Here is a 288,358-nt window from a genome sequence, read left to right as displayed (position 1 = left end):
GATTTTTGATTTGATTGTTTTAATTTTCTTTTTGCTTTTTAAACAAGATCCGTCTCTCTCTCACACACACACACACACACACACACACACACACACACACACACACACACACACACACACGGACATGGCCTGGAAGAGTGTTATGTCAAGTACCTCCCATCATGCTTTGTTCCTGTGTAGTGAAGTGAGTGAAGCTAATGGCAATTCTTCATTCTCACCCTTCCCTTCACCCTAACTTTCATCCTCTCCTTCCCACCATCCTCACTCTCCCTACTGTGAAGCTGGACTAATCCATATGGAAGAAGCCCCTCCCCCCCAAAAATGCCCCTCTGTTACTTCTTCTCCATCTTAAGGCTTCAATTTTTTTCCATCTTGCTAGTTTACACCCCCACCATTCAACTCCTTCGCAACTTCTTCTATCAAAAGCTCAGAAATTCGCACTCAAGTCTGCCGATGCCTTTCTTATGCCACATGAGAATCGGGGAGTGACTGGAGGCTTAAGCTCCCTCCCTTCCTTCCTTCATTGCTCTCCACTGTACCGATCAATCAATCTCCATTTCTTACATTCCATCTCTCCTTTACAGCATCCTATCGTGGACCAGAAACAAAGCAGCCTCCCATTATCCCCCTTTCCAGCACACCCACCAACCTACCCTTCAGCTTCCGACCGGGCCAGGCCGGTTAATCTTCCCGAGACGTTCAGTGTCTAACCGGCCCCCCTGATGCCAGCAAACAAAAAGAAGGCTCCCTAATTCTCCCTTTCTCTTCTTTACTCTCACTCTCACCCCTTCCCCACGCCCCCACCTACATTCTCCATCCATAGGGTCTCAGAACCAGCGGAAAGGCTTTGAACAGGGGGAACACCCCCTCCCAGTTTTAGGCCTTCCATCCCTGTAGTGTCCGTCCACCTTAGAAAATAAAAAAAAAACTGCACCGCCAAGGCTGTCAGGGTGGCCCTTCCTTTTCTGCTCCATTGAGGGGTCCTGTGTACCCTGTTTTACACACCCCACAACCTCAGTCTCTATCCACACCCCCTTTACTACATCGAGCCCATGAAAGACCGACCTGCTCAAGAATGTTGTTTTTAGTTCCTTCCTTTTCTTATTTGAGTGGGTGATTGGTGATGTGCCCGGTTTTGTTGGCTGTATCAATGGTGCCACTTGATGACAATTTGGCGGGCGAGACAGCCATTTTTAATCGGACGTTAATTTATTGCGCTGCACTCTTGCTGGCGTGACTTTGGTTAAAGGAGTGAGTTGGGTGTTGTGTAGCTTTTTGTTGCTTGTTTTGTTGAGGAGCGTGGCTAACATTAATAGCGTGTAGCTCTCCTGTTTAAAAGGCTTGCTGTGGCAGTGAGCCGTGTCTAGAGGACAAGCCCTGCATTTAGTAGAAGACTTAAACACACACAAGGACAACAATGAGAAACTCAAAACCACTGGTTAATGATAATCTAGACTTTTGATATGTTTTGCCAATTTCTATTCACTCAACAAAACACCTTTTTGATTTTAACTTGATCTCTGGGACCTTTTCCAGGATTCCAAAAAGACCAAGTCCGTACTGAGAGATCAACTGCCACTCAATGTACTTGGGATAAAATCCACATCACTGCTATCTGACATGGAAAATTACTTTGCAGAAAAAGTGTTTTTAACTGATCCAGACAATATATCACCTTATGTTTATAGTATGGAATTCATTTGTTTTAAGCAGCGAATTGTTTAAAGGGGCAGTATTATAAAAAGAAATGACTTCATAATGGTTTTGCTACATTGATATAGATTCCTTTAGCCTCATTCAGAGGGTCTATGTTGAAAAAGTTCTGTTTCCTTGATCCCTTGTTATTCCACATTTTGTAAAAAGTCAGCTCCAAACGGGCAAGTTGGATTTTTCTCGCTAGGTGATGTCACTTAGCGGAAACTCCTCCTCCTGACAATCCTGGCTCCTCCTACGCTGTAAGAATATGAGCTTCTCCCTCTCAAACTACCTCACAGGTAAAACTAACACTGTGGTTTAATACAGAATATACATTATACTTTATTCAATAAAGTTTGTCAAATATGTAAAGGTACATACACGAAATATGTTCTTCGCTCTGGCGCCCAGGGAGAAATTACAATCAGTTCCATTTTTAATATCCGTTATACCGCTTTGTTTTGCCTTTGAGATGATCTGATGTGTTTGTGACCCAATGCGACGCAGCGGTTTGACAAAACAGTGGACTATCACTTTCAGTGAACTATGCCTGTAGTAAGTAGTGGAGAGGATGACAAGAAAGCGACGTAGCAGTTCCGGTGAGTGTTTGAAGCAGCTGAAACAGCTGATTGACTCCGCTGCTGCTGCCGCGCACACACCCTGAAACAGTGTTTGCCTGACTCACAATCACAATAACTGCTTAAACAGCCATGTGTTTTACTGTAATGTGCAGTTTTTTGGCTGAAAACAATAACAAGTGTGTGTGGATAGCAAAAGAAAATGACTAGTGATCAGCTGTTGTGTGGAGTCAGCGTCTACAGACACGCCTACTCATGATTATGCATAAGCAGGCCCCAAAACAGCCATTTTTAGAACTGCTCAGAATGTAACTTTTCAGAGGACTAAAACTCTGGAATACAGGCAAGTTTGGGAAAATAAACCTTAAATACTATGTTGTTGGAGTTCTTAGGACAGATGGAGATGGGTGAAAAATAGCATAATACTGGACCTTTAAGTTCATTTTTCTGCCACATTCCAGGACACATTACCAGTCAAAGTAGAAGGCAGCAATGTTACAGAGAATTGTGGGTGGATACCTGGGTGAATGGCATCTGCACAGCTGGAAAAATGATCCTACTTCAAACGGTGGGATGAATCAGAGAGGTATCACTAACACCACCCACTCAAAAGCAATAAAACAAGAGCGAGGAGGAGCTCTGTGTGTGTGACTTACAAGAAGTGAAAGAAAAGGTTTAGAAAGACATTAACCATTAACAGACCTACCCTTACCACACCTTTCCAGGAGTTATGAATGAATGTGTGCTTTGTATGGAATTAAAAATTAAACTGCTGGATGTCTTTTCGGTTTCATTCTGCATTGCCTGCTGAACCTTACAGCAATTGTGTACCCATTATGTAATCGTATACTTCGAGGTACAACTGAGCTATGTAAAGGGGATTTACATAAATTTGGGTGCAGACTCTACAATTGCTGGAGCCCCCAGTCAAATAGGACAAATAAAAAGAGTTCAGGATATGAAGTCAGGACGTGAAAATACCACTATTGTGAGTAATACATGCTTCAGGGTTTTACTGGATGCACATGAAGGACCTCTTTCAGATGTAACACTTTGTCCAGGAATTCACCTCTTGCAGAAGGTATTAGAAACTTCATCAATAGGATGTTCTGATGTTTCAACACAATTTTATTGCATGGGATCTTTTCCAACTTATCATAGAGTGGCGTAAAACGTTAGAGCTTCAGTATATTATTTACAGCTTCTCTTTTGGATGTTGTAAAGAAAGTGAAAGACAGTCTGGAACGTTTAGAGCTGTAAATGATACAGCGTGTGATAAAGTAATGAAACATTAGTGGGAAAAAGACAATAAACAATAAACAAACCGTATGAAAATATTACCTCCGCGGTTCAGGTAATTATATACAGTATTTGACAGATAACACACAGGCACAGATTGTAGATTATTTTGAATTTGCACAAAATTACTTAGAAAGTTCTCAAAGGCCCATGAAGAGGGGAAAGACCTCCGAGGTCTTGTCATTGGTTGTGGATAAATGCAACAGATGAGCACAGTTTTCCCATTTTATCCCTGATATAGTCCATGTTCCATTTAAGAACCTCGATGCCATTACAATGTCAATGGAGGTAATCAGCTGCCAATCAGACTATTGAGTAATGACCACACTTTGCGCCTGTTTCCTGGAAACGAATTACATAACACAACTCTTTATGTATTGTTTTGAGCAATTCGTACTATATTTAGTTGGAGTAAAAGCGGTACGGGGCAGTAGGTTAATGAGTTAAAAGAAACAGGATCTTTCTCTGCTTTTTACGCTTGGGTGATTTTTATTGGTTGGTTTCGTGGCTTTTATAAACTCTCCATACTTAAATTTTCTCATTCTTCTGGGTCTTTCATTTTTCTTTTCCATTAGTTACAGCAAAGAACCAGTGATGCACCATAGGTAGTCATACCATAAATGCATAAACCTGTTATGTACATGAAATAAGCATTTAATGGCTGCCTTCGTCTAATCCGAAAGCTACGCTTTGAAAGGGCGTGTAATTCCTGAACTTTGAGGATGATAATAAGTGATGGCGAGTGCTGTATAGTGAACCAAGCATGCGCTTCCCATATCAATCAAGTCCTATGGATGGTGAGGCTAGTTAGCAGGTCATGATGGTTTTGAGGCCCTTGGCTGGGGTTCCAGTGTATACCCGAGGCCTGTTTCTTTTGGTTAGCCCAGTGGGGGGTGAGGCGGTGCCTCTGCGGTCTCCAATCCAGCCCACGTTCATGCGTCCGTTCGGATCTATCACTGTAGGGCGGAGTGGTGGGGCAAGGGCAAGCCTTTGTCCAGCGCTGCATTCTTTGGCCTATTGTGCACAGACCTCAACCATTTAGGGATTTTAAAGGCTTGTTTGCACAATTCTTTTTGTCAGCAACCCTCAGCACAGAAATGCAGGAGAGAAGCCGAGGGGGACAGACCAGTGGTGTTAGATTGTAAAAATGGAAAAGATGAAATGCAAAAAATGGTCAACTTGAAAAGCTAAGCAGATCTAATGTAGTGGTCTGTACATCCCTCTCTTTTTTTAAACAATGTGTATGATCGCCATTCAATTTGGCCTTGATTTATTTATTTTTTTTAACCGCAATGGGCCGGAATGCTTTTCTCATGGCACCAAGGCACATGTCGTAATGGGAATCCAGATATCAGCTGTGACACATCACATGTTTTCATAGAGTAAAGCAAATGCTAAACATAACAAGATATCTCTGACTCGCCTGCTCGTAAGAAAACAGCTTCTTATCAAACACGAATATTTTCCCCTTTCGCTGCATTCCTGTGAACTGGGCAGAGCCGCTGCGAAGGTCCTTGGTTGGTTTGTTTTGACTGATAATTCCGTGTGTGCGTCTGTATGTGTGTGTGTGTGTGTTATTTTAAGTGAAAGATTGAGTCTTATTAATTTAAACCAATAAAGCCATCAACTCATCACATATCTGAGTGTATTATATACACTTTAAATTGTGTTCCTGAAATCATTGCTCATAATTACCGCATATAAAGGAACACGTTGCTGTACCTAAGATTGGATAATGTTCTTTTGAAATAACAAAGCAATAATATTTTCCAAATATTTTTGCTAGCAGAAAATACGTTTCCACAATATCACAGCATTTTCTACTTTTTTTTCACAAAATGACTAAAAACAGCATTTTTTGACGATCGCCGTGATTGCACTGAATGGATGAGAAAAGTTTATTGGTGAAACTTTTGTTGAAATTAAATCTGTGAAAAGTTGCAACTCCGTGAAGTCATTTAAAAGTTTCAAAGTTATTGGATCATAATAAAAAAGTGTGCATCTCTATAAGCGTAGCGTCATTATGTTTAACATCTAAGATAAAAGAATGACCACAAACATCAGCTTTTCAATGACCAGACCTTTAACATAAATATTAATCCCACATATTGGGCAAATCTTTCATGAATCCATTAATGGATGCATCATGTGACCAAAAGCTTATTTGGAAATTAGAAAATCACAAGACATTTTCACAAATGAAAGTTAAAATAATGAACTTTTTTTTTTTTTTAAATTCTGAGTTAACCAAATTGTCATTGATGAATAATTTTTGATGACCAAAAGCCTTTCCCTATATATGTTTTCACAAACTGTAAATAAATACTTCCCTGTTTGCACATATTTGTTTGATTGTTTGCGTAGTGATTTTCCTTAAATTACACTTAAATAAGTAGTCACAGCGGGGGCATATACACTAACAAGCTAATCCGATCCTGTGAAGGATACTTAAAGACTATCTTTGCCTTTGAAAGCACATTGTTATCTTCCTGATTAGGTTTAGCACTCAACCAGAAGCCAAAGCATTCCTTCCTATTGTGTTTCATTCACAAGAAAAGCAAAAGAGAAACAAAAGGTCCTGGACAACACAACCTGGCCCTATTGTTGCTTATACAGTGACTAGCAGAGTGTGTTAGAACGTTTTATTGACTGACTCTAGCCTTGATTGTTGGAAAATTTCAATCAAATAATGCTTATAGCGATTCGAGAGGCTTTTTTACTCATTCTATTTATGGATGATCATCCTTCCAAGGAAGATTTGGTGGACAATGACCACAGGTCATGACTTCTGGCTGGAAAGGTCGAAGTGGAGGAGATGCTGGTGGTGAAGCAAAAGAAAGGGACGCTATAGAAAGACGGAGCGAGTAAAATCAACTTATCTCTCGGTTTCTTGGAATCCAGAGATTCTCAAATGGGGGTACGTATTACCCTAGTAGTACGCGTTAGAACTACAGGGGCCACTTGAGAGAGAGAGAGAGTGTAAAAGTAACAAAGTGCCAGTCTTGGTCCTACCCCAGGCGTGTGATGATTGGAAATGATACAAACTATCGAATAAAATCTATTCCATTAAAATGAAAAGTTGCTGTGTATTATGATCCCTATGTTCCTTGTCCTGTATGTAATCCATCTGTATATTGTTTTGTGTCTCGCCTTGTGTTATTGTTAAGTGTGACATTTTCTTACATCAGCCTGTCTAGGGAAATTAGCCTATGGCTATAATCTGACATATTTACAATTTTTTTTTTTTTTTTTTTGCATGTTCATTGATATGTACTGTCCCTACTTAAATAAAAAAGAATAAATAGAAAAATAAATAAAATATTCAGGAGCCACTAAATCAGTGTTTTTCAAAAATTCAAATAGATTTTTTAATGATTTTATTAATAATAATAACAATAACAATAACAATAATAATAATAATAATAATTAATTATTATTTTTGTATTTCTATATGTTCACTTTGTGAAATATAAATGTAGTTAAAAAGAATAAATATCTGAGCTGAAACATGATCAAAAACTGATTCTAGGAAAAAAAAAATGTCTTTGGGGTTGCATGAAATTCTTGATATGAAAATGGGGTAACAATCCAAAAACTTGGGAACCGCTGCACTAAATACTGTTTCTTTCCACTTATTTACAACTTGAGATTCTTGAAGATATATGTTATAAATCATTCATTCCATCATTATGCTCTCGAGTTGTTTTTAAATAGTTTTCTAAGCAAAATATTGTAGTCGGCAAAGGGGGTACATGGATTCGGAAATAAGAGAATTTACTTGAGACAGAAAAGTTTGTGAATCACTGTTTTAAAAGATAAGCCTGGAAAAATGGGTTTGTATTGAATAATAAAAGAAATGCACACTTTAAGTTTAATGCATTGTGTTTATTATACAAATACAATGGTTTATTTAACGTCTACAAATATTGTGACTATCATTTGATTATGCAACATTAATGTGTCCTGAGGGTGATTTATTTGAATCCGTAGAAAAAAAAAGACGGATTCTTGCAATGTGTTGACTGATTTAGTTTCAGACTGAAAGCAGAGCTGTATGACACACGGGGTCAGCGTGTGTCAGGCGGAGCATCCTTCACTTGAACATAGGAGAGGTATACGAGTGGAATGGGTGCACAATGGCACCGCCTGTAAAGATCAAACAACCTCCAGCTTCTGTTGATATGCCACCTGACCCTGCTACTACAATATACATCCTTCTTCTCAGCTGTTCCTCTCCTTGTCCTCCCTTTCGCTCTGTTTTTTATTATTGCATTGAGCTGGCGCTTTTAGCAGCAACCCACAGGAAGTCATTCACTTCCTAATTATCTGCACATCAAACAGGGGTCGCCACGGAGACGCAGACCATTAATTCATCCCTCCCTCCCTACGATGTGGTGCGATAGCAGTAACAGCTGTCTCTAATTGGGGCTGTAGGCTCAAACTGCTAACATATGACTCCTATCCTTTGCTGTAACACAGTCTGCCACTGCCAAGGCTGCAACACAGCAACAAAGTCATTTACACAGGGTGGGATGAGAGCGTCTTCCAAGGAGACAAAAAGAGCAAGGAGAGAACGAGTGCTTTCACACTGGTGTATTTCTGGACTCGGGCCGAATGGGCGGAGAAAAGCTGCTAATTCTACAACTTTAATTTGGCTCGGTTTGTGTTTACAGTGCAGTTTTTGATCCACTCTAAACTAGAGCTAGTCGCCTGGGGGCGCCGTTACTGGTGTAGAGACTTTGCTTGACAGCCAAACAGAAATGAGAAGAAGACGGTTTCATCTACTGGTTAAAGCAAGCAAACGCGTGAGTGTGCAGAAAATTCTGCCATCTCTGCCTGTTTTTTTCACAAGATTCAACAATAGAAGCAGCAACAATTTGCCGTGCTTTTGATATTTAATTTCACTCCGTAGCTGGTTCTTCTTGCCACCCACAACGCCGTGTGCTCTAAGTAATCTTTGACACTTCCTGTGTTCACATCGAACCTGAGTTGCCCTAAACTTTGATTAAAAACTCTCGAGTCCAACCAAAACAAATGCTCTAGAATTTGCCTGCCTGATCCACTTAAGACTTGTTTGTGTGTTCACAGCATCCAAACTAGGCAAACTATTCCGGCAAATGAATCCTAGAGTGTTATAACCGCTTTCGGATTCTTTGGCGTTAACACAAAGATAAAAGGCTTGGGTTGCCTGGCGTGGTTTTGATTGGGACTCTAGTGTTGCCTACTCCTGTTGCTGAGGCCTTAGAGTCACCAGAAGCTCACACAGATTGACAAAGAGGGAGAGAGATAAAGAGGGAAAGTAAGTAATCTGGTGGCATGGTGGCTTCCTGTCTAAAAAACAATGATTTCTCTGATTTGGATGAGCTAGAGCCAAACCCTAGCTTTCGGAGAACCTTTTCTCTCAAATGGTCTTCCTCAAGATAACATGATCACATTGGAGTCTGTTTCCAGACAAGGTAGGCCTTAAAATAGTCAAGGTCATTTATGGTAACTGAATCTGGGTAGGATCCAGAGCTCTCTGGTCATTTGGCAGAAACATCATTGTCCTAATTCACACTTTAGTGACCTTTTTCCCATTTTAAGAATAATCAGCACTCACAAATGAGCAGATTTATTGTGGAGGGACACTTGCAGGGTAGTTGCACTCACAGTAGCCAAATATTTGGACTTTAGTTGCCAAACGTGCCCAGGCCTGGCCTGGATTGCAATCGAGTGTGCCCTTAATGTTAGCTCAACAGATTTAGATTTTTGTGTTTAGATAAGGTCAAAGTTGAAGTAGAAGTTTGAAAACGGCTTTAAAGAGGTGTCAGAAAAGAAGTCTGAACTATACAGGCTCAAGAGGCTTTAGTACCTAGCACTGCCGTGTAAATTGGACCTTCTGAAAGTGAACGAGCATGCCTATTGTCCTAATAACCTCTTGTTAGCAAAGCTGCCAACAGTGTGAATTTGAGTTTGTAAGCCTGCTCCAGGGTACGTGCATATGCACTTCCTAGTTTCTTTTCAGTTTACTGCATTCGGCAGGAAACACAATTAGCCCAATCAAAGAGAAAAGAGAGGTTGGGAAGGGAGGGAGGAGTGGTCGCAGTTTTATGAACATGGGTGGTGAAACAGCAGCATTGTGATGGCAGAGGATATGAGGTGCTTGCCGGCAGCTTTTTGATGTAGAGAAGCCTTTAGCAGCCGTCTGACTCTTGTTAAAGTGGCCTGACGTACAACTAAAGATATATTGGCTGGGACAGCCGTGTGATTTGGATACATTAGTGGATTATATTTTAAAGGGTCGTGTTTAAAGGATGGTCAGTATATAGTATTCAGCACTAATGTGCGCTCACCTGTATGCAGTAAATTGGGTATAGCTAGAAAACAGCCTTTTTACAAGCTTATTAATGCATTAAGTCTTAAAAAAAAAAAAAAAATATGTTGCAATGGTTTTTTGGTTTTGGTCCACAACCTGCTGCATGAGCAGAACCCCCTTCAAGCAAAAAATGTGACGGTAAAAGATGCTCCAAGTCTCATTTATATGTCCAGTACTTTCTACAACTCCATTGTCTAATATTTGAACTACAGTTTGGTTCAATATTTGAGATGCTAGGCTATGTTTTGGGTAAGGACACCTCTTATCTTAAATGTCTGATAGTTTTGATGCTGGTACTGTTGTATTACAATAGGTGTTTGTTCCAAAGGTCACATTATCAGAATCAACTCAGTATTTAGATAAATGACTTACCTGAAGATTAATACAAGGGAAAGTAATACGTTTAGTGGTTTTTGTCGTTTTGTGTATTTGTCTCTCATTTTGTGTCTTTTTGTGTTTGTGTGTTATTGGAGTCGTGCATTTCTGTTGTTGTATTGTGTGTTTTTGGAGTCATTTTTCTTCTCGTTTTTTCAGTCGTTTTATGTACTTTTGTTAGTTTGTTTTGAGTAGTTTTTGCTGTTTTAGAGTCATTTTGTGCATTCCCTGGCAGGCTGCACAAAATTAAAGCAAAGGCCCCTCCTTGTCGATGCCTATAATACAGCATTAGGACTAACGCAGTTGAATCACTATTTAGTTCAGAACACTTCAGAGTGTTTTATGTGAACATTTACCATCAAAGTGAGCACATTGCTCTGAGAGACTTGGATTGATTACCATCTGCACTCTCTAGTTTGGTCTTTGTAGGGAGAGTGTGAAAAGGTAAAGAAACTGTAATAAGTGAGACAACACAAGGACAATTTTGTTGATGTCTGTATTTTGAGGGTCAAAGATGTTTCTGCAGCAAACATTATCTACTTAGTATACTCACCTCGTGGTACTTGTCACCTCGTGATACTTTTATCCATATTGAACAATGGATAAAACAATGAAATTACATGGTTGGAGTGGAGGTTTAAAATGAGCTGCTGTGACCCAGTTTACTGCTACCGTTGGGCAGAGTTCTGAACACACATGTTTTGATGGTGAGGAAACCGGAGTACTCCAAGGAATCCAGTGCAAGCATGGGAAGAACATGCCACACAGCGAGGTGCCACCATGTAAATAGAACCCAGGGCCTTCTCGCTATGAAGCAAGGGTGTTAACCACAACAGTACTATGTGATGCACTCTTTGCATAACTTTTGGCATTGGCTGCTCTTCGGATATTTGTGACATGGTTGACTCAACCTAACAATCATAACAATTTTGACTTTTGTAGAACGTATTGCAGAATGAGTATTTGTAGACCACTGCCGCTCCATTGTGAGTTATGGATGACGAGCTAAAACAGCTGAAAAGGAAGGACAGATGACCAAATATAACTGATATCATGTCTTAAGGGACAACTGGACTATTTACTCTGTGTTCTGTATGTTTTCCTGCTTTAAATATCAGAAATACTAAATGGCTTCATAAGAGCTTCAATTCCCATTTAATTCAGAATAAAAATTTAATCCTCTTTAATCTGACCATGTAAACACCTAATTCTGAATGAAAATGGCCATTTCAAATCAAACTTCAATCCGGACTAAGAGGCTGGTTAATGGAATGGAATAATTCTTTGATCTTGTAAACGTTTAAATACGCTTTAAATTGTTTAAAATTTAAATTTAAAATTTAATTTGATTGGCCAAAGTATGCTTGTCTGCCTCCCTCCTCCAGCACTCTATCTCCCTTCTACTCATCAGCTGACCAAAGTAAAGCTGCTTCCAAACTTTATTTCCTAAATGTATGTGGCCTTCTATGTTGTAGTCAAAAAGAAAAGGTTTGTTGTATGTTTTTTTCCCGATAGACAATCAGAACCCTTCACAACACCCCAGACCTAAAGCGGAATTGAATAAAGCCGAATAAACCTGTTTTGCATGTAAACCTCAATTCGGAATGGCTATTTTTATGTAAACACGAAGCAGATCACTTTAATTCCGCATAATTTCATTCGGAATAGTTATTTCCGAATGAAAAGACATCATGTAACCGTGACCATTGTTCTTTCTTTCATAAAATCCCTTCATCATCTTTAAATCCGGGCGTTGCTTGCTTTGTTGAGTTAATGAAAGAGGAATTCCTATTGATTTCAGAATTAAGCTTTTAGATAACCCAAGTAAGAACATTATTTACATGTAAATCGCACTTTATTTTAAGTACATCCTGTGGGCGCAGAGTCACTGAAAAATCAATAGTCCTAAACATGAATTGACAGCTAACTATCTACCACTGTGTTTTGTAGTTAGGCAATTCTGATTAAACCAAGTTCTACCTCGAGTCAATGTTTTAACTAGTAAAAACAATGGTGACATAAAGCAGTACTGCTGATGTAATGATGCAGCACGTTTTTTTTTTTTTTTTGGTCTTACTGTTAAAAGGTACGAGGATTAGGATGTGACAGTTCGTGAAGTACGTGACAGCCAAAAGACGGCTATTTAAAAAGTTATCGAATCAGGAAATTCCTCAAACACTCTTGGGGGAGGGTATGGAGGGGTGTCATTGCAAGGCTTAAGCTGACCCTCTGTTTCCACCTCTCGCATACCCCCCATGTGGACTCAAAAGTTGGCTCACTGGAAGTCCCTTAGTCAGCACATGCAGGGGGTGCGAGACAAAAGGTCCATTCTGCTTACAAAGGGGGGCATTTAGACCGTTACATACCCTGGTGGCTCCAAGGTTGGGGATGTCGAGGGGGTTGGAAAAGCACAGAGAGGAGATAAGGGAGTAGACGCTTCAATGAAATAAAATAGTCTATTTGATAAAAAAAAAAAAAAGTATAGGATAATTACTGGCTAACAGCTAGGCTTACATTTGTTTCAATTCAAAGGTCTGGAAATAAACACGAAAGGGAATCACTTAACAACAAAAGCACGAGACTGTGGTGAAGATGCCGCTTCCTCATTTGTTCCAATAAGACAATTGCGCTGGCAAGTAAAACAGCCCAGTTGTACCATTGGTCTGCACAGACAGCACTACCCCCGGGGTGTATTCTGCAGCATACAATGTCGGCTATGCTCTTGACAGACGTGATTTAAAAACCATTGCAACGTTGATGCTGTGCCAAAAGTGGGTTGAAAAAAGTGGCCTACATTCTATTTACTTTGGACACGCCTTATCATGCCGTCATGTGTATTAAACGATCAAAAGCTATCAAATTGAACAAGGGCTTTTGTACCATGTCACCCACCCTTTTCTACTCGCGTGCCAAAAACACTGTCTATATAGCGTGATTCATGGAGCTTGCCAGATCCATGTCTTTGATCCTATCCATTCCTGGACCTCCTATTTGTCACCTGCACACCTGTCATAATAAGCTGGAAACAAAACTTCATGTTCGACGTCAATGGAGGCGACAGTGCTGCAGTTGTTGTAGCCTAGTATGTACTGTAATAATGCAGCGTATAGTGTGCAACGGCACTGAGGTCAGTTTTCAATGAATTCAAACATCCACACAAAGCACACCTTAGCTGAAGGAAAAGCCAATTTCATTTCCAACCAATAGAAGACCTTTTATTTTTTTTCTTTCTCATGCTGAAGCTCCCAGGTGCCTCGAGTGCTCGCCCCCATCCCTTTCTCTTGTCCAAATCAAAGGCTGATACTCTAAAAGAGATGAATGACATTGATCTTAATCTGTGGTGAGTAAGGGTAATTTTGATGGGTGTGTGTAAGTGGAACAGAGAGAAGGTCAGAGGGTCTGTGGAAGGGGGAAAATGATCTCTGCGCTCCAGCAGGGCACAAAGCGAGAGCGCGATCTACAGGACTGCCCTGCCTCACAATGCGCCCCGAGGATCGTTAAGTGATTATGTTACAGGGAACAGGTGAGCTGCGTCTCTCCACCTCAGCTTTTATATTTTCACTTCTATTATGATTTACAGGCCCATTCTTCTCTCCTCCCATCTCACCATAACTTGTGCTGTTCTTTTGAACGTGCCCCACTCGTTGCCATTGTACCTGGCCGGCTTTGAAGTGCTTAAGTCCTAAATGATGATGAGACAAGGAGAGTGCTTTTCTTTAACGGCCAGGGTAAAGGAGGCTCTTGTTTCTGACAGGTGTCTTTTATAGAAGGGAGTGTGCTGGACTGGTGTTTTGTTGAGGATCGGGTTCCGCCGTTAGCCCATCACCTGCTAATTGAATAACATTAGCTTGCCATCTGGGGAGATTTACTGGAACTAACCTGTCTGTATTGTTTAGATGACAGATTAGTCAGGAATGAGTGAAGATGAGTCAGATGGATAAAACGTGACTCTTTTTGAGCTTGGCACAGACAGATTATGATGCTCTTCAGTTTGCCAACTGGCCTTTTTTTTGCAAGTTTAATTTTAAACTGTACGTCTACTAAAACTAATAAACTTTATGTTAAAGCTGCTGTTGACGATATATATATACATTTATTAATCAGATAAAGACATGATGTAGGCCTAATAGATCAATAAATTGAAGATGATTCGATCAAAAATAAGACGTTGAGATTGCCACTCAAAAGTTTGTTTTAATCTCCACTGTAAAGACAGTTAATTGACATTGTAGGAAAAGTTTTGTGCATTGCATTGTGGGATGTAGGGTTCCATAGACAGATGGTGATTTCCCAACACATTTTCAGTGTTTTCACGGACTGAAAGTTGTGGCCAAACATTGACGGATGTTTATTTCGGGGTTTACATGGAAAGATCCGAATAAGGTCATAACTTAATGTGTCGGGGAGTGAGGTGAAAACTGGGAACAAACTAGAACAAAAATGGTGTCAAGTGAATCATTGTCCTCCTTGTTTGGCTAAGAAACAGAAGAAATCACCGTAAGAATGAAGGAAAAACTCTTCCGTTTACAGGACTCCACATCCGACAATGCGTTTACAGTGGAGATGAAAACACACTTTCATGTAGTCAGGAAAGTTACTGGTATGAGCACTTTGGAAAATTCCAACCTTGTTACACATTTTGTTTCAATCTTTTCTACCATTTCTACATTTGACGGTTCAAGGTTGGTGTTTCAATGAAAGTCTGTGCGCTTGTTAAGCCTGAATGCAGGGGGACAAATGCAACAGTATCAATACCAATGGAGTTGTGACAGACTCTATTCATGTGGAAAGTAATCACATCAGCTGTTATCTCTTCATTAACTCCAGTCTAAACACTGAATCCTTGGTCGGTCTCCGCTTAGTGATGTCTGTGTGTTTGTGCAGGAGAGAGAGAGAGAGACAGAGTTCATAATAAGACTTGTATGTGAAGAGATGCATACATAACAGAGCGTGAACGTACACTTTTTGTGTGCAACATAATTCGCATCATTGATTGCCATTCCATCCCTGGTAGAGATCTGGTGCCCTGGAGGAGGAGGCGGGGCCTGTTTGCCGTGGTATGAGGTATAAGGAGTGTCACAGAATGCGTAGTGCGTGTGATTATGTTATAGTGCGAAAAAAGTGTTCCCCTCCTCCCGTCCATCCTTCCCCCTCAAGCTTGTGGAATGGTGGAGCATGAGAGGACTGAACACACAGCTGTCCTCAGCCATTATGAATGATGGATGAAGCTGCAGCAGAGCATCAATCGCAAACCCAGCGCTTTTCCCCTCTTTTAAAATAAGTGATTTGCCATGTGTGTCTTATTTAACTTTGTGTGTGCACGAGGCAGGGAACGAGCAAATGAAACGAGCAATAAGGATGGTGAACAATGCAAAATAATCATTCAGGGCCAAGCAAAAGCCGGCATGTTGCCTTGAGCAGAACCATTGAAAGGCTCAGTATGTTTTTGGTTTCTTGGTGAAAAACACATCGGAAAGTTGCCAAGCATCCGGAATGGTGACCTAGAGCTGCGAGCAATGCTATCAGACGTCGTCTGGAAACACGTCTGCTGTTGCATCTTTATCATGTTGCTGTTGCCGCTGAACGCAGTCAAACTCTTGCCTCTCCTTGTTTGCTTCCCAACATTCTCTCTTTGTCTAGCCCAGAGATTGGCAACTTCTATCACAGCGGGGGCCACAAAAATGTGCGTGTTTAATCAAAGGGCCACATTATCAACATTCATGTCAGCATTTAGTATAATGACCAATCTGAGCATTAACACAGAAAAAGAACAACATTATGATAAAAACTCTTCTTTCCTGTCATTTTGTGTATGTTTGTTGTTGTCTTACTTGTTACGATAGCATTTTGTGCATTTTGATTGTTCTTTTGTGTATTGCTCCTGTAAAAATGTATGTTTTTTTAGAGCCATACTGTGTATTTGTTGTCATTTTGTAGTAGTTTTTTGGAGTAATTTTTGTTGTTTTGCTTGTTTTTGTTAGTACTGTGGGTTTGCATAGTAATTTTTTGTGGTTTTCTTGTCTTTCTGTGTACTTTTGTTCTCATTTTGTGTATGTTTTTTGTTATTTTTATAGTACTTTTGTGTGTTTTTTTGAGTATTTTCAGTGTATTTTCCTTCTATGTTGTAATTATTTTGTATATTAATCTTAATTGTAGTCTTACTTTTGTTTTGTGTATTTTTCTGTCATTTTATATGTCCACTTTGACTGCAAAAAATTACACCCAGGGTCTCATATGGCCCCTGGGCCACCAGTGGCCCATGTCTGGTCTAGCACATCTTTTTCCTTTATCTAATCACTCATTGTCACTTCAACACTTCCAAATCTTTGTATTTTTTGCTCATTGTCTTTTAATTCAAACAAATTTTATTGGAAGGCAACTCCTGCCTCCTCCTCCTCCTCCTTCTCCAGGTCTTCCTCACTTCCCCTTAGTGATTCATAGTTTCTACTAATTTGGTAAAAATAAAAATATGGTCACAAAATGTAAAGGTTCCTTTATTTGTACCTGTTTGGACATTTGGTATGCAGATCAAATTCAGCACCCACCTTAACGAAATACAATTTTTTTTTATGTGTACAAGATAGGGTTGGGTTCATTATAATTGAAGCGATTCACTGAAGGCCCCAGCAGCAGCTCTAGCTCACAACTGACAATTTTCCCCGTCTTTTTCCTTTTTTTTTACCTTGTTTGCCTAGATTTTTTTATTCTTCGTGTGTTCCTTTATTTCTTTCAAACATGGACGCCCAAATTGCGCTATTTTTTCCCTGATGCTTGTGTCTGCAATTTTTGCGATCGTGTCGGGAAATACTGCTCGGATTGTTTACAGCTTATGCTATGCAGACCCGACATCAAACGTGAACTGAGGAGGAAACGATGGGGTCAATTGAGAACGCAATTGTGTTTGACTTTCAGGGCAAAAATAATAATTGGAAAAATGATGGCCTCCATAATCATAATTGAGTTGTAATTGAACATGAATATGTCGTTGTAATTGAACAATGTAATTGACCCCAAACCCTGGTACAAGACATATTATGCAGACACATGAACATCCAGTAATACCGACGTGTAGATATAACTATTAAAGGACACTGAGAAGTGCAGGGAAAGGTGCTCAATGAAGCATTTATTTGATATAAAATTCCAGATGGACGTTAAACGCTCCAGTAAGGGCATTTGGCTGACAATTATATGGATTATATTTGTGAACCATCTGTGAGTTGGGGGTGTGTCTAAAATCCAATAATGTCCTTTGCTCCCAGTTCTTTAATTAATGTAATCAATGTACAGCATGACTCAGGTCTCTTCTCACATCTGCTGCTGGTTATAAGGTACAATAACGGTAACATTACTTTTGATAAATCTATTATGCAAGTGGATTTTTTTTTAAATTTTTTTTTTTGTTTTTTTTTTTACTCCTTATTGCTAAATCTTTTTCCTGATCCTTAAAGCCTGCTCACAGAAATCCAAAATGCCAACCCACGAATGTGATTTCCCTGATTAGATTAGTGTGCGTTGACTCATATAGGACAATGCTGCTGTCTGACTCAATGGCGGTTAAACACAAAAGATGTGAATAAAGCACTAATTACATATGCTAATGTATTTTATCCTCTTACATGGGCAAAATGTGTTCGTAAAGGATGAGGATTTGAATCGGTTATCCCGATTCAACAAGATTCATTTGATCAGTGTCGGGCTGCCAATAGAAATGTATTATAGACAGTAGCAACTGCTTGACGACTGGATGTAGATGAGGTAGATGTATTCAATCCAATCCGATGACAAGCATATAATTCCATCTGTGTGGATTCTGCTTGTTATTACAGCCCAGAGTGGCTAGTTCTGTTTGAAGCTCACTGATCCATCAGGAAAGAGTGACATTCAAGGCAGACAAGCCTGTAATAGACTGGTCACGGCCCAAAGACCCAGCAGAGACTACACCCTTCCACTGGCGAGCAGAACAGAGACTTAAACTGCACGTGGAGGCGTGTATAAGATGGATAACTATTAAATATTTGACTGGTACATAATGGTTATGTTCACAGTAAATCATACACATGAACAAAAAAAGACAAATGTGTCTGTTATTGCACTCAAAAAGTGGACAGTGACACTTCAAAAGCAGTTGCTTTGTTTCACTCACATCCATTATCTATTGTCCCAAAGCCTTTTCACGGGTCCAGATATGCCACCTACTGGGCCCTGCATCTCGGCTTCTCCTCGTGCTGTGCAGATGAGCGTTGGTTGGATTGATGGATTGATGAGAAGGTGGCGTTGAAAAGACTGGTAACCCCGCCGTTTCCTTGCCTCTACGATTCATTAACCCAATTTATACTGAGTGCTGTCCCACATCTGTCACTGAGGCGCCTGCTGAGGATTCGGGCCGCCCCACCCGACCCGTCCTCTGACCCGTCGCGCTCCAGCTCAGCATTGAACCGACAGATAACTGTCGTTCGGCCAAGGTCGCCCTTTAGGTGTCGATAATGTTTAAATGCGTGGTTTCAAACTCCCCTTTATCTCTGGATTTAGCCATTTGTCATGCATTCATTTAGATGGAAAGGCTTTCAGGTAGTAAAGAACACCTGTTATGACGCTCAGGTTAAAAGGTGACACACAGTAAGGCATAAAACCAGCCTGTCAGCGGCAAAAAGAGAAGCTTTATGTTGCATCACAGGAGCTCCATTCAGTAAATTATACTCCTTTAATGGCTCAAGATATCAAATGACAAATAGCAAGTTAATACAGATCAGAATGTGAAACTAAAAATAATTTTCCAAGAACTAATCAAAATGTATTCAATTATAAATGCGTTGAGAATCTAACATTGGCCACATCACATGGGATCTTTAATTCATCTTTCATTCAAAATAAAAGTTGAAGTTCTAATGCAAATGTAATTCCGAATTAAACTTAAATCCGAATTAGCTGGTTTATTACAATTTTATTCCGAATTAAATAAATACTAAATTCCCCTTTAAGTTAATTCCAGCCGTTCTGCGCATGCGCGACTTGCCCCGATGACGCACTGGTGATGACATAATCCAGGATGGCGGGCAGGACTAGAGCCACTAGAGCGGACATTCATACTGGCACATGGACATTGGCAAACATGAACAGGCTTCATCGGACGGGTGATACTAAACCCCAGAGATGGAGTAAATGCATCCCCATACTGCTGCACAGGCTGTAATATCACCAAGTTTATCATTGTACCTGTTGTTAGAGCTACTCTCTTTACCAGGGAGCAAATATTTATTCCTGGTTGTTGTTTTCCGGAGTTTTTCTGCGATATATTTTACAGTGATTAGCTCCTATCTCCCCCTGTTCTACGGACCAAAGTGAACGTATGTTATTGTTGAGCTGCTCCTGCAAAACTACAATCAAAATTAGGGTGAAAACATTTCTAATGTGTGGTCTGCTGTGTTGTAGCCGAAAAGAAAAGGTTTGTTGTGGGTTTTTCCCGACAGGCGTGATACGTAACGTTCACCCCCTGTCCAATCAGAAGCCTTCCCAACCCCCAGACCTAAAGCACAATTTCCATGTAAACACGAAGCAGAACACTTTAATTCCGAATGATTTAAAGGTCCAGTATATGCTATTTTTCACCAATCACCATTTGTTCTAAGAAGCCCAACAACATACTGTAGCATTTGAGGCTTATTTTCTCAAACTCGCCTGTTTTCCAGAGTTTTAGCCCTCTGAAAAGTGACTTTCTGAACAGTTCTAAAAATGGCAGTTTTGGGGTCTACTTATGCATATTCATGAGTAGGCATGTCTGTAGACGCTAACGCCACAGAACAGCTGATCACTAGCGATATTCTGTTGCTTTTCACACTCTCTTGTTATTGTTTTCAGCCAAAAAACTGCACATTACAGTAAAACACATGGCTATTTAAGCGGCTATTGTGATTGTGAGTCAGACAAACACTGTTTCAGGGTGCATGCGCGGCAGCAGCAGCGGAGTCAACCAGCTGTTACAGGTGACATCACCTAGCGAGAAAAATCCAACTCGCCCGTTTGGAGCTGACTTTTTACAAAATGTCGAATAACAAGGGAGGGAGGAAACAGAACTTTTTCAACTTTGCCACTTTGAATAAGGCAAAAGGGATGTATATCACTTAAGCAAAACCATTATAAAGTGAATTTTTCATAATACTGTCCCTTCAATTCAGATTAAAAACATCATGTAGCTGTGACCAATGCGAATTTTATCTTCAGTCAATGTTTTGTCATGACTACCCTCCAAATGACATTTGCAGGGATTTGATATCAGCATAACTTTAATTGACAATTGTCAAGGTTTTTTCATGTATGGGATTTCAGCCATCCCACCTGCCATATATACTTTACATTTCATACGCTTTTTTTTATTTATACAGCAAACCTTTGCTTTCACTATAAGTTATGGTGGGTTTTAAGGGTTTTTAACCCCTGGTGGTAACATTTCTGATGACGAGGATGATGTTGACATTCTGTAGGCTAACACAGCTTTAAAATAGTAACTGCTCTTAGAGCTGTCACTTGATTTGGTTTTGAGATATTTGTACTTTTAGTTTTCAGTTTAAATTAAAGTACATCCCTCTATAGACCGGTTGATTGTTCGTAAACATTGTGACGTATTTTGTTGGGCGGGGCTTACCCTGGAAGCAAAGCCATAATTGTCGTAGTTTTTCTGAGCATGAGTGTCCCTTGGAATCTTATAAAACTTTAATTTACATCCACGAACGTTTCTCCAACTATTCTGGAACCTAAACACACAACAAGACGACATTCTAAAGCTGTAACATTACTAGCCTCCACAGTCTCTAGCCAGTGGCGTTTCCTGTTGGCCTCCAGCCACATCACTCGTGACGTGGGCCATTAAGGGGTCTATTCTAGTATTTTTCAACCTTGGGGTCGGGAACCCACGTGGGGTCGCCTTGAGTTTAAATAGGGTCGCCTGAAATGTCTAGTAATTGATTAAAAAAAAAAAAAAAAAGATTTTTTTTTTTAATTATTATTATTATTCCTTTTCAAATTAAAACAACACACAATCTAAAAACAATTGCAATGTAGTATACTTTTACTTCGTCAAATATAAATACAAATATTTGAGCTGATACTCAGAGATTTGTCACGGATCCTGGCTACTCTGTATTTGTAGAGCAGTATAACAAACAAATTCTAGAAAAATAAATGTTCCGGGTCGGCAAAAATCCATGATATCAAAATAGGGTCACGATCCAAAAAAGGTTTGGATCCACTGCTGTGTTCTGTTTCTCCTGTGTGGAGGTTATGGTGAACGTGAGCACCAAGCAACAACCCTGATGTGTCCCACTATTTAAACCATTGTCGTCAGTAATTAGTTCACGACATGTTTCAAACACAAACTGATTGATTAGTAATGTAAACCACCAGAGGGTCCGCCCAAGCCAGTAGTGACATCACAATTTAACATTTAGCTTTCAATCAATAAGTCTCGGAGCAAGTGTTAGCCTTAGATTGGACAACCTATTCAGCCATGTGTTGACGTTGTGTAGAGGATGGTTTGGTGTAATTTGGTCGTGAGTAGGCCTTGTTTACTGGACCAGAAACCTATTTGTTATCTGTTTCCTCTGGAGGAACAGTCATGAATCAATCTGACTACAAACGTACTAACAAAGAAGTGCCTCAGTGATTACCCCACATAAACACGCGCCCAATGGTATAGTGTACAACTAATGTAGGCATAACCCCCCCGCACACTGAAATTGTAGTACATGCAGACACTGGGAGTAATCACACAGCTGTAGTTTTCTTACAGTTTGTCATCAGACTTTTCACTGAACACAATAAATATTTCATTTTCTGGCCCACCCAAATGTAAAGGGACTGTAAAGGAGTGATGACATGCTGATGGGGGTACCCCAATAATTGTGCAGTATCACAATGGTGAGGCACAGCAGGTCATGAGTAACATGCAGTTTAGAGGTCACAAGTTCACCCCACTGTGACAAACCATTTTACAGAATCCTTCAAAGGAAAAGTGACGGCTTGAGTTTGACACTCTCCAAACACAGTGTTGTGAGTAAAGTCCCATATTTACTTTCAGACACCATAAATAAATTACCATACATACCATAAACCACATGTGTCAAACCCAAGGTCCAGGGGCCAAATCTGGCCCTTTAGACCATCCATCCACAGGAGACAGTTAAAAAGACAGAAAAAACATAAATTATGGTCCAAATGACCAAATAATTCATTTGTATATTCCATAGTATTTGGAGGATTGTAATTTTCCCAATTGTACTATCACCTGATTGCAATCATTTTAAATCTTCAGTTGTTAAAACAACTCAATTATCCCAATATTATTTCACATAATTTCCCCAAATTAAATGAAAATTGGTCACAAAATCAATACAATTTAAAAGAGAAGATCCTGCAGGGACTGATATCTGTCAATTATTGTCTGGAAATTATCTAAGCCTTATATAATTTATATAAACTTGGGGACATTAATGTTGAAATTACTAGTTTTCCCACCGAAAATCTGCGGCCCACTTAAAGGGCCCATGTTACGCTAAATTAACTTTTCTGTGCTTTTATGATGTTTAAAAATAGCACTTTTATTAACATCATAAAGTTCTATTTAGGCTTCATACACAAGTGTTTTTTTCATTGATTCCCTCAATCGTTAGTTAGAGGGTGATTTGCTCCTTTCTTACTGCAGGGTGAGCCCAAACACCTCGCTCTATTTTGATGACACGTTCCCACTGTGATGACGACTTTGACGCGGCACTGAGCTGGAGAAGCCACGCCTCCAGGAAGCTCTCTGCTGTGATTGACATGTAAAGAGACACGCCCACGAAGGTGAGCATTTCAGCGTCCTTCACGCAGTGCTATGTATGTACCGGTGAACGCCCCGCCCCCACGCTCTAAAGCAGCATGAGCTCGGCTACGGAGTGGGTGGGAGGAGGGCGGGCCATCATCTGGTCCTACGTCACTGTGCAGGGAGGAGGAAGTCAGTATCTTATCTATAAACACGCCCACTCATGAATATGCATAATCAGCCTGTTTGTGCAAAGGTGCTCTGAGGCGAAAACTCTGGAAAACAGACAAGTTTGGGAAAATAAACCTCAAATACTATGTTTTTGGGGTTCTTAGTGGGTTCTTCATGGAGATAAGTGAAAATAGCGTGACATTGGGACTTTTCAGATTAAACTATAGATTTGGCCCCTGAACTAAATGGCCCCTACCATTAACTTGTTCATGAGCTTGAAATGTTCACTGACTTTTGACAGTTGACGTGTAAAAAACAATTAAGTACTTGCCGTAGTTTCCAAACTATAAGTCGCACTGATTTATAGGTCGTCATCGAAATGAATGTACTATTTTTCTTGTAAAATACACAACAATTTATTTGTAGGGTACCTTTTGTTTTTTACCAAGTAGCTGGCATCTCGTCCTACGACGTACGCTAATGGTGGAAGACGCCAATCATCATTCCACTTAGCGAGGATGCCTGAGGATGGGCTCGAGTTCCAGTCATATCCCCTCATGATAAATATAATTTGCTGCTCAATGTCTGGATATAAGTCAAATGAAAGGTTTTCATGGACATTTGTTTCAATGTAATCAGGTGGCTGCTAGCATGCTAAGCTAACAGTTTATCAGCTCTACTTTACTAGGTACGCCCTGAAGTGGCAGTTTGGTTAGAACAGGCCGTAAACCTTTGTTTTAGGGGTAACAAGGAACTGCTCAATTTTGCCGTTGAAGCAGTTAATATTTTATAATCTTTATTAATTTACTAGGCAAAGCCCTTCGTCAGAAAGTTCTTTAGAAATCATACCTCATCCATAAGACTAATCACCTAATAAATTCTACCTTTCATATTCCAGCAGGTGACAGCATGTCCAGGCTGGTTTGTGTGTGTGTGTGTGTGTGCGCTAGTTGCCTTTTAAAGTTCAAATAAATGGTAATTGTCAGGTGTTTGCCTCAGAACAATAGCTTCAAAGAGACACTATAGTTTCATAAGAGAAGCTTATTCTAAGATCAGTCGGTGCATGACGTGTCAAGTATGAAGCTTTGTACACAATATCTGAGCCAAGTGTATGTAAATGTACCGACTGATCCAGGTGAAATTAAACCAGAAGAATTTATGAAGTTATTAGTGCCACAACATTTTTTTTTTTTTTTTACTATTGTTTCCAAACTGTTATTCTCCCCTGACCTAGTCATTACCATCTTTTTTTATTCCTTGTACCTTTTCTCAAATTCAGTCTCCGTCATTTTTCCTTTTTTTTCCCCTCTCTCTCTCTCTCTAGGTGCTGTGTTGTGCAGCCAAGCTGTTTCTTCTACACTGTGTTCTGTTGAAAGGCTATTCATGAATTCTTGAATGAAACCCCATTACATTTGGGCATGTTTGTGAAAGAATGGTGGAGAGAGAGTTAGGGAGTGAAAAGGACAGGGAGAGAAAGAAAGAATGAAAAATCAAGAGAGGGAAAGGTAGTACTGGGCTTGGGGGGGGGGGGGTCTGCTACAGTACCATCTGTATGCAAATGTGGTCAGACTTTTGGTCAACTTTGATCAAACACTCAGGCCTCCTTTTCTCTGCCTTCACTCCCTCCCTCTGCCTGTGTCCCAACTGTCCACTGTGTGTTCTGTAATCAGTGCAGCACCTCCTGCTCCTCCACAGTCACACATACATCCAGAGGGGAAAGTAATAGACTACAAGTACTCATGTTACTGTAACTATGTTGCTTTTATGGGTACTTGTACATTTCTAAATCAGTAATTTTACTTGTACTTAAGTACCCCACTTATTCTTTATTTATATATTTTCTGTACTCTTATGTTGACCAATATCAATTATTTATTTCATTTAATTTTTTTCCCATAATTTTTCCTTCCTGTTTTTTTTTTTTATATCTAGCTTTCCTGCTCGCTTGCTCTTTGTTCGTTTGGCTCCTGCAACAAGTGAATTTTCCCTCTGCTGTATAAAATAAAGCATAATGTAATCTAATCAACGCCAACACCACAAATATTAATACTAATATTTTCATTGATTAGGAAGCTTAACAAGGCAACCAAGGGATGAGAAACCAATCAGAAGATGGATAATATATTTTAGTGTATTTTACAGCTGATTTAAGACATGGGTCAAAACTGACCCGTTATCATAAGAGATGCTAACAAAAAGCTAACACAAGAGGAAGGTTACGTTTTATGGGCTTGTTTATTAAAGGCCTAGTAATTGTGATGAATTGTAATCAAAAGCCCCACCCCCTTTATTTACTTTTTGGATATCCGTCATGTTCCTGAGTTGGTTTTGTCTGTAATGGCTGGGAGAAGTCTACCCGTGCGTGTTGTTGACTGTTTTTTGAGTAATACCTGCGCGATATCCTCTAGATCCAGGCAAAAGGGGTACATTATGCTGTGAAGGGGTATATAGTATTCAACATGTCACGTAAAATACACAACAAAGTGGACATTACAACTATCGAAACGAAAGCATACCTGACCAGTCATGCTTCTGCACTGCTGGGTAGGTTTTCTTATGTTTTATTGTTCATATCCTCCTTAAGCTATTAGAGCGTTATCTCAGCTAAGGGGGATCTTAATAAAACATTACATTACATTAGCTATAGCTAGCTGAACCTATAGGTGACACAAGGCTAATAAGATAGCAGCTATTAACGCTGCTAAGTGGCAACAGTGGCGCCGCCAGGATTCAATTTAATCACAGATGGCCTCAGAATCGATAGGAATATCATGATAATTGTTCATCAGGGCCAGTCCACTCAGTCTCTTGTCTGTCATGGCGTTCCGGAGGTATGTTTTCAAGTGACGTAAAGGCAGGCAGACACTGTACGATTTTTTTTCACTCGTACTCCGCTCAAACTGTGCGACTCAATTGCAGTGTCCGAATCATGTTCTCTCACCGACACTCTGACACGACTGCTCACACTGTACGTCCGTACACGACACGTCGGGTCTTGTTTCCGGAAATGCAACGTACAAACTAGAAGAAGAAGAAGAAAAAGAAGAACACTGAAGCGTCGCCATTAAAACAGAAGAAGAATCCGGAAGTGGAGAGACACTCGCAGGGTGTACGGTCCGTCAATTCTACAGCGGTCCTACGGTGTTCGCGCATGCGCAGTGTGAGAGTTTGAGGTAAGATGGCACTGCTTCAACTGTACGACCAGGATTTCTAACACTTCTCGTCACCCCATGTACACTACACGATGCACAACAATATATATATATATATATATATATATATATATATTATTGCTAATAACTGTATACCCCAGTCGTGTGTATAGTTATGTCACCTTGTTTAATCAAAATCAAATCAAGGTTTATTGTTGTTTATTTTGCTGAACATACACATTAATGCAGACAAGATGAGATAACACATCTCCCATACTACACATACACGCATACTGACGCACACACATCCCTGAGACGTTTTCATAGTTTTATAGTTCATTGTAGACATCGCTGCAGTTGTGTTTTCGGGTTTGGGAACGACTCCCCCAGCCAAACTCTTGGGGTACCTGGTATCTATCTGACTTGCACAAACCATGAGCACACCACTTGTCGGACCCTGTTTGCATAGTAATGGTTCCTCGGACATATGATTGGATAATGACTGTTTGTGGGCGGGTTTTTGCGAAAGGTCAATTGAGAATGCAATTGTAATTGACTTTCAGGGGAAAAACAATCATTGTAATTTTGATTTTAATTGTAAAAAATGTCGGTCACTGTCATCATAATTGAGTTGTAATTGAACGTGGATAATTGAAGACGTAATTGTAATTGAAAAAAGGAATTGACCTTAACCCATTGTCACTGTGCAGAGGTTGGGCACCGCTTTTGTGTGTGTGTTGTGCACACAGAAGCCATTATTATCCGTCATGTGGAAAGGTTAACAGCTGAATAGACGCCTGACGTCCTACAGGACAAAACCACGTGTCAGGCTGGTGTTTGTCAATTACAGTCAGCTGTGATTAGAATAACAAAAACAACACCAGGGTAAACCTATTAGAGTATAGTGTCACGTCCAGGCAGGCAGTCGGCGGGCAGAGGGGATCATGGATATTAATCAGGGGAAAAGCCACGGCCATATGTCTGTTTAATGTAGGAGATGACCACACACCCAGTGCCAGCTCCTTTCCTAAACAATTAGCTTCATTTCTGAGAGCGGCCAGATTAACTGTAGCTGGACAAGAGGGCGGGTGTGCGCGTGTGTGTGAATGTGTGTGTGCATGTGTGTGTGTGTGTGCCTAAGGAGGAAGGAAGTGAGCCAGTGTGTGCCCAGAGTTGGTTTCCCCCACATGTTTTCATGTTACTGGTAGCCCAGGGCAATATATCGAGATTCAAGATATATCAGGTTTTCTATTTTGGCAGTCTAGAAAATGACAATATTGCCTATATTGATATGTTTCTGCTTATTTTGTGTATTTAAATAGTTGTTTTACGAGTCGCTACTTTTGCGATACTTCTCAGAACAGCATGAAAAGCACAGTTGGATGAATTGCTGAGTGCGTTCTAACCCAGACCTTCCTCTAAACAAGACATGGAACAGAACTCACTCACATGTGCTGTCCGTTAGAGGAGAAGAAGCCCAAAGTGGCACATTTTATGGAGCCGTTTGTTAATAAATGTGCCTCTGTGGTTTTTTTTTTTGTCATTTAACCCAGAATTGTCTCTCTGGTCAGACTTTACCGAGTTAAAAAAAATACAGATATGTATATCGTATATCGCCATTTTGAGAAAAAATATCTCGTTACAGGCAGAGTTGAGGTCAATGACATTATTCAGTTACAATTACGTTTTCAGTTACCCATGTTTAATTAGAATTAAATTACAATTGCAGTGACAAGCATTTTTTTTCCTATTCCAATTATTATTTTATTCTCAGAAAGGCAATTACAATTACGTTCTCAATTGCTAAAGTTCAATTACAATTAATCACAATTACTGAGCCTGAAATGCGTTATGATGACGGGTCGTAAATCAGCTGTAAAATACACTAAAAACTAATATCTATTATTTAATTTCATTCCTATCTATTGGTTTTATTTATTAGGCTTCTTAATAAATGAAAATATAGGTTTTAATGTTTTTTTGTGTGGGCGTCTGACCCTTTTTTTGTGTCAGTATACCCCTAGATTTCATTTTTTTTAAATGGTAAAATGTGGGAACGCTTGATATGAAGCACATTTTAATAATTGCAATAAATAAATAACTACATATGTGTAGAGCTGTACGTAGAACTGTAACATGGTTCCCCAGTTTTGCGTTAAATTATAATTGACCGTTTTTAAAGAACGTTCATGACAATGACAATTACCTGCACTCAGTTGCAATCTAATTACGATTACGGAAACAACAGGTTTTTAAAATTACAATTACAATTGTAATTGACCCCCAACCCTGGGTTGCTTGTTTCTTTGTCCTTCTATAAGAGCATTGTTAATGTTTGGGAACTTGTTTTTATCCTATAACCAAGCAGGCTAAGTCATTAGGCAGATGGTAAGGGGAAGTCCCATGAGAGGACACACACACACACACATGCAAAGTAAAGACACTAGACATACACATACACTGTAAGTGCATACAAAGACACCAGACCCCTGTTATGTAATCCGCCAGTTCCACTCCCCCACTGCGAGGCTCAGTCTTGGCCTGTCTAAGCTCCAAAACAAAGTCATCAGTCTTCATATAGCTCCGTCCCTTTATGGAGCCACATAACTCTGGATCATATCAGCTAATCAAATTGCTCCCAATCAGCTGTGTCGCAGGTGTGAACAACACCAGTTGAGCCGTGTTGTATCAATTCCACTAATAACCAGCTTACAATCAGCACCAGCTTGCTTTTTTATTGTTGCATCTACAAGTCTCATTCTTGTACCTTCTGTCAACACATTGATGTGCCCGATGGCTCCGCAGACCATAGCAACAGATTTTTCTTTCAGCCATCTCCAAGAGAGGGTCTGGCTAGATTCCTGAAAAAGCCACATTTTTGGGGGGCTAAAGCTTTTTGGCTGTGCGAGGTTGACTGTGTAAGGAGAGAGAGAGGGAGGGCAGAGCCATGTGGCTGATGTTGGTAAACAGTATCCAGCCTTGTCCTGGCATCGTGGCCAGCAGCACACAAAGGGCCGGGGCCGATATCAGGCGCCGGGGCCACACACAGACCATAACAAAAGGTAGATACACATACACACATTTGCATTCACACACGCGCGCGGACAGGAATACACAGAGACCACTAACAGACAAATAAAAGACTGGGTCTCGTGTCTGCCACTCAGCAGCTGCTCCAGTTTCCATGGTTACGCTTTGAACAATGTAGTATGAAGAGCTGTGCTGGTGAGTGTGTGTGTGTGTGTGTGTGTGTGGAAGCTACAGACGGGGCGGTAGCCGCAGGGTGCTGAGACAGAGAGGATTCAGAAGACATTCTGTTTCTTTGTCAGGATTCATCCTGACAAAGAAACAGCAGCAAAACAAATACCATCAGTTATGAAGAAATTATAGTGGTTATCTTGTTTCACCTTTGCTACAATTCAGTCACTTGTTATAATAATTTTCAATTATTTTGCAATAATTTTGTTGTTATATAATTAGATCAATCCTAATGTAGGCCTTATTAATCAATAAATCAAAGATAATTTGTTTGAAAAAAAAAAAAATATGAAAGATTTTGAAATTGTCGCTTTGGAGTTTGTTTCTCTGTCTCCACCACAAACCTACATTTTGTTGACATTTTCACGCATTGCATTGTGGGATGTGGAGTCCCAGAGATGTGAGCATACAAGTGTTTTTGCTGAATTTTGATATCACGGGGAATAAAGGACAACAAAAATGGTATCAAGAGAATAAGTGTTGGCAAAGAAACACAAGGAATCATTCTACAGTGTGCACGTCTCTCACTGACTCCACATCCCTTTTTCCTTTTCTTTTAGAGTAAATGCTGATTGTATCTAATACATAATGATCAGAGGTAACAGCTTAAAGTCATTCTGATTCTACTGTGACTGCAAAGAGAAAGAAAATAACCAAAGAGATAAGACAGAAAAGGCTTCAATGTGCATTTTAGCAACAAAAACATCACCAAAGACAACGATGACAATTTTATGATGTCTATTTATTTTCCAAAATGAGGTATTTCAAAGTGCTATGAGTTGCAGCACTAAATGTACATTATAAAAAATGTAAAAAAAAAACAAAAACACCAACCATCTGTTATATCTGTTCACCCAATTCTATGCACCCGACGATATAAGAAAATTATTAACAAAAGAGTAGGAAAGAAATAGAGCCAGGTACATGAGGGTAGGAGGCATTTTCTGTACAAAAGATTTATTTGAGATAAAAGAAGATGAGATAAAGTGATATCTACCAAGAACTCATTTTCATACGAAAATATAAGTATCAAATTTAGTATGTATCAGGTTCACACTAAAAGGTGTGTAAAATTAGTAATATGATATAATACAAAGAAAAACAGGGAGAAAAAAAAACAATATATTGTTATTTTTACAAAGTTCACGACTCTCAAAAATTGAGGCCTTACAGTACTTTAAAAGGTATATAAACTTCCAGTCCAGTTATTGGCAGCTTCCTGACGTGTGTATAAAAAAAACTAAAAAAAAAAAACCAAAACAAAACCAAGGACAAAATGTAATATAAAACAAGGCAGATCTGAGTGTATTCTGTCTGTACACTGTTATATACAAAAGTGTCGGCTTGCAAGGTGCACAGTTATACATCCACTGACTTGGTTTGAGCACCAGTGTGAGAGGAGTGAGAGCTAGAGAACCTGTAGTGGTATCGTCTACGTGAACCGTAACGCGTCATCAGTCATCGTAGTCTTTTCTGTTTTTTTTTTTTTTTTTTGCAGGGGTGAAGGCAAACGTAAGTGTGCACTGCTTCCTCTATGTGAACTCTCCAAGCAAAGTGCCCTCTAACACCCGTCCCTGTGGGAATCATCTGATTCCAGGCTGGTGTCACAGTTAGTACAAAAAAAACAAAACAAGAACAACAATAAGAAAAGATTCAAATAGAAATGATATTAAGAAAAACCCTGAGGAAGGGAAGACCTTAACGTGTGTCCCCTTTGCTTCCTCGTTCCTTTTCTCTCTTTGTCTTTTCCTTGATGTGACTGGATTGAAAAAGTAAACCCTAAACATTCTTAATGTCAACAAATGTGCAAAAAAAGTGGCGGCAGTGAAAGTCTGAGCGTCCCCTCGTCGACTCCCCATGCCTCGTGTGTTTGAAGATAAACTTCCTCTGAGATTTCGGAGAGAGTTCATGTCATTTGTCCAGGCCAGTGAGCCTTTGCATAAGTCTACAGGCCTACATGTGCGTGTAATGGTGTTTCAGACTGAGCAGAGGCATAGAAGTAGGTGTTGGTGGTGGGAGTGAGTGGGGGGGGGGTCGTTCAGGGTTTACGTGAGTGTTTGTGTCTTGTAGCGGTCGTTGGTTAGCGATGCCTGGCGTGCTCCAGCCTGCGCATCAGCTGTTGCCTCCGGGCCTGGAGTCTGTCCTTTTCCCTCTGGAGCTTGGTCTCTTCAGTCTCTAGTGAGCTCAGGTATTCTGTGGCCTTCTTCAGGATCAGAACCTTGGCCGCTTTCTCGTTGTGCGCCAGCTCCGGTACTTGATCCCGCAGCGTCAGGAAGCTGGAGCGCAGGTCGTTGCGGCGCTGACGCTCCAAGATGTTGTGGTTTCGTCGGCGCTCGCTGTCCTCTGAGTCGGAGCTGCCACGCGGGCTGCTGTCGCCGCTGGTGCAGCGTTTGCTGCGGGGCGCAGACGTGCTGGTGACGGAGCCGCAGGACGACGAGGACGACGAGGAAGACATGGAGTTGGTTCTGGTTGGGGGGCGCGGGGCGTCTGAGACCTTCTGTTTCTTTGGCGGTGGCGAAGGATCGTCGTCCGAGGCGTACGGCGACGGGGCTGCGTAGTTGTGCTGCTGCTGGTGGACCGAGCTCCTCTTCAGGATCAGCTCTTGTGGAACTCGACTCATGAAACGAGTTCCAACGTTGGAACCAGAGACACTTCCTCTGGCCTCGTGGTTCTTATGATACACAGAGACAGTCCTGAGGTAGGCCTTGCTGGTTGTGGAGCGCCTCTTCTCTACTGTTACGACATCAATTTCCTCATCTTCCTCCTCCTCCTCTTCATCCTCTTCTTCTTCTTCTTCTTCATCTTCTTCATCACCCTCCTCCTCTTCATCATATTCATCTTCCTCTTCTGGAAAAAAGAAAAGAAGAAGAAGCACATGTTAGATTTAATCACTTCTTTGACACACCAAAAATTCTCACTATGTCGTGTATGTTTGCCGGTAGCTGACAGGCGCGCATGTGAGCATTCACGTGTGTGACTCCGACCGTTTAGAAGAAAGCGAGGCTTGCTCAATACTGTTTGCACAAGCAGAAAGCTTTTAAAGTTTAGTGTCATTCACTTCTCCACTAATCTGCTCCACAGGCATCGACACGTTGAGTCTTAGTGCTGAGCAAACAGGTTTGGATCTCTGCCCTTCTTTCCTTTCGCCGTCAAACTTTGTCGTAACTCTCCCCCAGCGAGACGGAACAGTTTGTCTATCAGCATTAATAAAAATGAAACTTCACTTTGAAGCTGAATATGGTCTTTCCAGCTGAGCTCTGAGCAGCTGAGACTTGAAAGGTGAGCGAGGTGACTGATGGTGAGTAGTGACTGAGGGCCCAGTTAAAATTCCTTCAGGATAATGGCTCATATTATCAGCTCAGCAGCATCGGAAGAGTGTGGCATTTTACAGCTTATGCTAACCCACTTCAGATAGCTACGAGTGCCGTCTCTCACACACAGACACACACACACAGTCTGCCATCACAACAAAGCTAAGGCACAGCTGCCTGGCTCAGGGGGCGTGGCTGCTTGGCCACATGTGAGGCCGGGATTGAGGCTTATTTTGTGTTTCCGCTCCGGCTACAACAGACAATAATACAGAAGGGGAAGAAGTAAAAGGTGGATGTTATGATTATTATTTTGGTGATGCATCCAAGGGCTTTACTCTTTTCCTCCGACATCAACAACAATTTGCAGAAACCACGCCCTCTTAATGTGTTGTTTATAGAAATTCACACAAATTTAAACTTCTACCATAATGAAAAGAGTGGGGAAATTACGCAATAACAAGGCTGAAGTCTCTGAAGTATCCGGGCGGCAGGCAATCGGATCGCCACCTTTTAAGCCTCTGAGCTGGAGCGGTGCCAGGGAGACAGCTGTCGAGCTGTGGCCCTCCCTTCTCTTGGTGCCCCTTCAGTTTGCCCCCCCACAAAGGCAACCAGGGCATCCTCTTCACTAAGGAGAAGTTGTTTGGCAAAAAGCTGGCAGAGTCTGCCCTCTGTTCCAGGGTGGGGGTGGGGGGTGTGAGGGGCTTTGTAGGACTGTTTCACAGTAAAAGCCTGCTGATAAGGGCTGTGAGTGTTTGTTTTGGGCACTAGAGAAGAAGTCTGGGTAACTGGGCAATTTCCTCAAATTGGGCCTTTTATTTAGAACAAAAGAAAAGAAGACTTATGGCTTCATATTGTGTTGACTTTATGGGCCTCTGAACTATTTAAGTTCTTGATAGTCTTTGGGGACTTTCCCCATTACAGGGCACACCATTACATCAGCAGTGCGTCACAATATTGCCTGTTTGTCCACTGTATGTGTGTGCATGTGTGTGCGTTCTATGAAAAATGAGTTCACTAACACAATTTCCTATTTTACTGCCATCTGCCGGAGGAAGAGGCGTCTGATTACATAAACCCCTCAGTTCAGTGTGTCGCTCCAAATACTGTGCGTGTGTCTGCGTGCGCACAAAATGCAACAGTAATCTGATTCTGGGCCAGCCATATAACCTTTCACAATAATAATAGTAATAATAATAATAATAATAATAACAATAACAACAACACATTCCTCCCACAAATGTAAACAAAGGACTGTTAACTGCTTCTCACCGGAGTCGCTGGACGCGCTCCCGTCCATGGATGTGTTCCCAGCTCCAGATGTGTCCCTGCAGCTGCTGTTGTTCTTCTTGTTGACCGGGAAGGGGAACACTATCGTGGGGTCCACGCACTCTGACGCGGCGCTGCGGCTCGTCACCACCTCCGGCACCTTTGCGCACATCGCGCTCCTGCTGCCCGTAGCAGCAGCGGCGGTGGTCGTACATGAAATAGCCTTCCCCAGTTTCTCCGTAACGACCCTTTCCAGCTTTTCCCTGGCCGAGAAGCCACTCCACATACAGTCCTGGATAATAATGCTGTTGGGGTTCGTAGTATCCAAAGCAGAGCCGAACAGGTCTCCATCAGTGGACGCCCCCCATATATCGTCCTCAGGCAACAGCAGCATTTCCGAAGCCCAGTCCAGAGGGTACCCTAAAGTGAAGCCCAGGGGGTCTTCATCCAGGGGGGCCGCCGCCGGCTCTCCCGGTAGCGCAGCGCGGCTCGGGGAGAGGGGCGGAGTGGGTAACAACTCGAATTTCTTCCAGATGTCCTCCCCCGGTGGCGCTGAGTCGGGACCACAGAAGTAGAAGTCGTCCTCATCCGGGTAGAAACATGGTTGCAAGGAGTCAAACTCCAAATCGGAGTTTTTGTTCATGCTCGCCGGCATCCTGTCCCACAATCCAAAAACCTGCGAGGAGACAAAAGATACTTTAGTTCCCATCGTCCCTCTCATCACACCTGAAGTCTGATGCGCTGTGGGACTAACATGAGTCAAAGCCCACACACACACACACGCACGCGCGCACACACACGCGCACACACACACTGCAACTTCAAATACCTCCAACACTCATCTGCGCGCTTTAAAGCCCGCAGGATTTCACATACAAGTGTGCGTAAATGAGACCGTGGCGCACGAACTGTGCGTAAATGTCAGGGTTAACTTCCAGAAATGACAGTAAGGGCACAAATATCACATTTATATGAAAAAAATATATATGTAAATGACAACTAAACTTAACATAATATATGTTTTGTCTGAAATGTAAAGACATATTTTCATGCTGAGCTGCTTAAATGAGGAGATGCTCACCTCGTCCAGACTTGGGGATGGTAGTGCGCGCACCAGTTTCTCTCCTGTCTTTCAGTCAGTGATACAGATACGAGATTTAGAGCAGTCATCTACTCTGTGAGCCGCACCAACAGTCTTCTGACACACATTGTGGCTGGCTTGCAGTGTTATACACTCACAGTTGTGCGGGAAGAGGGCAGACTCCGCCCCTCAGGCTGGTGGGGGTGGTACAGCCCCACCAGTGGGTTTGATGCGACGCGGGAGACAGCCTGGCTGGGAGCTTTTCTTTCAAGGTGAATCGAGAAAATAGCCTAAACATTGTCAAGCAGGGAAGAAAGAATGAAGAAAATAATAATAATAATAATAATAGTAATAATAATAATAATAAATGCGACTCAACGTAAGAATAGAAAGAAGAAAGCATTGCAACAATCACAGGAGGGGGAAAAACAAAACAATAAAACGATCTATAAATGATATATTATTCTTTCTTGGCTACTGTCTTCAGTCTCAAATGGGATGTCAGAGATAGAATCATCTCTGAAGCAGCTGACGTAGCCTAAAGGCTGTTAGTGATTAGATGTCAAAGTGCTCAAGGGCACTGCAGCAGCCACAAATGGTTTCTGTGCTGCTGGCTCCCAGTATCAAAGCAAAAGGTTGCATTTTTTTTTTTTTTTTTTTTTATAAACACACGTGAGGACATCTATTTTCAAACATAAATCAGGTGATTTATGTTTTATTTATTTTGCACATAAATTGAAATGGTGTTAAAACGTGTAATTATTTCAAATGTGCGCAGTAATTACAATCATTACGGTCATATTTGTCTCGGTGATATATTTTGGAGGTGTTTGTCTCGACACATCAGCCGCTTGTTGCCTTTCCTCCCACTCCCAACAACAACAAGAGCCCCGAGTCTCTTTCTCTCTTTTGTCTGCAGACCACAAGCCTCCCCAGAGACTCAGAAAGTCAGACTCAGTGCGCCCTCTCACGGTCACCTACGGTACAGCAGCCCAGACGCGCACCCTCACCAGACAAAGGCGCACAAACATCCGGCCCCGGTTTTCTTCCAAAAAGAAAGAAGAAGAAAAAAAAAACTACTATGTGAAGGGGTAAAAAAAAATTAAATAAATAAAAGAATCGTCATGGATCGTAAAAAGTTACATTTCGTCACAGTTGAAAAGGCTGTGCAGGATGGAGTTTGGAATTCAGCGCGTCTCACTCCAACTGAGTGGAGTGTATTATGTAATGTCAAACGGTGGTTATAGCCCAGAGTCATTCCCATTCCCTTTTTGTAATGACAGCTTAGAGCGAATCGCACATCTGTAATTATGCTCACAGACAAAAACGAACACCGACTCTTAATATTGACTTATTTGAGGGGAGAAAAAACAGGTTTTTAAAAACTGTAAGCACATGTTTGTCTAAATATTCAGCCTTTAAAAAATAAACATCATTGGGGAGAAAGAAAAAAAAAAAAAGGAGTAATTAAATCTTAATGGCAGCATAGAGGTTTTCTTTCCTTTGGGATTGACTTAGGTTCAAATGACCAAAGCCAGTGAAAAGTGAGAATGTGCAGCTGTTTGGTCCACAGAGACGGAATAGATGGGAGTTTCCTGGGACTCTGCGCTCAGCTTTTGGAGATTTGGGTTTTGGAGTCAAAAACTCCCCAAAGACTTTTGCCAGTCTGCTTTTTTTTTTTTTTTTCAACTGTTGCTTCCTCTGCTTGTGTAAATGAGTGCAGAGAGGGGGTAAGACACATAAGGAAAAGTATATGTCTGTTCATTAAAGCATTGGTTCTCAACCTTGGGGTCAAGACTCCATTTGGGGGCCTCAGATGCCTTCAAGGAACTAGGAATATTTTTTGGACAATTTAAGCCCATTTTTGTTCATTTTTACGCTTTTTCTGCCACTACACCAAACTTGCCATATTTGAACCTATTTCCATCACTTTTTCTTGCCATATTTTTTTTCATCCTTTTAATGCATTTATTTTTTGTTACATTACTGTCAATTCTGCCATTTCTCCATCAATTTTCAATGCCTTTCCTACACATTTTTTCCCCCACTTTCCGGACATTTTTGGCACTTTTAAACCATTTTCACCATATTTCACGCTTATTTTTTTGCCAATTTAACCACATTTATGATTTTTCATACCCATTATTTGCCCAATCCCCCATCTGCTATTTTTAAGCCAATATTGACACTTTGAACCCTTTTTTGTTTCTTTTTTTTTTTTTTTACCACTTTTTCTATCTGTTTTAGGCCAATCCAATTTGCAACTCTTAACCAATTTGTGATTTTTAAAACCCCCTTTCAATTCATTTATTTAATTGCAATAACAAAACAGGCATTGCTGTCTTAAAAAGATTGCACTTCTTGTAGTGTTGACCTTCGACAGCATGTGCAGACAAAGTTAAAAATAAATAAATCAAAATAAAATATAAAAATAAAAACCCATTTCACTACCTTTTCCACCATTTTTTGTTACTTTTAACCCATTTTATTTCCAATTAAAACAAGGATTTACATCTTTAAGATGACTATTTAATATGGTGCAAATAATAATAAACTTCCTGGATAATAGTGGATATTATTCAGATCAATAAATAAATGTGGTTATTACAGATTCATAGAACAATGGACCATAATGTTGCTGACTTTATGGATGGGCCTCAAAAAGCTTTACCCTTATTCCCTCTTATAAATGGCCCTGTCTCCGCATGAATGTTCTTCAATGTTCATGTCAGTGTTCAACCACCTGAATTCAGGTAAAGTGGGGGTCCACAGTCTCTGGCACCTTTATTTTGGGGGCATTTTATTCGGTCGTTTCAATCTTTCCCGTAGAACGTTTTCCTCATTTCTGCAGCTTGACACTCTTTCATAAAGATGACACGAGGACGAGATATTGGAGGTGGAACATTGCTGACGTCTTTGTCATTGTTTTTCCTGACGAGTATGGCATGGCCGCTACATGTCCCTCCCCTCATTCACCACTGGACTGGGACATGGATGGTTAGGCAATTAGGCCAGTTTGATCAAAGATTCATAAGTCAGCCCAGTGGATAGTGCAAAGACAAGCATGTTGTGAGTTAAATCTTGTGCTGTGACATGAGGTTGAGCTGTATTGGGTCAGAGAGCAACACATAAATATTTGATGTGTGCATGAATAATTTGACAGTGTGTGTGTTTTCAATTGCCACTTAAACGCCCACTAGGATGGAGATTATATATATATACACACACTGCGTTCATCACGTCTCCTTAACTCACCCGTGATGGTAATATTCATAAACTGCACACTGTGTGCTTTCTCTCTCTGTAGAGTGCAGCTCTCCCAGCCTCACGCTCTAAACACTCAGGAGCCTATTGGGAGGAATTTTTTACTTTAGAGGTAATTTGAGGATATTTTTGGTGTTTAATATATTTATTGCATTTTCAGGAAAAACATTGAGACCCAACCCACACTGGAATATCTTAAAACCCATCATCACATACTGGAAAGTGAAAAACAAAGCACAAATGCAAAGGTTTAAAGCCAAATGTACATTTACCATGTCTTATACAAAGAACAAAATAATGTTTGTTTTTAAACCCCTGCCAAGGAGGTCATATTTTCAATATTGTTGTTTTTTTGTTGATCTGTTATCAGCATTACGTCAAACTCAATTTAAAAACACATTTGAACCAAAGTTAAACCTTAGGCCACTGGTTCCCAACCTTTTTTTTTCTTTGGGTCGTGACCCCGATTTTATATTACACATTTTTTTGTGACCCTTATGACATTTTTTTTCTCCAAAATTAGTTTTTGATCATGTTTATGTTTATACTGTGTTACAAACACAGAGTAGCCAGGATTAGTGCACAAAGTGTCAAATATGCGTCGGCTCATATATCTATAATATCTTCATGCTGTATTTTATTTGAACTAGTTTTATATTTGAGAAAGCAAAAGTAGAGAAAAAATAACAATGATAATTAAAAAAATATAATGTTCATATCAGTAATTTTTAATTTTATATTAGGCATTGTAGGCGACCCTATTTTACCGTAATTCCAGACGACCCCAAGGGTGAAAAAGACTGCCTTAGGCCATCGAAGATTCCATGAAATTATGGAGAGTATCTAGATCATTATACTGATTCTGAATAAGTTGCAAAAATTGTAAAAATCCCTGGATCTCATCGTTAGCAACATTTCAAAAAGTCTTTTGTTTGTAATTGACCAATCTCTTAGAAATTTGTCTCCGTTATGAGGGGTTGATTCCTCAATTACCCCACAGAGTTTCATCTAAATCGGACCTGGATTGTGAATTTTATCATGATTTTATGGGGGAAACATTGGGGTTCCCATGCACATGGACCTACTGTGTGATTATTAATGGCGATGGCCTTTAAAGTGTAAATGATTATGAATAGGATCACTGATCCTGAAGAGGATATTTGGAGCTTGGTGGAGGTTTGCACACTTATTTAAAAATGCAAATCCACTGATTGGTCTTAATTTTTGTGAAAAAAAAAAAAAAAAAAAAAATTCAGGCTTTTTGATTTGAACCAAAGCATATTGTTAGAAAATACATCAGTTCTCAAAACTTACATAAAAATGGATACATACGTAAAATGTGTGATGAAATTGCAGCTTTTGTTAGATGGCGAGCACATTTTGTTTACTTTTTCCTTCCATTTCCATTTTATTTTGTTCCCAGCAGCAGCTTCCATCTGTTCTGGAAGCAGTCATGTGTCTCAAAAGCATCAGACGATAATAGGAAAGAACTGAAACTGTGAATGTCCACAGGCTTTTTTTTTTTTTTTTTTTTTACTCCTATAGAAAAACTATGAAGACATTCATCAATTTTCCTGTCAGCCATGGAAATGGCATCTAAAAGCAGCACAAGTACTCCATCATAATCCTACATAATCCATATATTCCAGGAAAAAAACTTCAAAAGTCCCCCTACTTTAGCGGAGCGACAGCTGGTGAAACCTCCTTCAAAAGTTTCAGTGTAGCAAGTTTCATGCTTTGCTTGAGGCTGTGTCTGGCATCATGGGGAAGGGTCTTCACTTGGTTCCAAATAAAGCAACTTCTGAGGCTGGTTCCAAAGATATCCAGTAAAAAAATTAACAAGAAGACAAAGAAACCACGTCACGCAACATGTCTTTTCCCACTTGAGCCAATTTTAAACCTTGTATTACAATATAAAAATCACCAGATCACACGTCGCCTCACATGATCACTTGGCCAATTTACCAGTATGACAACCTGTGGACACATAAGCCTGACTATTAGATTATAACTGCGTACGACTAATTTACACTCAGCTCTGTCAAATATAAAGCTCATAGACATATTAGAACATTACATTTTTTTATAAGTAACTGCAATTTTTAAAAATGCACCATCTCAGTATAATCCAATAGAAAGAAAAAGGAAACAAAACAAATATTAATAATATTTAATCTAAAATTTCAAGTGGAAATTATGAACACTCAATAGGAGTTTGCTTTTAAAAATGGTTTCATCCACCCACCCACTCTCATTGGATAATAGATGGTCTTTATTTTATGAAAATAGAAAAAATAAAGCACTCCCTCAGTGGCTCGGACACTTTGATTTTCTATTTTTGACTTTTTTTAATCAATGTAGGCCATTTTTTTCAATCTCCACTATACAACGTATCGACATACCTTAATGTAGTTGTTACAGTAGCGCATAAAAATGTATTATTATTATTATTTTTTTGTTTTGTTTTTTGTTTTTTTTTAATTATTTGCTGTTGCTTATTTTTTTTTGTCAATATATTATTTGTGATTTCTGTTTTTGTGTGTCTTCCTATTTGAAAAATGTAAACAAATCATACATTAGAAAAAAAATTAAAAAAATAAAAATGGTGTGGTTTGGCCAAAAATTAAACAAAAGTGGCAAATTTGGCCCGCTAAGTTCAGAATTGCAGACTTCCTGTTGGATTTAGGTTGTTTAGGTCCAAATTAAATTTTTTGCTAGGCACAAAAACTACATGGTACATGTCGCACCAACCCATACCCTCCTGTTAAATTTCATGAAATTGCACCCCCGGGAAGTGCCTAAAAAATCCCAGTAAATTGGTGGTAAAATAAAAATAATAATAATGAATATTAAATATTATTAATCCAGAAACAATAGGGCCTTTGGTCCTTGGGCCCTAATAAAATCAGAGAAGAGGACTATAGTGATCTGACTCAATAAAAGAACCTGGATGGTGTCCAGAAACAGAAAATGTGCGTGCCCTTATCCATCCCCTTAATCTTCTGGGTGAGGAGAGAATAATCCATTGGTTTTACTCCTCCTACACGTTAGCATTCCTGCTCAACTGGCATCCTTTGTTTGTAACATTGAACCATTGTTTACGGTCCTGTTGATTACTATATATATGGCGATGGGTGGCAAAAAACCGTAAATATTAATTCTCACATACAATGATAATAAATGCACTAAGTTATGACACTTGGTTGCTGATCTCCTGTTAATCAGAAACTTAACGTCTGCTTTGTGTTCAGTGACGTGTGATTCTGAGCATGTTTCAGGTATAAAAAAAAAAAAAAGAAGCCGTTATGAACGCTGCTGCCAGAAACGGCTCTGTTCATGTGCGGTAAGAGACTAGGCATTGTTGGGGAAAAGAAAGAGCGAGTTGCAACAAAGCCCATTGGAATTTCCTCAAGTTCTCCTAAAAAAGAAGAAGAAGAAGAAAAAACTCAAGAATAAATACTTTTTTTTTTCTGACGATATTTTATACATAAATCAGAAAATGGAAACCACTTGAAAAGAGGGTTTTTGTTCATTTTTGGGGCGATATTTTCTAGGAACATTTGGCCTTTAGGTCTTTGAACCTAGACGCTGCCAAAAGTGTGCCTGTGTGAAGCAAGTCGCTACCGTCTTGTTAGATCTTGCCTTCTCAGCGTGTCGTGGTATGCCGTAAGGTCTACCTGTACAATTAAACCAGCACATCAGATGATTTATAGACTATGTAAACAGCACTTTTTTTCCACTTGAGCAATGCTGCTGTAATTTACTGCCAAGATCTGTGGAGTAGTTTATCCCACCCAGGCTAATCTCTCCTTTTGTCATAACAGCAAACCCATGCCAAAGCGATGGGAGCGTAGGCATACGTGGATATATTTCATAAAACTAATCAGGGAAAAATGTTTCCCAATGAGGAAGTTCAGGTCACATCGACAGTAAAACGCACAGGTGAGGAATGTGTGAAGAGGTGTCATGCAAATGAACACCAGGCATCTTCACTGCGTGGGAGTTTCTTCTCAGATGAGAGGAGATAAACGCCTTGTTTTAAGGGAAAGTGAAGAAAGGAAATGGTCAGTAGACATGGTATATACATAGTGATTTTATCACCACTGGAGTAGTTCCAAAATGCTTCACAACAGGGGTGTCAAAGTCCTTTCAGTTCAGGGGACAAATACATTTTGATCTCAAGTGGGCCACACATTTTATGCGAGAACATGAGTCATTTCAACATACTTGTACCCTAGTTTGCACTTCTACGCCTACATAAAATACAAAATATGTAAGAAACTGATCATATCCAAGCAATAAGTGGTAGATATCAGTCTCAACAGGATCTTCACTTTACATTTCTTAGATTTGATGTCATCATTTGAGGAAAATCTAAGGATTTTGTATGAATTTTTCATTTTTTCCACTGTTTGACATAAAAAAGAAAATGCGATATAAGCACTGGGAAAACTGTGAGCCCCCTGATTTATGTTTCTCCTGGATGCCGAATTAGATTTTCCAAAGGGTCATATTTGGTGCCCGGGGCCATAATTTTGACACGTGCTTTACAATATCAGCCGCATTCACACAAAACACTGATAAATTATTAAAAGTGAAATAATAGCGCTCTGGTGCGCAAGGACTGTGAGCAAAATAGCCCCAAAAAAAGTCATAAATGGTAAAACATTAGAAATCATGTAGATGTTGTCTTTTTTTTCTTTGAGAGGCCCACATTAGTGATTTTATTTGTTGTATTGATCCTCACTAGTTCCCACTAAATTTAGAATGGTTTTGCATGGATCACATTACGAGTTCTGGATCAAGTCTTGACCATGAATCAACGGCTTGCCCTGAAGGTGAACATCATTAGAAGTGGGTGGCGATCAAATGGAAATCAATATCAGTGATGGATTAACAGCGTAGAGCAACCAGAAACGTGATCTAGTTGTTCCAGTGTGATCGGCCTGAAACATAGAGCTCCTCCATGACTGATCCAGAGTGAGTCGAGACAATATCGTGGTGAAAGGTTTGCTCACTTCTCCACTTCACAGATTGTCAAAATAAAAAAAAAAAAAAACGAGCCAGGCTCGCCTGGGAGAAACATTTGGCTGTTAAAAGTCTTGCACGTAAATTCAGTTTTGCCCTGACAGCTTTATTGCCCCATTGTTGGTCTTTGAGGGTAAAAAGAGAGGTCTGGGTGAGTTTGTGGAGCTGTGAATCAGGGGAAGGAAGCCTTATTTAACTGATGTTGGAGGTCTGTCAAACACACAAACCACAAACTGATAAATAAACACTTAACAAGGAGAGACGTTATTTAACCCATGAGCTCACCCTCATTCAAGGTTTACCAATTTTAACTCAATTGTTACAAGATAATTAATGAATTTCTGATATGGTTTTGACCAATTCCAACTCAGTTTAATGGTAGTTATTTTATTTGTTACTGTCTGGCGTTGTTACTCCTCTCCTTGATCTTATATTTGATCCGATCACATAATCCTTTTTACCTGAGTGGACTCTCACTGCCACTTAAAAGGATTGACTAAAAGTGAACTATAATTTAGATGAGATCAGAGAAAATTCTCATAATTACCCTTGCTAATGAGGTTTAATTTTGCTGGCGTTTATTTAGTTGTCTATGAACAGGAACAAGTGGTTAGATTTTGGGGATGATCTGCATTAATTTATTGATTCTGGATGAGTTTAAAAAAATAAAAACATCCCTATTGCTCATTTTTGATGAAATGTGAAATATTCAGTATCTGCGCTGGTTCATAATGACCAATGGTAATGAAATGTGACTCCGACATGTTGGGTTGGTTCCTTTTTTAACTGCAAGATTGAAAATGGGGAACTGCTATGGCTTGGCAGAGCGTTTTCTATTTGATCATATCTTCTTACTTTTGAGAGGACAGAGCGTAAGTTTTCTGCTATTAAATGTAGGTTTAGTGCTGGTCGGTGTTACATTGATTAGCATTGTTTGCTAGCTGTGTGCAGATTGAACATTTAAACCCCGAATGGCTCCTATCTTGTTTGTAACATGGTATTGCCCAGGGCTCTGTTGGCCCCTTGTTCCTTGTCAGATTTGAAAGTATAAAAATGGAGGGAAAATGCAAACTAGCAAAAGCATATTTATTCCAACCCAAGAATATTGATTCGTTTTTCTATTTACCTTAAACGTACTCACTTTCAAACAATAGGAACCTTGTTTCTGGAGTATTTCATCACCTCAGGTTGCGTTCACACCTCCGGACCCAAGAGCGGTAAAAACGCTCTTGGGTTCTTTGCTCGGATAGTTCGCTTTTGTTGGGCAGTGTGAACATGCAAACAAAGTCGAGAGCGGATCAAACGGAGCAATTTTTTCTGTCGGTCTCAGAGTGTGAACACAAACCGAACTCGGCACGGACAAAAAACTTTAAGTGTAGATTGTGGGTGGTCAGGAGACAGTTCTAGACAGGGCATTAAATCCACCAAAATCACGGCAACTTGTTGATGCTTGATTGTTGAATGTTGTGAAAGAAGAGAAGGCAGAACTTTTAAGCACTTGCTTTTACCCATAGATGAGACCCTATTCTTCTTCCCTGTTTTTCTACCTACAGAAGTCTCTATTCCAGTAATGGCCCCCTCAAGCTCATGCAACTGCATCAGAGGCTGTTTGGAGTGGATCAGAAGTTGTGCACTGAATGCAAACCAAGCCAAACGAACGTGATAAAATTATTAGCTGCCCATTCGGACCACCCTAATGCTGCATTCAAACCGGATGTGTCACGAAATGTTCGTGCGTCCAGATTACATACAAAGTCGATGGATAGACGCACCCCAGAAGCGAAATCTTTCCTGTACTGCGGTGCAGTTCGATCCACGCGTCAAGAGCGTTGGCCATGCTAGCGCACTCCCGTACATTCGCAAGAGTTGAAAATATTGAACTCCTGCGACTGTTTCACATGATGAAAGCCAATCAAAGTTTTTGTCAACACGGACACCGGTCTGTTCACCCGTTCAACCATGGAGTAGAAGCTGTGTGTGACCACCTGGACCTGTATGACGTGGCCGTTATAACCGGGACCAGAGTAGGAAGGATTAGGCATGGAGGAGAATCATCGAGGAGGTGGTAGTAGCAGATAAAAGTTCATTCTGTAGTTTTCAACTTTGAAAGTCGGCACTGAGCTAGGATAGCATTAGCCGCTAATCACACCGGCTTTTTTTACTCGTGGTTTATGTTTATGAGAGGAGAAAAAGGAGCACAGCTCCTCGCTTCAGCTTGCAGTGAAACTCACCGAGATGGATGTGTCGCTGGTGGGCGGTGTGTCGCTTCAAACGTGCATATGAAGCGAATGGGGACATTTTTTGATCCTGCCGAACATTTCGTGCGGCAGACACATCCAGTGCCGCAGAAGACGCATTCAGTGTGAACGCAGCATGATACTCGATTAACATATACTAAAAGCTAACACTAGTAGGCTGCCGTAGTTTATTGCCGCAACAGTGCAGCTGTTGGGTCAGTTTTCGTCAGAAAGTCGACAACAATCGAGCGGCCGTACATTCTGTCATGATGACATTAGGAGGAAACAAAAGGAAAATCACACTTTGCTCAGTGGTTTGTTTATTTGGTGGACGCAGATGTTAACAGAGATACTTGATTGAATCAAACCGACTCTTGAGTGCATCTGTAAGTTTTTACAGTAAGCCCACTGCCCTCATGTCTGGAAAAAGATGTTCAAAGAATGAAACAAGCCCTTGGCCTGAGTGAACCCGGCTAAGCCCTCATGGAGGTCAACGAGCCCTTTTTTAGCCTCCCCCTTCACCTCTTTCTACACGTCTTTATCTCACTGCATTTGTTTTGATCCTCAGGGGTCATTAGCCAGACTAAATGTTTGTCTGCTAACAATGGAAGATGGTTAATATGTTTCAACACATCCATTTGTCAGCCCTCTTGTCTTTGGTTGCACAGTGTGTGAAAGGCAAGCTCAGCGTAGCAACTGGCATTTCAAGACTTACAAGCATTTCAACACCTCTGGCAGGAAAGGCGTTGTGTGTGTCTGTGTGTGTGTGTGTGTCTTTGTGTGTGTGTGTGTGTGTGTGTGTGTGTACGAATGCATTCCTCCTTGAGGGTTGGGTTTCCAGTCTTCTGGTCAATATATCTTTTCTGCGATCATCAGTTTGCTGTTTGGAGGAAAAACCAGACTGAACATTTTACTTCCTACAAACATGCTCCATCCTGCCAATCTGCTGCAGACTGATTAGCATGAGTTACAAGAAGCAGTCAGAACATTTAGAAGAAGGGAGGAGACAAAAAAACAAAAGGAGAATTTGGGGAAGAATAGCGAAGGTTATTCAGTTAAAAGGCAAGTCGGAAACCAATGGCATAAATCTGAGGTGAATGTTTGTGTTGACAGGAAGCAATGTTGTTAGCATGGTTTCAACGGTATCCCTGCTGATTTGTGGAAACTTTGGCCTAAACAGGAAGTCGGCAGAGCAGAGGAAGAGCTGCACTAATAACATGGCTACGAGTGAGCGAAGAAACCATTTGTCTCTGCGTTGAGTGATTCTTTCCTCCTGGGCCGGACACGCCTCCGTATTCAGAGCTCATAATTTTAGCTTTCAGTGTGTCACGTCTGATGACTAAACATATATGACCCACATCATGTTTGTCACATGTTGGTGCTGATGGACACGACACATTATAGCAGTTTGAGCGGGTTGTGTGTTCATGACAATAACTTCAGAGCAATTTACAAACAGATACAATGTTGTTCCGTTGACAATATAGACCTCACTAACCAGGGTTGGGGTCAATTATAATTGTAATCGCGTAATTGATAATTAATTACAATTATGGCATAATTGTAATTGTAATTTTAAAAATCTGTTGCTGTTGTAATTGAATTGTAATTGAGTTCAGGTGATCAAATTAGTAATTTTATTTGGCATGGAAATTCTATTAAAACTGTCAATTACTATTTAATTAAATCCAAACCTGTAGAACCATGTTACAGTTCTATGGTTTACACATACAGTACGTAGTGAACAATTATGAAAATATGTTTCATTTTAACTTTTCTCACAACCTGAAAACATTTTGAATCTAGAGGTATGCCGGCAGAAAAAAGGCTCAGACGCCCACACCAAAAATATTATTACCAATATTTTCATTGATTAGGAAGCCCAACAAAGAAACCAATAGATAATAAACAATTTAGATGATAGATCATATTTTTTTTATGTATTTTACAGCTGATTTATGACATGGGTCAAAATATCTCAAGAGATGCTAACAGAAAGCTAACACAAGAGGAAGGTTAAATTCTACGGGGTTATTTATTAAAGGTTCAGTGATTGTAATTAATTGTAATTGAACTTTAGTTATTGAGAACGCAATTGTAATTTCATTTCAGGGTGAAAATGATAATTACAATTTTTATTGTCAACATAATCGGAATTGAGTTGTAAGTGAACATGAATAATTTCATACGTAATTGTTATTGAAAAATGTAATTGACCCCCAACCCTGGCACTGACCATATATAACAGCTGAGCAGCTGTTCGCCGACTTGTTTTTCTCTTGCTTCAATATTTTCAACTGAGAGAAAACAATTAATTTTGAATGAATGTATAATCTGACTGTCTACTGACTGATTTTGTCTCTGGGGACAACAATGTTTGTCGGACTAGTGATGAGTCCTGTGACCTCCTGTGGCCTTTTCCCATGGCTTACCTGGTCAGCAGGATAACTAGGTATTAATGACAGTACATTTCCCCACTGCGGGATCAATAAAGCTACTCTAAAGCTTAGAGTTTTTAGAGCTCACATTTTTTCCCACACCTTTAATCATCCCCCCTGCTTGCAAACTCATGTAATGTATATCCTTATTTGGACATTGCATAATCTTAATGCATGGCACAGTAATTAATTTCTTACGAAATTAATAATATAGATTCTTCCTTATACAGTATATATCAGTCTATACAAACCTGTATATTAAACTGCAGTGTTGGTCATTGTTTTAAACCCCAAATAAATGCAGTTTAGTGCTTAATGAGCTGTTCTTCTGAAAGCATTTGAATACATGTAATCAACTACATCGTCATTTCTCAAAATAACCTACAATCACACGGCTTGTTTGCATGATTGCTCTCAAGTATTTGTATTTGTTGTGGGAGAAAAAGAAAAAGAGCTGCAACTTGTAATGATGCAGGGAGGCTGTCTGTATGTTGTTAAAAGGCAGTTATGGTTTAATGAGATGTAAATGATTCCAGGAGGTGGTCTCCCAGTGGCTCAGTGGGACGCCCCCTCCACCTTTGAAGCCCTGATTTTGGGGGTCTCGTGGTTGTCATAGCGATGCTCCCTCGGTCCCTCGGACCGTCTCTGCAGTGTTGTCTTTGATGGGACTATTGACAGGCCTTTGCCTTCCTCCTCCTATCCTCCCTCCCTTCATTCTCTTTAACCTTTTCTAGAAAAGAAATCTCAGGAAACTCAACAACCTGTCAAATCAATGTATTGTTTCCATGTAAAAATGTCACATACCAAACAGCTGAGTTGAAACTACTTCATGCAACTTATGCAAAACACTTTATATTTAGAAGCTTGGTTTGAATGATGTGTTTTGATGTGTTTGGAGGTCCGTCTCAAAGCTGGAGCTATAAATACAATAGTTGGGATGATCATCCTTGTTTTTTCCGTAACTGAGGTTAGTTTTTCGCCAAGAAGAACTGCTAAAGACAGAGGGAAAGAAGCTGTGGGCTTCAGGTTTATTGTGATTTATTGCACATTATCTGTTGATGGTGTTTTATTTGAGTTTAAATTAAACACGTGCCACCCACAGGACTCTGATGTTTAATTCGTCTGCTGTAAGAAAAGAAAAAGACAGCTTGCTTCGTCTTGAAAAACGTATTTAAAAATAAATGCCGAGCTAAAATCGTAGTTCCTATGTTCCCAAAGTGGGGTACGCAAATTGTCATAGGGGGTACATAAATAAAAATCAAGTGAGAAAGTGACAACATTGGAAATTAGAACATAAATAGACCAGCGGTCAGGAGCCTCCATGCATTGCCACAACTTGCACGTTAGCCTCTGTCAGACTGCCTTCTAGTGGTGACAAAAAAAATAATCTACCGTCATTTCCGGGCTATAAAGCGCGCTGTAAAACAATTTTCTAAGAAAAATCCACACAAATGCCGCAGCCTAATATAGGCTGCACTCTATTGGCTGATGAGGGTGCCCTTCAGACGACTCGGCCAATCAGAACGGGGAGGTAGTCGGGCTGCTGTACTCTTTTAGGTTTCATGGAAATTTCTGTGTTTCAACTGTTTCAAGTTTCCTCGCTGCCCAACGTCTACATATCAGTCCATTTACAGCTTTTTATGATCACTTTTTACTAGAACCAGACTGACACACCGCTTCAGCCATTCTTCTTACCGTGAACTACCGCAGAGCGATCACAGCGAGTCAGACTTTGGTAACTTCATGCTGTTACGCTACTATTACAAACTGGCTGACTATTACTGTAGACGGAGCGCAGATCAGAACAGCCTGGATACAGCCTGTATCTGATCTCCCCTACGTCTGTCCGTCCTCTTTACGGAAGCGTCTCCATCAGCCACAGAGTCCAGAGCACCGATCAATCCTGAAGAAACCTAACGCGGTGATTTAACAACTTTTTGCTGTTTATTCTTCTATTACAAACTGGCTGACTTTAACTGCATCCACGTAGCTGCTGCTGTGGGCGCTCTCTCTCTCTCTCTCTCTCTCTCTCTCACAACATTTCTCTGCGTCGTTGCTATGACGAGGGAGTGTGCCTCATGACAAAATGAGTGATCAGAATGATTCAGTGCCAGCAAGAATGATTTAATGTTAACAATTTTTTTGTTACACCGGGTCTAATGTGACAGAGCTCAATTTTGTGGCAGCATTAAGCTTATAAAACCGGGAAAAATCCACAATTTAGCCCCGTCATCGTTTAAGCCGCAGGCTTCAAAGCGTGAGAAAGCGTCTCATAGTCGGGAAATTACGGTAATCAAAAAAGCGCAAATATGATGAGAGCTCCATTACTTTGCGCTAGCCAAACATGCTTAATGCCCTTTGCTATTTCAGCTTTTAGGTTGTAGAGAGTTGTATTTCACAGTTTTAGGGGGAAGAAAAAAAAAAACTTTTACCACCCTCAAAAAGAGATTGGTTTCTCACAAAAAATGCCGGTAGGCTAATTAAATGAATGAATAGACTGATAATTCTGAATAAAGCCCTATACGCACGGGATTACTTGTACCCAGGGACCACATGTAATAAATAAATGACCCCCCAACGTCTGCTTTTTATGTGGCGCTTTGGCACGGGATAACTGAAGCCTGAGATTTTGCTGAAATTTACGGATATCTGAAAACGTGAAACAGTGTGAGTTGATGTTAAAACAACTTTGCTGGCTTTTGACCACAACTCGGTGCTGTGTTACTGCTAGCGCTAGCTAGCTGTATTAAATAAAAAGCTACAAACAGAAAAAAAAAAGATTCTTACCGTGTCACGGTCTGAGTTTACCTCGTACTGAGATCGATGAGCTACTACCGGAAAATTATTTTTTGCTAAAAAAAAAATAAACAATTTAGTTTTGTTTATTTTTGTTTTCAAAGTGAATGGACACGTGTTTTATTAGTTTATTTGATTAGGTGATTTCTGTCCAAATCACACAGAGGCCTATTCGCATTGTATTAGTATTATCACAGGACCTCGGCGTTCAGCAAAATATAGTAGGTAATTTGCGGGAGAATTTTTTCTTTACAAATTACTGACATAGCCGATTCGCACGGGTGTAACATCACAGACATTCTCCGCAATTATTACAAATTGCATGTGGTCACTAGGTAAAACTAATAGGGCTTAAGATGTTTTATTGATTATTTTCTTTTTTTTTAAATTATATATTATTCCTCAATAGGATAGATAAAATCCAGAGACAAATTTCATTGTATATGACATATTATGCTTTTTAAGTGTGCAGGAGTAGGGGGTACATGTCTTTAGGTTAAATGTCTGCAGTACGGGTACGGGACTGTGAATAGTTTGGGAACCACTGTCAAAGTGGAATTATGAGAATTTAGTTCACGGACATAATGTCCCAAAAGCATCACTGGCCCAAAAGAGCCCATTCATCAGTCGTCACCATGCATCGTGCTTGAATATCATCTGATTTGACTACATTGGAATGGCAGGTCTATTTAGATACATTCCTGAAAGGGATGCTGTAGCCTACAGGGATCTGACCTTTATTTGCATGTGCCTGAGACAAGGTCAACCAACCCCCCCAACACACACACACACACACACACACACACACACACACACACACACACACACACACACACACACACACATCTTTATAAAAGTTAACTGACCCCTCTGTCCTTCCATATTGTCTCAAGACTTGCATCATGTGATTCTCTAATCAATTAAGCTGCATCTTACATTCCTCTGCTGTGAGGTCATGTGGCATTTCCTCTGGGGATTTCTTTCTTTGATCGACTGCTGCCATTTGAAATGATATAGCTTTTCATCACATTTGTTTTTATTTTCCGATATTTCTCCTCAGCTAGCTGTCATTGATTAATTAATGCTGGAGAATGAATGAATAAATGATTTTTTTTTTTTTTTGTCTGCACATGCTGTCAAAGGTCAACACTACAAGAATCTTTTTAAGACAGCAATGCATGTTTTGTTATTGCAATTAAATGAATGACTGTATTTTATTGCATAATTGTGACCAATGCTGGAGAATGATTAATATACATTTTTTCTTCAAATAATAATCTTTTTTTAATCACGTGTAGTTTTTAATATATAAATGATGTAAGAAAAAAAAAAAAGCCATTATTTTTAATCTAGTTGCACAAGTCAGGCAGTGCCTACCCAAGGGTGAATTGAAATGAATTTAAAAATAATTTTGATTATTTGTTTCAATTATATTCTAATTATAATAATTTATATTTCAATTAACGATAGCCTACAGCTCCTATAATTTTGAAAGTGTCAGCTTTTTGTAGCCCAAATGACTCAACGCCGCTATTTCCTGGTACGGCACAAGCCACTCACTCCTGCGCTGTATTACGGTGAAGGCCACACCCTATCCCGAAAGCACACTGCTTCTCTGCCTTTGCCCCTCATATCAGTGTAATGGATCAGTCAAATCCCCAATATGAAAACCATTTACGTAAAAAGTCAGATTGCTACGCTGCCTTTGGACGTAACCGTGCTATTCTAAATGCTATACGTACGTTCACAGTGCATTAGTAAATTGATACAGCGCTGCCGCTGCTACGTGCTGTAGTTAGTGGGCGGGATGACAGCGCTAGAGACAATAAAGACATTTTCACAACTTTCTTTTGAGGAAAAATGACAACTTTTAGAAGATGGGAGACCAACACCTGAGCTACCAGAGCTTCAGCAAAGGTAAGGTCAGAAAATTGTTCATACTTTCCATAGTACAAAAGGAAGGATCGGCTTCGTGGATGCACCGTCCGAGTTGTTGTTGCTGTTATTTTCTCCGTGTTTATGTGTTTCCAACACAAACAACGGATGCGCTGCCGTGTCATGAAATATATCTTGTTGGGAGAGTATGGAGGCTATATTAAATAATTGTATATGTTTCTTTAATGGTGTTTTACGATCTTGATTTTGTTAGATTAACACTTGCCAGCAGAAACATATGAAATTGTCATTGGTGTCGACATTGGTGGTCTCGATTTGCAACGCCCTGCCTACCCAACCCTAGTGTTCACGGCACGGCACGGCACTGATAATGATGATGATGATATTGATAATGGCAGTGATACCAAACTAATCAGGCGTTTTGAAGCGGATCCAAAAATGACCGACAGAGGGAAATACTTGTTCCTTAAAATGAACCCTCAGAGTAACACTATTTTACAAAGACCACAAAAACATTTACTGGTCCACACCTCATGTCGGGTGCTAATGTGTATACCAGCGCAGGAGACAGTGAGTCATTGATACACTGAAGCCAAGACTTCTGGTATCTCCAGTGAAAAGGTAGAGATGGCTTCAGTGCGAGTCTTCCATCTAGGAAAATACAGATTTTATGGTCATGTGGTTTGTCAACCAGATGGTCCTTAACTTGAGTGACTTTTATGGGGTATGAAAAAGATGACAGCAGTAATATACAGTCAGTGAAAGAAAAACTGTAAGAACTGCGAGATATGATTGCATTAAGATGCCAATGTCAATGTGCCGATGTGAGAAATGGGAAACTTTTATCTAAAGCTTCAATTGAAGATTCAATGTTGTAATAGGGTTGGGACGATGCTCTCAGTTCTGATTTGATAAATTATAATGTGCAACATTATAATTTATCATTACAACACAAAATATTGCAGTTAAAAAAAAATAACCATGCTTTTGTTTGACTTTAACTTTGGACATACAGACGGTACTCACTCTGGTTATGACCTCGACGATACATCTTTGTAAGTTTTAATATTGCAATACCTCGTGACACAATATATATCATCCCACCTTTATTTATTACAACCCGTAGGTAGATTTGTTCTGCAGTTGCAGGAGGTGTTTAACAATTCACCACGATAGTTACAGAGAACAGAGCAGCACAGAAAACAGTACTCACAGGCTCCTGTTAAAAGGATCAATAAACACGGAACGTGACGTTAAATCGTCCTTTGTGCCAAATGATGGTAGTCACATGAGGTTTACCATTTGAGAGTGGCATGGAAGCTGTGTCTCAGATATGGTAGTGTTCCTTTGAATCAGGGGGTGTTTCAGTCTTTTAAAGATTAGACACCCTCATCAAAGGTGGCCAGCTATAGGGCGATTAAGCCTGAGCTTGCATCCCATAACATCAGGTCAGATAAACCTAAAAGGTAATGGCTACTAAAATTCAACTCAATTCAACTTTATTTGTATAGTGCCTAATAGTCATCACCTGGAACTTCATCACAAAATATAGAGTTTTGTTATAAGGAAAAAAAAAAAAAAACATCCACGTGCAAGAACCAGCGACGATGGAGATTAAAAACTTTCTTTTAACAGAAAGAAACCTCTAGCAGATTCAGCAGAATAGAGAAGAACATCCTAGTAGCACAAAGTGGTTGAAAGACAAACCGTAGCAGGAACAAAGGTGTTTCTATAGCGTATGGTCCTAAAACGTTGGACTTTAAATCTTTATCCTTGGATAGGAGCTGGAACCCTGGCTATGGGAGTAGAATTATCATTCAACCATTGCAATTGCTTTTATACAGCGACTGTAGGCTCAACCGTGACTACCCGATCAACCAGTTTGCCCATTTACTTATCTGGTTTAGAGAGTTCCTTTATTTTAAAGGGAAGGTTTCCAAACCATGACACCAGGTAGGAAAAAGATTAGACAGATTCAATAAAAGTCTGATGGTGGAAAAAAAAGGTCAACATGGTTATTACAATTTGGAAATAGGACAAGTTCCATAAAGAAAGCAAGCACTAGTATTGCTTCCTGCTCACTGCTTCACAGTTATCTATAAAATGTAATGAGTGAGGAAACTTTATTTGTATAGCGCTTTTCACAGACAGAGCCACAAAGTGCTTCACAGTAATAAAAAACCAGTAACAATGGTCAATGGCAGCGTGAGGCGGTTGGACTAGAATGCTTTTACAAACAAATGTGTATTTAGGTGCTTTTTGAGTATATACATGGAGTCCAGGGAGCGCAGGTTGAGTGGGAGTTCATTCTAAAGTCGAGGAGTCAATGACAGTCCCGAGATATGCCTTAAGATTGCACTTGTTCAATGGGTTTGTCCCTTGATAACAATGGACTCACGTGTATGGCAAGGCTTGTTCTCTTGTATTTTAATCATATCTCTGTTCTATACAAACAAAGTCACTTTGAAATTTGAAACCACCCAAATGTGCTAAAAAAAAAGGTACAAAATGACATACTGTATATTTACATGTGTTTGTGGTGAAGAAATGCCTCCAATCCAACGATATGAACGTCTAAAGGTCTTTTCACTGGCAAGCCTTGAATTCCTGGTTGTGACTTTACATGAATTAGCCATAATTGCTACGAGCAATTAAATTATAATAAGCATTGTTGGTTATCGACGTACAATATGTCTCGTCTGCTTTGCCCGAACAGTTGAGGTGACAAAGGTACCAGTGGTGATGAATGTGTCTGATTAGTTTGAACACCGTAATAGTTCAGTAGGGAGGGTGTGGAGGCAGACAAAAAACGAACATGTTCAGCAAAAATATCTTAGGGTAAATACAGTTTAAAGATGTGTTCTATGTTTGCTGTTTTGTCTGTGCAGTGGCACCATGAAATTAGCCTGATTTGAGTGTTTGGATGGAGTTTTTTTTAACAATGACGTATGATAGGGCTGTGTGATGTCTCCATTGTACTGCTAGGATGAGCGTGAAAAAGTGTAGTTAGGAAGGAAAAAAGTTAAACTAATGAGAAGTTTCCCAGCTAGAATAGAGCTGTGCAACATTTGTTAAAGCTGCTAGAGACAAAAAAAAAGTTTTATCAGGTGAAAATAGGTGATTTATTGAATAATGATGAATAAATCAAAGATGATTTGCTCAAGAAAAAAGTTGAAAATTGCTGCTCGAAAGTTTGTTTTGCTCTCAGTAAATTTCCTGAGAAAAGAGTTGTCTGAAAAAATGAAATCTTAACATATTATTAAAAAAGAAGACAAAAATACACATCAAAGCGATCAGCAGATGCCTCTGAAGAAGACTGGCAGTTGACAGTCTAAACACATCAGGAGATCAAACCAAAATTTCTGAAAAAAAGTGGCCTGAATAAATGAAACCTTAACATATTAAAAAAGATTACAAAACTAACTTGCTGGAATTACTGCGCGGAAGTCAAAGCCATCAGCAGACGCCTCTGAAGAAGACTGGCAGTTGAGAAAAAAAAGTTGTCTGAATAAATGAAACCTTAACACATTACACAACAAACACTTCTATGCATCCATCTACGTGACTCCACATCCCACAATGCAATGTGCAAAATTTTTCCAACAATGTCCATAAACAGTGTTTACAGTGGAGACCAAATCAAACTTTCGATCAGCATTTTTAACCTAATACATCTTTTTTCAAGCAAATAATCTTCTATTTATTAATCGACAAGGCCTACACCATGTCTCCATAGGCTTTAAAGTATACTAACATTATACATTCTTACTTCTTCACATTAGATTTCTCGTTTACATTCCATTTATCATGAGTGTGTTTGTGTGTTTGTGTGTATGTGTGTATTGGCAGGAGTCCCATATGATTTACATAAGGCTTAGAGGCCCACGATCTTGCTTGGTAATCACCGTGCTAAATTTAACATAGTGGATAAGGGGGAAATCAGGCCCAAATCAAAGGGTTTGTTATATGCTCAGTGCTTTTATTGCAGATTATGAATCTGCACGGTGATCAGATAAACATATGGACGAGAAGTGAGGCACAAACATCTGTGTGCCTGTTGGCCACACAGTAGCAGCAGTGAAGGCCGCTTGCTATTAATGATTCCGAAAGAGCTGGTCAAGGAGAAATATTGCAATTTGAGTGAGTCTGACTGTGTGAAAGAGTTTCTGGTAAACGTTTTGGACACAATTTGCCCAGTTTAAGGAAAATGTCGGAATCTTACCTTGGGGACGTTTAAATGAGGGATTGAATAGAGAGAGAGAAGTTGGGCTGAACGGGTGGGCGACGTGGACGTGGACGGAGGAGAACAGGAAGACAGATTGCCTATGGCAAGCAGGACTTCCTGTCGGATTCAGGTCAGTAAGTTGCCGCGTGACACTAGGGGGGGGAAATGGCTTGTAATCTCAATAATCAACATGATTAGCATGAGCAAGCTGCAGCGCCAGACATTAGTCTGCCACCCAGGCTGCTGCTGGCCGACAAGTACCCTCTGCACCACTGCATGGGAAGGAAAGCAGTAGCAATGCAAAAGACAAGCACTAACACTGCCTCAAAGGATGGAGACAACTGTGGCTGGAGAGATCGACAAGGTCAGCTGTAATCCACAAGGTCAACCATGTTGCCCCATTTTTAGAGTCTGGGAGTCAGAATTGTGGGAAAAATACATTAACTTCCTCTAATCATAGGTCAGAAAATGACCCAGCTCCCCCTGGGAAGCACCAAACAGAGCAACTGTTGAGGTTGTTTGTATCATGTGGAGATCACTCATACGAAAAATATAACGCCATGTTTTCTACTAGACTTTAAACCTTTCCACCAGAAGAAAATATTTCACATTTAATTTGGATTTGCAATATAATCCGTTAACCAGCAGTCGATGTACAGTCCAGTAGTGGACAAGATACTTTCACCCCTGCCTGCTGAGAATTTTCCACTGTCTCAAGTAGGCTTTAGAAATACAGTGTTGACCCTTTCTTAACCCTTCCTACGCCATTATGACATCACTGCGTTGGAGGTGAAAAGAAGGAGCGCTGCGGGAAAACCTAGCTGAAAATATAGAAAACAATCCCAGGGGGACAAAATGAAAAGGAAATGAATAAACCCTGAAATGTGACTGTACACCCACTGCCATCGCTAGGCAGAACAAATGAATCCACATTGAACAGCATGCAAAGTTTCATAGGTGTGGCTAGAATGATCATGGTCACAGTTTTTGTTGGTTTTCTTTTGAATGCAAGTAATCTCAGGTGACATGGTAGCATATCTGTAATGGTGCTGTCAAACGCTAACTTCTTGTTGGGTCAGCTTTTGGGCAATGAGACTCACCTTCCCTTCAACACCAGCTCCTGGTGTGTAAACTGGGACGTCATTGTGTAGGTGAATTAATGACAGAAGTGCATAGACCAAGTGATCTGAACAAACAAAAGAAAGACAACTTTCTTAGCAGGGTTTGGCGGAGCCTGCTACTGGTGCAGGGTCAGGCGTGTCACACCTAAACATGCACTTGTAGTAGCAGGGTTAGAATAGGGTGGGTGGTAGGGTTCATGTGACGGGGCTATTATCAACCCCCCTCGTCTACCCTCTGGCCCATGAGTTTCTAGACATGCACACATCCTTCTTTTGTATGTGCAAGGTAACGTTTGAGCCAACTTGAAACAACTCCTGCTCTCTTTAGTAGGCAATGTGTTCTCATATTCACTAAAAAAAGATTATTTTTTTTTAAGCCATTGAATGAAAATGTGTTTATCTTAACAGGTGAGAGATTTGCCATATCACTTTTTCATAAAAATGACTTTTGTAGCAAGTCAGTCTGTTTTCCAAATATGATCCAGTTGCACATTCCCAGTTTGACACCAGTTAACGCTGGACAATATATATTTTTTTTTATTATTGTCCCGCATCAATAAATCAAAGATCATTTAATTGGAAAAAATATGTAAAAGGTGGAAATTGCTGCTCAAAAGTTCAGTTTTTTGACGGTGTCAGAAAAGTTTCTTGCATTGAATTGTGGGATGTGGAGTCCTTTAGACAAATGCAGAAAAGTGTTTTTACTTCATTCTTACAGTGATATCTTGTGTTTGTCCCCAAAAACTGAACCAAAGTGACTTCCCAACACATTTCTGGTGTGTTTTTACGACTGTAAGTTGCACCAAAACAATGGCAAATGTTTATTCCGGGGTTTACACGGAAAGATCCGAATCCGGCAAAAAATTGAATGTCTTGCGGAGGCACTAGAACAGAAATGGTGTTGAAAATCACTGTCCACCTTGTCTGGTGAAGAAACATAAGAAATAATGGTGAGAAGGGAGTAAAAAGACGTTGATGAATCCGTCTACAGTGGACTCCACATCCCACAATGCAAGACGTGTTCATCCGACCCACATACTGCATGGAATGATGGCACTTGGCCGTTCCGCTCCTGTTTGCTAAAACCTGGCCACAACCAAGCCATCCCAACTCCAGATGTCAGCCAAGGACAAACCAAATAGATACAGTATGGTACCTTATATATGGGCCACTTTTGGCTCACATTTAAATTAGTCAATGCTAACTTGCCATAATTCAGCCAAAACTGGCTTTAAATCCAATATGTTTCAAGATAACTAGCCCACATTTGCAGCATCATATGTGGGCCAATTTTGGTTCACATCTATTAGGTACGGGCCAGAAGAATGCCAAAAGTGCCAGATCATTGCAAGATGTGGCCCAGATCTATATGCTATCTGGATAGTAGCTTTAACATTTTCATTAAGTGAACGAAGCATTTTCTCCAGATATGCTCGTCCTATGATATTAGAATGTTATTCACATTTATAATAAATCTGTTGTTGTAATGATCCGTTACTATAGTCGATAAGGTGCTGGGATCTATCTTGGTCCCTGAACTTGTTTAAAATAGAATCCCTGCCATTGCAGAAAAATTCACACACAAAACAGCTTTCGGTAATTTGTTCAGTAACAACCTCTAAAACTAAAGTAAACATTGGAAATAAATAGTGTTGTAAAATCAGGAAGTATGGGGGGGGGGTCTTTCAGGGGTAATTTTAGAAACAAAAGGGGCTTGTCCGTGCTACATCCAGCGAGTGGTCATTTGTCAGTGAGTCAGCAGTCTCAGGTTATCCATCTCTTTGTGTCCAAACAGACTGTCAATCACTGCGCTGGCACTTCCTGTTTACCTGTCCCATTGACCTCCTCTTTGGAGAGCCACCAGCGCTGAGTGCTCCAGGCAGCCACGAGGACAAGCACTCACAGGGCCAGCTTCAAAATTAAGGCAAAGTTTACCTAGAGTTGAGCTTCCACAGGCGGCCCTGCCGTACACCAGGGTGGCGTGTTCAGATAACTAAACGGCTTCCTGGTCCAAACATACACAGTACACACAACGCCAAAATAAAGAGACAAGCAGAATGAAAAAGAGGGTGAGAGGTTACTGGTACCATTGGTATGATTTGTTTAAAAAGTGACTCAGTGATTTAGGTGTCTGGTAGTATTTGGGTTGCACTTCATTCCTACCGTGGTTTCTTGTTTTTTTGTGTTTGTTTTTTTTGCCAGATTAGGAGGACAGTGATTCGTTTCATGCATTTTTTGTTCTAGTTTGTTCCCGGTATTCCCCCGTGATATCAGAATGAAGTAATCCACTTCATTGTGTCCATCTACATGACTCACCATCCCACAATGCAATGCGTGAAAATTTCAACATACAGAGTGTTTCGGGTGGAGATGAAAACAAACTTTGAAGTGGCCATTTTGACCTTTTTCTTTCTTTTTGTAATGAATGATGTTCAATTCTTTGATCTATGAGGTAAGATTTTATCTAAAATGAATTATCGGGGGTAGCAGCTTTAAATTAAAAAAAAAAAAAGACAGCACAAAAAACTGTGTGGTTCATTCAACATTTGTGTGTGTGTGTGTTTTAGATAAAACAGCCCTCATTTATCAATCCTGCGTGCAAATTTGAGCACACATTTTGGTCGTTCGACAGGACTCAGGTGTGATTTATGAAACATTCGTATCTCACCAATCCCAGCGTCCAAATGATCAAGTGTTGATGAATGCGGTGGCTGAGTCGTCATGAACTTGTTATGCCCTTAAATATTCCTGGTTTGGAGGCCGCGCCCACTGAGGTCAAACAAACAAAATTAACGTTTCTGAGATAAAAATTGCCATCTTCACATCTGAGGTGGAGCAAAACAAAGATGTGCTTTTCGGCAGTGTGAAAACGGGACCTCAAGGAGCTCATAAAAACACTCTGTGGAAAAGGATAACGGAGGCGGGGAACATGCGTTGCCGTATAGGAACAGACATGATCAAATACGCTTATTCAGTATTTTTCATTGCAAATGTTTTTAACGTGTTTTTATGTATGTCGATACATTTTCTACATATTGCAAGTGCTGTTACTCCTTATGGTGTTTCATATGTCAGTAGTCCCCAATCACTTGAGCTGCGGAACCTTTTAGTTTTGAGCCACAAAGAAGCTGTTTTGGGAAAAAATGAAATGTATTTCTTGGTAATTTTATTTTGAAATATTGCCTACTTTTGCTTTTGCACTCCAGCTGCTTCGCTTGATCAGATATTCTCTAAAAATGGTTGGTAAACACCAATATGCAACAGATGTCGAGCCAAAACACTAAATCTACACTCACACACTTGTCATTGCCTGATATTTTCTTGAAACTTTAACATCTATGGACACTTATAGTTTTGGCCGTCCAGTCACTTCTTTACCAACATGGTAACTTTCATTAGATACTGTAGTTAGAAGGAGTTCTGTGTTGACCGGACTATGAACTGTGGACATAATGGCTGTTCTGTTCCACCATCTCTCAATGTAATGGTACTGTAAACCAACAGGCCCAAAGCCCCTTGAGCAACATTGCCTCGCTGAATTGGTATTTGTACAACAAATTAGAGAGGCAAACTTAAATATTCAGTCATCTGTCAACATGATTGGTGGAGGAAAAAAGAGACCATTTAAGTCTAATGTATTTCAATTAGTGGGTAACTTTTAAAGGAAAAGTGGACTTCCGCATGGCCAAAGTACAAATTTGGGTCATCATGAGGGGAGATTGCATTTGGGTATGGGGGTAATGTTAGGACAAATAGGTCCTAGCAGTAATTAGCAAATGAGTTGTAATGTTCCTTGAATGATGGTGATAACGATGTAGCGGACACATCATTGGATTTTGATCGGTCTGTCTTAGTGAATGGAGCCCAGCGCACACAGGAAGTGCTTGTTTGTTCCGAGCAGCGCTGTTTCCTGTCAGGCCGGCTGTGGGTGTGTGTTTTCCACCACCATAATCAGTGCAGGCATGTGTGTGTGCGTGCGCCTTACGCCTCCGTTTGCCTCCCCGATCATCGGTTCAAAGCGCCGCTGCTCGCCAGGACGGATGCCTCTCACAACCGCGGATGAGATCACCGCGCACCCAACAAGGGACTTCCTCCCCACATGGGAAGTGGAGGCGCAGCTGAGAGGGAAAGGGCTCTTCCTTTGCCACCCCCGCTCCCCCTGCTCCGGGTTCTTCCCATGTCCTCCTCCATGATCCGTGTTTTGTCTCAGAGTTGAGATAAAGCATCGCCCATGCGCTCGCCTTCTCTTTCTGTGATCGAGCAGGAAGTGTGAGCCGCTTTGTTTACGTAACAGAGATCCTCTCTACAGCCCAAGCCACCCAATGGCCTCTGGGAAACGGGAATTCCCGTGCTTCACGTGCTCACAGTGGTGAAGTGGACATCCATCACAGATCGCCTCAGCAAAGCGGCTGTATGTGTCTATAGGAGACGAGCTTTAGCGGAAGCAAAGAGAGAGAGAACAGAAGAGCATCTGTCTGGATGTTGCTGACCCTTTCCTGACAAGGTTCTTCTTCTGCTTACGCTGACCCCCTCTGCAGTGGAAGAGGGACTGGACATGCTCTAATTCAGAATCCCTCTCATCATTCCCTATTACACCATTTTGACTTGGACACTTATCTGTCTGCACATGATTCCATTATTGAACAATTGCACTGGAAGTGGGAGTGAGAAATGCGATTGACAGTGAATATCTCACTGTGTGCTCTTTGTCTTTAGGGAGACGTGTTGTCCACTGATGGGACACATGTGACTGACTGAAGCTTTGCAGAAAGACGGTTGAACCATTTAAGAGCCTGGAAACTCTGTGGAAGGAAAGTGGGTATTTAAAGAATAACTAAACCTCAAAACATATAAATGTATTTGGTATGAAGTAGTGTTGTTGACTGATCTTTGTCCAACTTTTGACTTTTTAGCCAAAGTATTTAAATTTGGTCTATTTTGTTGTAAAACTGTAAGAGTGACTGCCGTCTATGGGTTGAAACCCCACGATTAACAACTGAATTTTTGGTCATTTGTGATGTTTCAGTGGATTCTTACATTACGAACCAACACTCTTGGCCCCGCCCCTCTTATAAAAACTAGCACCTTTGAACTCTACAATCTGTGGTGATTAGGTTGGTTTGAGAGACTTGTGAATAGAGAGGTACTGTGAGCATTGAGTAGGTAGTTAGCATAGCATAGATTGTTCTTTGGAGATTGTATAGTATAGACTGAGCCTGTCTTAACTGCTCCAGAAGCCCCGCCCACAATCAAGGCATTTTTTTTGAATTTCCAGCCTAAACGCACTTCGGACACACCCAATGCAATTGTCTTATTGATGCAGTATATACAATTACATATTACACATCATACAACAAAGCAACACAAACAACAACTAAAACAATTTACAAAACAAAAACAACATTCATACAGTCGGACCTATAGTTCCAGTCAACAATTCCTTCAACATCTGGCTTTTAACATCAGATGATCAGTTATATTGCAATATAGATTTACAATATATTAATATACATTACCTGTCAAAAGTTTTAGAACACCAGACTTCTTCCAGTTTTTTACTGAAAATTATTTAGTTCATTTTGTCATTGCGCTCTGAAATGAAAGCATAGAACAAATAAGCTATTTGAGTCGAAAAAGTGTATTGCATATTTACAGTTATTTATCAATATACATATACTGTAGATCACATAAAGCTTATCAAACTTAATTGTATTCAGTAGCTTTGATTATACATCATTAGACATTTTTTAAATGTAAATTTTGGTACATTACAGTACTTTTAATTTTATTTGTCTTTACTTGAGGTAGAGTAAATCTACCTTCCGTAGCAACTCGATAACTCATTGGAGGCGGAATGCAACATTTGTTTAAGGTTGTATCTCTGAAACAATGTATTGTCACAATTTCTAACCAACTAAACCATTAGTTACATTCAGTGAAACATTGAAAGGGAAATCTAAGACAAAATATGCACCTATTACCTATAAAACAATGCTTTTTATGTGAAGTATTAGTAGTAGAATAGTCTTAAAGCTGCAGGGATTCAGTGCACCCTGTGTCTCTAAATGCTTGCCAATAAAAAAAGACATGATAGTTCAGATTATTTTTATATTTTAGTGCCTTTTTAGCATCGCTCTTGTAGACGTATCAGTTTTTTTTAAATTTTTTTCCTGGAAGTGTGAGATGTTTGGTTCTAAAGCTCTGCCTAGAGAGTAGCTGGTTTGGGTGTCTGCCACGAGGACTTTTGGCCCCAGGACCTGTTGATGGAGGTCAGAGAGTACAAGAGACGACAGCTGTAGTAACGCAGAGAGCCCAGTATAGCATGAATACTGTCGAGTATATCTGGCAGCACACACACACACACACACAGAGCGCACGCAGCAATCAGATCCTTATCTAAGGGATACATTGTTCAGAGGTTGCTGGAGCACCACCTCACAGGATGTGGACCACTGTCAGTAAGTGTGTCTGTGTGTGTGCACCGTATGTGACTCTGTAACACATGATCAAATAGGTGAGGCATTGTGTCACACTTCGATGTGCATAGATCTATAGGACAGCTGCAACTGCTCAAGTTTTACTACTCCTTAAACAGTGTCTCCCCATTATAAAACACATGAATAACCCATGATAATGATGGAAAACACTTATCATAAAGAAAAAATGACCAGAATATCAAACAACTACAGTTTAGATTACCTTTGACTCTTACTTTAATAGCTTTAAAACCAAAAAATCTGAGTTTTATCTTTGAACAATGGTAACACCATTATTAACCATTATTATGGTTAATAATGGTGTTATAATGATGTGAGAAAATAGCAACTCACTATGCAAGTTGATGAGTGTTTCACCAAGATCACATCATATGTTGTAAACATGTGATTGACAAACTAAAGAAAATGTTAAAAATGCACTAATCTCATCAAAACTTGACATCGTCAACAGTTTCTTTGGCAGCAAAGAAGCAAAAGTTAAAAATAGTTGCAGCTTTTGAAGAGATAAGATACAAACATAGATTTCCACCCATTTTATTAGTACATAGGTCTATTAAGACCAGACAATAAAAAAGGAGTGTGTCCGTGCGTGCAAAATGAAACGATGAAGTTGATGTAGCTGCTACATTTTTGTGACATAAATGACAAGTATGTATTATTGTTCAGGATGCATGCATAAGTCAATAGGAATCAGAGTGAGTCTAGTGTAGACATGGGCAACTTGTGGCCCTCGGTTTGATTTTGTGGAGGGGGGGCGCGTCGTACTGCATTAGCTTATCATTATTTAGCATTAGCCTAGCAATAGCAATAACAAAGCATCAGCATTAACCTCGCATCAACATTAACATTAGCACAGCATTAGCATTATTTAGCATTAGCCGTGCATTAGCATTATTTAGCATTAGCCTAGCAATAGCAATAACCCAGCATCAGCATTAACCTCGCATCAACATTAACATTAGCATAGCAATAGCATTAGCCTAGCATTAATATTGACCTAGTATTAGCTTTAACATGGCATTATCATTAGCCTAGCAATAGCATTAGCATAGCAATAATATTAGCCTAGCATTGACATTGACCTAGCATTAACATTAACATAGCAAAAAAAATATCCTAGCATTAACATTAGCCTAATGTTAACATTGACTTAGCTTTAGCTTTAACCTAGCATCAGCCTAGCAATAGCATTAGCCTAGCAATAGCATTAGCAAATCATTAGCATTAACCTAGCATTAGCCTAATAACAATAATTTAGCATTAGCATTAACCTAGCATTAGCCTAGCAATAGTAGCATTAACCTAGCATTAGCATTTACCTTGCGTTAGTATTTGCCTAGCAATAGCATTAACATTAACTGCTTATGCCTATTTATATTCTAGTTTCCAATGTCGTCAGTGTTTTTCATTTTCGTTCACGTACCCCCTATGACAATTTGCGTACCCCTGGGAGTACCCGTACCCCACTTTGGGAACCTAGGGTCTAAAGGATCGACTGATTTCACAGGTCTGCAAATAAGCAGGTAGTTTTATTTTGGTTGTAGTTTTTTCCATTTCAAGACGTTTATGTTCATTTTTCGGTCGTCAGTATCATGAAGTTGATCCTAGATACGTTCTGTTATTGTGGCAAATTAACCAAAGTAAACTGGTTTGCTAGTGATCATCCAAATGTATCTTAGTCGTATACCAACACTGATTCATCTCACCCTAATTGGATAAACAGTTGTTCGCTGTGGCATGAAAGAGGCCAGACTTTAGGGTAGGGAGTGGGGTTGCTGACCTGGATGCCATGTCAATAGAGAGGTGTTGCAGCTGGGATTGTTCTCTGGAAAAAAAGATCCCAGAGGTGCAGCAGCTGTTATCTGTCAGGCTGTCAACGCAATCAAAATATTGGGGGCGTGAATAAGACATTCAAATTTGTGTTTCAAAGTTTTTACTTGGTTCTGTTAACATCTAAACATTGACACACATCTGAAGCATTCCTGACGCAGCTGAATAAACAAAGAATATGACTGTGATTCTTTATAATCGTTCCTTAAATCGTCCATTACCGCCAAACGCTAATTGCTTTTCCATCGTAATTACTGCACTAAAGTATTTGCCGTTGATGACTTTTCCTTCCCATAACGCTGCACAGCCACAAGCCTCTAAGCCGGGCCACAATAATGGAAGTCCACTTCAAACGCTTTGTCATCATCTTGGTCCAGGCCTTGGATCTCTGAACCTCCTATGTCGGCGTTCTCATGGGAACTTCACCTCCTCTCAGTGAGCTGCGTGGTTCACCTCTCAGCGCTGGCGGCTGGGGTTAACTCCAGAGGTCAAAGGTCACAGGATCACAGGCTCCACAATGCCTCAGATTGTTGATTGTTGACGCTGAGTCCAGAGCAGTGGGACCGTCTCTGACTTGAAATTCATTTGTTTGCCTGTGTACTTTTTCTCCGTTTGTCCGTGTGAGCTGATGTGAGCGCCTCAGTGCACGTGTGAGTGTCACTTTTTGTGCATTAATCCTGACATGTTTGCGTGTGAGCTCATGCATGCGGGTGCAGTGTGTGCAAAAGGAGGAACCTGATTGGCCGGACCACCGTGGCAGATGAAATTTGATGGACTGCAGGCTCTCTAAGCTCCTGTTGATGGGGATTTGGAGGCCTGTCTTTGAGGAGGGAAATTCAATTTCCTCCCCCTGCTCGCCTTCACTGTTTGGATAGCTTGGCTTTGGATCGGAGAGACTGTGTGACACCCCGTATTACCCACTCAGTCGGAGTCGGCCGAGAAGGTGATGTGTGATCTACTGCGTGTCGTGACTCAACGCAGGAAGAATGTGGCACAGCAGAGAGTTGTCAGTCTGTAGCCATGTTTTACGTTAAAGCAGGGCACATTATTCAGACATTGATCTTGAATACATTATAAAGATGTATTGACCGCCTTGATTGACCGAGAATAATCAATATTCATGTTGGACAGTTGAAAATCTTTATTCTCAATCATTCATTCACCTTTTACAAATGGACTGTTCAAACATTACACCAATTCAAGGTCTATGAAATAAAGAAAACTAAATGAAATGCCTCCAAAATTCGAACAAAAATACAAAGCTTAGTGTAAGCTTCTATCCAGTGTATATTGTTGTTTAATTTTCTTTTGAGATTAAGAAGTGTGATATATTATTTGCTGTTTTTTCTATTAATGGCTGATAACATGTAACTGCTAACAATCCTAGTATTTTCCCCTCTCACACCATCCTTATGCTTTTAGCAGCCATTGGTGTGTCTCTTCCCATCTGTGGTAAATACACATTGTTTGGCACTATTGGCCCCGGATGTTTGCATGATTTTCTCCATAGAATAAGATGTAATAAAACAAATGGTGTCAAAAATGGTGCTATAGGAACTTTAAGATAAGAAACCTCACTTTAAAAAAACTGAGTAATAAAAGTAAAAAATGAGACATTACCACAGCTTCATCTATAACAATGTTCGTGGAGATTTAGCACCACCGAATACTTTAGCTTAACGACTTTTTGTGGTGAGTTTTTGGATTGTGCTGTTGTAGAAACCCTGCCCGTGGAAGCGGATCCATCAAAAAGTAGTGACTTGTTAGATTAGTTCATTGTGGGAATGGCCACCATTGGCCACCCCTGGATAACTTCATCATACTGCCACAGCTGCCTTATACTCTTTGTGCAATTATGGGTGATCTTAAAGCTGCTTAAACCCATAACTCACACTTTTATGTACCTTAATGTACCTGTATATCATTCAAATGTCAGAATGGTAGGCGCTGAAAAGTTTAGTTTTTGAAATGGTCATGTGAGTGGAAATTCAGAAAAGTTTCCACATTGCATTGTGGGACTTGGAGTCCTGTAGTGTTTTTACTTTATTACCTCCGCCAAGAGGCAAGCGAAGAGCGGTAAGATTATGTTTTACCCTCTGTTTATTTGTCAGTCCGTCATTCTGTCTGCCCATCAGTCATTCTGTTAGCAAGATAACGAGAACAGTTATGAACGGATTTGGATGAAATTTTCAGGAAAATTGATAAATGGGACAAGGTGGTAAAATTTTGGTGATGTTCTGGCTACCTAAAGAAATATATATATATAAATCCCATTCAACTTGATGATGTCATAGGTTTTCTCAGTCATAGCTCAATGTTGTAGTCATGGTAACAGCTTAATGTTGACAGGTAATAGTAATCCAGAGTTTACCATGTTACCGTGACTTTAGCTTGAGCTGCTTGGCGGAGGTCTATGCTCTCCGAATGCTTTTCTAGTTCTTACTATGATATATTGTGTTTCGTCATCAGATAAGACAGTAATTTTCTTGATTTGAATTCCATCACTCCGATTTTGGACAGTTTTTGGTTTTTCTGTGGAAGCCACAATTGTCAGCATCGCCATTGAAATTATCAACAACTTTCAGTCTGTGAAAACACCAGAAATGTCACTTTGGCAGAGTTTTTAGGTCATAATGTCATCAGTAGTGGACGAGAACAACATTTAGATGAACTTTAGGTACAGTTTAGATGTTGTGATTTATGTGCTTAAGCAGCTTTAGAAAGTGACGAAAATCCTATCAACAGCTAAGAACTTTATAGGCCACGCAATCACAAAATCTACACATTGAGCACCTACTGATCCTTGCATACAAACGCACAATCTAACATATGAAGAATCCTACAGAGGATTGTGTTCCACCTCATCAGGAATGTCAATTACCTTAGCATTGTTTGTCCTGTCGCTGTTTGTTTGTTTGGCCTGCTAGGAATGCTCTGATAGGGATCAAGGAGGTGCTGTCGTGCCGTTGACACTCGAGCCGTTTGACTCCTCATTACCTTCGGCCGTCTCTCTCTCACCTAGCCGTAAAATGGAGGAATGTCTTTAAAGCCTCATTCATTTTTACAGGAGGGCTGACCACTTCATCACACGCAGATGTTGCTCCCTTTCACTGTGTGTGTGTGTGTGTGTGTGTGTGTCTACAAAAGAAGGTTTAAAGCTTTATCTTTCAATTTAAACATGCTCAGTAAAACGTTACTGTACGTTTCGTTGCAAAGAACAGGTAATGAAAATAAAAGGGAAGCATTTTCAAGCCCTTGATAAGATCTCAACAGACAAATTCCCTGTTTATCATTTAACGCTTAGATAAGTCTCAAGGACTGCTTCTTCCACCTTTGTAATATCTCTAAAATCAGGAACATCTTGCCTCTGAGTTATGATATTAAAAAAAAAAAAAGTGATTCATGCATTTATTACATCAAGACCAGATATGTCTGGTTCTACTGAAGGTTTGTCCTGTTACAAGGGAGTTTTTCCTTTCCATAGTCGCCATTGCTTGCTCATCTGGAATGTTTTTTCATTAAATATGTATTTAATTATCATATAAATGCCATGAGATGACTGAAAATGAATGACAGCCATGTTATCCTATTAGATAGAACATGCACCAAACTAAGCAAAGATTAAAATCCCGTCTCTCTTGGATGGACACGTCAGCAGTGGCCCTTTGCAAGAATATTATCTTCACTGGTTGCTGTTTGCATCCCTCACGGCTCCCACCTTTCCATATTCCTCATCCAACCGTCCCACAGCTTAGTAAAGCTCAGAGATCCCGACACCCTTTGCATGTCTGGACATGTCTCGACCAATCGGATCGGCTCGGGTTTAGATTCATCCAATTATTACAGATAATAGAAAAACATTTTACTCATATGTTAAATCACATGTTTTGTTCACTTCACAGTTGATGCAAAGGTTAATAAACAAGAGTCCCACTGAATATATACTGTAAGTAGGACAATCACATGCAGTCAGGGGACAGAGAGACTCCCCTCTCATCATTAAAAGGAAAGAAATTAGTAATGAAATAAATTCAATCTTAACATTTGTTTACCAAAATACACATTTTCAATTATTTATTTTTTTTGTCACGGGATACTTTTGCATTTCCCGGTCAAATTTGGAACTGTGCAGGCATGCTCCGAAATTAGAGTGCTGTGAGCTTGTACGTCACCATAATGTTACTAAGCACTTTTATTATAGCCCAGACATTCCATTTAGATGGTGTATATTATGCATGTGTGTAACGTGTTTAGTCTCGCTGAGTTTTCGTCATACAGGGTGAAACGTTCCTTTTATCCTAAGAGTAGTCAATACATCATGTATTCAGAAAAAGCAGCTGTAGCTAGAATCCTATAAAAAACTTTGACCAATCCCTGCCATTCGGTACGAATGGAAAGAACCAATCAGATGCCTTCATGTCCTTCCCACGCCCCCTCTGTCCCTCCCTTCTCCTGCGTGCACACTCACGTGACACTGAGCACAAATGAGAATCTGAAGGGCCGTAAAAGTGTTGCAGATGGTGTTGTCTTTCTATTGGACAACTCAATATTTATTTTGTTTCGGGGGGTTGTTATTTTATATCAGATAAGCGTTCAAGCTTTTGGGGGCGTGGCTTTGAACTGTGCCCTGCTGGGAGCATACGGTAGTGTGAGGGGGTGGAGCTTGGAGGAGTTCTTGCGAGCTGAAATCATGCTAGCATTACAACATTGCAGATCACATCTTTAAAAGACATTTTTGTCCAGAAAGATCAACACATGGGCTGTGGTGGAAATGACACACTCCTTACTATACACTACAAACTCAATGAGCACCGTATATACTGTCTACTATATACTATAAGTATGACTAGGATGATGACCGTTCTCACTGAAGTATACTTCCAAGTTTCCCAAGATGCATTTCAAACCGAGAATGACAAAACCAGAAGCACACTGAGGCTAAATTTATCTCTGTTGAAAACGTTTTAAGTGAGAAAGTGACCAAGTAGAATATGAACATGTGCTCATTTGATCCATAAAACTCACGGAAACACATTTCATGCTGACAAGAAGCTCTATATAAACTAATGGAAGACAAGAAGAGATGCTTTTATTTTGAAAAAGAGATTTTTAGCTTGAAGCTGGTCCCAGGACAATTTTACATTCCACTCACAATGCATCATGGGGCAGTTGAGTATGACTAGTGTGCCATCCAGGTATTTCTCGTGTACTCAATCTTTTCATACTATTTCTAATGTGAACACACTACTTACTCATTTTGACGTCAGACTTAGTATGAATAGTACGTTAGTATGCAATTTTGAACACAGCTATGGCGTTTAATTATAGGTAAAAGTAAAATGTATTTTATTTTATGCAAATCAAATCTAAAATATCTACTTAGATGCGTTTATATTTTTGTAAATTTGAAAAAGTGGTGGCAGGAACCTCACCACACGTCACACGAGTGTTACCGGATTCACGACCCACATTAACAAGAAATAAAAAATACTAAAAAAAAAAAAAAAAAATGGAAGAATTTATAGCTTTCAGTCCTAAGGATAAATATCCTCTCAGATGTTTGATCATTTTGATTAAGATCCTTTTAGATATACACTTACACTGGGGAGTGTCTTATTTTGTGGTCCATGTGTGCAGGAGGATGAGGGCTGTTTTGATTGGATGGAATAACCCTGGAGTATCTCAGTGAGTTAAATCTAAGACTGAACTTCCTGAATGAGAGGCCTCCTCCTCCTCTCTCACATTCATTTGTTTCCCTCCTGCAACTAATCAGGTGTAAAGCACAATCCCAGCAACCGGATGCCACTGGTGTTCCAAATATCCCTCACACCTCATGACTTCTGCTTCTGGGACTATAAAGCCACAACTACAGCGATCGACTCTTCTTCAGGACTTATCTCCGCCTTTGATCTGTTTCTCTTTATTTGGGTGTATATCAATCAGCCGACACAAGCTCCTGTCTTTACTTCCAGGCAATGACTTCCTGTTTTAGATTAGTCCTCCATCCTGCCCACCTCCGCGGCTCGCCATGTAACTGCGTTCCAGGTTCACAGGTCAGAGGGCAAGGGTCGAGCAAAGAGCGCCGTAACGATGTCCAGACTTAGTAGCAACTGACCGATGTTGTGTGTTTGTGTGTTTAGAGGTAGTTAAATGGTTGAAAGGAAACTGTCCATCAATAGGAAATCTGAAAACAATTTGACTGCATTAAAGCATTTAAAGCATCTCCACTGATTTCCCCATTGACCTCTCATCAGTGCCACACACACAACCAGTGGTGTGTATTCAACTGGGACTGGGAGGGAGGGGAGCTGGAGTCTTTACACAATTAGGCCTCCACTTGTCTGCCTGCTTCCTCATTTACACATTTGTTTATTCATTTGTTCATTTGCGGCTTTGATCCAGCTGTCATCTGCTCCACCAGACGAGCCGGGACCTTGTGTGTGTGTGTGTGTGTGTGTTAACAGTCTGTTTTATGTATAGACGCATAGCTGCGATGCATAGGGATGTCGGAGTGTTAACAAGCCTCTTCGTGCCTGTAATTCCCTCAGCTGTTGATTGTTCAGTAGCACAAGACACAAATCTAAGTTTGGATAACGTTGTCGAGTCGTTTTACAGGAAGAAAACCTTTTTTTAAAAGGCTTGGCAAAAGGCTCCGCAACATTTTTTTGGTGTGACTGGATCGTTCTTGTTTGAATGGTCCAAATTATAAGGGAATGACTTTAACTCTGTTGTATATGGAACTGCTGCTCTGTGTATATTCTGTGCTTTTGCGTCTCCTCCCATATTTAGCATGATGATGACTAAAGCATTCCACTAGCACAAGGACAGTTTGCCTCTGAACTCTATAAACAAGGCTTTTTCTACGCAAATCTCCAAACCCTAACCCTTGGCTTGATGTAGCAGTTCCCATAAAGAAGCCTGTCGATGCCTCCTTTAATTGCAGCATGTAATCTGACTTAAACACATGGCTGATAATAGTTCTGTCTGTGAGTAGGTTAGGATTTGAAAGGCCCTTGATTCCACCCAGCTCTCTTATTATCCCCTCAGCTTTAGCCGCAAGGAACCAATGGAGCCGACATGCTTGTTTCAAGCCACGCCAGTTACTCTGTGACTCATCTGGATTGAGAAACATTGGAGGAGAATGAAGCCCCTGTTTTGGTGTGTCAGCATGCTGCTTGTGGCTCCCTGACAGATTGCCGTGAGATGCAAAGGCGAGTCTCCTTCCATGCTGTGCGGGAATGGAAAATACACATGCCTTCACCTCAAGTTATGCAGCTCGACCATATTTTCAAGGCGCTGAGGTGGTTGTTCAATTCAGGCTTCATATTTGAGGTTTACAGACGTTCAAAGAATACAGTGAGCTATTATAAGGTAGGGGTTTTTTTTTGCCCTTGAACATAGAAAAATATTACAGTGTACGTGAGTAACTACATCTTGTGCCTCCTGTTATTTGATTGTTGAGAGGAATAGATCTTGACAGTTTTTCTTCCTTTGGCAATACACTTGCCAACAGGAGAGTGTTCAAGGGCTTTCTATAAAACAGTTTTCCTCTACCCTGTATTTGACCTCTACATTTTGCATATATTTACAATTCCTGAATCAGTACAAAACGATACGTAAATGAGAAATGGCAGAATAAAGAGAGTTGGAACCTCCAGAATAATGTCAAAAAAGTGATTGGACAAACACTAAACCATAATATTGTAGAGAAAAAAATATCTGAATCACTATCAGATTCCACTCAGTCAGCTGTATATCTTAGAAAGAACAAGATTCCAGATTCAAGCAACTGAAAGGAGTTTCCTTTCCAGGATAGGAAGCTTGATCCCAGGTCAGAAGTTCAGTCAAAGTTTCCTGTTTGAGGTTGTTCTGGTTGGAATGCCTTAGTCGGATTCCTTTGGATTGGTACCAGCTTGGCAAACTGGTAGAAGGATCCGGTATCAGCAAAGACTTGTTATTAAATAAAATTTCTTGACAAGCCAATTATGACTTAAAATATCTCGGAATGAGCATGAAGAAGGATTGAGAAGAGAAAGCATTCAAGTAGTTTTTCATTTGCGTGATACGTATATTGTGCTTGCGCTTCCATATTCCTGTAGTTATCGTCTGCTTTTGCTGCTTAGGACCTAGAGTGCGGATCTGGCCGCATTTTTTAATCCCTCGGGTACCATCGGGCTTTGGTCGGGTATCCATCCTTTATTAGGAACACTAGCTGAAGTGGTAGCACTAGCCAAGCGCACTGAATAGAGAAACTCGCACTGAAACATTTTCTAAGAATGTTTGATATTGGATTTTTTTTTTGCTGATAATGTCCAACACTAAATTTCCAATTTAGGTCACGTGATATATATCTTTACTGTAAAAACTGTTTAAGGCAAACATCATCTGTGCGAAATAAGAAAACTTATTCAACTTTAGTAATGGAAAAAGTTTGTATTATGTTATCTCAAACAACAGCACATCAGTTTTTCAATATCTGTGTGAAATCCGATACAGAAGTAGACAGATATTACATTTTATGGCTAATATCCGTGGGCCAATTAAATCACCCAATCTCTACAATTTTCATAACCAATGAAGTTGATTCAATCTGTTTTCTCTCAGCCTACCTGAACTGAGAGAATTAATTATAATGAAAATCATGACTTTATGAACTTTATGTAACTGTGTAAAGACAGCAGTTAAGTGTCTTCTTGTAAATGTTTACACTCAGTTAAGTGGGGTTTATAGGGCTATAGATTAGTGTAGCTCATGCTTAAACATACAGCAGCATGCTCCAGGGAATCATCAGTGAAGCCTCCTATGATCAATAGACATGTTTAATGCTAATCATCTGCTGCGACCTCTTCGTATTGATCCTCAGCTCTTACAATCAAGCTTGGATGGATTCAGGGGAGTAGAGTACACACACACACACACACACACACACACACGCACATGCATGTAATCACACACGTGGATTCATCCTGTTTGATGAAGGCAGGAGGAGCCTTGGCAACTATCGATCCTCGTGCCTCTGAAGGACAAGGTCATCGGGGCAACTGTCACGCGCACACACACACACTTCAAACAGAGTCGACGGAGCGTGCGGGTAACAGATGACAATGGTTAATAGGGGTCATGAGGGTGTGTAGATTGTGGATGGGGCAGTGCTAACATTGTAGGTTGCATCTGATCATGTGAGATGGGAGATCTGAAGGGTACAGCAGATAACTCACAGCTACAAAGGCAACCCGTCCTGTCAACAGGTTGCAAGTGAAAGCGATACACGTCATCAGTTAATCTAGCTGTGTAAACCTTGCCAATGATTGCACTATGCACATCACAAAGATCTGCTACTAATGGATCAATATAGCGCTCCGGAATGAAAGGTTGCCCAACTTCAAACAAAACTGGAAGTTAGTTATTAGAACAAGTAGAGAGCACTGTAGTGTTGCCCGCAGGGTCAATTACATTCTTCAATTACAATTACGTCTTCAGTTACATTCATTCATCATTCATAAAAAAAAAAACAAACATTTAAGGTGCAAGGAGGGAGTGAGGCCCAATGGGCTTGTACAAGAGCTCCTCCCCTTTCAAAAAACTTAAACAATAAAGGCAAAGAGACACTTAGAAGATCATGAGGGAAAAAAAATTGCACAATAAATCCTTGATATAAGTGGAAACTAATATATAAACAGACTTCACAAATATTAATATCAAAAGACAAATGTAAATATTGAACACATTATTAATTATCCATGTTCATTTCCAAAGCAATTATGATTATGACAGCTACGTTCTCAATTACTAAAGTTCAGTTACAATTTTACTATCTCTTATTCATATAGCGTTGTGAGGATTGTATGCGCTTTTTTATGTGTGTGTGATGTCGGTTTAGCATCTTTACATTTATATTTTTAGTGCATTTATTATAATATCTTATGTAAAAGCCCAACCAAGTCCACGAGTTGGAATTTAGCAATAGCGATAAACTCTTTATACAAAACACCAGTTACATTCACACTATTGTTACTCTTTGTATTGTTACTAATTGTAATTAATTATCAATTACACGATTACAATTGTAATTGACACCAATCCTGGTGGTACCTCAAAGCAGGGTTAGGGTAAATTACATTTTAAAATCACATTTACGTCTTCAATTACCCACGTTCGACCGGAATTTTTTCCCATTTACAATTAAAATTAAAATTATTATTTTTTTCCCAGAAAGTACATTTTAATTATGTTCTCAGTTCAATTTCAAGTAATCACAATTACTGGTACCTTTAATAATTCAATTCAACATTTTTTTATATTGCGCAAATTACAACAATAGTCATATCGCAGTAAATGAACCCATAAAACATAACTTTTCTCTTGTGTTAGCTTTCTGTTAGCATCTCTTATGATAGCAGGTCAGTTTTGACTCATGTCTTAAATCAGCTGTAAAATACATTAGAAAAATATTACCTATCATCTAATTTGTTTCTCGTCTCTTAATAACCTTGTTAGGCTTCATTATCCATGAATACGATATATCCCGATATTAAAATATAAGGCGATTATTGTGTTTTTATATATATATATATATATATATATATATATATATATATATATATATATATATATATATATATGACTTAAGAAACAACTAATCTGTAAATGTGTACACCTTCATGAGAACATTTTGGATGAAAAATATTTTATTGGCATATTTTGCACTCAAAACATTGGCTTTAACATGCCATGTACCAACAACTTCAAATAAAAAAATAACAATCAATCTGCCTGTGGCTTTTAAACCAACTTTGACATTAGTGCAACATGACTTTAGTGCAGCTTAACTGAGGTATACGCCTAGAACAACAAATAAATGCAGAAAGTTAGTACTTTCTACAGTTCAACATGCCCTGGTTTCAGCACTTCTTTGTGTAGTTACAATGTCTCCTGCAGTGGAAAAGACTTTCCTGTTTAAATAAAGGTTAAAAACAAAAAAAATAATAATAATATTAAAAAATTGCTATGGATGCATTTAGTATCGATCCAAGAATCACGCGACGTAATATCGCGATACATTGCCGAATCAATTTTTTTTTACACCACTAATATTTAATTTGTAATTGACAGTTTTTGTAAAATTTTATAGGATTGTAGAACAAATTACAATTACAAAGCCAATTATCTGAACTCAATTACAATTCAATTACGAATACAACATCAGTATATTTTCCAATTACGCTTACAATTACAAATGTATCATAATTATAATTAATTACCAATTATAAGTGACCCCAACCCTGCCTCAAAGTGATATTCTGATGGTGTATCATGTCAGCTGGAGGTCTGAGGACTCAAATGAGAGCGATCCTTATTTATGTCTGCCACTGAATTTGAAGCATGCCGCTGACACAGCCTGAGAAGTATTCCTGCTATGCTTTATTCTGTTTCCGCGCCACTACATCCTCACTTTGACATTTGGCTGTGATAAGAGGAAAGCCTTGAATCCCACACGTATCCACAGTGAATTCCAACCGCTGGATCCGAACTTTACTCCCACACTCCAGAATACAGTCAGACCGCTGCGCGGTCCTCCGACAATGCTCGAATTCAAGCAGTATGCATGAGCCCTTTTCACACACTTCCTATCACTACCATCTGCAATGCTAATGACTGAGTGTGTTTCTCTCTCTTTGGCGAGGAGATTGTTTCCTTTTCTCGACACAGCTCTGTCCTTGTGGGGTTTTTTTTTTTTTTCTTTCTAGTTTTAACTAATCTGTTGCTTTTGACCTTTTTCCTTTGCGTTGCCGTTGCGTAGGCAGAACATCTGAGGCTGAATCTAAGCTCTGGAGGTCAAAAGAAGCTGTAAGTCTCAGCTGAGTGCAGAATGTGACATCATATTGGTGATGAATGTCATCTGACGATCATTTATGGCGTCTTAATGGTTCTTCCATTATGCAGAGGGAGGCAGCAGTTTGACTGAATGGGTGCTACGGGAATATTTCCTTCGTTTTCTCAGATGTGACGCTAGATTTCCTTTTCACTTCAACATTAGACACTTCCTCGTAAAGTCTTAAGTGCACTTCCTCCAAACATAAAAGCAACTCCACGGGATTCATTCCACTTGAGAAATGTTTTTATTCACTCCTGAACATATCCGCCCCTTTGTGCATTCAACGGGTTCTTACTCTCCATTCATGCGAGTGCCTCTCCGTTTGGTTCTCTCTCTGTATTACACACACAATCATCACACACTAGGACCTTTCTTAAGCGTATAGACTTTGTTGTATCAGTGTCAGTTTTGACTTTCCTCCCTTAACCCACCGCCGTCCAGGCAGCGATGAGGAGTGCTGGCGGCGCAGGGCCGTGCCGGAGGTGACTTCCTGTTCAACAGCTGGGCCCTTGTTCGGCCCAGGTCTCGGCTACTCTGTGATAATCTCCCATGAGTCTTTCCACATGGGCAGAGAAGCCGCCATGTCGCACCACTGTTTTCTCTGCTTTACGACAAAAAAGAAAAGGTGATTGTGTCGAGACGGCTCAGCCTGTGCTTGGGGTCCAAATATGTTTGTGTAGCATGTGTGTTTTTGTCTGTGTGTGTGTGTGTGTGTGTGTGTGTGTGTGTGTGTGTGTGTGTGCGCATGCTGTGAATCTTTTTCTACCATGAACGACTGCATGAATCAGCCTTTTCAGGCAGTGTGTGAAGCTCTGGCTGGCTGAGGTGGACAGATTGGGAGCGTTCAGCTGTCACCAGCTGACCTCACCACAGACACACTTTGTGTTCACAACTCGATGGAAACAGGGGTCCTCTCTATCCCCCCCGCCATTCGTCCCAGGAGAACACACACACACTTCACTTGGTTATCCTTAAATAATCTGAGCTGAGTTGTGCGTGAATGTCGGAGGGTGCGACTACTACCATATTTTGAAAAAATCTCTTTTCCCATCACCCCTAACCTGACTCGCAATGACCTTTGAATAGTCGCAAGCCATGAGAGCCCTCTGGGCACAGGAACTCACCCTCACAGAGGTCACCTAAGGTCACCTCGGTCGGCCTGGGTCCTTGTGTGCAGTGATCGGACTTTGATGGCCTATTAGGGCTGTTTTGGAGGTAAAATGGTGTCCAGGTTTCCATCACCTCCTGATATAGAATGCCTTAAAATTACTAAGCAAGCCCGAGGTGGGGGCAAACCTATATTTCTTTGCAGAAAAAAAACCCTTTTAAAAAAGTGCTCTTTTTACCATTTTAAGTTGAGGTTCAGACGAGGCTTTTCAGGAAATGTTTAATCTCCTGACATGTTTCGACTGTCAGCTGCCAGTCTTCGGCAGAGAACTTCTGCTGATCGCCTTTGATGGTTCCTTTGATGTTTCACTTGACTTCCATGTAATAGTTCCAGCAAGATTCATTTTAGCACGTTAAATTGAGGCTTCGTTGATTCAGACAAGGTGTTTCAGGAAATTTTTAATCTCCTGACATGTTTCGACTGTCAACTGCTGGTCTTTGTCCGAGGAGTCCTCTATTCACAAAGAAGACAAAATGAATCTCGCTGAAACTATTACATGGAAGTCAAAACTTAATTGGGAACCATCACAGGCGATCCTGACGAAGACGAGCAGTTGATAGTCGAATAATGTCGGGAGATAAAAATTTCCTAAAAACCTTAACTTAAAAAAAAGACAAAATGAATCTCGCTGAAGCTCTTTTTACCAGATGCACAAACCTCCCTATTCCAGTTTTATTAATGGTTGTATTGGCTGCATGTGCTTGTGCCTTAAAATCTGCTCAATTCAGAAGAGACTTAAACTCAATAAACACTATCTTTCCTGTTCGGCAACACGAAGACAGATACACAAACCCAAAAGCCTCTTTCTGCTGGGGTTCACACAGCGCTATTCTAAACTTCATTTCCAACTGAAAGGCAGATGACACACATGATGCTGTGATTGGATGGGACAGCTGCTCCCAGGATGTACAGAGGGCTTTGATTGGCCTTGGCAGCTGCCCATGCTGAGCTTAGTTTTAGTGCTTGCTAAGTGTGTGTGTGCGTGTGCTGGCGTGCGTGTGTGTGTTGTGTGCATGTATTATCAGTGAGGTCACCATTTTGCCATGCTGGACTAATGCTTTTGAGCTGATGTTTATCCCACTAATCAAGTAAAGGCTTTGACCGCTCTGGTCGTCATTGAAAGGAAGCCTGTTCAATAAAAGTGGCATTGAGTGTTTGTGTTTGGCGTCTAACTTAAACAATTTTGAGTCGAGTTGTGCTTTGTGAGTTTTAACCTGCTTAAGTGCTTTGAGATCACATTCCTTGATGCAATACTTGGTTTTAGTCCTGCAGAGAGAAGATCTAATATTTTTTCTTTCGCCCTACCATATCAGAGATTCCCGCTTTATGTCGTCAGCAGAGGTGTAGAGAGTACTGATATATTCTACTCAAGTAGAAGTTCTGTTACTTGATTGAAATTGCACTCAAGTACAAACACAAGGTGGCCAGATTGTTGTGTAGCCCTCCCTCTAACTCGAGTTCTCTCACATCAATCTGGGTCTGTGTCTGGCAAATCCTTTCGGAACCAGGGAGGGACATGAACAGAATGCTTGAAGCTGATTGGGCAAAGCACTTGTCCACCATGATTTGTTTTAGCCAATCACACTGTAACAATTGACGATGTCGTCAACAGCATGCGCCGCAGAGACGCTGCTAAGACAACAACAAAGCTCCGCTAGTGAAAACTTTCTTTTGAGATGCTGCAGTCATTATGTCGTTGAGTGACTTTTGTTGTTTTTGCGAGTATGCGAGTTAAAGAAGCAGTCCGCGACTCTCAGATCCCTCTCTCCCCCTTCCCTCCCCGCTGCTCTCTTGCCCTGCCTCCAAATATTCCAAAGGCCCTCCCTCAGGTAAGCTAACAAGCTAATGTTAGCTAGACAGCAACATCACAGTAATATACAATGCACTGTTAAAAGCATATTACTGCAGCGCTTCTCTCTCTCTATGTGCCACACCACAGCAACAGCAGCAGCAACACAGTGTCACTTACAGCAGACACGTGGAGGCTGCTGCGCGCACATGAACCACAGAGTTCTAGTGTAACAATTACAAATCAAAGTTAATGTAAACCAAGCAGCAGTGATTTCCTTTCAAGCAGAAAAGTCGCTAATTCCATCTCCTACTCCCCCAGAGCATACACTGTAAAAAAAGACGGCGCTACAGCTCCGGGAAATGGGCGGGGCCTGTGAGCAACAGCTGTCAGGTAGCCCATCAAACACAAACCTGGCTCTGATTGGTTCTTCGCAGTGCATTCTGGCAATCTGCCAAAGGCTTCAGGAGCAGCAGGGGGGCTCAATGAGTCTGTTTATTTCACACAAACTACTAGTTTTACATGTATGTATGGCTGTCCTTATATAGTGACAGCTTTAGCAAATATGACAAAAAGTCACTTTTATAAGAGTTGCAGACTGCACCTTTAAAGGCACGTTATCCTCCTGCGTCGACGTCTTTCTATTTTGATTCGGAGCTATGCTAATAGCGGTAGCCCAGCTAGTTCTTCTCCGCGCAACTGCGCATGCATCAGTTTTGCTTCTGCCTACGTCACAACCGGATATCCCGCCCTAAACCACAACACTGCCTCATGATTGGTTTGAATTGGTTCGGTTTCGAAAGGTAAAGGTGGGAACAGTACAAGATGGATTCTGGTATTTGTTAACATCAGAAGAATCCATCAAGTATTAGCTACATTTAAAAACTCTAAAACTGAGAAAATAACCTCCATTCAATGCTGTTATGGCACCGTGACTTACGTTTAATCTGATTGGTCGGCTATGATGTGATGCATTTGATTGTTGTCTGGTCATTTCATTTTTTGTAGTTTCACAATGTCCGTTGATTATTTTAAAACTGATGGTAATTATTGTGTAAATGTAACTAATTGCTTTACTTCTTTTAAAATGTACTTAAGTACAAGTTAAATTATTGGTATATAAATGTACTAAAAAAAGTACAAGTACCCATAAGAGCAACTCAATTATAGTAACGTGAGTACTTCCAGGTCCTTCTATATCAGAGATTCCCACTTTATGTCGTCAGCTCATAAAAATGGAGGGTAGTAGTGACTGTGAGTCAGTGAGCAGTTGTCCTGTACTCACCGCAGAGCCTGACACACACAGGAAATATGAGAAATCTGAACATAAGAGACCTGGAGAATGCTGTACACACACACACACACACACACACACAGAGCGAGAGAGAAACACACAATTACAAGTCTGATTCAGTGTTGCCATTCCAAAAATGTCAACAGCACCAATTGTTCCCTCACCACTGCTTTGGTTTGAGTTGTGACGACAGCTGAAGCCATAACATATTCACGCTCTCGCTGCACACCGTGCCACCGCCGCGGCACTAAACGGTGCCACCGACGGCGCTGCCACAAATGGCAGTTCTGCCTCCTGGCACCTGTGAACCATTTGGACTCAAATTGTTTATTTGGCTTTTCGTAAGTGCTACCAGTGTTTCCTCTGTGCATTTGTGCACCATCCTCCTCCCCCCCCCCCCCCCGGCTTCAAAAGAAAGCACCTCACAGCATGTCCCTCTGGGCAATGCACAGTTTTACCATAACCACCAACCAAGTAGAGCCAAATTAACCTCAAGGACACGCTCCACCTTTGCTCCGCCTCCTTTTTACTCCAGGCTGTCCACTTCTAAAAGAAACACAAGCAACCAACCCAAATAAACTATGAATCTAATCCAAACAAGTTCCTTATAAGCAGAGGTGAAAGTAACAGATTACAAGTACTCACTTTACTGTAATTGAGTTGGTTTTAGAGGTACTTGTACTTTTTGGAATATATTTCTAAATCTGTAACCTTTTATTCTATACAGATGCCTTTGTGGAAAATTCCAAATGTTTCATCTTTTCATTTTTAAGTTTATACATGAGATGTTTACTGTATGCAAGTGAACCGTAGTAAGATTTCTTACCAAAATTAAAGGGCCCATGTTACGCTAAGTTGACTTTTCTGTGCTTTAAACATCATAAAGTGCTATTTAGGCTTCATACACATGCCCAAAGTGCTTTTTTCATTGATTCCCTCAATCGTTAGTTAGAGGGTGATTTGCTCCTTTCTTATTGCAGGGTGAGCCCAAACACCTCGCTCTATTTTGATGACACGTTCCCACTTTGATGACGAATTTGATGCAGCACTGAGCTGGAGAAGCCACGCCTCCAGGAAGCTCTCTGCCGTGATTGACATGTAAACAGACACGCCCACGAAGGTGAGCATGTCAGCGTCCTTCACGCAGTGCTATGTATGTATTTTCTACAGTCTATGTATTTACCTGCGAAAGCCCCGCCCCCACGCTCTGTCTCGTGTTTATAAAGCAGCATGAGCTCGGCTACGGAGTGGGTGGGAGGAGGGCGGGCCGTCCTCTGGCCCTACGTCACCGTGCAGGGAGGAGGAAGCCATTGTTCCGTCTATAGACACGCCCACTCATGAATATGCATAAGTAGGCCACAAATCAGCCTGTTTGTGTAGAGTTGCTCAGAAAGTGATTTTTCAGAAGCTAAAACTCTGGAAAACAGGCGAGTTTGGAAAAATAAACCTCAAATACTATGTTTTTGGGGTTCTTAGAACAAATGGAGATGAGTGAAAAATAGCATGATATGGGACCTTTAACATAGGGGGTGAAAGTAACTACTAACTTACTTTGAGTACAATTTAATTGAGCTACTTTTTACTTGGACTTGAGTATTTTATGTATGACTGACTTGTACTTATACTTGAGCAGAATATATCAGTACTCTTTACCTTTGCTGAAAAGGACATAAAATAGTTAGTTTCCTCTTCATTTTTATTATTTTGTGGAACACACACCTTGAATTTTAGGATTTTTTTTAGGACATTTGTTTTTAATCGACTGTATCCATTAACTTAACAATTCATGTCAGCCATTGTGGGCAAGTCAAACCTGTGGTAAAACATCTTAAGTACACTATGCCCTTCTATGCACATGTCTGATGTCAGCTGTGGGGATGAATGTGGTGATAAATTGACTTTCCAGCCCGGCCCTTGCTAAATAGATTTCTTTGAGGACAGAAACTGAAACTCAGCCGTTTATACATCAAGCAGAGGAAAAAAAAGCCGAAATCGAACGAACAAATTACAAACTGCTAACCAGCGCCTTCCTGGCGGAGCTGGCAGGAGTTGAGGGGATTCTCTTAAGTTTCTAATGAGATAACTAATGGGCTAATGAGGCCTTGAAAGAAGGTCATGATGTAATGAAATATCCAGCCCACTCCTACACAGCAATAAGGGAGAGCAATTCTTCAGGGGAATTAAAAAGCTTAAAATGAACATGCAATAAAGTAGTCCATTATAACTGAACCCTGTTGGGGACGGTTCTTATTAGGAGCTTAGAAGGGATTTGACTAAATTAAAACAAAAAAAAAAAAATGGGATAAAAGAAGTGTTGGGCGAGAGGAGGGGTTGTGTTTTTGTGGGGGGGGGGGGGTGTTTGTGTTTACAAGTTTCTGAAAATAGGAACAAATTATCAAAGCACCATCTACTGTACACGGGAATGGAACTTTTAGAAAACGCACCATTTAGTTTAACCCTTTGTTTACACGTTTCACAGGAGGAAACGCTACAGTCAAAGTCATCTTTAATTGTCAATTTTTCATCATATGCTGGACATACAGAAAAGCCATGCGGTAAATACAGAATATATAGGATAAAATAAGATCAATAATAAGATAAGTAAGCTTGTGACGCCGCTTCATATGAACAATTCACAGTAAGTGGGAGAAGAAGGACTTAAAGACATTCATACGCTTTCTCTTTGACCAGTTTGCCAGCTACAACTAATTATTTATGTCCCCCAAATAGTTTAATTTCTCTTAATATCATCTCACATAGAAATGGCCAACATTCAGATTGGTTTTTCCAATGGCTGCAATACCTGCTTTAACTCAACTTTAATATTTTTTGCTAATAATAAAGGCCAGGAGCTCCTGATTCTTCACATATCTTTGATTTCACAATAAAAACTTATTAGAATAATAATAATAATAATAATAATAATAATAATAATAATAATAATAATAATAATAATAATAATAATAATAGATCAAATTTGTATAGAGCTTTTTTGGACACTCAAAGGCGCTTTACATGGGGAATAAGACACAACAAAACTTAAAGCTGACGGCCCATTTTCTGTGGGTGCGCACTGGCTGAAGAAAGCTGCGACACTGTTTTGGTTGTTTGATGCCTTTCAGTGTACTTTTTACATGTGAAACAAGGATACTTTGAAATGAAAATCTGTGACGTAGCTCAAAGTTACAGATGGTTTTTATTGTAATGAATGTAAAAAAAAAAAAGGAAAACAGGCGAGTAAATTTCAATCAAGGCAAGGCAAATTTATTTGTATATCGCATTTTATACACAAGGCAACTCAATGTGCTTCACATGATCAAAAAGTGCAACGGAAAACACATTACATCAACAACAACATGACCAATAATCTGTCTCTTAATCATACGCAGTAGAGAAAACGAGTGCCTTTAACTTTGATTTTAAGAATGTTCACATTGAGATGACTTGGACAAGCTTATTGCTGGTTCCTTTCAGCTCTGTGTAACACAAGCCTGTCTGTGTATCCTCTGGTGTAAAAGCCCTCATCACTTCCATCTATATTAATCTCTGATTACATGGAGGACATTTCCTGTATTCAAATATTGGTGACTTCTACTTAAGACGATCTTTTTCATACATCTATCAGCTTTTATAGTCGATACATCAACCTCACGGACGTTTGTCAGGATTTGGGATCATTTGTGTATCAATGTGTCATGTAGTAGAACGTGTTCTTGGTTTGCATGGCCAAGGTTGTTAGTCGAATTCCTGGTATTCTGAATTACTATTGGGTTTTTATCTTTTGCTCTATTACTGTTTTTCTGTTTAGTTTTGAATTGACAGAGAGAGAGGCACAGATTTTCCTATAAGATTATCCTGTGGTCTGAGGTGTGTTAAGAGTGAATTTGTCACAATAATCGGCTCTAATACAGGTCGGGGTCGACAGTCGTGAAGATTGAATTAGTTCAATATCTATGACCAGAACTCCTTGTGTGTGGAAAGCCAACGACGGGGAACCAAATGTAGCCAAACTGACTGAATGCTGCATTCAAGGTAACTCAGAATTTAACATTTCCAGGTTGAAAATTCTGATCAACAGAGTTGAGTGGCAGCATGTTGAAATATCTCAAACATGGCTGAAGGCTATATTATACATTTTTTTTTCTTCCTGACTTTAAGGAGTTGGAGCTCCGACTTCAGGTAGCGTTCTAAGTCACTTTTTCAAGGAGGAGGTTGGAAAATTGTGAGTCCGAGTTTTCATGGAAGGCAGCATTAGATCCCATTGGTTGATCTTGTTTAATCACACAAGAATTTTGGCTTGGGGGAAGATTGGTGGTTGGACAGAATGGTTCAATATGGGGAGGGATTTGTCTCAAATATTCACGTGTTTTTCAGATTTTCACGTGTTTTTTTCAGATTTTCATGTGTTTTTCAGATTTTCACGTTTTTTAGATTTTCACGTGTTTTTTTCAGATTTTCGTGTTTTTCAGATGTTCACGTGCTTTTTAAAATTTTCACTTGTTTTTTCAGATTTTCACGTGTTTTTTCAGATTTTCATGTATTTTTTAGATTTTTACGTGTGTCATAGATTTTCATGTGTTTTTTTAGATTTTCACGTGTTTTTTTCAGATTTTCATGTGTTTTTCAGATTTTCACGTGTTTTTTTCAGATTTTCATGTGTTTTTCAGATTTTCACGTGTTTTTCAGATGTTCACATGCTTTTTTTAAGTTTTCACGTGTTTTTTCAGATTTTCATGTGTTTTTTTTTTAGATTTTCAATTCAATTCTCTTCCCATAGGAACTACCTGATTTTCTATTTTCATGTGTGGTGTCTGTAACAGATATTTAAAAAAATTCTTCCGATTTGGAAAATCCTTATGCGTGTACTGTACCCTACTTTAACCCGTAGGTTATTGTGGCTATAAAATGTTGTGCTCCTGCCTTGAATGACACCAATAGGTTTGTTATTATGTATGTATATTTATATGTATGTATATATATATATATATGTGTGTGTAAACATTTGCATTACAAAAAACTACTAAAATATTGTACTTAAGTTATCAAAGGGCTTTTTTTCTCACTTCCACTCATTCCATAATTATCCATGATTTGGTAAAAATGCATACAACATGTGTAAGTCAGTACATATACCCATTTTCTTTGTATAATATCCCACCACTCACCAACTCCTTCCTCTGCCAATGGATTACTTGTGTGAGACATGTTACCCACTTGCCTTTTTGCTACGATTTAGTGGAAAATTCCCAGATTGCCGATATGCGGCTAAGAAAACGTAGACGCTGCAACCGAAGCTCCGGCTGTTTGGCTCCTAATCCCCCTGTGCTTCTCCCTGCACTGCTTCCTCATCAAAGGACGGCTGATTACTTGGAGCTCCTCTGGGAACGGGGACACAGAGATGGGAAGTGGGCATGGAAGGGGCGGAGCAGACATCATTAAAAACTGTAAGTACAGATGTGCGGATAAAAAGCAACACTTGATGCAAATACATAACATATTTACTCTATATTAAAGTAATAATTCTTTTGTAGATGATACAAAAGTTTGGAAATTAACCAAACTTTTATGGGGGGGTTTGTGTATGGGATATAACCATTTAAAAACTTTTATTCAGAACATCAAAGCCTGTAAGAACACACGGTGAAGATAATTTGAAAAGTTTAAACCAGTTTAAATAAATATGTCACAAAAAATGAGTGATGTTCCCCAATAGAGTAAACCTCTCATTTCTGGAGATGCTTTCCTTAAGTATCACTGTGTTCCAGTTGTATATTAGGTTATTGGGTGCAGGTGTCTGTGTTTCCCATTGGTATTTTAACATGTTACATTAATGATATATTAAATAAAAATTGGGATTTTTTTTTTTTCATTAAAAAATAACAATTTAATAATACTAAAAATACTGAGTATTTTCATAACTACAAAAATATCAGTGATTTTGCATTTAAAAGATCAGTACAAAAAAAACAAACAAAAAAACTTATTGTAATTATAACTTTAAAAAAACTGCATAGTTAAATATCTACATAATAATAAAAAACTTGTATAAATGTAAAAGTTTTATAAAATGCACATTTGTCTCTACAAATGTACTTATTGCTTCAAAGATTTAACATTGACTTGCACATGACCTGAATCACAATTATTTCATTTTGCGCCGTGCAACTTAATTATAAATTTCTGTGACCAATCATTAACTTTGTTAACAACTCTTTTACACATGACAAAAACGAGACAACACAAATTGTTGAAATTCTCTGATATTACACATTTAAAATGGACACATTTTGAACAAGAATGCTCTCATTTTCAAAACAAATGCACAGCGTATACGACCATTTCCACACAAGCTTCGGCATTTAGCAATTTTGACACAAATCTGAGAGTCTGGATTTGTGGTGCACAGCAAAAGCTGTCATTTAAGCATATATAAGTAGTCACATTGAGAACAGATTGGCATGCAACCACTTTTTATCGAGCTAAATGAGTAGGCATATGCTTTCAGGCTGTGGATGACTACAATGTATTTAAATCATCATTAGTTAAGTTAGTTATTAAGAATTTTATTCAAAACCTCCGTTCCTGTACACCAATGCGCTTCACTGCCTCCGTTATTCTCTTTCAGAGAGCATTTTTATGAGATTTTTTATATACAGTTTTCACACGTTCAAAAAGCTCCACTTCAGTTGTGACGATGCAGATTTTCATCTTATTAATTTTTTATTTATTTTTTGCCAGAGTTTGCTTGACCTCAGTGGGCGGGACCTCCGAACCTGGAATACTTAAGGATGTAACATAGGGCTGGCCGGTATACCGGTTCATAGCGAATACCGGTATATATTTTCATTATATGAATATTTACTATACCACCGTATCAGTGTATTTGATTACACAATTTTTGGAACGCTACGCTGCACCGCGTTTCATACCAGGCCCTTTTCAACGTTGTGCTTCTAAATAGGAAGGTAAACAGTAGCGCTCTGGTGTTAGTTACGGTGTAAATCATACGTGTAAATGGATAAGAAAGACAAAATTGAAAGCTCTGAAGCTGCGTGTGCCTGCGTACGCATGCCTCTACTGCAAGAGAACAACACTCACGGACACGGAGGAACTGTTAGCTTAGCATGTTGGCAGTTTGGCTGTAATACACAAAAAAAAGAGAGAGCACAGGATCGCAATTTGTAATTCCTATAACTCGTGAATAAGTTCTGGTGGAGCTGCAAACAAAACACTATCTTATTCACCATAAGAAACCACCACACATTTAAAGCTAGAAATCAAGCTAATGCTAAAGCTAAGCTAGCGCGTTAAAGATCCATTGGGCTGCTGTTGCAAACTTGTATTTCTACTAGTTGTACAATATTCTCTCATCATGTAAGTAACAGTAAAATAGACCATCCTAAGTCAATCTACTGCAGTAATTAGAGGCGAGTGTCGGATTTTGCAAAAGCAACCTCAGAGGACATTTATTGTGAAAGAGCAGAAATAATCCCCGTAGGTCAGACATAGGCAACTGGTGGCCAAAATGACAAAAAAATACACAAAATTACACCAAAAAACAAACAAAATTTAGAAAAATGTAAACCAAAAACACATTCAATGACAAATTACTTTTATTTATATATTAATTTATTCATTCATTATTTTTTTCTTATTTTTTAAATTTTCTTTATACACAAAAAAACTTTGGTTTTATTCATTTTTTTTTTTTTTTTTTAAACTTTTTTTATACAAAAAAAATACTTTTCTTTATTTTTTTTCCTTATTTTTGTCGGGGTGTTTATAAACAAAATGACTTATACAACAGAAAACCAACACAAAACACAAAAAAGGAGAGAAAAATATGCAAAATAAAAACCAAAAGCGCACATCTTTTATTCTTTTCTCTATTACTGCTCATCGATGATTCTAAATGCTGACATAAATGTTGATCATGTGAAAAAAAAATCACATTTTTGCGGCCCCGCTGTGATAAAAGTTGCCGATCCCTGTCTTAGGTTGTTTTTAGTAACTGCTCATCTAATATCTACATATGTCTATATATCTACATTTTAACATCTAGATCTAAATTTAAGTTAGTCAACAAAAAACTAATAAAACATTTTTTATTCATTTTAATACATCAGCGCTGCAGCTGACCTGGGTGCATATCTTCTCACGATACCATGTAGCTTCCATATCTAATGAGACCAGCTCAGTAACTGGGCCGACCTGTGGTTTGACACCTCATAGAAAGGGAAAACTATTCCAAACAAACACGACGCAAAAGTAAAAATCCCTGGCTCAGTGATGGCAGAGGTCAGGAAGCAAAGCATCCTTGTTCTGTGTGTGTGTGTGTGTAGTATTTGTCCTGAAATAGACCTGGGAGAGTATCCGCACATTCTCCTCTGATGTTTTTAATCTTCCTGTCCATTTGTCCATCATGTAATGGTGCAACACTTCCTGTCTTCGCTGTGGTGATGAATGTTCAGCTAATAAAAAGTCAAACAGGAAAGGAAACTGAGCCGAGGCCCTCTGATTGTTAGCGAGGTGTCTGGGCACCAAGTCGACAGCGTGCGCGCGCCGTAGTTCTCCATTCTACTCACGCGCACACAAATACACAAGCAGGATTAAAATAACTGAAAGAGGAAAAAGAGTTATGCAGAAATGTGAAGGCTATTGAACACAAATTCAAAGTCACCTCTTAAAAACATATACACGCATGAATAGAGGTAGTGAGTGGGAGTGATAAGACAGAGACAGGAAGACGAAGCTGCTGGATGTTAAATGAACACACCCAATTTCCAAGAGAAGATTGGGGATCTGTGTTTCACCTGGGATAGTACGGTATATATATATATATATATATGAATCCTGAAGCTAAAGGTGCAAATGACCCTAACAGACAGATTCAGTGGTGTCATGGATCCCCAAAGCATGTGTTGGTAACCACAGACCACAGACAGGAAGGTTAGGTTGTCTTCCATCGCAGACTGATCAGGGTGTGAAAGGCTGATGACCAGACAGGAGCCACCTGGTGAAAGGCCAAGGCCTGGGCTCTAACCCTGGAAGGAAGCAGAGAGTCTGTAAAGCATAGAGGGATCTATAGAGGGCAGGATGTGTAAGAGGGAGTCAGACACATTTCCTCACAATCACTTTTCCATAGGTCTATGCAACGGATCCATCATGTTTTCTATCTTGGTCTCGGCAAATAAATACCAAGTCTTTGTTTCCCGCATCTAGAAATACCAAACATCCAATGCTTTATTAAAGGTGCTGTGTTACATAAACACCCCATAATACAGCATTAGAGCAGAGACGGACAATTGGAATTGCCACAGGAAATCATTCCTGCCTGTTGGCAATAAACTTTAACTTCACAGTTTGATCGTTGTACATATCTAAATCACATTTGTATATTTGTATTATTTTTGTAAATATCTGAATTATATTGGTCTATATTTGATTATTATTATTATTATTATTATTATTATTATTATTATTATTATTATTATTATTATTATTATTATTATTATTATTATTATTATTTCATGTTTTCTTGGACGGGATGAAACTGAAATGTGATTTCGTTGCTCTGTAACATGTGCAATGACAAATAAACTCATCTCATCTCATCTCATTATTATTATTATCTATCCTACTTTTTTTCTACTACTGTAATGTGTGTGTTTCTGATCCCTATTTTTAACAGTCTTTTACTTAATTATACACTTATTTATTGTTTATTCTTTCTTTTGTCTTTGTTAACATTTTTATTCTTTTATTTGTGATGTGTTCTGTGGCTGTAACAAAAGCAATTTCCCCCTGGGATTAATAAAGGAATTCTGATTCTGATTCTGTTTGTAATCACAGCGTAGGCCACAGTTGTCTGAAGCAAAGGGCCACATTATCTACATGTCAGCATTTAGAAAAAAAAGAAAACACCAATCTAAGCAATAATACAGGGAAAAAACTAAGGGTTTGGCCTATTTTTGTGTGTTTTTGGAGTTATTTTGTGCGTGTTTTTCATTTTGTATATTTTTCTAGTATTTATTTAATCGTCCTGTGTGCTTTAGAAGTCATTTTCTGTTTTCATTTTGTGCATTTTGATGTTCAGTTTGTTGTCATTTTGTGTGGTTTTGTCATTTTGTGTGCAGTACTTCAGTATTTCATCCTGTGAGGTTTTGGAGTAACTTTGTTTCTTTTTGTCATATTGTATATTTCCGAGTTTCTGCAATCGCCCCCGGGTGTGTTTTAGGAGTTATTTTGTGTGTTTTTGTTTTCATTTTTTGTGTTTTTTGATCATTTTGTGTGTTCCTTTTGGAGGCAACACGTGGGCCACCAGTTGCTGAAGCCACAAACAGCCCACTAAATATTATACTATCCTTTATTTGAAATCTGATTTTCTCCTGTGTTTTTAAACGTTTCTTTAACTACTTTAAACATACTTGCATGTGTGGATTTAAAGTAATAGTCTTAAAAAATAGAATATATAACAGGAAAACTGGGATAGGCTTTAGTAACCCTGCACAATAAGGCATTAGATGGAACCAGACAGGTACTGATATTTGGCCTTATTTAGTCAAAGCCACCACAACAAGTGCTGAATTATTTATAAATGTAACACGAAAACCTATACTTGTCATGATGCAGATTAAAGATCAATACATTTAACACCTAGACCATAGTTTTCATATCTCGTACATATGATGATAGATTTAAAACCTTGCGTGAGGTAAAAATATTTTCTCATGTTCTTCACTAAACTGCAGTTGAAATATCCTGCCAATACTTGCATGGCCGACTGTGTGAATGCATCCTTTGTGTGTTTCTCACTCTCCCACTCTGTGGTGCACGTTTTCCCTCCTTCAGCCTGTTGTGGTTGTAATGTCGGGTTTTTTTATTGTCAGTTTTTTTTTTTTTTTTTAATTCAACAAGCATCGTCACAACATGACCTTGTGCCAGTTTCATTCACGATTTACCAGCTATTATGCTATATTGCTCAACCCACTCACATCCTGTTGCATATGCCACAGGCATGTGCGCGTGCACATTTCACCCACATGGAGATACACAGAAGCAATTATTTATTTCCACACTTTTGAAATAATACACTCCCATACACACCTTTGTTTGCGCACACACCCGAGAATGTCTTAACAAGGCCTCAGCTTTTTTTTTTTTTCTTCTTTTTTTAAATATATAGGAGTTTATAGATTTGATAGCACCATAAAAGTAAGTATGGAAGCTGAATGCCAGACCTTAGGCTAAGTATAAACCGTCTCAGTGTGTCTTAACTTAAAGCCTCACAACCACACAACTTGTTTTCTCTGGGAATATGCAGACAAGGGGGTGTAGCTAGGTGTCTGCAGTGCTACTAGCTTACCTGAGGCTGTAGCTTTGACGAAAAGTCACTGGTTTAAGCAGATGTTTAGGATTTCACCTGGTTTCTGGTCAGATTCGTCTCTCTTGTTGTGACGTATCTGCCTAGCTACACCAGTCGCCGTATTTGTTTAACGGTAAAACAACGTTAATGTATTGACTCCTGTTGTAACAGAAAAAGGTTTCACCATGCCAAAGAGCTGTTGTGTGTTTGGCTGTTTGTTCAATGTAAAAAATAATACAGATATCATTTTTTATATCATCCAAAAAGGAAAAATAAACTGGTTCCTACGTGTGCTCTCTACATTTCATAACTGGTAAGTGAACAGTTAAAGGTGTAGAGGAGGATTTTCCCAAAGTTTAGAAAAGAAACGTCCACTCCACTCTACCTGATCCCGAGGAAACGCCTATTAAACGAGTGCGAGAGAACGTGCACAAGCCCAGTTTTCCATGTGCACAGCTCTGTTTACAAGTTGGTGTCGGCATCGCTCATACAAGCTTACTTCCCCGGTGAGAACGGCCAGCTTCAATAAATGGCTGAAGCCATACCTTACGACAGGGGTTCTCAACTAGTCTTACCCTGGGACTCACATTTTTTATTAAATCACGACCCACGTTTTTCAAAAATAGCTGTTGAAAACACACACTCTATTTTAAAACATAAACCTATATATTTTCCTGTGCAACATGCAAGTATTTATTTATTTTTGACCAGCTGTTCGCGACCCACTGAGTACAGGTCCGCGACCCACTTTTGGGTCCTGACCCATTGGCTTACGAGTTTACACACCTGATTCAAATGATTAACTCATCAACAAGCGCTGCAGAAGCCTGATAATGATCCTGGTCATTTCAATCAGGTGTGTTGGAAGAGGGAAACATCTAAAACATGCTGGATAGTGGCCCTTGAGGACCAGGATTGGGGACCCCTGGTCTAGATGATCCACCCGGAAGCCATAATAACATCCTCCACAATACCTTTAAGATCTGAAATAAGGATTAAGGATTTTAGTGGCATCTCGATGGCTTTAGTTTTCATTCGAGATGGTAATATGTTGTATTTAAAAAATCAGTCCTGTATTGAAATCAAGATGTTTATGTCATCGTACAAATAGGAGGAGGACGAGTTGTTTTCCCCCACATCAAGATGGCGCCCGTTTATTTACTACAGCTAACGTCATCTGTGACGTAAGCCTGACTTTCCGAATAAGAGTAAAACCTGTGCTAGCTCAGCTTGAGAATTGAAGTCAGCCTGATGTGCTGACTCATTCAATCTCCAAGCATTCCAGCTCATACCGTGGTGTCCCCCTCTTTCATAAACCATCTCAACAGTGACGTGCCGTGAGCACTAGGGTAGGGTAGGCAGGGTGTTCCAAATCGAGATCACCAATGTCAACACCAATGACAATTTCATGTTTCTGCTGGCGTGTTAATTCAATTCAATTCAACTTTATTTGTATGAAGCAATTTACAACAAACACATAAAAACACGCTATGGGAACAGAGGCACAGCAGCAACGCGCCTTTGAGAAGGGGTGTGGCCTCCTCCTGCCTTACAGCGGTTAGGAAATAGCGATGTTTAGCAATTTCGGCTATGAAAAGCACAAAATGCTGACACTCTTCCAAACTTATAGGTATTGTAGGCTATCGGAAATTGAAAAATAAATAATTTATCTTTATATTATAATTAAAACAAATAATCAAAATATCAATTCACCCTTGGGTAGGCACTGCCTACCCTGACTGCACGTCACTGCATCTCAGTGTTTCTTAACTTAAAGTCTCACAACCACACAACTTGTTTTCTCTGGGAATAAGCAGACAAGGGGGTGTAGCTAGGTGTCTGGGGTGCTACGGTACTAGCTTAGCTAAGGCTGTAGCTTTGGCAAAAAGTCACTGGTTTAAGCAAATGTTTAGGATTTCACTTGGCTTTTGGTCAGATTCTTCTCTCTCCTTTGAAGGATAAACAGTAAAACCTTTGCTAATTTTTCAGAACAGACTTGATTTGCTGACTCATTCAATCACAAAAAGTTCCAGCTAATGCCGTGGTGTCCCCCCTCGTTCATTTGACTAAACCGCTATGCTAACAGAGGACACAAAGTGTAAATAAATGAAGAATGATAATCAGTGACGTAAACATGCAGGTCCCGACCTCCGCCATTGATTTTGGAGCACATTTCCATGTTATCCACACAGCGTCACAACCTGCAATAATAAATGAGTGGAGTTTTCTAATTTGACTTGGGCTCTGTTGGAGGTCAGAGAGTGTCGCCTCTGTGCCTTTGAGCCTTTTCCTGGGGGTCAGTAGAGGTGAGGGGAATAGCCACAGGCCAGAACACACAAATGCAAACACTCACACACATACATGAACTCACACACACTATCTGCCGATTCGTAGCAAGGGTCACGGCAAAAATGGTTGGTTCGAATTCATGTGGTTCTGGCTTCCAGGGATCACGTTGAGGGGTCACCTATATTTCTCTAAGTCTACACAGCAGGGGCACTGTACCGCAGCTTGACAAAAGACTGTCCTACTCAGACATCACATCTCTGATCAAAGCCATTCAGACCCCAAATTCTCTGGGTTTTTCACAACTGCTCATACACAGAGTGAGCTCTAGTCTCGGCCCTCTGACCCTGTGAACTGTGCGTGTACAGAACCGAGGCGGAACTAAACGAGTGGCTCCAGCGGTGTCTTGAGAAGAGCTCGCCGTCATCGATGCAGAATGCACGTCTGGAGATTGGGTAACTCTGTCGAGGGAAGAAAGAGGCAGGCAGCACACACACACTACGCACATTGTTGAAACAGAAGACGTCTCACTCACATGACACAAGTGTGTGGTGGTGTGGGCGGGGCCTCGCTCTGCACACACAAGAACATCTGGACGTTTGTGTGACAGTGTGTCTTTCACCATTTATGTTTATGTATCAAATATGAACATGGGAGTATGTAAGCAGGCCATTGTGTGCAAAAAAAGCAATGTGTGTGTGTGTGGTTCTGCCTCTGGTCATAAGCCTTCTAGAACCTAAATATAAAGCAAATGACCTCCCATTACTCAATGTGCCACAGTCAGAGGTGAAAGGTCACCCTAGCTCCTGTGTGTATAAATGTGTGTGTGTGATATACCCAGTGAGAGAGCAGGTTTTTTTCCCCTTGATTGTGAGTGTGTGTGTGTACATCATTCATCATCAGATCTTTGTTTGTCCCTCCTCTCCGTGTGTGTTTGTGTTTACCCCTGTCTCTTATCTGATGAGGCCACACAAGAGGTCAAGGTTCATTCTTCCATCAGCTGCATCCCGTGATGCATACGAAGCTTGGAAACTAAAACTCATCACAATGAGGTCCACGTGCACAGCTGAGACTCGTCCAGCTTTGAGTGAATATGCAGAAAAAAAGGGCGTTCTGGTTTGGTAACTACGCCTGGTCATGATGGATGTGGGTCCATTTATCTATGGCCCGTCTTCTACCTGCTTGTCCAAACTCTAGGGCCACAGTGGGATTGCTATTGACTGTCCATGTAAAGCCAAAGTAGATATTCTTCCATCATTGTCACCTAAAAACACAGACTCAGCTTTTTCATTTATCTACATTTGGAACATGTGTTTCCACATCTTTAAAACAGAACATATTTGAGACAATACCGTTGCCGTTTTAAACTTAAATTCTGTACCTTTTGTTTGTTAATCATTGTGATTAAGAAAGAAAATGTACATGGTGGGGTTGGACTGGTTCAAGACCTAAAAGCGTCAGACATATAATAACTAGGGCTGTAAAAAAATTAGTTACGATATTTCTTGATATCACAAAGTCTGCCACACTTCGATTTTGATTCAATCTGATTTAGAAACCGTTGATCCATTTAAAGCAATATTATATACTTATCCAACACAATCAGTAACATTTCACCTACAACTAGAAAAAAATACCAAGCAATTTGAATGTTTTGACAATTTTAATGCTGAAATGTTTAAGACATTAATTGTTTTTTTTTGATTAACCAATCAATATATTTGATCATGCAGATTGTTGGATCGTTACAGGTAATTTGTAGAAAGAAATCTGACTCGCGTCGGATACAGAGGTAAGCAGGTACAGATGACGAGATAAGATTAACCCACTCAGTGCCATTGACAAGATAACTCGTCATTTCAAATCCAAACGCTCACTGCCATTGACGAGATAACTCGTCATTTGCGTTTTTTCACGGGGATTACTAGAAAACACCCTAGCGGAGGTCCCTCATCAACATCTAAGCTGTGGGGTGTTGTAGAGACCAACTGTGCCCTGAAGATTGCAGCAGTACACCTTCAGATGAGAGATTAGCACCACTGATGCTACCCAGCAAAGGAGGAAGAAACAGGAACGAGGGAGATTATGGTGGCGCTATTGTGACATATCCAGCCGCTCACTTTTCATTTTTCTCATCAAAAGCCTGGTCTGTGTTTTTTTGTTTTTGTTTTATATACGGAAACAATGTTCAGATGTTAGAGTTGTCACTAAAGCAAAAAATAGCTTTAAAGTCACTGACAGGGTTTTTTTTTAGAAAAAGGCTGTTTTCTCAGCTTTTTGCTTTGAAACTGAAGATTTGTGTAAAACTTGCTCTATTCAACGGTTGATTACAAAAGAACGAAACGAGCCAGAAACAAATTCTTATTTTTTTGATGAAAGTAGAGGCTTCAATCTTTCAGAATCCAGATTTCCGATAGTCATAGTGGATCTTTAAAATCAGTCAAAATTCTCAAAAATGGCTGGCACTGAGGGGGGTAGAAAATCTGATAATGGCTGGCACTGAATGAGTTAATGAAGGGTTGGGTTCAATCATCTAGTATGGATAAATACTGCACTCTATTGCATGTATTCTTATTAGTGCAGGACCACAGTACACATTTAATATTTATATGTTCTCGAGTGCGAAATGTCAATAAAAACCTTGAATCCTTGAAACCATTAGTGTTGGAAAGTTTGGTTAAAGTTTAATTTGACAGGCTTTAAATTTTACTTCAAAAAGCTAACATTTTGAAAACTAACGTCAGCTAGTTTAATCTTCTAGCCCACGCTAACGATAAGGAAAAGTACAAACCTGGAAAGCCGGCACTCAATCAAAAGGTCGACATGCAACTAATTTAAAGTTAAACAAACATACAGTATGTAACCTGGAAAACACTGGTATCACTGAAGGACACACAAGTGGGCACAGGGAGAACATGCAAAGTCCACATGAAACTCAATTTGTTTTCAATTTCTAACAAGACTACAGAACTGGGAAAAGGATCTTACAAATCCAATCCATCCATCTAATAGAATATTGCATTCTAAAAATGCAACGACCACAATATACACTATATAAGGAAAAGTTGTGTTGAATTGTTGTATTTTGTTAGTTTTGTGGCAATGATAATTACATTGTTTCATGCTGTATTGGTTTAAATGATATTTATTGCTGCTCCTCATCATCATCATCATCATCATTCCATCCTCCCTGCCTCCACTAGCTTTGGTAAACTCCACTTCCTCTGTGCCTCACAGTGCTAAAAGACAACAGTCATCAGACGGCACATCCACTCACTCCCATTATGTTTATTTCCTGAGTCACATTCCAACCAAACGATCCAGCCGACTGATGCCCATCTGAGGGCACGCATTCCCATCCTCACGCTGATCCCCACACATGTTCCCAACTATACCCGTGCTCACAATATTCAGTAATATCTTTTCAGATGCCCCCGTGCAACATCTCTTACATATTTCCACCACCTGGCTCATATAATCAGGATCTTTAAGGAGACACCCTGGAACCACATGCATTCCCTTGGATATGATTCCCATTCTTGCCAGTGTTAGTGTCAGCGTGAGTAAAAAGGGGGTTCAGTTTCGGCTGCAGCTACAGTAATGGGATAGACAGATGTTTAGATGTGAGTGACCGGGGGGCCCCCCGCCGCGGAACCGCCTGGCAGAAAGCAATCAGCTTGATGTGGAAGAAGAGAATATTGTGCTGTACATTTACAGTAAAAGCTGTAATATGAGCCAGCAGAGAGGGATTTAGATATAGGGATGGATAAGGAGAGAAAGTGGCAGCATGGGGGATATATAGAGCTGAGGTAGAGAAACCTGAGCCAAGGACTATAGAAGAGAAACAATTCATTTAAAGTAAAAAGAGAGTGAGTATCAAGAGTATCGGCTGATAAATTTGGTAGAAAGCTCGCAGATTGTTTCTGGAGTAAGACTCATGTACAAAAAAAAGAAAAAAGAAAGGGGGTAGGGGAGAGGGTTTAGGGAGGGAGGGAACTTGGAATAAAAATGACTCATGTTGGCAGAGGTGAAGGGGGAAACAGCTGAGAGGTTGTTGAGGTGCGTCTTTGGCTCTCAGTGCACTTTTATTTTGGCTGAGGTAAGGTGATACATTACAGCCAACAAGTCTTTCTCTCTCTACTTCACGTTTACTTTCTTCCCAACAGACACTGGCTTTCTCAAGTTCCCACTCTCATCCCTCCTCCTCCTCCACCTTCTCCTCCTCCTCCTCTATGTTGCTACCATTTTTTTTTTTTTACTTGACTCTGGGAGCTGATGTGAATGTTTCCACATGTGGTAGGTAGGCCGGTGCTACTAGTTTGGCAAGTAGCGCAGACTCAACACACAAAGCCTCCTTAGAGAAACATAAGAGTTCAGATTATTTTCTAATTGATTCAGTGTGAGTCTTGATCCGTATCTATTGTCGCCTTTGAATTGTTGTGATAAATGTTAGCATTGTGTATATATCAAATAATGGGTTATCTATTCTATTTTTATCCTCACATATAGTGCTCGTTTAGAGCTGGAGACAGAACCCCAGGGACCTGAACAGGAATAAGCAGGTTAGAAGATGAATGAATAAAATATACACCGTGACCCTATGTTCAAACTATGACAAAAATAATGAGAATTTTGACTCTTTAATTGAAAATGGTTTGTGAAATATTCCCCCTCAGCTTGGTTTTTCTCATGGTTGAAAACATGCATATTATTTGTCTGTAATTTAGAGTCTCTGATTCAATGAACATGTGTTTTATTAGTTTTAGAAGGGGAATTATTGTAATTCAACCAGTGCATTATGACAATAATGTTGCCATTATGGCTCTACAGCTTACTGGAATTTCCCGCCAGACCAGAGAAGGGCATTTTCTATCACACTGAAGGAAACAAAAATCAGATTTTCTGATCCGAGGGCCACATTATCAATATTAATGTCAGCATTCAGAATAATGGGTCTGTCTCTCTTTTGGTTGTTGTTTTGTGTTTTCCCAATTTTTTTTATTTTTTATTTTTTTGATGTAGTTTTGCATATTTTTACATATTTTTTTGTGTTTTTCTGTCGTGTGTAATAGTGTGTCATTTTGTGCATTTTTGTTCTTTGAATTTTTGTTGCCTTTTTTGCTTTTTTCTCTTGTTTTCTATATTTTTTCTCCTGTACAGTTTTGGAAACTAACTAATTCATATGTAATTTTTTGTATGTTTTTGTGAATTTTGTAGACTGTTCTTGCATTGTTGTTTTCCATATTATTCTTTTTATTATATTATTAGAACTTTTCACAGGCGAGACACGTCTTACGCAACAATTGAGGTAAGCCAATCATTTATTTTCATTTCACCAATATTTACACAGGTTTTTTTTTTTTTTATTAAAACCCTGTAATTATGGAACTCTGAACCTCATGTTCTCATCTTTTCGAGTCCTTTTGTGTTTTTCCTTTCTGTTTTTTTTTTGTGTATGTTTGATGTCATTTTTTGTCATTGTTTGTAATTATCTGACATTTTGTGCATTTTTGTGATTTAGTGAATTTTTGTTGCCTTTTGTTGCTTTTTTCTGTCGTTTTCTATATTTTTTTCACGTATACTGTATTTTTCGAAACTGTACGTTTTTATTATGAATTTACACTTTTTTTTGCATTTTTATAGTGTTTTGTGTGTTTTTTTTGTTATGTGAATTTTTTTATTATTTTTGTACACATTTTTGCATTGTTCTGTTGTTTTCTAAATGATTCTTTTTTATTATATCGTCATAACTTTTCACAAGCAAGACACGTCTTATGTAACAATTGAGGTAAGCTAATCATTTATTTCCCTTTTTTTTTTTTTTTTTTTAAGGCCCTGTAATTTTTGCCCTCCAGACGTGCTTAGGCCTACCATGGTGCTTACACTGTCAGGTCGTCACAGGTGAGGACTGGAGGTTGGTGAATGCGATGGCAGCTAAGCACAACGGAAATAGCTCAGCAGGCAGAGGAGGAAAAAGATGGCGATGAATGAAAGTAAGAGTATAATACACACACACACACACACGCATACATACACTTTCCGTCCGTTAGAGCCTACCACCGTCACAGTGGGGGGGCCGTGGCCTCTACATAGCCTGAGAATGCTAAAGGCTAATCCTACAGGAATGCTTCAGGAATGTGAAAGTTGAGTCAGGGATTGAACAAGAGCGGAGTGGAGATGAATCAGTGAGCAGAGAGAAAAAAAAAAAGGGACCTAAAGAAAAGGGGGTGCTTTGAGAAATAAAAGAAATGAAAGAGAGAAAGAGAAAAGGGGGAGCGTTTGGGGGAGTCCAGACTAAATGAGAGGTGGAGAGGAGGAGGAGAGACCAAAAGAAAAGGAGAAAAGAGGAGTTGGCTTTGACAAAGAGGAGAAAGGGAACAAAGACAGAAGTATAGTAAAGAGGCAGATTGGCAGGAGGGCTAATTGCACGGCGTCTTGTTGTAAGATAAATGCTGGGATTCTTCGTTTCCTCGCCTGCATTTAAACAGTTGTTACGGAAACTGCACCAAAAAAAAAAAACCTGGATTGTTTTCACACCTCGATGCCCTGCAGGTACACAGAGATTGTTCCAGATAGTCTCCCTGGCAGAGAGCACCAGTTTGTCTTGTCTTGAGGGGAAATAGAAAGAAAAGCTTTGGTAATGCTTTCAAAACAATAGCAGTTAGGCGTCCACCGTTTGCAGCTGAGCTGTCAGGATGCGTTCGTACTTGCCTCTGTTTCCTAGTTTCTGTTATGGGGGTGATTTTTACCACTTTGCAAATGATCCGTGACATACCTGAAAGTCAAAGAATGCCATTTATCTCTCTTGTTGGAGTCGATTTAAATTTGGTTCACGTCCTCCTCAAATATTACCAATCACAATAAACAGTCAAACTCACATGTCGAACACCAAGAAAGAAGTAGGTCCTTTTTATTTTTATAACACTTTCAGTTACCTGAGGCACAGGTGTACCTGGATGTGCACCAATAATTACAGTTACAGTTACGCGTGACGTTGCTGACTAAACACAGCAGGCAGCATCTGCTACACGCAGCTGCTCATCTGTCTTTTATGCAGGCTGGGTTTGTAGATATGTATGCAAATAGTGCATGTTTGTGGGTGAAACTAAGACTGTGTTCCATAATACTGTGTTTGATGTTCTAATCATAATGGTACAAAAAACATAGACAAATCACAAATGACTTTTACAGGCCTGTAAAATTTCACTTATTTGTAATATTTCCGAATTATCTAAAACAGTGGTTCTCAAACTTTCTATTGTTTCTATATTCAAGTAGAACATGATGATGGAATGAATGAGAGATAACACACGTTTTAAATAATCTCATTTTGTAAATAGGTGGAATGAAACAGTATTTAGTGCCTCCTGAATACATTTATTTCGATAGTTTTGTATCATCTCCCGCCTAGTGTGGGATTAAGACTGACCCTTTTGTTTTCAGTTCAGGTTCGAATCAAGATCATTTCCATCATCATTATTATGATTATCATTTTTAACTAAAAATAAACATTAGAAAACCCCATATTTATAATGATTACATTTGTTAATTTTCCAATTTCTCTCTCAAGTACCCCCTGTAGTGCCATTGCGTACCCTCATTGGAGAAACACTGATCTAAACCATCCAGTCAGCCATTCTGCATTGCTTTTCACTGCCTGTGAAATAGAAGTGGGACGATACACTTTGTTCACAATACAATAAATCAGATTCAATAGTGTGTAGTAGACGATGTGGATTATTTTTTAAATCTAACTCTCCCCGCGATACACAGTAAGTCTTGTAGCAATCAAGTGTGTCAGTTGCAGCTGATTGTAAATAAATAAAACATGACTAAGAATATTACTTGCAATAAAAGGCGATGGCGACCTATTACCTAGTCACATTCTTGAAACATGGGAGACGTTTCTTGCCCTATGCAGCCTATGAGGATACACAAGCATGGCAGCCACCGGGGGTCCTTCAAGCTGAAAATTAAGGCTCTAAACCTTTCAAAAGCATTAGAAGTGCTGCTCTTTATTGATACCCAGATCATTGAACATGTATTACTGCCTAGAACATGACAAGGGATTGCATATATCCCCTAAACACCAAGACAGGGCAGTGTTTTACTCTGCAGTGGGGGTCTTCTAGTGTTGATGTAGGATTTGTCAATATTACAGATACATATTATGAATGTACATCTCTGTTAAGATTGGGAAACGTATACTATAGCTTCATCTGACCATCATGCCTATGGAATCACATGAGTGTCAAAATTAAAAGGAAATAAATGTCACCCTGGTCTTTCTGTCCAGGATGACTAGTCGATACCTGATCACACGATTCCTGCTTGCAGTGGCTATGTATTAGCTATGTTTATATGTTAGCCCTTAGCACAGCAGCTTCGATATATACGACTCCATTGTGCGCTTTCAGACGTTCGTGCGAAGTATGTGCATGTTGGCGTGATGGTGACGTTACTTCCTGTCCGTGACGTTACTTTCGGTCACACGCGCTGAAGGTGCATTCATACCGAACGTGACTCAAGCGATTACATTACATTCAAATCAATGTAAATGACGCAGCCTCAAGTTATCCCCCCTCAAGCGACGTGACTGATTTGAGCGACTAGGTCAAGCGCGACTTCATCGATCAAAGTTGAAAAATTTGAACTTTTTAAGCGACTTCAAGCGAGAACTCCCCCGTCCTTCACTGTCTGTAGAGCCGAGGCAGCAGCCCCTCCCTACTCCCTCCCGCTACAGTGCAGATGGCTGCAGTGGAGGGCTGTACTACACTTCCTCAATTTATCGGGACAAAATTAAAGCAGTTAACTTCTTGAATAAGCCTACATTCTGAGTGAACTCATCCTTTAGTAACTCTGTAAGTTGATATTTTAAACTGTAAAAGCGGTGTTGTCTGTGAGTGCTGTAAATATACGGCCGGAGAAGAATGAAAATAAGTGATCAGACATCTCTCTCTCCTCTATCACCGCTTCTAAACACACACACACACACACACACACACACACACACACACACACACACACAGACACTGTTCCCTGCGTCAGTGGGGCGATGGAGTGACCAAAAAGCACCACTATGTTCAAGCGACTCATCAGGGGCGATTGAAGCGACTGCAGTCGCAACAGTCACGCTCGGTGTGAAGGCACCTTGAGAGCTAATATATTAACATAGCTAATACATAGCCACTGCAAGAAGGAATCGTGTGATCAGGTATCGACTAGTCACCCTGGACAGAAAGACCAGGGTGACTGGGTATCATTGCTTTGACTGCTCAAGCTGTCAAGTAAAAGCAATGTCAAAATGCAAATGGAAAAGACAAAGACGATACAGAAAAAGCAATGACAAAATGGAATAAGGAAAAGCAAAATGAAAAAAAAAATGACTACATTTGTATATTTTTTTTTATTATTGATTCTCTTTATATTTCCACATTTATTTCATTTTAATTTTGGCACTCCTGCGATTCCATACATGCCCTGTGTGTGTGTGTGTGTGTGTGTGTGTGTGTGTGTGTGTGTGTGTGTGTGTGTGCGTGTGCGTGTGCGTGTGCGTGTGCGTGTGCGTGTGCGTGTGCGTGTGCGTGTGCGCGTGCGCGTGTGTGTGTGTGTGCGCGTGTGTGTGTGTGTGCGCGTGTGTGTGTGCGTGCGCGCGCGTGTGTTTTCAGGAAACTCTCTCATCATTACACCGGCTGGTCTAGTCCACCTTCACAGTTGCCAGATTCCTCCTGAGATCACTCCCTCAGTTACTCAAGGACAGACATTAGACATAAGAACAAATACCACATAGAGTGAGACGGAGAACAAGTGTGGAGGGTGGAAGTGATAAATAGTGAATGTTTGAAGCCAATGGAGAGTAAGTGGGAGAGGAAGAGAGCAGATGGAAGCAGAGTGGCGATGAAAGATTTTAAGAGGCAGGGATATGAGGAGAGACAATAGGACAGACAGGGACACAGAGGCATGTAGTTGAAGGAAGTCCCCTAATAAAAGGTTTCCTGTCAAGCTGAATGTCCCGGGTCTCGGGATAGGTTTTCACCCAGGCTTGTTTGACACTTAAACAATTAAACCGGCCTTGTCCCCCCACCCTTTTATACCCCCAAGATACAACACATTGACAGACATGCAAGGGAAGTTCAAGTTTTGCATTAAAACACAATATGCATTTTTTTTCGGTTGTCATGATAGATAGTAGATAATTGATCAGTAAACATACACAATAGACAACCATAATGCATAATCAGTCTTTGAGAAGAAGATTCCTAAATTGTTCATTGACATTTAGACTTAAATATTCTACTTTATAACAAAATTTTGGGAAAATATGACATATGTTGTGTTTTTTTCCATTTTATAATAACAAAAACAAAAAAAAAAACAAACATAATTTAACACTTAGAAAAGGAGGTTTATTTTGGGTCCCTTAAGTGTGAGTTATTGTCATTGGTCCAAAAAGTTACAATGCATCAAAATGTGTGCTGTTGTGAATTATTGACTTTATTCATTACTACAATAACCTTTACAAATCTTTTTTTTATGGAAAATATTGCAAATAGTGTTCTTATGATTAAAAAAAGGGCCTAAAACATACTAAAATAACAAAATGCTTTATATCTATGGTTAGATCTGAAGTTGTTAAAAGAATGTGAATTGTAAGTAAAAATATAAACCATCAAACATTACGGTACAGTTTTTAACAATTATATGTGCAGGTCCATTTGGGTCCATAGGAGCTTGAACGTTCAACTAATTTGAAGGTTCCTCAATAGTTAAACCACTTGAGAACCAGCTTTTCCCAGTTGATTTATCCTAGATTATAGCTTAGAATATTTACAATTTCTGGTGACTCAATGGTGAAATAATTGAGCATCGCTGACAGTTTGGACATAGAGCATCTTCTACAGTCTTTGCATGTTCTCCCAATAGATTTTAGGGTTCTGTTCACGCTGGTGTCCACTTTAATTAAAAAATCACGACAGGAGAGACCAGGGTGTCAATGGGGGTCAGGGTTACTGGCTGGAGATCTGGCTCATCACGTTACCATCTGGATCAAAAATCCCTATCTCTCATCATTGGTGAAATTTAAAAAAGTCATATCTTGGTTGGTAAATGACTGATATTTATGAAATTTGACTCAGGTATGTCGTGTTGGTTCCTCAATTACCCCACCGAGTTTCATACGGATCGGATTTGGATAATGCAATTCATCATGATTTTTTGGGAAAGAAATGTGTGCCCATAAATCTGGACATACTGTATAGTTATGAATGGAGATATACATTTTTTACAAGCCTTTAAAGTGTGAATGATCATGGTACCAGTACTCTATGAAAAATAGAGGGTGTGTTACTTTTATATTTATCTATTGTCACACAAATGGAAAAAGCTACCAAAGGTTGCCAGCTTTTATAAGCCTCTGTATCAGACATTACACAACATCACCATCTTTAATTGCTCTGTTTTTTCCATTTTTGTAGGAGGGAAAGGTATTTGGAGACAATGTCGTAAGAACCCGTGAAAAGCACTGCTACACGGTCTTTAAAAAGAAGTTCCCCATTGGTGTGGCGCTCAAAATCTGGTGGAATCCAAGATGATGCAGCTCAGGATTAAGGACTGGGACAGGAGATTAGTGGGAGGGTGTAGGCTATGGTAAAACAGATTGGAGAGTCGCTCTAAATCCTGGGCACAGCATGCCACGCTCCAGGCTTCATGCAGCATCTCTTCAAAGACTCCTAAAATCTCTCTAGAGCCACTCAGACAAATTACAGTTATAAACAACAAGCCGTACGACACACACACCCACACAAACATACACACACCTCCCAGGGGGAAAACTAACAGGGTCCCAATGTCCTGGTGATTGAACTTTGACCGCTATGCCGTGCTGCTAACTGTCTCTTTTTACCTTTGTTTGTTTGTGTGTTTACTCGAAGACACCAAAGGCAGCTGGAGTGGAGAAGGTTATCATCAGAGAGCTGAGGGTGAAAGGAACTGGGAAAAACAAAGAACCCCTAATTACATGGGATTTTGTGGAGTTGTTGGGTTTGATAAGGAGAGATAAGATGACTGTGAGTGGGCCCTCGTGACTGAATTCTTACGGGAAAGCTGCCTGTGCTGTATTCAACTGTTCTACTACATCAACCCAGTTTCACTCCCAACTTGTCACATATCGACCCTTTGGCGTCACATAGCCAAAGGTACCCCTATGGCGTTCATTTTTGACGCTACGGGTTCGTAAGACACTTTTCACCGCAACTTTTCAAAATAAGACTTCTAACCCTTAAACCTAACCTAAACCTAACTCTAGTACCTTAACCTAACCATAAATTATGGGTACATTTCTCACTAGAAATGTCATAAAAACAGTTGTTGCCATGGGCCGACCTTTAGCATCACATAGTGACGCGGAGGGGGTACCTTCAAAGGTACCCTCCCGAACGTCAATTAGTGATGAGTTGGGAGTGAGAATGTGTTGACTATATAGAATTTTGGTAGAATCCGATAATGTCCAACACTAATTTATTGATTTCAGACATTTACTGATATATACAGTACACAAATCCCTTCTCCACCAACATAATTTTAGTTTGCATATTCTATATCTTAATGGAAAATAACAGGTGGTGGCTATTTTGACCACTTTTTAGGCTCAGGCACAGCTCACATCCACCCATATTGTGATTTCCATAAATGTTATTTTCTCATTTTTGGTAATCCAGAACATCACCAACATTTAATCACCTGTTCCTTGTCCCATTATCAACATTTCCTGAAAATTTCATTCAAATCCGTTCCTAACTCTTTGTTATCTTGCTGACAGACAGACAGACAGACAAACGCAGGGTAAAACATAACCTTCTGCCAAGCACGAAGCGCTTGGCAGAAGGTTATGTTGCAAGGTCATGGTGCAAAATAAGAAAACTTATTCAACTTTATTTATAGAAGAAGTGCAGTATTAATTTTTTGTTGTTTCAATCAACAACTCGTCGATTTTTCAATATCGGTGGAAAAACCAGTATCAACCGACATTACATTTTATGGCTAGTGCCGATAATATCTCTGGGCCGATAATATCACCCATCTCTAGAAATAATCAAATTCTTCAATTAATTTTAATATAATAATGAATAGAGTAAAAAATCAGCCTGTGATTATATTTTCCATAATTGTTGCTACAGACATACTGTATGTATAGCAGTTAAGAATTAAAAAACAAAAACTTATTTTAAAGTCTTAACTCTTCTTTAAGGAAAACTGCACTCATACAGTAAGGAATTTGACGAGGCAATAAGTCACAGTTCTCTACTGTAGCTCACATGGAACCGTTAACAGAAAACCTATGAGAGTTTGGGCAAAGAGAAGGGGGGGGGTGATCAATCACGACTCTCTTCTTTTATCTGGTTTTTACTAAGAGGGAAGCCAGATAAACACTCTCTGGTACTGCGTCTCCAAGGTCAATCCCTGTGTGACACCAAAGCCTCACTGGAGATCCACCAGACATGGAGGTGACGGAGGGAGGGTGTAGGAGAAAGGTGTGTAACCTGAAAGAGCCAGGACTAAACATAAATGTTTAGGTGCAGGAGCTGAGTGGGTGTGCATCACCTAGAGCCTTTTTTTTTTTTTTTTCAGGGCTGATCAATCACTCTGATATCAGACAGTCATGGGAGGAATGTCAACAGCACTCACCTCTAACCTCAAGTGTGAAGGCATTACAGTGGAGCGGTGACCTCCAGATTCTCCTCACGACGACCTCCGGGCAGCCCTGCTCTAATGGAGATTTTATGGATGGCGTTTCACTTTATAGTGACTGTGAGCCTGACTGGGCGTCTCTGGGAACCAGATGTGCAACATGGACAAAGTGGGTCAATTACTGGAGAATGAAGAAACACAGAGAGGTTTTTTGCAGGTATGTGCTCCAAAATATATAATGGAGAAATACTGTTTATGGTTGGGGAGCATAAAGCAGCTAAATATGCTAACATGACAGCCTCGTGTCCAGTCTGTGTGCCCTGGAGTTGTAGCCAAGGCACAGCAGTGTTTTCTTTGAAGCATTATTTGCACATTTTCGTAAGAAAATGACACTTCGAAAACCACTTCACACTCGTTTGTACCGAAAGTGTTTCACTCGATTTGTTGAAACTTACTAAAACATGGGAAACCCTAACGTGCAAACACAACATAGGTTTAGAAAGACTATTAGCTACATGCTAACTAAAGTGGCGCGCTATTGATTTAGCACTTCCAATCAATGGTGAAAAGTTTGACAGGAATGGTCCGTGAAAAAACAATGAAAGTTATTCAATTTCTCACTTTCTTGTTGGAATTATTAAAACAACTAAATGAACGCTTAGCGATTGATTGATTTGAGGTTTTTTTTCTGTGCTAATTGCTAATTTTGCTAATGCTAACGTAAGCAATTCAAGTTTATTATTAAAAAAAAAAAAAACTAATGAGAGTGTTGAGAAAACAAATTTGAGAACATTTTGTTCTCTGTATAGCTTGATGTTAAAGTTTCGTATATTGTTGAATGCATGTTAAAAAAAGTGCGCTGATGGTGTGAATTGATGCATTTTTGATTGACTTGTAGACCAAGAAAGACAGTGATTGACTTAGAGTGGGACAATGAAAGAAATGATGGAGCATTAAAGCACAATGTGCATAAATGTGGAGAGAGATTAAAGGACGAGAAAGAGGCAGAGAGAAAGAGGGATGAGAGATCAAATGTCAGGTCCACTGTGGTCCATTTCGAACAGAGACAGCTGCAGCCACAACTGACAAATCCGGAGGGGCCCCTTCCTCTATAGGCACCGGGAAAGTACCAGGAATTAGCCAATGTCTCGGCTCCGTACCCCTTAGGGAAGCTCACGCTCTCTCTCTCTCTGTTAGCTGGGAAGCTCAGGAGAGGAAGCGGCTCAGGACCAGTTGCACTTCCCTCCTCCACTGTTGTCCTACACGGTGAATCCGGAAGATTCAAAGGGGGCACAATCCACCCACTCCTCTGTGCCCCCTCTTTTTTTTCCACTGTGCTCTCATAATATATATGCGTGTGTGTTAAAGGGATGTAGAAGTGGATGTGGGGGGGGGGGGGGGGGGTGAACAGCTGTGATGTACCGGCGTAAAGGGCATGATGAAATACCCATGTCATTAGGGCATGACATCGCCAACATCTGTACGTGTGCTAATGTTGGTTTTAAACAAGCTAATCACAGTAAACCAGAGGCCGTAGCTTGGTGGTTCTATAAAATGATGGCAACCCAAAGTGACCAAAGTAGACATAGGCAACTGGTGGAAAGGGGGCAACATGCGGCCCGCGGTCTATTCTGGTGCGGCCCTTGAAGCAGATACACAAAATGACTCCAAAAACACACCAAGTGACAGAGAAGGACAACAAAAGGAACGTTAAAATCAGAAATAACTAAAAAAATTAAAAAATAAAATACACAAAAATGACTTCAAAACTCAAAAACAAAAATGAATAAAATGTCTCCAAAAACACGCAAAGTAACAGAAAAAACACAAAAGGACAACATAAAGAACTCCAAACAACCAAAAAGTACACAGAAATGACTCAAAAAACCAAAAAAAAACAATGACACAACAAAAATACACAAAATGACAGAAAAATGTGCAAAAGGACATGAAAAATACTAATACCCTTTATTCTTTTCTCTTATAATGTTCAGTTATGTCATTATTCTAAATTCTGACATGATTGTTGATAATGTGGCCCTTGGATCAGACAATCTCAGTTTTGTGGCCCCCGCTGTGACAGAAGTTACCCATCTCAGGACTAAAGGATGGGGCTAGCTCTCCATGTCGGCGCTGAAGCGTGAGAGATAAAAGGAGGTTCTAATATTTGGTGAGAGAGCGGCAGGAGAGCATGTGCAAAGTATCCATTGAAGTTCAAGACTCTTTATTTGCTACAGTACATCTGTACCCCATTTCCCTCTTTTCCCCCAGCTGTGCACTCTCATGTGTACGGGAACAATAAGAAGCAGCTCCATAAATTCTCCCACTCCCTCTCTGCTTCCTCATCCATCTCCCTCAGCATCCATGCTTTTCGCTTTCATCTCTTTTCTGCTATCTTTTATCGTCAGCCCTCAACATCCCGCTTCCTCTTTTCGCGATCCAACGTGATGTGAGATAACGCTACCACCTCTGGCATCCACCTCAGACTGCTCCCTTTGCAGCAGCCATCTGGTTCAGACAACTGTGTTGTTGAAAAAAAAAAAAAAAAAAAAGAATGAATTAATTGATTTCCTCTCAGTAAGAGGGGTCAAGTCGTCATCCCTCCTATCACCTCATGCCTTACTCTCAGTGCCTCATTTTCCTAAATCCCTCTGCCACCACTGTGCAGCGTAGGAGAATGGAAGTATCAGTTGGCCCCCTTCAGGTCCGCTGGGGTCTGGGTGCGCTGTAAATGAAATATGGTAGCTGTCGCATTAGGAAATCCATTGAAGTTAATGAGGGCCGGTGTTCTCTGCGGAGCCACATCTGCTGCTGGTTAGGCGCCAACAGCCCTGCATCCAGACACGACTATGAAGACCGCGGTGGAGAGGAGGGTGAGTGTTGATACCGATAGGGTAACTGGACCTGCCGTATTGAGTACTACTGACCAGCATTCGGCTGGCGAGAGTGGTGAGAAAGTAGAATGGCTCAGAGGTCGCGACCTCCTGGTAATTTGTGACCGTGGCTGGACGGGCCATCGGGTAATGGATACTACATTGTTATCAAGGCGATCAGCTGGCTAGGATGCAGTAAAAGCAGCTATAACAAACACACACTTGCTATAAAAACACATCATATCTACTCTTTTAAGATGTTTGTTTTATGACCTTTCTCATTTTAATGAAAAGAAAAGCAGGAAACTAGCCAACATTATTGTTTGGTAATGAGCCGTGAGGTTATTTCTTGCTGTCGGCTTTCTGTAGAGCAATGATGCATATTATTGAGATGATAAATCATAGAAAATACAAAATACAAAATCCAGAAGTAGAAAGTTTACAAATTCTACTACTAAACGGACTGTACTGTTAGTTGTGTAGCCAGGAAAATGTTGATAGTTTGCGCCAAACATTGGAAACATAGTTCAACAAAGTATTGCCAGAACTTGGAATACTTTTGTCAGAGTGACAGACGCCACATGGTCAAAAGTTGAATGATGGCGTATGTGTGAAACATGGCCAATGATCGTTGTATTGACATGTCGGACATAAAGCCCAGAGATGCCTTTAATGGCCGGTCACAGCTCTTTAGGATCAAACTTTGAGGTTGCTGCACTGATGAACTGATGTTGTTCTCAGCGGCTCAAACACGGTTCAGTTGAATCGTCTGCTCCTGAAGAAGATTTGTATTTACATCAGGCTCAGGTCAAATATTTGCTAATTAGTTAAACTTTATTTTGTTTTCGGTTCAGATGGTAAAGGGCTTACTGCACCAGACAGTGTTTGTTGAGCCTGCACTCACAGTTGTAGGGCGATGTTAGGCTCGTGTATGTTCTGTGCTTGTGCTACCATGGAATTTTTTTCTGCATTAGTTAAGTTTTTACGCTTTCTTTTAGTCGTGCTTTTATTTATTGATTCCAAAAAACACGGTTGAAATTAACCACAGTAGAGCTTTGTTGTTATTATCCCCTGCCACAAAGTGTGGAAGGGGGATATGGGTTTGAGCACCATCCATCTGTCCGAGTTAAAGGGGACAGCTTTTCACAGAAACCGTTTAAGATAAGATAACAAAATTTGGTGTGTGGCTTTAGGGTATCAATACCTTGATGAAGTTTGAAAATGAGAAGCGCGCAATCATTTTTTCCCTGAGTTATTGAGCTTGTTTAGTTTTTTGGACACTGTTCAAGGTATCTTCAAAGGGGACAGTTTTTCTTAGAAACGGTTTAAGATAAAATAACCAAATTTGCTGTGTGGTTTCAGGGTATCAATACCTTGGTGGAGTTCGAAAATGAGAAGTGCGCAAATATTTTTTCTGGAAATATTGCCTTTTTTTTGTTTGAGGTATCTTTAAAGGGGACAGCTTTTCTTAGAAACCGTTTAAGATAGTATATTTATATTCTGATGTGATAATATTTTCTTATGTTTACATCAAAGTTCTTAGACTTAGGACATTTAGGAAAAGGTTATGAGTTATAATGATGGCCAATCTGGTGGGGGATGTTGCTGACTGTCTTTTTGTTTGGTTCTGCAGGTATCTCTTTATTCTCCTATAGTCCAAGAACATAAGTAAGTTAAGTTAATGGTACTGTTGTACTTAAGAACACACTATCTGGGAACAAGACTTGCCCGAGACCAGAATGCACCAAAACCAAGACTTTTAGGAGTCAAAAACCGAGTCAAGACCAAGACAATAAAAATTTAAATAATAAATTATGACAAGGGTGAACAATAAAAGAGAATTTCTTTAAAATACATTTGATAGACAAAAACAAGATGTCTGCAACTCTTTCAAAAAATCAAATTCTGGCAAATTTGTTTAACTAAATTCTTGCAAAAAATAAATCCTTGTACAGTATGTATTTAGAAGAAACAGCCCAGAATTATTCTGAGTATCTTAAAATAAGATGTTTATTTATCAGGTGAATGAGGCTTAAAGTGAGTGTTCTGAGGTATTTCTGACAAGAAATAAGAAATAAGTACATGGAAAAGATTTTTAGGGAGGCAAAACAATCAGTGAGCCAACGCTAAATGTTTGAAGTCAAATTACAACATGAATTCATCAGTAACAGGTTCAAGTGCTTCTGCTTTATAATTTCACATTAATAAAGTTGAAGAACAGCAGATCAGTTCGTTATCATTTTTGTTGTGATATGGCTTTTTAATATACCGCTGTACCAGTGTATTTGATTACACAACTTTCGGAACGCTACGCTGCGCCGCGTTTCAGACCGGACCCTTTTCAATGTTGCATTTCTAGCGCTCTGGTGTTAGCTATGGTGTAAATCATATGTGTAAATAGATAAGAAAGACAGAATTGAAAGCTCTGAAGCTGCATGAGAGCATGTGTCTGCGTGCGCATGCGTCTGCTACAGGAGAAGAACACTCACGGACACGGAGGCACCGTTAGCTTAGCATGTCGGCAGTTTGGCAGTAATAGACAAAAAGAAAAGAGCAAAAGATTGCAATTTGTAATTCCTATAATGCGGAAATGAGTCTTGGTGGAAATGCAAACAAAACGCTACATTATTCACCATAAGAAACCACCACACCACTCAGTATGCAGCATTTAAAGCTAGATATCAAGCTAATGCTAAAGCTAAGCTAGCGTGGAAAAGCACCATTGGGCTGCTGTTGCAAACTTGTATTTCTACTAGTGTGGAATTATTCTACAATATTCAATCATCATGACAGTAAAACCAGTAGAAAATGCTGTGAACACCTGATTATGCATGAAAAAAAAATACCGTCATATACCGTGAAACCGTAAATTTTGAAAAAATACCGTCATATACATTTTTGGTCATACCGCCCAGCCCTAGGCTCTAACTAGGCTAAGGGATGGATGATATCAGCTGGGATAGGCAACACTGTACACAACAAAACGTGAGTTATTGAATGAAGTTGAATGCTTTTTATATACATTGATGCTTGTTTACCAATAGGATACAAATAATTCAGCCCAAGTATTAGTACTTATCACGGTAGTTTATTGCTTAAGTGCAAACTCATCCTTTAGACAATAACACAAAATTAAATTCCCAAATGATGTATCGAGAAATGTTGTTACTTAATAAAAAATGATAATAATAATATCCTCCGATGGCTTGATGTTTAACTGTAAAAATACATACATTAGAAAGCCTTTGCTGGCTCTGTTGTCAGTTCACATTATTTTGTTTTTTATAGATACTGACATCGTCCAACCACAAACGTGCTTCTGATGTGGAAAAGTTCTGACCAAATTGTTAAGCCGTTATAATGTTGCCCTTGTCCAACTTTCTCAAGTCCTTACGTTTGCCAATTTCAGCTACATTTTTCATTTATTTATTTATTTTTTTTAAATTTGCCACAGTTTCAAATACAACAAAACATAATAATATAATAACAGTGGACAGACATTAACATAAATTAATACACCTCAAGAGGCTTGAAGAAGAGGGCTCCCGATATAACATTTGAACTTTCAATAAAGACAAATAAAGGAATGACAAGTCAGTGAAAAGTAAAGTAAAAATGTTTTCGTGGGGTGTTTTTTGAATATACTTCAAACTTCATCAAATGGCAGGGAGGAATAATTGCCTTGTAACCCTTGTCAAATCACAAAACAACCCCCAGACTGTGTCCACAGCAGGGGGCAGTTCACGCACTGCGGTGCCCACTCATTTTTCACCTACAGTTCAGTTGAGGGAGCATCTTTTCTGCAGTGTCATCCATCTTCACTGTGAATTCCAAGTGTGTCCCCCCCCCCCCCCGTGTGTGTGTTTGTGTGTGTTTGACGCCATTTGTCAATAGTTCAGAGTGCATCTTCACCCATTTGTCTTGCGTAAGCGTCTTCAGTGTGCATTCCTTGTGTCCGTCCCAGGTCATTAGTGGTCAGTGTGTGGAATGGATGAAAGGGGTGGGTCATTATTGGAAAACTTTTCTTTTTCTCTCTAAATGATTGTACAACGTGGGATTGTTGTGTTCCAAATCACATTATTTTCTCCGTAAATTGTCGACGCGGACTATTAGCCCATAATTAATTGGTGTTTGCACCTGCAGGAGATTCATTTAGTGGGTTCTTTACGTTGCTGATTTATTCCCATTGTGCCTACATGCATGACAATATTTGTATTTATTGCTCATTTCGGCATAGCCTTGTTTTAAAAGAGATCATCACCACAAGCATATTAAATATGATGTTTGACTATCTACTGGTTTGGTTCACAAGCCAAACACAGACCAGTTTGAGTCTAAGTGGGCCACAGAATCTAGGTGCGGAAAACAAGTAATTTCATCATTAATGTGCCCCGGTTTACACTTTCACCTATAAATAATATGTAAAGGATGTAAAGATCTTAACTTGAAATGTCCTTTTGATTTAATTTGGAGAAATTGTGTGGAATAGTTTAGGAAAAATGTTAAATATTGTGGAGTTTCATTAAATTAGTGTATAAGGAGGGGCTGAGATATGTAAAACTGAATTAGTTGGTAATTTACACAATAATTCATGTTTTCTTTGTCATTTTTGTCATTGCTGAACAAATTATCCTTGCAGAGGTTCGTCTTATATCAGTGTTTCTCAAATGAGGGTATGTGTACCCCTAGGGGTACGCGATGGCATTACAGAGGGTACTTGAAAGAGGGAGAGAGGAAACTTAACAAATGAAAGCATTAGAAATGTGGGGTTTTATGTTTAAAAATGATAATCACACTGAATATTATAGTAAATCACAAAACGACACAAAAACACACAAAATAAGAGGAAAATATATAATAAAAAGAACAGACAAACAACAAAATACACAAAATGACATTAAAGACATACACACTAAGAGATATTAAAAAAAAAGCGCTTACCATTACCAGCAACACACAAAACGCCAACAAAGACACACTAAATGAGAGAAAAATACACAAAATCACTACAAAATACAGAGAAATATACACAACGACATAAGACACAACCAAATGACACCAAAAAAACATGCACTGAAATAGAATGATTTAAATAATACCAATAACACATAAAATACTGTTTCATGCCTCTTATTTACATAATAAGATTATTTCAAATGTGTGTTGTCACTCATTCATTCCATAATTATGCTCTATAGTTGTTTTTCCACAGAATTCTGAGCAAAATGTATAGTAGTTGGACAGAAGGAGGTGCTTGGATTCAGAAATAAGAGAAACTTGAGCAAAAAAGTCACTCAGAGTCTGCTTGAGTGAATGTGTTACGCACAGTGTGGAATAAGGCAGAATTACATGTATCAGTGTTAATTTTGATTTAGTTTTAGTCATTGTCATGATTAAAATTTAGTTTTAGTTGGGGGTTGTCCTGATTCAATATCGATATCGGTCAGATATCAGCCTTGAAAATGAATATCGGATATCGTTTCTTTTCTTTTTTTTATTTTTTTATTTAATTTTCTTTTCTTTTTTTAATTTATTTATTTTTTCAAATTCATTTTTTATTTAGTTTATTCAATTGTAGAATTTCTCAACATGATATGGGATGATGATAATGTTTGTTCTCACACGTAGTTTGCACTTCCATGTATAAATGATGTGTACGGTATATAAGGAACCGACAATATCCAAGCAATGAGTGACCGTAAACTTAAATTCATTTAATTTTCATTTTGTGACCAATTTTTCATTTCATTTGGTAACATTTTGTGGGATAAATTGAGGAATATAACTGCCATCGTGTAATATAGGCATGGAAAAACTGTGCAAATACTATGGATTTTAATTGATAATGTGTATTTGCAGGGGCTGAGATATCTATAACTAAATTATTTGGTAATCTACACAATGATTCATTTTTACTTTTTCCTGCAGGCCACATTGGAAGCTTTAAAGGGCCAGATTTGGCCCCCGGGCCCTAAGTTTGCTTTCCATGCAACAAAAATGTCATTGTATTATCATGTAGTTTTCTTTCATTTTTGTTTTATAATTATTTTGTCAGTCATGTTATTATGACTTTGAAAAAATGTAGTTGATGAAAACTGAGGAAGATTTTTAGTCAACATCTGAATATTTAACACTGTTATGTGGGTGCATGTGTGTCCTTAGGCCTGTGTTTTTCAACTTTGGGGTCATGACCCCATGTGGAGTCACCTGTAATTTCAATTAGTGATTAAAAATATATATATTGCTCATTTTATCACCTCTATCTCAGGCATAGGCAACAGGAGGCCCGGGGTCCACATATGGCCCACGTTGTAATTTTGTGTGGTCCCCAAAGTAAACGAACAAAATGATTAAAAGAAACACACAAAAAAAAAGAAATTTACAAAATGACAACTAAAATGACTCAAAAAATACATGATAGGACAACAACCATACACAAAAATAACACAAAATAAATCTAAACTGTGAACAGAAACACACAAAATTAACCAAAAGTTGCACAAGGCGACTAGAAGTACACAAAAATAACAGCGAAATTAATGAATTGACAACAGAAATACACAAAATGCCTCGAAGAAACATAGAAAATTAATTACTTACGTTTTTTTTTTAATTATTAAATTCTTACTGTGATTAAATTATTTTTTAAATTAGAATACAACACAATCTTAAAGAACTTCATTCTATACTTTTACTTTCTCAAATATAATTCTAGTTCAAATCTAACACAGTATAATACTTATAATCAAAAATTTGAATTTTACAAAATGACAATGAAACTGCACTAAATGGCTAAAAAAAAACCCATAAAATTACCAACAAAAAAAATACATAAAATGACAACAAACATACACAAAAAAAGCCCACAAAAAAAAAATCTAAAATGTGAACAGAAACACACAAAATGAACCGAAAGTTGCACAAGACAACTGGAAATACACAAACATAACAGCGAAATGTACAAAAATACACAATGATTAAATATATGTATATATATATAGTTTTTTTATTTTTTATTATTAAATTCTTATTGTCATTAAATTATTTTTTAAATTAGAATACAACACAATCTTAAACAACTCTATTCTATACTTTTACTTTCTCAAATATGAATCTATAGTTCAAATAAAACACGGTATAAAAATATCTGAATTACCCATAATCAAAAAATAATTGCAGAAAATTTGTGATATCGAAATGGGGTCACGATCCAAAAAGGGCTGGGAACCACTGCTTTAGTGTTTCAGTCGAACAAAAATCTTCAAACATAAATCACAAATTGACATATTGACACTGACAGAGCATTGGGGGGGGGGTTATGAAGCACTGTGGTTTTACTGGTAATCATATAGCAGTGTTCCTTGACTCTTTTGTCTGTACATAACAAATGTAACTGAGGAGAAATTGCCCTTCAGCTGCTGTTTGACATGAATGATTAAAAAAAAAAAAAAAAAACCCTGAGCACAGGCAGTGAATGTAGTTGTCGCTCCCAGACTCATGACTCTGTGTTCTGTCTGCATACTTGGCATCAGATCAAGGTGGATCTGGTATGAACAAGGGAATGAATTAAGGAAAAGGTGCATGGGCATGTGCATGCATGTGTTTTTTTTTCTTTTTTCTTTTTGCAGTGCTCATTAGCAAACTCCAGTCCTCCATTCACAGTATGAACATGCACCGCTCGCCTCCTTCACCCCTTTATTTCTGCCTCTCAACTAAATGAGGTTAATAAACTCAAGAGTTTACAACCATCACCAACACCAGCCCTCCTCCCCCTGCTTGATCCTTCATCTCTGCCTGTCTTCCTCCACCTCTGCACTCCTGAGCCAACACTCCTAAGACTCCCTTTCACCCCCCCCCCCCCCCAATACCACCACCACCACCACCTCATTTATTCTTTCATCTCAGCTGAAATGCTTTCTTCCTCTTTTCCTCACCTCTTTTTATTGTCATTGTTGCAAGGCGAAAGCTCAGAGATTTCCTCCCTCTTTTTCCCATGGACAGAGTTGCAATTACAGCTCAGGAGAGAAGAAGACCAGCTGTGATGGGAGCAGAGGCAGCACTGAGTGGAACATAAAGAGGAGGGCGCCTCTCAGAGGTAGGAACAGCAAACTGCCAACATCCACCACCGCTCACATCAAAGATCAGGAAAACATTGAAAAACATCAGGTCATTGTGACCAAACTATGCAGGAATAACATTGACATCATAAATCCCTTTTTTTTTTTTTTTTTTTTTTTTTTTTGTATGTGGTGCCGAATGTTAAAACTCAGTCACTGTTTCATAGCCGACATATATTCAACGTTTAACTCATTTTCCTCCTCATTTTTCTTTCACTTGAGACAAATTCATGTAAAACAGCATGTTGTATATCAGGGGTTCTCAACTGGTCTCACCCTGGGATCCACATTTTGCCACGGTTATTAAATTGCAACCCAGAATTCAACCAACCAAATTTAGTTTTTCAAAAATAGCTGTTGAAAACCGTAGTTTTTTATGTACAGTTTTAAACCAGAAGTTTGCATACGCTGTGCAAAAAGACACATAACGCTTTTTTTTTTCTCACTGTCTGAAGTTAAATCAGACTAAACCTTTCCTGTTTCAGGTCAGGTAGGATTACTAAAATTATTTCATTTTGCTAAATGACACAATATATATATATATATAGAGAGAGAATTTCTTAGATAATTTTTTATTGCTTTCTTCGAGGTCAAAAGTTTACATACACAACAAGGGGAAGCCCAGATGATGATGTCATGGCTTTGGAAGCTCCTGTAAAGGTTAACTGTGCGTGTGAGTTAATTGAAGGCACACCTGGGGATGTATTTTAAGGCCACACCTCAAACACTCTGCTTCCTTCTTCGAAATCATGGGAAAATCAAAAGAAATCAGGGAGAGAATCGTGGCGCTTCACAAGTCTGGTTCATCCTTGGGTGCAATTTCCAGATGCTTGAAGGTGCCACGTTCATCTGTTCGAACAATTATACTCAAGTATAAACATCATGGGCATGTCCAGCCATCATACCGCTCAGGGAGGAGATGGGCTCTGTGTAACGGAGATGAACGCGTTTTGGTCCGAAACGTGCAAATCGACCCCAGAACAAAAGCTAAAGACCTTGTGAAGATACTGGCTGAAGCTGGTGAGAAAGTGTCTCTATCCACAGTGAAACGAGTCCTGCACCGACATGGGTTGAAAGGCTACTCAGCGAGAAAAAAGCCATTACTCTTAAAGAAACATAAAAAAAAAAATCCAGATTACAGTTTGCAAAAAGACATTAAGACAAATACTTTAACTTCTGGAGACATGTCCTGTGGTCTGGTTTGGCCATAACGACCACCGTTGCATTTGGAGGAAAAGGGGGAAGCTTGTAGACCTGAGAACACCATACAAACTGTGAAGCACGGAGGTGGCAGCATCATGTTGTGGGGCTGTTTTGCTGCAGCAGAAACTGGAGCTCTTCATAAAATAGATGGCATCATGAAGAAAGAACATTACGTGGAAATATTAAGACAACATCTTTCGAGTTCGTCACTTTGGAGCAATCCTGCTATGTCTCCCTTTTCCCCTCTCTTCACTCACTGAGTGGTGTGGGCGGGGCCCGCTTGCCTGCCCACTTTGTGTAATTTGTAAACATTTAGCTTTACACTTGGTGACTGATTTAACATTTAGTTTTAACATTTAGATATAGATATAAATTTAACATTTGGATTTACATTTAACATTTAGATTTACATTTAACATTTAGGTTTACGTTTAACATTTACATTTAGATGTATTATTTATGTGTAGAAATATTTTACAATGATGTAGAACATGCTGTTATACATGAATTTCTGTCACAAATGAAAGAAAAATTAGCTAAATGTTCAAAATATGTGAAAAAGTGACAGAGTTTTTACATATGGCCTGATATTTATGTGTGTTTAGCTTGCTAAAACCTCAAACTGAACACATGGATTTGCAGAGGTGTAAAGAGTACTGATATATCCTATTCAAGTAGAAGTACAGTTACTTGATTGAAAATGTACTCACGTACAAGTGCAAATAAGTCATACATAAAATACTCAAGTACAAGTAAAAAGTAGCTCAATTAAATAGTACTCAAAGTAAAAGTTACTGGTTACTTTCACGACCCACATTTACTTTTGGTAATAAATATTGCCACCATTCCCTTGCATACAGTAAACATCTCATGTACAAACTTGAAAAAGAAAAGACAAAATATTGCACAATTGGAACTTGATTTATTTTCCACAAAGACATTTGTATAAAATAAAAGGTTTGTCCAAAAATACAAATCTTTATTTAGATAAAACAACACAATCAATTCAATTTAATTCAAAATATTTTTTTTTTCTTATCAGGCTCTAAATATAAAAATAACCAGCATTCAATGCTGTTTTAAGACGGCGCATTACGTTTAATCTGATTGGTCGGCTATGATGTGATGCATTTGATTGTTGTCTGGTCCTTTCGTTTTTTGTAGTTTCACAATGTCTAATAATCATTTCAAAACAAAAAATTATAAATTAATCAGCATCGGTTGGGTGTAGAATTTGTAATGAATTACTTTACTTCTTTTAAAACGTACTTAAATACACGCAAAATTGTTGATTTAGAAATATACTCAAAAAAAGTACAAGTACCCATAAAAGCAACTCATCTATAGTCACATTAGGACTTGTAATCCATTACTTTCACCTCTGTGGATTGGACAGGAACAAGCAGTGATACCGGGGAAATATAAAGAATTCCTAGAACGACCTTTGGAACCATTACTTACGTCTTAATACTGGCAAAGTTTCTGATTTCTACCAAAACGAAACACAAAGTGGTGACTTTACAGGAATTCTGTGTGGCTGAGGACTTTAAATGTTCCCTTTATTGTTACACACTCAGGATTTTCTTCTGATGCTTGCAGAATTCAGCTGTACAGCATGTGCCGTGGATAACTGACAAATATAAATAATCATCTGACGTCTGACGGGATTACCTTCAAACGAAAAGGGTTGGAGGTATTAATTTCTGCGTGCAGCGCGCTGGTCACAGTGTTTCTCTGTCATATGACTGAGGGCGGGCCCAGTCTGCATTGTCCTGCAACAAGCTGTTTTTAACAGACCTTGTAGGTTTGCCTACACTGCCTGGGCTTAAGCAACCGCATGCCTTTAGTTTATAAGTATAATATTGCACAGGCATTCTTCTATTTCATGCAAAAAGGATAAGCTGCTGATTTTACTCAACTTTTAGTTTTTAGAATAAAAAAAAAAATCTCTGAAAATACAAAGGTATATTGTACAACTCTTGAAATTCATCAGCATAAATAAATGTTCATATTATCTATTGGCTGTGATTCACACACATCCTTGACAAAAGCTGTATATGAGGGGTATTGGAGCAAAATTCCATAATGTTTCACTTAATTATGTAGCTATTTGTCACAAAATCAAAGAAAAACCAATATCTGTCACTTATTGCTTGGATATTGTTGTATTTTATGTAAACATAGAAGTGCAAACTAGGGCACAATAATATTTAAATGACTCATTTTCCAGCATTAAATCTGTGGCCCACTTGAGATCAAACTGCTCCGTATTTGGCCCCTGAACTAAAATGGATTTGACACCCCTGACCTAGAGCATCAGCTGTGATTAGATGCAAAAATGATATGAAAAGATGCTTTAACGCTATTCATGTTACTGTGATTATAGATCATTTTGTGTGATGGAGAGGTTAGCAAGCAGTGAATAAATTAAAGAGTGCAGTAATTATGATCTATTGATCATAAGCTTTTATGCAGGGTTTTTGTTGTTGTTAAAGCCTTAAAGTGACTCAGACTGGGCAGCATCCATTGTTCTACAGACATAAAGAGTTGGAGAAGGATTTTAACAGGAAGTTGCATCCATAATCCAGAAGTAGCTAGGCAGTCATGCAGGCTTCATTTGTGCTGGGCTTCACTTCTAAGTCCTTCTTTCTGAGGGAAGTGCATCCTAAATGTGTGTGTAAGGTTCTCCCTGGAGCTCATGTTCCCTTCCTGAAAAACAAAGATTTCAAATGCCAGTAGTATTGATTCACAACAATTATGATTATGGGGCGTTGGCATTGTAATCTGATAGTAGCTTATGAATATTTTACTGAGCCAATGTTGACTGATTATGGTTGTTCATTTCACTATAGAGGATGTATTGACTAAACATTGCAGCTGTATAATTCCTATGATGAGACAGAACATTGACTCTTTTGCCAGATATTGTGAGTTCAAGCCTCAGTTAATGTAAAATTCATATTAAGAATGTCTTCATTTTTTAAAAAATTTTTTCCTACACTCTGCTTGTTGCTCAGAATTGCCTAAAATTGCCTGGCCCCCGACCATTGCTGTGCATCACTTATAATTTGCTTGGAATTTCATAAGATCTAGTCAAAAATGTTGCCCAATATTTCATTTAACTAATTTCAATATTTAGAAATTATCTTGGATTTTATTTACAGCTGGGTTTCAAGGAGTGAAGCTAAGTCCTGTTGCTAACACTTATCTTTAAGGCTGATATCTGGAGTTTCTGAGAAATCTACGTTTATGTATAAATTCTTTTAAAATGCGAAAAAAAATACCTAGCTAATCTTTTACTATGATCTACTGCCAGTGGTCATTCATATACATTAATGTATATAAGTCCCTCCTTTGTCCTATAGACCCCTATACAAATGGAAACAATCGCCGACTGCACCCAGCCAATAGGCTTTGACTTCCTGTTTTTGAGACTGTCAGTCAAAGTGAATGTAGAACTGTGCACGGAAACAAGAGCACAACAGCAAACAGCCAAAATCATATTTACCTCTTTCCTGACCCATAGACCTGTATCAATGCAACCTTGTTATGTTACGCGATGTGCATGCAGAATAGTAGAGGCGTGGCTTCCGGTAGATTGGGAGAGGCAGTGGGAAGAAATGAGTACGGTGGCTGGGAAGTGTCAGGTGAATGCATTTACAAACGAACACAAATGCAAACAGGTCACAACACGAATGCAAACCGGCCACAACGGAAGTGTTTCCGACGGACCGGTATTACAGTCGGACAGGTATTATGATATGATAGCCTGATATGAAAAAGATAAGAGTATCCTAATCAACTTTCACTTACTTTCATACGCGTTTCGATGTCTTCTTCTTGTTCTTCTCTGTTCTGGTGGGTTAAAAACATCCGCCAGAAACGTGTCCGTCTGTAATACCGGTCCGTCGGAAACACTTCCGTTGTGGCCATTTTGCATTCGTGTTCATTTCTTTAAATGCATTCACCTGACACTTCCCGGCCGCCGGGTTTCCGCATTCGTGGCCGGTTTGCATTCGTGTTGTGACCTGTTTGCATTTGTGTTAGTTTGTAAATGCATTCACCTGACACTTCCCAGCCACCGTAAATGAGGCTGTTGAGGGCGGAACATCGAGACTTTTTTCTCAGAAACTCCGGATTGCAGCTTTAAGCTATTAGGTCATCTCCATGATTATTGACAATAAATAAATCACATAGATCTTGTAGAGTCATTGTTGCCATGTTGGCTCGAACAAAATCACCACCAATGTGTTGCTGGACAAGTCACGCTTGAGGAACATTTTTGTCCCAACATTTCTACATGGCAGTATTGATTTGGTAAGTGGGTCGTCTTCTGATCGAGAGGTTGGGGGTTCGATCCCAGTACCAGACTATGTGTCGAAGTGTCCTTGGGCAAGACACTGAACCCTAAGTTGCTCCCAGTGGTCGACTAGCGCCTTGCATGGCAGTCCTGTCCCATTGGTGTGTGAATGTGAGAGTGATTGGGTGAATGAGCTGATATGTAAAGCGCTTTGAGACTGCTTCAGTGTGGTGATAAAGCGCTATATAAAATCAAGTCCATTTACCATTTTGACCACAAAATTTGACTAAAATGCAACTTAGTTATAGTCAAAATTTAGTCATCAGGACTATTTTAGTTCTTCAAAAGTTCTTAACACACACATATTTGACGTGATCAATGTGTAAGACCACATGATTACATAACAAAATGATATACTTAAGTTTTTATTTTAAAAAATCATCATAGTCTAGTTACCCTACCCTGACTCCCTCTTCCCTGTTCCTTTCCCCCTCAGTAAGGAGAAACATTTCCCTGTCTTTTTATATTTTTCACCCAGCTTTAGGGAGGGCTGGTGATGGTCACAATTATGCAATTATAAAAATGTATTTATTTAATTGCAATAATAAAACATGCTGTCGCGTTAAGATTGCACTACACGCAATGTTGACCTTCGACAGCATGTGCAGAAAACAATCCTAATCTAGTTCTAAATTGTAGTAGATGAACCTTTTTAGTCAACGAAACTAACACTGCTACACAGGACAACATTATTTAAATTAGTGTGAGATGTGCCTGTCAGCTGCTCATAATACAACATTTCCAAACAGCTGTCACACTGTCAGGTTCTCTCTCTCTGTGTGTGTGTGTGTGTGTGTGTGTGTGTGATGGCAGCAGGAGCCTCGCTCCGACCCATGGGACAGTCGGAGAGGAGCAGACGGTTGTGTTGCTCGGCTGGAAACATATGGTGACACTCAAGTGTGTAATTTACCTATAACTACGGGTGGCCCAGACCAACACACACACAGTGACAGGGTGTAATTTACCTGGGGGCAATGGGTGGCCAAGTATCCCATTGCACTTGTTATACACACATAGACAACCCAAACACAGTTCACGCTCCTAAACAGAGTGAAACTCATTTCCAGTAGACAAAAGAGTTAAAGGAATCGATGTTGGGAGATGACAGTGACGTTGTTTTATCTTCTCTGGCCTGGTGGAAAACGTTAGTTCCCAAAATCTTTACCACTGGGGAGTTTCTGCACACACTGTATCATATCCTCTCCAATTCATCAACCTGGCCCCGTTTCAAAGAGCAATTCCCCTCTCAGCGAGAGGCGGAGATGAAGGTCATGGGAGCAAAAGGGAAAGGGAGAAAGACAGATTAGAAGAGCATGTCCCTCCCTACATTCCTTCATCGACCTTCATCGTGCTGAAGCTGTAGCCATCATCAGCCCTCCATGCACTCTACAGTAGGATACTACACCGGGGGTGGGGGGGTAGGGGTGGGAACAGACTCTCCTGCATGTACGACCTCGACTCCACGGCAACCGTGAAAGGAGTGTATCTGGTTTCTGATGTACTGACACATAGTCGGGCCGAGACGTTTGCAGTTAGTGCAGTTTGAGTAGTCTGTGGGGAAGGCTGACGTGACACCTTGTCTGTGTCTGCGAGCTGCAGGAAGTGTGTGAGTGAAACTGAGAGAAATCTGCTCTTTGATCTTCTTTCCCAGCCGAGGGCTTTAACTGCACTCCAGGTGCAGTAAAGTCAACCTGAGGGCATGGGAGGCACACACGGCTGAGAGCGTTGAAATATTTCAAACACACACAGAGAGAGAGAGAGAGAGAGAGAGTTACTTTGTGTTTTAAACGGGTTTACCAGCCCGGCTGATGTTGCTGTGGAATTCCTTTAATGACTGGAATAAACACTTTAGCTACTGCCTCCATCAGTCAGCAGTAAAGAGAAAGACTGGGGGGGAAAATGAAAAGGTGAAAGGCCTCGCTGGTTATGTGGGCAGGTCAGCCACTCATTTCCAACGTACACATAAGCAGTCGAGTTGGTTTTCTATGCCGGCGGTCAAGCTTAAATTAGTTCAACTTATCACAGAGGCCAGCAGGAGCATGTTTGTTCAACAGGTGCAACATATACATGATTCATGTTTTGTCTGAAGACAAAAAAGAACTTGCTGGAATTATTACACGGAAGTCAAGCAAACAAAGTGATCAGCAGATGCCTTTGAAGGAAACATGTCAGAAGATCAAAGTACATTTCCTGAAAAAGTTTCCTGAATAAAAGAAATCTTAACATATTTAGAAGAAGCCAAGGGAACATCAAAGCAATCAGCAGACACTTCTGAAGAAGACTGGCAGTTGACAGTTGAAACATGTCAAGAGATCAAAGTACATTTCCTAAAAAAAAATTGTCTGAATAAAAGAAACCATAACATATTATTCAAAAAGAACTTGCTGGAATTATTACGTAGAAGTCAAGGAAACATCAAAGCGATCAGCAGACGCCTCTGAAGAAGACTGGCAGTTGAAAGTTGAAACATGTCAAGAGATCAAAGTACATTTCCTAAAAAAAGTTGTCTGAATAAAAAAAACCATAACGTATTATTGAAAAAAACTTGCTGGAATTATTACACGGAAGGAAGCATCAAAGCGATCAGCAGATGCCTCTGAAGAAGAATGGCAGTTGACATGTTAGGAGATCAAAGTAAATTTCCTAGTTGTCTGAAGAATAGAAACCTTTACATTATTCAAATGTAAAGGTTTGCGGGAATTATTGATACAAGATTCAGACTAATATATTCACAGTATCTAGTATTGTGAATATTGTTAGTAACCCTCTGTTCTACAGTGAGCTTTAAATATAACAATTCCTCTGTATCTCTACACAGGAATCTGTGTGGTCCATAATGAGCTCAGCAAACATCTGCTCCTCCCGTATTAGAGGCTGCTTTCTCTGTGTCTCATCCTGTAATATGGAGAAATTAGAGTGCAGCAACTCATTTAGTGTGTTTATACACACACACACACACACTCACAGAGCGCAGACATAACATAAGGACTCCCAAGTGTTTTTATACTACCCCTCTGATGCTGTAACATACCATCTTAACACCACAATTTTCCATCCACAGCAGTAAAACACTGCCGGGTGTATTTGGTGAACGTTTGCTAAACATCAGGGTTATTTTGGTGCGGGGGATTTTCCATCCAGTTCAAGTCAGGACCCAAAGACCAAATAAATGTGTTCTTATGAGAAACGTTCAAAGACTTTTCAGCTGACTGCTGTGTTTAGTCTTTTACAGCTGGGTAGTAGGAGCTGCAACCAAAACACTGTAAAGACTGTTATGTAAGAGCTCAGGAAAGCAACAGAACTAGAGGAACAGCGCCCCCTTGTGGGACACATGACATAAACCAAAGTGTAGAATACGTTTTAAATCTTTAAGCATTTTATTACAGAAATGACACACAAAGTACTCACCTCTAGCACAGCCAGATCAGAGACACAAATGTTATTATTCAACATGTTCAGATGGATTCTGCCACATTTAACTGAATCACAAAGCAGAAAATTCTTTCACGTCCTGACTCATCTCTGATAAAAAGTCCACAGAGAGTTCAAAATGTGTAGCCCACTCCTCACTTGTTCATCTCCTCCTGAACTTCGGTGAAGATCTTCTTCTCCAGTTCAGACGTGTCGTACTCCTTCAGCATGTCGTACTCACGCCATGGCTCCGCCCACTTCTGAGCATGCTCCATTGCTTCTGGGGTCAGGCAGAGGTCAAAACGAATTCCCTGGATGTTAAACTTGGGTCGTTCCCAACGTTTGGACCAGGGCTTGGGCCTCATCTTCACTTTCAACTGATAGACAAAAGGAATCATGTCTGCATTAGGCTCCAATTTATTCTCAATAAAGATCTTAACTAAGAGATAGGCAACTTCTATCATGGCAGTGGCCACAAATGTGATTGTCTGATATATATATATTCATGCCAGCATTTAAAACAATGACCGATCTGAGCATGTACACAGGAAATGACAGGGTTTTGTGGACATTGTGTGATAATGTTGTCATTTTGCATGATTTTAGTGTCATTTTGTGATTGTCTTGTTGTAATTTAGCATGTTTTTGTCATTTTGCATGTTTTTAGTGTCAATTTGTGATTGTCTTGTTGTAATTTAGCATGTTTTTGTCATTTTGCATGTTTTTAGTGTCAATTTGCAGTTGTTTTGTGTTAATGTCATTTTGCATGATTTTAGTATCATATTGCATGTTTTTAGTATAATGTTTTGTGGTTGTTTTGTGTGATAATGTTGTCATTTTGCATGCTTTTAGTATAATTTTGTGGTTGTTTTGTTTTTTCTTTCATTTTGTGCATTTTTATTGTTGTGTAGTGTCATTTTGTGTGCTTTTGAAATCATTTTGTGTATTTTCCTCTCATTTTGTTGTTTTTTTTTTCTCAGCAGCTCTCACCTGGTTCACTGGTACCTCTCCAGTAGGGCAGCAGGGCTCAGGTTTCATCTCTGGATCCACGGTGCTGTACTCAGGCAGAGCGTCTCTCAGGTACATCAGGTTGTCATCCAGCCTTTTTTGCAGCCTCAGAACTTCAATCTTCTGCAAACGAGGGCTGTACAGCTCGTAGCAGATCTCCACACCTTCAAGTCCAACAGAGAAACGTAAGGGAATCAGTTGATCCTGATCTTATATTTCTGATAATCAACTCAACGTTCCAACTATAAGTCCACTTATTGCAGAACAATTCTCACCTTGATTATTAATGATGTTCCTGAGGACAAATGTGGCACCGAGTCCTTTCCCTCCTCTCTGAATACAGATGCCAACGAAGCGGTTTGTCTTCACGTTTGCATTGGGATCAGCCATGGTCACCGCCAGAATGCTCCCTGAACGGATCAAAAATAACATCTGACAATAAGATTGTTGGATTTCTATTGCAGTCAGGTGAAAGTAGTTCATATTGTATTTAATGCAGGAAAGTCCCATCACAACACATTTGAACCCTTTAGGAGGGCAGGGGCACTACATAACATTATAGTAACTCCTTTTCTGGGTTTGTCACAAGCATGTGAATTAGAGGGTTGGGGCAAAGAACCCTGGTAGAGAAACACTAAAGATGGCGAAAAACAGATTAGATTCAGGTAGCTATGGGCGATATTGACAAAAAAAACAATGTATCACGATAACGATAAAAATCACGATAAAAAAACTATAAAAAATCACAACTTAGTGTAAACAGGTTCTTTACAAACACAAATAAATGTGAATACATCAACATTAGACACATTTAAAAAGGCTATAATATATGCTGACTCAGAGTTCATGAGCTGATATTTTATGGAATATATTAGTGCATGTGGGTCACTATTGGTGTTTTTGTATGTAATTCATTTATTTCGGATTAATAGTGACATTATTATTGATGCTAACATTTATTTCACACAACGTGTGACATGTTTAGCTTTTATCCTTCCATAGTAAAATGTTAAATCTGACCATAAACAAGTCGGTGGCTCTCTGTGGTTTTATGACAGTAAGACGTGTTCTTTTTACTTGGTCTATTATTCCTTATATGGAGTGGTTAGCATTAGCTCTTAGCCCAGTCTGTGTGTCGGTGTGTTAGCTTTGCATAGTTAGCTTTAGTTGAGTTTCCAGTTCATAATCGTTGCTACAGGTTCATCTCTGTCCCTGTGTTTGTGGAACTTTGGGTGGATCTGACGGAGGAACTTGAATCGGTTCCCTTTGTTGGATGGTTGTCTGGTTTTAACCAAGTAGCGATCCATGATGTATCGCAGCACGGCAGCTTCAGGTAGCCGAGACGAGCACCTCACACACTCGGCGGAGTGTGCGGGGGGCAGTGGCGGTGCACGTCAGAGCTCCCGTAAACAGCGTTCCGCTCCAGAGAATAAAAGTTGACGACAAACAGGGGCAGTTTTGGCCCATGGAAAATGTTTTTTTGGGGCATTCTTAGCTAAATTGAGGGACAAATGGCCCGTGGCCCTCGCTAATCTCCGACATGGGAATTTACCGTTTTTATCGTGGGATGACATATTCTTACCGGTGAGAATATTTGACGATAAATCATAAACTATAAAATATCGCACATTCCTAGATTCAGCATTTATTTCATCCAACTTTGTAAATGAAATGTCAATAAGAAGGCCATCCCATTCTATCAAACCTCCATTCAAATTTAGGGTGCTTTTTAAAGACAAAGAAGGCACTGAAGGAGCAACTTCTGGTGTAGAAAGGAGACGTTTTTACCACGTGTTAATAGATACAGTAGTTGTATCGTGTGGGGACATCTTTAGAATAGTGTCAACACTGAATATCACCCAATGTTTACCTCCATCCACTGCAATATCAACACATTGGATATTCAAGTTTGTAAGTATACATTATATTTTGCACTATTTTCTATGTTTTTCTCTCTTTTATACTGAGCTGAGCTGCTGTAAAGGTCATTTATTTTATCTCATCAGGTCACTTCTTATGCATATGACAAGCTTGGTTTGTTCGATTACTTTTTTAGCAGTGTAACATAACCACAGGTAGTTCAAAGGGACAAATCAATGTACAATATTTCATAGAAAATGTGTGAGTGAGAGAGACTCCCTAATTTTGGATTTAGTAACCAATTCATGGCCTGTTTTTGAAAATTAAGATAAATGGAATATTTCCATTTTAAATAGATTTACACCCTTCTAATTTTATTTCCGTATTTTAAAAGCTGTATTTTCTTCATTTTAAATGGTTTATAAGACTGTTAGGAGATGCAGTAAATATTAAATAACTGCAAGGTTTTGAAAGTTGAAAATTTTGTAGAAAAATAAGTAAAGGCACACACTCACAGGACTTTTTTTACGACAATTTAAAAGACAAAACTAGCAAATCCACTTGTTTCTACTTTCTCCCAAACCATCTGCGAAGGTATTGTGCCAGTTGGAAAACATTAGAGTTTCTTACCAGCGTAAAATTCAGGGATATCGAAGGCTTTCCTCCTGCGGACCATGTCTTTCCTCTCCAGGAAAAACTTAAAGGGATCTGTTCGTTGTCGAGGAGGGATGAACTCTGGACTCAGGAACCTGAACAGGTGAACGAGACGAAACCATGAAGTGCTCACATATGAAACTGTTGTGTTTTTAAAAGGGACTTTTAGAATAAAAATCATACTTTCGCAGAGAAGCAACCGTCTGGGTTTTATCTATGATGACAGGTTTAGACGGCGGAACAAATTTAGGCGGCCCGGCTGCCAGACGGCATAAAGAGGTCGATAGAAACCCTGAAAGAAAGAAAAAATAAAGTACATTTAGCAAGCATGAAACACATTTCAATTCTTAAAATCAGTTTCCTTACAATATGACTTAAAACCTGATCTGATATGACTAGTCTAATTACCTGCACTTTTTTATTTTTAGACTGGACTACCGGACGCAAAATGCCACTCACTTTGTTCTTCTTGTTGTTGTTGTTGTGTACACGAGTTAAGATCGCTACTCCTCTGTTATTCGTGAACGGATTGGGCTGAAACTTGGTAGGTATAATCTATGGATGTGTACACATCGACGCTCTGAGCCCGATTTTTGATTTGAGGCCTAGAATTACCAAAAGAAGAAAAAAAAAAAGTTGATTTCTCATTTATTTACGAGTCAAGTATTACGATGGTTGGTGGTACCGAATCATTGGCACATACCGATATATACATGGGGCTCATTACCACGTATGTGTGAAGGGGGCGCCATTTTTCAAACGACTACTCCTCTGTTAGTAGGGGTGAGTATTGGCAAGGATGTTGCAATACGATACGAATCACAATACGATATCACGAAATATTGCGACACCCCTATCTGTTAGTTCTCGTTAGATCGGAATACAGTTTGTTATGAATACTCTATGAATGAATATGATTAGACGCTCTGAGCCCTTTTTTTCTGGTAATTTCCAAATGTATTTGAACATAGTCGTGTGACATATTGTTTTAAAGGTAATTCAACATAGATTGCGATTATGCCTCACACAATTCGATTAGGGGCCCAAGGCCCATCCCCCTTTTTCCAGCAATTTCTATTAAAGTTGATTTCTCATTTACTTGCAAGTTGGTGGTACCGAATCACTGACTCATACCAAATGGGGCCCATTACCCTGTACATGTCACGGGGTCACCAGGGGGCTTCATTTTTCAAATAACTAAATAACTACTCCTTTGTTAGTTTGGAATGCAGTTAGGTATGAATACTCTATGAATGAATATGATGAGAAGCTTTTTTTTTTTTTTTTTTTTTTTTTTTTTTTTTTTTTTTTTTTTTTTTTTTTAAATGGGGCCCACCCCCCATTTCTGGTAATTTCCAAATTTTTGGGAACACAGTCGTGTGATATATCGTTTCTAAGGTAATTCAACGTAGATTACAATTATACCTTGCACAATTCGATTAGAGGCCCGGGGACCCACCCCCCCTTTTCTTCAGCAATTTCCATTTAAGTCGTTTTCTCATTTATTTGTGAGTCAAATATTACAACAGTTGGTGGTAATAAATCATTGGCAAATACCAATATGTGAATGGGGCCCATTACTCCGTATGTGCCACGGGGGCGCTAGGGGCCCCATTTTTCACGACTAGTCCTCCGTTAATGCTCTATGAATCGGGCTGTAATCTGACATGGCTATTCTATGAGTGGATGTCAAGAGCCTCTTGGAGACCCTTTTTTTGCTCGGTGGAATCGGGTCATATCACTGAATTTTCGGGAACGCTGTACATGCTAATCGGCACAGAGACGTTCCGCGGACCCGGCCGTAGTTCATCCGAACTTGTTTTTATTAGAAACAGAAAAAACAAAGACATTTCACAGAATCCGATACCACAACAAAAAAATAAATAAAAAAATAAGCAGTGATATTTATATCGCTGAAAACTTTTGGGAGCAAATTGCACTTCACCGGTATCTGAGAGTATTTAAAGTTACATGTTAACTATAGTGCAAGATTGTAAAACATTCTTAAAAAAAAATTTTTTTTAAAAATATAGAAATACAAATAAATGGGTAAAAATAAAATAAAGGATACCCATTAAATACAATCCATAGCCATGAATGCTGGTCAACTTTGACCAAACACGGGAAATAATTTAATAATCTTCGACTTTATATGTAAAAATGTTGCTTATTTGAGTTCATTTGGCAAAGGCAAACAACCTATTGTAGCCGAAAACGTGTGCATTATTGACACAAACTGACTTATAGATGTCAAACTATAAAGTGTACTGGTTAAATTAGTGACCATGTCTAACAGGTAGACGTAGATAATTGAAGTAAATGTTGCCAACAGAATAAAACAACTACGTCACCACTTAAGACAGACACCACTAGAAGTGTTACAGTCGCTGCTTTGGCAGCGTCGTTAGCCACATTGACATAAAGTGGTTATTTTAACTAATTTATCATCCACACAGCCATTAACCAAACACCATAGCAGGAAAATAATGTCTTTAGTTGACTTACGTTCATTTTGAAGCTTCAGGGTTCGTGATAATCTCATGGAAAAGACACATTTTTCCACACTCTTGGCGCACACCGCCATGTCTGACCTTCTCTGAACGTCTACAGGAGCCGTGAAGGACAAAATAGTCAAACGCTTCATCCGCGTAATGGATGTAATGCGTGCAGTTGTACACACGATGGCGCACGTGTACCTCTTTAAACAATGGAAGGTTTAAAATATATATATTTTATTCATAATGTGAGACCCATTCATTATACACTAAATGCAGAAAAATGTCCTCAAACCCCCCAAAATGACAACAAAAACACAAAGTGACTCCAAAAAACATAGAAAATTACAAAAACATACACAACAAAAATAAACACAATTACTCTAAAAACACACAAAACTATACAAAACACAAAACATAACAACAATGAAAACGCACACACACAACCCTTTGGTGTTTCTTGTTTATTATTGTTCAGATTGATCATTTTTCTAAACACTGACATGAATGTTGATCAGGTGACCCTCAAATCAATTACATTTCTGAGATAGAGCAAATACAAATTCATTTTTACATGATACTTAACTATCACGTTGCAAATGGTAAATATTTATTTGAAAAAATATCACATCACAAACATCAAGTCAAGTGAGAAGGAAGGAAAGCTGTAACGGGTTAAAATGACCTCAGTAATACATCTATTACAGGGGTATCAAACTCATTTTAGTTCAGGGGCCACAATTTGACCAGTTTGATTTGAAGCGGAAAAACTAGTAATTTCCACATTAAAGTACCCTTGTTTGCACGTCCTCGTACTTAAGATATATAAAGTGTGTAAGGCGCCGACAATATTCAAGCGATATGTGTCCTTAAACTTATAGTCACTTACATTTTCTTGATTTTGTGACTATTTTGTCATTATTTTTGGGACATTTTGTAGAATAATTTGTGGAAAATTGCAGGATTTCAGGAAAATTGTGAGTTTTTTCAACAATTTTTTAAAAATAAATGCCAACATCAATTTATTTAGTTGCTCGGGCTAAAAAGAAGAGTTGCTTGGTGGAGTGAAAAAAGCCCTCAGTCAGCAACATAAACCCATAGCAGCATACCTACAGAAAGTTACTCAGAAGTGAGAAACTGTGAAAAGATTTAACTCATAATAAACAAATATTAACTCAAACAAAACATTATTATTATTTTGCATTTCATTGTAAGAAATCAAAGAGAGTCATGTTGCTATAATGTATCTTTGTTAGTTTAACTTTACAGTAGGCCTGGGTAATACATTGAGATTGTTTTATTTTGGCGATATAAGAAATGACAATATCACAGATAATGATATATTTTTTTAATGTTATAGCTTGTTTTGTATTAAAATACTTGTTATAGGAGTTGTTGCTTTTGCTACTTCTCAGAACAGCATGAAATGCACAGTTAGATAGACTTCTGAGTGCGTCCTAACGCAGACCTTCCCCTAAACAAGCCACACTACAGAACTCACTCACACGTGCTGTCCCTTATACTAGAAAACGACAAAAGTGGCACATATTGTGCAGCTTTTTGTTAATAAATTTTGCATCGGCAAACTCAGCCCCAAATTGTCTTACTGGCAAGACTTTACTGACAAAGACAAATCGAACGCTCTTAATGTTTAACAATACAGTAGGAAGGTCCCGATAAAACTTTTTCACTTCCGATACGATGCCGATATTGCAGCCTTGGGTATTAGCCGATGCCGATATCGATCCGATACAATATCAGCACGACTCATACATACTTTTTATACGTGATCAGGCTTGATCAAGTGATGTTACTCAAACAGAGAACAATAGTCAACAATTCAAGTTCACTTCAGTTATTTTTTACTGTCAGTATATGATGGGAACAACTGAGGGCGGGGACAAAAACAACAAAAACTTATCGGAGCGCTTATATCGGAGATTTTAGATGCAGTCTGATAAAATCCTATATTTGTTTTCTGGCTGATATCGGACCGATATTTGATATCAATATCAAATCAGGATTCCTCTAATACAGAATAAAATCACATTATATAAATGAATTATATATTTATGTATTCTTGTAATTATTATTATTATTATTATTATCATCATCATGAATAATCAATTATATATGTTTTATTTAAATATAAGATTGTTATTTGCACTTTTTATTTGACAAAAGAAATATGAAAAATCGTAATACATTTTTGTTGCTGTTGTTCATTTGATTCCTATTAAAAACACTTGACAGATTAACTGCAGATTGTTAATTGCACTTTTTATTAAAAAAAAAAAAAAAAAGAAAGAAAGAAAGAAAGAAAAGAAATACGAAAGCTCACAAAAACTTTTTATTTATTGTTTTGATTCCTATTCAAGACAATTGACGCCACGGAATGACTGTATATTGTATTTTTTTTTTTTATTTTACATTTTGGGTTGGTGGTACGGAGCCTCTAACGTACCTTGGCATTTTAATTTTTTTTTTTTTTTTTTTAAATGAAAAAGGTTGAAAAACATTGCTTTAACTGACGTTGACTCCATGCATTATTATGGTTCGTGTACGGTGTCTGCTTCCGGTTGGCAGGCTGTGCTCGTGCTCGTGCTCCTGCAGGTGGGCTCGGGGCTGCGTGCACGCGCCGCGCAGACAGCAGCTGGACACGCGCTCAGAGCTCAGACTAGTGAGTCTCTCCTACAGCATACAGTGCTGGAGGATGAGGGGCTGAAAGCAGCGGGATGGGACGGCACTACTCCCTCTCACTCTGAACACTTCTCTGCTTTTCTTCGGACTTTTATTTTGTAATGCTTCGGATAAAACCCACAACTCGGAGGCTTCAAGGATGTTCTTCTCGGATGGAAATCTCACAGCCGTCAGTTTTGCTCTCCTGTTGGGAATAACGTGTCTCAGCGTCCTGTGCGAACTCACCCAGGGCTCCTCAGACCTCTCAGGTGGGGGGGGAATTTTATTTATTTATTTACTTATTTTTTCTTATATATTATCAATGTCCTGTTTTCCAAAAGTTATGTAACTTTGTTTTTTACAGACTTTTAAATGCATTCAGACTAATGCAAACTCTGGCTGACGGTCGTATACAAATCTACGTCACAGTGTAGTAGCCAGCATGCGTGTGTAGAAGTGAACAACAGTGATTTCTTCTTCTTTTTCTTCCCCCTGTGGACGACCCGTGCCTCTAGCGTGCTGCAGCATGCACACACTCCCAATGTTTGCCTCCCAACACACACACATTATCTTCTTTGCCCTATTTCGACACACTTGTCAAGAATGCCCCAATTACTGCACTTCGAACGACATGCATGTGTATAAAGATTAGAGGTTGTGCAAAAGACCTGCAGCACATCCCATTGGTAATGCAAATAAGATCAATCCAGTTGATGTTGCGGTTGCTATGGTAACAATACCATTCATAATTTGAAAACATATACAATTTAAAAGGTAAAACCAAAATTCTCTAAAGGAAAGTGTTAATTTTGATTTAGTTTTTTGTCATAGTGTATTTTGACTTAAATGCTACTTTTTTACTCAAAGGTTAGTCATCAGGACTAGGGTGTCCCGATATCGGTCCGATATCAGCCTGAAAACGAATATCGGATTAAAATTTCCGATTTATTGATTGATTTTTTTTTTTTTTTTGCAATTCATTTTTTCTTTATTTTATTCAATTGTAGAATACTGTAAACATTATGTTGAAGGTTAAAATCTATCTATATATAACCAATTGGCTGATAATAAATGGGTCAGTTTTTCTCTTACGTACTTGATCAAGCCTTTTCTAACATTCCACACTACAAAATAAGTAATTATTAATTTTTTATTGAAAAAAAAAAAAAAAAAAAAAATTATCGATGATTCACGCCGATATTTGATCAATATCGGCCGATACGCAAGGCTGCAATATCAGTATCATGATATCAGAAGTGAAAAAAATTGTATGGGGACATCCCTAATTAGGACTATTTCAATTATATTCAACAAAATGACATTAAGATCGACTAAAGTATAGAATTTATGCATATTTTAAAAATTAACTTAGCATTTTTCACCCTGATAAGGGATGGTGTTAATTTTTGTAAATGCACAGACAGATTTGATGTGATCAATGTGTAATAAGCTAAGACCACATGAGACGCCTTATGTCCACACACACAAACACAATAAACATACTTCCTATTGGATCACTGACAACAAAAGTCATTCTGATTTGGATATCTTCCAAAAAAAATAAAATAAAAAGGTTCTTATTGTCTTTCGTCCTATTGTGAACATTAAAATTAAGATATTTGATATAGTTTTCATTAGGCCGAGGTGATATATCAAAATTCAAGTCATATATTGTGCAGCCGTTGGTTAATAAATGTGCCTGTGTGACATTTCACATCAGCAAATTTAACCCAGAATTGTTTTTCTGGTCAGACTGTTTTGAGTTAAAAAAAAAAAAACAAATATAGAGATTTATATCTTATATTGCCATTTTTGAGAAAAACTATCAAGATATGAGCTTTGGTCATACACAAAAAACAGTGTCATATTCTCATTATTGTCACTTGAAACTATGTAGTAGAGCAAAACTATGATGAACGTTTTTAATATTGGTTCAAGCTTGTTGACCAGAGGATGCTTGACATAAAATGCGTGTCAAAGGTTTAAAACAAGGTTAAGAAAACTACAGATTGTTGTTAAATTAACCTTAACTACATGCCACTGCACGCTGGTTTATTCCTTTATCGTCTTACTGTTGAATGCGTTATTGGGTGTTGTTGGACAGGGGTACAGTTCAGGGTACACCACTGGCTACAGCGCAACATGATTTAATGTATAAACAGTTGAAAAAATCAAAGACATGTAGAGGATTTCAAGCAATTTTTTGTGTTGTAGTTTTAGTGCCATATTCATATTTGGTCCTGAGCTTTCCTCAGTCTGAATGGTCATCCATTTAATTGGACTTTTAAGTCAATGAAGTAGAACAGTTGTCACAGTGTAGTCCAAACCATGCATCCAAACAAGAGACAAGCACAAGCATAACTTCAGATTTGATGCACGCAAGCTGACATGTAGCATTCATCTTTATTTCCGATAGTCTGTGAAGCTATGTTGAACCGAAGCCAAGCCTTCAGGCTTTGTTTACAGTGCCATAAACCAGGAAAGGGGCTTTGTGTCAGTGTTAATTGGCCTCTAATGGGTCTAATGGCTGGAAACACTGAAGTTAGAGGTGCTAAAGAGCACATGTATGTTTCACGGCCCTTGTGGATTTGGTTCGTAATGAGTCGCTCAACGTCACGGTCTACCAAAGGTTAGGAGTCATTCATTTTGGGCAGCAGGCGTTGATTTACCCACATGTTGTGTGTAATAATGTATGAGTGATTTGGTGGAATGGGGCATAATTAAGCAAAAGCCACAAGACCATTTAATTGTAGATTTCTACTACTTTAATTGGGCTTACAAATGACTTTATTTGGCCAGACATTCTTTTTTTTTTGTTTAAAAATGTGCAACTTCACTTTATGTTACAGTACTCTGGGAAGAATACTAAGTCGGCGTCTCCATGCACTAAGACAGTGAAATGCGAAACAAGCAACAATATAATGAAGTCAGGAAAAAGAAGGTTCTTGATCAGGCATGGGCAACTGGCAGCCCTCGGTCAAATTTTATGCGGCCCCCAAAGTAGACGTACAAAATGACAGGAAAATAAACAAAACAAAAGCAAGATTTCATTACAAAACAACAAAGAATTACAACAGAGAAACACAGTGAAAGACAAGAAAAACACAGAAAATACTCAAAAAAAAAACCCCACCAAACTACTACAAAAATGAAGAAAACCACAACGGTAATACACAGAATTTCTCCAAATAACACAAAATGACTACAAAAGAACACAAAAAGAAGAGAAAAACGCAAAAAATGACTCCGCAAACCCACAAACATCAGAAATACATAAGAATTACTCAGAAAAAAAATACCGTTTACAGATAAAGTACACAAAAGAACAACAGAAATGCACAAAATGCTTTATAACAAGTAAGACAACAACAAACATAAAAACGTTTTGTTTTTTCCTGTTTACGCTCAGATAGGTCATTATTCTAAATGCTGACATGAATGTTGATAATGTGGCCCTTCGATCAAACAAACCTATTTTTGTGGCCCCTGTTGTGTTAGAAGTTGCACATCTTTGCTCTAGCTAGTATTAAACTTAAGCTTCTGGAGACGCTCTTTTTTTAATCAGCTCCATACGGTCCGTCTACTGGACTCCACACCCCACAATGCAATGCGCGAAACAGTACCATAAATGTATCACCAGCAGCTTTAAGTGAAATCTACTGCTAGCCTTTTTGATGATCGCAGTGATTCGTTTATCCAACGTTGGTCTTTAGCCTTCTCAAAATCATGCAGGGATGATAATTTAACATGATAATGTTACTGAGGCTAGTTACATCTGACTCTGTGCACTTTGTTTATATATAAAAGAGAGCTTTACTTTTGGACATATTAATAAGTTTTCAAGTTTTTTGTAGTTTTATGTATTGTACTTAGGGCAGATTTTGGTTAATGTTCAAGAACAGTCTTTCAGCACGTCGTATTTTGCGTCTGCTAGAATATTACAAATGACTAAAGTACAACGTTGAAATATTTCCAAATATTTTCATGCATTCATTTCCATTTCAGCTGACCTTTTTCTCAACAACTGGTTGTAATGAATATTTTATATTACACCCGTTAAAATGATCTCATAGCTTGCAAATTAATACAATATATTAGTGCTGCAGGAACAGATAGGTGTAGTCAGAGTGTAACGTGCAGCACTTTTACAGCCCTCAGGCTATCAACATCATCAGATTAGCTAACTATTACCTTCTCTGTGAGGTCTTTTTTTTTAATTTAAAGCTATAAAAGTAAATACAATAACTTTCTGGGCATCTGGCTTGTATTTGGCTTGATTACCTTTTTTGGCCAGCACCTGAAACATGAGCTAATGCTACATTACCTTCCACAGTAACTTGCTTATTAACTGCATTTCTCCTTTTTTCGAACAAATCTACCGCACCATATTAGGTGGTAGTAATTTCTTACGTTTTCTGTTGGTTCCTCAGATAGAAAACACTTGATGTGTTTGTTTTAAGCTGTAGAAACCTGTAAAGTTCTAGCTGAAAAACGTTCATTATGTCTTCTTATTACTATAGACGTGATTTGGTTCTTTTTTAGACATTAAATTTAGGAGTAGATGTTGTGAACTAAGGTAAGAGCAACAAAAAGAACCAAAAAAACCTCTAAACCTTGGTAATCTGCTGGTATCAGACTTACAGAAGCTCACTATGTTAGCAAAAACGTTACAGTGAAACCACTTTTCCATCCTTTCTCTGTCATAAAACCCCACAGGCGAAATGCTATTTAACCTCAGTCAATGGGATGTAAGGCTGTTGAAGGGCCAATGGGTCAACTGAGGTCAACCCACAGTAACCATGAGAGTGTGGTTAGGGGGAGTCATCATCCATCTTCCTCTTTGTTTCTCCTTGTCGAACCTGATCACATGAGGCTTTGCACAGATGGGGAAGCTAGCAGGGATAGAGCATTGTGTGTATTTTTCTTTTCCAAAAGTATTTTGATTTAAAAGAAGAATAAAATATGGCTAACTTTGGTAATATTTAGTAATATGATTTTCTTAATGTGCTTGTGCTGGTAAATCTTCCACTCATCAAGCATTACCCAGTTTGAATAGTTTGTTTTTTTTACCTCATCCAAGGAAGTAATACTTTCACTGGCATTTATTTATTTCTCTGTTAGCAGGGTTAGGTCAAAAGTAATTCACATACTTTGAAAAAACTTGAACTAAAGATAGACCTTATGCCATGGAAGACTCCATTACATTTTGGAAGGGGTCTGGATCAATACACTGAAATTTGAAAAATGTGTATCTTGGTTCGTAATTGACTGATCTTTATGAATTTTGATGTTATGTTGGGTTGGTTCCTCAATAACTGCACTGTCTGAGACTAAGTTTGATCTGGATCGGATCTGGATTGTGCATTTTATCACGTTTTTCGAAAAAAATGGAGGTGCCCATTCATTTGGATCTACTGTTATTAATGGGGGATATACCGGTACATTTCTTCCAAGCCTTTGAAGTGTGAAGGATCATTGTATCACTGATCCAGATAACTGCCAGTATCTGGGAAAGAGGAGATTTGCTGCTTGGCAGAGGTTTACGCTCTCTGAGTGCTTGTGTTTCCTTTGTAATGTTAAGATGCAATAATCCAATAGTAATCAGTAATGAAAATACACATTTGCGAATCCCTTGTCTTGATTCATAAAAAGTCTTTCAGCTTAACTATTGTTTATAGTTTACCATGAAACAGTGCCATGCTACGTTTTGGTGCTTACCCTAATCTAACCCTGCTAGTAGACTAGTGCAGGGTCGAGTGTGTAAGGTCTAACTCTGCACCAGTAGCTGGGTCGGCTGTCTTTACTACCTTTTAGATTTGATTATGCTTTACAATGATCTGATTGGCAATTTCGGATCAACCGATATTTGGCTTTTTATGCAATTAATGTGATCGTCTGTAATGTCTTAATTTGCCGATCCGATCAATGACGTCATTGTCGTGATGAAACTTTCGGTAGTTGCTCCCATTGCATTGTTTTGTCCGTCTCATTTACACCAAAGAGTTGTTTGCTTTACATGACACAGGCTTTATTTCACTCGTATTTGTGCACAAAGGTGAAAACCTATGAGTCAGCGGCAAAAATGTCGAGCGGAGCGGCTGAGCACCGGACTTCTTCCCCAGTCGCGGGTGTGTGTGACATGGGACTCCCGTTTAATTCAACAGCTGCAACGTTTATTTTGCCAATCACTAAAAAACAGCATGCAGCTTATAATCAATCTGCTCCGGTCTCACACGCACCCTCACGCGGCACATGGTCGAGCGACTAGGGCATTCATTCGCAGTTAAAGGGCCACGCAACAAATGTTATGGAAATTCTTCAACTCTTCCATTCCCTCACAGTCACAAGGCTGCGTTTTGGTCCCAAAAAATAGTACCATTTAATTTTCCGTGAATCTATATCAGGTGGTACTGAAGGAATTCAATTGTTACCTCAAAAAACCAATTGAATTCATATGATCGGATCGGTTATTGTTTTTTTTTTTTTTATCTGACTGATCGGTGATCGACCTAAAAATCCTGATTGTGTAAAGCCTAGATTTGATAGCCGTTACTGCGCAGTTAAATGACTGTCACATTAATTTGATTACATAACTGAGTTCTGGCATTCCAGGGATGAATTCTTTCACGCAGCTTCTCAGATTTGGCGTAGGCTGTCTTCCACCCAGCATTGTGTGAATGCAGTCTGAATGTCAACCTTGCTTAGACCCCCCATTGAGGAATCCAAGTACAGCCAACAAGGGGTGCAGGGTTAGTGTAGTGAGGCGGCACAATTAGCACTCAGTCTCACGCCACCACCTCGCTACAAGCATATCTCATGGCCTCTGATTCTTAATCCGCTTTGGTTTTTGAGTAGCCCTGAGAACAAGTTGCACGATAAATCCCCATGCTTTTCTCACACAGCCCCTTCCCCCTCTCATACACTCATCATCTGTTCTCCACCACGTCTCCTCCCCGCCTCCTTGCTGCCACTACTCCTCCCTAGGGCTTGCCTGATCACTGTTTCTATGTCTGCGTGTGCACCAGGTGAGCTCTGTCTAAACAAATCCTGCCTCCCATTTGTTTTGTCTACTGTTGTAGGGGCAGGAGGCAAGGCGGACGGCAAGGGCCTGGCACAAGGCTTCTTTTCTCCCAAATTCAATAGGGACTTGCTGAATGCTTCTTTTCAAGGAATGGCTTCTTTCAATGACTCCCCCAAATGGGGCTATAGGAGGAAGCTGCCAATAACAAGGCTGAGTTCATGTAAGATATTTGTCTTTCATGGACAATATCTGAGATTAGTGGTTTCAAGAATTTTGGCTTTTCAATGTAGTACTTTTCCTTCAAAACAAAGCTAACAAAAACATATAAATTACAGATAATATCATCCCATTAGGAGGGAAGTCATTCAGACTTGCATTCCATGAAAGTTTTTGGAGCTTCCCCCTGGGGAATGCCAAAGCCATTCTTAGGCCCGCTGAGACAAAAACCTCTTCAGCAACAAGCAGGCAAAATGATTGGTCTTTTATCCAAAGGAAGATGACCTAACTGGATGCCCAAAGCACATAAATTGATACCTTTTATTACAGAAAGAAAACTGCCTTTTATTGAGCTGCACTCGGATTGTTCTCCTCCTACACCTGTGTTGTGACATGTGATATAGTTTGATTTCCAGTTTTAAAGCTTGGTTTTATCCAGGAAGGTAGTTCACAGGGCCTAAGATTTTCCGTTTTAAAAGTTCCCCAAATCTGTTTCTGGGTATACCAATTTTATACTTTTCTGTTTCGTTTCCATTTAATCATATTTTCCCATTTAGATGACTTTACTGGCCATTTGTACTAATACACCAACAGCTAAATCTGTCTTTGTACCAGAGCCTTTTCAGATTTGAATTCAGTCATAATAATCTGAACTGTTCATCACAACACATTAAAAACACACTTCAAATGAAGCTCTGCATACATTTTCAATCACAGGATAACATGGTCACCAGTGTGAGATTTTGAACGGGATTAATGGCAGAATTCACATTTTGTAGACTTTCAATCACCCGTTTCTAAGATTTCAAATAAATTGAAAACCAAGCACTATCATGGTACAGACCGGAAAAAAAGATGGGTGCCTCTGTTTTCATTCATGGCACAATGTGAGAGGTGTGTGTGTAATTTAGGGTGGATGTCTGGCCCAGCATAGTATTATAGTGATGAAAGACATGACTCACTGTGTAAAGTCCTCCCCTGGGATACAAAAAGGCCATAAACAAACACACACATAAGGCAGAACCTGATATCATGCAAGGAAGCAACAAAGTAGTGCTGGTGGTGAAAGATGGGTATTTAGAACAGGAAACAAATCTGCTCCTCTCATTTGAGACCGAATGATCCCATCTTAAACCGCAAATTGGGGCTTGGTAATCAGCTATAACGCATATTAAACACACAACATGTTAGAAATGATCATAAGTCTTAATTTTACGTGAATAGGTTTTCTGTTTGAAGCATCATATTTTCACTAAAATAAAAAGAAAATGTGTCCAATTGAGGAGACAATAACCGAAAAAAAAAGATTGTCATAATTGATGTAAAAATCTCTTAAACGTACACATAGCTTTAAAAGGCGAGTTTTCTGATAATCAAATCATGGCACATTGAACATCCTAACTCACACCAATTAAAATCATGATTTGTCTCCCTGCCAAAATCTCGGTGGTAGATCCTCCCTTCCTGACTGAAATATTATTATTATTAATAAATAATAAGCATCTCCAAATGTATAAATCTAATTATATGTCAAATTACGCTGATAATCCCTTTCAAACTCTCTTTCTACATGTAACAGATTTAGTAGTAATGCTATCAAGTGATTGGAAATGAATACAGAGCTTCATCTGAAGTGTTTTTTTAAGGTGTTCTAATAAATCTAATAAATCTAATAAATCTAAAAAGACACTGGTACAAAGACAGGTTTAGCTGTTGGTGTATTAGTTAAGCTGGTGGTCATTTTACCTGGTGACACGTAACAAAAGAAGCATCAACAAACACATGGCTGCACAGGGTTTCATGCAAAACGTTAAGGAGTCACTGGTTGGTGGTAATTAAGTGTTTCACAAATAATGTTTTTGAAACGCAACATGCATTTGCATGGTTATTTTTCTGCTGAGGGTCTAGCATTGACGCGAACATATAAAGACTGGTTCTTGACAGACTTAGGGCTCAACGGGCAGAACAGCAACACCAGCAAGCATCGATGAATGCCACGGGCTGAGTGACAAAGAAAAACATCCAAGACATCCACTGCTGGCTTCATTTCCAGCCGTCACGACTACATCTTGCCACTGTATACAGGTGGACTCAGGCAAGAAAGTGATTTGGCACTGCGCAACCCACCTTTGCTTAAATTCAAATCACAACTCATGTCAAGAAGACCACACTGACCAACCCCCCACCCACCCCTTAGCCCTATGATGATGGGGAGTGGTGAAGCAGCAGGTGTGGACACACTAGAACCTGGAGTCATAGACTCAGGCCATAGGGTTGTATTCTTGTGACCAAGGCAGCACTAGATTTCGGCAGCCCCCCCGAGTGACTAGGCAGCCCTCTTCCAGAATGCACTGCTTACCTCTCTAGCATGAGGGTTGGGCATGAAAAGGTGCCCCAAAAATTGACTGCCTCATCCCTACCCTAGACAGCTAACTATGGTTGGCAAGAGTCCCATCACCAGCGTTAAGAAATTATAAATGTAAATAATGCTAATGTGCCGATACCGATACTTGTATCGGGAGGGGCCCCGATACGGCACTAAAAGGCTGGCATTGGTATTGGCAAGTACTATTTATTAAGACACTGATGCCATTTACAGCATCAAACTCTTCTTCAAACGCAGCACCTTGTGTTTTTCTCTCTCCCGACTTTCACTGCTGCTCTGACTCCTGATGACAGAAACGCGTATGGTTGCGTGTTCAGCGCATGCCAAGGCAAGCTATCACTATTGGCCCAGAGATGCCACTCTGAACATGAGAGAAAATGTTAGCGGTTTCCAGGACCTGACACACTAATGCGCCCTGTGGATGGTTAATACTAATTGTGTCATTTTAGTACCTGACTCATTTTGAGTTTTGTTGACCTAGGACTGCCAGTAGGTAGAGCTTAAAAAATAAAGATAGTGTTAACTAAAGAATAGGTGTCACTTTTCAAAAGTTGATATCAGGGTTTGACCTGAATTTAGGCTGTGTTTTAAATTACTGACCTTGGCTCAAAGACCTACCTGAACAGTTTCATTCTCTGCTTATCATCAGCTGAAACTGCTCAGCCAGTCAATCCTTAATCTGATAATCATTACTTTGCATAGGTTTAGTTCAGTGTAAAAACACCCAAAATAGTCAAATCATAAGTTGAGCTGGATGGGTTTGATGGTAATAACTGTTATTGGGCAGTGCAGACGCTGGGGTCTAAATCCTAAACTATTTACCTGCATGCATGTATACATACAAGCTGTGTTTGCACTTGTCCTCCATTGCATAAGAAAGAGCGAAAAGTGCCAAAGAAAACACTTGATTGTTGAGTGGCACACTGCATACAACTGCTTTTGAAAACACACTCGACTGAGACTTCAGCATTCTTCTTTCAGCCAACAACACGTTATATTTGAAAAGTGATTTCAAGTTGAGTAAAAATCACATCTTTGTTTCTTAATTGTAAGACATTTTGGCTGCACAAATCCCCTTATGTTCGCACACAATAACCAGCACCCACTCATTTTTACAACTCTACAACTTCATGGAGGATGTCTCCCATGTTTTAATGCCCCTCCTGCTTCCAGTTTCTCTCTGATTTCCAGGGAGATGATTTGTAGTTCTCACATGGTTTTCTCTCTTTTTTTCGAACCTCATTTCCTCAAACATTTCCTCCTTTTTCACTGCTTGCTTTCTTTGGTGTGAGAAAGAATGAGCAACTTTCAGAATAGCTTGATAAACTCAAAAAGGAAAGGAAAATTTGAGGAGTCAAAGCAAAACCAAAATGTGAAGAAGACAGTGTAAAAAGGGACAGTTTGAAACAAGGCTGTTGCTTTGCCCCCAACAGTGTAGACTGACACTCTGTATTATAGCATGCTATAGCAGCCCATTCCTCAAAGCACGGCTAATCTGTCTCTAACTGCTAAGTTTAGAGGAGAAAGACTTGCACTTGTACTTCTCTGTTCAAGTCATTTTGTGTTGAATATATCAAACAACTTTTTTGAACTTTGATTTATAGTAAGAGGTCACCAGATGTTGTGTATCTTTAAGGTGGATCAAGAGATTGATGTTGAGACAATAGAAATAGGTAGAGGTACTAAGTTAACTGGACACCAACAAAGGCGCTAGATTTGTTGCTAGTTGCTTTTCAAAAAAAGAAATGCTAAGGGCTCTGAAAAGTTGATAAGCTGTTCCATTACATTCATTTTAAGGAGTTTTATACTTATACCTTTTAACTTGTATACTATTGGCCCCAAGGCATACATTTTGTTTTACATGTGGAAGATGGAAAATGACAGAAAACCTTGAAGCTATACTTGCCCTTGCCAATAATCCTTCTTTTTGAAGTGGTTGTCGAACTTCAAAGTTTGATATCTCATTGGTAGCCTTATTTCCAACACAGGTCGTCTTTGAGTTAGCATTTGGTGCATTGTCAGTGTGTAAAGACAGTTGAAAAAACATTTGGATATTTCATCACGAATGAGCTTGGTAAACGGATATATTGTAGTGTTAGGGGAACCTTCTAAAAAATCAAAATCAAAAGTTAATAGAAGCTTTCCTCAATATACCGGTATGTAGCAAATACTTCTACCTAAGGAGACCCAATCACTTGTTGGCAACAAAAATAAGATGGCCCAGCAACACTTCCTGATGGGTAAGGTGAGCTCTCCTTGTAATCCGGGTGTACCTGCAGGTTTGTTGTTAATGGAATGAGATCTGCTTGGTGCGTCCCATTGGACATCCCCGCAGAGAGCTGTTCAGTCCCTCGGCTCTTCACGAGTTATTCTGTTGTTTGTTTTCAAAGAGCAGCCTCCGGATTAGCTGGTTAATTCTTCCAAAGGCTTTCTCTTACCCCATATTTCTCTTTAAAGTGTCCTTTAAAAAATCCTTTTTCTTACAGCACATCTCCAAGTACTTAAGTATGCTGTATTAAAAAAGGCATTGTGAAGAATTCAAAGAATGTATTGGACGTGTTTGGAAATTGATAGATTGATAGATATAATTAATTGATCCACAAGGAGGAAATTTGGGTTTCATCTTTGTTGAAGCAGGAATGCTTGTAGTTGTAGGACTGTTAGCCTTAAGCTTAGTGCACTCATAAAGATAATCAGGCTGTTTTTGTCTTGATTTACCCCCTTCCCGTTCAAGGATGGCAAATACTAGATTATCTTCTGTTTTAAATAATTATCCTATAAGATTATTCTGTGGTCTGAGGTGTGTTAAGGGTGAATTTGTCTTGATAATCAGCTCTTAAGTGGGCTAGGGACAGAATTTGTTAATATTTATGGCCACTTTCGACAACTTCCGACTCATCACCCTGTGATTTGTGAAGCGGAACATAATGTAGCCAATCAAGACGCAAGCTGACATAATGCTGCATTCAAGGCAACTCAGAACTCAGCATTTTAAGTTGAAAATTCTTATTTCTATGAATTCAACTGAGTTGAGTGGCAGTACATCGAATAATCTCAACTATGGCTGACTGCCACAATCTTTAATTTTTTTCCCCCGACTTTAACGAGTTGGAGCTCTGACTGCAGGTGGTGTTCCAAGTCACTTTTTGAAAGAGGAGTTTTGAAAGTCCAGAGTTTAGAGTTGCTTGGGATGCATCATTAGCTCACGTTGTTAGATCTTGTTTAGGTGGTGGGTCAGAATGGTTAAGTGTGTGTGGTGTGATGTGTTGAGATCATCGGAACACACCTATACGCACATAGTACGATCAAAACTGTTCTATATCAATTTTTTAGCTTTTTTTAAAAATTTTTTTTATCTCTGCCGTTAGAGAACTAACTACTTTTATAATCCTCATAATTAAATCAATCTTACTTCATCAACTTTACATTTGTATTATCATTCATCACATTGTGGCTTATGTGCCAACTCAGACTGCAAACCAATTGCTACAAAATACTCGGAAGTGTTTCCGTCTAAGCTGCGTATCAGAAGAGTCAATGAGTGACAGAAAGTTCTCTGCATGATGACCTCTCATTGAAAAGCTGAATTCTCTGAGCCCGGGGCTGCAACCACCCAATCAGGTTATTATTTGAATCCACTCTAGTTTTCTGCAGAAGGATACATCTGTCGCTCACTTTGTGACAATAAAGCTCAGACACTGATGCATCTGTGTGGTGTCTGCAGGGTTCTGGTTTGTGATGGGCAGTCTGGCTGCCACCCAACTCTCCCAGGCCATAAAAGTGACCATTAAAAAGATAGATCTTCTTTCCTCTGGGTCTCCATTTCTGTGTTTCTTTTTCTTTGTCACACGCTTCCCCTCTTAGTGGGTGGTGGGGCGTAAGTACATAGACTCTAACGCCCACTGAGGGGGTTCACAAAAACCCTTTACCTCCTTCGTGTTTCACCTTTTAACCTATTACCCCATCCCATGTTTGATATGAAACCAGCAGCGCACATGCCTAACAACTCAGTAAAAGTATCCTCCGACGTGTCCTCTGACCCTTAGGGGTTAAAGGGAAAGCACGTGCTAACAGAGGTCATGGGACGGCCTGCGTGGGATGAGTGTTTAGGTTTTTGTGGTCTCATGGGGGTAGGGGGAGGCAGCCACTGTCACAAACTGTGAGGATATCTCCAAACTGACAGATGTTTTATTGCCAGTCATGCCTGAGGATATTTAGGACAACAGAACCACAGATGAAGTCTGCATTGTCTTTTGGAGTCAACTATGACCTGAACCATCAAATCTGTCGAATTTAATGTTGACCCAGTTGATCCTCCATTATAATCTGTTCGAATTCTCGAGTTCTCTGCTCTTTTCTTCATGTAGTTTATATTTGTTTTTGGCTGCAACAGAATACGATATTCAGAATTCCAGTTCTCCACCTCAAAAAACCTCAACCTGCTCTTGTCCCCAGTTATTTGAACAGTCTGCTGTTATTGTTCCAAATCTATTGATGGTTTAAATAGATTATTTTTTTGCAAGTTTTTTTGTTTCTTTCATTGCATGGACACTTTGGTGCACATGGAGGAGTTGATTTCAAATCAAGATGGCTAGACAACAACAACTTTGTTGGAGTCGAGTCTGTATCGTCTGTTGGGGTCTAGTGTTTTAATGATTTCAGCTGCTCAAGCCCTGGTCTGTTTGTTTTGGGGGGAGAATTTCTCTGTGTGTGTTTTTTCTGTCTTCTAAGAATTATGTGTTCTGTGCTATACAAATAAAGCTGTATTGATTGATTTGAATTATGGTGAGCCTTGTTAACAACTGTGTATTTAAAAAATTGACACCATCTTTCTTTTTTTTTTCCATATAAAGAAAGTCATTAAATGAATGTAGTCTGAATATATAAATATATATTCTATGTTTTGTTCACTTTGTTCTGACTGCTCATGAACCAAAAGTTTGAGTATAATGTATAGATTGCTACTCTTAATGACAGATTAGTTTCACAGCTGAAATATGAGTTTAATAGTTAAACAATACTTTAATGTCAAGCACTGTTCTTCGACGTTTGTTCCATCCAACATGCTATGCATCTTTAGAAAACCATATTTACAGCACTTGAGTGGTTTCAAAGCTAATCCTTGTGTTAAAGGTTTAGGATCTTTTTGCACATTTCCCCCCATCCCATTGGATAATTAGTCGGAAAAAAGGATAATCCTAAATGTGACTGTAAAGGCAGGACTAATGTATGGTGAGAACAGGAATGTCATGTATTTTAGGAATGCATTTTTTCAGACACAAACCTGACTGGCTTACAGGTTAGAATTGTGCTTGGCATGTTTACAGTAGAGACTTTATTTTTTTTTGCTTTGACCTCACATCTATTGTTTAGCAGCGTTTCCTTTGTTGACGATGAAATTAACTACGGCTCCATTATCTTGGGCTGTTCCCGGGATTCAATTCCATGTGTTCACACTGCTGTATCTGTGTTATTCACATTTCATAATATTCATCTTAGGTTAGAAGAGGTGAATGTAGGCTTGTGACCGCATGTCATTTACAATTAAACAGTTGCTTTATCTAAGAGTATTACTCCAAGCTTGTGTACTGTCATTGGGGTTTGTGGTGAAAATGAACTACAGCTGGGCCTAAAGCCACTCACTTTGGCCCTTAGACCTCTGATGCCATATTCTGTGAGAAATGGCTCTGCTTAAAAACCCTTACCATTGCTGAACAAACTAGCTCTATCATTTGAATTTTTGAACTTGACATTTTATATTAATAGGTAGGGATGGGAATCGAAAACCAGTTCTGTCTGAGAACCGGTTGCCAGTAATCCAATTTCTAGGAATCGTTTGTTTGCTTGTATTTCAATTCCGCTTATTGGTTCCTCTTCGCAAATACATAACGATAAATTCCTCCAGGTCCTGTATATTGTGTTAATGCTAGCACCAAATGAAGCTCCTTCCACCATATAGTTGTTTGCTGTCCACCCGCAGCTGTGCTGTCCTTCGTGCTGTGTTTGTCGCGTATCTGTTGCTACGCTAGTCACTTCCGGGTTCTGTACACTCGCGCAAAAGTTGCTTCTTGCATGGACTTTTCTTCCAAAAACAACAAACTTCAGCAAGAACACACACCTTGTCACCAGTGTATGTCCTCATAACAAGTAATCAGACACGGGAGACGGACTGGTACTGATTGTTGTCTTTAGTTTGCTCTTTCACACGTTCACACACGGCTGAGGATGTCACATGTAACAACAGGGACGGCGTCTCTGAAAGTCCATTTATAGAAATGTAAACAAAGGCTATACTAAAGCTTTACCTTTTAAATACATAACAATAAGTGCAGCTGTACTTTTGGTTAATATTTTCTGTTTTACTATACCTGGTGGATTAAAAGAGAGCTGATATCCCTGCTGGATATTAAAGAAACAAAGATAATGTAATAAAGGGTTAAAGCAAACAAATCCATTTGTATTATTTAATTCAATAAGAGAATCGGTAAGGAATGGAATCAATAAGCAGTATCGATAATGGAATCAAAATTGCTAAATTCTTATCAATTCCCATCCCTATAGGGCCTCAAATTTTCCTCGATTCAGTTACAGGGTTTACCCCTTCATATTTGATTTTAGAATCGGCACTTTTCACCCTCAGCCACTTGTTTAATGTGAGAAATACTTTTTCAGTTTTGAATTCAATCATAATAATCTGATCCGCTTGTTCAAAACACATTAAAAGCACACTTCAGGATTATGGGCAGAAATAAACATATTGGTCTGTTTGTCGTCACACCTTCTAGTTATTGAGTCATCCGTTTTCTGGCGAAAAATACCGTAATGTCCAAAAAATGCATGTGAGGCATTTCCGTGTCACAGAAAATTGGAGACTCTACATTAATTATTTTCTTTATCTGCGTATCCGAGTATCTTGTTTGGCAAAGGTGGTTTTATTTTGTGATATGCGTAGACCACCTGTGGTCTCTTGGTGAATAAAACATGGGACATTGGAAATGGTGGCACACAAAGCCAGTACTGAAATTGCATTTGCATGTTGCAAGATACACCTCTTACGTAAACTACCTGCCATTTTGTATCATTCATCTTATTCCTTGTTTTTCCTCAGTCTCCACTTTCTTCCTTCATCTCAATCTGACTTTTCCACAAGCTGTGCTGGAGTGTTGCCCGTGCCTTTGAGGGGGGAAACCTCAACGCTCCCCTGAAATTAAAACTTAAAGGGGATTCCTTCACTTGCAGTAGGATAGCAGCTCTGTATCTTTGAACTTTTTTTTATGGCTATAATTTGCCTGAAATAAGGGCAATAAAGTTATGAAGTTGTAAATACCAGAATACCTCATAGACCAAGATGAAGAAAAGTACAGTGTTTGATTTTCTGAGCAGTCAAATATCTTGTCATTACAGAGTTTAGACAGAACGCATTTTCTTTGTATTACGTCACAAATGCCTGCAGTCAATGTAAGCAATGCCTAGATTTAAACACATTTAAACAGTCGCTTTGCTGCTATGTAATCACTGTTGTCTTCTTAGTATTTGTGTTTCAGTCATTACAGCACAGCAGTCCACATCTAACTAGTGAGTTTTCTGTGAAAAAGTAAGGTGCATATTTCTATTAAACTTAAGTGTTGAGTATGTTGGATATCAGTCAGAGATGAGTTAAAAAAAAGTATGGGATATCTGAATTCTTTGATTCTGTGATGTCATACATATTTTTTATTGGTCTTTTAATTTATTTTATTTAATCGTGGAAATATTTTTATGTTTAAGGTTAAAATGTATATAATCCATTGGTTAATAATAATAAATAGGGATGTCCCAATACAACCTTTTAATTTCCGATATGATACAGATATTGCAGCTTTGCGTATTGGGCGATACCGATATTGATCCGATATCAGCATGAATCATACATACTTTTTTTTTTTTTTTATAATAATAATGACTTATTTTGTAGTGTGGAATGTTAGAAAAGACTTGATCAAGTGATGTTACTCAAACAGAGAACAATATTCAGCAACAGTAGGGATGAGAAAAAACTGACCCATTTATTATTAACCCAATTGCTTACATACATTTTAACCTTCAAATAATATCTACAGTATTCTACAATGAATAAAATAAATAAAAAAGAATTGGGGAGAAAAATAAATAAATATCGGAGAATCCGGAAATTTGAGTCCGATATTCATAATCAGTCGAATATCGGACCGATATCGGATCGGGACACCCCTAATAAGAATTTTTTTTTCTAATACAAACTGTTGCTGACTCTTCTCTTCTTGATCAAGCTATTTTCAACTTTCCATATTACAAAATAAATCTTAGGGGTATGTTTGATTTGTGCCAATATCATATCGGATCGATATCCAAATTGGCCAATATTGAAGGCTGTAATATCGGTATTGTATCGGAAGTGAAAAAGTTAGATCAGGACACGCCTATAGTTCCTTTAAGAGGGAGTGGTCGGAACTTCCTCTTTAGCTAGATGAAAAAGTCCAGATCAAAATGTAAATTAGCATTATTGTTTCGTGCTTGTTTTCAATCCCAGTAAAGAAAACCTTTCCCCAACTGACCTCTTTATGTTGTATTGACACAACACAGTGGCCCATCACTAATCTTCATCATACCATTCCTATTTATCACCGGCTCAGACGTCGGGGTCATCATATGACACACGAGATCAACTACAGGTTTTCAGTTTCTAGAGTTGTGATTACAGGTGTAGATTCCTTGGAACAAATGACATCCTGCTTGAGGTTTAATAATAGCTTTTTTCCAGTTTTGAGACGACTGGTTTGTACATGAACAGCATCAGCGACTCTCGTCTTTTAATGAGCGGATAAACAAACCAGCAGACATAACAGTGAGGTGCTTTTGTCAAGTAAAAAGGGCAGGGATCTAGTTAAAGTCCGAGTCCGCCCCCAACATGAAAAGAGCCACGGATAAAGTATGGAGGAGGAGGAGAGACACCTGGGTGTTCCTCCAACATTGTTCAGCCTTGTCCCTTTGAGGGACGCCTGTCATTGGCTGGACGTTATACACACGAGCTTTAGCACCACCTGATTTGTTGGCCTTGAAAGGAGGCTTCAGTCAACAGGTAGCATGGTGGCAACAATAGTGATGATCCTGAAGACAGAAAGAGAGAGGGGCGGGAGGTGGTGGATAAAAAGAAAAAGAAACAGATTCTTTGTAAAGCACCTGAGGGTTTGTGTGAGATAATCTGTTTGCCTTTTACTCCCAATCCAGGGCACGGGAAGACGCATCGCTACGCTACTGAAAATTCATCCTGTAAGAAACTTGTTTTCTAGCAGACCAAACCACTTGACGAGTTCACGTCTTCTCCGTTGACGTGCAACCTGTCATGACACTGGTGCTTTGTATGATATACTGTAATTACATAACTACTTACACTGTTTTAGAAGCCAACTATCAAGGCTTGTTTTTACTTTGTTTTTTTTTCTGTCGACATTTTTCCATTCGTTCATGGCTACCGCTGTATGTTTATGCAAATGTGTGGTGTGACTGCGAGTGGTAATGCAAAATTCCCTTTGACACTAGCTGTGTTTCCATTACCCTTGGAAATTCACAATATCTAAATAGCGCAATAAAAACTGGTAATGGAAACACTTGAATTTTGAAAAAACTCTCAAATCTCACTAAAAAGTTTTTACGCTTTCACGAGGAGGAATTTCAGAAGTTTCAACATTGAAATGTGTTGCGAATGCGCCGTGGAAACACTTTTAACACAATTGCACAGTTAGACGTGAAACAACAAAGGAATACAGAGTTTTATCAGGAGCTTCTGTATAAATGGGAGGCTGCTCAACCAATCAATCAATCAATCAATCAATGCTGTAACACATTGCAGTAGAAGATGGAGATTCTATACTGATACACCATGGGAAATTATAAACTTATACACCTTTTAACTATTAAAAGAGGTACAGTATGTCTGTTCCTTTTTTAAAATTAAATATGGTTTTTAATATACAAAGTTCTTCATTTAAACCTCTTCCTTCAACATCTTGGTTGCTTTGTTAGATCTGAGTAAGACCTCTAATTTTCTGTTTTAAATTTTCCTGAACAGTACACCCAAATCACGCCAAATCTCACGAGACCGATCAATTCGAAGCATTTTTGCAAGACTCCGTCGTGCAAGATTCGACATCTCATCTAAACACTTGCTAGACATTTAACCACTGGCTTTAAGATGGAGCACTTTGCACCTGGTGGTAAAAATGTGTGATATTTTCCCAAAACATGGATGTAAGGGTATATTCTATGTTATCGCCATTTCCGTTTCAGGAAGTAAATTCCTGATTTTTCTGTGATCGGGGGGAAAGGCTATTACAGTGTCTCTCACAACACTGTAACATACCCGTTAAAGATAACAACTGTTGAAAAATATTATTTGGTCATTGATAAACATTTTGGAAAGAACACATTCCTGCACTTTCAAATCCCAAAAAAGACCATAAAGGTCTTCTGCATCTTATTACCTTATTGTTGATATTGTATGTTATGTTACAGAATTTCCTAAATTTTCTAGTTTGGTTTTGGCAGCTTTAAAGTAATACAGATTTAAATCTGACAAACTTTCCAAAAAGAAATTGTTTACAATTAAATAAATGTGTCAATGTCACATATTGATTTATTACAGGAAGCTGCTTATAAGTTCACTCATCATTCTTGGCAAATCTGCCCTATCAATAATACAAATGATGGAATAATATTAATAATTGGATAACTGTAGTATTTACAAATGATTCATTTATTTTGTTTTCAAAAATAAAGTGAATAACTTCATCCATTTGAATTGATTCAATAATTGTAGATAGTTGTTCATAACAGGCTCACAAGTGTGACTTGGTAAGGTAACATGAAAAAAACCTAATTCACACACCTGTACAACATGAGGTATTAAAGCCATAATAAAGGCGGATTGATGAAAGCCTGGTTGAAATGGTGGTTTAATAAGGGAGCGCTGACCTTTTCCAAGTCATTCTCTCGTTTCCGTCCCTCCCATTAAATGTGACCATGGTGATAAGAGGACATTGTGTGCATGTGCGCTTGAAGTTTCCCCCTTCTACAGCAAGACAATCAAACAAGTAATGACATTATTGTGTCCACTTTGTGGTTGTGTGTGAGCACTCATGAGAGTATGACCTCCGTGTAATTATGTATCCATTTTATAATTTTTTTAAATATATTTACTATAGGCATAAAAATGCCCGGAAGTTTTTATTTATATATTAGAAAAAGCAATGTCTGCAAAAAAAAAAAAATATATATATATATATAAATCGAAAATGCACAAAGCTTTCAGTCTTTCTCTTGTGGAAGTGAGAGCTCATAAATGAGACTGATAAGAGTAGAAAGACATTATATGACAGTGTCCAGGGGACCCGCTCTCTCTTTTATCTGCATTTCCTCCTCACAGAGTGGAATGTTAATGGTAGCTTTGTGATGGGTTCAGTTCTCCTGAGTGACTGACGGCTCCACGAGCAGCTCTCACTATGGACTTAATGAAGGTACGGTATTCTCGTGCCTCCTGCCTCTTAAAAAGAAAGAAAGATTCTGTTGGGTTTTTACACATTTACAGCTGCGCATTGCATTGTGGGATGTGGAGTCCCGTAGATGGATGCATGGAAGTGTTTTTACGAACTTCGTACCATGATTTCTTGTGTTTCCTCACCAAAAAAAGAGGACAGTGATTCTTTAGTCACCATTTTTTGTTCTAGTTTGTTCCCGGTATTCCCCGTGACACCACCTCACTTTCCATTAGAGCCCCAAAACAAAGTTTCACCATAGTTTAGCTGCAACCATAAGTCCGTGAGAACACCAGAAATGCGTTAGGAAGTCACTTTGGCAGAGTTTTTGGAGCTAACACAAGAAATCACTGTTAGAATGAAGTAAAAACACTTCTATGCATCCGTCTGCGAGACTACACAATACATCCCACAATGCAATGCGCTACACTTTTTGGAGAATGACAATAAACTGAGTGTTTACACTGGAGATTAAAAAAACTTTAGAGCTTTTTTTTTTTGTTGCAAAAAATCTTTGATTTTATTGTCTTTGTCTGATAAAGAACTATCATCTCCAGCAGCTTTATTTTGAAGCAAGAAGAAGTTACAAGATGAAGTCTTCGTAGCTACTCAGCTAAAGCAAAATTGGGGCGTTTTCGTTAATGTCTACTTGGGTTCATTTCTCGGTTGCAGCAGGAAGAGCATCAGTTGAAGAAATTAGCCAAGTATTTTGGGAAATTTGTAACAACTTGCTGTTCCATCCCCTGAAAACAGGGATAGGCCGTCACTAAATATACCTCATGTGCTTCTGCATGAAATCAAAGAACTACATAATAGTTCAGAGATCAATGTCTGTACTTCAGGATGGAATGTAATAGAACCACAGCTGCAAATGCTTGATTAACACTTAATAGCTTTGTAATGTTTTGTAACTTTTCATGAGCTACGAGTACGACACACCTTGTGCTATGATGTCTTGCGGCACACCAAAGAATTAAGCCCAACAGTGCAGCCTTTTTGCTATATTTTCCGCCTATTGACATTAGGGTCTATTGCACAACTTTGTCTATGTATGCTGAAGGCAATTACGCTAATTTATAAACAAATAATTGCAATAACTCAACTTCGGAATTGGAAATCAATTAATCTCTTCTTATGCCAAACACCTGACGATCAGTGAGGGGTCACTAGTGTCTTTGTTCAAGCAAGGTTGCATGTTTTAGTCCTGTGAGTGTATCTCGCCTTGCAGTGAGTGTCTTGAATCCTTTCGAACAAACAACAAAACAATTAGGTGTAGGAAAGAATCTTGATATCTCAATTCACTTTCAATTCTTCTCCCGATAATAAATCTCACTACACTATTTAATAACTGCCCAAAGATCAGTGAATAATTTTCTCTGGCAGGTTAGTTTTGAATTTCAAGCACATAAACTCAATTGCCATGACCGGAGGCCTGACGCTTCCGATTAAAGCTGATGATTAAGCCTTCGATGAAATTCAGTATCATTGGCCTGGAGGAATCTTTTGATCATCTGATAGCGATAGCGCACGCCAAGACGTCACAGAACCCAAACTACTAATGATACCATACCTGTTCATTTAGCTACGCTATCTGTGTCTGATGATGCCAATAGATCATGTGCTAAGGTTAGCTTATTTGAGCTATCTTTGTCGTAACTTAGAATTCTACAGCCTGGATATTGTATTGCTGTATTGGTTACATTAAGCTCTACATTCATATTATTGCTGGCTGTCTTTGTTTTACAGGTTATCTGTCCAAAGTTTTGAGGAACTACAGTGAGCAAGCTTGTGACGGAGATTTCTTGTCTGTCCGCTGTCCACCGCGCACCACCATCACCATCCAGTCAGCGTTCTACGGAAGAAAAGGGGCTTCTGATCCTCAGCAGTGCCCCCCGAGCTACCAGGCCCTCTTTCATTCTCATAAGACCTGGGAGGATGATCGACATTGTTCGGTTTCAACAGCACTACAGGTGAAACAATTCCCAACAAACCCTTTTTTTGTAACTAATAGGGATGTAACCATTCACTCAACTCCCAATACGATTCGATTCAGGAGCCTGGGTTCACGATACGATTCTCTCACGATTTATTTTACAAAATGGTACTGTTAACAAATGATGACTGAAAAATATTCCTTTTTTTATTTGGAAAAAAAACTAGAAATCACTGTACTATTTTCCTTTTATTTTTCATTGTCAAAATAATCATTTGATTAACTATTCAAAACAATGCAATTTAACTAAAAATAAATGTTGAATAAAATAAATAAGGAAATACAAACAAGGAAGAAATACAAACGAAGAAGAAGCCTATTAATTTAAATTCTGGTTCTATATTAAACAAGGCTAAACTGCATAATAGTTATTTTTCTTTTTAAGAGTGCAACTAAAAATGTTTTTTGTGCCTTAACAATTGGACAGTCATTGCATTGTGTTTACGTCAGATATTTGTTTGGACCAGCAGAGGGCGCTGATAACCCAGTGGTCAGTTGGCACGCAAATATTCATGCAGAGAAGAAGAGATGATATGCGCTAGCAGACAGAGCTAATAGAAAAACGTGACTTTTACAGTTATTCACGTAATATTACAGATATTCTTTCGGTGCTAAAGGGGTAAGGAATCATTTATGAACATGTTTAAGAGTAGAAGGCAGCCAGAAAGAAAGTAGTAGCAGATTCCGCCCACCGCCAACACTTTTAAACAAGAGAATTTTCAGAATATCGATGTGAACCTATGAATCGATTTTTAACTGCCTTCCGATTAATTGTTACATCCCTAGTAACTAATATTTTACCATCACAACTTTTTACTTCCATCTCCAGTATCTTCATTTCTCAAATGCCAATGAACAAGTCAAGAACTCAATCAGAGGCTTACAGAAAAATCGAAATGTCCTCTTAAACTGACCAAGGGTTGTGTTTGAGGAAACCCCTGATTATGTAATTCCGTGTGCAGACACTTTCCAGCAAACTGCACTTCCTAAAAAGGGAGCAGCCTTGTATGTCCATGCAACACAAAGCAATTTCATGGGGTCTTTAGGATGTGGCGGAACCTAAGAGCCCATTATACAGCCCCAACACAAGCACACGCTGGTTAGCATTCACTCGCTTGTTTTGGTGTATTTCAAGGCACACTGTCTTTGAGCAACAGACACACACCACAACTCAGGGCATCCATGAATGCACCAACAAAAAACAAGCAGGCATTGTGTTCAAGCGCGAGGCTTGTTGTCCCACACAGACACAACCACAGCCCCCATACTGTGCCACCTGCACATCACCCTCAGTTTAGTGGCATTGCAAAGTCATACAAGGTCAGAGAAATATTCATTTCTTTAGTTGTCTGACATACCTCATGCACCCTTCAATGTTATTTTACGTTGAGTTTCATTGAGAATTTAGAGTGTAAAACCAGTGCAGGGAGATGGGAAGATTGGAGCGCCAAACTTGATTTTCCTTTCCTCCCTCTTCACTTACTTCCCAGCACCGTACTCCCATGACTATCAGCAGACCGTTTGAAGTGGTTTTATGTTTTCTTGCGGCTGGTCTCCCCACCGTTGGCCTTTTGTTCGCCCCTCTGAACTTATCTCTGCTCTTCTCCCTCTCTCTTGTCACTCTTTCCCCCCTTTTAGAAAATGCTGGACGAGTGCCAAGACAGAAGGAGCTGTCAAGTCCTTGTCAACAGCCGCGTGTTTGGGACCGACCCATGTCCCGGCAGCAGTAAATACCTTATTGTCTGGTACAAATGCAGACCTAGTAAGTCCCTCATTGCGATGTATCCTGACAGTGGAACTCATTACTCTTTCCTTTTTGTGCATGAACTGTTTTGTGTCTTTTTTTTTCTTTCCCTCGCACACACTCCTACAAATAAAAGCTCAGTTTGTTCTTAGCAACAATGAAAGGATATCCATGTTTATTCTGTGAGATGCACGTTTGGCACTGAAATTCAGCAGATGTTTTATGAAGTGATGACTAAAAGTAGCAGATGTAAGAATTTAGTTTCAGGTAGGTTTTTATCAATAGGTAGCTCGCAAACTGTATACAATAATATAGATAATGTATACACTAAAGCATATAATCTGTCAAATATTACATATATATATCTATACACCCTATGACCAATTATTTTATAATCTTGTATATTCCGATTGCTGTCCGGGAAGCTTATTTTCTGGAAAAATCGACAGATAAGTCGTCTATAAGTCACATGCTTCAAATTGGCTGATTGACACCTTATTTGATCACTAAAATGTATTTTTTGCAATTATAATTGATTAAAGATACCCTTTAAGTAGCTCTACTGTATGGGATAGAAACCAGAATGTTTTTTTTTTTTTTGTCTTTGCACCCTGGAGTGCAATCAGACTGGATTCTTGATACCAAATAATTTTCTGAAGTGTTTTGTAAAAAAAAATGCTTATAGGGTTAAAGTTAGAGAAGTTATAATGCTTTCGCTTTAATGTAAAAGTAAGGAAATATTATTCACCTTTTTACTCAGTGGATGGTGTTGCCGAATGGTTGAAAAATACACTAAACTAGGTCGATCCACTCCTCAATCAAATGAATATAAGTGACTTATATCCCAGAAAATCTGGTACTCTAGAACAAATACAGATATATAGCTGATAGTTTGACATTCTTTTCAAAATTATATCATTAGTATCGTTAGAACTACTAGAAATACTGTTTGTTCATTTCAGGTGCAAAAGTTATCTTCCTGCTTATTTTATATACTAATACTCTATTTCCAATAGTCATTACTATGGTAACGTGCAGCAGGAGGTTAACACTCTTGCTGCAGGGTATCATTGGGCTTTGAATAAATGGATAGAAATCAGTATTGCCTTACTGTCAAACTTAGTGGCATAAATATTTAAGACTTAAGATTTGACTATCCAACATGTCTGATTGTTTCAAGAAAGCTTTTAAAAATCTTCTGCAGGTATAGGGAGAACCTGTAACCTCCCCGATAACATACGTTTGTTGTGATTTGTTGAAATTCTAAGTTCTAAGTTAATTCATGTCTAACAGAAAATAATCAGGATTTTTCTTTTTGTGTTTAAAATTACTCTTTCGCCTCTTTTGGATCATGTTTTTTACCCATCCATCCCAAAAAAAGTTACACCTGCAATTAGTTTAGAGCAGGGGTCACCAACATGGTGCCCGTGAGCACCATGTAGCCCGCATGGACCATGCGAGGTGCCCTCAGGCCTGTACTGGAGCTCTCTTCAAATCTGATTTACTTGCCAGGCTTCAAACCCACACAGATAAATAAAAACACATAACAGAATTAGTCAGTGCCTTAGTAGAGTTACATACTGCTGCACTTTATACGTTTTTGTATTAAATTAACATCTTTAAATGTTTATTTTCACTCAAACATTGTGAGAAATGTTTTTAAGGTGTCTCAAAGTTGGTTTATGGGTTGTGATAAGATATGTTTTGAAAGAAAAAACGCAAAGTGGATCTTGGAAAAACACGACATAACGGTTAAATTGTGCAAAAACGTTACATGTTTTTACGACCATTTCAAGTTGTTAGTGAAATAGGAAAATTGGGACTTTCTATGAAACATAATGAAAATGAAACAATTGCATAAATTGGGAGAAATAAAAACATGAAAATACAGTATTTAATAAATGCTTTATAAACTGGTAGCCCTTCGGACTTTTCAGTAAGCTTTGAAGTAGTTCACACTTTCAGAATAAGTTGGTGACCCCTGGTCTAGAGACTATAAATAATAACAATATTTGGATTGGTTACAATCTAGTGTCGTTTGACTTAAAAGCAGCAGTGCTACAAAATACTGATATGTTTTTCTCTTTGCATGTCTTGCCTTTGATCTTTTTTCCTTTTCTCTCCCTGTGAGTCCGGATATTAAGAGTATCACTCCAGAGGGGAGCCAAAACAGTCGAGTAATCCCCCTCAGATTCTTGTGTCCATTTGTGGCTCAGAGCCGTGCAAATCTTTGCTGGACTGAGCAGTGCAAAGCTTCACACTAATGTGACCCCATTCCCCCCCTATTCCACCACCTTTCACCCCCTCCCTGGATTGGCAGGTCCAATCAACAGCTCTTTATTCACTGTCACTTAAGCGATGACTTCCTAGGGTAAGGGAGAAAGGCCTCATGGTGAGTTAGTGGGAAGCAATGGGCAGGTGTCATTGCCTCTGAAAGGAGAGGTGGATGGAGCAACAGAGGAAGTGGAGGAGAACGTAGTGTGTAAAGTGAGAAATGGAAAAAGAGAGACAGAAAGAAACCAGTCTAGTCTGTCTTTCTCCACTTTTATCTACATTCCTTTTCTACCCTCCACATGGATGTAGGGGCAGCTGCTATTGTGTTTTCATTTGCAGGCTAGTGGAGCTGCTCCTGCCTGTCACAGGTCACTTTAGCTGGATGTGTGTGAGGAATGCCTCTGCAAGGCTCTACATGTCCACTCACTGCCATTTTTCACTGCCTGCAACCCGAACTGAATACTCAGTTGCTTTAAAAATCTTAAGGAAATCTTTTTTGTTATTGCATTTGTTTGTAAAGTATATCATTGTTTATTATTTATTAACATTTGTTTTGTTTTTTTTGTTTGTTTTTTTAAATATTCTCCTTCTCTTTTCCTTTTTTATTTATTTTATTACAGATGAGTATAAGAGTAAGGTAGTATGTGAGGAGGAGAGGATGAGGCTGAGTTGCAAACGGGGGATGCAGATCGCTGTTTACTCCGCCATGTTTGGCCAAACCCAGCAGGGCACCCTGGAGTGCCCCCCTCACCACAGGAGAACCCCTACAGTTGGTGAGGCACCCTTGTTTTTAATCTGTATATATTATTTAAAAAAAAGCTCTGTTATTCCTTCGGAGCAGCAAAGACATGTTATATAGAATAACACTTTTAACATTAAGGTGCAACATGTGATGAGACGGTGAGGTCAGACTACTTCTTCTTTTGGCTATAAACCCTTTGGACAAAATATACAAAAAAAAACCAAAACTACAGGATGAGTTGAAATTAAATTAGATTAAATGGGATTAGTCTTAAAAGGAAAATTGTTGTTGATTAATCTCACAAGTTCAAACTGGAAAAACCTGTAAACTGCCAAAATGCGTCCCTGAGCTTATTACAGTCTTTGATGTGCTCTTATAAATTACTTCTGCTCTGATGATTCGACCTAGAAATGCTGTTGTGGTCAGGACGGCTCACACTGCTCTAGTCAACTCTGGGGCTTCCACATCTAGCTGTTTTTCTCTGGAACACATTTTCAATTACACAAGATTGACAGTTTGACATGTATATTTATATGGTTGCTTGATCATTAAGTGCATACAGAAGTAAAGCTGCCTGAGTGAGGTAGAAACACTTCTATGTGCACATGTTGCCAGAGGATTGGGGTTAATTGTGGATGAAGCGTCATTCAAAGTAGAGTTTGGCCTAGAGAAAAAGAAAAGAATGTTTTTTAAGTTCCTTTTCTGGTATGTTGTTATAGGGACCTGTAGGGAATTTAAATTGCAAGCTTTATCAAAAGATCATATGTAACACGAGAGGTTTTGTTCAGGTTTTGTTGCCACTACAGCCACAGCGGGTGTTGTGGCAGCCACTATCAGCCACTAAAACTGTCGGTTGATGTTGGAAGCGACTGGAATCACCATGTAGTCAGGTCACGGATCGTGTCACAACTCCTCCAACATGGTGGTGATCATGTCTGACAAAATGGCAGATTTAATGAACTCCTGGCTGCTCTAGAGAGACTTAAAAAATAACTCAACAAAGCCTCTAGTGTTATATATATGATCTTCTGATAGAGCTTGCCATTGAAATTCACTAAAGGTTAAGGAAGATTGTAATGTTGCCGATTAGGGATGCACCGAATATTCGATGGCCGAATATGTTCAGCTGAATATTGCAAAAAAAGCTTTAGGTTTAGTTTAGTGGGTTAAAAGCAAGGCCCAAAATTAGCGTATGACACAATGTGCAGTGATTTTTAGTCGGAAAAGTGTGTGCGCGTTGCTGCTGGAGCGGCAGCAGCTCCTCCGCTCCGCACACAAACACAGCCAGACTCTCTCCTTTCTGATAACCACTCTCCGTTGTCCGTCACCATGTAAAAGTTGGAAGCCGTCCAATTCCACAATCGAGTCCGTTATTAACACTGTGAGCCACCAATCCATAAACATCCACATTGTTTCCTCCTCAGTTCACAAGCGATGTCGGGTCTCATTGCATAGGCTGGTGTAGCATTAGCACGGAGTGCTAACAGCTGATGTGTGTAAACAATGGGTCCGTGGCTCCAAGCAGCGACTCCCAACACGATGGGCAGCAAAAAAAGTAGTGCAGTTTGTATTTACAAATATGTCAATAAAGTTTAATATATATTCTTTATTAAACCGCAGTGTTTGTTTTAGCTGTTAGATAGTTGGAGAGGGAGGAGCTCACATTCTAGGAGGCGTGTTAGGTGACGTCACCTGCCAACGTGGGCAAAATCCAACTCACCCGTTTAAAACTGACTTTTTACAAAATGTGGAATAACAAGGGAGTGAGGAAACAGAACTTTTTCAACTTTGTCCTCATGAGGCTAAAGGAATGTATATCACTGTAGCAAAACCATTAGAAAGTGATTTTTTCATCATACCTCCCCTTTAATGCACTTAAGCTTTTTTTTGGAATGCATGTTTTCTTTTATTTGAAGGGCGAATATGAATGAAAAACTTTGTTGTGCTTTTTTTGAAAAACATGAATGTTTTTCAAAAAAATGAAAAATGAAAAATTTAACAACCGAATTCGATATTTGGTATTCGGTATTCGGCCAAGCGTTTATATTTTATTCGGCTTTGGCTTCGGCCACAAATTTTCATTTTGGTGCATCCCTAATGCTGATAATCTTGTATCAGTAACAAGTACAAAATTGATTGACGCTTTAGCCTCTTTGTCTAGCTTTAGATTGTTTGTGAATCATCAATGTGCAGATTGTGGTTTGGTGAATAAGTAGTCCAAACTTTTGAAGACTTCTCTAAGTCTTTGTCTCAGTGCAGTGGTTCTTAAACAAAAGTAAGAAATTGTGACTGTTCTTCTTCAAAACTCATAAAAATGGCATAAAATGCGCAATCATATATTTTAGAACAGTAATAATAAAGTTCTTTGAGTGCGAATAAAAAACTTTTTTTTTCTGTTTTTCATGCTCAATGTTCAGGTGACATTCAGAGAATGACTTTCAAACAAGGCCGTACTTGTACCTTAGCCCCTTCATGACTAGGAGCGTGACGATGTCTCGATACAACAATATATCGCAATATTTTTTTTGCACAATAGAGTATTGATATGCCCGCGCTAAGTATCGATTTTATTTATTTATTTATTTATTTATTTATTTATTTATTTATTTATTTATTTATTTATTTATTTTTCAAAACCTTTTATGCTTTTTCACTAAAAATGTGCAGGTAGGTCTTTACAGAAATGTTGTCACTGTTTGTTGAACCAATATATTGTTTACTGGAATATTGCACTATAATGGTGTCACTGGGAAGAAAGACCCTATTTTTTGTTTACAGAAAGCACTGTTGGAGATACTTCTTCATTTACATTGGTATGTTGACACTTATTTACAGAAATGTTGCACTAAAATAGTGTCACTGTTCATAGGACACTTTTTCAATTTATTGTCTTTCAGAGATATAAAATAAAAATTGTGTTTTTTCACTTAATCTTTTTCTTCTTGTTATGTCGTAGATTATCGTAGATTGATTTCTGACCAATATATCGATAATCACAGTCATCCTCATATCGTGAGATAATCGTACCCAGAGGTTCCCACCCCTAGTCATGACATCACAACCCCCAGTTTGGGAATCACTGTGTTAATGTATACTGAACTAAAAGTGAAGGCTAGGCATTTCTATTATGATGGACTATTCAGACAGTACTATTTACGCCATGCCGTGTGTGTGTGTGTGTGTGGGGTGAAAGGATGACACATGCATCAGTCACTGTGTAATCAGAGACAGATATAAAGAATGGCATTGTGTGGGTTTGCATGTGTCCCTCTGTGGCTTTGTCCTCTTTATGAGCATTCAGGGCCTCTTTAAAGACGGACCAGTAATAGTGCAACAGGTAGGTGGAACAGGTGAGACGGGGCTAGTCCAAGATCTGGTTTCAGACTCTGGATTAAATACAGTAGCTCTCAGCGATGATGGAAAACAGACTCTGCAACTGTAGAAAGGTTGGATTAGAGCAGAGGAGGAGAAGTGGTGTTTACTGTCAAATTACATCTCAGACCTGCATACAGTGAACGGTGAGATATACACAAACGCTGTGGTGTGCCTGTTCACCTGTTATTTAGAGTAAATGTGTGTGTGTGTTTACGTTCTTCAGTCTCCCACTACTACCTCCCCAGGCTGTTTGAGGCCGTGCTGTAGTGGGATTTCCCCCTGTCATCTTGGCCTTTGATGTGGCTTCCATGTCACCAGGGGCAGGAAGCCAGAGGTCTTGAGTGACAGTTTAGACACACACTGTTAATTATTTTCAAATGCTTTTCACCTTTTTCTGCCCACCTGAGGAGGTGTGCTGTTACACACAGGTTCTTTGGATTTGACACGTGTTTCAGTCAGTTAAGGAATACATTGTACTTTTCATACATTGAAACACAAATATCATGTGACTTTATGTGAGTTTTATTAAATAGAACTAAGGGCAAGCGGGTTTCTGGTGTGGGAAAAGTACGTTTGAGAAAAACAAGTGTGTGCTCACCAAAGCTGAGTGCCTTTGATCTGGGTTTCTCCAGTGGGAGTGCTGGACTAAGACTGTTCTCAGTGCCGACGGAGATTCCTCTATCATCTGCCCTATTACCATCGTACACATACGTCTTACAATCAAATGGCCCCTGAAATCTCCAAGCCTCCCCCCACCACCACACACGCACCTTTTTGCCACGCTTTCACTTTTGAGGATGTTTCTTCAAAAAGATCTTGGTCTGTCAAATGATCAGAAGGACTTTTTACAGAGCGAATGCACAGCTGCAGAACAAATTTAACACTTTGCGTTGGGAAGGCTCTGCCAGTTGGTGAGTGTAAGCATCTTCCCTGTAACTCAAGCTACATTTATCACTGACAGTGATACGTGTGAAGAGGATAAATAGCTGTCGCTGTGCAGTTATAGACGTCGCTGGCTAATAAAAACTGTATTTGTGAATTGGTTTTTAGCTGAAGTGCTGTACATTCACAATCATTGAATGTCAACAAGTGCCACAGGCAGCCAGAATCACACTTGTAATAATTACAATAATAATAAGTAATATGTTAAGGTTTCATTTATTCAGACAACTTTTTTCTGGAAGTATATTTTGAAATTTACTTTGATCTCCTCACATGTTTCCACTGGCAACTGTCAGTCTGTCTCAGAGGCTTCTGCTGATTGCTTTGATGTGTCCTCGTGAATTATTTCTGGGTGTGACCAATTTGACAGTTCTGTTCGGCTTGCCACGCCCCCTGTCGCCCGATGGTGTCTGAAGAAGAGAGTCCCAGGTGTGGGAGAGTAAAAATGTTCCCTCATCCCTGTTGATATTAAAGCTCAGCTTCCTGATCAGGAGATCAAAGTAAATTTCATGAAAAAGGTTGTCTGAATAAATGAAACCGTAACATACTACTGTATATCAAAAAAGAAGACAAAAGGAAATTGCTGGAATTAATCATAATAAAGTTTGGAAACACTAGCTTTCTTCAATGCTCCCCCTGCAGCTACAGCACTACTAACAATTTTAATTATTAAAGTGATATTTTGGTGATATATTAGATTTAGAATTGTTCTGAAACAAAACTTTTCCATCATAATTTTCCATGGCACTAAAATTCCAGATCCATGCAGAGTTTCAGTGGTGATGTGTAAGGTTGGCTGTTCTTGCAAACACCTTTAATTCAGCATCATGATGTTGTGCTTGCTCTGCTTTGAGCTGTTTGCTAATGTTTGTATTTGCACTTTTGGATTTTTAATAACCAGAAATGCAATAATTTCTGTAGCATAGAAAATAGAAACTGCATATAAAAGTGTTTTCAAGTCATCCCATCTTTCAAAAGTCACCTCTCCATTATACAAAGATGTTTAATATAACAAAAGTGACTCAGTCATTCTTCATAAATGATATTTAAAGCAGGTGAGTCATAATGAAACGGGAGACGAGTATTCATGGGAAGTTTTTCCTCTCATTGTCTCAGTTTCCAGGAAAGGTGTGCGTAGGTGGGAAGCCTGGAGGATTGTTGTGAAGAACTGCTATGAGGGAGAGCTTTCTGTGGATGTGCTGAGCCTGATGTAAACTTCCATTTGAGTGTCCCAGTCTTTCAAAGCACCAGCATGGTTTGCACCCACCATACATTTGGCTCCCAGTTCATTAATCTTAATATCAGGGCCGTGAGAAAAGTGAAACTCAATGAAAGCTATAAGAGCATATGAGATTGTGTGATATATCACCACTCCAGTGTTTCCTTTGTGAAATAACAAAAACCCATTGAAAGCAATTCAAAGGAATTGTTAAACTGGTTGATTCATGTTTAGCAGCCAGTATAATGGTAACAATGCTGACGTGCAAGCAAAGGGTTTTCGGTTTTGGATTTAAGCTGATAGATAAAAGTCTTTCAACAAGTAGTAGCCTATTGTGTATTAAGAATTAGTTTGGGAAATGCCTGCTTTTCCTCATCTCAAGGACATCCTCTCCTAAACTGTGGGCCAGGCGCTCGTTGGGCGTGTGGAGGATAAAGGGGCGGCTACGCAGCCTTGGAAAATAGTTGAGGGTAAAGGTTAGAGGTAACTGGGGTTATTCATTCCTTTGGAATACGTGTGTGTACGTGTGTGTGAGGGAGAGGACTGTTGTAAGCTCGTCTACCCGCTTAAAAACCTCTAATGGGAGCCAGTGGAGGTCAGACCTCAGGGAATGATCTTTTAAACTGCATAGAAATCCTGTGTGTGTTGTTGGGGTGTATTGGACAAAGGGTACGTGTGTCTGCATCCATTCTCTTGTCTGGAAAAGTCTCAACCAGTCTATAAATCTCTTTGGGCCACCTCATTTACTCGGCTAATCACCCATATGAGAGCTGCTGCTAAAGGGGGCCTGTCTATGTCTATCAGGCGTTCTCAACGTGGCACATGGACTCAAAACAAACCTTCAGGGAATGCAAGTGAAAAGGTAGAGGCTAAGTCAGGCATGAGGCTAAGGTGGAGGTCATAATTTGTTCATCTGTCAGTGTTCTTTGATGCACCATAACTCAAACCATTAAGAGTGAATAATCAAAGGTGAAGATGGTCAGTCAGAGGTAAAAGTAATTGATTACAAGTACTCACATTACTGTAATTGAGTTTCTTTTATGGGTACTTTTCCTTTTTTGAGTATATTTCTAAATCAGTCATTTTACTTACGATAGATCATCTGGAGGTGCAGAATTAAAAAAAGGAATAGTAACAAAAAATTTGTCAGGAACACTGATTAATTCAGTGCCATAGATGTATAGTTGAAGATAAATCTGGTAGTAACTTAGCAACAGAGCTGGGGTTGAAAGTTGCCAGGAGATGGTTTAAAGTAGTGCTTAATTAAAGGCACGCCGTGGACCTAGGGCGACCGTGGCTCAGGTGGTAGAGGGTCGTCTTCTGATCGAGAGGTTGGGGGTTTGATCCCAGTACCTTACTATGTGTCGAAGTGTCCTTGGGCAAGACACTGAACCCGAAGTTGCTCCCAATGGTCGACTAGCGCCTTGCATGGCAGTCCTGTCCCACTGGTGTGTGAATGTGAGAGTGATTGGATGAATGAGCTGATATGTAAAGCGCTTTGAGGCTGCTTCAGTGTGGGGATAAAGCGCTATATAAATCAAGTCCATTTACCATTTTTGACCTAAAGAGTTGACCCATATGAGTTATTTTAAATGATCACCTCAGGCCAATATACAGCGCTTCACAGCATCAATGCTCCGAGCGGCGCGTCCCTCTTGAAATACCGACTATGTAAGTTTGGAGGACACCATGCACACTTAAAAAATGTCCTGATTTAGTATATATCCGGGTATTTCTCACGTACTCAATCTTCCCATACTATCTAATGTGAACACACTACATACTAATTTTGATGTCAGACTTAGTACGAGTAGTACGTTAGTATGCAATTTCGAACACAGCCGTGCGTGCGTTCCCTGAGCTGACAAAGCCATAGCCATCTTCAGGCTGATTAACAGTAAAACCTTGTTATTCTGGTGAGTTATGCTATAGTTCTTATTTACTTGAATCTTGCTGTATTGCTGCCACTCCGGAGCTGTAGTTTATATACGCAGTAGAATTTGCTTCTTTGATCCGCTCCAGAGTGCGGTTGCGTGTTCACGTCAGGCCAAATGAAACAACATTATAGAGAAGTGAATCGTCGAGGCCAAAGCCTGTATCTCAACATTTGATGCCTATGCTGAAGTTGTCGTCTTCGGGTTTACCTTTTTGGTCAATAAAAACTGACATCGATTAAAAAAGCCTCTTGAAATTTAGTGAGAATGTTGGTGTTTGATTGACCAATGAGTTGCAGCATATTCAGGTTTTGAGGTTGTTGCGTCTTTACACATTTTTCTTATTCTATTTGGTCTCAGTTTTTTACAAACCTACAATATTAATAATATCTACAAGTGATATAAATTAATGCTTTGCTGTCTTTAGGAGTTTCATCAAAATGTTGGTTTAGTTTGCTCAGGTTTTATTTGATATGAAGGGAAATCCTTCCCTTTTTTTTGTTTTACCTTTGAGCATAAATGACCAAAATAGGCCAAATCTTTATAAATATAGTTCAGAGTTTGCTTCGAATTGATCAGCAGTTTTAATTTAAATTCAGAGTTTTATTTTTTAGAGGATTCCATGTATCTTTATATTCAACATATGAAAAACGCCATAGTCACCTCTTTTTTTTTTTAATATGAAATGAAATATGAGTAATTATTGTAAACTGCAGACAGAATCTGTCTCTCTCTCTCTCTCTCTCTGTCTCTCTCTCGAGATGTGTAAAGCATTTAACCTTCAGAGTGAGCTCCTTGTCATCCAGTTGCGCTCACAGATTCACACAGGCTTCAGTCCCAGTATATCCTGGTTAGGAATTCCAGTCTTCTGGCTCCAGCTGTGGAATGTCCGGGTACCAGTTTCACCCGTGTCCAAGCGGACAGACATGGATCTTAGTTCCCTTTGAAGTATCCTAATGGTATCCAAATGCTGTAACGTGAAGTACCATGAGTTTTTCCTAAATATATGAGCTGCTCTTCACAGTTTCACCGTAAAGGATGATGTTGACACTTTGCATGACCACAGGATTGCGCACACACACTTCCCCACTGGGACATTTGACCTTTAACCGGTGCCATAATTTGTTGTGGGCCGTTGATGTGAGCACCAGGTCTCAGCCAGCGAGTTCTCTCACTTTTTCATCCCTTAATTTTCTCTCTCAGGGGCCACGAGGGCAGACGAGGCCACAGCCCGTGAGTGTCCACTTTCAAAGGCTCGTTTCCTTATGTTGTTTTTAGGGGGTTAGATTGATCATGGAGAACTGAAAGGTATCCCAGTAGAAGCCGAGGCTGTTTCCACATTCCCAAGGCAGATATTATTTGACTTTATAAATGAATATTTCACTTTATTTTCGCAGTTGCTCAACTCCATGTTGAAAAAGTCTGACTTGGAGGCACATTTTACTGAATTTTTTAAAATAAAATATCAACCATTGATTTAAGATAGTGGTGCCATACTCATTTTATTTCAGGGGCCAAATATGCAGCAGTGTATTGTGAGAAATGTAATCAAAATTGTGCTCAAATATGCACTTCCACGTATAAATAAATTGTATAATATGTAGCAATAAGTGACAGATATCAGTCCCTGCAGGATCTACACTTTCAATTTATATTTTTTTAAGAAAGAAAGAAAGGATTTTGGAAGTTCTTTTTAACAATTTGAAATGATACATGACTGCCATCATGTGATATAAGCATGGGGAAAATGTGAGCCCTGCTAATACTGTGGAGTGTCAATAAATGTGTGTATTATTTTGGAAATATCCAGCTGAGATATTTACAACTGAATTAATTTAATAGTTAAGACAAACATTCATGGTTTTTCTGACTTTTTTTGCTTTCTGCTGCGCGCCGAATTGGATTCCCTATAGGGATGTGGCCCCCGGGCCTTGAGTTTGACACGTGTGATTTAAGAGAATATAACAATCTAAAGTTTTGAGTGAAGACATTTTCATCTTTAGAGCTTAAAAACTGAGAAAAATGCACTCCTTAAAGATTGAAAGTGATGATGCATGAGATGCCCATCCTTCACTCTGTCAGGTTTCCACACACACACGCACACACACACACACACACGCACACGCACACACACACACACAGTTGGACAGGAACAGATCACATATCCTTTAGACAATGTGAGGCCCCATGCAGGAAGGTTGCAGTTTGGGGTTTTGATGTGAGCACAGGCTCCACCATGGCGGCTAATAAGGGAAGGAAAACGTACATGCATGTCATGTGTTGCCTGTCCGTCAATCGTTCACATTGTGGAACAGCAGGATGGATTGAGTGCAGCTTGGATAAAGTAGGTCAGATAGATAACAGGCTAAATAATGCTCCACATTGTAATTAATACTGTAAGTGATAAACATTTGGAGATTCAAACACTGCTTTTGTGATTAACTCATTCAGTGCCAGCCATTTTCAAAATTTCTACCCCCCTCAGTGCCAGCTGTTTTAGAGCATTTTGACTGATTTTTAAAGACCCACAGAATATTTTTGTCCTATGACAATCTGACATCTGACAACATTAGACTCTACTTTCATTAGAAAAAAAAAATGTTTCTAGCTTGTTTCGTTTTTCTGTAATCCGTAGTTGAATAGAGGCGAGTTTCACACAAATCGCCAGTTTGCGATAAAAAGCTGAGAAAAATGGCTTTGAAGCAATTTTTTTTTTTGCTTTAAGGACACCTCAACATTGGTTTCCTTCTATAAAACTACAAAAACAACTTTATTATTATTTTGCTATCTATGTCAGAGTTGAATGGTTTTTGTACTGTATTTTGGCCGTCCTCCAAGTCTCTCCCCCGTCATTCTCCACACACGCAATTTCTGCCTTCTCTCAGACATGCCGAGTATCACCGATTCCCCCCTTTTTTTTATTGTTTTCTCTCACCATCTGCGACACTGTCAATAGTCCACTTAGTTCCACACATGCTCTGGTCGAGTGTGAGCTGCTGGGAACTTTTGCATCAACTCTCGTAGCAGCTTTCCTCTCCCTCTGAGCTCTGCCCATCGCGGGTGATCTCTCACCCTAAGGTGCGCTGCTGCCACCTACATATCACCAGTTGGTCACTACATCATGGTACAAGTTAGATATTCACCGGAGAGCTTCGTCACACTGTCTCCTAGCAACCCCAGTCGAAAAACACAATTCACGTCTATAAACGTGAATGGCACTCAGTGAGTTAAGTGGCTGCAGTGAAGTCTGTTAAAGGAGACATATCATGCTTTTAAATCCTTCCTTTTTACATATAAATCATACAGTTGTGGTCTATATAAAGCGGAACTGCAATGCTTGGGTCTGAATTCCTCATTATTATAGCTCCACCCCTTTTCTACCCCTTTTCTGATGTGCTTCTAAGAGCAACTCATTTTGGTGCGGTCTCTTTAAATGCAAATGAGACACTTCATACCCCGCCCCCTCTCCAGGTTGCAGAGGTGACACTCGGTTCAACTCCACCCTGTTCGGCCATTTTTGTAGTTTGATAGAAGAGATAGGATTATTTAGCGGTGCAGAAAATGTTTATTCACACGTTATTTACAAAATGTCAACAACGGAAGACTTGTCCATCCAGCCTTACATGTTCGAGCCAGAGTCGGACCCGGCGAAAATGAAGATGATGAACCTGCAGAACCCTAACAAGTGAGCTAACACAAGCACCGAGCTAACACAAGCACCGAGCTAAGCTAACGTCACGAAATGCATCTTAATACAGTCTTTTCAGAGACAAAAATGGCAAAATGAAATGACTAATGAAAACTTTACACTTAAATTAAATCATGTAGGCCATATCATCAAGGATCTAAAACGAGCACACAGCGCTAACATATGAAGACGGTGCAACTGCTAATGCTAACAAAACAATGACAGGGACGTCTTATCATCACACTTTTTAGCGTTATTTACAGCTTACCGAAGTGCTCTGTTCATCGTCTCCAAAGATAGAAGGAATTGAACCCTCAATCAGACAAAGTCTTTCAGCAAATCCTTCTTTATACTGGTGGAGGTTGCTGAAGCAGTCATCCTTGAAGTGCTTCGCTCACACAAAAATGACCTTACCCACAGATGTGGGTACATTTCCGTGAAAAATAAAACTCAACCAGGCACTTTGAAAAGGTTCTTATGCTGGGAGACGGTGTAATGAAGCGTGTGGGTTACTACATCCAACAACCGAACATTTTGACTTATCCTCTCGTAACTTCTGCATCCTTGAGCTTGGACTACAAAATAAAAGCGAGAAATAAAAATGGCGGATCGCTTGAAGTGTTGGGCCTGGAGTCGATGTCCTAATTTGGCAGTTCCGCTGCAAATACTGACGTTTTTGTTCAAAAACCGTAATATAGAATCGAAAAATCAAAACAGATTGAAAAATATGAGCAAAACAGAATATAAAAATATCAACGGAGCACCTGAAGAGACTAATTTGAACTTTTTTGAACTTCTAAACACTCTAAATATACAACAAAATGCATTTAAGGGCTATAAAAGTGGATTTAGCATGATATGTCTCCTTTAAGGGATTTAATTGTAACTGCATTGAACTGAAATAAACATTTAGAAAGTGTTTTTAATTCCTATAGCAGCGTTTCCCAAACTTCATTGCCCCATGTACCCTTTACCCTTTATTTCTTATCGCAAGTACCCCTTAGCTCATGTTTAAATGTATTTATTTGTGTCTGCAGGCTGGTGTAAACTTTTTCCTGTGTCTCGTCCTACATTAACCTTGAATTTAGGCCTTTTTATTCATTTATTTCTGATGTTTTGCCCCGTTTAGAAGTTGAACTTCACCTTTTGGTGTATTTTAAAGAGTTGTGCCACATGATAAAAAAGTATAGTTGTAAAAAGTAAAACAACTATAATGTTAAAAAATAAAGTGAAAAATGTTTCTATGTACCTCCCGAGAAGTGTTCAAGCACCCCTAGGGGTACACGTACCCCAGTTTGGGAACCACTGTAAGTAATTAGTGATTTGTACATCCTTGCATGGAGAATCCCGTGTTGGACATTTCCTGTGTGATGTTTGCATGTTCTCCCCGGTGCAAGTCTGGTATTTTTCCCTGACAGTCCAAAATTTGAGTGAAAACATGAGTGTATGAGTGACAGAAATATTCAGACATGAGTTAGATAGTTTTGGCTTCTCTAGTGAAGGTTTTAGTTTTAGGTCCTTCTCAAACGTTTGTAACTTTTTATTACACTTTATGAATTAAGGTAATAATGAATTCATAATTCTAATTATGAGTGATTAGAAACTTTATTTTTAAATGACCCAAAAATGCTTTATTGCAATGCATCATACGTGTTTTTGTCACCTTTAGAATAGATGGTGGGATTTTTCTCTGATTTTCTTTAGAAATCTGTTCTATTACATCTTATTTTATATATATTCCTAACAGTTTGGTGTGATTGTTGTCATCCTGTCAGAGTGCCAGTCTCCTGTGGCTCTTCAGGTCCTCACCTCGCGCTGCCAGGGGAAGAAAAACTGCCTGGTTCGAGCTTCCACCCGAGAATTTGGAGATCCGTGTTACTCCGGCACCAGGAAATACCTGAGTGTCATTTACACCTGTGGTAAGTAATTCCTCACCTTATCAATAGGCTTCTCTTTGCTACCACCAGGGGGCGATGTTTGTTCACTGATCATCAGCACCAGCAAAAACGACAGTCGATCCGACTGTTCCAAGTTACCATTCACAATATTACCTCATCTACTCAATGGTACTAAAAGAAAAAACACACAATAAGTCCAGTTTGTGGCACTTATTTGTTAAAGGTGTGTATTTTTATACACACGCCTTCCACTTATGCTCATAGTTTAGCTAAGAAACACAATGTTGCCTTTGTCTTTTCTGTTGTGATGTCACGTCTGTGTCTGATGAAGAAGAAGAAGAATGTGCTTTCCTCATAATCTCTTCCTGACCTGACCCGTCATTTATTAACTACGCACATGCACACTCGCATATCCAAATGTTTTAACTCCCAGGAGTTCATCAATCAGCACCATGTCCCAACATCATCCAGTGAAACACGCCCCCTGTTTATCTGTGTTTATGGAGTCATTTGAAGAACATCGCTGTCTGACGTCCCTTATCTGTTGCTGGTAACACAATAAACCCAGTGAACAGCTCTGGTGTTGAGATGGTCTGGTCGTGTGTGGAGTGTTTGTGGACTGTAAGGATGTGAGGTGATAATGCACAGAGGGGGTCGACGTGGTGCTGCTGTGGTTCCACCTAACAATGTTTAGCCACGTGTGTGGATTGTTCTTCGTTATTTGTATTTATAGATGAACGACAGATGCTTGTTTGGTTATGATTTGATTTGATTCTGACCCTGTACGAGCTGAATTGTTTGAGATAATTTCTTACAGTTTAGAAGCTTTTGTTTGTAAGAATTACTCAAACCATCATAAATGTGATATTTCTCCATTTTCTTTCTGTTGATCTAAACATTATTAGAGTTGATTGACCCTGCACTGTTTTTATCAACATATTGGTCAACAAACAGATTACAGAGATAAATGTGTGTCCATTCTTTGTATGGAAGCTGGAAATTGCAAAGAATCAAGGTTTTGTGCCCCAAACTTTTTTTTAGAGTGTTTTATTGGCAGTTTGGTTTCCCATGAAAATGTGTTATTACCTTTGCCCAGGAGATACAGTAATATTTCTACGGGCATTTATTACATCTGTTACCAGGATTATGTTAAGAGTACTTGGAGGGGATCCGGATCAATTTACTGATTCTGGATCAGTTTGAAAAATCTAAAATCTCTCATCATTGGCAGAAATTCTGAAATTCATATCTCGGTTTATAATTGACCCATCTTAATGAAATTAATTCATCAGTTATGTCGAGTTGGCTCCCCAATGACCCCATCCAGTGTCATCCAGAATGGATGTAGATTGTGCATTTAAATACATTTGGACCTACTGTATTGTTATTATTGGAGATAGCTGCCGATATCTGGCAAAGAGGAGATTTGGCGCTTGGCAGATGTTTGCGCTCTCTGAGTTTTTTTGTTTTTATTATTTTAACTATTTATTTCATGCTAATTATTATCCCCCAAAATGCATATAGATGGATACAGGTTTGGGCTCCGTCTGTCCATCCATCCGGGACAGCTTTTCTCAGAAGCTGTTTAAGATAGGATAACCAAATTCGGTGTGCAGCTTCAGGGTATCGATACCTTGATGGAGTTCGAAAATGAGAAGTGCACAGTTATTGCCCTTGTTCCATTTTTCTTTACTCTGGGTGAGTTTGTGTGTTTTGACCTACCACTGTTGCCGTAGTAGTCGGAAGTTGTCATCTTGACAGCTCATGGCCTACTGGTCTCTACTAACTAAGTTCTTGTATTTTCGGTTGCAAAAAATATATGCTTGTGAGTATGTTTGAGTGTACTGTTTGATAACACTTTTAATACTGTGTTTATGAAAGTTAAACATAATCAGTGTGTTATATAAATCACTGCCGATCGCGGTAAATGTTAGCAATAGCAAATACATGGGGTTTCCCATAGACGTTAGCATGAAGCTAGCTGACTTTTTTTATTGTGGTTTTTCTTATCCCCCGCCACAAAGTATGAAGGGGGATATAGGTTTGGGCGCCGTCCGTCCGAGTTAAAGTGGACAGCTTTTCTCAGAAACTGTTTAAGATAGGATAACCACATTCAGTGTGTGGCTTCAGGGTATCAATACCTTGATGGTGTTCGAAAATGAGAAGCGCTCAACAATTTTTTCCGGAGTGATTGCCCTTGTTCCGTTTTTATCTTGGTGGGGGATGTTGATGACTATGTCTTCTTGTTAATAATACTATTGTGAGACATTTTGGACATGGTCAGGTTTTTCCTCCTCCTGCTTCCTTTTATGTCACAGACGTGCTGCTGGTTTTGTGGCCAAAACTTGCACAACGTTGCAACTTCATATCAATTTTTGTCTTAAGTGGCTTACCACAAGGTTCAGTATTTGGTCCACTGGTGTTAACGTGTTAGTGACAGGAGCATGGTAGTGTGTCACATTGCTTCAATACGCTGATGGTCAGTGAAACGTTTTAGTTGTAATTTCCTGCCATTAGCGCAAACTCTGGGTCTACATTGGGTGGCTGGACTCAAACGTTTCACTGAGGCGTGTCCATCTCTATATGAGGCTTCCTGAATGCTCTAGGGAAGTATTCCATGTACATTCAGCTAAAAAAAAAAAAACGCATGGATGTAAATTCTTGATTATATCCACTGTTAGGACCATATGTTTTTATTTCTGCCAGTAATAAATGTATTTAAAACAGTTAAATGAATGCATATGAGTTGCTTTGATGAAGTAGTTCCCTGAAGCATCACAAAACATGCGAACAAACCCACATATTACCCAGAATTCCCTTCCTGTCGCCATCGATACTTAAACAATTCCATGTGTAAGTCAAACACTTGAGCCCTGAGCCATGAATATATGACTATACACACACACGCACACACACACACAGACTCAGACAGGGGAGCATGTTTGAATTACAGAGTGCTTATCAGCCTTTGCTGACACCTGCATGATTTATAAAACCATCAGCCTCTGGCTTGTTGCTCACACAGCCCTGAGGCTGGACTGACGCTCTTTAGGAATAACACAGCAGCAAACAGTCTGGATCCTGCCCATCAGTCTCCCAGTAGATCACACGCTGGCTTCTGTCAGGCTTCATTTACATCCACTCCCCCCGGAGGAAGTCACTGTGATTTGTTTAAAGGAAAAAAAAAGAAACGCTCTAGGAGTCGACAGCAGGAGTTTGTTTTAAATACGTGAATTAATTCAGAGAAAGGAATCAGAGTAAGCACTTTAACATGTATTCATTTGTCTTATATAGTCTAATAATGGAAATATTTAACAAAGCAACAGCTGGAGGCTGATGGATGATTAGGCTAGAACTGAACTCTCCCTCCTGGTATTTTTGGTTGATTACTATGTCAAAGGTTTACCTTGGCTTTTTAAACATATGATTTACATTTTTCATTTGACTGATTAGAAGAGTTTTCTCTGGATTGGGATCATTTAATTTACCGGTATTTCATGTACTGTTTGTGTTTGTCTTGTTGCTATAGTTAAAAGGCTAGTTCTGCTGATTCAGCTGATTTGCTTGTTCCTATGTATAGTATCTTTATTAGAAAAAAAAAAAAAAAACACAGCAGAATCTAACACAGGAGGGTTTATGTGAGTAAAAACTCTCTGTACTTTGACCTCCGTCCCGCTAAAATTAGTAACACCACCAGTAACACCGGGTGATGTATATACAGTATATATATATATATATGTGTATATACCCAATAAAGAGTAATTATGAATAAAAAAATCTAAATATGACAATACATGACAAATTAGAGTTGTATTCTTTCATTTTCATCTATGCCATCACGCCTAACAAAATGAAGTAAAACTACCATGGGTGGACTCTAAAAATATTAACCAAAATTACTGAAAAAGTAGGAATATAAGAACAAAAAACAATGAAACTAGAAACTTGCTTTTTTGTCCACCCATTTCATTTCATTTGGGACAAAAAAATGCCATTTTTTTTTTTTTTTTTTTATCTCTGAACTAAAAATACTTTTCACCACCATTTGGATTTCCTTGAAAATCACCTCTTTGTGATATTTATTTACAACCACTGGACTAAATAAAGATGGCATGGACATTTCAGGAGCATTTTTACTGACTTTATTCTTTAGATGCAATCAGTGCATACAGGGTAGTAATGGCGGGTCACCATCACTGTTGCCGGGTGAGAATCACACCAACGTGTGGGCTGACAAACACAACTTCATGAAAATAATGTAAATATATTTGCTCGAGTGAAAATCACATGCCGATTGTGTCCTAGGGTTAAATCATTAAACTCGATCACAGTTTCTAACTTTTTACCTCCTGTCTGTGTAGTAAACGATCAACCGAAACGCATTGCGCCATCTTTAGAAATGTGCTGCTTAGTGGAATGATAACCAGGGTTATGGGAAGTTTAATGAATAGCTCTAATCGCTGGGCAGGAAACTGATTGATTTTGGCGTTTAGCCGCTTACAATGAGACCTGAGATCAGAACAGAGGAAGGAGGCACGGCTCCGGTTGGAACTTGAGAATGGAAAAAGGTTTCATGAAAGAGTCCATTATTAACCTCTTATTCTGGCTGCAGAGCCATAAATAGAAGCAAAAGATTTACTGCTTAAACAGCTTTGAGGCATGGACACATTATAGCAGTGGTCCGCTACCTTTTTTGGATCGTGACCCCATTTTGATAAAAAATGATAGAAAAATATTATTATAATAACTATCATTATTAGTAGTAGTAGTAGTAGTAGTAGTTAAGATTGTGTTGTTTTATTTTGAAAAATAATAATAATTCAAAAAAAAAAAAAATCAAAAATATATTTCTAATCAGTTTTTTTTTAATCAATTACTAGACATTTCAGGTCCCACCCCCAAGATTGAAAAAACACTGCATTATAGTGTGAAATATGTCATTCATTTCTCACCTGCAGTTCAGTTCCCTGATTTTTTATTTGTGTATTTGGTGTATTTTTCTGTCATTTTGTGTGTTTTTGGAGCCTGATTGTATGTTTTTGTGCATTTCTGTTGTCGTTTTGTGTACTTTTTGTTCTCCCCTGCAGTTCAGTTCACTGATTTTTTATTTGTGTATTTATTTAGTTTCAACTTTGTATGATTTTTCAATGAATATTAACAACTGCAGACAGGAAAGCTTGCATCAATGAAAAAAGGGGAAGATTTTCTACTTTTATTTTGAAAGATACTGCCGTCTGCCATGTTTCCATCTATCTGTGTTGTCGGCTTTTATTAAGTACTTTTTAACATCTCTTTGGATTTCATTGACTGCTGTACACTATGATTTATCTTTCGTGTGAAAACTACATTCATGACAACAAAATGAACATTTGTCTTCGTTTTGTCTAAAAAAAAAAAAATTAATAATCCAACTATTTCTTTAGCTTTGTATGTTTTTCTGTCACATTTGAAGCTAAAAGCAGGAAGTGTTGTGGACACTGGACTTTACCGCTGGTGTTTTTAGGCTATGAGTGGCGGAGGCTGCGGCCGCCTGCGCTAAAGCCACAGCATTGTTTGATTTAGATGTAACGGGGGAGCAAAGAGGGAAATAGAGACGCAATTCTGAGGCTTGAGGGTTCACATTTTTCCAGTTGGATATGCACACACACACACACACACACACACACACACACACTCACAAATGCACAAGAGGCAAAGGTATAGTCAAAGTTGACATGGCACCGTGCACGTGAGTCCGTGCACTCCTCCAAGCTTCCCCACACACACACACACACACACACACACACACACACACACACACACACACACACACACACACACACACACACACACACACACACACACACACACACACACACACACACACACACACACACACACACACACACACACACACACTCTACATGTTATGTCAGTGCTGGAGACTGTGGGGAAGATGTTTGTTTTGGCTCACACTGAGGGCGCTGCAGGCCAGACAGGCTGTAGCTGCTGCTGTAGCTGGGCCCATTATTCACTAGCCTCATATTTCATAGCAGTAGTTATGACAGCATGAGACACACCCCCTAAAAGACTAAAAAAAAAATCCTCATGCTCATTCAGATTTACCCTGGCGTGTCCAGTCAGGTTCACACACCTGCCACTAATGAACTTTTACATGGATATATTTATTGTTCCCTTTTGTGTAAAAAGGTTAAACATATTATAATAGAACATATAAATATAAATAACATTTTCATTTTATAGACAGACAATTATACTCAAAGCTGCTGGTGACAGATAAAGACATAATGTAGGCCTCATAGATCAATAAATCAAAGCTAATTAACTCACAAACACATGTAGAAAGTTTCTCCATCACAAACAATCGCTTTGATGACTAGTGGTCATGTGACTTGAACTTTGAAAGGTTTTGCATTGGATTGTGGGATTGGGAATCCTGTAGAAGAATGCATAGATGATGATGATGAAGCAGGGAAAAAAAACTCTTAACAAGTGGTTTTACTTCATTCTTGGAATGAAACGAGAGTGAATTTGCTTTTTTTGTCAAAATTTAAACTTTTAAAAGTCATTCCATGTGATATGATGTCACTCGCATACGACCGTATTTGGCTGAAATCTGATATAGATATAGATAGCATTTGATTATTGTTATTATTGATATTATTATTATTATTATTTTTATTATTATTATTAATATTATTATTATTACCTCGACCAAGGTTACCCCACCAAGTTTAATCTGGGTCAAATCTGGATTGCGCATTCAACGCGATTAAAAAACAAAAGGGGATAACTACATTTGAAACATGAGGTTTGTGCTCTCTGAGTGCTCTTTTTTTATTATTATTATAACTATTATCACTTTTATTATAATTAATAGTCTAACTATTATGACATATCGTGGTGTACAAATATGGAATACTAAAAGACATGTAACTGCAAGCTCGTCATCATGCCAAATTTCACAAAATTTTTTTTGCTTTTTGACAATTTTTGTATAGTTTCTATAATTGTAGTTGTTAAATTTGGTTGTTTATATTTGTTTAGTGTCCATTTTTATTTTCTTGTTATACAAGTATGCACATTTATAGATATATGGATACATTTAATGTGTTGGTACTGAAATCTTATTTATTATTATTACTAGTGCAGTGCCTGTAGGAAGTATGTCTTGCTATAGAAACGTGGTTGAGTAGCTTTTTCATGGGAGCTTCAATTCTTCTGTAATTCAGAATAAAAGTTAAATCCTCTTTAAACTGACCTTGTAAGCACTCAATTCCTAATGCAAATTTAATTCTGAATTACACATCCTGAGTTACCAGGACTACCTGGTTACCTAGCTGTTATGTATAGCTGCATTTTAAGAAAATTTTATGAAATCAGCATCTGGGGGCCCGGGGGGGCTAGGTTGGGGTGCCTGGGGACCGGCGGGGGGACTCCCAGCGGCCCCCTGGTGCCTTATGCGGCTTGGGGTGTGGTCGTTCGCCCTGGGCGGGCTGCTCCTGGTGCTGCATCCATTCCGGGTCCTCCTGGCCTGGGGTCGGGTCCTTGCTGGCTCTGGGCTCACTGGCGGGTGCCCGCCGGCTGCCCGTTCGGCGTGGCTCTGGTCGTCTGCTGGGCGTGGGCTTTGGCTCCTCCGCTGGGGTCTCGGGCGGGGGGCTCTCTGGGCCCTCCCCTCGGGGGGCTGGGCGCGGGGGTGTGGGTGGTGGTGGGGGGGTGGGGGGCTGGGGGGCCTGGGGGTTGGGGGTTGGAGTCGGTGGCGTGGTGCGCTGGGTCCTTGGCTCCTTGGGGGCTTTTCGGGTGTGTATGGGGGGGGCAATGGCAGCCTCTCGGCTTGGGACCTTGGGGGCGTTCGGGGGGCTGCTTGGCCGTGGGGTGGTCGCCGGGGGCCCCTAGATCTCTCGCTCTTTCTGCTGGCCCGACTGCTTCTTCGGGCCCGGGGGCGGCTCATGGGTTTTGCAGTAGCGGCTCTTGGAATCACATTTGTCATGGACGCACTGGCCTCGGGCTGTGGGATAACACTCATACTGGGCTCAACCATAGACACGTTGTTCCCAAATACCTGTTTTATGTAACTTCCACTCACTTCCTCCTCTGCTCACAGCCACCACCATTATTCCTAAGCCGCACACTGGTCACCAGACTGGCTTGATAACACATCACTTGAAACTTATTGATTATTCCCCACCCATTCGTTTTCCTATCTTGTATCCCTCCTCCCTGTTAACTCCCCCCCCCACCCCCCTCACCCTGGTGTAACACTGCCCTCTCTCTTTTACATCCTCCCTTTAATAAAGTATTTACCCTTCCCTAGGGAGGGCTGGTGATGGTCACAATTATGCAATGAAATAAATTCATTTATTTAATTGCAATAATAAAATATGCATTGCTGTTATGAAATGATTTATGAACGGGAACAAATCTGACGTTGCACACCCTTGAACCAAGCAGCAGCCATGTTGAAAGTCTCAGCTCAATCTGAGCCTGATTCGTAGAGCTATTTGAGACACAGACACACAGAGGTTCCTTGCTTGATTATTATTGTTGTTGTTGTTGATGTTCATTTATTTATTATTCTCTTTAATAGACCTTGATGTCTCCTGACATATTTTATTTTTGTATGTTTTTAATTCAATTTAATGTGATTATTATTATTTTTTAATTATTGTTATTTTATTATCACACGTTGTTGTTGTTTTTGTTGTTATTATTATTATTTTGATCATTATTGGTGCCATTTTCATCTCTTCTGTGACATATAAAGTATTCAATTTACACATGTCAGTTGTTTATAAATGTTTTTTCAGGATGTCATTACATTTCTGATCCGGTAAAGTCTATACTGTAACTGGTGAGTGTGAGATGACTGGTTCTATTTGCGTTATTGCATCTACATGATGTTGCTTTTAGAGCATCAGGGCAGGTGGAGAACCCATAAAAAGGGGATAAAAAGCAGGCTTTGACCCACATGAGATATTTCTTTTTTTGCGAGGGGTGACCAGAAACACAGCTCGTAACACAAACCTGACTCAGCAGAAAGCTGCTTATAACAGCTCCAGCTGGTACTCTCGGGAACACTGCGGGAAAACAAAAACAAAAAAGGCACGTGACCTGGGCTAACCCCTGTGGGCGTGGCTTATAGTGGTCATTACAGCTCAATAAAAAAAAAAAGCCATCACTTCCATTAAAACTTTGGAAATAGTAAAAACAGGTCTACTTGCACTTACAGCCTATTTTGGTGCTTTTCACTTATTTGATTTTGCACGCATGATGAAGTCATGAAATGAAAGTATAGTACTGCTGTGTGTTCACTGGCCCCACAGGCTGTAATCACTTCATTTATATTCTGAAAAATAAAGGTAAAATCCACCATATTTTTGAAGTTTCTCACACTTTTTCTGGCTTCTTGGCTCACTTATGAATTTACAGGCAGTTTTTCTTCAAGCATACCACTTCTTTTTCCACTAACCATGGCCACGTACAGTTGTTTTTCCTGCCCCCTGATTTCCCCTGAGTGTTTTCCACATTCCTGCCACCTTTACGACTCGCGAACGTCTTTTCGTCTGATGTTGTTTCCATTTTTTTCCCCTTTCCCTTTGTTTTCTGAAGCCTTCGGGACCCTGCGGACAGGGATCATCTGGAGGTCAGAGCAGGAAATTGAGTAGCTTATCCCCCTGAATATGTGATATGTGGAAAAAGTATGAATTTGGACGTAGCAGTTTGGATCTATCCGCTTAGAAAATCTCAGATTTTATTAATTTCTTCCAAAAAACTCTAATAAATCAGCGTTTCTTGTTTTTGAGAATGAGGTAAATCATTTTAAATTAAACACAGATTGTCGCTTGAATGTCTGCATTCAACGAGTTCACGCAACCTATTTTTTTTTTATATCTTTTTTTCTTTTTTTTAGGATTTTGCGTTTTGACAAAGCACACATTTTTAATCTGGATAAAAGTTTGTTTTTGTTCATCTGTTTAAACTTCTCTACAAATTCATTATAATTCAGGTATGGCTCCGTATCTTCACAATGACATTAATAATGAAATAATAAAGTAATGTAGTTTATTGATCCTAGTCCCACTCTTCACATATCAGAGTGAATGCCGTCTATGGTTGAACGCCAGCTATTGCAATTAACTTTTGCCATTGGCTGAGATTAGATTAGTGACGTCTTTTTAGATCAGTGATGTCACTGACTGTCACTGACTGTCACTGATCTCCAATTAAATATGGGAGGAGGGACGAGGTTTCCTCTTCTCACAGCCCTTGGTGAGCTTGAATGACAGCTCCATGCGGAAGTGTGCAGCGCTGTGGGGGCGGGGCTGAAGTTACTGGGCGTATTTTAACTACTTTTAGAGCAACTCCCATAATCAAGGCATTTTTTGAATTTCCCCCTAGTGGCAGGTCAGCAAAAACCTGGGCGTGTACTAAAGATGTGTTCACACCGGACGCAACTTCAGCTACTATAGTCGCTTAGATCGGCCGTAATGTCCCACTGAGCAGACCGACGTTGAAACAACGTTGAAATGACGTGATGGCCTGAAGTTGAGAAGACATCTTTAGCGGGTGCAGAATGAAAGTTTTTACGTCGTATTCTAGACATCCCAAAAAGACGGATAAGAAAGGTGCCTCAGGGTGCGTTCGATCCCTAGACCTTATGCTTTCAAGTGCACTTCCTTACCTATTCAGTTCTTCTATGTGCGTTTGTTAAATTAACCTGATCCGACGACGTCCGAAAAAGACGTCTTCTCAACGTTGTTTCAGTGTTGACTTGCTCAATGGGAGCTCGACATTAATTATCTCTTAAAAAGATCGCAGAGCATAAACGTTAATGAAGTACACTTGGATATATACTTAGTGACTGTGGATAATACTGAATAATGATTTTTAATAAACAGAAGCACATACACACGCATGTGTCTGTGACTGAGTGTATGTGAAATTGCTTCAAACGTTGAACGTCATATCAAGGTCTAGATGACGTCGCGGTCATGACGTTCAGATGCCGACCTATTTTGGACGTCATATAGACGTGCAGATGTGGTCCAGACCGACTGACGCATTATGAACGTGATCTGGAGGTCCGTGGACGTCGGATGTTTAGTGGGGTGTCGGTTTAAATGATCAACTTACCGAGTTACGAGAGGATGAGTTCAATCAAAATATATCTAGAATTTAAAAGACTTATTCAAAGGAGTATGCCACTTTCATTTTGGCCCCAGTAAGTAGAGGAAGTGTGCAGCCCTCTCAGTGTTGCAGCCTCCGGCTCTACAGACGGCGACCACCAGGGTAGTGACGTATGGAGAAAGTCATTGTCGATTCGATGAGGCGACACAGTGTCACTCGAAGTGAGTGACGTCGCTGGAATCACGCGAGTCGCCTAGCTTGAAGGCAGGTCACTTGACGTTGCGTCATTTACATTGGTTTTGAATGTAATCTAGTCGACAGAGTTGTTCGGTGTGAATGCATCTTTACACTTCAACGACCCCCTTTTAAGAATAATCAGCACTCACTAGGTCCAGATACTGTATATTGTGGAGGAAGCATGCACGATGCATACGAAATCACCACATTTTGCACGTTGCATGCTAACAACATAAATGTAGTTTGTTTCTTCTTTAGCGGTTGGAGCTTTGTTGGGTCGATTAGGTTTTTAATAATCTGTGCATTACCTCAAATAATCAACTTTTGCACTTCTGTCCTCATCTAGATCTTCTTTCTGAAAGTTCTCGTAACTTAGTGAAAGTTGTGTATGTTATTTACCTGCTCACTGCTCTGCTGACTGAAACGTGCTCTGTCTGATGCTTGATCTCTTTGTGGCACGTCATGTTAACAGTGATGTCACTTAGTAATGGAGAACCCCCCCGATGAGCAGTTTGTGTAAATGTGTGTGTGTGGCGTCCTTGCGGTCCGCCCCCCCCACCACCACCACCACCACCAAACAACCACAGTTTCTTTCTGAAGTAAAGGAATGCTCTACATTTAGCTTTGACTCTTTTTTTTTTTTGCAAACACAGGATTATGTACTTGGCTTAGGAGATACATTTTTGAATGCTTCTCTGAAAAAAACGAGCTTGAGAAACCCAACATTGTGCACGCACCATGCACATCTGTCCTGTTTCTGCTCAGACTTTGTTTGGCTAAAACACCGTAACACAAGCACCAGTTGCCAGATGTGTCACATTAAGACACTTCTAAACGTTGCGCTCCACTGTGTTTGCATCACTCCATGCTCATAGGTGTAGCTTCTCCTTCCCACTTCTTCGTGATCCGTCATTCTTGTTTTCATTTGTGCGCTGAATCAGATGACGACTGAGTTTGTGTGTGTGTGTGTGTGTGGAGGGGGGGGCTTCTCACTAATGCTTTCCAGTCAGTGACTGGTTTCAGTTTTCCTCCTGCGGTGAATGAAGGATGGAGGGAAAGGGTGATTGTGGAGTGTATGTGAGGAGGAGGGGGCGGTCTTTAAGAGTCGGGGGTCGACGGGGGAAATCTTTTGGATATATTTAGCCGGAATTATAGTTGGACGTGGAAGTGGGATCATAAATTGTACAAAATAAAAGTAAAGAAAGAAAGAAGGAAACAATAAAACAAAGCATAAAGCACATGTGCATCCAAAAGCAGATTAAAGTATTAAGGATTATAGATGGTCGTTGGAACAGAGGAAAAGGTAAATCAATCAACAACAATATTTTATATCCAAATGCATTTGTTTTCAGCAGAAAAAAAGGGGATTTTGAGGTTTAGTTACTATTTTAGTTTCCTGTTCTCTGTCTCTCTTTTTCCCGATTCTTGCACGTATCCATCTGTCTCTGTTATTAGCCAAATTTTTTCCTGACTTGTAAAGTAGTTAAATTTGGCACATTTTCTTGTAAAAATGTAAGAGTGACTGCTGTCTATGGGTTGAAACCCGGCTATTACAATTACATTTTGCTATTGGCTGAGACGGTTTGTGACGTTTTGGTGGCTTCTTACATCACGGACCAGTACTGTTGGCCCCGCCCATCCAATAAAAACTGTCGCTTGTCGACTCTACCAATCCGTGGTGAGTAGGTTGGATTGAGAGAATTGTGAACAGAGAGGTATAGTGAGTATTGAGTAGCTAGTTAGCGTAGCATAGATCGTTCTTTGGAGATTCTGTAGTATAGACTGGGCGTGTCTTAACTGATCCAGGAGCCCCGCCTATAATCAAGGCTTTTTTTTTGGATTTTCCAGCTTAGACGCACGTCAGCCAAAACCTCAGGGTTTAGTCGAACTTTTAAATGACACATCTGTTAGTTTCTGTATGTAATCGTTACCTTTTATTGGATGGTTGTGGGTTTGTGTCCCTGTTATTTATCTCCCACAATCCATAAATGAGCATGTTCGGTTAATAATTTAGTAAATTAGCTTTTGGAACAAATATGCACGTTTAATATTTCCTCCCAAGTCTGCCATGAACAGGATAAGTGGGTATAGATCAGAGATTGGCACCTTTTAGCACAGTAATAGTCACAGAAATTGGATTTTCTGATCCGAGAGCCACATTATCAACATTCATGTCAACATTTGGACCAATCTGAGCATTAATACAGGAAAAAATTACGGCTTTGTGTTTTTTTTTGTTATAATTTTGTATATTTTTCTCTCATTTTGTGTGTGTTTATTGTTGTTTTTTTGTGTGTTTTTTTGTCATTAAGTGAGTTGTTGTAGTTTTGTGTGTTTTTGGAGTCTTTTTTTTGTATGTTTGTTCATGTTTCTTATATTTTTCTCACATTTTGTGTATTTTTATTGTCGTTTTTTGTGTTTTGCAAGTAACGTTATGCAATTTTACAATCATCTTTTGTGTTTGGAGCCATTATTGTGTGTTTTTGTTGTCGTTTTGTACATTTTTCTGTCATAGTGTGTGTTTAGTGTTTAGTCTGATGTTTTTAGTCATTGAGTGTGTTTTTGTGGTAGTTTTCTGTGTTTTCGGAGTCTTTATTTGTAATTTTGTTAATGTTATGTATATTTTTCTCTCATTTTGTGTATTTCTATTGTCGTCTTTTGTGTTTTGCGAGTAATGTTGGCATTTTTGTTGTCATATTTTTTTATGGGAGTATTTTTTCTGTGTGTTTTTGTTGTCGTTTTGTATATTTTTCTGTAATTTTGTGTATTTTTCTTGTTGTAATGTGTGCTTCTGGAGTACTTCTGTGTATTTTTGCTGTGGTTTTATGTATTATTCCGTCATTTTGTGTGTCACACAAAATTAGAATGAGGGGTAGTTGTGGCTCTTGTGCTTCCAGTTGCCCATGTCCTGTGTAGATGCTGAGATACTGTAACTGAACCAGGGTCATAAATGAAAAACTGATACATATCCCAAGACATTACTATGAATATGAGCATAAGAATAACTTCATACTGGCTTTACTACCACAGAATTACAGGATTACATTCTGCTTTCTGTTCCATAAAGGCTGCAGCACTTCCACATCATTTTTTCAGCTTTCCAGTGTGAGCTGAATGAACTTCTCTGGTCATTTCCTGGAGCTGCTGCGCTTTGACTTTGTTCCTTGATGTGTGTGCGCATGCATTCATGTGTGTGTGTGTGTGTGTGTGTGTGCATTTGTCCCACTCATGCATAGACTCATACGCGCCCTCGTTGTCCTCCCCCCACTTGTGCCCCGCCCCTTTGTACCTCTCTTTGACTGCTCACTCACACAGCAGTGCTGTGTAGGTGGACGCTACACATGTCCTTTTCTCTCTCTCCCTCCCTCCCTCCCTCCCACACCACCTCGTTCTCCTGCTGTCACATTCCTCTTGTCTAAAGCCGGGTTTAACTTTCTCACTGGGAAGAAAGGAAGCTTCAGCTGGAAAGAGAAGAAACATTAAAGCAGTTTTATTCTAACTGATTGAGAAGTAAAGACGAGAAAAGTATCTTTATTCACTATTTGGCTTTTGAAAAAGGGGGAGTCACCACAAAGCAGCATGGCTTTTTAAAACAGCTATTTTTTTTTCTTCCCTTCTTTCTTTTCCTTTTTTGGGCCGTGCACTCTCATTCTGGTGGACTTTTTACGTGAGTGCTTGTTTTTCTGTCAAAGTTGGTTGTAGCTCTTCTGGCGGGACTCAGAGGAGGGGGGGGGCGGGCGACGCAGAGGAGGAGGAGGACGTGTGTGGGGGGGGGGTGGGGGGGGTGTTTGACAAGACAGAATCGCACGCTCAGAAAGGACGTTTCTACTCGGACCACGGAGGGTTTTCCAATCAGCAATGTGTGCGTGAGTGTCACCTCAGTTTCTGTCTCAACAAGCTGAAAAAGCTTTCATTTGGCTGCTTTTGGCTTCTTTGGTTTCTGTGTGCGCAATTTATTAGATGTGCTTATGTGTACGTGAGGGACTGATTCAGAATCTGTATCAAATGTGCAGCATGTGTTCATTTTGACAGCAATATTTGATTTAGTTTTAGTTGTAAAGTAACTAAAATGCTACTTTTTTTTTGGTCAAAATGTAGTCGTACGGACTTGTTTCAGTTATTTATTCAAGTTTTTGTCTACTAAATGACATTAAGACTGATGTGGACTAAATCTGTTACAGATATAGTCGACTAAAATATAAAATACAAGAGTTCATGCATTTTTTTTAAAGGTTCAATTACCACTGATCAACCTGATATTGGATGTTATTGAATACATATAAACAGACAAATTTGAAGTGAGCAATACGTACAATTCCTAGGATTCTAAATATGATGCCTATTTGACAGTCACCTTGACTGACATCGCCATGAAGGAAAATCCAATATGGCCACCTGTGGATATTTAACATTGAACATTTACGACCAAATATGTCTTTATTTTACAACATAAAAGCCTGACTTCCCAGATCAAGGTATCCTTAATTAATCAACCAAATCAGCTGTTTGTTAATAAATGTGTCTGTCTGGCGTTTTGCATCAGAAAATTTAACCCTGAATATTTTTTTCTGGTCAGACTTTATTTGAATTAAAATGATCGAGATCTACTGTATATCGTATATCACCATTTTGAAGAAAAAATATGGTCCGTATCGCCCAACCCTATGGGATACCTTCCAAAATAAAACCTAGTTCTGGGCTTTCATCCCGTGTGAACATTAGAGTTTTGTTTTTATTAGTTAAAAATATCAATATATTGTGATACAGTTTAGTCAGTTAAAAAATAAATAAATAAATAAATAAATAAACTATGAAGAAACATTTTTGTCAACAAAATCAACACTGGTGGACAGAGAAATTAGGCTAAGGAACAAAATCACACAGATAAGTGATATTTATGAAAGTACACTCTTGCTCGTTTGTTTTATGTAGTTTATCCATTATTTAGCCTGTGAGTGTTTCCTTTAATAGTAAGTATTTTTTTCATCAATGATCGGTTTGTTGGCAAGAGTTTGCGTTCCCCATCATCGTCTGCAGTTAGAGCAACAAGGGCGGTGAGTTGTCCACTCACTCCACTACTGTGTGTGGTGGAAACAATATCATTATGGCTTGAACTCCATCCACACTACCACTTTAAGTCATTTAAAATGTTGAGTCGATGCACAGAAGGTCCTTGGTTCAAGCCCGTTGGAAATGAAAAAGTACTATTTTTCATCATTCTTACCCTCTGTTTTCAAAGTTAAAGTACAGTTCTTTGGTTTGGCTATGTTTTTGTGTTCACGGGGAAATACAGCAGACTTGGGTGAGATGTCACAATGTGAGCTTGATCAACATCAGGTCTGAGGGCCCTGGTGGCCCGTTTGGTTAAACCAGTGGAAGAAGGAGCCCCTGTGGGCATTGTAACCAGATGATGGAACCATTTCTTCTGGATGCAGAGGAGAAGCAGCTCTAATTTCAACTCCTTTCAGACGGCTGAACTTGGTAGCCTGTCACCCAGGGTCAGGCCGACTTGGTGGATGATGATTAGCAGCACAGCTGGTTTGAAGTTGCATAGTTTGAGATCTTTGGCTTTGGTTTTGTCCTTCAGTCCAAAAAAACATGTATGTTAGGTTTGTGGTGTGTTTGTTGACTGAAGCATATTGTATACAACGTGTTGCATCCTTAGATATTAGCCTTGCAAGGGAAAGGATAAAGATGTTGGGGCCACAAAAATGTGATTGTCTGATCAGAGGGTCACAATATCAACATTCATGTCAGCATTATGATGAATGACCTGAGCATTAATCTGAGCGTTAATACAGGAAAGAACCGATGGTTTATAGTCATTTTGTTTTAGTTTTTTTTTTTTTTTTGCCATTTGGTATATATTTTTCTCTCATTTTGTGTGTTTTTGTTGTCATTATCTCCGTCAAGGAAGTAATATTTGACCGGTGTTCATTTATTTGTTTGTTTGTACATTGACAGAATTACTTCCAAAGTCCATAACGGATTTTGACATAATTTTAACAATCAATAGAACTTAAGCCATTGAACTTTCCAATAATTCTTGGAGGAGATCTGGATCAATGTACTGATTCCGGATCAGTTTCAAAAATTTAAAAATCCCTACTCTTTTGGCAAAATTTCAAAACCTTGTATCTCGGTTTGTAATTTACCGATATTTATGAAATTTGACTCAGTTATGTAAGTTTGGTTCCTTAATCACCCGCCCAAGTTTCATCCAATTGGACCTGGATTGTGCATTGCAATGTGATTTCTTTTAGAGAAAATAGGATCACTGATCAGATAACTGCCAATACCTGACGAAGGATATTTGGCGCCTGCCAGAGGTTTGCGCTTGTTTCATATGTTTTTTGTATTCATGTTGTTGTTTTGTGTTTTTGGAGTCATCTTTGTGTATTTTTCTGTCATTTTGTGGGTTTTTGAAGTCATTTTGTGCATTTACTTTTGGAGGCTGCAAAGAATTAAACTGATGTGTGATTTAAACCAATTGATAATGGACTTTGGAAGTACCTCCAAAAGTGGCCAGTGTAATTAATCTGGTATTTGTAAGCTTGTAATGGCATTGTTGAGTGTTTTTTTTTTGGGGTGGTAAAACTCCGTTGTCACGTTTGATCACGTTAATGCTACTTGTACTTAACAAATGTTTTATTTCCAATCCCTATAACTTCAACCTGGGCTTTGCTCCAAGCTGTGTAAGCAGCACACGTGAGTTCCTCAGACCAGACAATGATGCCGTCAGCTCCAGGACTCCTAAAATGACTGCATTGTTAAAGATAGCCCCTCAGTGGTTTGGTTGTTTGTTTATGTGAAAATGTGTATACAGTAGTAGTGTAGGCGTGTGTGCATGGGTTCACACCTACTTCTCCCTGGCGGCCAGGTTTTTCTCTAATTGACGAGTTGCCGTTCCCCCGTAGCGCCAGTTTGCAGCGCCGGCCTGGTCCCTCCCAAACCACAAGGGACTCTTTGTTTGTAATTTATGAATTAGCTTGTGGTTTGGGTTACGAGAAAAGGGGGCAGGCCAGAGGCTGACGGCAGCGGAACAGGAACAGAGCTCAGTACAACAGCACATATTTGCATTAGTGGGATGTTACCTCACTTGTTTTGTTTGTTGTTCCAGTTTGTATTCTGGAGTTCGTCTGGGATGAAGGTGAAGATTGAGATGACGATATTAACAATCGTCTCATTCACTCTTTTGTAATCCAGGTTCTTTCGGCACTGCCTTGAGCTGGTTTATGTTTGACAATCCTGTGAGATGTGTTTCCAGGAAACAGATAAGACCGACGGCTCCATCATAGCCAGAAAAAGATTGTCAAACCCCTCGACCCATCCTTCGCTCTCTCTCTTTTTTCTTGTCTTTGGCCTAACTCTTCAAGCTTTCTTTTTCATTCCACTTTTCTCTTCACTACAATCCTTTCCTTTTCCTCTTTGGTCTTTGTTTTTAAACTCAGTTTGCGTTCTTGTAAGCTTCAGCTCGTCCACAAGAATGTTTTCTTGGCTGAAAGGGTCACCAGTCCAAAAGGGCTTATGATCACATACAGTCTCTCTTTCAAAACTCTACAATAACACGTTTTTGAAGCATCTAAATCATTTTCTTCGCCGAACTCAAATCATAACTAAGACAGTTTTGCCAGATACAGTTGATGATTGTTTGCCATAAAATCACAAAACCTTCAAACCACATATGTATAAAAAGCAAGGCCTCCAATGTTATCAAATTATTATCAAATCTTGCCAAATCTCGCAAGATCAAGCATGTCCAAGCATCATCTAGCTGTCTTGTAAGATTTTGAAGTGTGATATTTGTGTATGTATATAATATTTGACAGGTCTTTTTTTGTATTGCTTCCAAACACTTGCTACACATAAAACTACCTGTTTAATGTTTAATGGGGAAAATGGGAGAAATGCGTAATATTTTCCCGAAACATGTAAGGGAGGGCTCATTCTGTGTCATATAGCTATTTCCATTTCAAGATGTGAATTTGTGATTTCCGTCAGTTTTTCACATATTGAATCATCAACTTTACTCAAACAGAATATCTTGCTCTACCACTTGAGCCAAAGTTATTGATCTTTTTATCAGCTCGCTGTTGGGAAAATGCAGCTTTTGTCTCCTTCTCCTTTCTACTCTGATCACATTATTCAAACAAAATTGGAGGTTTCTTCAGTCATGGCTGTTTGGGGCGTTGCTGTATAGCTTCTCTGCTTGCATTTTTGCCTCAGCTATGCTAGACACGACAGATAGCTTCAGGGAGGGATTTTTCCCCCAGTGAGATTGAGGTGCTAAATCTTCTGGATTGAAGCAGAATTAAGTGGTCATGGAGGTGAGAGAGAATTATGATGTTTTCTTTTGCACATTGGAGTGCAGAACTTTACACCTGGAGGACCAAAAAAATAAAAAATACATATTAGAAAGGAATGATGTCATGGAAACTAATCTGTACCAGTTCTGTTCCACCGAATGTTGGTGTATATCCTCCTGACACCTAACAAATACGTTCCTTGACTTACTTGACATTTTTACTTGATGTTTCAATCTTTTCCACAATAATCAAGTCAGAATTTTGCACCGTGTGCAGGTAAACAACATTAAGAAAGAAAGACAGCAACAGAAGACCAATATCTAGTCAACTTGTGTCTATATGGAAATGTCTTAAAGTTGTTAACGAATGAGTAACATGCCAGAGAACATCCTAAAGTCTTTTTTTTTTTTTGTTACTCCTTAGCGAGGAAACTGCTAAGGGTGAAGGACACTGACCTCTAAGAGTGACAGGGAGTGACTAAGTGTGTGTTTTCTGTGAGCAAAAAAAGGCCAGTGTTTGGGTGCATACCAGTGATGTGTGTTCATATCATTGTTTTACTCAAACTCTCTGTGTGTGTTTGCTCTCTTGCCTGTCTGGCTAGGTTTATGTCGTTTATTTTCTGCCATTAACTGTGAAAGACCAAACACGCTGCAGTTGGACTGCTGTGCATGCAACGCTGAATGATACATTTGATGCCACTTTTGTTTTGTTTCATCTTACATATTAATGTTAAAAGTTGCAATGTATGAGCACTGTGGTTGCTTGTTCACTTCACAGTGACTGGATCGGCGTATGTGATGTGTTTTTACAACCATTTATTCGGCTCCCCTCCCCCTTTGGCTTACCCTGCCTCACCCCCATTAAACTCAATTTGTTTTGAGCGGCAGAGATTGCTATGAGCACAGAAACGTGCAGAATAAGGGAGAGAAGTTTGAGTTTTAAGGACGACTTGGTAGCATGAAAAGAACAAGGTAAACCTAAGCAAATGGGAGACATTTAGCTTATATTCCTAAAGGGTTCCTGTTCTGGAAATGTACAGTTTACAACATAGAATAAGGCTAATGTACCATTAAACAAAATATGTGCATATTTATTAAAAAAAACAAAACACATTGAAGTACTTTTTTGAACAATTTTGTACCTTATAATACAATGCATGGGAAGCAGCAATTTTCGGTTGCCCTACAGGGACCTTTAAAGAAAATAACCCAACTAAACTTTGATTATTTCTGTATATATGATATTTTGATAGAGCTTGAAATTAAAATTCACTTCAGGTCCCCTTTAAGTGATTAATCATCCTGATAAAGGTTAAATGCGTAGACTGTTGCTATTTTTTTACTGTCCTGCCAAGGACTGTCAGTATTTGATGGCCCGGCTTGAATAAGCAAACCTCGAAATTACCCATAATGAGAGACAGAGTTGACTTTTTTAATTATTTTTTCTATTCGGGCTCTTCATTAGAAGTCATGAGACTTTAAAAAAAGCCCAAAGTCTTTCACAGACTCTTCCAATAAAGTCGAGATGTGATGCAGCAGCATTACAGGGTGCAAATTTAATGAAGCTTGATTGAACTTGCAGAGGAGGCTGCTATCTAAACATGTGTTTTCTCTAAAGCCAAAGTTTGTAGGTTTCAGCGTATAGTTAACATGTGTTTTGAGTTGTGTTTCTTTGGTAATTTAATCGTGGCTGCATTTCACAGTGTAGAAATTATTAGACGGGCTTAATGATGTGGGTAGGTTTTACAGCCTAACGATTTGAAAAAGGCATTAGATGACTATCTGCTTATACGTGGCAAGTCTTTAGACGTCAGCTGTGAAAAGAGAGAAAACAAACAGTTTGTGCATGAATTACATGAGTCTGTAGCTATTCCCAGTTTTGGTAATCAGCTGCCCTCAAACTCAAACCATAACTCCAATTGGTTTTATAAAGTTCAAGGCATCAGATTGTGTCAATTGTAGAGTAGACGCCCCCGCTTTAACTGTCTTCCTTGTTTAGTTGGATGGCAAATGCTGTGTCCATCAGTGTATTTATAATCCAATTCCTTGTTTCCTGTGAAGTGCGACGCCAACATTTGTCCACCGTAATGTTCCAGGTCTTTTTAGGAATAGGATAATAACGTCCAAGTTTACCTTTATTCAACCAGCTAAATCATTGAGAACTAATTCTGTTTTGCAAAGACGACCTGGCCAAGTGGCAGAAAACATGTAAGAAGAATACAGATGATAGAATACCAAGGGCAAATACCAAGCAAATTAATAAAACAAAAGTAAAAAGACACGTATTTTTGTAAAAGACACGAGATAGTGCAAAAATCTTTCATGACATGTAACTACGTGCTAAAATGTCAGATTTAAATGCTATTGTTCCATAGACTCTCCATGGGACTGGATATACGGAAAGAGTTAGTCTGACATGATGTCAACATAATATGTGACTGGCAATTGCCTGAAGTCTCCAAATGGCGATGCCCATGTATGAAGGGATATTACTTGATATTTAGGCTAAAAATGTATATAAATGACACCAAAGACATTTATTACATAAAATAGTAAAGTTTAATTATTCAGCTTTAATTCTATCCTCTAAAGTGCATTCATGCAATGGATTGGGTATCACTTTAATTGCAGTCAGTTCAATAAGGGTAACTCATTTAATCCCTCCAAATGGTTGAATACACAGCTAAAATGCCAGATGATCAGACTCGATCTTGCCTTGATGTGGATCTATTGGTGTGAAAGGCACAGGGCACTGAGTTCAACTAAACAACTATTGGATCGCGACCCCAAAGTGCTTGAATCACTTATCAGCTTATCCTCTGTCCAGAGTGGCTCTTCCACAGACAATGTTGGTCTTGAGTTGTTTTTTGGGGGGTCAGAGGTTATCTAACATCAGCAATCAAAGGGTCAAGCCTGCATCCAGTGTAAGTCTAATGACTTTATGGTTGAGAAAGGGAGCCTTGATGTTTGAGTTCTGTTTCATGTTGTTGGGTTTGCAGTTAGGCATGAGAAATGTGTATAGCTTTTATTAGGAAGTTCTTTATTGTTCTTGGAGATCTTACTATAGCCAAAAATAAGAACGTAAGCACAGTAAGCACCTCATCTAGTTACATGCTTGAACATCATTAAAGAATCCCCATGAAAATAACACAACACCTCATATCCATTATTAGCATCCTTTGCCAAAAGGTGTAAATCCCCAGGTTGGCCTGTTATTTCTGTTCATGGGCTAATGGCTGTTGGCACAATGAGATCTGTCCTACAGGCCCTGATCCTCAGCCCAGCCCGGTACAGTAGAGCCATGCTGAGCTGGTATTTTAAAATCTCTCAAAGAACTCCTACACTCTGATCTCGAGCCAGAACCCACTGAGCTACAATTCAAGCAGAGCCATGGCCTCACTGTTCCTTAGACTTCCAACCGACGAGGATGATGGGATGATGGAGCTTGTGATTAGGGGAAGAAAACTATGATGGGATGTTTTCTCTAGCATTCCTTTTTTGCCTTTTCTTTCACCACAGCAGAACATCTGTTTCTTCCCGTTCAACAGGACACTGCTTCCATTGCTTCTTTTTTTGGTGTGTTTTTGTTGTTTTCTCACTGATTAACAAAGTTACTTGTGTTACTACTAATAGAACCTTGTGGCTGTATGTGATCACCCAGTTGTGCAGTATCTTAGCCTCTTCTTTTTGAATAGCTGAATCAAGTCAGACCAGTGTTTAATCTTGGCCTTTCTCCATTAATAACAGTTGAAAAGCTGACTTCTTCAGCCTGGATTATGCCGCCTAGTTCACAATGCTCTGAGGTTCAAAATCCAGTAAATGCTCTGCTATGTGGTGGACCAGGAACAGCTCAAGTCTTAAGCTGGTATTTTGGTGTCAGACAGCTTAACTCACTATTCAGAAAATAACATCTCTCCCTACCATCAAACTGACATGCAGAAAGACATTCGTCAGCTATGGTCAAGCCTGACCTCTAAGATATGTTTAAAGGGGTCACACCGGATCCATCTTTCTTACCCCAAAAAATCCTTATTGATGGAATCATTAGCAATGAACTGCCACTGTTGGATAGCTAACTATTCCTCTCACTATCACACACATAGTCGAGCACACGTTGTTCATCTACATACCAGAAACTAGACTAATGTCAATGGAAGAAAATCAAATATTTGAGCGTATCTATCACCATTAATCTGAAACCTAGACATGGTACACCCTTTACAGGTTGTCATGACATTAAAGGGCTAACACACAAAGACAAACATTCCAAACAACACACACACACACATTCCCTCCTACAGTTTTTTTTCTTTGTTGAAAAACCCAAGTCTTCACTTCTTTGAACTTGAAAATCTGATTTTTTCAGAAGAAAAACTCCCAGAGAGTGTGAAAACTTCACAGGCTAGGAAATCGATTTTAACTCCACTCTCTGAGATAGGAGGCAATGTGACTAGACAAGATGTCTTATCTGATCAAAGGAGAACAACCCTCACAGTCACTGAATGCAGTCACACTGACCATAAGGTTCAGAACGTGGTGGCTCTCAATGTTGCTCCATAAAGTGAAGTTCTCATGAATTCCTGGGTGGCCTCTCACCACATGATATACTTACTAATCTAAAGTTTACCCTCTGAAATTTGTGGCATGATGAAACTCTCTTGCATAATCTTCTTTTTAGCGGCTTCTCCTTGTCTTTACAGCATGGAATACATTCACTGGGAAAGAGGTCATCATAATACATGAGAGTTATTTTTACAAGTGTTGACCCGTCTGTCAGTGTGCGATAATAGAGTGAGTCTGTTTTCTCTCAAATCTGGCCTGTCTCCACCTCAAAGCGAGGCGTAAAATAAAAACATCCATTGCAGATCAGGTTCTGTGTCTCGGCGGGCCACGTTCTGCTTTCTGTCGGACGACCTCTGGCCCGCTTGGATACTGGAGATTTATGTGTAGCACAGCTGAGCTGAGAATAGTGATGACAGATCACTGCATCTGCAAGTGAAATCTGCTCCCAGTGTGTACGAGCTTTAAATTGGGGTCTCCTGGACTTGTTTCGAAGGTGTAAAGAAAGTTGGGGGAAGTACTTGTGATGATATGACGAATCAACAGTGCTTTGTTCAGTTGGATGTTGATTGTTTGAGGCTCCTGGTCTTCCTGTGCAGTATTTACATGTTCTCCATGAGCACTCATGGGTTTTCTCAGGATACTCTATTTCCTTCCACAGTCGAAGACCACGTTTTTTTTGTTTTTTTTATCGCAGTCTTTAAATTCTGTAGTAATCGAGGCGGTGGGTCGGCATTGACTTATGGGTGGAACATGCTTTCCTTTCAGACTGCAGTGTCCAGCAGGAGCTTCAGATAATACAGCAGGTGTTTATTTTTAAGACAGTTGTAAAAGTGTCTCTCCTGTGCGTGTGTCTATAACTCTTCCTTCTACTGCCTCTTCTGCGCTCTTACGCTTTGCTTCGAACCCTGAGGACATGCATCTGCATCTGTATTGGCTCAAGCTGTTTTAAGACCAGGGTTGACTTGACGAGGGAAGGCAAGAGGAGGACACAGATTGGATGTTTCCAACTTGAGAGCTGTGTCATCCGTTTTGGTCTGGGTGGTATTCTTTATTCCTTAAACATGGGCGACAGTGAGCCAAGTGAAACAATATTCCAGCTCATATGGGAATAAACCAGTCACATGTGAAAGGGAAGTATTTATAGATCTTTCTCTTGTCTCTCTTCCTGTCTCGTGTATTCTTCCTTTCTTTTGATAACAAACAGCTGTTCAGCAAAGCCAATGACAGCACCTGCTTATACTAAAGTCCATTTTTGTTTTGGTTCTAATATTAGCTCACTGTACATTGGTTCACTTTTATGTTGTTCTCATCCCACCCTTGGAAAAGGAAGAATTTCAAGCTTCTCTATTAGTGGTTGAAGGAAAAAACAGATTTTTGGTTGTCTCCCTGATCCAACTCACCTAAATCTAATGAAGATTTCATGAATGAACCAGCTCGAACAAAAGCTTGACAAAGTGCCTCTTGTTTTAAAACCCTGTAAAATGAAAACATGCAGTATTAAAGTCCTCCAGGAACATTTTTGAATACCCCTAATATTTGTAGACTCTCACTTGTATCAGGCACACATCTTTCTTTCCACCGATCCCAAAGCTTCTCAAACTTTTCAGCCCGCGACCCCCAAAATAAAGGTGAACAGTCATGTGGAGAGAGGGCCATCTATAAAGGGGAGAGCTTTTTTGGGCCCATCCATAAAGTCACTAAAATGTTGGTCCATTGTTCTATGAATCTGTGATAATCACATTTATTTATTTATCTGAATAATATACACTGTTATCCAGGAAGTTTATTATCATTTGTGCTGTAGCATATAGCCATCTTAAAGATGTAAATCCTGTTTCAAACAGAAATTACATGGGATAAAAGTGACTAAAAAGGGTGGAAAAGGAGATGAAATGGGATTTTAAAAACCACAGAAATTAGTTAAAAGAGCAAATTAGAGTGGCCAAAAACTGACAAAAAAATTGGTTCAAAAAAAGATTTAAAGTGTCAATATTGGAACAATTAGTTTAAATTGGCAAATAATGGGCATGACAAATGGTGAATGCAGTTAAATTGGCAAAAATAAGCACAGCATATGGTGAAAAGAGATTAAAAATGTGACAATAATGGGTCAACATTTGTGACATTAGGTGGGAAAAGTGGTGGGGAAAGGGTTTATAAGAGCCAGAAATGTATTGAAAGTGGAAAGAATGTGCAGGAGAGGCATTGAAATTTGATAGAGAAGTGGCAGAAATGGGTGTATAATGTAGCAAAAATGCATTAAAAGGAGCAAAAATATGGCAAGAAAAAGTGATGAAAATAGGTAAAAATATGTTTTAAAGTTAAATAAGTTTGGTGTAGTTGCAGAAAAAGGGTAAAAATAAGCAAAAATGAGCTCATATTGTAAAAAAAAAAAAAAAAAAAAAATTTCTTAGGTTTTTGAAGGCATCTGGCGACGTACATTTACGTTTTTAATGCCGATTATTCACATGGGAATTGCTTTTAAATTTAATATGATCCAAATCACTTTCTGCTTACTTCTGTCAAAAACCTTTTAACAGCACTCCTCTCACTTCCAGCCTAAACAAAAGTTATCGTGTTTTCTCCTGATGTTTATGTTATTCTTGTGATAAGTATAGACCTGGGATATAGGAGACCACTCCGTCCAGGCCTAACCTCTAATAAGGCCTTTGTTATCACAAGGAGTATAATCCAACTCCTACACTTCTGTTTAAACATGTACTGCTTGCACTTCAGGATTACAAACAACAGGGCACAGGAGCAGTGTGCGCTGGGTGAAGGTGTTTTTACTGGAGTGAATTAGTAGGATGATCTGCACGTAAACATAGAGCAGGTAATGGCTTGCAGATGCTGATACTGCTGAGTTACATATGTGATGAAAACCTGTAATGCTTCACTTTCAGCTCCTCTGTGTGTTTAATAAAAATCCATTGCTCTGCGACACCCTCATCTGTTGCACATCTTTATACGTAGCGTCCAAAAGAAGCAGAAAAAGGAAGCATCAGTGTCACGCTGACTACAGGAAGAAAAACTGTGTACTCACGCTACACATAATTAGCTTTTTTATTGGATTTAGTTCCGTCAAAGGAAGCCATTCAGCAGCTTCCATGTTGACCTCTGTGAACCACTGAGGATCCTTCGTTGTTCAGCCATGTGGAGCAGAGCCTGCCTCAGTTTATTCTGACCCAGACGTATTCAGCTTCTCAGCTGTTCTCGCAGTTGAGAACCCCTAGAGCAGGGGTTCTCAACTGGTCTCACCCTAGGACCCACATTGTTCCACGGTCATTAAATAGCGACCCACTTGTTATAGAATTCAACCAAACAATTTTTTTTTGTTTTTTTTTTTGTTTTAATAGCTGTTGAAAACACACATGTGATCTTTTTAAAAACAAAAATCTATATATTTTCCTGTGAAACTTAAATGTTACAGCATGCCTGTCAAAAGAAAAGTTTATTTCAAAATAAAAGACAAGTCCAACATGAGAGACATTAAGTAGTTATTTTTTTGACATACAATACAGGTCCGCGACCCACTTTCGGGTCCCAACCACCAGTTCAGAATCGCTGACCTAGAGTTAGAATGTGCAAAATGTAACCGTTATGAATTAAATTAGATTCATATATTTATTATACATATTTGTATTTTATATCATGAGCCTTTCTTGCCATAAAAGAGGTTTATCTGCTTCCAAAAGTAAAATTATTTCTGTGTTGATCAAAACATCCAACAACACACCATAATACATGAATTTACAAAACATAACATTGTAGCTCTGCTGTACGGAAGATAATGTTGCTCAAGTGAAGCCATAAAATCATATTAACCAGAGGTGTAAAGAGTACTGATATATCCTACTCAAGTAGAAGTACAGTTACTTGATTGAAATTGTACTCACGAACAAGTACAAGCAATGCATAAAATACTCAAGTATAAGTGAAAAGTAGCTCAATTTGCGGAAACCCGGTGGCCGGGAAGTGTCAGGTGAATGCATTTAAAGAAATGAACACAAATGCAAAAAGGTCACAACACGAATGCAAAATGGCCACAACAGAAGTGTTTCCGACGGACCGGTATTACAGACGGACACGTTTCTGCCGGATGTTTTTAACCCACCAGAACAGAGAAGAACAAGAAGAAGACATCGAAACGCGTATGAAAGTAAGTGAAAGTTGATTAGGATACTCTTATCTTTTTCATATCAGGCTATCATATCATAATACCCGTCCGACTGTAATACCGGTCCGTCGGAAACACTTCCGTTGTGGCCGGTTTGCGTTCGTGTTGTGAACTGTTTGCATTTGTGTTCGTTTCTGTAAATGCATTCACCTGACACTTCCCAGCCACCGTACTAAACCGCTTCACTTCCTCCCACTGCCTCTCCCAATCTACCAGAAGCCACGCCTCTACTTTTCTGCATGCACATTGCAGAACATAACAAGGTCGCATTGGGTTGCATTGATGTAGGTCTATGGGTCAGGACAGAGCCATAATCATATTTACCTGTTTACTGTTGTGACGTGCGACCTTGTTTCCGTGCACAGTTCTGCATTCACTTTGAATGCCTATTGGCTGGGCGCAGTCGGCGATCGTTTACATTTGTATAGGGGTCTATAGGACGAAGGAGGGACTTATATACATTAATGCAGCGATTCTCAACTGGTGGGTCGGGACTCAAAAGTGGGTCGCGGACCTTTACTGGGTGGGTCGCGAAACAGCTGGTCAAAAATGAATAAATACCTGATGTCTCATGTTGGACTTGTATGTATTTTATTTTGAAAGAAACATTTTTTGTGACAGGCATGCTGTGAAATGCATGTTGTACAGGAAAATATTTAGATTTATGCTTTTAAAAAGATTATATATGTGCATTTTCAACAGCCATTTTTGAAAAACTAAATTTAGTTGGTTGAATAAAATTTTTTTTAAAAGTGGGTCACGATTTAACGACCATGGCAAAATGTGGGGCCCAGGGTGAGACCAGTTGAGAACCCCTGCATAAATGTATATGAATGACCACCGGCAGTAGACCATAGTAAAAGACTTGTAAGGTATTTTTTTTGCATTTCAAAAGAATCATACAAAAACAAAGATTTCTCAGAAACTCCGGATATCAGCTTTAAGTACAAGTCAAATTACTGATTTAGAAATATACTCAAAAAAGTACAGATGCACATAAAATCAACTCATTTAGAGTAACGTGAGTACTTGTAATCCGTTACTTTCACCTTTGACATTAACATGCTTAACATGGCCCTTTTTTTACAGAACACTCAGATTTCTTTCTTAGAACTTTAATCCAATAGTTGAAAAAGCCCTGATCAAAAGCTGAGCAATGTTTGTATAATAAGAATCCTCCATAATTGTATCCAACATGCCACACAGTCCTGGTGCACGGTGCGACCACTTGTTGCCTTCAGCTAAAGATAGCAGCATTGTTTGGATCAGCTTTGACAAATGTTGGAACAAGCTGAATGTTGATGCTTCCTTTCAGCCATGCAGTGTGATAATGTTCTCCTCCTCTACCCTGCATACGCAGTAACAGCCTCTCCCTCCACTGTTTGCAGAAGATACCATCACTTTGATGGTTTCAGCAGCTCAGATAAAGCTCTGCTGTGCCATTACCTCATGACACTGACATGACGGAGGGAGTTTAGGCGGGCGACTTAGTTTGATGACTCAGCGCCGGTCACATCCTTGTTGACCGTGTGCTGTGATAAACACTGGACCTGGCACTCCCACACTGAGCTCTTAAAAATGTGGAATAACCAGTGTTAGGATCAGGACAGAGACTGATAGGCTGAAGGCTCACCAAATTAAAGCGCAGAATGCGTGCTTTTACTGCTCACTTAACTTCTGGGTGTATATGTCTGCGGATTCTAACGTACTATATACTACACACTCAATCAGTACATACTCTCTACTATGTGCTATTAGGATGATGATCGTTCTTACTGAAGTATAAGTCCAAGTTTCCCAAGATGCATTTCGACAACAAGCACACTGAGGCTAAATATCTCCGTTGATTCTCCACCAGTGAAAGTTATGAAAGTGACCAAGTAGAATATCAACATGTGGTCATTTGATCCATAAAACTCACAAAAACACTTTTTGTGAGATTTTCGGAGACACGCCATTGTGCTCCTGACAAAACTTCCGGTTAACTTCAAAACAAGAGCCCTATTTACACTAATGGAAGACAAAAAGAGATGCTTTTGTTTTGAAAAGGTGATGTTTGACTTTCAGCTTGAAGCCGGTCCCAGGACGACTTCTGCTCGCACTGCATCATGGGGCGGTTGAGTATGACTAGTGTGCCCAGCGTGCATACTTCAAAAATGTCCCGATATAGTATACATTTGGGCATTTCTTGCATACTCAATCTTTCCAAACTATCTAATATGAATGCACTATATACTCATTTTGACGTCAGACTTAGTATGAGTAGTACGTTAGAGAATTAACAAAGTGGGGATTTTCTGGAAGCTTGTTATGTATATTTAATTATTACATGTGTTAACGTGAAAAATTGGGTCTCACTAACTTTTCAAGGCAGTTTATGTGCGACTGTCACCAAGCAGCGTGCAAAACAAAATTGGGGGTTTAGGGGAAATCAAAGTGACCATTGCTCTAAGTAGATTTGGTGTATGATAATGTCTGTTGGGCACTCCTTTATGAATCCAACTAAAAACCAGTGATCACATGCAAGATTCTTCTCATAATACTTGGAATTCTTTATTTTGGATCAGATTTGACAATTGTAAATAACCCATGTTTCATCATTTCTTTTACAAATTCATTTTGAGACAAACAGTAACTTACAAAGTCACTGAAAAATACTACTTTTTGGTCGGTTATTATCTAAAACTGCAACTGCACAAACTTGGTTTTTCTTAAGAGTCACACATATACTGCCTTGAAAAGTTAGTGAGACCCATTTTTTCACAAGGTAATATATTTAATATTTAAATATACATGACAAGCTTCCAGAAAGAAACACTTTCTTAATTTTGGGTTGGGGGGCAACTCGTGAATATGTGCTGTACGGAAGGAATACATAATTATGAAGAAACAGCACACACTATCTAGTAACTAGTAACCCCCCTGGAGTTATTTCCTCATTTCCAGTAAAATAAAAAGTAGTTTTTTTTCTGTGTTCTGCTGTTGCCTGTGATGTTTAAAACAACATAAGGTGATAAAGTCAAAGAAACCATGTCTGTGTGAGGGCCACACAACTGAGTGACTTCACTCTTGCCGCATGTTATGAGCCACTCTGTCAACTCAATGTCTATTTTTGTCCTTCTATTTGTGTTGATGCAAACAGTGTGTGTCTGTGTGGTGTGTGAACAGGGTGTTGTTAAAGACGGTTGAAAACAGCTGGGCTTTGAGAGTTTTGATGGATGTGTGTGTGTGTGTGTGTGTGTGTGTGTGTGTGTGTGTGTGTGTGTGTGTGTGTGTGTGTGTGTGTGTGTGTGTGTGTGTGTGTGTGTGTGTGTGTGTGTGTGTGTGTGTGTGTGTGTGTGTCATAGCAGAGGCATGTTGTCTATTAAAATAAATGGGTAAAGTAAATACTATGCTAGTGTGGGGCAGGGGGCTAAATGAGGGGAAGGGCTGAGCAGTTTCTCTCAATCACAGCTTGGAATGCACGCCGACCTTGATGACCCCGACTATGTCACCGTTCAGCGATGTCTCTGTTGACATGAAGTCCATGCGGCATACGTGCACGCCATTAAAAGTGTTGCCATGGTAAAAGCTATGAAATCGGGTAAATGTAAACTCCTGCAAAACCAGGTGCTGAGTTAATCTGTCAGTAGAACCAAAATCAAGATCACTTTCTTTGATCTGACAGTTATATTAAATATTTAGGCCTTGTCCCATTAATTTAATCAGTGGACAAAAGGCTATTGTTAGCTTTAAAAGTAGTTTATGGAAGAACTCTTTGTGCCAAGTTTAAGTTTACATGGAAATGTTCCTAGAAGGGAAGGATGTTTTTTTCTCTACCGGCTTTTATTTTGAAAGGAAAACCTTGTGAACTTTCTGCACATCCAGAACTAAAAACTCCACCGTCCAATAGACATATCATCAGTTGGGATCAACTCAGTATTGATTCATGCAGTTTGACACACAGTTTTTATATTTTTATACTATGTTGATGATCTATTGTGTGTTTAGTCCATTTAATTTAAAGAGAACATTAGAAAGAGCAACTGTTGATTACATTGGCTGTGTTCGAAATGGCATACTCTGCATTACAAGCTCAATGAGTATTTACTGTCTACTATATACAGTATTATAAATATGGTTAGGATGATTAGGATGATGACGGTTCCCACTGAAGTATAGGTCCAAGTTGACTATCTCAAACTTACGACACAAACCTGTAGCGCACTGAGGCTAAATATCTCCATTGACTCACCGCCTTTGAAAGCTCTAAAAGCATTTTAAGTAAGAAAGTGACCAAGTAGAAGATCAACATGTGGTCATTTGATTCATGAAACTTGCAGAAACACATTTCGTGCCGACATTTCTGAGGTATTTCGTAGACCTGACAAAACGTCCGGTTAACTTCATGACAAGAGCCCTATTTACAAAAGTGTGGAAAACTAATAAAAGACACGAAGAGATGCTTTTGTTTTGAAAAGGAGACTTTTAGCTTGAAGCCGCCGTTGCTGACTGACTTCACTTCGTACTGAGATCGATTATGTTGGACTAGGTTAGGGTCAGGTTTGCATGCGCGCGCATGTGCATATATGCTCATAATCGATCTCAGGACGAGGTAAACTCAGTCTGTGACACCAGTCCCAGGACGATTTTACATTCCGCTCGCAATGCATCATGGGTCGGTTGAGTATGGCTCGTGTGCCCACCGTGCATACTTAAAAAATGTCCCAATATAGTATACATCTGGGTATTTCTCACTTACTCAATCATTTCATACTATCGAATGTGAACGCACCACATACTCATTGTGACGTCAGACTTACTATGTAGCATGTTAGTATGCTATTTTGAATTTGAACACAGCCATGCACACTGTTTCTTACTATGTGATAAATAATCTCCCACAAACAGAACCACTCAAAGCCCATACGCTGCCGTCAGCTGGAGGCTGTTAGTGATAGACCAAGAAAAAGGAACAGGGAGTGAAGAAGAAATGCAAACTCAACACGTTCTTCTTATCGTGTGTGTTATGCCTCAGGGACGTAGTTGAAAAATGTTTGTCTTTATGATAATCCACAGAAAAGCAGTTTGTAAGCGTTTTGTTCATTGTACAGCAATATGTGTTTTTGAAACTGACAGAAAAAAGTCACTTCTGATTGGATATCAAGAATTTAAACGTGCAAGGCAAATTATGGAATTTAGTATCTGGCAAAATTATACATAAGTTTTTTGTCTGTTTGCAGGATTCCATTAAAAGTACTAGATTTGACCCATTTTTTTTTTTTTTTTTTTTTAGCCCAAGATAGACCTTACGCTATGGAAGATTCCATTCAATTTTAAAGAGGGATCAGGAGCGATATACTGATTCTGGATCAGTTTCAAGAATCAAAAAATCCCGATCCCTCGTCATTGGTGAAATTCATTCACCTATTCATTCATCTATGTTCATAATTTACCATTCTTTATGAAATTGTAATATCTTATGTAGGGTTGGTTCCCCAATTACCCCACCAAGTTTCATCCGAATCGGTTCCGATTGCACGTTTCATCACGATTTCTTGAAAAAATGGGGGTTGCCCATACATTTGGATCTACCGTATCATTATTAATAGGGATATACATTTCTTCCAAGCATTTAAAGTGTGAATGATCATGGTCACATGATCATTATCACTGATCCAGATAACTGCCAATACCTGGAAAAGAGGAGTTTCACGCTCTGAGTGCCCTTTAAGGAAATTTCTGTATTTTATTTTGAAAAATCATATACCCTGAGGGCTTCATAAACCCCTCGCCAGGTCCTCATAAAGGCTTGAGGTGTTTACAAAGGTCTGATTTCCAGCATATTTTCCACGATTTAATATTCTTTTATATGACCTGTGCCTTCGGGGGCTTTGTCAGCACACACACACACACACACACACACGCTCTAAAAACAGAGCCCATTGTTTTAAGGATTCATAAGCCTTGTGTTCGTGACCATGTCATAATTGTTGATGCAGCAGAATAGTTTATATGCCTGGTTTCACTCCTTTACTTATGGAGCGTTAACTGCTTGGCTGTTTATTTGTTTTGTGGCTGTTTACTCTGAGAGGTTTCAACTTTATGAGAATTGCCTTCAGAGGTGCCAATATCTGTGTACCATATAATATACCTGTACATACATGTATTGGACATATCTATATAGTGTGTGTTAACTTATACGTTAATGTGTTTGTGTCCTTTATAAGTCCTATAACAGTGGTGGAATGTGTAAGTCACCACTGACAGCTCTCAGCTGTGACCCTGGGCCACATGTGCTGCCGATTAGGACCAATCAGAAGGCTGTAATCAGGGCGTGGCGGCGAGGTGGTGGCAGCGTGGCAGCTTTGAGAGACCCTGTGATTAGTGTGTCAGTCTGATGAGGAAGAACAGGAGGTGCTGCCCGGGCCAAAAAATCCCATTTCTTCATTTTGCTGCATTTTTTTAACCCCCTGCAGAGGAGCTTGTGTTTATTTAGTTTGAGCCGAACCGGACTTGGATAAAATGTGGTTTCGAGTTTTTTTTTTTTTTTTTTTTTTACTATTTACTCAACAGATTGGTGCGGTTCACCACATGTGGCGTCACAATTACAGAAAGGTATTTAAATGTAAGAGGATACATTTTTACGACAGGCTATTTCAAATTTCAAGTATTAAAACCTTCATAAGCCGTTTGCCCTTTTTTGTTGATGGATTCAAGGTGGATTTTAAACTCCTGCCTTGAGGCAAAACTAAAGCAAAGGCAACAATAGAAGCTGGTTAATCTGATTTTTGAGGTCCTTTAAACAATGTTTGTTCTATCCCAACCCACCTTATATCATCCAAGGAGTAATAACTGTGGTAAAATGTCATTTAATGAAATGCTTTAAGTTCAGTTTAGTATATACTGTATGTGACTGGCTTTTGTGCACCTTTTTAGATTATCTGTGATCTTTAAGTAGTAAATTACTTGTTACTTGAAAAATGGATGAAAGATCAAAAAACTTCATCCTATTATGGAATATCACGAAATATGTTTATTATCCCCCGTCCCAAAGTGGAAGGGGGATATAGGTTTGGGCTCCGTCCGTCCATACGACTTAAAGGGGACATCCTTTCTCAGAAACTGTTCAAGATAAGATAACCAAATTCTGTGTGGGGCTTCAGGGTATCAATACCTTGATGGAGTTCAAAAATGAGAAGCGTGCAACTATTTTCTCCGGAGTTATTGCCCTTGTTCCGTTTGTGTTTTTTGACCTACCACTGTTGCCGTAGTAGTCGGAAGTCGCCATCTTGAAAGCCCATGACCTACTGGTCTCTACTAAGTTCTTGTATTTTTGGCTTGAAAAAGCACATGCCCGTGAGTATGTTTAAGTGTACTGTTTGATAACACTTCTGAGACTGTGTTTGTGAAAGTTAATAATCAGTGTGTTATATAAATTACTGCCGATCGCGGTAAATGTTAGCATGAGCATATACATGGGTTTTCCCATAGACGTTAGCATGAAGCTAGCAGACTTTTTGTATAGTGGTATTTTTTATTCCTTGCCACAAAGTGTGGAAGGGGGATGTAGTTTTGAGCTCCGTCCGTCCGAGTTAAAGGGGACAGCTTTTCTTAGAAACTGTTAAAGATAGGATAACCACATTCGGTGTGTGGCTTCAGGGTATCAATACCTTGATGGAGTTCGAAAATGAGAAGCGCAGAATTATTGTTTCTGGAGTTACTGCCCTTGTTCTGTTTTTTTTTTGTTTTTTTCCTTAATGACAATGAAATATTTTAAAATGTCCCACCATCTTACTTTGATCAGGCATCAAAGGAATAGATGCCAGTGGATCCAATGACTAATATACTGACTCTCATATATATCATGCTTGCATTGACCTCCCATACAAAGTTACCCATTTGCGATGTTGTGTACCACCAATAAAGTAGATTTTTGTTTTTTATTGTTCAAATCATGAGGTTCGTCAAAGAAAAATGCATTTTCTGACAATTTGCTCAATCACTAATGGTCAAATATTACTTTGTAAAGGATGCCCGAAGGACATTTTCATTTGAATGCTCCTGAACAATCTTTTAATCATCACTTACAACTGGAAAAATCTTATTTAACCTCTTCTTTGGGATAAGTAGTGTTTAGCAAAGCAGGACGCAGGAGTTCTGTACTGTGATTGGCTCGTGATTGCTAGCCAAAATGCTTCAGTGGAAATCTGATCTGTATTTAAGTTCACTGCTCACACAACAAATAGTCTGTCACTGTTTTTTTTTTTTTTCCCTCCCCCACGACCACTGATGTCAGCAAAAACCTAGGCTGTTTTTCCAGAAAATAAAATGCAACTCTGACCAACAGCTGGATGGGAAGCTATTAGATGAGCGGTTGAACATGTGGGTTCTTACAGGGTGAGCAATGTGGCCGAAGCGTGGCCCAGCATCTCAAACCACATGTAAGACGGCAGGAATGTGAAGTCTACTGCTCTATGGGTGTCTAGTGGGAAGAGTAGAGACTCACTGACTCACAGGTTATGTTGGGGACAAGAAGGGTTTTGGGAAACACAAAACACTTTTGGGAAACACGTTCAAGGTCTGGTATAATGTATGAATCAGAGCTTAGGAAATGTCTTCTTCTTCCTTGCATCTAGTGGAAGTCGTGCAAATACTGGTCACCTTAGGATACAACATTCATGTAAGGTATTAAGTTAAAAAGCTGCGGAAGACAATAATTTTATCAGATAAAGACAAGGTGAAGGTCTCCAAAAAAAGATGTCAAAGGTTAAAATTACCACTTTGTTTTGATCTCCACTGTAAGCATTCAATTCATTGACATTGTCAGAAAAGTTTTGCGCATTTTTTGGCTCAAGTACCCCTTTCTATTATTTCTGAATCCACGTACCCCCTTGATCCCGCTACAACATTTGGCTTAGAATACTGTGGAAAAAACAATTATAGAGCATAATGATGGAATGAATTAATGATAACACACATTTTAAAGAATCTCATTTTGTAAATAAGTGGAAAGAAGCACCTTTTTTTGGATCATGACCCCATTTTAATATCAAGAATAGTTTTTGATTATGTTTGAGATCAGATATCAACATCATTACCATCATCATTATTATGATTATAATTTTTAACTAAAAAAAACCCACTTGAGAAAGAAAGTGTCTATTTTTACGGTTGCCGAAATACAAGTAGCGTCTTAGGGTTAGGGTTAGGTTATAACCCAATATCGCAACAATTTTTAGGGTTAGAGTTAGGGTTCGGTTTAGGGTAAGGTTTAGTTTTAGTCACGTGACTGGTCAAATAGGGGCGCTGCATACGGATAGAATTACGGATAGCCACTGCCTTTGACAAACACTGCTATAGACCGATGCAAAGTGTTATTGCTTAATTCTTACTGAGATTTGTTGTAGTTGCAACCAAAAAAGCTGCTAAAGTAACTTTCCAACACATTCTGGATGAAAGTTGTAGATGAGCAATGGCAAATGTTTGTTTTTACACAAAAATATCTGAATCCAGCCGAAATTGAATGTCTCACGGAGTGAGCTGATATCACTGGGAATACTGGCAACAAACTGGAACAGAATAGTGTCAAGGGAATCACTGAACTCCTTGTTGAGTGGAGAAACAAACAAAATCACAAGAATGATGTAAAAACTCCTCTAAGCATCTATTTACGGCACTCCACATCCCACAATGCAATGCATGAAACTTTGGAGATGAAAACAAACCAACTTTCGGACCAATTACATCTTTTTTTCCATGCAAATGATCTTGGATTTATGAGGCCTGCGATAGGTCTTTATCTGACAGTAATAGTAATATTCCATATAATTCATACATCAGTGTTGCTTTCTAAACTTGACCCTTTTTTCCCTTTTTCCTTCTCCAAGTTCCAAAGAAGTTGCTCCTGGAGCAGGGAGCCAAACCACCAGTGTATCCCCAACCACCCAGTGCCCATGACCCTAACATAGTTGGAGACGGCCCTCCTGAGGGGAGCTCAGTTAAAAGGCCTGACACTGTTCCAGGTGAGCAAAATACACACTAACGTCCCCCACAGAGAGAGATTAACACTAGAGTGTCAAGGCCTCTCAGCTATTCAGAGCATCAAGTCCAGGTAGGTGCTGTAGGTGTATTCAAAGTCACAGTAGGTGGGTTCAACTACTTCCATATGTTTTCTGATGGAGGTATTCACATCAGGGGCCCAGCAGAGACCCCAGATACCTACATTGGAAGCTACAGAATGCAGCCCCCTGATAGGCTCCATAGCACTAATAACTCACTTCTATTTATCGGCTCAAATAAATGTTTGGAGCAGGCTTGAGGCTGTCATTTCGCGCCTACGGCCCCTCAGACCACCACCACCATTCATACACAACTCAAACCCATTCATACGAGCGTTTCATGTTTAATATCTGCTTGGCTCTGAATGAATGGTAGGCAAACAGTTTCTAAAAACTAGGGTTGCAATATTCTGGGACTTTTCAAAGTGGGAGACATTTCATGTGAATCGACAAGAATAAACAAGAAATTTACATTTAAGGTTGGCTTTGAACAAGAATGTTAAATATAGTTAAGGAAATATACTTTAGCGTCATCTTAACTCAAACTACCAGATTTAATATAAAAGTGTACTTGATTACATTGGAAAAGTGACAGTGAAGTAGAGGGGGGGTTGTAGAGGGGGGTTGTGTTGCTTTATTTTATTTCAAAAAAGGGTTCAGGCAGATGAGTAATATTTTATAATGTTTATGGTTCTATTGTGAAATAATAAAGGATGCTAGTAGTTATGTTTGGCTATGATGCAGTTATTTAAAATGACTTCCAATTTCCAGGTAATAAATAGTTCCCATGAAGAGTTTATATTTTTGAATATTCCCAAAATTCCCAAGCTCAAGTTCTCATGGAAATAAACTGGCAATATCCCGCCTCTATGCAAATCTACTTAAAACTACTTTCCATCCATTGGAAGCTGTGCTAATTATCCAGTTCAAACACCAACATTAACTCCTGATTGGTTTCATGGCCGTTTTGGAGTGGCTACTTATCATGTATGTATTTGATTGTTCTATCTTAGTGTTGCATGCACTAACCTGTCTCACACCAGCCTTAAAACAACACCTGGTGGATTCTGTTTCCCAATGATAGGAAGAGCTGACATCGAAGGAAGTACTGATAAGTTGCAAGAAACTCACCAGTTACCATTCACAAAGCATCTCTGTGAATGCACTTGGATGCCACCGGCATTAGCTGGAACCCATTATCTCAAATTATTATTTCAGGGCCTAGAAAACAACATAACTGTATGAATGATAGGAAGAAATAATGTTGACCTACTGAGTGTTTTCATGTCCAATCCACTGTTTGGGAAGACGGCTAGGAAAGAAAGACGAACAAAGCTACATTCATAAGACATTTCCTCCAAGCACAGTCATTGGCTCATTGCTCTGCTTGGCTAGCACTGGACTGATTAGGAGAGAATGAGCAAAGTGGACTGTTCTGCTATGAGTGGCTCTACTTCCTTCCTTTGACTTTTACCACAAAGGTCTTTCTTCCAACTCTGCATATACACATAAAGGTTGCAATTATTTTTTTATTAACGATATGTTTCTGCTTGGTCACATCATGTATGTACAGATGTAAAAAAAAGTTGTTGAACGTGTACCCCTATGGCTATGCGGTGGCTCTACAGGGGGTACTGAGAGAGAAAAAGAGGAAAATGAACAAATAAAAGCATTTAAAAAAAAAAAAAAAAAAAGTTTTTTAATGTTTATTTTTAATTAAAAATAATAATGACTCTGAATATTACAGCAAAAATATGAAAAAAATATACTAAATAATGAAATAACTGACAAACAACAACAAAACACGCGACACTAAAAATACACACACTAGGAGATAAAAAATACCATTACCAGCAACACCCAAAACGACAACAAAGACACACTAAATGAGAGAAAAATACACAAGATCACTACAGAATGCACAAAAATAACAGAGAAACAAACAAAACGTACACGAAGAACAACCAAACGACACCCAAAACACACACACTGAGAGAGAATCGTTTAAATAATACCAACAACACACATAAACGACGACCAAAACACACAACGTAAGTGTAAAATATACCGAATAATAAAAAGAACAGACAAACAACAACAAAATACACAAAACAATGATAGAACAATGATACAAATGTCAGTCTTGGTCCCACATCAGGAGGGACTGACAGGAAATGATAAAAACTATAGAAATAAATATTTTCAGGAGGCACTGAATACTGTTTCATTACACTTATTTACAAAATGAGATTCTTTAAAATGTGTTTTATTACTCATTCATTCAATCCTTATGCTCTATAGTTATTTTTTCACAGAATTCTAAATGGTAAATGGACTTTTATGCCTACACTGAAGTAGTCCCAAAGCGCTTTACAATATCAACTCATTTACCCATTCACACACCAATGGGACTGAGCTGCTATGCAAGGCGCTGGTCAACCACTGGGAGCAACTTAGGGTTCATTGTCTTGCCCAAAGACACTTCGATGCATAGACAGGTATTTGGATCGAACCCCCAAACTCTCAGTTAGAGGACGACCCTTCTACCAATTGAGCAACTGTTGCCCCAAATTTTAAATTCTAAGCAAAATGCGGTAGTTGGATAAAGGGGGTACCTGCATTCAAAAGTAAGACAAAGGGGTACTTGAGCCTAAAAAGTTTGAGAGCCGCTGGAATAAGGTGTTTGACGAAGTTGTCGTTCCTGTAATGAATCGACCTCAAAGATTTCTGACTCAACTCACATAGTTCCCAAAATACTTTGATTCGCTGCCATGTTTTTTTTTTTGTTTTGATTTAATCTTTTCTCAACATATTTATGAACTTGTTACAGCAATCAGTTAAAGTCATGGCATGCTTAAGCCTAAAGGAGTTTTGAAATGCACAATGCCAAGTGTATTGAGTTCTGGACCATGATGTCATGTTTGGCGTTATGCTGCATACTTTTTGTGGGATTTGTTGAGGCGAAGTTTAACCTTTTTTTTTTTTTTGGCAGAACAATATCGTATTGTAGAGATGGGAAGAAATAAAAGCTGAAATGGTTGAAAACAACAAAAGTCAGCGTTCTTATTGCCATATTTGGTTGCAAATCACAATCACTATGTTTTTTTTCTTCTGTGTTACAATGATTAGTTTTCTATTTATAAACCTATACAACAGCAGGGTACGCATCATGCATTGATGCAGTTTTGGTTTCTGCATTCTCAGGTATTTGTGGTTGAATGTTAACTACACCACTGCACCACAACTGTTGGTACAGGTGGAAACGTTTTTCTCTCAAGGTAGCAATTCTTGTCCAAACTGCATTTATCAGATAAACAGAGAATGACCTAGAGCAGTAAGTCTGCAATCAGGAGGTCATACAATGTGTGTGTGACATGCTTACTACCACTCCTACTTCTGTTTCTAGAACGTTTTCCACCTCAGAGTCATACCTCAGGTAATTCAATTTTCTATCTATCTATCTATCTATCCATCCATCCATCCATCCATCCATCCATCCATCTATCTATCTATCTATCTATCTATCTATCTATCTATCTATCTATCTATCTATCTATCTATCTATCTATCTATCTATCTGTCTATCTGTCTATCTGTCTATCTGTCTATCTGTCTATCCGTTTATCTATCTATCTATCCGTCTATCCGTCTATCTATCCATCTATCCGTCTATCCGTCTATCTATGTATCTATCTATCTATGAAGCAAGGAACTTCTGTCTGTGTGTGTGTTTGTTCTTCAAATATCTCTGCGAATCAGGCTCAGATTGACCTGAGACTTTCAACATGGCTGCTGCTTGGTTCAAAGGTGTGCAACATTGTATTTGTTTGGACTGCAATGATATCGTTCATGAATTATTTAATAAAATGGTCTTAAATGCAGCTTTGCAGAACAACTCAATGTTGACAGGTAGTTGGTAACTCAGGATGTGTAATTCAGAACGAAATTTGCATTAGGAATTGAGTGTTTACAAGGTCAGTTTAAAGAGGATTTAACTTTTATTCTGAATTAAAGAGGAATTAAAGCTCCCATGTAAACCATCCATGAAAAAGCTACTTAACCTCCCACGTTTCTATAGCAAGACATACTTCCGACGGGCACTGCACTAGTACTATAAAATTGACAAAGAACAATCTATGCTATGCTAACTAGCTACTCAATACTCACTATACCTCTCTATTCACAATTCTCCAATCCAACCTATTCACCACAGATTGCGGAGTCCACAGGTGATATTTTTTATAGAAGGGGCGGGGCCAACAGTGGTGGTTTGTGATGTAAAAAGCCACCAAAACATCACAAACAACCATTCTCAGTCAATAAGCCTTTTCACACTCTGGAACTGCGCATCCATAGGTCGAGAGGGATACAAACGTCAACAAACTCGTTCACTCTGTTGATATTTCCAACCTAACAGTGTTTGTAGATTTAGTCCAGAGATCTTTAGTGTTTGAATAGTGTTCATGTTATTAGTAGTACACGTATTCAGACTCAAGGACGTGTCCAGGGTTTTCCGCTGATGACACTTTCGGCCGATCCGAGCACTTTTAAAAACCAATGGAAGCAGCTCAGCAGCAGGATGGAAGCAAGGGCAGTCCCCTTGCTTCCACCCAGGTGACCCCTGGTGAATGAAAACACAGACTACCTGGGTCTCCAGTGGGCGGGATTCGGACTCTACCCGGAAATGATGCACATATCTGAGCACTTTTGTGAAACCGATGAGAGAAACGGTATCAAAGCGACAGACCTCCTCACAAGCTTTTAACTTATGATTGTTATGCATTTTCTGTATTTATCTTTATTGTTTTTAGTTTCTTTTTGGACTTGTGTAGCTGTTTTAACAACTGTAAAGTAGCTTTGAGTTTTTGAAAAGCGCTTATAAATAATAAATAATAACCGCTCTTAAATTTTTACAACAAAATACGCAAAATTGAAATACTTTGACTAAAATGTCAAGAGTTGAACTTCAACAACATTACTTCATACCCAAATACATTTGTTTTCATGAGAAAAAGCAAAGTTTTGGGATTTTGTGACAATTTTGCACTTTTATTTCCTCCACTACTGACCCCAGTGTGTCCCCAAAAACTCTGCCAAAGTAATATTTCTAGTGTTTTCACGGATTTAAAAGTTGTTGACGAGACAATAGCAGATGTTAGTATTATGGCTTCCACGAAAATGGCGTCAAGCGAAGCACTCACAATGAGAAAGAAGTAAAAACACTTCTTAAAGAAACATTCTCATTTCGCCGCTATCTTTGCATTCTGCTACGGGACACCAAATCCCACAGTGCATTGTGAGAAACTTCTCCAAAGTTTGTCACATGAGCATTTGTCAATGATAAAAAAAAAGGTAAAAAGTAAAAAAAAAAAACACTACTTTTGAGCCACGATTTCAACCTTCATCATTTGTGAGTAAATCCCTATCAGAGGATTTATGACAACAACCTTTAAATGGCATACAGGTACAGTTTTAAGCAGCTTTAATGACTTTTGACGTCTTTCTACATTGATCGTAGTATTAAATGTGTCAAGACAATACAATACAATGTAATACAATAATCTTAAGTAGTTTTTTGGCATCATTTCTTGAACACATTGACCTGGTTTACCAAGAAACTGTGTAGTTCGTGGTTCAGCCATGACAGAAGTACAAAAAGAGAGTAACAGTTGCTCCGTCGATACAGATTTTCTCAGATTTGATGATGCTTTTTGAAACTTTGCCAGTTTGCAAATCTCCTCCATGTGGTTTCCTGCTTCTTAATCCAAGTCAGGATGAGTTTGCGAGGAGCGGATGTTGTATTATCCTCTGAATCATACAGCTTCCAGTCAACATGTGTGTGTGTGCCCCTTATGGTGCATCTACTCACTGAAAGCATCTGCACACAAACACGGGACACTTTGGGAATGAGTCAACGTTGTGTCTGGTGTTGTCACAAACCCACAAACGATACGCTGCTTTACGGTAAACCAACGCAGAACCCTTATGTGATCCATGTGGTATTGTGACTTTTTTTTTTTTTGGCCTCCATCAATGATTCATGCTGTCAGAAGAACTTGTGTGTTCTCCTGCATAATGATTCACCAACATAGGACAGTTGATGTAGTTTCCCTATAACGCCAAACCTATCATATTTGATGCAGGAGTTTTGGAACTCTCTACATGATTTGTGTGGTGTTTTTTTTTTTCCATCATGGAGCAGAAATGAGTTCCACAGAGGCCTTTCCAGTAACTCTACAAGATTGTCACTTATGAGAAAGGTGCAGGTGGTTTTAGAAGAAAGAACTTTTCCAATTTTGGAAACATTAACGATATAGAGGACGATTTTCCCAAAGTTTAGAAAAGAAACGCCATCAGCATATGCGCAACATTCTACCTTCTTCCAAGAGAGAACGCCTACGTGTGCGAGAGAGCGTGCACGAGCCTAATTTTCCTCGTGCACAGCTCTATTTACAAGTCGGAGTAGGCATCGCTCATACAAGCTGCTGGTTCAGCTTACCTTGCACTTTTCCTACTATGTCACACTCGCCACCGGTAAATCAAAAAATCAATTTTCAAAGGATCTGATGCGCACCGGGCACGAGCACGTACGACTGCCTTACGTAAACATATAGTCAGAATGATTGGCCATTAGGAGGCCAAATAGTTAAGATGATCCACCCGGAAGTTAAAGTCAAACCGTGTAAAAAATGGCGTATCAGATTTGATACAGCACAGCAGGTCTATGAGGTCATACAACTCTAAATCTGTCAATTGTCATTTTATTGCATTTCATGCATTTTACATATCATCAAGCAACTAAAAGTCTTTTTTTAATTTTATTTATCTTTTGACGACTTTAATGTTCCTATGGATTTTAAGCTGTTGAATGTTTTCTGTTGTACTTTTTGACCACGTAAAGCACATTAAGTTGCCTTGTGTATGAAACGCGCTATACAAATACATTTGCCTTGCCCAAATAAATGTTAAAATTGCGTAATTTGGTAATGGCGGGTGCATCGCTATCTGAACAAGGACAGGAACTGTTTTCACCACCATGCTGAATAAAAGGTTTGTGACCCACAAAATGAGGAAAAATAAGTGGAACGTTATATGCTATAGACTTCACCGGGCCAGTTCCATTGGTTGATATCTCACTGTTGCATGAAAATAGCACAAAAATGTTCCTACTGTATGTATGTATGTATGGAATTACCAATTTATTGTCATGTTGGTTATTTATTGTGTTTCAGTTGGTAAAAAAAAAAAAAAAAAAACTACAGTATTATAACATTGAGACTAGATGTATCACAGTTTCATAAATGGATATTGATATTGATTGTTCATTGGGACCAATAAAAGCTCAAAACAGGCTTTACAGGCTTAAGTGTATTTTGTGTGTGTACTTGAGTACATTTTTGACTATAAAATGGGTTCTTGTGTGTTTCAATGGTTTTCAGATAAGAAGAAAACCAGGGAGACGAACCCAATCGAGGAGAAGTCTTCTGGAATCGGGAGAGGAGAGGAGGAAGGTGGGGGAGGGGCGGTGATACGTCCACTTCGGCCACCAGGCATTAATCCTGTCTTCAACTCCACCTCCAGTGCCAACATGGCCCTGATCAGCAACGCACTGGCCGCCTATACGTTCATATCAGGTACGGCAACACAACAAACCGCATCGCATTCGTGAACCCACAACTCTTCATTTCCAGAGACCTCGCGCTTCATCACCTGATTATTTCCTTCTTCATCTGGTATTCTATAGGTTTCAAATCTGTGCTTTCATGTATGCTGTGTGTGGCCTGCTTCTGTTTGGATAAAATCTGCCTCGTTTCCTTTTCTGTAGAAACTCAGATTTTTGCACATGTGGGCCAAAAGAATGCAGATGTGAACAAATGATTACGCTCTGACTTCCACAACACGCTATCAGTGTTGGCTTCAACGCAGACTGGAACTGCCTGATTGTGTTTGATAAAGAAGACTTTAACATTCATTTTTCAGATATTTGAGATGTAATTGATGTACACATCATTTCTACAAGGTTAAATTTGATATTGTAGGAATACCCAAACATTAGACTTGGTCACAAATTCTGTCTCTACTACAGGTAGTTTTGAATTGGCACGATTTGGAATAATAGTAGTTGTTGACCAGTGTCCGTATTAAAGGTGTCCCAATATCAATATCACTCTTATTTTAGCAAAATGCATTTTCAGAATATATCAGCCTGTTGCCATTTTGTGTGTTATGTATACTTTGTTTTTGCACTCATTTTGGTTTAAAATGGTTGTTTAGTGTGTTTATCATTTTGTGTGTCTTTTGTTCACTTTTTGTGTACTTTTTGTCGATTTCTGTGTTTCTGGAGTTTTATGTGTGATGTTGGGCTTCATATAACTTCCAACTTTAGACCGTCGTGTGACAGGTTAGTTTTATCTTACTGATGATGCCGCCCGTGGCCTATGTCTGGCGTAATGCTGCGTTCACACCGGATGCGTCACAAAATGTCCGTACGTCCAAATTACATACAAAGTCAATGGATAGATGAGGCCCAGATGCGCACGTCAAGAGCGTTGGCCGTGCGAGCGCGCTCCCGATTTTACGCGCTCGGTGGGCGGTGCTTCGCTTCAGATGCGCATATGAAGAGAATGGGGACATTTTTTTATCCTGCGACACATGCGGAACGTTTCGTGCGGCAGATGCGTCCGGTGCTGCAGAAAACGCATTCGGTGTGAACGCAGCATAAGGCTTCCTTCTGGCAGGTGTCATCAGTCAAAGTTCATCATGATGGTGGAAGTTAACCAAGTCCAGAAAAAATGATCCAATCAGAGGTTGGATGTGTTTGGTGTGAGAAAAGAACTCAATGAAACACATCATGTGTTAATGTTCCTGTTTTTCCTCAGACCACCCAGAGAGGGCTGCGCTATTCTTTGTCTGCGGCGTGTGTTTGGGTCTCTTCCTCACCCTCTTCGCCCTGGTGGTCCAGATCTCCTGCCGTACCGACTGCCAGCCGCGCCAGAAGCCTCACGCCAAGAAGCGAGCGCGTCCGGCCAACTCGTCCTCCGACTCTAGCGACACAGACTCAGACTGGGACACCACATCGGACCTATCGGCTCGGAGGCACCGACGGTTCGAACGCACGCTCAACATGAACGTGTTCACGTCGGCGGAGGAGCTGGAGCGAGCGCAGAGGCTGGAGGAGAGGGAGCGAATCATACGAGAGATATGGATGAACGGGCAACCGGACATCCCAGGGACGCGGAGCCTCAATCGGTATTACTGAAAACTGTCAAGGCTCCTGTTGCAGAGATTTTTTTTTTATTGACTTGAATAGGATTTAGAAAGATCTTGGAGGCAAGGACCAGCATGAAAAACTGGGTCAAAGCTCGACCCCATTTTCTTACCAGTGCAAAACGCCACATCTCTGCATCATAAGCTAACCTTGAAGTGGTGTTTAAAGGCTGCGCTGCCTCCGAGTGCAGATTTATGAATGAACTGCCTTTACAACTGAAGGAGCAAAGCTTCAGATGAGTCTGTTGTGTAGAGAACACACCACACAGGACAGCTGGAAGACTCTAAAGGCTCAGTACCCGCTAGTATTCACGCGTCAAAGGGACCATGTACGACAATCTAACCGTGCTGCCTTCGCAGCTCTGTGAGGATTTCATCTCAACCTTTAAAAAGTATATTTTATAATATTTAATAGTTTATGGATGTTGTGTTTCTTTTTTGTTTTTGTTTTGTTTTTTTAAGTGTTTGGCAAAGGTTGTGTAGCACCTCAGGGATGCAATCCTAGTGTTTCTGTGTTTGGTTGATTTATTTGTTTCTTAATAAGAGGATTGCTCCGTTCAAGCAGCTAAAGAATTAGAAAATAAACATATAGAGAGCCTCTAAGAGGTGGGACTGATTGAATATATAATAGGGATGTAACGATTAATCGTAAGGCAGTTAAAAATCGATTCATAGGTATAACGATTCACATCGATGCTGTGAAAATTGAATCGCAGTACTTCGCAGACGTGTTGGCGGCGAGTGAAATATGCTAATACTTTCTTTCTGGCCATCTTCTACTCTTAAACATGTTCATAAATTATTCCTTGCCCCTTTAGCACCGAAAGAATATCTGTAATATTACGTGAATATCTGTAAAAGTCACGTTTTTCTATTAGCTCTGTCTGCTAGCATAGCATCTCTTCTTCACTGCAAAATATCTGCATGCCAACCGACCACTGGGTTACCAGCGCCCTCTGCTGGTTCAAACAAATATCTGACCTAAATACAGTAAAATGACTTGTTTTTTTTGTTTTTTAAGTCCAATTGTTAAGGCACAAAATACATTTTCAGTTGCACTTTTAATAAGAAAAAGAACTATTATGCAGTTTTGTATTGTTTACTATAGAACCAGAATTTAAATAATAAGCTTCTTCATTTGTGTTATTCCTTTATTTATTTCATTCAAGATTTATTTTTAGTTAAATTGCATTGTTTTGAATAGTTTATCAAGGGATTCTTTTGACAATGAAAAATAGTATAGTATTTTCCCAAAAAAAATAAAGGAATATTTTTCAGTCATTTATATACAGTCCCATTTTGTAAAATAAATCGTGAGAGAATCGTATCGTGAACCCAGTATCGTGAATCGAATCGTATCGGGAGTTGAGTGAATCGTTACATCCCTAATATATAAGGATGCATTTTAACCAGGGTTGGGGTCAATTACATTTTTTTAATTTTTACAATTACGTCTTTAATCATCCATCCTCAATTACAACGCAATTTTGATTATGTTGACGAGCATTTGATATAATTACAATTAAAATTCCAATTATTATTTAGCCCCTGAAATCAACAGATACAGAACATTAACAGATAAACTTGATATGAAACATATTTTAATAATTGTTAACTAAGTATGTGTATAAGCCATAGAACTGTAACATGGTTCCACAGGTGTGCGTTTGATTACATTGTAATGGAGAGTTTTTATAGAACGTTCATGCCAATTACAATTACAAGAGCAACATATTTTTTTTTTTTCAATTACGATTACAATTATAATTGACTCCAACCCTGATTTTAACTCATAACTGTGCCTTGTCATCTGCTATTGTGTGTACCATAATACCTTTTTTTTTTGTTTTTTTAAACTATTTATTTGAATATCATACCGTTATCTCTTCCCTGACTTGTTTCCTTTGATCATAACTGTTACGATGCTAAAAATTAGCGTGTTTAAAACCTGAATGTCTTCAGTAAACATTGCACTTGCTATTTTTCCTAACACACACACACACACACACACACACAGAGAGAGAAATATAGGTTTACCAGGATATGCTCATTGGTTTTTAGCTCCATGTGTGTGTTTTTTATGCTATTCATTCATTATAAGGTTAACTTCACACAGCCTGGTGTCAACGTGCTAAACAGATGCTTGTGGGAATCAGTCCTCATGGACATCTGAAGAAGGATACAGCACTGAGAACAAGTTTTTAGTTTTTTTTTTTAAACGATGCTGTTTGTTAATATAAGCTAATCCAGCTTAACTAAGCATTAAAAGTGTGGCGTTGTCGTGACTTTAAGAGAAGAGAACGTGGGACCATAGGGGGTCGAACCAACGCTCTGCAGAGTTGGGTTTTTTTTTTTTTTTAAAGTGCCAACAACTATAAACACAAGACCAAATATGACTTCTGTGCTTGGAATAAACTGTTCAAAATGAAATGTGCCTCTGGCATTTTGTTTGTTATTGTTGTTTTCAACCTTTAGAGATGCAAAGTGACCAAGGTATCAATGTAAGAAAACACTTAAAAAGACATCTGATCGTCTGCCACCATGGAGGTAGATTTGTGTCATTATTTTTCAATCCCCAAAAAAATCTCTTCAATTTAAAAAAAAAAAAAACACATTTTCAGTCAAAGAAAAAAGTGTTAAAATGCAATTATTAGGGTCTCAAATGTTTTTTTCTTTAAAAAGGTTTTTTTTAATTTAATAATAAATGCACAAATCTACCTCCATAGTTGCACATTATGGAGGTAGATTTGTGAAAAAATCTCAAATCTTGACAAAAGTTGTTCTTAAATTCTTAAAAAAAATAAATAAATAAATCACCGTATGCATTTAAACGCTACTGATGAATCCATAATTATTCTAAATATCTCACAAAATAAGATGTTTATTTTATTATTTTTTTCAGGAGAATGAGGCATAAAGTCAGTGTACAGAGGTATTTCTGAATAATAAATAAAAAAAAATTAGATCAACAGATGTTCTGAGTTTTTGCAGGTGTCTGACAAAACCATGACCTTCAAAACGTGGCTTGAGGACCATAACTCTACCTTTGGGGTAAGTAATGGGGCCTCTCATTTAAATACAAGGATTTGATTCATTGCACCCAATTATTTAATAGTGGACTTTACATGTTCTCCAGATTCCTTTCAAAGTCCTTCCATTGTTGTTTTGTAAGTTGTTTAAAAAATGTTGACTTGATAATCAGAGTGAATGTGGCTTTACATGTGTTTTTTTTTAATTATTATTATTTTTATTATGGTGTTCTTATGTACTGTCTTAGGGGGCCCCCTAGTGGTAGATCTAGGCTATGTTTCTATAACTGGACGTTTTCATCCACTGTTTTGCTTTTTGTGGATATTATATATTAATAATAATAATAATAATAATAATTTAGAGCCACACCAATAAATTATTAACACAATAATACTCTCATTAACTTGTTGGCTAATGTGTGACGTAGCCTTTTTTTTAATTTTTTTTACCGTATGTATGACGTGGCTACTCTGTCGTCACTAAACTTTTGTTTGGGTTTCCATGGTTACCGCATACCGAACTGTTCCTTAGAAAATCGTGCACGTCGAAGCCTCACAGCTCAGTGTTCTGATTAGAACTTTACACAAACATCTGTGGTCAACATTTTAGTTTTTTAAAGCAAGGAAATACATAGATTAACGCGTTTAATTCAAATGTCTTGGCACGAGAGCAACCACGGGCTGCCACTGTTGCCTGGATACACGTTCAGGGACCAAACGGTAAGACGTATTTATTTTAATTTTCTCTCTCTATATATATATATTATAACTAATTTAGAGGCTTTTTTTGTGCGTGTTAAATCATTATTATTAATTTTGTACTCCAGATATAATGTTTAAATTCCTTTGGTTGGATCACTTACCCTCACAATGATGATTATCATTTAGTTTTTATTTATTACTTTATTGTTTGCATTAAAAGGCAGGCGTCTTAACAATTGTCATAATAAAGAAACACAATATGTTTTCATGTTTTAAGCCTGAAATACTGAGTGTGTAAAAAGCTATTTGTATTTCCCTATTTTTAAGTGTTAAATAGTGTTAGTATGATATTTTCTGTTAATGTCAAAAGTTTTATATTGATTAAAGCACTGGTTCTCAAACTTTTTAGACCAAATAGCACCAGAATGACCAACATTAAAATACAGTAGCGTAGTAGGACTAAGTATTTATTAAAAACAAGGAAAAGGTTTTATTCAACAAGTATATTTAATATTGTTGGCCACTGTAACATTACCGTACCACTAGTGATACGCGTACCACAGTCTGAGAATCAGTGGATTAGAGTAATGTGTGTATTTATTATTTATTATTTTTTATTATTATTATTATTATTATTATTATTATTATTATTATTATTATTATTATTATTATTATTATTATTTATGTTGTGATATTCATATAATAAGGCTGTTGAGCACTTTTATTTTTTAATGTGAACAAACACAGTCTTGAATTTCATTACAGAATTTGTGGGTCAGGATGGAGTTTGGTTTAGAAAATAAAGGAATAAAAAATGGCAAAATTTTTCATTTATAACATTAGATATTTAAAAACAAAGCCGTGTTTTTCACACTTTTTGAATGAGTTATTAATGTTTTTGAACTAATGTTACATTTTTATCCAATTTAAACCTGATTATTGGAAATCTGTCTTTGGAACGACTTCTTGATTTAGTCATATTTTTATTTTTCACTCAGTGTTGTTATTTATCATCTTTATTTTTTTTCCATTTTACTATAACGCGTCGCACAGTTTTCAACCGATTTGAACAAGTAAAGTATCAAAATGTGCAGATCATTTCTGGATCGCATGCTTTGTATTGTTTCAACTTTTTGAGTTATGCCACTTTTTCCATTTTCAATTTTCACAATGTATTTTCCCATCCATGCACTTCATCATGACACAGTAATCAGGAAAGTGTTGTTTTTGGCATGTAACTACTGTAACTGTGCAAAGAAAATGCCTAGTCAACACTATAGTTATTAAATATTAAAAAAAAAAAATAAATAGTTGATTCCAAAGAAATACAGATAAAATCAGAAGATATTAATAATCAGAAATAGAAACAACTGTGTCAAATCTAAATTGAGGTTTGTTTTCTCGTGTATTTTACAGAAGTCGGCCTTCCACCGACCCCAGACTCTGGGCTACAGAAATGGGGTCGCTTTCCCCCGTCGCCCCACCATAGGCATTGGACACGATCGTCTCATATCAGACCAGCTGACACAGGACAGCATAGACGAGTTACCCCTAGATGTGCATCAACTCACTTATCCCACCGTGGACCACAGGGTGCATGAAAGGTTTACTCCAGCTTACGTGGCCCTGGACAAGAAGGTTTGTAACACGTTTATTTTAAACCAGGGGTTCTCAACCTCAGGGTCGGGACCCTATTTGGAGTCGCGAGACACTGGTAGAAACAAACAATTTGAGCCCGTTTTTGCTTTTATTTACCCTTTTTCCGCATCTAGCCCAAACTTGCCATATTTTAATGTATTTTCATCACTTTTTATGGCCATATTTTTGCGCCCTTTAATGCATTTTTGCTACATTGCTCCCATTACTGCCACTTCGCCATCAAATTTCCTCCATTTTCAGCTCTTATAAACCCTTTCGACCTCTTTTCCCACCTAACGTTGCATATGTTGACCTATTATTGTCACCTCTTTTCACCATATTTCATGCTTTATTGTTGACCAATTTAACCACATTCACGATTTGTCGTGCCCATTATTTGCCAGTTTAAACTAAATGTTCCTACTTTTTAAATGACATTACCCCAACCCCCCCTTTTTCCCCTATTTCTGTCACTTTTAAGCCAATATTGACACTTTAAACCCTTTTTTTTCATCATTTTTCCTGTTTGTTTTCTGGCTTCACTGATTTGTAACTTTAAACCCATTTCTGTGGTTATTAAAATCCAATTTCCAGCATTTTTGGTCCCTTTTAACCCATTTTCTATCTGATTAAAACAAGTATTTACATCTTTAAGATGACTATATACTATATGGACAAAATAATATAAAGTTCCTGGATAACCGTGGATATTATTCAGATCAATAAATACATGTGGTTATCACAGATTCATAGAACAATGGACCAAGCTCTCCCCTTTATTCCCCTTTATAGATGTACACATGTCTGTTTTCAGTACAGTGGGGGTCCCCGGTCTCTGGCATCTTTATTTTGGGGGTCGTGGGCTGAAAAAGTTGAGAACCCATGCTTCAAACCATTCATCTTTTCAACTTCATGTCATTGACTCCATGGTTTCTCCTGTAGGTGCTGCGTTTCTTTGCGTACTTTTCGGAGAAGATTCTCTATTCCCTGGAGGAGGAGTACCGTGTGCGTCCCGTTATCATCTACTACTACCTTGAGAATGACACCATGAGCATCACGGAACCCAAAACCGAGAACTCTGGGATTCCACAAGGAAAGCGAGTCAAGCGTCAACACTTTCCTAAAAGTACATCCGGACGGAATTACCTGTGGAAGGACTTAAACGTTGGTATGGACCTGGTGGTGTTCGGAGTCCTGTATCGGATCACTGGGTGTGATGAATTTACAGAGGTAGGTGTCACCAACCTGGAAACTGTTTCTATCTACAATAAGCTATAAGTGTACATGTGATCATTTGTGCTTCCCACTCATCATACAGGACTTCCTGATAAGAGGAGGGATTGTTTTAAATGAGCCTGAGCAGATTCCATTAGACCCCTACAACGAACAGCGCCAGAAACCTCCCATCACTTACCACAACGCACCTCCAAAGTCTGAGCAAGTCAAAAAGTTCCTCACCATGGACCCGAAGGTAAAACAACACAAAATCGTATTTTGACTTTTATTTTGTTGAATGTGAAAACTGTATAGCAGAGCACAAGTGAGAAGTATGATATGATGTGCTACGTTTGAACTGTCAAGGCAAATAAACAGGATTCTTCCCTCCAGAAGAAGATGTTTGCACAAACCATGGATGTGTCGGGACATCTCTAATTATTTATATTGTGTTCATGTTTGCAGGTTGATGGATCAGTGTACGGCCGGTATTGAAATGCCTCACGAAAAATCTGACCCTTTGGAGCATCCAATTACTGGAGAAAAATAAAAAAAAAAACAAAACAGTTTTCCTGGTGCTTATATCATTGCACAATTCCAGTCATATTTAATGTTCAACTGTTGGAAAAACTCAAAATTCTTACAAAACCCTTCAATTTTCCTTGAATTATTACATGACATTTCCTTTTATTAAATAAAAATTGGTCACAAAATTGAAAAAACTTAAAGTGAAGATCCTGTTGCGACTGATATCTGTCCCTTATTGCTTGGATACGGTCGGTTTCTTCCATATTTAGTATTTTATGTATACGTACAAGTGTAAACTAGAGCACAATAATAAAATCTGTGGCCCTCTTGAGATCAAGCTGCTCTGGATTTGGCCCCTGAACTAAAACGAGCGTGACGACCCTGGTCTGGTGGGAAAATGCGATTCTTTTTTGTGTTCAGTTTGGATCGTCTCTCCGTGCCTGTGCTACTTTTACTCTTGTGCATGTTATATAAAGGGTGTCGTCGTACAGATCAACCCACCTGCTAGATTGTTTCACATTCACACTTATCAAATCAGATCAATCTTTATTCATAGAAAAGCACCTTCTCATACAAAGAAAATTGCAGCTCAAAGTGTTTTTACAAAGTTAAAGTGAATAAAACATCCTGAACAAACCCCCGTCCACTGCATACAGGTTAAAATAAGGAGAAAACATTGGGATAGTACACTATAAAAACAACATAAAAGACAAGAATCGTAAAAAGCAATAAATAATTATCTAAAAGCTAAATTAAACCTGTTCTTAAAAACATGAACTGTTCTACAGACGGAGGCCTTGAAACTGGAATGACATTTTACTGTGTGTGCGTGTCCCGACTGTAGGTATTATTAGAAGATCAGCACCAGAGAACCTCAGGGCCTGGGATGGTTCATAGAGTAAAAGTAGTTCTGAAAGATCAGAAGGCCCAAAACCAGTAAGACACTTAAAAACCAGTAAGGGAACCTTAAAACTGATCCTGAAACACACAGAGAGCCAATGCAGCAATTTAAAAACATGTGTCATGTGTTCTCACTAGGGTGGATTAGTGGTTAGCACGTCTGCCTCACAGCAAGAAGGTTCTGGGTTCAGGACACTTGTGTTCTGCCTGTGTGGAGTTTGCCTGTTCTCCCTGTGCTGTGTGGGTTTCCTCCAGGTCCTCCGGCTTTCTCCCACAATCCAAAAAAAACGTGACTGATTGGAGTCTCTAAATTGAATATCAGTGGTTGTCTGTCTGTGTGTTGCCCTGCGATGGACTGGCGCCCTGTCCAGGGTGTACCCCCACCTCGGGCCCATTGTGAGATGGAGATAGGCACCGGCAGACCCCCACTGACAAAACAGGAACAAGCGGGTCTGAAACCTGGTCTTCATTAGGACACGTGCTGTTAAAAAATTACCGTTTTTTTCTAACTCCTCCTTTGGCTAAGGTACTGCGTTTTTTCGCCCAATGGGATGAGTCGTGTGAGACCAGGCTGGTTAGCATCCTGTATTACCTGATCGATGACACGGTGGAGATCAGAGAGGCTCCTAAACCCAACAGCGGCCGGGATCCAGTCTCTGTTCTGTTGCAAAAAACCAGGATCCCCAAGAAAATGAAAGCAGGTGTGAAGCAACGCTCACTCGCTGTTTGAATTCTAGCGTTTCTCTAGTGCGACAAGTTGCTTTAAACGCAGCGGAAATGCTGACGTTGTGCCCGTGACCATTGCAGAGACCTTTCCCAGCTGTGTGATGGAGTTCTCTCACGAAGAGGTGGAAGAGTATTTCTCCCCTAAAGACTTCAGTCTGGGTCAAAGCGTCAGCTTGTTGGGTCACCAGTTCTTGCTGTACGACTGTGACGCTTTCACCAAAGATTATTACCAGAAGAACTATCCAGAGATAGAAATGAATCCAATTGAACTTCCTGCAAACGTCATTGAAAAACCAAAGCCGGTAAGAAAAAGTGATTTTATTTCTGTCATATAGAGAATTGTTGCGACTTTGATCACATCCGCTGTTATGTTTATATTGACAGGAAATTCCTCCGTACAATGGTTACGGTTCCCTGGAAGATTCACTTCAGAACTGTCTGCGTCTGGTTCCACAGCCTCCCAAAAAGAACGTGCTGAAGATGCAAGAGAACGCGCAGAAAGTTTTGCGCTACATTGCCCGTCTGGTGAGAAAGCTTGCAGCTCATTGGCTACTGTATTTCATAACGGTTAGAACGAGTCATTGTTTGGGTTCTTACTGAAGTCCTGATGTGGTGATCTACGTGCTGCTGCTCCTCTGACGTTGTTACACTGAATGATGTTTCCTGCAATCATTCATTGTTTCGTTGTCTCGAGATCATTAACCCACGATCACGGGAAAATGGAGGAAAGAAATGTATGAAAGCATGGTCCTTTAGATCGAGAGAGAGAGAGAGAGAGAGAGAGAGAGAGAGTGGAAAATTAACAAAAGAAAATGTTAAAAATATGGGGTTTTGTGTTAAGTTTCAGTTAAAAATAGGGATGTAACGATTAATCGTAAGGCAGTTAAAAATCAATTCATAGGTATCACGATTGACATCGATACTTTGAAAAGTGAATCGCAGTACTTTTTTTAAACAGCAGAGGGCGCTATATATTTATCCCTTCTCTTGTCCAGCAGTGTACCGGCGGGCGGAATCTGCTACTATTTTCTTTTTGGCCGCTTTCTACTCTTACATGTTAATGTTACATGTTAATAAATTATTCCTTGCCCCTTTAGCACCGAAAGAATATCTGTAATATTACGTGAATATCTGTAAAAGTCACGTTTTTCTATTATCTCTGTCCGCTAGCATAGCATCTCTCCTTCACTGCTACATTAGCTGCATGCCAACCGACCACTGGGTTACCAGCGCCCTCTGCTGGTCCAAACAAATATCTGACGTAAATCAGTGCAATGACGGTTTTCTTTTTCTTTTAAAGTCCAATTGTTAAGGCATAAAATACAGTTTCAGTTGCACTTAAAAAGAAAAAGAACTATTATGCAGTTTTGTATTGTTTACTATAGAACCAGAATTGAAATTAATAAGCTTCTTCATTTGTATTATTCCTTTATTTATTTCATTCAAGATTTATTTTTAGTTAAATTGCATTGTTTTGAATAGTTTATCAAGGGATTCTTTTGACAATTAAAAATAAAAGGAAAATAATACAGTATTTTCAATTTTTTCTCCCCAAAAAAGAAAGGAATATTTTTCAGTCATCATTTGTCTACAGTCCCATTTTGTAAAATAAATCGTGAGAGAATCGTATCGTGAACCCAGTATCGTGAATCGAATCGTATCGGGAGTTGAGTGAATCGTTACATCCCTAGTTAAAAATGATAACCATAATAATGATGATGAAAACGCTCTTGATTAGAACATAAAATGAAAACACAAGGGTCAGTCTTAGTCCCACACCAGAACAGAAATGATAAATACTATAGAAGTATATTTAGTCAGGAAACATTAAAGACTAAATACTCAGCAAACATATGGAACTGGGATTCATAGATAACATTCTGTTGCTGTTCCTCGCTAAGTCTAAGGCTAATGTTTTGTATAGCATTGAATCAAACACATTGAAGCATCATTTCTGACATTCTGTGGTGTCCCTCCAGGAATCCCAGGATCCTGTGGACGATGTCAGACGTTTCGTCATCTCCTACTCTCTGTCTGATGACATGATGACCATCTTTGAAAAGCCCGCTCACAACTCTGGAATCATCGCCGGAAAGTTTCTGGAAAAAACCCGCGTCCCCAAACCCGGCAGTACCGTGGATCATCCAGAGTTTTACTCACCAGCAGACTTTGCTATTGGAGCCAGAGTGGAAGGTATCAGCTTACATTAATGCTGACGTTAGGGATATTACATACTAATAATCAACACTTTCTGCATTTCTCTTCGTAGTTTTTGGCCATCGCTTCGTGCTGACTGATGCTGACAGCTACGTTCTTTCATATCTGGAGTCCATCGCTGGCCAGATACCATCTCAGACTCTGGATTCTTTGCGAATGAAGCTCTGTGTGCAGACAGCAAATATTCAGCCAGATGATGTCAATGATGAAGCTCAATCTAATGTAAACTAAAAAATAAAAAATAAAGCAAACATGTACCACAGATTCCCCCTTTTTATTTTTTGGATTTGGAAAAAGCATGAAAAAATCATATAGAGTTTGCTAAAGTATCAAATGTTCACATTGACCAGAAATAACTTTTATCACAACGAGGGGCACAAAACTGTGTTTTCCAAGGGCCACATCATCAACTTTCATGTCAGCATTTAGAATAATAACCAAGCTGAGTAATTAATTAATAAATTAAGTTAATTAATACAGGCGCACGGTGGCTTAGTGGTTAGCACGTCCGCCTCACAGCAAGAAGGTCCTGGGTCCTGGTGGACACTTGGGTCCTTTCTGTGTGGAATTTGCATGTTCTCCCCGTGCTGCGTGGGTTTCCTCCGGGTACTCCGGCTTCCTCCCACAATCCAAAAGCATGACTGTAAGGTTGATTGGAGTCTCTAAATTGCCCATAGGAGTCTGTCTGTGTTGCCCTGTGATGGACTAGCGCCCTGTCCAGGGTGTACCCCCGCCCAGCGCCCTATGAGAGCCGGAGATTGGCACCGGCAGACCCCCGCGACCCTGATAAACGGGAATAAGCGGGTATGAAAATGGATGGATGGAAGTTAATTAATACAGGAAATAAAAGGTTTGTCATTTTTTGTTGTTTTGCGTGTTGTCATTTGGTCAAATTTGGTCTATAGTTTTTGTTCTGAATACTTTTCTGCGTTTTTTTTTTTTTTGTTATTTTGTATATTTTTGTCATTGCATGCATTTTTTAATGGTTATTTTGAGTATTTTTAGTTTATTTTTTGTTGTTTTGTGTATCTGTCATTTCTTTTGTTTTTGTACAATTTTCTGTCATTGTCATTTTTTTGTCATTCTATTTGTTATTTTTTGTGTCATTCTGTGTATTTTCATTGTCGTTTTCTTTATATTTTGTCATTAAATGTATTTTTGTTATTTTGAGTGTGTTTCTGACATTCTGTATGGTCACTTTGTGCATGGACTTTGGGGGCCATACTAAATTAGACCGAGGGCCACCAATTTCCCATGTCAGATTTTGACAGTAAACAATTTAACCTTAGTTTTTGTCCATTAATATATTTATGTTCTTATTCAATCTTTTATCGATCCATTAGAAATTGCTATAAATTCTTACTCAGTCTAAGGTTTCTGCTTATAACGAGTATGTTTAACACATAGATCCCTTCTTATTGAATCATTTACAAAAATACGCACCAACATAACCCTATAAATTGATTCAAATAAGGAAATAAATGTTAAAAAATTCAGTTTTAATTTTTCAAAAGCATTTCGGTCTAATTTTCATTTTATGGGTAAACTAACGTACCCCTGTAAACTGATAACACATCTACGATAACGCAAACATTTGGCCAAACTAGATTTACGAGGAAGCAAAAAAAACAAACAAAATCACCAAATTCAAAGGAATGTATGAGAAACTTGGATTTTATTAAAGACATTTAACAAAAGAAGAAGGAAAAGGCATGAAATGACATTTATGGTAATATCCAACATGTATATTTGTTGTCAGAATTTAAACAGTAAGGCCATGTGGTGTCATAGCGACAGTAATGCTTTCCTGCTCCAATGGAACAAACGTAAAAAAAAAAGGAAAATTTGGCTCAACAGCAAGAGCTGCAATATGTGACAGCACTACAACTGATACAGTACTTATGTATGAGGTTATTATGCATCGACAGATTCAACATGAACTAACGCCGACGTGTGCCGTGCACTGTGTTCACCTTTTTAAATCACTGGGTAAAAAAAATGGTGTGCCTCAGGGTGAGACTGCATGCTGCGTGGATGTATAAAAATACTGATATGAAGAGAAGAATACATGTCTGTAGGGCTCGTGGTGTTTCCTCTGATTTCATGTTCCGGCGTTCGGAGCTCATCAGACTCGAGTCCCTCTCGTATCTCAGCTCGTACTCGGAGAGAAGTTCTGCTAACGGCTTCACTCGTGGTGCTGATGGGAAATCCTAGAGACGTCTGTGGCCAGCTGTTAGGGGGACTTCAGCTTTTTTGTTCTTGGAGACGCTCCGTTCTCAGCTTTGAGAACTCCGTTTTCATGGTGCGCAACTGAAAAGTAGAAACACAGGATGTAGGTTTTACACAAAATAAAAGAAATTCCAGATCACATTTCTAGACTGTTATGACTATGTTGCATATCAGTCATAGAACATGTTTGAATATGTGTTTCATCTCACGTGAGTCTCTTTTTAGAGGCCGCAGGGTCTGCTTTGCAGCGGTCCTCTTGCGCACAGCCTGCTCGTGTCTGAACTCCCTCCAACACCTCAGCTGGAAACGAATAAACTTCCACAGTAGCCACGACTGGGTCAAACACACCAGCAGCAGAACCGTCATCCTGCAGGAGCCCGAGGAGACGGGATTAGTCTCTAACTGCAGCAAAGGTGTCCACCATGAACACTCCATTTGTTGAACATTGCATTGTGGGATGTGGAGTTCCGTCGACGGATGGCAATGTCAACCTTTTACATCTTTGATTCAAATCTAGTGTAACCTTAAGATAAATCATAAAATGGACAATTTCTTGCAAGCCTCTGGTGGATTCAGACTGTATTGTTAATACCGTTGCAGTATATTGTTGAAATTAAAAGAGAATAGGGCGGGATCAAGAAATAAGTGTCCATAGTGCATGACAGACTGCAGTCATCAGCCAGATATGGAACTGGTGGTCGGGTTTTGTCACATATTGTCCTTGCGCGTGGCAGTGTTTTAATTCCTGCAGATGTAGCAGTGAGCGCAGCTTCAGCGCCGCAGGCACGACCATCAAACAGAGCCGTCCAACGTTGATACAATCATTATTCTGCACAAGAACGTGGATTATCCTTAGTTTTGATACATTGATCCACTGGGTCTTTTGTGTGCACTGCGCAACTGTTTGTGTTTGACGTTCACTTGTTACCCCATGCGCTAAGGCTGACCGATTATCTGCATTTGCGATATTATCGCGATATCAAAAAATGCAATTTTCTAATCGCAAAAGCTGCAATTTTTTTTTTCCTTTAAGTTATTTATTTTTTCTTGTCCCGTCTTGTACTGTCCTGTTAACTTCAGAGAGTGTTTAAGAAGTGCAGTCCACATGTTTCATAAAGTTAGTTAGATATGTTGAAGAGGTAAAGCCGCAGATTTGTTTGCTTTATTGTTGAAATCTGTGCTTTAAAATGTATATTTTATATTTATTTAAAGTTTAAATAAATCTGAAATTGTTTATTATGAAACAGATTTATTGCTTGTGTTAATTGAAAAATACATGAAATGCCCTTGAAAAAAGAATCACATATTAAATCGCAATATTGCGGGGAAAAAAAAAAAAAATCGCAATTAGATTATTTTCCAAAATCGTTCAGCCCTACCGTGCTCTGATCTCTTCTGTTGACATTAACAGTTGTTTGGTTAATAAAAGCAGGCTTACCACTAAAACAAACGTATATATGTCATTTGTAAGAGGAAAAACTTAGGTTAACTGTCAGGTTCGGGTCGGACTCGGACGAAAAAATGCGGCCCGATCTGCACTCTAACTGCAAGACCTCTGCACATGCCGCCGCAAAATCAAACAGTAGTTTGGTCCATCGCGTTTGTCTTCTTTCAGTCTCCAAGTCGTTTCTTCTTCTACTTCTTTATTTCCGGCAGAGTGGACGCCTCTCCAAGCCGTGAAGAACGCGCATCAGCGTTATTTGACGTCATGCCTGCAGGACTACGCGGGAAACTTGGGCCAAAATGCATCACACAGTCTGTTCAATGATTGGCGTTACTGCCATTTTGCTTTCACGCAAGCTCCTCACCTTATCAGTACAGTGTTAAAGTTTCCCATCTCCAGGTCCAGCCCCTGATTCTCAGCCCGAGCCAACCCGAAGCCCACGGACAGAAACATCAGGGTCAGCGTGACCATCCGTGTAAACACAAAGCTGATGGCCCACAGATCAAACCTGAGACATAAGAAACAGTGAAGTTAGTGCGTTTCTGGTGTGCGCGCACCGGTGTGGGAGTTCTTACATTTTTTGATGGCTCTCGTCAGTGAAGTACAAGAGTCGGGCGATGTGGAAGCCCAGTTCTGACACGTACTGTAGGAACAGCAGAACCAGACCCACGCGGGTCAAACTGCAAAGAAAACAAGAGAGTAAGGGTTTGTGTTTTCACCCTAGCTGTAATGGTTAATTCTGCAGACGGCTTACTTTAACAAATAAGCTGCAGAAATATGCAGCAGGTAGAGGCAGATGTACTGCAGCTGACGAGATATCTCCTCCTGGAACATGAACAAAGCTTTATTTGTAAACGGGCTGAGCCGTTACTCCTCTAATAATAAATACTCCTTAAAGCACTTTCAGAATCCTCCCGTGCACAGGCTGCACCGACTGACCTTGCGTACTTTCTGGAAGTAGAGCTCCGGTAGAGCATGAAGCCAGTAGGCCAGCTGAGTGAGGTAGAAGAACTTCACCTGAAACCTGAACCCACATACACAGAGAGACTTTAGATTACACAGAATAGTCTTTAGATGATAGTTTCTTCTGTAAAATAGATCTGTGAAGGAGTTTTGTCCCGACTCATGCAGCTAAACTTGGAAACTTTTCATTTATGTTTTTGTCTATTTGCACAAAGTTCTACGTCTAATACGGTCCTTCTAGTTAGACAGGAACTCAACCACAAATATCAACTTTAGATATTTAAATTCTATGACTCCACATAGTACATTATACTATGTAGGATCATATAATTTAAATATCAAGGGGGCAGAAGAGGATGGGGATATTTTAGTCTTTATAAACTTTTTAGCGAACAAAGTTATCCAACAAAATCGTAGTAGTTTTTAATAAAGATTAAGAGCTTTAATCGGAGATTAAAGCTCTATATACAGATAAGACTATGTACATTGTCTTATCTGTTGGATTGTCATCTTTTAATCAACGTGATCCATCAGTCTAGATCAGGGATTTTAGTTCAGGGGCCAAATATGAAGCAGTTTGATATAAAGTGGGCCGCAAATTGGGCCTATAGGTGAAGAAAATGAGTAACATTAAATATTATATTACCACTGATGTGCTCTAATTTGCACTTCAAGGTATAAATGACATGTAAAGTATGGAAGGCACCGACAATATCCAAGCATAAGTTGACGGATATCTGTCCCTGCATGGTCTACGTTTAAATTTCCTTGATTTTGTGTCAAATTTCTACTTATTTGGTAAAATGTTGTGGGATATTTGGAGGAAAATTGTAGGATTTTGGAAAAATTGAGAGTTCTCGCAACAATTTGCGTTTAGAAATGACTGCCATCATGTAACACTTTCATAGCTTTAATTTGCTTAAAATGTTTATAAAGCCATCATGTGATATAAAGCATTGGAAAACTGTGAGCCAAGCAAATTTGTGTGTTTTTTTTTTTTTCGGGGGGGGGGGGGGGTGATATATCTCCAATTGAAATATACCATGTTTATGTTTTGTCTGTAATTTTTACTTTCTCCTGCGGGCTGAGTTGGATACTCTAAAGCAGTGTTTCTTAAATGGGGGTATGTGTACCCCTTGGGGTACGCAATGGCACTACAGCGATTAGAGAGAGCGAGTGGAACATTAACAAATAATGTGTCAGTCTTGGTCTGACCCCAGGTGTGATATTACCGTAAATGATAAAAACTATAGAAATGAATCTATTCAGCAGCCCTATGTCGTCTGGAGTTTAAATGGGGTCACCTGAAATTTCTGAAAAAACAAAATAGAGTTTAGATTTTCCTGATTATTATTTCTTTAAAAAAATAAAACAATCTTCAACAATTGTATTTCTAAACATTCACTTTGTGAAACTAGTTCAACTAAAATTCAGTTAAATATATATACAGTATATCTGAGGTCAAACATGATCAAAAAGTAATTCTAGAAAAAAAAAAAATGTCTTTGAGGTCACCTGAAATTCTTGATATCCAAATGGGGTCACGATCCAAAAAGGGTTTGGAACCACTGCACTACTGTTTTTTCCCCACTTATTTACAAAACGACATTCTTTAAAATGTGGTTCATCACTCATTCATTCCATTATTATGCTCTACAGTTGTTAATGACCCATGTACAGTATCAAGCTACTTATTTTTTTCTACTTCTTTATTTCCAGTTCTGGTGTTATTCGTGTCCTAACATTCCTACCTTAGATGTGAGTGCGGATAGTTTTCCCAAAGGCTGCTGGGATGCAGCAGATATCCTTCCTGTAAGAGAAAAGGTAAGAAAACTTCTAAACAATTATGTATACGTTTCCATTCAGCTGCATATGTGGGATCTGGGATTTGAACACATTTTTAAAAAAGTGACTCACTGTCACGAGGATGTAGAAACTCCACACGCTGGAAACTAAGTGAAACACACACAGCTGACCCGACTCGTTGAACTTTGTGTTCTTGCTCTTGGAGAGGTGAAGACGTCGGTTCACTTTCTACAGTGGGGAGAATACGACAGGTCATGTGATGCGCGTGCAGGTGGATCCAGACTAAATGGGTGTCAGGTTTTTATTCTTATTCCATTCCTGAAAAAAAAGTTGTTTAAATGTATGATTGTGTGATGTGTGTGCATGTTAGCAGGCAGAGAAGATCGGGGGAAGGTGATTCAGGGGAAGACTGTGTGTGATTGAACAATAGGCCACTTCTGATCTCAGGCTGCACACCAAAGTGCTACAAGTTAAAAATTTTACTTTACAGAAACTAGCGGTGTCACGGATCATCATTGATCCACGGTTTGGCTGACGAAAAAAAATCTTTTTATAATGATCCGCACATCATTAGTAATGCCTCAAAGAAGCCTGTCCTGTTTGCGACGTCCGTGTGTGTGTGTATAACTCCGTGTCTCTGTGCGTGTGTGTGCGCATGACTGAGAGCGAGCGTACCCGCGCATGTGTGGTTCGCGCTCCGGGTCGTGTATATGTGTGATTGCGTGAGAGTTAAAGACAAACAGACACACAGGGAGGGAGAGAGAAAAAAAGGAAGAGCTGTGTGCGTATGCACGCGTGCGTAATAACTCCGTGTGAATGTCGTCATGTTTATGCCTCCGTCCATCCATGTCTTTTAAGGCTATTATTAAATAAATAGCAGCTCTAGTCTGGATGGCCATCCTTGACTATTGTAAGAATTTGAAATTATAAACTCAGATCTGCTTTATTTTCCTTCTTTCATTCTTTTTTGATGATGTAAGCATAGACTAGTTTTTGATTTCACTATGTTTAAAAAAAGAAGGTGTCATGCTTCAATTTTTTTTTTTTTTTTTTTTTTTTACATACACTTACCTGTTTAAAGGATGACGGTGTCATGCCTTATGTTACACTTTATTTTGTTTTTATATGATTAAATTTTTATTTAAGCATTGGAATGACACCTCAAGTTAAATGTTGTTTGTACTCTATTTAATGAGCAGAAAAATGTATTCTACAAAATAAATGGAGAGCAAAGTTATTTGTCTCGTCTTTTTTATTTTTTTCTGCTGTTCCAAAAAATTATTTTTTGATCCGTTGCACCACTAACAGAAACAGTAACTGTAAATACTTGTTGTTGTTCTACATTTTCGCATATTTTTTGTTTTTCAAAATGTTGTAAGTAAAAGTATTTTCAATTCTCTACATGTCTTGTACATATAGTAGAATTGACAAGAAAAACAACTTTGATTCTCATTGTTGACATTTTTTTTTTTCATTCCTGGACTTTGCTTGGAATCTCCGATACTTTCTATTTCTCTCATGTCTGCCGTTTATTATGCACTAAATTGTGATTACTTTGACCTTCCACCCAATCCATGCAATGCAGTGCAAGACTGAGATTTCTATTGCTGAGCTGAAGAGTCATGTTTTCAGGGCTGCTTTTCTCTTTCACAAACAAAACACTGAACAGAACTGACTGGCTGAGTCTTGAAATAGTTCTATTTTTCAATCTAATGGAACAAAGCCAGTTGATCAAAAACAAACCCAATGAATGTTAGAGATGTGCATGAAACCTATCCAACAACAACAACAAGGAGGAAAAAAAACATTCAATTCTGAGAAATTGGAAGCACTGTTAATAACAACCGTATAAACAAGAAGACAGTCATCAACATCCCCCGCCAGATTGGTTCTCATTATAACTCACAACCTTTTCCTAAATATCCTAAATATAAGAACTTAGATGTATACATAAGAAAATATTATCACATCAGCATATAATATTACTGTAAGGTTAATTATCAGAACTACGCAGATGACACAACTATATCTATCACTGAACCCAGATGACTATGGTCTCATTGAGGTGTTGTGTGACTGTTTAGAAAAAGTAAACTGCTGGATGAGTGAAAACTTCCTTCAACTAAATCATGACAAGACGGAGGTGATTGTTTTTGGTAACAAGGAAAAGAGGACTGCTGTCAGCAAGTATCTTGAGTCTCGATCTTTAAAAGCTAAATACCAAGTCAAAAACCTTGGTGTTCTGATTGACTCAGATCTTACATTCAGCAGTCAGATCAAATCTATCACAAAAACAGCCTTCTACCACCTAAAGAACATCTCCAGAGTGAAAGGTTTAATGGCTCAGAAAGATCAGGAGAAACTGGTCCATGCTTTTATCTCCAGCAGACTGGACTATTGTAATGGTCTTCTGACAGGAATCCCCCAAAAGAGCATCAAACATCTACAGCTGGTTCAGAACGCTGCAGCTCGGGTCTTAACCAGAACAAAGAGGTCAGAGCACATTACTCCAGTTTTAAAGTCTTTACACTGGCTCCCAGTCAGCCTCAGAATAGACTTTAAAGTTCTGCTGCTGGTGTATTAATCTGTGAATGGTTTGGTCCAGAATACATCAGTGAGATGTTAGTCAGGTCTGAACCCAGCAGGTCTTTCAGATCTATGGACACAGGTCAGGTGGTGGAGCCCAGAGCTCACAGTGGTGATGCTGCGTTTAGTTGTTATGCTGCAAAGAAGTGGAACAAACTGCCAGCAGAGCTGAAGTCAGCATCTAATGTGAACATTTTTAAATCAAAGTTAAAGGCACTTTTTTTCTCTACTGCATATGGTTGAGAGAGAGATTTTTGATCATGTTGTTGATGTAATGTGTTTGTTGATGATTTGAATTGATTTTCCTGATGATTTTAAATGTTCTTATTGATTTTAAACAGTTGAATGTTTTATCATGTAAAGCACATTGAGTTGCCTTGTGTATGAAATGCGCTATACAAATAAATTTGCCTTGCCTTGCCTACTATCTTAAATGTTTTCTAAGAAAAGATGTCCCCTTTGAAAATACCTCGAACAGAGTAAAAAAAACTGAACAAGGGCAATAACTCCAGAAAAAATATTTGCGCACTTCTCATTTTCGAACTCCATCAATGTATTGATACCCTGAAGCCACACACCGAATGCGGTTATCCTATCTTAAACGGTTTCTGAGAAAAGCTGTCCCCTTTAACTCGGACGGATGCACAGACGGAGCTCAAACCTATAAACCCCTTCCACACTTTGTGGTGGGGGATAATAATCCAACATTAGGAAAGACACTGGAAGCTTAGCCCAACATTTACAGCATTCATACTGCTCAGAAATGTAGATTTAGGGAAGGAAAATCTTAAAGTATGCCTTACGTACTCAGTAAAAACATTTTCTCAGTCGATGGGAAAAAAAATCTTCCTCTAAAATGTGAGTAATAACGTTTGCTAGTTTCAAGACATTCTCTATCAATAAAAACTGAATCAAGGTGTGAACACAAGGATCAAAGATCTACACACAAATACATTGTCCTACAAGTTTACAGTCCAGTATATATATATATATATATATATATATACTGTATATCAACACTGGGCCACCATGTGAATAATCATATTAAATGAGTGAGGTAAATTGGTTTTCCTTTGATGTTTTTGTAAAAATCAAAGGCAATTCTTCCCTAATTTTCTTTTTTTTCCTATTAATCAGATTGTTTGGAATTAATGTTTGCCAACTAAACGTCTGTTTCTGGCATAGCACCTACTGATTGTACTCTCTTAAAATGAAACAGGACAAGTTGTCACTGGTGCGTTCAGGGACTCACATCCAGTAGATACTCCTGCACCACCGCATGGAGGATGATAGCGATGAAAAGATAAAATAAGATGGTGGCACAATCCTTCCATCCGTAATGGTACAAGGTCGACTCGCCCTCTAAGCACAGCGACAGAAAAACAGAAGAAAACTGTGAGACAAACATTGTATTTTTTTTAAAGACAAAGATAAGTTGCCTTAAATTGGGGATATGTTTAGTGAATGGGGCGCTATCCTTTTCTTACCTGGTGATAATGTTGTGACGTTGTATTGAGGCTGAATGAACAATATGGCCATCTTGGCAGTCGCCTGAAAATCACAAGAGGAGTAATTAGTGACACTGTTTAATTTAATTAACGCTTTTCCAACAGCAATGCATCCTGGGAATGGTTCCTGAAATCTATGGAGGACCAAACCTACTAAAATTTAAAATAATTGAATAACTAAATAAATGTGAAAATAACGAAAAGGAAATTTGAAAATGAAATACAAATAAAGTGGAAAAAAATACAAAAGTAAAAAAAATATTGTCCATAAATTAAAAAACATTTTTCTTTAACTTTTAATCATGTAATAATTTATTTTATACACATGAAAATATTTTTATTTTTACTTTTAAACATACATTTTTAATTTTGGCATGTTTGGGTAGCAACAAAATATAAATATAAATGTAAATGAAGGGGGTGTTCTTAAGTGTGTCCATGATTAAATGATAAAATTAATAAAAGTTAAAAATAAATAAATAATAATAAATCACTTATATTTAAGTATTTGTATCTAATTTTACATTTTACATTGTTTTAAATTATTTTTTCCATGTTTATTTATTTATTCATTTTATTTTCCTCCATAGAAAACACCATCTTACAACTACAATATAAACACAGGGAAAATCTAAATTATCAAAAAGGAAATGTTACGTCACGCCAACAATTATCCATTATGGATTCATAGTGTGGAAAAGCACAACAAGTGTGTTACTATACACACAAAAGAAGAGGTGTGATCTCTAAATTGTTACATTGTGTAAGGTTATCCTGTGGGAAATGATACTCAGGCCTGTTTCCTGTCTATCCTGTGGGCAGCGAAAGAAAAATACTAGCTTGGCGTCTTACTGTGCTACATTAAGTAGATTCATTTTCCTCACTTAGTTGACATTTGTGAGCCTGTAAAAAGGCTTGACCTAAAATAGTCAACTAATAAGGTCCACACTGTTATTTTATTGAAGAAAGTGTTAATTTGTGGGCTTTTTAAGCTTAAAGACATAAAACTCACATTCTGGATGACAAATAAGCAATATCATCACTTCATTAAATAAATAAAAACAACATTTTGAAATAAAGACCAGTTTGATAAATAACAGATAAATACATAACATGGCATATAAACTGTTAAATAAGATAATATTATTATGAATTAAGTTCTATTATTCTTTACTATCTAATAATTTTTATTTTATTATAATTAAATATTTCATAATGAATATTTTAACAATGTCATACTTTTTAAAATAATGACTTTTTATTCATTTTCCAAAATTTTACAAAACAACATTATGAAACAAAAAGGCCATTGTGGAAAAGGACATTATGAAAATAAAATTGACTTTGTATAAAAAACCTTTTTTATTTTCTAAAATAATGTCCAGATTACCAAATAATTCAGTTGTAGGTAAATCAGCTAGGATATCTCAGACATATAAATACATAAATTCAATGTATATTCCACAATATTTGGAGAATCGCATTTTTCCCATGCTTTTTTCCCCCCGTGACTGCAGTCATTTTAAATTTAAAACGGCTCAAAAAAGTCAATTTTCCTGCAATTATTTAACACAATTTCCACAACGCCTTACATACCTTATGTATGATTTACATGACAATTTGCGTACCCCTGGAGGTACCCATACCCCACTTTGGGAACCTAGGCTGCAGGTATTATATATTAAGGATAAAATGTATGCAACCATTTGGTTCATAATAAATGGGTCAGTTTTTCCTCATACCTACTGTTGCTGGCTATTGTTCTCTGTTTGAGCAACATCACTTGATCAAGCCTTTTCCAACATAACACACAACAAAATAAGTAATAAAAGTATGTATGATTCGTGCTGATATTGTATCGGATCGATATCGGTTTCAGCCAGTACGCAAGGCTACAATATCGGTATCGTATCGGAAGTGAAAAAGTTGTATCGGGACATCCCTAATTGTCATCTGCCCTAAAAATCCCATATCGGTCAGCTCTACTCCAAAGCCTCAAATTGAAATCTAAACATACAAAACCAATGTTTTTTTTTTTTTTTTAAGTCTAAATAAGAAAAAAAACAGACCAAAATATAATCTATTTTCTACCACAGCTGAATTATTGTGACTAAAACCAACGCCAACACGCAGATAGTGACACTAGAGCTTTAATCTGCAGCTGAAACTCATAAAGTCAACACTTTGGTGCTGATAAGAAACATTTTATGCAACTCAAAGCGTTTTTCAGGCCAACTGAGTCTCAGCAGCAGCAGATTGAGACGTGGCAGTAAACTACGTCCGCCAAGTCAGCAAGAAACAGTCAAACAGGTACCGGTTCCACCTTTCAAAATAAAACCTCTGACAGCTGACGCGTGATATAACTCAACCAGTGTCCGCGGAGCTTTTATTTTTAACGCTAAAAAATTCAATTTCCTGTAACAATTTACACATACGTGTCTTGCGATAAAAAAAATTTTTTAACGAATATAGTCAAAAATGGAAGCGTTAATGATACCGTACGTGTGCAGCGTCACAGGGTTTTTCGCGGACACGGTAGCGGAAGAGTTTCTCACAGTGTCGCTTCCAGTTTTAAGTTAAGACAACGACACCGAAACTATAGACACAAACTAAACTCAAACTAAAGTTGTGTGAAACGATGTCTATCACTATCGGTTTGGATATAAAGTTGCCACTTTGCCCATTCTCCATTGTTTACAAAACGCCTCAAAGCTGCAAAAAAAAAAAAAAAAAAGGTAGCTCCAGCTTTCCACAGCTGAACAGTGGGATGTACAAGAGAACAAACATCTCCAAACTACATAAACACGGTCAAGTAAAGCAGAAAGATGTCAGAGCTTCATCTCTGTAAGTGTAACACACACACACACACACACACACGGTGTTAGAACAGCTGAGAGACGAGAGGGGAAAAAAAGCTAGAATCACTGACTTTATCTCACCTCAAACATCAGTGCAATCAAAATGAAAATGACCAAACCGAAGACGATGTCGGCATGGTTCTGAATGAGGAATTCCTGGCTGAAAAACGGGTAACTTTTGTTTCTTCGACGAAATGCCATGTTAGCAGAGCACAGTTTTTCCTCTGCTATTTTATTCGGGGTTTTTTTTTTTTTTTTTTTTTTTTTTTTTTCCTGGCTTCGAAGTTCAGGATTTAACTTTCTCACCAAAGTGCGCATGCGTGACCTCTTAAAGGGCCAGTACCACAAATACCTTCCTCATTCACCGTGCAGCTACATTACACCGCTTTAAAAAGACATTCTGACAAAGGCAGTAACAAGAACTGAAACTTTTCAGCCACCCAACAAACACTAAGTATATTAGAGAAGAGAGCAACGAAGAAAGGCTGTTATCAATAAGGATTAAGATTTGTGTTTATCATTCAATTAAAAAGAACTTGATTTCATTTTTTTTTTAAAACAGCTTTTCAATCAACTAAACTTGTTAATATATATTTTTTGGAGTTTCTTTTCTTTGATTGAAAATGTTTTTTTTTTTTTTGGTTTTTGTTTTTTTTGTGGAAGTGAGGTTTTGTTTTATTTCTGATTTTTTAATGACACCCCAAAGAATTTTTTTTTTTTTTTTTAAATGACAACCCCAAATGATACATAAAGCAAGAAATAATCTATTACCTTCTCATTTACATTTTTTTGGGGGAAAAGATCCAGCTCTGTGGAGCATCCAATTTGGCATTTAGACGAAAGTAATAATGACAGAGAAAACATTGTGTAAATTTTCAACTTATTCATTTGTAAATATCTCAGCACCTCCAGATACGCAAATTCAATGAATCTCCACAACATTTGTGTTTTCCTTTGCGTATATTTTAGGCCGGTGTCACATACTGAGTTTACCTCCGTACTGAAATTATAACCCTAACCCTAACATAATCCAACATGTGTCCATTCACTTTGAAAACAAAAATAAATGATTTTATTTATTTATTTTTAGCCAAAAAAACATTTTTTGGTAGTGCGCATGTGCATATATTTGCATATACAAACTCAGTACGATGTGAACTCGGTACATGACACCGGGCTCCCGCCCGGACTCAAAACGCCACTCACTTTGTTGTTGTTGTTCTTTTTGTTGTTTTTGTGTACACTCGTTAAAATCGCTACTCCTGTTATTCGTGAGCAGATCAGCCATTTTTCGTCAATTTCCTTTAAAGCCCTTTTCTCATTTATTTGCGTCAAATATTGCGACTGTTGGTGGCACTCACTTTAATACTTTTAATAGGAGTGGGAAATATTGATTTATGATATATCGCAATTTCTTTGGTGAAGATGTGAAAAAAATTAGGTTAACACTACATGTGTTGTAGTACAGGTTCATTTGTCAAGTCATGTCAGACCAATTTTTGATATGTATTGTTTTTTTTAGAATTATGACTCACGTTTCGAGAAGTTTATGATTCAACTTTTGTTTTTGGCTCAGGATGATAAGCAATTATTGTTAATATCAACTTGCAATACTGAATCACAATATAAATCGAATCGGCACCCAAGTATCATAAAATCGAATCGCCATAAAAGAACATCTTTCCAACTCTATTATATATTGTTTAATTTGGATTAAGAAGATAGACTCGTTACTTTGTGTGCATTTAAATCTGATTTTGTAATATGAGTTTGGGATTGATGCTTTCTCTTTTTCCTACACCTTTTTATTTACTGTTAATGTTGGTTTGATGTGTTCATTGATGCCTTGGTAATATATAAATATTCATTTTTTTTTTTTGTTATTCAAGTATTTCTATTGTATAATATTGTTTGAACAAAAATTATGTTTCAGTTTTAAATTTAGAAGTTGGGGATCTGGAATGTGGAATTTAGAATTTGAAATTTTGGGTTAAGAATTTGCATGTTGGAACTTGCGAGTTGGATGTCAGATACTACAGCACACTTTTGGAGGTCTAATTGAGTCAGTAAAAGGAGGAATACACAATACCAGGCAGGATTTATAAAATGATATGGATGATAGTGACTGACATATTCAAACTGAAAGAACAAAATAATTTAAAAAGGAGGAAAAAATGCATTTTAAGCCACTAAAATATAAATAATAAATAAAAACACACAATTGCTCTATTTAAGCCATGAATAGGCTGTTTATTGCTGTTTCAAAGCCACCAGTGGCCTCATAATTCACAGTTCAAAATGTTATACAAGCAGTCGTTTTAATGTGTGCCATAGAAAACCCAGCATCATGTCACTACTTTGGAAGTAGGTTCATCCCTGTTCCAGGACAGCAGTAAGTGAAAAATGCATATGTCTGCTGCCAGCACGCTAAAACGACTCCCCACCAATGTAGCATTAGCATTTTAGTTACACAGCAAACACTTGAAAAGCTTTTCTTCACATCAGTGCCTGAGACATTATGTTTATCGTTATCGACAGCACAAATATCCCAAAGCATTTAAGCAAGTACATGATCAACATGTAAATGAAGTGCAAACACCTAACACAGTTTTCAAAGGTCAACACATTAGCCCTCACATTAAAGCAATACCACAAAAAAAGTACAGCTTAATATTCTCTGTATAAGACCAGGGAATGTATATTTAGTCAAAATTCACAGCAATAAATATGATACTTTACAGAAGATACTTGTGCTTATAAGAAGCCAAACAGCTCCAGCATTTGGTGAGATGGTTCTCAGAGGTCTTTTAACTTCCTTATTATCACAGCTGTTGTGTAATAGTTGTTTTAATGATAGCAGCAGTCTGGCTGGTTTTCAAGAAATCATCTCTATGGGATGAAAAACAAAACAGATTTTTTAAAACTAAAAATAAGTAAAAGGCTAAATATCAAATCACCAGCTTTTCAGACTGTTGTGAAAAACGTAACCCTAATTTGGAGTTTACATTCCTTAATAAAAGCCCAATTAAAAGTGATGAATCAAGCCAATTATATAAAATTTAGGGCGAATATTTTTGTTGGAGTTTTCAATCAACCTGAACCTAAGGAAGTGATTATTCTACTGGCAATTTACATCATATATATTTGAATTATTATGTACACTTTTTAATGGCACTCCACAACTTCCGTGGATACCCAAGGGTCCCAGGGGCTCAGTTTGAGAAACCCTCACTGAAAATTTCTGTGCACCAATCATCAAAATATTTCTGATTTTGGAAATGCCTGTGGATCCCAAAAAAGATCCAAAAACCAGAGTTCAAACCAACACACCACTTTTATTCTGCTGAAAACAATGTATTTGAGTATGAAGTTGTGTTATTAATATACTTGGCTTTCTTTTCAGACCTAAGTATATTATTCAGATTAAGAAGACAAAATGAATTTGAAGAATTTTCGATTGATTCTTGTCCAACTCTTGACGTTTTAGTCCAAGTATTTCAATTTGGCATATTTTGTTGTAAAACTCTAAGCGTGACTGCCCTCTATCAAATTTTGCAATTGGCTGAGATGGAAGCCGATGACTTTTTGGAGGCAGCTGTTGGCCCCGCCCATTTCAACTAAAACTAGCACCTGTCAAGTCGTGTCGACTCGATCTATGTTGAGTAGATTGGATGGAGAGAATTGCAAATAGATAGGTATAGTGAATAATAAGTCAGTAGTTAGCTAGTACCTAGTAGGCTGCTGTTAAAGAGTGACTGGGCATGTCTTAACTCCTACTGGAGCCCCGCCCATAATCAAGGCATCTTTTGAAATTCCGGCCTAGACTCACGTCAGCCAAAACCTCAGGGTTTAGTTACTCTTAAAGTAACTACAGTCAAAAGATTGTGAGAAAATGTTTTGTTAAACATTAGCCTAAATATATCTGAGCTTTAAATCTTAACTCTAAACTCTTAACTGATACTTTTTAAAGTAATGATCCGCATTTGTGTTTAGAAACAGTTTCAAAGTCTGAAAAGTCTCCGGTTGGTGTTGGTTTATCTTATAACACAAATAAAAATGTTGCATAAACTATGATATATTGAATATTGTGAAATAGAGAGTGAACAGCTGTTTCCTAAAAAGCTGGTGTAGGCTAGTTGTTGGCTCATAGCTCCTTCCTTTTTTCACCTGACGGCTAAAAACTCTCATCCTCATCTCTTCTGGACATGATCAGCTGCCCTCTGGGGCCTGTGAGATGTGGGACAATAGATGGAGAGTCCAAAACTCCAGAGTCTAGTTTAGGTGTAGAAGTGCACCGTGGTCCCACCCGGCCTAGGAGTCCACGCACGTTTCTGTGCAGAGCCGGATCACTTGGAATAGAGGTGAGGTGAACGCCTTGCTCCAGACTCCCAATGTCACGGTCCAATCGAGGGTTACTGGCACTGCTGGGAGACTGGGGATCAGCACTGAAGTACAGGGTTGAGCTTGACTCAGTGGGACAGAAATATGGTTCCGGACTGTCTCCGAACACGGATTTGCCCTCAGGTGAGCTACGTTTGAAATCTGACGTGAGCGACTCCATGGGGCTCTCCATCTCTATGCTGTCATCTTCATCATCGCGTTGTTCCGTCGATGTCGGTTCGCTCACACTCTGGAACTCGTCTTTGCAGTCCGAGAGGGGTGCCAGACCCTTCCCCTGGGACTCAGATGTGGAGACGCCATCAAAACTGCCGCAACCTGTGATAGTTATGCCCTCGTTACTTTTAAAATCCTGGTTGTACTCCTCCATGTCCAGCATCGCTGCTGCCCCGCCTGCTCCATACGCACGGTTGATTTTACCAAGATCTCCAGTTTTAAGGGCCAAGCGGATCAAGAACCAGTGGTGGTGGTAACAAGGACAGGCGCTGTTGGGTCGGCCCCCACAGTTTCCTGGATGCTCCAAAAGAGAACCAGCGACGCCTGAGAGCGAGAAGCTACCGTGGTTTTGGATGGAAGCAGCTGGTAGACTTTTGTCACCGAGAGAGAAGGAGGACTCTCCTTGTTCTATGCATGTGCTGCCCATGTGGTTGTGGTCGGTACCCTGGCTGATCTCTGTGGACTTGGGATGCAGAAACCGGTAGTACAGAATGAGCGAGGTAGCACCTGGAATTTACAGAAGAGAAACACTTTTTATTGAAGGTTACTTTAAACCTTTATATTAGCTTTGCTTCCAATGCAGAGGCCAAAATATGAAGCAATGGTGTCAACAAAGTACTATAATCTAGGTCATTTGTCCCATTTGTCTGACTAGAACATTTGGCATAAAAAACTGTTTCAGAACAACTATAGAGCATAATGAAGGAATGAACGAGTCACAACACACATTTTAAAGAATCTCATTTTCTAAATAAGTAGAAATAAATAGTATTCAGTGCAGTGGTTCACAACCTTTTTTGGATTGTGAACCCATTTTGATATTAAGATTTTACAAAGACATTTATTTCTAGAATGAGTTTTTGATCATGTTTGAGCTCAGATATTTGTTTTCTCTGCATTCTAGTTGATCTAGATTTATATTTCACAAAGTCAAAGTATAGAAATACAGTTGTTTAAGATTGTGTGCTGTTTTAATCTAAAAACCCTAACCCTCATAATTTAAACATTTCAAAAATCCATTTAAACTTTTTCTGAAATTTCAGGTGACCCCACATGGGGTCCCGACCTCAAGGTTGAAAAACACTGATTTAGTGGCTCCTGAATAGATTTATTTCTATAGTTTTTTCATTTCTGGTCATCTCACACCTGGGGTGGGACTGACGCTTTATATGTTAATTTTTCACTCTCTGTCGTGCCATCGCATACCCCTAGGGGTACGCGTACCCTCATTTGAGGAGGATGAGCACTTTAAAAACTTACTACTCAAACTTTGGCCTTACAGTTGAACATTGTTGGTCAATTGAAAGTTGTTGTGTTATTACACCCCTCCCCCCAGCCCCAAATGGTGTTACCCTCGACAATACATCTCGCTTTAAAAATGCTAAATCTTGTCGCACAATATATCGTCCAACCTTTAGTCAAAAGTACGGATTTGAAAAAAATAGACCTCACGCCATGGATTCCATTAAGTTATGCAGATGTGGATCAATATACTTGTTCTGGATCAGCTTCAAAATGAAAATAAAAATCCCTATTTCTCATCATTGGGGAAATTTCCAAAAACCTCATATCTCAGTTTGTAATTGACCGAACTTTATGAAACTTAACTCGGTTACGTTGGGTTGGTTTTTTAATTATCCAACCACGTTTCATCCAGATCGGATCAGGATTGCCCAACAATGTTTCGAAAAATGGGGGTGCTCATACATTTGTACCTACTGCATCATTATTAATGGTGATAAGTGTGAATTATCCTGGTACCATGATCGGGATCACTGATCCAGATAACTAGCCAAGAGGATATTTGGTGCTTGGTGGAGGTTTATGCTCTCTGAGTGCTCTTGTTTAATATTGTTGCCCTGGTCTCAGCAGGTAATGGGAACAAAAGGACTCACCAAGGAGAAAGCTACACAGCACAGTGGTGGGAAGGGTCAGGCTGTCCCACGAGGCTTCACTTAGGAAGTCAGAGGCGGCGAGCAGCAGGGTAGCATTTTCTATAAACATGAACTGTAAGAGGAGAGAAGGTCACACCATCAGTCATCCAAACACAGCTTTACCTCACCATGACCCAAGGACACACAGGTGGCGGCGATGACACTGCATTGCGTTTGTGCAACGTGAAAGACGGCACGAGACGACACAAGTTTAGTTTGAAATTGTCTTACAGCATAAAAACTCGCCATGCGGAAGCGAGACGGTCCATCTTTGACGTTGAGGAAAAGGAAGACGTGGACAAGGCCCATGATGCCGTTGAAAGCGCGCCAACACCAGGGACCAGTGCATATGTCTGGTTGCTGCGACACCAGCCAGAAGGAGGCAGTGAGCCAGTGAAAACCTGGAGGTTGAAAAACAACAACAAGAAACAGGCAGAACAGTTCAAACACTGAATGGGATCAACTCATTTTTTTTTCTTTAACTGATTCTCCTCATCATGATCACATGGCAATGCCACTTACATTTCCTTTCGTAATAAAATTAAGGGTGTAAGAAAAAATTGCAATATTTCACGGTGCGATTATCGTATCGATCCAAGAAAATGTTTTTTAAAGAAAAAAACATTTAATTTAGCTTGAATGTTGATTGCACTTTATTTTCATAACACATACTGGGCACCAGGGTTGGAGTCAACTACATTTTTCTACATTTTTCATCTCTTGTTTCCTTATTAAGCTTACTTATCCATGAAAATATTGATATTAATATTCTGTGTGTGGGCGTCTGAGCCTTTTTTCTGTCAGTATACCCGTAGATTTCTGTATTTTTTTAAATGGTAAAATGATCCCGAAAAGAACAGGTAGTGGGAAAAATTGATATGAAACATATTTGAATAATTGTTAACAACATGTATGTGTAAGATACAGAACTATAATATGGTTCCTCAGGTTTGCATTTAATTAAATTGTAAATGAGAGTTTTTATAGAATTTCCACGCCAACTACAATGTCAATTATCTGAATCAATTACAATTTAATTATGATTACAACAGAAACAGATTTTTTTAAATTACAATTATGCTATAATTGTAATTAATAACCAGTTACGCGATTGCGATTGTAATTGACCCCAACCCTGCTGGGCACTTTCATAGATGCATGTGGGTACTTTTTATTTTTTTTATTTTAAGAACTTAACAGAATCAGAATCTGTTGTAGAAGCAAAAGTTAAACTTTTTTTATATCGGTACTTGAATTACAGTTAGTTATCATTAACTTGTTCCTACAAGTTATAAAAAATGAACTAAATTGTATTTCATATCATTTTGTACTTGTAAAGGTGAAATTTGCGTTGTATATCGCATTGTTTAGTAAAGGGATATATCGCATCGTATCGTCAGATTAATGGTAATGCACATCTCTAATTAACATATTCAAGCAACTGGGAACCATTTAAGATTGTTGCACTCACCTGCAACTCCACAGACCCACCAGTTAAAGACCCTGGCAAAGAACATAAGGCAGGTCACCCTGGCCCCCAGCATGCCAGCTCTCCACACCAACTGGCACAGCAGAGCAGCTGGAGGCATGGCCAGGTGACCCGGGCGTATCAGACAGCATGCTCGGCTGTAGAGCACCAGGGCCCAGGAAATGGACAGCACACACAGACCGCAGCAGTAGGCCACTGACAGCAAACGAAGACAAACAATATCTCAGTTTTTCTACAGTCTGAATGCCAAACAAATGATGAAGAACATAAGAAGACTTAGAGCTGGGTGATGTATCAAGATTAAAGATATATCGAGTTTACCATTGTGGTGATATGGAAAATACAATATCTCCTATATTGATATATATATATATATATATATTACAGCTTATTTACTTCTCAGAACAGCATTAAAAGTACATTTAGATGGATTTATGAGTGCGTCCTAAGCCAGACCTTCCCATAAACATCCATACCACAGAACTCACTCACACGTGCTGTCTCTTACAGAAGTCTGGTCTGTTAGGGGAAGAATTGTGCAAATTTGTCTCCAAGCAGATCATTTGCCAAACTTGCAGTTTTGATCTGCTGAATTAGAATCTGGCCGGAGCCAGAGCCATTTCTCAACGAGGTCGCCATATTGGACAATTCAAAATGGCGGCTACCCAAAAACAGGTTTTTCTGTCCCTTGTCAACCAAAAACTCACATAATTAAAATTAAAAACACATTTCTGAGGTTCTGGATCTCAGGGATTCTAAATATGATTTCTATTTGACAGTAACCTTGACTGGCATAGCCATAATAGAAAATCCAACATGGCCACATGTGAATATTTTATATTATATTTAATATTGAACATTTACGACTAAAAATGTCAATTACATTTTTTAATTACAGCTACGTCTTCAATTATCCATGTTGGAAAATCCAACATGGCCACCTATGAATATTTAACATTGAACATTTTCGACTAAAAATGTCAAAAACATTTTTTAATTACAATTACGTCTTCAATTCAATTCCAACTCAAATATGATTACGATGATCGGGTTTTTCCAATTACAATTACAATTTTGCCCCTTAAAGTCAATTACAATTACAATTATAACGGGTCAGTTTGACTCATGTCTTAAATCAGCTGTAAAATACACTAAAAAATATTATCTATCATCTCATTTGTTTCTCATCTCTTGGTTACCTTGTTAGGCTTCCTAATCAATGACAATATTGGTATTAATATTTTTGGTGTGGGCGTCTGAGCTCTTTTTCTTTCAGTAGATTTGAAATTTTTTTTAAATACTAAAATGATCCTGAAGAGACAGGTAGTGGGAAAAGTTGATCTGAAACACATTTTAATAATCGTTAATTACATATGTGTAAGCCGTAGAACTGTAACACAGTTCTACAGGTTTGTGTATAATAGCTTTTATAGAATTTCCATAGCAATTACAATTAAAAGGTAAATTATCTGAACTCAATTACAAATCAATTATGATTACAACAGCAAGAGATTTTTCCAATTACATGTCATAATTGTAATTAATTATCAATTACGCAATTACAATTATAATTGACCCCAACATCCCAGATTAAGGCATCCTTAAAGCTGATATCCGAAGTTTCTGAGAAACGTCTTGATGTCTTGAATCTACCAGAAGCCACGCCTTTAATTTTCTGCACGCGCATCGTGGAACATAACAAGGTCTTATGAGGTCGCATTGATATAGGTCTATGGGTCAGGTAAGAGCCAAAATCATATTTATCTGTTTGCTGTTGTTACGCGCGGCCTTGTTTCTGTGCACAGTTCCGCATTCACTTTGATTGACAGCCTCAAAAACAGGAAGTCAAAGCCTATTGGCTGGGTGCACTCGGTGATCGTTTCTATTTGTATAGGGGTCTATAGGACGAATATATACATTAATGTATATGAATGACCACCGGCAGTAGACTATAGTAAAAGACTAGTTAGGTATTTTTTTCACATTTCAAAAGAATCATACATAAACGTCGATTTCTCACAAACTCCGGATATCAACTTTAATTAATCAAACAAATTAACTGTCTTTGAATTAAAAAATTTATATCGTGTATTGCCATTTTAAGGAAAAAATAGAGATATGAGTTTTGGTCCATATCGGCCAGCCCTAAGAAGACTGTACCTGGTGACATGATGCCCACATCAGTGGATACCACCACATACGCCTGCAGCAGGCTTTGAGGCAGCGTGAGAATAAGAGCTTCCAGCAGCCAGAGGGCAGCAACATCCGCCTGCTGCATGACAGCAGCTCCCAGCTCTGCCACCGAGTCCTGCATGTGCAACACACACCTCATGCAGTCCCACAACCTACCACAGGAGGGAAGTAGAACACTTACCAGGGCTTCAATGACATTTGATTGACAGAATTAATGTCTGAAATATTGCACACAGACACAGCCTGAGGATGCAAAGACTGACCTTTTAAAGATGCCCAAGTGTAGAATGTGGATGATGGAGCGGTAGCACCGCCTGTCGTCACCATCATCCAGGTACCATTTCACACTTAACAGTTGAACTGCTGTGCCGGGAAGGAAGAGTCCAAGCGTAAGGCCTGCCCACTGCGTCTCCTCGTTCCAAAGGTAGAACCCTATACAGTAGATAACTGACACGCCAACCAAAAACAAAGGGCAAGGTGGGATAAGATTTCTGCATACGAGACATCATGCCATAATTAGGTCTTTCTTTGTGAACGCACAGCTCATTAAAGTTGTATATGATGGGGACAGCTGCAGAAGCTGCGAGAGTCTGTGAGACACAACAGAGCATTCATAGCACCGCCGCTTTTCACGTTCAGAACTGACCAAATTCAGTTTCAGGCTATAGGCCTACCCATTTCCATCATGTTGCATTAATTTTCCCAATTCCCTGGATGTCTTTAATGGCTAATAAACTTCCTGCAATCGTACATGGTAAATAGTCGAAATGTCAAGAATAAAGTAGAAAGTTCTTGAATAAAGATGAAATATAATATTGAGATTGAAGTAAAAAAAAAAAGACGAGATTAAATTCAAAATTTTGAAAATAAAATCAAAATACAACATTGTGATAAAAGTTGAAGGTTTGCTTCTAAAGTCAAATCTACGGAAGCGGACTCGAGTCAAATCACCATACACAACAACAGTCTCCATCAAAACTGGCCCTAATCTAATTCTGTAGCTCCTCAATAGCCACAGACGGACTGAATGCTCCACCTCTTCCAAACTTCACTGGTTTTTTCTTCTGAACAGATTAAGATTTTGTCAATATCTCTTCAAAGTCATTAAAGACTGTGTTTATGAGCTAAAAGAGAAATAATATTTGTTATTAAATCCAACTTTAAAGTATAGTTTAATGCATTCATGGATACACAGCATTTCTTAAACTGCCATAATCTGCTGTTTGTTGTCGTACGGTGAGTTGGCCCTCGTCAGCTTCCGTAGTTTTTACCTTATTAGTATATTGTACAATATTGTATTATGAGTTCATTTTTGAAATTTCAACTTTAATCTCAAAATTATATTTCTACCTTATTTTCAAAATTTCGACTTCATTCTTGACATTTCGACTTTATTCTTGGTTTACCCAAAATCATTTTCTCCATCAAAATTGGCCCTAATCCACTTCCATATTTAATAGAATTAACGACTGTTATTAATTTTACATCGGAGCGCTTATAACGGAGATTTTAGATGCAGTCCGATAAAATCCGATATTCGTTTTCTGGCAATATCGGATCGGGACACCCCTAAAAAACACCATGGAAATGTGTGACATTATCCCAAAAATCTATTTGGGAATTCTTCAATTACCGCCAACCGGCGAATCAACCTCACGTTTTTCATGAAATCCCACTCATCCATGTGATTGTAGATGCTTCTGCCTTGACGTGTTACCAGAAAAACTAAACCGGTCTTTGTATTAGTGCATTTTGAGATTTGAATGCAGTAATAATAATCTGAACCACTTGTTCATCCACAACACATTAAAAACACTTCAGATGAAGCTCTCCATTCATTTTAAATCACAGGATAACACGATCACTATTCTATCCGTTACACGTAGCAAGATTTTTGAATGGGATTAACGATAAAATCAGACACATTTGTCCATTTTTTACACTTCATACACATTAATTTGCCTGTTTTACAGTGAAAATTAGTGCGTAAACGTGTGATATTGTTTTTAAATAATAAGAGAGAGGAAAAAAAAGTAATGTGTCAGATTGATTTTTCCATTTCACAACATGAATTCCATTTTTTCTGTCTGTTTTCCATGATCACGAAAACTTAGAGGCCTTACATTCATAAGGAGGAAGCCAATCCTAGAAGCTCACCAAGGCTAGTTCGACAGAAGCTTCCTTGACTTATATATTACATAACACCATGTGGCGCTGATAATCCTGTGTTGTCAAGGTCTACTCATTAGTTTAGATGGTTCCTAAAGGTAACAGCATTCCTTCCCGTGTGGCTAAATTAAGACCAAAAATCAGGGCAGCGCCTCAACCTTCTTGGATCGGATACCTAGCGCTGAAGGCAAAGTCACACTTTGTTCACCTCCATTCATCTCCGCTTTGTCACGACCTTGGCTCATTGATCTGCTTAGTCAGGGAATTATCACTCAGGGCTGCACCGTGCTTTCAATGCAGGCTCTATGACGTGCAATAAGCAACACAAGCAGGACTGCTAAGCACATGAGTGATCATTTGATTTTCATGATCTAACAGACAAAAGAAAATGATATTAAAGGGTACTTTGCATTCTTGACCCTGTTAGGTCAACTTACCCAAAGAGCTTTAAGTGTGAAATACCTTGTTACTATATTCATTTGTTCTCTGAGTGAGGATGCCAGACATTTGTTTAAAATGGGAGAGAATTTCATGTTTGTGTCGTCCAAAGCAACGAAATAAATACTATCCTAATCTACTAGCCTCATCTAAAACCCACAAGTTCTTCTTTCTACTTCTTGGTTAATTGAATACATCAGTCTGGTTGTATTCATTAGTTGCAGAATTTGGTTGAATAAAGCCTGGTATTAACTTCCATCTTTTGCTTGTAATTATATTATTGACATTTGTAAAGTTGATGTACCCAAATAATTATTTACCAATAGACAATGGGTTTTTTAATGGATTACTGACATGGCAACACGGCAAACTAGTGTTGTATGTAATGTAACTGTTTTCTCCTTTGTCTGCATAATATTATGTATGGTTTTCATTTTAGACTGGCATGTCTCTGTTTTTGCATCGGATTTGGCACTTTAATTGGAAACATTGTTTGTTTTATTTTTTCTAATTCCTATTGAAAGAGTTAATGTCAAGTTAAAGAAACATGGTTATTTTTGTCATTTTACCTTGAAAAAATATGGTAAGTAATCTGTTTATAGTCTATCGTATCGTATGGTAATCTCTGTGTATTGTTCGAACTCTGTGGATTCATAAACTAAGCCAGATTAAAGTGTTTTCGTTTCATAATATTGTTGTTCCTACAATTAATTTTTGATCACGTTATGTTATTTATACTGCGTTATAAAGAGAGTAGCCAGGATTAGGATGCACCAGCTTGGATATTTCTATACTGCATTAATACGCACCACCACTGGACATAACACCATTTCTGTAAATGGATGCACACGTTTCATTCACTGTTCGAGACTGTTTGATTTTTACAGCTTTTAAAAAAGAGCTGCAAAAAATGGTTAAAAGCAATCAGTCATGTAACCATCTATAGAAATTTTTTTCAATAAGAAATTGCTTCGGTTGGTTATAAATAATGTATATATTATGTCCATGTCCGTGTGTATACTATGTTCATGTCTGTATCTTTTATTGTCATTGTCTTAAATGTATAATGAGTGCTACAGATGGAAAGTAGCTCATGGCTAAATCTGGCACATTTACATGAGGAATTGTACTGGCATTCATTAATGAGCACTTGTATGGTTTGTATGGTGATATTGGTACGTTTACCAAAGTACATGTACGTAGAGTCTTAGGGTTAGGTTATAACCCAATAACGCAACAATTTTTAGGGTTAGGGTAAGATTTAGTCTTTGTCACGTGACCTAAACTGGCCAAGTAGGCGTGCTGCTTACGGATAGAATGTCGGAATATTAATACAGCAACCGTACGGATAGCCACTGCCTACATTCAATAAAGTACATTTTATTTGCGCTATATTTATATTTGAGAAAGAAAAAGTATAGATTTTAAGTTTAAGATTGTGTGTTTTAATTTGAAAAACAATAATATTTTAAAAATCTGTCTTTTTTTTATTTTTTTAACATTTTTAATCAATTACTATACATATACTATTCAGGCGACCCCATTTATATTCCAAGCGACTCCACATGGGGTCACGACCCCAAGGTTGAAAACCCAATGCCCTAGAAAATGCTGTATTAGGCCTACTTCATGTAAAACAAGTGTTTACAGCAGTGTAATAATACCAGGTTAATAGCACCAACAACGCTTATTCCTAGTGTAGCCCACCACACAGAGCATCATGGCTGTGCGTGTTACAGCGTTTTACGTTCATCTCTTTTTATAATATCACGGATGAATCCATCACTGTCTCCGCTCACAGGCCATACCACAGCATGTATGTATCAGCACCGCGGGGAGAACCAGAACCATGCCCACTTACGAGCGCTCCGTTCGGCCACGATGACCAGCGCCGACGCTCCGAGCAGCATCGCCTGACACCAGGCTATCCAGCGGCCGCTCCGCCTTGCCGCCGACGGCATCCTGCGGACCACCGCTCCGGCAGCGCTGATCATGACGCCGGCTGATGGTGGTGCTGCTGGTGGAGGTAACGCGGTGGTGGTGGTGGTGACATTATCCCGGGTACCGGCGCTCAGCCCGGGTACATCCTCCACACAGCCCCGTGCCTGTGGTGGTGGTGCTGCTGCTGCTTCTCCCGCTGCCTGCCCTCTGTCAAAATATATGACGTCACTGCGCAGTTTAAAGGGACATCCGCGTGCACAGCTCACCTTCAAATGACGGGTTTAGATAATAAAGGAAAGGTCGAAGGTTTTACGCAGGGGTCACCAACCCGGTGTCCGCGGACACCAGGTAGCCCGCATGGACCATGTGAGTGGCCCTCAGGAAGTATAGTCACCAATGAGCTCCATATAAAATGTGATTTAATTTCCAGGATTCTTACTCAACAAAGATAATACATATGAGAGATGTAGTCAGGACTTAATAAATACTGCTAATAAAGAATTTGTACTAAATTAATCATATTTAAAAGTTTATTTTCACTGAAACATTGGGACAAATGTTGCAGAGATTTGGTGCATGGTCAGTGGTATGTTATATATAACCAGTGTTGAGTAAGTTACTCTAAACTTGTAATATATTTACATTACTTGTTACTGGGATAAAAAATGTAATAAATTTGTATTACAATATTACTGTTTTTTTAAAATGTAACTGAATTGCTACTTTGAGTTACTTTTGGTCCAGAACACTAATTATATCACACTGATAGTGTTCAAATAACATCGGTCTAAGTTTTGTTTCAAATACTTCTGCTGTTTCAGGAGCAGAAAGCTCTTTTTTGTTCCCCATAAATTATATTTAACTATAATCATCATATTTTTTTTCCTCAAATAATTGCAAATAGTGAGAAAACAAAGCAAATCTGCCCTTAAATTAAATATGCTTGTAACTTGAGTTACTTTAATTGTAACTAGTAATATATTATCGCTTTTCACTATTGTAATGAGTTACACTACTGAGTTTCTTCAAAAAAGAATATATTAATGTAATATATTACAAAAATAACTACTCCCAACACTATATATAAAATGATATATTTTTCAAAACGCAAGGTGGATTTTTGTAAAATATGACATAATGTTTCCACGATTTGTTTAAAAGTTGTTTGTTAGTGGCTAGTAAAATAGGAACATCTATTAAATGTAATAAAAATGAAACAATTGCATAAATTAGGAGAAATAATGCGTTTCATGTTGAAACCTCTACATGTCCTACCATTGTTAAGTTACTGCTAGCCTTCCTTATTATCTTACTCTCTAATTAACGTGAAACTGCATGTGAAAATGTCTTGAAAGTGGAAAAATGTGCAGGAAAGGCTGATGGAGAAGTGCAAACCCCTGCGATTGACGATACACAGCTCTCGATAACGATAGCGTGGTTTTGGAAAGGAAAAAAAAAAACCATGTTTTTATTTGACTTTAACTTAGGACATACATACTCTGGGTATTAGCTTTTCCACTCAAAAATATATATATAACCTGAACAATCTGATGTGTAGGACATTATGTGGATCTTTTAAAAATCTGACCTCCCCCTCTCGTGATACCACATGTATCCTTGACGATACATTGCGTTTTATATCATAATATCTTGTCGCACAACATATTGTTCCACCTTTAGTTACGTAGTTAGATGGGGTCAGGTCAGCCATCTAGTGTAGGAGTGTTACACATGGACTACATCTGTCGAGTCCAACCTCAAAGTGCATATAAATTACACACCGCTCAGTTCTTGATGTCTGTATTTGATTGTTTCACACGTTAAAACACGTTTCAGTTGTTTAGATCTGAAAGTCATAAAACTAGGGCACAATAATATTGAAATTCTAGTTTTTCTTGAAAAGATGCCAGGATTATTTTTGGTTGAAATCATATTTGGCTATTTGTGAACCTTGAACTAAAAACCACCACAACTTACATAGCACAATGGAACTGAAGATGGGAGTGCAGGCTAAATGTGAAGCTACAGTTTGCATTGGGTAAGTCAAAGTAGACAATCAAAGATGAGGATAATCCTCGATGTCTAACATAATGGGTGTGGTTTATAATGAAAGCTTTAATATTTAGTATTGCACATAATGTTCTTATACCTGCAAAGTTATTACTTACAATAACAGGATCATTTCAGAAGTATAACTAAGCTTAAATTTATATTCCCAAGTGTAAAAAGTCTATGTAACAAGCTCTGAGCATCACTGCCCTACTCACACCACACTGTATTGTTGTACAGTAACAGTCTTTTTAATGCACACCTATAAATATGTACATGTATGCAAACTACACTCAGTCTCACACAGTGAAACCACAAAGAAGGCAAATATATCTTAGAATCGATCCAAAAGACGTTTTAAGAAATTATATACATAAGAAATACATCATTTTTTTTTGCATTTTGCTTTTAAAATATTTTAGATTTGCAAATAGCTGTTGAATAAATTAACAAAGTCAACGTTAAAATGTGTCACTATGTGATGCTGTTAAAGTCTTAATCGTTAAAGAGCTGCATTCTCTGTAACATTTAAGCAAGGCAATCCTTGATGAAATAAGGCTTTACTTCAAATGGGGCGAAAACAGACAGCTGCTGAGTTGGCCTGTAAGGATTATATGGATGGATTAGCGAGGCTGTCTTAGGGCTCCGATATGCAGCGTGACTCTTGCTTGATGCTGCTCGGGTGCAGAGGTAGTTTCCTGCTGTGACGCTGGTGAACATCGAAGAACTCCAGTTCTGATTTGTTGATTCTTGGCTTAGTTTCCCCTTTGGAGTCACCTATATGTCTCGAGACATGAGTCTCTATCTTCTGTAATAATTCAAGGACATTCCCCTTGTCCAGCTCGTTTTCTGCAGCCATAGCTTCAAGCTGCTCAGCAGCTTCACTCAAATCAAACATTTTAATCTCAGAGTTGGCCCGATGTAGCTCCTCAGGTGAGTGTCTGACCGAGGGGGACAATGGGCAGAAGCCTCGAAGGTGCACCTGCAAGCTGCAGTAGTGGAGATAGGTGGAAGTACAGCAAGGACAGCTGTGCAAGCCCTCTCCGCTATGAAGGCGTTTGTGAAGCTTGAGGTGGATGAACTGAGTGAACCGGGCTGGGCAGACCTTGCATTGGTAAGGCCTCTCACCTGAGTGTAGCCGCTGGTGGGTCTTCAAATTACTAGTGCTGCTGAAGCGCTTATGGCACACCTGTTTTAAAACAAAACAGAACATGTATATGTGTAGGGAGTTTTTTTTGCTGTTAAGCTATTTTTTTAATCAACAGTCAGGCTAGTTTTATGCAGATCTATTGGTGATTCCTGCTAAATCATCTCATTCAAAACTTGGGTAAAGACATTTTCAAAAATGTTCAACTATTCCTTCACCTTGCATTCGTGAGGCTTCTCTCCAGTGTGAACCAGGTAGTGTTTTTGCAGGTGTGCGAGCTGAGTGAAGGTCTTATTGCAGGTCTGACACCTGAAAGGACGCTCGCCGCTGTGCACTCGCAAATGGACCTGTGAAGAGTATTGCACATATTAGAACATGTGTGTTCTTTGAATTGAAACCACTAGTGCAGTGCAGGAAATATGTATTGCTAAAGAAAAGTGGGAGGTTAAGTAGCTTTTTCATGGATGGCCAAATGAGGTTGTGTTTGAAGGTGTGACATCAGGGACATTTAGGTTTGTTGTGAAATGTATAGAGTGATATTGTGTTTTCATATATTTTGGCTTTTAGCAAGGACACTGTAGGGAGTTGAACCCCATCTATTCTGATTCCAGTTTGTTGTCCTCGCGGATCCGGATCTCCTCAGACGGAACAGACTTGGTCCGGACTCGTTTAGTGTCATTAATCCACAACAGCCAGTTTAGATGCACACAGAATTTGTAAAGCATTTATGAAATTATTTATTAACGGTATCAATGCAATCCTAACAAATCCGACGTTGCACACCCTTGAACCAAACAGCAGCCGTGTTGAAAATCTCAGCTTTGTCTGTCCCTGAACCACAGATATATTTGAGCCACAGACACACACAGACAGAGATTCCTTGTTTTATAGATAAGATAGATAGATAGATGTATCAATGGTTGGTTGGGAATGACTGTAAACCACAATAACATAATGAGAAACAAACCTTAAGATTGGACAGCTGCCCAAAGACCTTTCCACAAATGTTGCAATCATAGCGGATTTTTCCATTCTGTCGGATTAGCGGGTAAGAAAGATTCTTGTATCCAATCATCTGGTCTCCACGTTTGTTCTTCCTGAGGTCCATTATTTCCTGAGTATTTCTCTGAGTGGCTGAGGTAGGTTTCGAAGGCAGACAGTTCAAAGAGGCAGCCATTCCCACTGGAGGTGAAGATCCTCCAGGAGCAAGAGATGGCAGTGCTCCACTGAGATCATTTATGATTGAGGAGGCACTGGAAGTGGCAGGTTCAGCGATGTCTGTATCAGAATGCTGTTTGACATCTCTGAAGTCATCTGAAGGCATTCTGAGGTAGTTCATTCTTTCAAACACAAGATCCTTGTTGTTTTTGTGCTCACTGGTTGGTGGGGGAATAAAGTATTTTCTTGCACAGGGAGGTACTAGTGCCATGTTTTTGAAACCTGGGGCTAAAGGATGCATATATTGTGTGTAGCTGTCAAACGGCAGCAAATGAGAAGGCAATGTTAAGTGAGGTTTTAGTCGGTCACTGTAGATTGGGTATGAATGAGGTAGAACACCCATTGAGTAGTTGGGCAGTAGGTAGGGATTGTGCCTCAAAGCATGATCCAAAATCAAGGGCTCTTGGTAAGATGGTTTGGTTGCCACAGGGCTGTGATTGTGCTGAAATGTAAGAGGCAAACCAGAAAGGACTGGACTGCTCAACACTTTCCGTTTGGCAGATGGAGGACAGCAGGATGCAAGAGATGGAAAACTGTTGCTTTGCATTGATTCAGAGATGGGCTGGATTGGATGGACAACATGGGAGCATAATGGATTCATCATAGGGACATTTGTGCAAGGGACAGGATTGTCCAGGCACTCTCTGTGACACCACGATTTAGAAGGTTCCTCTTGAAGGATTTCAGAGACACTGTGTCCTCTCTTCGCCGCTGTTTTGTTTTCGGGTGTCTTACTTTGTTCTGTTGGAGGGAAAATCACAATTGAAAATACATCATAAAGTTTTCCATTGTTCATTGAGTTGAGAAAAGCTACTCCAGTACAAGCATTACCAAAACCAATCATTATTTATACACAGGTTCTAATGAGAAACTTCTACTCCACAGATTTCTTCAGAGACAAAGTTATGTCCACGCAGAGAGAAGAGCCCTTATCTTGTGTTCACTCCCACTGTGAGAGCCCTGCACTCAGCAAACAAACAGCCATCACTCAGTGAAGATATAGATCTGTCAGCAGGTCACCTTGTCAGGAAGTTAAAGTAGTCTCTGGAGCACTTCTTACCGCACTTCCTACTTAAGAGGAAAATAAATACAAGGAGTCGTGCCAGAGTGCCGTCAGCACCTCGAGCACCCTCTGTGTGTTAGCGTGCGTGGGGATTAATTAATGCATGTCATTCATAGTTCAGGAAAGCCTAATGTTTTGTGTGTGATGGGTGTCCAATTTCTATGAAGTTAGTGTAACAAGTAAAACTGAAACATTTTCTTAATATCCTAAAATTGGTGTCACCTTACTCCTGTACTGTAGCTGCACCTGGAAATAGCTCCTCTCTGCTTTCAGTATAAATCCACCCGCCTTTGTGTTCTGCTTTAACAAAACGACAGTGGGTGTGACTCACTAACTGCCTAAACACCCACACATAGAGTGTGTCACTCATCCTGTACTTTAACTGGGAGATTATTCTTTTTTTGGTCAATGACTATACACATCAGATGAGTCTGAAAGCATGCGTCGATCAATGATCAATGACACTTACCGCTGCTGTCGATAGCCAGTTGACCCAGGGGTGGGTAGTTACAGCGCTGGGCAAATTCATGGCAGTACCACACGAGAAGCTCCTGGCCTGGCTTTAGCGGTTTAATGGTGTAAAAGAAGATATCCAAACCACTCTGGCATGCAACCAGGTTCTGCTCCTTCACAGTGCAAGCTGGGTTTACATATCGCATCCAGTTACTTCGCTCCTCATCTAAACCATCCAGGATGTGATGTAATCGGCCCTCTAAAAATACCTAAAGAGTGTGAAATGGATGAGAAATATAATGATCAATTGATTTATCATTAATCACAACCCTACTTTTAAAATACAACGATGGGTATTGTGAATTCTTTTGGGTAAGTAGTTCGGATTGTCTCAGCTGATAAAGACGCTGCATATCTTTGTGGTTGATTAGTCATCTTGAGGTACGAGAACATACGTAAATGAACAAGAGCACAAACATCCGCCAAGTGCCAAACCTCCTCTTTGCCAGATATTAGCAGTTATCTGGATCAGTGATCCTGATCATGGCACTATGATCATTCACACTTTAAAGACTTGGAAGAAATTTCTATCCCCATTAGTAACGATACAGTAGGTCCAAATGTATAGGCAACCATCAAAAATTGCAATAAAATTTGCAATGTGGTTGGTTAATTGAGGAACCAACCTGACATAACGGAGTCAAATTTCATAAAGATCAGTCAATTACAAAAGTGTTGCCAATGATGAGAGATAACAAGTTTTACATTTTTGTGATTCATTTAGAATCAGTATATTGTTCCGGATTCCCTCCAAAATGTGAGGTCAATCATTGGTTAAAATTTTGTCAAAATCCGTTTGGTACTTTGGATACAATCCAGCTAACAGACAAACAAATAAATAAGTAAATACAGAGTTAACAGGAATTTCATTGTATGACTGGATTTTAATATTGGCCTCTAACCTACAACTCTTGTAGCCATTACAAATTTCAACTACCACAATTATCACAAAGGATCCTAATCTGATCTAATCTGAGACAATGCGATGAAAAGCGTGATATATGCCCTATCATTTGATAGCAAGGATTTTGGCCTTGTGCCCGTGTCATTAAATCTAACTAAAGGATTAGTCACTGTTACAAGTAGTGGTGATTATACTGAGATGCATACCTTTGTGTAGCGACAGTTTAACGTTGGTGCAAGTGACAAAAGCCAAAATGCTTTAATCTTGCCCAGATGTGATCTAATCAGTGCGCAAAGTTATTCTTAAAGCTATTTCCTACTTTCTTTGAGAACAATCATCTTGTTGACATATATCTATGGTTCCCTAATGATGCTTGAATGTGCCTCCAGACGTTTTGTATTCTGTATCTTTTCCTGCTGCTAAAACTCAACAGGTCTAGCTGTAGAGATACTGAATAGATTCAACGGTTATTTTGTGTTACTTGGGTACTTTAAACGTACTTAGTTGATTAAAAAAGTACTTAGTTGTCATAAACTACAAAATCAACAAGAAACTACACTCTACAGAAGATTATTTATAACTGCTGGTACAAATTAAGGAACCTGAGCAGTTTTTAGCTTCGCTATATTTCTGTATTTGAAGTACTTGCTCAATCTTTGAAGCTGAGCTGTCACTTGACTCATAGTTGGAATCTGACTGTGTTATGCTTTCAAAGGTTTCAGTTTGGGCTGCTTGGTTACAAGGTTGCGTACACTGAATTGGTGAGTTACACAGAAACATAATGTGTAATGATTGAGATTCCCAGCCTTGAAAGCCACTTCCTTGCTTAGTCAGTGTGAGAGAGTCCACACAAGTGCACGATGTGCGTATTTACTGGCATCGATGCCACAGCATGAGCGACGCAGCAGTAGAGGAGAAACGCTGCGTCACTGAGACCAAACAGCTGTGTGACCTCGGTGCGACCATAAGCACATGCATATTGTTCACAATGATGCGTGAGAATGAAAACCACCTATTTCAAGAGGCTTTTATCAGTACTGGGACAGACGCACTCATAATGTGACAGGATGTCACACATTGAACACAAGTGAGAAGAACCATGCATACCACCACATCAGCACCATCTCTGGCTGGATTTACAGGATGTGAACACTTTTGAAAACAATGATATTTCACATGCACAGATCCAGAGGCTCATGTGCGATTATTTAAAACACAGAATATAATTTTAATAACAGTTTCACGTACCCTCCAGAAGTACTTCCTGTTTGCATCTTTTGGAAGAGTTTCTGAGGTGTAGCTGTCCCCAACCAAAGGGCCAAAACGTGTCCCTTTAGGAATCAGTTCCTTGCTGGTCACCCCAAGCACCTGTTTGACACAGACAGTGAGGAATCATCCAACAATTAGATGCACTCAACACAGTGGGCGGAGATCCTTCCTAATCTGCCTCATACTGTATTCCAATGTGTTTATAGGTTAATAATCGAGGTTAATCGAGAGCAAAATTTAAGGCCTGAACGTCAAATCTAGCCCTTTAAAGCAGGGGTTCTCAACTGGTCTCATACCTGCACTATTATCCTATGTTGGTATTTATTTTTGTTCTTACTGTTTACTTTTGCTATTCTATAACATGTGAATTTCCCTTATGGAGATCAATGAAGGTTTATTTTATTATATTCTATGTTATCCTGTGTAACATGCATTTCACAGCATACCTGTCAAAAGGAAAGTTTCTTTCAAAATAAAAGACAAGTCCAACATGAGAGACATTAAGTATTTATTTATTTTTGACGAGCTGTCCGTGACCCACCCAGTACAGGTCTACGACCCACTTTTGGGTCCCGACCCACCAATTGAGAATCACTGCTTTAGAAGATGTGAACATGACAGAGAAAACATGAAAGACTGTTTAAATTACCAACAATTCACCTCTGTTTTATGATCCTTTTTGTGATGTTGCTCCTGTTGTTTTAATTTCACAGCACTTTGTGATATTCATCTGTGAAAAGCGCTACATAAATACATTTATTTACTTACCTATTTACTAAATCTATTTATAGATATCTTATCTTATTGTCACTCCGAATACACACATTTAATGAAACCCTATTATATTTGCAGGGTCTTGCATATTACATGACTGCAGTCGCAAGGGATTGAAAGAACTCTCTGTAGAATCTTCCAATTTCTTAAAAAAAAAAATCACTTTTTTCCCCACTTAAAATCTTTGGCCACCATAAGATCAAACTGTTCCATATTTGGCCTCTGAACTAAAATGAGTCTGACACCCCTGATCTAGAGAAACAATAGTCTTATGGGTGTAAGCAGAACTTCCCACAGTGAGGAAGAGATAACTTGTAATTCCGTGCTCTTTTTTTTCCCATGCTGAATATTTCATCAACCAATCAGCCAAGTTTTCTTCACTTCCTTTACCATATTAAAATTTCACTACCACTCTTTTTGTGCTACCTCCAGGTGTGAAACTCTGTCCCAAGCCTACAGGGTTGGGGAGGAGTGGATAAGGTGTCACAGTCCCACCCTGACCAGTTGTCTGCACCTTGAGCTCTGCCTACGCTCAAAAAGCCAAAGCCCTAAAGCCACGTTAATGTATGCTCCCTTTCATCTCGGATCATTGAAGGCTCTCAGTGCACAATGTAGCCATACAGTTCGTCGTTCTTTGTCTAATGGTTTCGTTTGAGGTGTTCTCGTGTCACGGATTATTGTAAAATGTCTTGTCTTTTAGTGTCTTTGAGACATCAGACATTGTTTGACAGAAGGTCAAAGTAGTAATGCAGGTATTTTGGTGCAGACGCCTGTGTTACTTCCTCCTGTCTGACCTGATTCACATTTGTCTTGGGCTGGGACTCTTTTAAGTGACCAAACTTTTGCGTTTTGCTTACAATCTACTGGGACTCACTTTTCCATCACTGTTCAGTTTGACAGCAAATTCAACTTTTGTATTAGCCATAGTCTTTTTGACTAAAATGCAACTTATTTTTAGCCAAAATTTAAGGACTATATCAGTTATAGTCTAATTTTACTCGACTAAATCAGTTGTAGATATAGTCGACTAAAATATAAAGCACAGGAGTTTATGCATTTATTAAAATCAATTTAATTAGCATTTATCAACCTAATATTCATTTTGGATTACTTATCGGCTTGACCCGCTTTTATTGCAACAAAGGTCATTTTTATTGGATACCTTCCAAAAAAGAAACTTAGTTCTTACATTCTAGTTTTGTTTTTATTAGGTAACGGAAGCATCTATATATGTTATTTTTTGTTTATAAAATATATATTGTATATAGTTTTTATTCACATGTATTTTTATGAATGTTTTCCATTAATGTATCACTATTACTGATATCCAGGCTGTTATCCACTGGGTTACACAATCTATGCTGCACTTTTGAGCTTGATCGTTTCATTTTTCATGTAGGACAATTGAAACGTGGATATAAGATTGCTCCATATCATCATCAGGAGAGGAGAGAGAAAAAGAGCTCGGCTTTTGTCTCTGTCGACACCCACGTCGCTAAAGAGGAAGGGCTGAAATTGGACAACAACACGTCAAGTACTTCCCGCTTGAGGATAGACGAGTGGATGGGAGGATGTTGGAGTGACGCAAAAGGTCAGCCGCACTCAGTAAAAACACAAACAGCCACTGCAGATGCTTTTGCAAATCCAAGTTTTTTTGATAGATTTTTTTTGTGTGTTTACAATCACGACTTAAATAACGTGTAAATGCAGATTTTGGGGACGTACCTCTGTTGAGTTGCTGCAGTGTTTCAAGGCCAGGTTTCTGGGTAACGATCTCTCTGCTTGAGTTTTGCTGCTGTTTTCAGATTCCTCGTCCAAGGATTGGTCCTTCACTATGTAAGTGCACTTGTCCTCAAAGTCCACCTCACTCCATGAGGTCATGTCTACATCCTGCGTCGCTGGTATCGCTGCAATCGTGAGACTTTGGGTTGAATTCTCCGAGGTCAGCATGGCTGTCATGTGCTCAGAGGCAGAGGCCTGGAGGGAAGTTGTTGAACAGAATAGAAATGAGTATTTTTCTCAGATACTTTTATTAGTTAAGTACATTTTTTAGGCTTTTTAAGTAAATTAATCTATTATGTTATAGTTTTAGTCTTTGACTTTGGTGACTTTGGTTTTCCAAATCAAACAATGACAACATAAACAGCAGCTGAAGCACCAAAGGAAGTTTGGCTTTGAGAACTAAAATTAAGTCCAAAGTGTGACCCATTGGACATTTGAAATCTCCAGACAAACAAACGTCAAAGTGGAACAGTTTTTGTTTGCATCCCCGTCGGTCCCACCGTCCCACACATCCTGTGACTTTCTGAATTACAATGAGCTATAAGGAAGGTTCCCGTGCACGTCAGCAGGGAGCGTGACCACTTTCACAAGGAAATCAACGCATGGTGTGAAGCCACCAGACTTCCTCTGAACTGACTGAGGCTTGGCTTGGAGCCAGTTTTCAGCTTTCTTTCTCTTTCTGTGTGTCTGTAAACGATTGTTGCTCCTTGTTAGATCATATCTGCAGGTAGCTCAACTTTTAGAACGCTTTGATTCTCCGAACAATGACTGAAATGATTAAATCTTGGGAAAATAAAAATAAAATCAACAGTTAGGCGTAGCTTACTGCTTTTGCATTTGCTTGAGCTTATCAATTTTACTCAGATCATCAAAAAGTAGATGTGAGAAGCAAAAAAAAAAAAATAAATCAAATTGTATTAAAAAAAAGAATCAAAAGCAACTTTTTTTGGTTTGTAAAACAAAAGCGTTTAAACGATGTTGCACTTTGCATAAAACAGCATTATTCTACATTTCTGTGAGTCACAGTTCCCAAAAAGAAAAGTTGCTCAAATTTAAATGCAGAAGTGATCAATTTTAATATCATCACCCTATATTTTCTCTTCTCTTCTCTCAAGCATGTTACCACAGTGACTCAGAATGACTGTCACCAGTGTGACAAGTCACTTCCAAACCACTGAAATCAATGAGACAGCAAAAATTAACATATACGCTGAAAAGTGAAGATGAAAAAGTGACAAAACTCTCCAGAAATCCCATTTGATCACAAGAATGGGACTCGATCCCAGTGCAGAATACAAAAAAGAATAAGGAAACCATTTAAGGGAAAGTTTTTAACATCCAGGTAGATGTAGATGTACTTACTGTGAAGCCTAGAGAGGAGCCACACATAAGGCAGGTTCTCTATGTCCTCCTTAAGTCAGAGTGAGCGACCAGGGCTGCTCTCTCACTCTATACTGCTCTTTCTCCCTCTCTCTCTCTCTCTCTCTCTTTCTTGTATGTGTGGCTAAACACAAATGTGACTTCCTCCCGCCACTCTAAGACGCTCACCTTTACTCCTCCCATGTTGTCTGCTGTGTTTGGTCTGTGTCACTAGCTCTATAGCCCCGGGCTGCATGTGAACACACTGCTGTCACACAGCTATGTCCGGATCACACAAATACATCTTCATTCTCTGACAGTCCACCTGTCCGTAGGTTAAAAAAAAAAAAAAAAAAAAAAAGGAGGCGTAACTGTGTTTGGAAAGCACACTGAGGAGATGAGAGCACCTTTGTTCAGGAAGATCTGGAAATGAAAGTTGTACATTTTCTGTGAAATTCTCACGATTTCAGAAAAATTCTTCTATATTTTGTGAAAGCTTTTTAATCATATTTCGAAGTGTACTTTCATATAAATCGAATAGAATACATTATTCCACATATATTGACCAAGGGATAGAATTCCAAGAGCGACGCCTCGAATCACTAGCCTTCAATAGAAATGTCGGAACAGAGGGAATATTTTAAACATGCAGGACAGTGTCACTCCAGGACAGGGGGAAAAAAAAAAACAAATGTATTTTCTATGTTGTAAAGAAAACAATTCTAATTTGTTTAAAATGCAACTCAATGGTCATAATATACATACAATATACATACTTTCTTAGATTTTACAACTTAGATTTCAAAACAGCTCACCCTTATTGAGGACCAACTCTGACATAATTAAAAATAAATACATGAATAAATAAACACCGACAGATAGATAACATAATAAGTCATTCACTCAATACCTGAATGTATATGCCATGAATAAATAAACAAATCACTTATACTTGCAGAATGTAAAAGAAATAAATGCCAAATAGAGAGAAATGTTTTAATTTCCGAACCAATAAAACAAAGATGAGATGATTTGCTAACAACAGGCTGAAATAGAAGATGGATAGAACAGGAGAACTATGATTACAGAGCAGTGTGAACTTTCTTTTTCCAGATATGTGGAGCACTGGATGGTTCATGTAGCAGCAGATCAGAAATATGAATATTTAAACTCTACATTTCTGTCTGTAATTAGTTACCCTGTTTGTGACCCTGCAGGATTAGCTATACTACACACTGCAAAGTCAGTGAATACTCTCTACTACAGTATATACTATGTAAGTATGATTAGGATGGTGAGCGTTCCCGCTGAAGTATACTACCAAGTTTTCCAAGTTGCATTTTGAACGTACAACAAAAACCTGAAGCACACTGAGGCTAAATATCTGTTGATTCTCCACCTTTGAAAGTTATGAAAACATTTTAAGTGAGAAAGTGACCAAGTAGAATATCAACATGTGGTCATTTGATCCAAAAAAACTCTCTCAAAAAAACACATTTTAATCTGACATTTTAGAAATTTTCTGAGACCTGTCATTGTGCTACTGACTAAACTCCCTGTTAACTTCAGAACAAGAGTCATATTTACCAAAGCATTAAAAACTAATGGAAGACAAGAAGAGATGCTTTTGATTTGAAAAAGTGATGTTTGATTTTTAGCTTGAAGCCGGTCCCAAGACGATTTTACATTCCGCTTGCATTGCATCATGGGGCAGTTGAGTATGATTAGTATGCTCACTGTGCACACGAGTATACATCTGGGTATTTCTTGGGTACTCAATCTTTTCACACTATAATGTGAACGCGCTACATACACATTGTGACGTCACTAAATATGAGCAGTATGTTAGTATGCGATTTCGAACACGGCCATGGTGCAATCTCACCTTCTGACAAAAGAGGCAGTATTGAGTCTGGATAGTAGTTATCTCCTTTCCTATCCACTTTTCCTTTACCCCGTGGATGACGTCACGGGGTTAAGGAAAGGTGTTAGGAGAGGAGTAAGGAACAGGTCATTACATTTGTTTTGACAATCATACACACTTCCTCTAGATGACGTAATAATAGGACGGCCGCGAAGGTTAGTGACGTCTGCCGTGGTGAAAAAATGGACTACTAAAAGCACATTTATATCACTTTCCACTGATATAATCTCAAATATCAAAAGGTTTAAATGTAAATCAAAGGAAAAGAGGTTACCAGGCTACGAGGAACAAAAGTGAACCTAAAAGAACGTCACATTGAGAATGGTTGCTCACACTCACCTCCCACTCAGAAATATGAATTATGTTGAATAAAACATAATGTGGATAAAAATGTCTCTGATCCCTTTTTATGGAACCACAGACTGTCTGTTTTATGTCAGTTATAATCTGATTATATGTCTTACATATCATAATATATGGGTTTTAGATTATTTATTTAAAGTTGTTCAGGCATATTATGGCATTGGTAACTTATCTCCGTTACTTCAGAATCAGAATCAGAATCAACTTTATTGGCCAAGGGTGTATGAATACACACGAGGAATTTCTTTTGGTGACCTGTGCTCTCTCAGGTAGTGTAACATTAAATAATAACAATCAACTAGAATAAAGAAAAATAAATAAAATAAATAAAAATAAATAAAAAAAGAAGTATAAACATAAATATAAGAGTAGTTAGACTAATATGTGCAAACTAAATAAAAATAACAAGATAATAATAATAGTAATAATAATAATAATAATAACAATAACAATAACAATAATAATAATAATAATAATGAAATAAAATAAAAATACAATAATAATAATAATAAGATAATAGTGCAGTAGTGCATTGATGAGTAGTGCAGGTGAACGTTTAAATGAAAAAATTATGTCCATGAACATTTCGCAGTGACAGGTTGTTCCAGGGTTGTTATGTTTAGTTCCAGGTTATTTCACAGTAACAGAAACAGGTCTGACACTCTATGACTGTTTAGAGTTGATCAGAGCGACAGCCTGGGGGAAGAAACTGTTTTTATGGCGGGTTGTTTTGGCGTACAGTGATCTGTAGCATCTGCCTGAGGGGAGGAGTTTAAACAGATTGTGTGCAGGGTGTGAGGGGTCTGCAGTGATGCTACCTGCCCGTTTCCTGACCCTGGACAGGTATAAGTCTTGGATGGAGGGCAGATCAACACCAATGATCTTTTCTGCAGTCCTGATTATCCTTTGTAGTCTGTGTCTATCTAGTTTGGTTGTAGATCCAAACCAGACAGTGATGGAGGTGCACAGAACAGACTGAATGATGGAGGTGTAGAACATGATCAGCAGCTCCTGGGGCAGGTTGAACTTCCTCAGCTGTCGCAGGAAGTACATCCTCTGCTGTGCCTTTTTTCTGGTTGTGTCTATGTGGGAGGTCCACTTCAGGTCCTGTGAGATTGTGGATCCCAGGAACCTGAAGGAGTCCACGGTAGCCACTTTGCTATTCAGAATGGTAAGGGGGGTGAGTGGGGGGGGGATTTCTCCTGAAGTCCACTGTCATCTCCACAGTCTTGAGCGGGTTCAGTTCCAGATGGTTCTGACTGTACCAGAGAGCCAGCTGTTCCACCTCCCGTCTGAAGGCAGACTCGTCCCCATCCCTGAAGAGACCGATGATGGTGGTGTCGTCTGCAAACTTCAGGAGTTTTACAGAGGGGTCCCCTGAGGTGCAGTCATTGGTGTAGAGGGAGAATAGAAGTGGGGAGAGAACACACCCCTGAGGGGCGCCAGTGCTGAGTGACCGGGTGCTGGATGTGATGCCTCCCAGCCTTACTTGCTGCTTCCTGTCAGTCAGGAAGTTGGTGATCCACTGACAGGTGGAGGCCGGCACTGTGAGCTGGGTGAGTTTCTGGTGAAGGATGTCCGGGATGATGGTGTTGAACGCAGAGCTGAAATCCACAAACAGGATCCTAGCGTAGGTCCCTGGGGAGTCGAGGTGATGCAGGATGTAGTTCAGTCCCATGTTGACTGCATCCTCGACAGACCTGTTTGCCCGATAGGCAAACTGCAGGGGGTCCAGCAGGGGCCTTGTGATGTCCTACAGGTGGCTCAATACCAGCCTCTCAAAGGACTTCATGACTACGGACGTCAGGGCAATGGGTCGATAGTCATTAAGTCCTGTGATGGCTGGTTTCTTTGGGACTGGGATGATGCTGGAGCTTTTGAAGCAGGATGGTACTTCACACAGCTCCAGTGATGCATTGAAGATCCGTGTGACTTGTCGGTCATCGTAACTTTCCGTAAGCACTCGGGTGTGCGTGTCCCTTTAAATGTTGTTGCTGCAAGGAATTGTGGGTCAGCATTATCTTGTCTTCTTTGGTAAAGGATGCATCAGTGTTTCCTAGGCTAAAGGAGGTAAAAACTGAAGCATTGAGCCTATTCTCCTGAGCTTAAAGAGAACTTGGACGCTCTTTATCATGGCCACCACTTATACAGTTCTGGCGGTGAAGGAACAGTGGCTAGGAAAAGAGATAGGAGGGATTATTCGGACGCAGCCATAGACATAGGTGAATTACTGAGTAAGCATGTAGTAAGTAAGTGAGTGGCTTTAGGATAATGTGGTAAAAAAAAACAAGATTCCATGGCTATTTATTTTGTGATTGTATTTTAATATAACTTGAAGCACTGTTTGTTTACTTTTAGCCAACATTTAGAGATATTTTTGTGAACTTGTTTTTCTGTCATTACTGGAATCCTGAATGTTTTACTGATCGTAGTCGCAGACCCAGATATTACGCCTCGTCATTCCAGCTGTTCATCTTATCATCTTATAACTTGGCAGATTTCCAAGCAGCTTTAGCACCTTTTCATACTTTCACAGTTGTCATCCACGCGCTGCTGCGTTGTTTTATGTGTCCGCACGCCACGCTGAATTCCGCTCAGTGGCTGAACTGGATTCACTTTTGTATTTCACTGTGTTGCTCAGCTCATGTTTGTGAGGGTTATTTGCTCTGCTCAGCGTTGCTTTTGTGGCGTTTCATCCATCTTTCCATGCTTCCTGTCCTTCTCACCCCACCTGACCAAAGCTACTAATTACATCTGCTGACATGAGCCGCCGTGTAATTTAAAATCCACTTTTCTCCCACTTGCTTTTTTGCCTTCAGTCGTTTCATTCATCACCTTCTATTCAGCTTTCCTTCACCTCCTCCTCTTCCTCTCTAATGCCTCTCTCTATCTAGAGCCTCGCCACGTCTATTATTCATTTCTGCTATGAGTAATTCGCACGATGACAGCGTAGACAGTGTGTGAGTCGTGAAAAGGTGTCGCCGAACTTTGGTTTTATGTGAGAGGATGTTTTTGAGCGTGTGCATACATACCGTCAGTGTTTGCTGGAAGCTAATGGAGAAAAGCTGATATCTCAATGCTATTGTTACAGTGACAGGATAATGAACAGGCTGGTGTGGACATAAAAACAAATATTTACAAGGATTAAGAAAAACAAGTTGCCACAATTCATTGAGGATTATATCATTGAATGGATTGATGTGATTTATTTACTTTTTTAAGGGCACAACTACAGACATGGCAGTAGAGAAAATCTAATACCAGGATCACAAAAAGGTGAAGGTTTTTCACACTCTTATAATTATTGAAATTATATTCAGATTTAGGACCAGTGTAACACCTAAAGTGAACATCTATGTATGAACCTGAAGAATTTGCTCTTCTCTCTTTCATTTTAACTGATTGTTTTCCGTGGACTGATGGGTAGTCATTCCAACAAATGGCCCATGCACTTCTATCTCCATACATTTTTTTGTTTGATCGGATGAATACTTTTTGAGAAATGGCCAATTTAGTGAGTGGGGTATGTGTCAATTTTCACACGTCTTTATTTTTCTTCCATTTTCAGCTTCCAATATCTCAGGAACTTCATCACATAGGAAACTGAAATTTGGTAAAGTAACACAGCTCCACCTACTTTCTCAGAATATACAAAAAGATCTGCTATACATCCTATCTGGTGGACATGCCAGCGCCTCAAAATTGGAAAAAAAGTGTGTCGAACATGTTTGGACCAAAGTAAACAACTTTGCTTATGCCTCCCTGTAATTTCATCTGCCGTATTTTTCGGACTATAAGGCGCACTTAAAATCCTTTAATTTTCTCAAAAATCGACAGTGCGCCTTATAATCCGGTGCGCCTTATAGTCCGAAAAATACGGTACTTTGATCTATAGACTGGTCAAGTAGTCAAATATATGCATATGTATGGTCTGAGAGAGTAGGTGGAGCTACAGTATATTACTATACCAAATTTCAGGTTCCTATGTGGTATAGTTTCTATATAGATATGAGCTCTATGAACGCAGGAACATGACGCAATACACTACCTGTGACCAGATGTAAACTGTGGTATGTTGCGTCTGTCGGAACATAACGCGTTTTTTTTTTTTTTTTTTGACTGTGGGAAGTAGGTCGCCAGTTGAACCGAAACAAAGTCATAGTTCTAGACTGTGAAGGCACCACGCTGAAGTTTGGCTCCACAGATTGTTTAAAAAAGGTTTTTAGAGTAATTTATGAACAAAAACAATCATGGAGATAACTTCTTCATGTGTAAATTCAGGTAAACACGGTCACAAGTTCACATGAAAACACTGCGTTTCCTCTGCGACCTCCAGTATGTACGCTATTTAGAGATTAGAATAGTGCGCTGATCAGTGGCTGAGTGGTTAATGCAGCGTATGTATGGATTTAATTTTTCTCAGTGACGCAGGATTGATTCCCAGTGGAAGGGACTCAAATGTTTATTTATTTTTATGAGACAGACTGTAGATTTTGTAAAAATACAATAAAAAACATACGGTTGAAGAAGTGTGAGAACCGTAACTTCCTGTTTACAACAGTCTCGGTGAGTCGACTTTGCACCGAGAAGTCCGGTGTTATACATGTGATGCGTCCGCACACAGAGCTGTGTCTCCATTTGTGTAATAAAGTTATCGTCTCTCCAGAAGTTTTGTACTAGACCTTAATATTTTAGGGGCTTCTTTTTGTATTTCTTGTTCCTCCAAAAGCCCAGTAAATGTCATCAGGCGTAGAACTGTGCTTTACCGAAAGAAGATCAACAGTGATATAGATTCCACACAGATACACGATGCTCGATGGGAAAACTAAACAAAAACAAAAATACAGCATCACAAGCAGATATAATGTTTTATATTCCTTAAAATAACTGAGTTTTATGGTTTTTCAACTTCACAGTGAAAGAAAAATGTCAGGTTATATTTAAACAAAGAAAAAATGTTGTCCAAAGTGCAAATACCCATAAAATAGGCACTGCATTAAAGTTAGTGGAGAATGTGGATCAGTGGTAGAGTGGGTCGTCTAACAATCAAAGTGTTGGGGGTTTGAATCCTGCTCTGTCTGAGTCATTGCCAGTGTGTCCTTGATCAAGGCACTTTACCCACCTTGCCTTGTATGAATGGGTATGAATTGTGCATGAATGCTGGTGGTGGTCAGAGGGGCTGTAGGCGTGAAATGGCAGCCACGCCTCTGTCAGTATGCCCCAGGGTAGCTGTTGCTACATTGTAGCTTGCCACCACTGGAGTGACTGGTGTGAATGAATAATGGTTTTTGTAGATGCTTTGAGTGTCCTTGAAAAAAGCTCTATATAAATCCAAGTCATTATTATTATTATTATTAGTGTTCTAAACCCAAGGACGTAAACCATAGAGGCTAAGAGCTCCCACGGGGGGCCTCTGTAAAAAGCATTGCAAGCTCGGCCTCTGTAATTTCCATGCTCAAGTCTTGACTCATTTCTTGCAGCTGGACCAAAGGCAACCTTCCTTTTTTTGTCCCTTACACGAAGGAAGATTAAGACGTGGAGAGATGGTGAAAAAGGAAAACCGTTTTATGACCTATTACAGCTGAGGGCTTTGACACAGCCTCCACCCATGCCTTTATGACGGACTCAACCTGAAATACTTCAAATTTTATCACAACTATCTTGTTGTCAGAGCCCACTTTCTCGCCAACGCCAATAACCCCCTTCCATTTTTCTCCCTGAATGCTACGCTGTTATCATCCTGTCAGGCCCGTCAGCCTTCCTGTCCATTTCCCCCGACTTTACGTGATTTCCTTTGCCTTCGTTTTTCAAGATTACTTTTCAGCATGTGGTTATGAAATTACTCCAAAGTGCTATACATTTTAAATGTTGTTTTTAAACTTTGATCTACTTTAACTTTCCGATTTTTCCTCATTTTCACCCTTTCAGCGCGCCACAGCCACTGATAACTAAGCCCACCAAGAGTCTGGGGATGATCTCCTGTTGACAGGTTATGGGTTATTACCACGGTGTCAGGCCTGAGAGGAATGCCACTACTCTTTACAACAGATGTCTTTGCAACGAAACCACCCACGAAGACAAGAATAGAGAAATGTGAACGATATCCAAGGTACAAAACTGACTGAAGATACCAGGAAATGAGGCCTTTATCTTACATTGGTGGGTACACACTACTGCAGGGGTCATCAACTTTTCTAAAACTGAGCTACTTCAAAGGTACTGAATAATCCAAAGGGCTACCAGTTTGATATACACTTCTTAATTATTACATTTCCACGGTTTCACTTTAATTAAAGGGTAAGATACTAAGAAAAACTATTAGTAACTAATCATGAACCATGTAGCATTTGTACAATTTAACAATTTTGTAATATTTTACAAAAATCCACAATCGGTGACTTCTTTAACAAAATCTCATCTGCAACACTTGCAAATTTGTCCCAGTGAAGAACCAACATTTAAAGATGGTTAATTTAAAAGAAAAACGTATCAAGTGCAGTATGTACTCTATTTTGTCACAAAGATAAATATCTTTGTGAGTTTGAAGCCTTAGGAAATCAGAGTTTAGACAAAGCTCATTTGTTACTAGTGCTTCTGTTAGAAGAGGCCTGAGGACACCTCTTATGGTACATTAATGTCGCATTGGCATTAACTTAGCAATTGCATTAACATAGCAATAACTTAGCATCAGCCTAGCAATAGCAATTACAGTATAATGCAGTAGAACAGGAAAAAATTGTATAACCAGTAAAACCAGTTAGAAAGCCTGTGTACACAGTAGTATTAGTTAAAAACCCAGTATGAAAGGAAAAACCAGTTAGAAGGCCAATTTACAGAGTAGTATGTGTTGAGTAGTATTTTCAGGGCAACACGACATATCTTTCCGCTAAAGCTGTTAGCGTTGGACGCCACTAAAAGTGGCGCCATCTGACAACGCAAAGCATGATGGGTCATTTTCACATTGATTCTTGTTTAGGACTGGACAGTCATCATGTGTATCAAATATGAGACTGTTTGAACTTTGTATATGAGAGTTATAGTGTTTTTTCTATTATGGCGTGCTAAATGGCACCAGTTGAGAACGCAAGGAATGATGGGTAATTTTCACAATGAGTCTTGTTTAGAGATGGACATTCATCATTTGTATCAAATATGAGGCAGTTTGAACTTTGTATATTGGAGTTATATGCATTTTTCTGTTATGGCGTGTGATAGTTGCTAACAGTGAACATGAACAAAAATTTGTGCCAGTCAAAGACGCAAGGCATGATGGGAAATGTTTTAAGGCAGTCATGAATAGGCTTGGGCAAATGTCATTTGTGTGAAATTTGAGGCTGATTGAAATTTGTGTGTCAAAGTTTCAGGGATTTTGAAATT

The 288,358-nt window shown here is 39.0% G+C and overlaps 7 protein-coding genes across 8 annotated transcripts; 2 read left to right on the top strand and 5 right to left on the bottom strand.

The window, feature by feature from the left end:
• Positions 1 to 31,114: 31,114 nt before the first annotated feature.
• mycn (MYCN proto-oncogene, bHLH transcription factor) lies at positions 31,115 to 35,470 on the bottom strand. Its single transcript, XM_028440237.1, has 3 exons — positions 35,338 to 35,470; positions 34,260 to 34,932; positions 31,115 to 32,526 (listed from the first exon to the last, which is right to left on the bottom strand). Exons 2-3 carry the CDS (start codon positions 34,909 to 34,911, stop codon positions 31,760 to 31,762), a joined length of 1,419 nt encoding a protein of 472 aa, XP_028296038.1. The 5' UTR covers positions 34,912 to 34,932; positions 35,338 to 35,470; the 3' UTR covers positions 31,115 to 31,759.
• Positions 35,471 to 130,039: 94,569 nt separating this feature from the next.
• On the bottom strand, positions 130,040 to 136,250 carry mrpl19 (mitochondrial ribosomal protein L19). Its single transcript, XM_028440267.1, has 6 exons — positions 136,124 to 136,250; positions 133,802 to 133,910; positions 133,595 to 133,713; positions 131,380 to 131,514; positions 131,087 to 131,268; positions 130,040 to 130,473 (listed from the first exon to the last, which is right to left on the bottom strand). Exons 1-6 carry the CDS (start codon positions 136,200 to 136,202, stop codon positions 130,252 to 130,254), a joined length of 846 nt encoding a protein of 281 aa, XP_028296068.1. The 5' UTR covers positions 136,203 to 136,250; the 3' UTR covers positions 130,040 to 130,251.
• Positions 136,251 to 138,802: 2,552 nt separating this feature from the next.
• Positions 138,803 to 228,340, top strand: eva1aa (eva-1 homolog A, regulator of programmed cell death a). Of its 2 annotated transcripts, XM_028440265.1 has the most exons (8): positions 138,803 to 139,061; positions 161,711 to 161,934; positions 163,596 to 163,719; positions 166,596 to 166,748; positions 179,651 to 179,794; positions 218,052 to 218,186; positions 225,662 to 225,856; positions 227,102 to 228,340. In XM_028440265.1, exons 1-8 carry the CDS (start codon positions 138,953 to 138,955, stop codon positions 227,479 to 227,481), a joined length of 1,464 nt encoding a protein of 487 aa, XP_028296066.1. In that variant the 5' UTR covers positions 138,803 to 138,952; the 3' UTR covers positions 227,482 to 228,340. The 2 variants fall into 2 exon arrangements, with proteins under 2 accessions (XP_028296066.1, XP_028296067.1); XM_028440266.1 differs by lacking the exons at positions 138,803 to 139,061; positions 161,711 to 161,934; positions 163,596 to 163,719; positions 166,596 to 166,748; positions 179,651 to 179,794 and adding an exon at positions 194,945 to 195,003.
• Positions 228,341 to 231,020: 2,680 nt separating this feature from the next.
• efhc1 (EF-hand domain (C-terminal) containing 1) lies at positions 231,021 to 238,864 on the top strand. Its single transcript, XM_028439721.1, has 9 exons — positions 231,021 to 231,238; positions 232,637 to 232,858; positions 233,801 to 234,088; positions 234,177 to 234,329; positions 236,028 to 236,202; positions 236,309 to 236,529; positions 236,612 to 236,752; positions 238,207 to 238,420; positions 238,497 to 238,864. Exons 1-9 carry the CDS (start codon positions 231,173 to 231,175, stop codon positions 238,673 to 238,675), a joined length of 1,659 nt encoding a protein of 552 aa, XP_028295522.1. The 5' UTR covers positions 231,021 to 231,172; the 3' UTR covers positions 238,676 to 238,864.
• A 1,238-nt stretch (positions 238,865 to 240,102) lies between these two features.
• On the bottom strand, positions 240,103 to 252,077 carry tram2 (translocation associated membrane protein 2). The gene is made up of 11 exons (XM_028440115.1): positions 251,920 to 252,077; positions 248,960 to 249,023; positions 248,725 to 248,834; positions 244,998 to 245,114; positions 244,832 to 244,890; positions 243,057 to 243,141; positions 242,872 to 242,942; positions 242,693 to 242,797; positions 242,482 to 242,625; positions 240,883 to 241,040; positions 240,103 to 240,754 (listed from the first exon to the last, which is right to left on the bottom strand). The coding sequence occupies exons 1-11, from the start codon at positions 252,037 to 252,039 to the stop codon at positions 240,678 to 240,680; spliced, it is 1,110 nt and encodes a 369-aa protein (XP_028295916.1). The 5' UTR covers positions 252,040 to 252,077; the 3' UTR covers positions 240,103 to 240,677.
• Positions 252,078 to 254,063: 1,986 nt separating this feature from the next.
• Positions 254,064 to 266,863, bottom strand: xkr5a (XK related 5a). The gene is made up of 7 exons (XM_028440118.1): positions 266,537 to 266,863; positions 262,332 to 262,515; positions 262,036 to 262,220; positions 259,858 to 260,070; positions 258,618 to 258,787; positions 258,348 to 258,459; positions 254,064 to 256,959 (listed from the first exon to the last, which is right to left on the bottom strand). Exons 1-7 carry the CDS (start codon positions 266,667 to 266,669, stop codon positions 256,013 to 256,015), a joined length of 1,944 nt encoding a protein of 647 aa, XP_028295919.1. The 5' UTR covers positions 266,670 to 266,863; the 3' UTR covers positions 254,064 to 256,012.
• Positions 266,864 to 269,118: 2,255 nt separating this feature from the next.
• Positions 269,119 to 278,824, bottom strand: LOC114457690 (PR domain zinc finger protein 1-like). The gene is made up of 7 exons (XM_028439709.1): positions 278,698 to 278,824; positions 277,279 to 277,530; positions 274,759 to 274,878; positions 272,563 to 272,815; positions 270,780 to 271,771; positions 270,031 to 270,159; positions 269,119 to 269,854 (listed from the first exon to the last, which is right to left on the bottom strand). Exons 1-7 carry the CDS (start codon positions 278,722 to 278,724, stop codon positions 269,303 to 269,305), a joined length of 2,325 nt encoding a protein of 774 aa, XP_028295510.1. The 5' UTR covers positions 278,725 to 278,824; the 3' UTR covers positions 269,119 to 269,302.
• Positions 278,825 to 288,358: the final 9,534 nt, after the last annotated feature.

The sequence above is a fragment of the Gouania willdenowi genome, chromosome 24 (assembly GCF_900634775.1).
Source record: "Gouania willdenowi chromosome 24, fGouWil2.1, whole genome shotgun sequence".
NCBI classification, from domain to species: domain Eukaryota; kingdom Metazoa; phylum Chordata; class Actinopteri; order Blenniiformes; family Gobiesocidae; genus Gouania; species Gouania willdenowi.
This window is presented reverse-complemented; position numbering and strand designations above follow the sequence as displayed.

Coding starts and splice junctions, on each gene's coding strand:
- mycn (XM_028440237.1), bottom strand. CDS start 34,911: ATGCCGGCGAGCATGAACAAAAACTCCGATTTGGAGTTTGACTCCTTG. Junction 32,527..34,259: donor GAGCGCGTCCAGCGACTCCG/GTGAGAAGCAGT, acceptor TCTTTTTTCCAG/AAGAGGAAGATGAATATGAT.
- mrpl19 (XM_028440267.1), bottom strand. CDS start 136,202: ATGGCGGTGTGCGCCAAGAGTGTGGAAAAATGTGTCTTTTCCATGAGA. Junction 133,714..133,801: donor ACGGTTGCTTCTCTGCGAAA/GTATGATTTTTA, acceptor TCACCTGTTCAG/GTTCCTGAGTCCAGAGTTCA. Junction 130,474..131,086: donor GAGAGGTACCAGTGAACCAG/GTGAGAGCTGCT, acceptor TTTGTCTATCAG/TTGAAAGTGAAGATGAGGCC.
- eva1aa (XM_028440265.1), top strand. CDS start 138,953: ATGTTCTTCTCGGATGGAAATCTCACAGCCGTCAGTTTTGCTCTCCTG. Junction 163,720..166,595: donor CTGGTACAAATGCAGACCTA/GTAAGTCCCTCA, acceptor ATTTTATTACAG/ATGAGTATAAGAGTAAGGTA. Junction 218,187..225,661: donor AAGGCCTGACACTGTTCCAG/GTGAGCAAAATA, acceptor AATGGTTTTCAG/ATAAGAAGAAAACCAGGGAG.
- efhc1 (XM_028439721.1), top strand. CDS start 231,173: ATGTCTTGGCACGAGAGCAACCACGGGCTGCCACTGTTGCCTGGATAC. Junction 231,239..232,636: donor ACACGTTCAGGGACCAAACG/GTAAGACGTATT, acceptor TGTATTTTACAG/AAGTCGGCCTTCCACCGACC. Junction 238,421..238,496: donor TATTGGAGCCAGAGTGGAAG/GTATCAGCTTAC, acceptor TTCTCTTCGTAG/TTTTTGGCCATCGCTTCGTG.
- tram2 (XM_028440115.1), bottom strand. CDS start 252,039: ATGGCATTTCGTCGAAGAAACAAAAGTTACCCGTTTTTCAGCCAGGAA. Junction 242,626..242,692: donor GACGAGAGCCATCAAAAAAT/GTAAGAACTCCC, acceptor CTTATGTCTCAG/GTTTGATCTGTGGGCCATCA. Junction 241,041..242,481: donor TTTAACACTGTACTGATAAG/GTGAGGAGCTTG, acceptor GGGCTCCTGCAG/GATGACGGTTCTGCTGCTGG.
- xkr5a (XM_028440118.1), bottom strand. CDS start 266,669: ATGATCAGCGCTGCCGGAGCGGTGGTCCGCAGGATGCCGTCGGCGGCA. Junction 260,071..262,035: donor TGTGGGCATCATGTCACCAG/GTACAGTCTTCT, acceptor GTTTGCTGTCAG/TGGCCTACTGCTGCGGTCTG. Junction 256,960..258,347: donor GCTGTGTAGCTTTCTCCTTG/GTGAGTCCTTTT, acceptor TGTAAATTCCAG/GTGCTACCTCGCTCATTCTG.
- LOC114457690 (XM_028439709.1), bottom strand. CDS start 278,724: ATGTGTGGCTCCTCTCTAGGCTTCACA. Junction 271,772..272,562: donor ACTGGCTATCGACAGCAGCG/GTAAGTGTCATT, acceptor TCCCTCCAACAG/AACAAAGTAAGACACCCGAA. Junction 270,160..270,779: donor GGCAGCTGTCCAATCTTAAG/GTTTGTTTCTCA, acceptor TACTCTTCACAG/GTCCATTTGCGAGTGCACAG.